Source organism: Artibeus jamaicensis, unplaced genomic scaffold (assembly GCF_021234435.1).
Source record: "Artibeus jamaicensis isolate MK-2021 breed Jamaican fruit bat unplaced genomic scaffold, CSHL_Jam_final scaffold_537, whole genome shotgun sequence".
NCBI lineage: Eukaryota > Metazoa > Chordata > Mammalia > Chiroptera > Phyllostomidae > Artibeus > Artibeus jamaicensis.
In genome coordinates this window covers 1-243,761 of record NW_026522047.1, presented here as the reverse complement: position 1 = coordinate 243,761, position 243,761 = coordinate 1, and the positions used below count along the sequence as shown (strand labels likewise).

The following is a 243,761-nucleotide window of genomic DNA, read 5'->3' as shown; positions in this document are numbered from 1 at the left end:
CCCAGCCTCAGCCCCCCTGCCCTAGACAATGGGAGTGACAGGTCAGAGATGGATCGGCCCAGCCAGGGGAGAGCAGGCTCGTGCTGGGAGAGGCTGGGCCCCGGGTGGGGATGCAGAAGCAGAGGCCCCGGCTGCTGAAGGACTGGGGCCCGGGCGGGCCCTGGGGACCACGGCTTCTCCTGGGGTGAGGGCTTTCGACAGAGAGGCTTTGTAAAGGAGGGGCTGTCGGGAGGGTGCGTCATGTCATTAAGTCATTTCAAAGGGTCTTAATTGAATCCCCGCCGTCCGAGAGGACACGTCAAAGAACTTCGCAGAGGAAAGACGGCTCGGACAATCGCCTCGGGCCTTCCACTTGACTGGCGGCCCTGGGGCGGGGTCTGCAGGGTCCGTCCCGCTCTTTCACCCCGAAGACAGGCTGGTCTCCTCTCCCAGCCTCGGAGGACCTCTGTCTCGTCCCCCAGGGGCCCAGGGTGACCAGTACTGACCCATTCTGGGGCCAGGTCATGGGGAGAGGAAGCCCCCTCCTGCTACTCCTGAAAGAAGCCTGAGAGACATCCCCCCACCAGTCTCCACAGCTCAGCCCCTGAAAACCCCACGTATGAGGGCGGGCGGACACAGAGGTCTAGGAGGCCAGGCGGTGGGGGTGGGGTTCAGAGCTTCTGAAACCAGGGGCCCACACGCCTCTGCGCCGACCCGCCCACCCATCCAAAGTACGTGGGTGGGAGGGGCTGCGAGCGGAGCCAGGCAGCGCTGCAGCGGGACCTTCCGGAGCCCCCCACTGCGACTGCGCAGGCCCACGTTCCCAGGGGTCCCCGCCTGCCCACCTCCTGCAGCTTGTCTTTTTCAAGGCGCAGGTTGAACAGTCCTCATCATCCGTTGCCCAGCAACCCACTCCAGGGGCTGGAGGAGGGCAGGCCCTCCCCACGCCCCCTACACCCAGGCGGGGTCTCCAGCAGCCCCAAGGAGCAGCAACCCAAGGTCCAGTCCCGTGTGCGGGGCTCGGGCTGTGGTGCACGGCGGCCACTGGCCCTCGGAGCTGGGCTTTTCCTCCCCGGGCCAGAGGACCCTGCCCAGAGGGGGCTTCCTGTCCTCGCCGTCTCCAGGGGGTCTCTCCCTGCACCTGCAGGACCCTGATCAGCTCCCCCACAAAGGGACATTCACTTGTGTCCAGGGTGTGGTCACTGAGGGCCCAGTGGGGACACCCACACCCGCCCATGGAGCCAAACCACTTTCCTGGAGCAGCTTCCCGAAGCACTAACTCTGCTCCTGGTCACCCTCGGAGCAGGCAGGCCCCAGCGCCCCAGAAAGACCTGCAGGCTTGTGGGGGACAGCCGCAGCTCAGGGGACACCTCCTCTAGGGCTCCACAGCCTAGCCACAGCCTCCAACCTGGCCAGCGGCACCGCAGGCCACCAGGTGGATGCACCCAGGTGGGCAGAACAAACGGGCAAATGTGTGAGTCAGCTGGAAATGTTGCCAAGGACAGACGCAAGGACCCCGCCATCTGGCCTGGACTCCCCGCCCCCTCACCACCCAGACCACCTCTGCCCCCTCCAAGTGAGTGGCGGGGGCGGGGGGACCGAGCTGCTGTGGGCGGCCAGAGGCCAGCGGGCGGTCAGTGTGGTTCCCTGGCACCCACCGACACGCTCCTCCCTCCCCTGCCCCCCCCCGCCCCCCGCCACCAGCCTCAAGGTGAAGCAGGCAGAGCCGTGCTCCGAAAATTCTCCACAAAACCCTGCGTGTGTCCAAGCGGCTTCGGTTGCCGGCGCCCGGCTGGCCGGCCTCCCGCGAGTCCTGCCAGGGCCTGGCACCGAAGCCCCAACCGCCCCACTCCCTGACGGCGGGCCGGGGCCGAGGGCGAGGGCAGACTGCTCTCCTACTGCCGGCTCAGCCCTGTCCCCGCCGGGAAAAGGCCCCATTGTTTCCCCCCGGCCCCCACATGGCTCGGAGACACCAGGGCTCCGGGCTTCGAGGTCACCCGGCCTCACAGAATCCACCTGCAGCCGCACCAGCTTCCAGGAAACCAAATCCAGCGGCAGATGACAGCCAGGGGCAAGAGGACAGAGCGCCCATTCAGCCTCCACTGGAGCTGCCCGGCCCGACCTGGCGGCCGCCTGCCCACCTGGGCCGCCCCCACGCCTTGGGCACTGGCCTCCCAGAGTCAGTGCCCTGCGGGGGCCATGCCCGGGGGCCACAGCCCCGCACTGAGGACCGGGGACAGGCGTGTGGTGGGTGGACACAGTGGGGACGGGGCCAAGACCCAGCTCCTCCACCAGGGCCCCACAGACAGCTGGCAGCCCTCGGGGGGCTCTGGGTGCCTGTCAGAGAAACGATCCCCCCACCCAGGCCCAGCACAAGTCAGTCCGGCCTTGTCCCCTTCTCAGGGGTCAGCGGACTGGTGTGCCTGCCACCCAGGCTGTCCTCGCCCCCCCGGGGCCGCCCTCTGAGTGAGCGGTGGGAGGCAGGTGGGCCGGGGGGGGGGCCTGGGGAGCAGGGGGCAGCAGGGCCACCTCCAGCCCCGGACCCACTTCCTGGGGGCCCATGGAGGGGACAGTCTGGGAGGCCAGGTGGCAGCATGAGCTGCATTGAGGACAGAAGGCTCCCGCCCCTCCCCTTGTCGGCACCTGGCCAGGGACACCCAGAGTGAGTTAGGGTGCTGAGGCCACCAGCAGCCCTAAATGGTCTTTCTGGGTTGTCCCTCGTCACCCAGCCCGGCCTCTGCGTGTGAGCACAGCCACAGACTCCTGGACCCCACGGCAGCAGTGGGGACAGGCCCCAGGCCAGGCCGGACTTGACCCCCAGGCTGAAGGCGGCCGCCTCCCCTCCAGCAGGTGCCCTGCCGGGGGTCCTGGGAGTGGGCTAGGCAGGAAGAGGACGGCGGGGGAGAGGAGGCAGCCTCTGGGCGGTGCCGACCCACAGGGCAGTGCGGGGCACGGCCAGGCTCCCCAGCCGGGCCCCGGGCCCCAGGCCGCTCCCGGCCGGCCCGGGCTCTGGAGCGTGAGGACGCAGCCGGCACTCTGCCCGCCCAGGGCTCGCCGAAGGCCGGCCCGTGCTGCACGTCACTCAGCTCTTCTGCCCGGCTGGTCACGCTGAAAGAAGCATCCTGGGGCCGAGAGGCGTGGATACCAGCCCCGAGCCAGCGTGGGAAGCAGGGATGGAGACCCAGACAGGAGGAAGCCTGTCTCTGGGCCTCGTCTCCAACTCCCCCACCCGCCCCCCAGCAGGTGGCCCACCTCCTCCGTCACCACCCCTGGCAGGGCCACCGCCTCCTCTGCCATCAGCCGTCCACCGAGCGGGCTCTACCTCCCCGGCTCCAGTCAGCAAACTCCTACTCATCCCACCAAGCTCCAGGCCAGGGCCCCTCCTCCATGAAGTCTTCCTGGAGAGCCAGCCAGACGTCACACAGGCTCTGCCCTCACCGTCCGAGGCACCCACTGCCGCCCTGTCTGAGCCCTTCACAGCCGGTCTCCCCCGTGAGCAGAACCGGCCACCAGCTCGTTCACCGCACTGGGCACGGGCTCTGTCCCCTGCAGGCAGCTGGCTCGAACCTGACCCGGGAGGAGCAGCGATCCCACGGAGGACCGTGGAGGACAGAGAGGGGCGCTCCGCCACCGGCGCCCTGGCCCCACGGACCAGCTCTGGCGCAGTCCCGCAGGAGCCCCCGAGGCCCACCCTTGGTGCGTGCCCACCCCCAAGGCCCAGCCAGACCACGGCGGCTTGTGTGGAAGGCAGTCTCGGGCGGGGGTCTCCTCAGCTCCCCGAGGCCCGCGCCTCTGGGTGTTGGGAGCGGCTGGAGCTCGGCGGAAGCAAAGACCCAGCCTGCCCGTAGTCACGTCCATCCCTGCTTCGCTCTTCGAGGCATCTCAGAAGGAGCGGGCTGTGCTGGAGCCTGCAAGCCCACCCCGCCCCCTCGGGCACTCCTGTCCACGGGATGCAGCGTCAAACGCTGGCCCCCGGACCCCCAATTTCCAAGGAAATCGGGTGGCAGACTACTGTCGGCTACAGCGTGTTGGCTGCACGGCCTCCAGCCCGGTGTTGCTGAGAGCATACTAGTGCCTCAGGAAAACGTCCTGAAAAAGACCCGTGCGCCGAGACACCCCCTTCCAGGGCGATTGTAGAACTCTGGCCCCTGCCAAGGGGACATCTGAGGGCCCCACAAATCCCTGCTCCGTCCAGCACAGCCTGAGCACCCAGGGCCGACCTGTGTCTCCAGTGGCCCTAGACAGAATCCCAGCCCCCCACCCAGCCAACCCCAAGACCAGCAATGGTCCCCCTCGCTCCCCTCAGCCCCCTCCAGCTCATTCAGGACTGAGCCCCCGCTGCCTCCCCCAGGAAGCCCCACAGGCTCTGCCAGGCTGGGTGAGACTACTCTCCCCGGGTACCATACTCCAGCCCTTCATCTATGCCAGGAGCTGGTGACAGAGGGGGAGGAGGGACAGCGACCAGGAGTGACGTCAGGCTGAACAGGATCACCAAGACCCTTGTTTGTCCACCTGGGGAAACTGAGGCCTGGAGGCGGCCGTGCCTCACCCTGTCCCCCCAGGCCGTTGGGGGTGCCCGAAGTCTGAGCAATGCCGAAGTGACCCGGGCATCTGTCTCGGGGCCCACAGTCCCACCCCCCACCCCCCCAGGAGGCCTTGGCCCTGGGCAGCACCCGATGAGGAGCCGTGGGGACCGGGACTGTGGGGAGGGCCTGGTCCTCAGCAAGGGACCAAGAGCCTCCGGACTGAGGGCTGGCTAGGTCACCACCTGGACCAGCAGCCTGGGAGGCGCAGTGCGTTCGGCAGCCTTGCCCAGGATGTGCGTAGGGCAGTGAAAGGCAGGGAGTGGGGGGGGGGGGGTTCGAAGGCTGGCCACAGGAGAAGGACCGGCCTGGGTGGAGGGCTCAATAGCTCCCGGCCTCGGAGGCCCTCAACCTGCCGGGCCGGCCACATCCTGCTCCACAGAGCAGAGCCCCGGCCTCCGGGTTCCCCAGGCGGACAGTCTGGGCCGCAAGGGCCGGGGGTCGTGCTGGCGAGGGCGGGGCCGGGTCGGGGGTCCGGCCAGCTGACAAAGCCTCATTTGCAGGTCAATGCGGCGGCACACTCGCCTCTCCCCGCGCCCGGCGCCCTTTGTCCGGCCGCGCCTGCTCCTCTCGCCAGATGGCCACGGAAATGCTAATTTCAGAACCCCCCTCCCGCCCCCGCCCCCGCGTTTAATTGCGCCTTTGCAGATGGGCCTCGAGTGTGCGCTTCATGCAGATGAGCAAGGCCTGGCCACCGTCGAGTCCGCAGGCCGCCCTGGGACCCCGGCCACCGCCCTGGGCGGGGGTGGGGAGGGGCGCTGGCACTGGCCCCCCAGCAGGCCGCTGGGCACAGAGCGGGCACCCAGCGGGCCCGGCTCAGGAAGGTGCACTTTTCTCTAATTTCTCCAGAATGAGATCTTAAGTGATTCTGAATGAAAACAAATTGGTTGCTTTCTTCTCCAAACAGACGTGTACAGTGTGGTGGGGGCTGCCTGAGAGGGGACAGAGGAACCCCTGCACTGGCAGCACTGGGGGTGGCCTGGTGCAGCCTGGCGGACATGGAGCCGCCGGCAACAACCACGGTGCTGGTTCTGAGGCACACACTGACGCCCAGGCCGCAGGCGGGGCAGCCGGCAGGTCCCGGCCTCCAGACCTATCCGTCAGCAACACCAGCAGCAGCCTAGGCCCCTGGTGCCCAGCCTCTGGCCCCAGGGAGGGGGCATCCTCTGCCTACCAGGGTTCCCCTGCATTCCGCACCCCCAGCTGCTCAGGTCTGACCACACTGGGTGCAGGAGTAGGCAGGGCCAGCGGCAGGACCGAAGTCAGTGTCTGGTAGGAATGAGTGAATTCGGGAATGAATGAACCAATCAGTGGGGGGACGATGGAGAAGGTCTCTCTGTGACCGGTAGTGTTCTGGCAAACTTAAAAGCCCTGTGCCTTGGGAGGGGTGGACCGGCTCTCCGACTCCCAGGCCCGCAAACTGTCCAGACACAGAACTCGGGCCAAGTGACCATTGCAAAGAAAAGGGACCCAGTAGTCCTCGGACGCTGCTGTGTTTCCGTGAGTTGCTCGGATGTTCAGAGGACAGCCTTCGGGCCGGGTGTGAGGTCGGCCTGCCTACTGCAGCGGTCCAGCTGCCAGGAGCCCAGGCCCAGCACCGGGATGCAACCCCTGCCTGGGGCACCCTCCTGGGCCCTCCGCCTGCTCCTTTCAGAGACGCCTGCAGGCTGATCGATCGCTGGGCTGCAACCTGATGGTCTGGAGCCCCCGCCACCTGGCTCCAGGCTGGCCGGCACCCTGCTGGCCTCAGTGCCTGTCCCGGGGGCCAGCACAGGGCTTACACGGCAGCAGGCACCCAGGCCAGGGACAGAGGGCCCAGCCGACCCCGCTGCCTGGCCTGCTGGCCCTGGATCTGTGCCAACCCAGTGACCGACCATGGGTAGGGGACAGTGGCTGGGGGATGCGAGGCCAGGAAGCACCGTGGAAGTTTCCATGGTCACAGGATGGAGACCACTTCCCATCAGTGTGGAAATAAATAAGAGGTGCCCCCCCGCCGGCCCACCCTTCCATTTCCTTCCAGGAAACAGTTCAAACGGCACTGCCACACCCCGTGTGACACAGACATAGCTCGGCCCCGACCCGCCGCCATCACTGCATCAACCAGAGACAGCCACCCCCCCCCCCGGGAGTCCAGGGGTGGCAGCCTGGCCCGCCTTGGTGGCGGCCACCCACTCTGTGCTCATGGGCAGCTTCTCCAGGACGCTTCTTCTTCCTCACACATCCCCTGAACCTGAACTTGAACCTGAACCCGGGAGGGCCCGGCCCTTCCTCACCAGTGCACCTCTCTCTCCTCCTGGTTGAATAGTTTGAAGTTAAAACAACACATGGACGTGTGTGTGTGTGTGTGTGTGTGTGTGTGTGTGTGTGTGTGTGTTTTCTAAGGCCTTAAAATATGTGCTAAGTGTGCACTTCAGACCCAAAATGTAATGCGGGCCCCAAAACCGCGTCGGATGCCAAACGGCCTCCCTGCTCCTCTCCGGACGGGAGAATCTAGATGTAGGGACTTTTGAGTTCTTTTTGTTCCCTCATTTTTTTTTCTCGTCTTTTTTTAAATTCTCACCTGCAGACACACTCACGGAGTTCAGAGCGTGAGGGATGGAGAGGAAAACAGGGGTGTGAACTGGTCGCCCCCTCCACGCGCCCCAACTGAGGATTGAACCCGAAAGCTTCCGGTGTACGGGACGACAGTCCAGCCAATGGAGCCACTCAGACAGAACGTTGTTTTTTAATCCATTTCTGTGTTGTTTGCTTTTTTTCTTTACAATGAGTATATGATATATCTCGGGAGGAACTACAAGGCTATTTTCATCTGGGGATTACAATATATAAAAAGCACCGTTGCTTTGCCAACCAGGTGACCTGGGGGAACAGCGACGCTGCAGCCACTGGCCCCTGCGAGGGGTCTGCGCGGGGGGTCCGAGGGCTCCTCAGCCACAGCCCCCGGCCGAAGCCAGGGCAGACCCACTCCTGGCCACATTCCGCTCCAGCCTCCTCTCGTTTCCAGCAGAATTCCAAAGTATATTGTTGTTATTGTTATTATTTTGCAATTATGTGACATTTTTTAAATGCCTGGAGTGTTTTTTCAGCCATGTGCGTTCGCTCCTTCTCACTGTGTCCGCCTGGCTGGTCCGCATGGACCTGCCGAGACTCCAAACCCGAGTCTGAGTCACGGCGTGGGCGTTGGGGCTCGGCCCCAGGTCACCCTGTGGGGTCTCAGCCTCGGCCCCACCGCCGGCCTTTCATTTGGATTCAGGGACGTGTTGGGGGGTGAGAAGGAACACGTGAAAGAGAATGAAAGGAAAGGAAAGCCCGTCGGGCCCCAAAGACTGCACGCAGCGCAGACACACAATTCTGAGGGACTCGGGGCCTTGGCCCGGGGCTGGAGCCCTCAGGGCGGCCCTGGCAGCCCTCCCCCTTCTGCACCCCGGGTCGTCAGGGCGCCCGAGCCTCCACTCCCAGGGTGCAGGGTGGGCCGGGCCCGAGACGGCACCGGCTCCAGGCCCCCATTCTCCCAGGAGACCACCCCGGACGCCGCTGGAGGCCTCCCCGAAGAGTGAGGGGCCCTGGGGCCACTCTGTCCTGAAGCCGAACCCCCCCGCCTCAGAAGCAGGCCCCGCGCCCTGCCCGCACCCCCACTCTGAGCCAGGCCCGGGCAGGGTCCCCGGGTGGCCCTGCAGCCGACCCCAGCCGGAAGCCCCGTGTGGTGAAGGGTCGCGCTGTGTCTCCCCGAAGCTCGAGCGGGAACCCTAAAGCCCGGGGCTTCAGATCGCAACCTCGTGTGGACAGAGGGTCTTTGCAGAGGTGATGAAGGTGAACTGAAGTCGCACCACAGACGTGTCCTCACAAGAGGAGGTCGGGACAGACACACACACACGGTGTGGGGACAGAGGGAGGGGACGGCCGTCCGCACGCCCAGGAGGGAGGCCTCGGGAGGAGCAGCCCCGTGACACCCAGGCCTCAGACTCCAGCCTCTGAGAGGGAGACAGGGGGTTGTTGTTTAAGCTCCCAGGGGCCGGACCCGTCAGAGCAGCCCCAGCAAACCGGCCCCCAGCGTCCCACCCACCCGGACGTGACGGAGGGGAGTGCGCCTGCCCCGTCCGGACCCCGGGCGGACAGAGGCTGTGCCCAGACGTGCGGGCGGCCGAGCCCCGTCCACGGTGGTGCCGAGGCCTCTCTGCCCCAGTGCTCTCCCGGCGCCGTCGTGGGACAGCAGGTCCCCACACCCAGGGGCCACCGTGAACAGGGAGCCTCCCAAAATGCCGTCTTCCAAAGCCACGGCCGAGAAAGCCATGTGCAGAACGAATGGCTGTGTGCCCTTGGTGCAAAGTGGGGACAGAGCGCGTTTGGGGGGCTTCACAAAGGGCCTCGTCCAGGCCAGTGGGGGTCAGCTGACTGGCCCACTCTCACAGCAGCCACGGCGAGAGTGTTTCCATGTTCCTTCGCGTCCTCAAAACCAAAGGCAGTCAGCAGGTTTCCGAAGACGCCCTCCTGGTTTGGAGCAGGGGGAAAAGGACAGAAAACGGCACCACGCAGCAAAGCAGAAGGGACAAAAGGGAGACCCCTGGCGCCTTTGTGCCGTGTCCTCCCTCCCGCCCGCAAGGGGACGGCTCACCCCGAGTGAACCGGCCCCATTGTGGGGTCCTGACGGGCTCCGCGCTGGGCAGAAATGTAAATCCCCCTTCCCCCTTTGATTCCAATATTTAAATTGTCAAATATATATGCCGTGGCCATTGAATGGCAGCTGACCTCACTTATTTTCATGGAAGCGATGCGGCAGCCGCGGGCGGCAGTTAATCTAGCTGGCAGTGGCCCCCACGGGCCTGGGGGGCGGGGAATAATCCTTTTATTCAGACATTTGGCTTAAAAGAATAACAAGGAGAAAAAGCTGGAACATAATTGCATTGCCTGGAAAACAGAGATTTTCTCTCGCACTAGCTCTCTAACGAGCTCTTTCTCCTTCCTCAAAGAGCGGAGGCTCCAGGCCAGACGCTTTCTCCTGGTGCAGAAATCAGGAGGGGCCTCCTTCCCCTTCGCCCCCGCGCCTCCCCCCCCACCCCCCAACGGATTTTCCAGTGGGTCGGCGCCCACCGGCTCATTCATTCATTCATTCATTTGTTCGGTGAACTCCAACTTGGAAGACGGGCCGCAGCCCCGAGGAGCCAGGCTCAGGTCAGGCCTGTGTGGCCCAGACACCCCAACTGCTGCTTCCAGAGCCTTCCATCAGGGCAAACTGGAGTCTCCATGGCCCTTGCAGACACCGGAAAACCCAGCGCAGCGTCCGTGCGTGTGGGGTTTCCTCTGCACCTCCCTGCCGGGGCCCCAGGCGACCAAGCACCCAGGAAGGGGTAGAGGAGGGGGGACCTCTCCCTGGGCCAGCAGGGCCAGCGTCTGCCACACTGCCCCGGCTAAGTCCGCTCCTGGGCCCGGGGCTCCCAGAGGGCCCTGGCCCAGCCCATCAGCGGGGCTGGGTCTTTAATGTTTAAAGAGCTCCGCGGACATTTCAAGAACTGCCCGACACGATTTCCTGTGATGCGATTGCTGTCGGGACATCTGCCCTCTTTGCCGATAATAAAGTCGCCGGGTTCAGAATGAACTGCTCGGCCCGGCTTTGAATCAGGGCTCACATATGGTTGGTAATTAGCTGGCTATCTCTCGGAGTTAAATGATTTTTTTCCCTCCCCCGTTCGCTTCCATAATAGACGCGAACAAAGTTGTTATTGTCCCCTGTTGCGGGACATTCTGCGCCTGAATGAGCGGGGGCTGCTGTGCCGTCGCGGATTTGCCATATGGTTGCGCGGAGCCGGGAAGAATGGGCCGCTGTGTGTTCACCCTGGACGCCGCGGCGCAGGCCGTGCCAACCGGGCAGAGCCCGGTGCCCGCCAGCGCAGGAGGAGCGGGCGCACGGCCGTCCGCGGGCCCACCGCTGCGGCGCGGGAAACCCGCGGGCCCAGCGGGCAGGTCGCGCGCAGGGATGGACCCCAAGGGTGCAGGGCCTGCTCCCCGCGGAGGGCGCGCAGAGAACGCGGGACGCACGCGCCGATGGGCGCGCGGCCGACCGAGGCCCCGCGCCGCCTCCGGCCCTCGCGCCCGTGCGGGCCGCGGCGGGGGCCGGCACTGCGGCTGCAGCGGCCCCATTGTGAGGCCGGCGAGACAATGGGCGGCCCGAGGAGGCACCTGCTCGCCTGAAAGGCCCATAAATCGCCGCCGCGTCCAGCTGCCTTCCCGCCCCTCCCGGAGGACCAGCGAGCCCAGCACGGCCGCGCCCGGCGGGGGAGGCTCCAGCCCCGGGCCGCGGAGCATCACCGACAGTTGGTCAGGGCAGCCTGGCACCGCTGCGAGTTCCCTCCGGCCCCGGTGCAGCGCCCAGCTCCCAGCCTGCCTCATCAGAGTCTTGCACCCTCAGCTGCCGTCCCCCCAGAAGGCCAGCACCCTCCTGCCCATCTGTCCAGCAGGATGCCCAGGCGCCCACGCACCCAGCGGTGCTCTCTCTGGGTGGCCTTTGACCTAGATTCTTGGGCTTTTGTTGTTACCGTTGCTGCTGTTTATAATATTGGGGGGGTATAGGGGGGCAGCCTCCTGGGAGCACCAGGCTCCAAGCCGCTCCCCCAGGGCCCGGGAAAAACAACCCTGCCGCCCCCAGGGCTGCTGCGCTGCCCCCTTTTCCTAACCTGGAGTCCTGTCCCACTCGGGGACTTGCTAGCCCTTAAAAGCAGGGGCCCACACCCTCCCCCACCAGTCCTGGTTGCCAGGCCTGGGGGTCCTGCACTTCCCACCCACCAGCCCCCTAAGAAGCTGAGCGGAGGCCTCTGGCTGGGACACCCTGCTCCTCCCCAGACGCCATTTCTAACACCTTTGGTGCCGCAGACCTTCCTCCTGGGAGGGGAGAGGTCCTGGCGGAGGCAAGCAGGAAGTGGTCAGGGGCCACCGCAGCGGCTGTCCTGCCACCTGGGATGTGCCCAGAAGCCGCCTGGGTGTGCCCAAGCGCAGGGGAGGCTTGCCTTGGGACACAGGCCTGCCCCAGACGGCCAGCTGGAGGCGGGCAGTGGAGATGGGCCACCCCCCCCAGGAGAGGGCCGGTGTGGCCCCTGGCCTTGGAAGAGGGTGCTGAGGCCAGCTTCTCCTGCCTGGGGCAGCGTCCCCTCCCTCGCCGGCCGGACATCCGGGCTGTCTCTGCAGGGAGGGAGCAGGGCTCCGACCCCGGGGTGTGTCCTTGGCACCGCACCGCTCTCGGGAACCTCCAGGAGTTGGCACTCGGACTGGGCGGGGGTTTCCTTCCGGGAAAAGGCATCCAGTCCCCGGGACTTCGGCAAGGCCAGGCCTGTGCTGGCAGCCGAGGAGGCCAGGCCGCTACGCGCTGCCCCCCGTGCCGGCAGAGGGGCACACCTGGCCAGCCCCAGGCCTGCTCCTGGGCCCCCCCCGCCCCCTGCTCTCCCGGGCTCTGGAGTTTAATCATCCTGAAGTGGCCAGTGCTATCTCTCCTCACCCCTTGGTCCCCTAATGAAGGGCCAGCACTTCCTGCTCCCTCCCCTCCCCTGACATGGGAGAGGAATGGTTTTTCCACTTCCTTTGATGTCTTTTACAAGTTCATCTCATTTCCTGCCTGGGCATTTCTGACCTGGGGGGACTCCCACCGGCCAGGCCGCACGGACGGTCCCCCTCTGTGCAGTGGCCCGGCCAGCCCAATTTCCTCCCGCCTGCGCCACCTTCTCCCCAGGCCTCCGAGGGGGCAGCCCCAGCTCGAGTTTCCCAGGAAAGGCGTCTCGCTAGGGGTCCATCTCCCCAGGGCAACTCCCCGAGACCTGCTTCTCCGGGACCCTGGGCCCCCTGCCCCGCCCCTTCGGGCAGGCCGGTTCTGTCCGGTTCTGTCCGGTTCTGTGCCCTCGGCCTCCTCGGTGCGGCAGCCAGCCGGGCTGAGGCGGGCACGGGCCACGGGGCCTCTGGCGCCCTGAGCACACGGAAGCCTCTCAAGCAAGTGTGGGAGGCTGGTAGGGCAGGGGGCGGGGGCTGCCCCCCAAACCTGGCTCCAGGAGACCCCAAAGTGCAGGCGTGGAGGAGAGCGGAGCCCTGCGATGAGGCACTGGAAAGAGCACAAAACAAGTCCTCTCGCAGAGTTCAAACGCCCCGGCCCTCGCCCTCCCTCTGCTCCCCGCCCCAGGCCCAGGGCTCTGGGCCCCGCCGAGGCTGTGAGCCCAGGAGCAGGACCCCGGGCGCTGGCACCCAGACCAGCCGCTGCCCCCGGGGCTGTGTGACAGGTGGCCGAGGGGCCTCCCGTGCAGGAGCGCGGTGGCTGAGGAGGGCCTTCACGGGGGACCGAGGAGACCGACCCCAGCTGCTGTCTGGGCCGTTCCCTTAGACCTGCCGCTTTGGGCCTTCCAAGCCCCAGAGCAGGGGGCCATTGGGGGCAGAGACTGTAAGCCACGGGTGGCTCCGTGGGCCTCAAAGAACATTGGAGTTAGGCCCTCAGAGGCTCCCAGTTCACCAGCCCCTGACGGGGGCAACCAGGGTTTTCTTCCCCCACCACAGACAGACCTCGGCGGGGGAAGGGGGGGGCCAGGCCCAGCAAAGAGGGAAGTCTTGACGGGGAGACAGCCAGAGGACAGCCACCCCGGTCCCTGCTCCAAATGGCACCCCAGTAGGTGGGGCCGGATGCAGCCCCCACGGAGTGCTGGCCAGTCAGCCATGAGCCAGCCCGTCTGCCCCAGGCCCTGCCCAAGGAAAGGACAGCCCCACTCCCACCCCTGAGGGGCATTCTGCAGGGGGCGGCCCCTGACCGTCACACCCAGGAAGTAGCTGAGGGCAGGCGGCAGTTTCCAGGAACAGGGGGTGGTGTCTGTTCACAGACGGACCCTAGGGGAGACCCCATGTGCCCCTGGGGTGGTCAGTCCCCCGCTGAGGTGCCTCCTGCAAGTGACGGCCTGCCTGCAGGACAGCACCGAGCTTATCGCTGCCGCCGGCGCTAAGGGGACCAATGGCCCAAGAGAGGTTCAGAAAAGCAGCGACACGTCAACCAGCCTGGACCCCGGGGAGCACATGGGGTGTCCCCTCCCTGTAGGGACCGTCCGGCAAGCGGGGTGTGCCACCTCGCTGCCAGAAGGAAGCGAGGCAGTGGCGGGCGGTGGGGGGGGGGATCGTGAGTGGGGTGTCCCTGGGCGGATGCCCTGGGCAGTGTCTCTTGTGAACCTTGGTGCAGCAGTGGCAGCAGTAGGCGGGCAGCCGTGATTCCATGTCGTTTCGAACAGAGCACAGGGCCTTGCCTGGAAGCAAGCTTCGGTCTCCCGGTGTAACGTGGGGGGCTCTCCAAGTACGCCTCCCAGAAGGAGGGGCCCCGGGGCACCTCCCAGAGTGACGCCTGCTCTAGTGGCAAGGATGGACCTGTCCATGGGAGGAGCAGGGGTCCGAGATCAGTTTAAAAATAAGAAATTAATTAAAGTAAACAAGAATGATAAGTGTTGGGAGAGGGGAAGAGAGGGACCAGCTCAGGAGACCTGGGGCGGTGGCTTTGTTTGCCACTTCCCAGAATTTTCTTAAAGGAGATACAAGTGATACTGTTGCTATTGCTGAGAAAAACACATAAACAGCTACAAAGTTAACAGAAACAGAAACTATGTATCTGTCCATGCACGTGCGTGTTGTGTATTACAATATACACGGAAGGAGGAGAGGGCTGGCGCCCTTATCAGGCATTGCCATGGCGCTGGCTCCGTGACCGTGGTGCCCGAGGAGGGTCCCCGAGTCCTGTGCACACGCCTAAGGCTCGGCCTCTCCCTGGACCCAGCTCTGATGTCTGAGCAAGAAGCCATTCCTGGTGTTCAGTCCATTCAAACACAAGAACTGCTCCGTGGCCTCTCTTTCCGTGTGTTCCTGAAAATCCATGCTAAGGGAAAACAAGCTTGGTTTTAACTTAGGTAGCAATTGCTTGGTGAGTCCTGAAGGCGAGCCCCTGGGATGTGCTGGGTCAGCGCTGGGCATTTCCAGGAAGGGTGCGTGGCCAGAGGGCCGAAAGCTCTCTGGGGAAGCAGGGCTGGACCCCCTCCCTTGGACGCCAGCGGGCTTGGTAGAGCACAGGCTCGGGGAGGAGGCGGCAGCTGCAGGCGCCTTCCCTTCCCAGGCTGGGCCGTTAGAGAGCAGCGCCCTGGGAACCCAGCCACCATGCCAGGAGGAAGCCCAAGCAGCCCCTGGAGACGCCCAGGAAAAGGACCGAGGCCCCAGCTGGTGCTGGTTGGTTCCGCCCGGTGTGGGCCTGGGCCAGCTTGGAAGGCCATCTGCCCCTGGCCGGTGGGGCCGAGCCCCCCAGCACTCCTGACTCCCAGGATCACCAGGCAGGTGGGGAAGGGGCGAAGGCCTCGGCCCATCCCTCGGGGTCCTGGCACTGGGAGGGTCCCACAGAGCTGTGTGTCCCCCCCGAGCTCCCCACAGTCCCGGGAGGCAGGTCGGTGATGGGAGGGTGCGGCTCTGCTCTCCTGGGAGCAGGTCCCGGAGAAAACTGGGCCGAGCCTCAGCCGCCCGAAGTCCCACCTGGCCCTGCAGCTCGCTCGGCCGGGCCCCGCCGCCCTGGTGCCCCGAGCCCCGCTGCCACGGCCTGAGCCCTGGACAGCCAGCCCATCGGTGCGGGGACAGGCGGAGGAGAGGGGTAGGGGACTCATGGCCCTTCATTCGCCGGCTGCTTTCCGCTCTTGCCTCAGGATGATTCACCGTCCCCCGAGGCGGGATGGACAGACGGCCACCGTGCCCCACGGTGTGTCCAGGGCCGGGGTCACTGCACACCAGCCCCTCCGGAAATGCTCCCTGGCCCCTGTGCTCTGCCCGAAGCCCCTCGATCCAGGTGCTCCCCGCCTTGCCCACTGGACACGTGAGAAAGCCCGTGTGACCACAACAGCAGACCGGAGGCCACCGGAGAGGGCGGGGCCCCACGCACCCTGCGGGGCCAGGTCCCCAGCCCCTCAGCGGGCCACCGGGGTCAGCACTTGTGGGTTGCCGACTCAGGGTCAGAGAGGAGTCCCAAAAGAGGGCCTTTGACCCTTCCTCTCCCGTTCCCCGGGAACGGTCTCTCTGCTCAGGCTCAGAGAAAGGCCCACATTCACACTCACAAGTAAACACACTCCTCAGGGCACCCCCGTCCCCACCCCACCCAGGCCATCAGAGAACCCTGCCAGGTCTCCCTCCCGGCCCCCCCCCACCACTCCAGCCCCCTGTCCTCTGGGGGCTGCAGGCCTCGGGGCCTTTGCACCCGCCGCTCCCTCTGCCTGAGCCGGTCTCCCACGTCATCCTCACATGTCCCAGCCCCACCTCAGCCAAGCTCAGCGGGGCCTTGCTGGGGCCGGAGGGGGCTCCCCGGCCTGGCCTGCTGTCACACCCGCCCCCCGGCCCTCGCTGAGCAGGTGTTGTTCTGTCATCTGCCACGGCAGGAGCGGCTCCCGGGGACCGGGAGCTGTGTCCCTCTCATTTCCTGCTGGGTCTCTGGTGCCCAAAGCAGCAGCCAGCACACTGGACGCAAGTGGGTATTTGCCAAACTGGTGTCCTGCCTGAGTGGCCGCAGGAGCCCATCGCCAGCCCCCACGTCCCCGCCACCCAGCAGCCTCGGCCTCCATCACCCCGCCTTGCTGCCTCCAGGGCCCCCCACTGCCTGCAGATAAAATCCGCCCTTTGGCCCCAGCCCATCAGACCCGGAAGGTCCAGGAGGCCAGTGGGAGAGGGTGGGGGCGGGGAGCCTGACAGGCTTACTGACCAGGCACCCTGTCAGTGACAAATGTCTAGGCCACGGGCAGGTCCCACACCCACCCCAGGCCAGGCCAGATGGGAGTCCAGAGGACCTGGCTCCTGGGGAGACTCCCAGCGGCACCCCCACCCACAGGGGCCCCCCTCAGCCTCTGCCCTCACTCGGCGCCAGGCCCTCCCCCGCCTTTGCGCACCTGGGCCCGGTGCCTGCCCAGGGCAGCCCCTCCTCAGCCCCGGCCTGGCCGTGCCTGCTTCGTTGGCTAAGGGGTCACAGGCTTCACGGTTTGCCTTCCCGGTGCCTGTCCCTGCGTCCCACCCTGCGTGCCGGGCTGCCCAGCGGGCTCCGCAGGCCCAGGCTCCGCTCCCTGGGGCCTGGCTCTGCTCCGCACCCTGGGCCCGCCCTGTGAGGGGCGAGAGAAGATGGAGCTCCAGGAAGCAGAGCCCAGTGGCTCTGGGCCCGTGGTCCCCAGTCCTGCCCAGGGCGGCAGCTCAGCCTTGCACAGGTCTCTCCCTGCCTCAGTTTCCTCCTTAAACAAGCGGGGACCAAGGTGTGGTCCCCCGGCCGGCAGGACCTCACAGAAGGTGGACTAGTGCCTGACACAGAGCAAGGACCCAGCACGGGGAGCCCTCACGGCTCCTTGTCCTGGTCGTCACAGTCATTGTCATTATTATCCCCACCGAGGGTCCCCCGTGCAGGGGGACATGGAGGAAAGGGCCCGTCCTGGCAGCGGGGCACTCACAGACAAGCACAGGCTGGCCGGGTCACCCTCTCCCAGGACGTCCGAGGCAGGAAGCCAAGGCCCACGGAGGGGAAGGAGGGCCTGCCCGGCCACCTGTGCCCGGAGTCATACGGGAGACTCACCACCCAGTGCTTTTTCCCTATAGGGCGACCTCTGGGTCCCCCCTGCCAGCTCGAGCCCCCGGAAGAAACTGCCCAAGAAAGAACACGGGTGGCCACCTTCAGCCACGCAGCCCTCCCGGTGCCGCAGAGAAAGCCACCGCTGAGGCACACCCTTGCCACACACTCCCCCGCCAGGTCCCTGGCCTGGGCACCAGACCTGTGAGCCACAGAGCGGGCAGGATCCGGCCGCCCCGCCCGCGGGACCAAGGCTCTGTAGCCACTGTGCTTGGGGACGGCAGGGCACCCACCCTCCAGGTTCTGTCATCAGTAACACTTTTCAGCTGGGGGATGGGGTCCCGCGGCTCCCCTCCCCACCTCCGCCCTCACATTGGGGGTCAGAGCAGGCCCCCTCCCCCAGGAGGGGGAGGCTGGGGCCTGAGTCTGAGCCGTGCCATCCGATTCCGCATTCCGGGGCGACCAGGCTGATTCGGAGCTGAAGGGGGCAGGGGCCCCGCTGTCACTGGGGGGACGGGGCGAGCCCCTGCTGGGCCTCGAGGCCAGGCCGACTTAGGCAGTTGGAGTGGGTTAACTGCAAGGCCACGTGTGTGTCCAAAAGTGAGGGTTGAGCCCAGCCTTTGTCCCTGACCATGGGGGGACTTCAGCCCCCAAACTGGTCACTGAGGGTACACAAGGCCTGCACTTCTTCTGGCACCAGCAAAAATGCCACCGGCCTCTGTGTTTTGCTGTTTTATGTCACCCTTCCCATTGTAAGCCGTGATTTTCAGAGGTTTATAGGTCAGCGGTTTTTGTTTTAAATGTCTCCCCTTTATGACTGAAGGGAGAACTTTGAAACCAGAATGCCAGTGTGTGCCTGAGGTCCCCAAGTCCAAGGGCGGACACAGCCTGGAGTTCTTCCACAGGGGCCCTGAGGGAGCCCACCGGCTTTCCCTTGCCCTCCCCTGCCCCACCCAGCAGGCCTGTGGGCCGCCCCTCCCCCAGCGCAGGGCCAAGAGGCCCAGAACCCTTCAGGGGTCTCTGCGAACCTCAGGAGCGACTGGGGCTCCACCTTGTGTGGGTGGGCCCCTGGGGTGACCGCAGTCAGGAGTGGGGTCTGCAGTGTGGGTGCCCACCTGAGGCCCACGGGGCTCAGTGCAGGGCAGCTGGGTGTGGCAGTTGCCTTGGAGTGAGTCTCGGGGCACAGCCCGCACCTGTGTATGTGTGTGAACGATCGCAGAGCCGGGCGGGGCCGCTCATCCCTAAATTAGGAGCCTGCAGCAGGTGGGCGCCAGCCAGCCTGCCTGGAGACCGTCCCCCCTCCGGGGCCGCCCCCGGGTGGTAATCTATCTCCCTAGCTCTGGGGGGGGGGCCGGGCGGGGGAGCCCGAGTCCGCACAAGCACACAAAGAGCTGAGTCGCAGCGTTTGTCGGCCTCTTTATTTGGAACCCGGCGGACGAGGGGCCGGAGCAGTGGTGTAGTCGGCTCAGGAACCGTTTTTAACAGAGTCGTCTTCAAGTTTAAAGTAACCCTAATAATAAAAGACAGAGCGAAAGCGCGAAGAGACTGCAAGCTAGGTGGGCTGGTGCGGCAGGCAGGCGGCTAGGGCTCGTGAGCGACCCCCCCGGAATCCGCTACAAAAATAAATTTACATTTGTGGGCGACCAGGGTGACCAGGTGGGGGGGGGCGCCTTTGGCATAACCAGTAACCAAGCTACTGCAAGGCAGAGCGGCCCACGCCTCGACATAAATAGAAAATATAAGTTAGTATAATTTTTTTTTAAACTTTTTGTACAAATATACATGTTTTTTTCCTTTTTTTTTCTTTTTTTCATTTTTTTTTTTGCACTGAGTTTCAGCAGAGATTAAACATTTTATATAAATGACTCTTAAAGCTTTACACCTTGGGACCAGTGTGCTCTCCGTGCAGAATACATTTAGATATAAAGGAGATATTAATACATTGCACAGTTTTCAAACTTTAACACAAAACCAAACGCTGCCGGTGGCGGCTTGCCACCGGTCGCTGCTACAAGGACGGTCCCGGCCGAGGCCCAGCGCTCTTTTTCTGTCGGCTGCCCAGCGGGTTCCCTCGGGGCTCTTTGGGTGTGAGGCTGCGGGGAGCAGAGAGACGGGCACAGTGAGGTGGGCAGAAGACCGCGGCGACCAAGGGGACCCCAGGGACCCCTCCCCGCGCCCCCAGCCACCACACTCACCTCATCGCAGACGCTTGCGCGGGGTTTGCTCCGGGGAGCCCACGGGCGGGGCGCCGCCAGAAGCGTTGCATCCCGCAGGGACCTCGTTGGGCTTGGCCTCCGGAGCAGATCTCTTGCGCTTGGCAAAGAAGTCTGCGGCGACAGCGCGCGCTGCGGGTCAGGGCGGGGCGTGCGAGGGAGCCTAAGAGCGGCTGGGGTGGGGGCGACCATCCCCGCCCGCGCTCAGGTCCACCGCCGGTCAGCTTTGTTTACGTCGCCGCGCGATGCGCTGCGGAAGCATTCCCCCCGTCCCGCGGCCAAGCCCCCCGGGGCTGCCGCGCGCACTTAACCCCCTCCGCGCCACGGTCGCCACGCCCGGGGAGGGACTCCCGTGGCCAGAGCGCGCCGTCCCATCCCTCCCGCCCTAGAGAGCGGCCCCGGAGCACAACAACAGGGCGGGGACCGCGGGCGGGCCCTTTAACGCCACGGGAGAAGGCGGGGACCCCCCGAGCCCCCCCAGGGCCGGGAGCACGGCCAGCTGGACAAAGCGCGGCCGGACCGGGCTGGGGCGGGGCCGAGCGGGACTCACCAGAAATCAGAGGCCCGGGCAGCTTCTTGATCCCAGCTCCTCCAGCTCCGGCCGCGGCGGCAGCAGCGGCAGTGGTGGCAGCGGCCGCGGCGGTGGCCGCTGCGGCGGAGGTGGCCGCAGTGCCCGCCGCGGGGCGCCCCGACATCCCTGAGTGCAGCGGCTCAGCCTGGGGCTCCTGGTTGCGCGGCGGCGGTCCCGCCTCCTGCTCAGCGCTCTCTGGCGGCGCCGCGGCGGGGGCCGGGGCCGGAGCCACGGCCGGGCCGCTGTCGGGCGACGCCGGCGCCTCCTCCAGGCCGTCGAGGGGCTCGTCAGCCGGCGGCCCGGGGGGCGGGTTAGCACCCGCGCCTTCCGGGCGGGGCCGGGGCGGCAGGAACAGGCGGCAGCGCCCCACCTGCACCGTCTCGCGGTAGAAGGCGGGCACGGACTCGCTGTCCACCTCGGTCCACTGCAGGCGCCCGGGGCCCCGCAGCGGCACGTCCTGCTGGAAGTTGTAGTCCCAGCGGCGCTGGTCCTCGGCATTCAGCTCCGCGAGGCGCATCTGCAGCTCGCGGCTCAGCTCCTCGTGGTCCACCGGCCCGAAGAGGCTACGGCAGGCGCTGCTGCGCGCTATCTGGGGATAGGCGCGGCGGGAGACAAGACGCTCCATTGCCAATTCGCTGCAGAGATACACGTCGGACATGGCCAGGGACCGCAGGGTCCCGGGCCGTGGGAGAGGAGAGGAGAGGAGAGGAAGAGGAGGAGAAGGAGAAGGAGAAGAGGAGGGCGAAGGCCGGGCGCAAGGGACACCCCGCGCAGTCGGAGTCTGCATTTGCAAAGGGACGCGGCGGGCGCGGCGGCTACCTGGCTGTCGGGCCGTGAACGGCTCCTGAGTCTCGCTCGCTCTGTGGTCGGGCCGCGCCCCCTCGATGCCTGTCCTCGCTCGCTCGGGTGGCTTTGGCCTGGTTGGCACCCACCGAGCGCTGAGCACTTGGCTGTGGAACGCCCAGCCTTCGCGCGCCCCTTTATACTCGAGGGTCCCACGCCCACAGCTCGCGGGCCCCACCGCGATTAGCATAAAGTAGTATTTTCAGTTTCAACAACACCGCCTCGATTGGCCCGCGCCGCTCCCCCCACTCGGCCCGCGGCCCGGCCCCCGCGCGCCGCCCATTGGCCGCGAGCACACACCCACCCGGGGCGGGCGGGGCGAGCGGGCGGATTGGCGGGGCGCGGGCGCGGGGAGCGGGCTCGGGGGGCGGGACCAGAGTTAAAGGGCGCTGCGGGCGGTAACGTGACACCGCGGCGCCCCGCCCCCTCGCCCCATCTCCCCCGCCCCGCGTTGGCTCCTTTGTCTGCCCGCGGGGGCCGCGCGGCAGCAGGAACTCGGGCGCCCCCCCTCGGCCGGCGCGCCCTCTCCGGCTCGGCGAGCGGCGGTCCCGGACTGACTCGCCCCTCGAGGGTGCCCAACCCGCCGCCAGCTTTCGCCACTGGGCTTCCCGCGCCAGCTGACGGGGCTTTAACCCGCCGCGGGCAACTCGCCCCTGGCTGGAGCGAGATGGGGGTCTCCGGCTGCTCCCCTGCGCGGCTTGCTGCGCCCAGGGCTTGCGTCTCCGAGAGGGCTCCGCGCACCTGGAGACCTAACACACCTGCTCGCCCTAAAGCTCTGGAGCAGGAAGAAGGGGGCGGCCAGAGGGAGGTGGGTCAGCTCCCCTCTTTCACCGCGACGGCGGCGAAGTGTGGGACACTTTGAGTTCTGGACCTCCTCCCCCTGCGGCCCGGTCCGAAGCCTCAGGAGCTCGGGGCCCTCCCAGCCTGCTCAGCCCGTCCTGGGTTGTGCCCATCATGTCGCCGTCGGCCGGCACCCTCAGGCCGGGCCCAGGCCACTCCGGGCTGTGCGGGGCCACGTGGGACAACTGCGCAGACTGGCGGCTGGATGGGGTGCTGCGCGGGGCCCTGGAGGCTCCTCCGGGAGGGGGGGGCTTGACCGGTCCTGCTAATCCTCGGTGCCAGCCTGGTCCCTTGTCCCTTGGAGAGCCCGCGTGCCCTGTGGAGCCCCGCTCTGCTACAGGAGTTGCCCCTCTCCACTTTCCTACTGGGGGGCAGCACCCCTTCAGACGTGCCCAGAAAATACTGTTGGTTGTTGGGGAAAGGACGCCCCTAAGAATGAAGGGGCGTGCCACCCAAGGGGTTGGGGAGGCTGACCCAGAGGGGGGGAGTGCCCGCCGGGGCCCACGGCCCTCCTCCCCACATAGCACCCCTTGGCCCAGCCCCTGGTCCTCCCCGTGGCTGTTCCCACCGCGCTGGGCCACGGAGGACCTTAACTTCCTGCTGCTTTCCCCTGGGCCTGGCCTGTCTCGGCCTGAGAGCCGAGGACCAGAGGAGCCCGAGCCCTCAGCCCCACTGCTGGGGTGGTGGGCGGCTCCCAGCACACCTGGACCGGACACCGTGAACCCGTGTGTCTGTGTGTTGTACTGAGGGGCGGGGGGGGGGCGGGGGAGAAGAGGCTTGAAGCAAGGAGGGGACAAACGGGGGAGTGCACCTACCCAGGGGAGGGCCAGGCAGGGTGCCATTAGGGGTTCTCGAAAGCAGAAACGAAGGCAATTTGGGGTGTTGATTTCTTTATTTTCAGTGCACTGCATTTACAAGCGTGGGTGCCGCTGTTTTTGTCTTCGGGAAAATAGGAGGAACTGACCACAGCTTGACCACAGCCGGCTCCCCCGGGCCATGGGCCTCTGATGTCACCTGGCCTGGGGATAGAAGGAGGCAGGGCCTTCCCATCCCGTGTGGCTCAGGGCCACGGCAGGCAGCGACCACAACATATGGAGCACACAGCCCCCGGCATGGCCCGGAGGTCGGGGTGCCATGGCCCGTCCTCCGGGTCCTCTCCCTTCCTGGAGAAAGGAAGGCACTCGCTCTGGACCAGCCCCCAGCCGGCCCCGCGCTGATGGGCTGGGGACCACCAACCACCCCCACCCGAACCCTCCATGACTGCCAGCTGCTTCTGGCAGGTGGGCCCCAGAACCCCCACGGCAAGAAGCCCAGCAGCGTGTGACACTGAGTCCTGCCTCCAAGAACTGGGAGTGACACATTCCCACACGCCTCACGTCACGAAGTGTGGCCGTGGCTGGGCCTCGCCTGTTTCCCCAGAAAGGAGCTGCAGGGGCCCCTCGGCCGGGAAGGAGCGAGGTTCAGGCTGGACCCTCCCCCAGCTTCCCGGCTTCGTCTTCTGTTCCCCCGGGGGCCACGGGACCACCTCCTTCCTGAGCAGAGAGGTGGCCTTCTCTGAGTCTGTGACCCCGAACTGAATCAGGAAGGGCACCCACCAGCTTACCGAACCTGCGGGTCCTGGGCCGGGGCCGGCCCCGCCCTCTCCGCCGGGGACAAAGCTGGCTGAGGGCAGCGGTGGGGCTGGGGGCTGGGAGCCAGAGGCCCCTTCCAGCCCAAGGGGCCCGAGCAGGCCAGCATCTGTGTGGATGCAACAACCAAGCTCCGTTTGTAATTAAAAATATTTCCGAAGGAAGAAAGAAAGCAACAGAAACAATGCTTGTACGTGTTGCTGCGAACAGCTGGTTCCCAGGACCAGCCGGGACTGCCCCCGGCTGCCCCAGCGCCCCAACTCCCGAGTGCCTGGGCGTGGGGGGGCCCTTGTGGGGGTGTCAGGAGCACCCAGCCTCCTGCTGTCCTCTTGCAGCACGTTTGTGCTTCTGAGTGGTCACACATTCACTCCGTCGCCCTTGTCCTCCGAGCACGTGGACAGGCCTCCAGTCTTGGCCACAAATGGGAACAGAGGGGCTCTGCTCCTCAGCCCTCTCCTCTCCGGGACGCCGGCCAGTGGGGAGCCGGGAACGGACACCTGGGACAGCAGAGCCCCAGGGCAGGGAAGCCCTGTGGGGCCACGCAGAGCAGGGCCACCGGCCAGCGCCCTCCACGCACCGGCCCCACGGCCATGGGGTGAGGAGCAAACGCTGGTTTTGTCTCAGTCCACTGGCATGGGAGGTGCACTCCCGAGCAGGGCCTGGGCATTTTCGAGATGGGGAGACGGAGGTTCGGGAAGGCGAGCTCTCTGTGGCTTATAGTGGTCAAGACGGTGAGCCCACACCCAGCCCGTGGTGGGGTTTAGCTCTCCCCGCGCGGGCTGGATATCCGGGCTCCTTTCACAGCTCCGGAGGCCGAGGCTCGTTTCGCAGATTCTGGCCGGAGAGAGGCCGCTCCGTCCCCGGCCCCATGCTGCCCCCTGGTGCCCGATGGCTGCAGCAGCGCCTCGCAACTGCCCAACCCTCCCTTCTCCCCCCGAGCCCCGCGGAGCTGCTCTGGAAACCCACTGGGGCAGCCTGCGTGGCGGGGCGGACCCCTCCAGTGCTCCGGCGCCCCGCGGGGGCGTCTGTGCCTGCGCCCCTCCGGCGGCCTCGCTGGCGCTGGCCAGGGCGGCGCCTACTGAGGGGCCGGAGGGGTAACGCAACCCAAGACGACGTCAGCCACCCCACGCCTGCCCCGCGTGGCGGTGCTCCCGGCCTCACGGATCCTTCCAAGAGCCCGCAGAGGGGGTGCGTCGATGCCCGATTTGCGAGGCAGGAACCGGAGGCTCGGAGTCGGTGTGTCCTAACTCCCCAGCGCTCCCTGGGGCAGACCCGTGCCTGCCCCCAGCCCTGAGCCTTCCACGGGGCTTCCTCGGGGCTTCCGCAGGGGCCTCGTGGGCACAGTGGCAGGGGGAGGGGAGTCCAGGGTCCCAGGGCTCACCTCCCGACAGCCCCACAAGTCCCGGAGCAGGGGCTGGCAGGGGTGAGGCACAGCCCTGTCCCGGAGAGCTGACCCCTCTGGCACGCCCCCCTCCGGAGGCGACCGCGCTCCTGCCAGGCCCATCTGCCTTCCCCTGTGCAGGGCTCGACCCGTCCCCCTCGCACCCCACCGGGGAAAAGCCCTCACTGCTTCGTCCAACACCCCCCCCCCACAGCACTCGAGGGGTGCCCACGGTGGTCCTTCCTGAGGGCCCCGGACAGACGTGGTGAGACTCCCTGGAAGGCCCCGGCCCCTGGGCCTCCCTTCTCCTCCCACGAGGGGCCCTGGAGGCCCCGAGGGTGTGGGGAGTTACAGATTAACCAGCCAGCCCCCAGCGACAGGCGGAGGCCGGCTCCGCGCCCGAGCAGGGGGAGGCTTTCCGGCGCCTTGGCGGGGGCCCAGCGCCTGCGCCAGAACCTTCCTCCCGCACCGAGTTCCCGCGCTCCGCTCGCTCGCCCCGCCCCGGCCCCCCCAGGACGGGCTGTTCTCGCGGCGGCTGCCAGGCACGTCCTCCGCAGGTGCCGGCCTCCCTCCGGGGACGCGTCCGCAGGCCGCGCGCCGCGATTCGACAGTTCTGGTTACAGGGCTGCCTCGGGCGCGGGGTCCGGGCCGCGTCCTCAGGCCCGGGGGGAGGGGCGGCGGGAACAGGGAGCAGCCCCCAACCCCACCCGGCCCCGGGGCCACGGACCCTCGGGTCTCAAGCGGGGACGGGGGGGAGGGGGCCTCCGAGCTGGTTCGGGAACTTTTCTGGTGTCAACAATGAACAGCCCAGGAGACCCAGGACCATCGGTCATCTCCGCCGCGGCCAGACCCTCCCAGGGCCGGAGTGGGGCGCGGGGGAGGGTCCCCGCGTGAGCAGGGACTTGCCACACCACTCTCCGTGGCCACGTCTGAGTCCCCTGGGGCCCCCTCCTCAGGCCCACACACAGCACACAGACTGGCCACCAAGGGAAACGGCACGAAAAACAAACCCTGCAGGAGCCGACCCCTCCCCCCTGGACCTCCGGCCTGCTGTGCGCGCCCCGCCCCCGACTTTCTGTCCCGTCTTCTTGGGTTAGTGGGGACCCCTGTGAGTCAACATCTGCCTGAGGGCTACACCAGCCCCCCCCCCCGCCACGTGGTGTTCAGAGAAGCCAGAAGTGCCAGGAAGGAGAGGCGAGGGTCCCCGTGAGCACCCCGTTCCTCCCCCCACGGCTGGGATCGGCCTGCAGTTATGGAGGAAGTAGAGGCAGAGCTCCCCGGCCTTCCTAGACCTTGGCAGCGACCTCGCTGTGGACATCAGCAGAGCACCCCCGAGTGAGCGGACACGGGGACAAGACCCCTGCCCCCACAGCGGGTCCCCGCTGTGCGGAGTGGGTCCCAGGCCTCTGCCTGTCCTGGGCCGGGGAGGGGAGCCTTCCCCACTCCGCTCCCCCGTGCATTCACTCCTCACGTCTTCCCACGTCCTCCCAGCCGAGTTTGGAAGGTGAACCGCAGTTTAATAGGACAAGGACAGGAGGGAAAAGCGGCCAGACCCTGGCCGGTCCTCCTGGAGGCCAGGGCTGCACAGAAGTGGGGGCTCAGACGAAGGGGTGCCCGTCCCCTCCCTCCCCCGACAGCCTGGGCACGGAGGGCTGGAGGCTGAGGCAGGGGCGGCAGGCCCTGGGCCGCCTGCCAGACCAGTCCGGCCACCTCCCCGCCCTCCAGCCCGCCCCAGGCCCTGGGGCCCAAAGCTGGGCGCCTGCTGCCCCCTGGTGTCCACAGACGGCATCGCCGCCAGCAGCCTGTGGGCCCACGGCCGGGGGACTGGGAAAGAGAACCCCAGCCCCACGGGCCCCGCTGCCCACCTCACTCATCCGCACATCACGGGTGACTTGGGCAAGGCCTCAGTCTCTGTGGCCCCCAGTCTCCTCAAGTCTAAGATGGGGGCGTCTGCCCAGTGCAGCCAGTCTCGGCTTTGTAGGGGGGAAGCTTCATTTTCACCCCCGCCGTGTTGGGTGGGGGCCTGTCACTTACACCTTAGTGGGAAATAGCATCCGAGTGGCTGGGGGCATGGGGGCCAAGGAGCAGGGAGGGGAGAGGGGGGAGATCAGGCTGAAGAGAAAGCCGGCCCCCCCTCCTCTTCCCCCCTCCCCCTTCTTTTCCCCTCCCCTCCCCCCTCTTCCTCTCCCTTTCCCTCCCCCTCCCCTCCGGCCTGCCCCTCTGCCGCCCTCCAGCCCTCCGCCCCTTCCTCTTTCCCTCCCTTCTCCTCCAGCTCCTCCTCTTCCTCTTCCTGCCCTGTCCCCCTGCAGCTGCCGGCCTCTCAGCGCCCTCTGCCTTCCCTCACCGTCAGTGCCGCTGATTGAAGCCCCCTTTTGGCCTGCACCCGCCCACCCCTGCTGGCCCCAGCCCCGGGGCCTGGGTGGCTGCAGGGGGCACCCACTGGGACCCTGGGACCCAGCCCCCTCAAACCCCCAAGAAAGCTCCCGTGTCCCGGCAGGAGCATGGCCTGGGGAGCAGCAGTTGAGCAAGCAGGCCTGAGCGGGGTGATGGTGTGCGCCCCACCATCTCCATCAGCAGCCACACCCCCAAATAGACTACCACCCAAGGGAGCCCTGGGGTCCCCCTCCAAACCGCCCACAGCCAGGTACTAACTCTGAACCTTCACAGATCCTGGGGTGGCTCGGGGTAGGACGGCCCGAAGTGGGGAAGAGCAGGAGCCCCCATCAGGGCCCGCTCCAGGTTTGGGGGGGGGGCGGAGCCTGAGAAGAGAGGAGCCCAGGCCTGGGTGGGGGTCCATCGGGGCCGGTGGTGTCTGAGTGCAAGCGAGGGCTGGAGAGGCTGGGGGGCCGCCTGCCGCTGGAAGTGCCCGAGGGTTCCTGCTTGGGCCCAGGGTCCTCTGATGCAATGGTGCCACCGCAGAGGTTGGGAGAGAGACGAGGTGGGCCTAGTGCCCCCCGCTCCGGGACCCAAGGATGCAGGGTTAGGATGGAGGACATGGGGGGGAACGTGGGGGGGGACCAGCTGTGGTCCAGGGAGGTGGGCCGAGTGCTACACCCAGGTTCTGGATGGTGGCATCTGGCGTGTCCCCCTGGCCACTCCATGCTAGCAGCATCCGCTGGAAGAATGGGCAGGGGCGGGGTGGGGCTGCGACCCGGCAACCCTGTGGGCTCCCTCTTCCCAGCTGTGTGACCTTGGGCAAGTGGCTTCTCCTCTGTGTCTCCTCTGTCTGGCTCCGAGGCCACGCCCTCTGGGTCAGGCCCAGGGGCCACCACACCACCCACACCAGCAGCCCAGAGGAGTGGGCAGGACTCGGCCCAGCACTGGACACCACCCAGCTGCCCTGGCTGTGTGTCTCAGCGGGTTAGAGCATCAGCCTGATACACTCAGGGTTGCAGGTTCAGTCCCCAGTCAGGGCACACACAAGGAGTCGATGTTTTTCTCTCCCTTCCTCTCTCTCTAAAATCAATAAATGAAAAACATCTTAAAAACTGGACAGGTGCAGAGCCCGGGTGATGGGCTGGTGGGGAGACTCCAACACCAATAAGGCACTGCCCCCCCCAAGGACGTGCAGCCCCTAACAACGACCTGACCGAGTAAAACATTATTTGCATAGTAAGCAGCCTGGGCAATGCCAGCACCAGCCACTGCCCCCGGGGATCAGAGGAGTCTGGGACACAGACTGTGAGGACTGAAGTGACTCTGTCCCCACCGAACAGCCACCTCCCCAGCTGCACACACCCAGTGCCCAGGGCCCAGCAGCTGGTGGCCCCATGCCTGGCCCTTCCTGTGGAATCAACTCGCATGATCCTCCCAGGCACCCTGTGAAGCAGGGTTCCTTCCTCTTGTCCCCATTTCACAGATGGAGACACTGAGGCTTGAGAGGACAGGACCCTTGTCGAGGTGAGTCGTGGAGAGCCCAGCGGGGCTGACTGCAAAGCTGGTCCAGTCCCAGCTTGGTCCCTGCTGGCAGCGCTCCACTGGCCACCCCTCACTGTGTCAGGTCAGGGCCTGGCCTGGGGGTGTCCAGTTGGTGTCCTCGTCCATGTCCACCCATCCAGCCAGCAGACACCCAACTTACCAGGACCTCAGGGCACCCTCCCCTCCAGGGGCTTCCAGGCTGGTGGGCAGAGGCAGAAATACATGAACAAACCAAGTCCCCTGGGCTGCAGGCCAGTGGCCCCATGAGACGGGTCTGGGGCGTGGCCAGGGCCGTGACTTGCACCAAGTCCTGTGGGGCAGCTCCTGCTTCTTTGGTTTGCAAAGTGTGAGCCAGACCTGGCCGGCCTGGTGCAGAGCAGCAGGCAACGGGCCCGGGGCAGGAGCCCACCCCCACCCCCACCCCCCACCGCCCCAGCTCTCAGCAGTTGGGGCCCAGGCGCCCAGAGCAGATCACTAGGGAGGCTGGGCCGAACCTTCTGGAGATGCCTGCGTGGCTGTCCCCAGCAGAAGCCAAATGACTGGGATCCCTGCAACTGCCACCCAGGCAGGGGGAGGTGACCAGGGGACCGTGGGGCACTCTAGGATGTGGAGGGTGCGTGGGTTCTCGGCCTCTCCTGGCTTCCGGAAGTCCCACCTGCTTCTTTCTGGACTCTGCCGAGTTCCCAGGGGCTGGAGGTTCTGGAAGGTGCTGGACATGACATGGAAGCTCAGAGCACCAGGCAGTTTCTTCTGGTGGCCGCCCCCCCCCCCGCCTCGGTTTCCCCCAGCCCAGCCTGGCGAACAGGTGTGTGCTGCCCTCTGAGCCCAGCTTTCCTATGACGTTCCCAGGCCCGTCCCTGCCTGACTCCAGGCTGCCTGTCCCTCGGGGCCCTTGCCCCTCCGGCCCCCTGGACGGACAGCCCTCCTTTGGAACTGCTGTTCCTACCCCTGTCCAGAAGCCGGGGGAAGGCAGCCCTCTAGGGGCCTAGAAGTGGGGCCCCATGACCTTGCAGTGCCCCCCAAGCCTCTTCCCTTCCTTCCTCCAAGTCCGGAGGGACCCATGGGGGGCCCCACGTCCGGGAAATGCCTCGGCCCCGGACGAGCTAGGCAGGTGGTGCCTGGGTAAGGGTCCTGCTCCCCTCTCTTCCGGCTGCAGAGGGAAGGGGCTGTGGCCACCCCGCAGCATACCCAGCGGTCACCCGAGGGCCCAGAGCTCCGGCCGCAGGACACAGCCCAGCAGCTTCCCCAGCGAGGCTCCATGAACCCTCTCAGCTGTGGCCATCGGCTGCCATGAGCCCTGCAGTGCCGCCACCCACCATGTGGAACCCTGTGTCCCGGCACCGGGCCCAGCACTCGGAGGGTGAGAGGTGGGCCCTTGCCCATCCCAGGACCCCCGGCCTCTGCCCTCCTTCCTCCTGGACACGGGTGCCTGGACCACTGGAGGCAGGTGGCAACCCCCCACCGGCTGGCAGAGCCTCTGCCAGGGATGCAGCTGTGCGTGGCTGAAGGGATCAGCCCCACGAACCCACCTGCAGGGGAAAAGGAAGTGACAAAGCTGAGAAGGGCCGGCCCCAGAACCCTCCTCCAAGGAGTCCTCACACACCCCAGTTCTGGAAGGTTCCTCGGCACCTGCCAGCCCCGCCCCTTAGCCCCACCACCTCCGAGATGGAGCTGCATGGGTTGGGGTGTGCCCTATGACTTCAAGGACGCCAAGCCGGAGTCTGACTGCCCAGGATGGGGTCACCTGAGACTGGGAAGTAGCAACGTGCTGCAGCCGCTGCTGCCCCCTTCTGGCGAAGGCCTGAAACTGCACCTGGCGGGGCTGAGAGGGGGAGGGGCCTGCAGGAGACCCACATCCCACCCTGCCGCCTGCCCTGGCCCAGCCCCAACCCAAACCTTGTTCGCATCCCTGAAGAGGTGACTCTTGAGGTGGCCCCTGGGGAATATAAGAGCTGTAACAAGCGCTGTCCAAAGTACTTTCCTTGGGACCCCTCCTCAACCCACACCAGGGCTCATCTGCACTCAGGGCCCTAAGTCCTCCCCACCCCCTCGGGCACTGAGCCCCAGTAGCCCCACCCCGAGAACCGTGCCCCCAGCCCTGCTCAGCTGATGGCTGCTCCCGGGCAGGCCCACAGCCAACCCTCAGGACACCTGTCGGCCCTTCCTGCCGAGATGTGCAGAATCCCGCCCCTCACACCCTCCGCCACCACCCCCACTGGGACTGCAGGGGCACCCGAACTGCCCCCCACCCCGATGAGCACGCAGCCCAGAGGCCCCTTCCAGAACACAAGGCTCAGAGCCTGGCAACGGCTGCCCGGTGCACCCAGCAAGGCCGACATGCTCAGCCGGCGAAGGATTTCCTCCCACACCACACACAGCGGGTACTGTTGGCCCTCTCCCACACACGCACACACACGTGTGTGCACACACACACCTGTGCACTCCAAGGCCGGCCACATGAGGGCAGTCCGGGCTGTGAGCAAACTAGCCCAAGCACCTGGCCCAGAGCTGAGCACACAGTTAGGTGCTCAGTAAACCCGTGTGGGCTGCCTGCGTGACGACCTGTCACCTGGATCCCACAGCTCGGGGGTGCCCACAGGGATCTCCAGTACACAAGCCAGGGCACTTCTCCTCCTGGTCACTCCCAGCCCCCCGGGACGCCCCAGGACCTTGCTGTGACCCGCAGGGCACCCTGAGGCGTGGACCCCACCCAGACTCCACGCTCCTGAGCCCACCGTTGTCCACCCCATCAACGCTGCTCCAAGCTTGGGCCCTGCCCGTGCTCTTCCCTCCCCCTGGCATGCCCTCCCTCCCTGGGGATCCACAGTCATAGGCTCTATGGAGGCGCCACCTCCTCCAAGAAGCCCTCCTCCCCCATCCCACCTCAGGTTGCTCCGGTGGGTCAGCCTCGGTGGGTCAGCCTAGCCGATTTTCTCCAAGGGGCTCCGAGGCTGGGATGGCGCAGGCCGGGGTGGGGCAGGGGTCCTGGGGGATGCAGGACCCCCTTTTGTTGTGTAGCCCAGTAGGCAAGTCACCCACGCTGGCCCACAGCTAAAGCTGCTGGCCCTGGCAGAGGAGCGCCCGCGTGGCCTGGGTTCCGGGTGCTGCTCTGTGCTTCCCAGATTTCCTCCGGGCCAGGAAGCTCCCGCCCTCACTGAGCCGGCCCACAGACTCTGGCTGGATCTGATCCCTCGGCTTCGGTTTCACACCACCCATGGGCCCCACTTGACGCAGGAGGAAGGAAGAGGTGAGTAACCAGTCCCTTCCCGCCCACCCTGCAAGGGCCCTGGCCTGCCCTGGCCTCCCCTGCACGTCCTGAGGCCAGCGGGAGACTCTTGTTCCTGCCTCTGCCCCAGAAACCAGGAGGAGCCAAGTGAGGTCCAACCTCCTGGCCTGTCCCGGAACCTGATGGCCTGGAGGCTCGGGAGCCTCCTGGGCACAGTCCCTTGTCCCTGCCCCCTGGAGCATGGAGCCCCAGGCTCCCACCCCGCCCCCCACTAGGAGTCCTCAATCTGAGCCACCCGAGACTGCTGTCTCCGCCCCGCTCGCCCGGGCCAGCACCCTGTGGGGCCTTCCAGCAGCCCTGCCTGGCTCGCCGACCCTGCCCCGCGCTCCCGTGCCCTCGGCACCAGTAGAGGGACACCCTGTCCTCGGATGCAGACACACACCCCCAGTGGCCCTGTTGGGGCCGAAGTCTTCCTTGACCATGGTCCACTACAGAGAGGGGTGGGGCCTGAGCCACCCCAGCAGTGGACTTTGGTCAGCCCTCCTACCTTGCCTGGCACTGCAGGTGAAGTGGGGGACGCTGGCGTCCCCGTCACCCTGGCAGCCTTCTGGTTTGTCGGGGGAGGTTCCCAGAGTGCTCATCTCCCTGCCCCCCCCCCGGGGTCTCCATGGCCCCTCCCTGTCCCCTCTCTTCCCTCCACCCCGTCTCCACTCCATGCCCGATTTGGACCCCCGGTGCTGCTCAGAGGCCAAGCTCCTGCCTCGCCGCGGTCCGGCCGCAGCGGGTCAAAGGGTCCCCTCGAGGTGAAGGTAGGAGTCGGCGCGGAAATCAGGCAACTACACAGCTCAAGGCAGGTGATGCTCTGAAGACGTTTAGTGAGAATCAAGCAGGGTTTTTATATTTTTCTACCTGGCTAGCAGTTCTGGTTTTATGGGTTTTGTGGTTTCTCAAAGTTCCTGAAACAGGAACTTGGCTCTCTGATCTAAGCTTGTTGACGCAGGTATCCTATTCTTCGTCCCGTGTCTGGGTTAATATTAGAAATGGGTTGGCGGGTAATTACGCCCTCCAGGTTGACCTGTATACTTGTCTATGCCTTTTCTTATTTCCTCTTCTGCTAAGGGCTGTAATGCTTTGAGTTCTTCTAAAATCTCTTTATATCTAGTTGGCCATATTCTAGAGTAGTATCTTAAGAGACTTTTCTTACTTCTATTTTCCTTTGAGCAGTCATACATTTTTCTGGGGTGTTGTCTGATCCTGCTAGTCTTTCTGCCCAGGGTAGGCTTTTTACAGTTATATTTTTCCTATTTTTTGAAACCTACTTTACCCTATTTTTATCCCAGACCCCATAGTACGGAAGTGTGGGTCTGGGGGTTGTAGGGACTACTTGAAGGCCCTTAGCTCCCTTAGGTGGGTACCACGGCCTCCCCTTAAGGAGATATGCTGGTCCCCATGGAGTTTTTACGGTTGGTGGAATATTCCTGGGTCTATTTTTGGGTTTTGGAGGGGCTTTTGTCCCATAGGGCTATTCCTACGTTGCAGGGGGCTTCCAAGGGTACTTCTTTTAAGTTTCTCTAGGAGTTCTTCTATAGACATGTTTCGTACTTTGATTCCCTCTAAGAAAGCAGTGAGATCATCTCCTGATTTCCTAGAGTATTCTATCTTATCTTGGGTGTTTTTCCAATGATCTGTTATTGATTAAGCTTGAATTCTCAGATTGTTCTGGTTGTTTCTTTGTACCTATATTCCCTGACGTTTCTAGTATGATATCATTATTCTGTTCATTGAGCCAGGAAAGGTCCAGGCACACTATCTGAATCACTGCCAGGGTATTCATAATGATTAAAGCAGAAAAGGCTCATGATCCCCAAAGCAAGCACAATCACAATAGATATTGCAGGGCCTTCCATGCCACGTCCACCAGGTTGGAAACTGCTTCCTTGAAGTCTTACACCCCCTCTCAGGACCTTGTCACGGAGAGAGGGATCCAACAGTGGACGCGGCAGTGAACGTGGCACTGCCTCCCACTCAGACCTGGGGGAAATGGCAGTGTAGGCCCATTGGGGGGGGGGTGCATGTGGGAGGCGGGGCCGAGGGGCAGGGCCACCAGGGGGGCGTGTTGGGAGAGCGGGGAGGCCAGGCGCAGTGGGGGGGTGTCCCACGCACCCCCCAGGAAGGTGAGTGTCCCTGGTCCCTCTGGGAGGACCGAAGTCTCAGGTCGCCCTGAGAGGGTGAGATCTAGAGCTGAGCCCCTGCCGGACCAGGCCTCGCCTGATGGGCTCGCCCCATGGAATACAGGGCAGGCTGGGGGCCCAGGCTGAGCCCTGCCAAAGCAGGGACCCCAGGTGACTGGGGTGAGAGTGGCCCCGGCCCAGCCAGGCACCCCCACTCTGTCCTCAACTCCCTGCACCCCGAGATGGCTGGGCATAGGCCAGGGTCCCCTCCTTGCTGTCACCCTCCACCCTGCCTCAGGGACCCAGCTCTGCAAGCCACCCCCAGTCCCTGCTGCACAGTCCGCTGTTCACGTGGCAGGACTCTGCAGACGGCTCCGTGAGGCCGTACCTCAGGGCCCAGCGATGGGGTGGGGTGCCACCCCACCCCAGGCCACTTTAGAGGACGGGCTCTGGCTGGAGGAGCCAGGAAGGGAGGGCTTCCTCTAAACGCTACTCCGGAGCGGTGGGGGCGCCCGTGGGCCTTGGAGCCCCCGTCCCAGGCACAGGGACCCAGGTCATCAGGACACTGAGCCGAGCTGCAGTCAGCACCCACTCCAGCCCCATCTGGCCCTGCAAGTGGGGTGCTGGGGCCTTCCTGGGGGGCCTGCCTCCAGTTCCATGGGGGCTGTGCCCAGACGTCCGAGTAGTTGGTTGTGTGAAGAGAGGGCCACCTGTCACACTCCCCAGGAGCAAGACCGGCCCAAGGCCGCAGAGCGTGTGGCCGAAGAGCCCAGGTGGAGGTCCCACAGCCCTGCATCCTCCCTGGGCCACCCTGCCAGGCTTGGCACCAGCCGCCCCTGCTGGTGACTCAGCACCCTCGCTTGTCACAGCAGGACTTTTACCCCTGGGCAGGTCTGCCAGCTTTCTACTCGGACCCCAGCGAGGTCTCAGGTAGCACCTCTCCAGGATGCAGGGTGCCGGGGCCCCCAGAAGCCAGGGCCCATCCGCTGCTCAGGCGGGCCCCTGGGGCCGGCCCTGGGTCCTCCTGCTCACCTACGTACTGGTCTCCGTGGAATTCACCTGCCTCTTCATGCAGTTCTCCATCCTGCCGGTGAGTGCCGCTGTCCACCCTACGATCCCTCTTAGTCCCTCTCAGTGTCCCCCCGGCCGGGGGGGGGGGGTGGGAGCCTGATGCTGCTGGTCCCTCTCGCTGGGGAGCGCTTGCCACACTGGAGTTGAGTGAGGGACCCAGGGACTGTGCCTCCTGACCCCTGACCCCCGTCCATACCTCCTAGACACTGGCTGCTCGGCCAGCCCAGGGGAGGGGCTGTAGAAGCCACTTGCGCTCACCGGCCGCTGGCTTCCAGCTGCTGACTTTGACTCTCTGACACCTGCCGCCTCCCTGCTGCCACGTCCCTCCAACCCTGGTCCCAGCCGGCCCGCACCCGCACAGGGCATCGTGCGGAGCCTGTCTCCCGCGCCAGAGCAGCACCGGTGCATTTCCTTCCTCTGCTGCCCCCGCCCCCTCCCCAGTCTGGGTGGGGCTGCGGCACTAGCCCCTCAGACTTTCAGAAGTTCCCCCGGGGCCCGGGGGTCCGGTGGGGAAGGAGTGCCACCTGGGTCACCGTTCCAGTGTTGGTTGGGGCTCTGGACCAACCGGAGGGCCCAACCACCTGCCCGAGGTCCCAGGGCACTTCCACCAAATGGCCTGGTCTGAGCCGCCTCCCCCCTCAGCAGGGGGCGGCCTGAGCAAGCACCTTGATGTCCCCCTGTGACAAGGGCCCCTCAGAGGGGGGTGTGGGGAGTGAGGGACGAACAGTTAAAACCCTCAGAAGAGCTGGGCAGCTCCCGAGGGTGGGGGCGCCTGCGTTCATTTGTTCCACGATGCCCACCGGGCACCTGCTAGGTGCGCCCTGTCCCCGGAACTCGGAGCACAGGTCACAACCTGGACTGGCCGAGCTGCTGGTGCCCCACTGTGCTGCGTCTGTGTGTGGTGGGGGGACAATGACACCCCCTCACACCCAACAACACCACTTAGACTGTGCGGTGGGGGCCCAGCGATGCGTGGTGGGCTTCATGGGAGGAAGGCCACGTGGAGCAAAGGCTTAAAGGGGACAAAGCCTGAGCCAGGCCAGTGCGAAGGCCCAGGGGCCGCCATGAGGCTGGCGGGGAGATGGACGGGACAGGTGAGGCCGGAAGGGGGCGGGGCCTCCTGAGGGACAGCGGAGGGAGAGGATGAGGCTGGACTCGGGCCGGTGGCGGAGTTGCTGACGGATTGGATGTGGGCCTGCGAGGAGGAGGGACACCAGGTGACACTGGGGACCCGGACCTGCACTCTTGGGAGGGGGACCGGAGCCTGCTCTGGAGGACACTGAGAGGAGAGCCAGCGGCAGTTGGGGACGGGCTGCTGGGGCAGGGGACTGTCTTCCCCGCCTCCCCGCACAGCCCAGAGGCTGCTGCAGACACGGACTGTGGTGGCTCCGAAGACAGGCTCCCCTGGGGGAGCAGAGGAGGAGGTCGGAGGTCGGATTGGCAGGGAAAACCAGGAGGGCCCAGAGCAGGGGGGACCTGGGAGAAGGGGGAAGAGGGATGCGCTCGGCTGGTGGGGGAGGAGCAGGTGCCCCAGGTGGATGGGGAGAGAGAAGCTGGGCGGGGAGACCTTCCAGAATGAGCCCCTTGAGGGGGCCAGAGGCTGGGATGGGCTGGGGGAGGGGTGGGCACAGTGTGACACAGGACAGAGAGTAGACTTGCTAGTCACAGTGGGACTGCACTAAGGACAGACAGACAGCCCGGCCCAGCTGCCGGGTTTGGGGAGGAGCAGACAGTGGGGGGGGGGGAGTGCACTGGAGACAGAAAGCGTGCGGTGGCTGTCCCAGATGGAGCGTAGGGAGGGCACAGGCGAGCTCGGGCATGCAGTGGCCTCATTTTCTGGGGCTGCTGTGACAAAGCCCAGAATCGCATGCCTGAGAGTCGGAATCTGCCGCCTCACCGTCCCGGGGCCCCCGAAGTCCAGACCCAGGTGCTGCTGCCCCCCAGTGAAGCCTGAGGGGGGCTCTCCCCACTGCTTCCAGCGTCTGGTGGCAGCAGACAGTCCCCGGCTGTGGCCGTGTGTCCAACACCCCCCCAAACAGTCTCACTAGATGGGGGCCGGCCCAACGTCCTCCAGAAAGACCCTCCTTCCAGAGGGGTCCGTGCTCGGGGCGAAAACCTCAGCAGAGCTGTGGGCGGCTTGTTCCAGCCCATTCTAAGTGGGGTCCCTGGAGGGAGGGGTCCAGAACTCTGAGGCCGGTAGGGGAAGGAGCAGCTATAGGAATGCTGACGTCACAGACAGCTGGTCCCCACCTTCTCAGGCCCCCTGGGGGGACACTAGTAGTGCCTTTCACTCCCCAGACTGGCTTCCCCCAGGAGCAGGCCCCGGTCCTGCTGGGAAGTGGGCTGGGAAGAGGCCATGAGGGCACTTGGGGACAATGTCCTGCTGGCCCGGAGCCACCTCGGTTGTCACCACCCAGTGCCGAGTGAATGGAGCCCAAAGGGTGGGAGCTGGGTGCCCCCTACCCCATGGAGGGGAAGGGGGGCCAGCCACCGCCCTCTCCAAACCCCCACACAGCCCTCCCCAGACCCGGGCCGGAGCCTCCACCGGCTCCCTACTCTGAGATGAGCCCCTGGGTCCCCCCACCCCTGGGCCCACTGCCGGACACTCGGAGACAGACCCATGGTTTCCTCCCCACCCCTGACCACCAAGGCCCCCCAATTCCAGGCCCTGGGGTCCTTCCCAGCCCCTGACCAAGGGCCGTGCCTGTGTTTCAGTACCTGTCCCGGAAGCTGGGCCTGGACTCCGTCGCCTTTGGCTACCTGCAGACCACCTTCGGCGTGCTGCAGCTGCTGGGGGGGCCCGTGTTCGGCAGGTACCCAGGGCAGGCAGGTCCCCGGGGTGACCACAGCAGCTCCTGTTCCCAGAGGGACACACCAAGGCGCCGTAGTCCCTTTCAGGCCGGGTGGGGTGTCCCCCTGCCCATGACTTCCACTGACTGGAGTTTGTGGGAGAGGATTCGATGGGCCAGACTCTCCCAGCTGTTAACGCCCCCGGCCCCACTGATGAAAAGCTGGGCCAACAAATGACTTTTCTGGAAAAGGCAATTCTGGGGACTAGGCCTCTGACACCTCCCCGAACCACACACTGGTCGGTCGTCCTGCAAACTCCGAAGCGGACAGACCAGCGTGGCAGGGGGGTCAGACCCTCGGAGTAACTGCGGAGCAGCGTCTCCTGCCGCAGCAGAACTCGCACTCCAACCGCCACTCAGTCCGGAGGGAGGGGCTCGCAGAGCCCAGAGGGAGAACGGCTTTGCCAAAACGCACCCCTCCGGCTCCTTCCCATCCTGCAAGTCCCTCACAGGGCGTGGGCTTGGGGCGGACACCTGGAGGTCACTGACAGCCGCCCCTTTGGAAGGGTGGGGGGTCCGGAGCCTGGGCAGGAGGGAGGCCCAGCAGCCCACCAGGGGCGGGCGCCCAGGCCGTCCCCTGCCCACCCTCACAGCACCAGGGGTCTCCTACAACCTTGCAGGAGCCCCGGCAGCCCCAGGGCTAGGCGTGGGGGCCGAGAGGGGGGACCTTCGAGACATCCGTGAGGGTCACAGGTGTGGTGGCCTCCAGGTTTGCTGACCAGCGCGGGGCGCGGGCCGCGTTCACCGTCTCCTTCCTGGCGGCCTCCGCGCTCCACCTGCTCCTGACGGCCGCCTGCAGCCCGGCCCTGCCGGGACTGGCCTTGCTGTTCGCCTCGCGCCTGCCGGGCCTGTTCACGCACATACTACCAGGTAGCCAGGCGGGGGCCGGGGCGGGACGGGACAGGTCAGCGGGCAAGAGTGGTGTGGGTGTGTGAGCTGGCGGGTGGGGGGCGGTCTGGGGTGCAGGGGGCGGTTGGGGGCGAGGCCTAGGCCGCCCCAGGGTCCTGGAGCCCGCCAGGCCGTTCAGCCCCTGCTTCGCCCGCAGCGGCCCAGATGGTCGTCGTCGACCTGTCTGCGCCCGAGGAGCGGCCCGCGGCTCTGGGCCGGCTCGGCCTCTGCTTTGGCATCGGCATTATCTTCGGCTCCCTGCTCGGCGGGACCCTGAGCACCGCGTATGGGTGAGTGGCGGGGCGGGGACCGGCCGCGGGCGGTGGCGGCGCTGGTCCCGAAGCCGAGGCTGGGCGGGCCCCGCACCGCCGGGGCCTCGGCTTGCGCACCTGCAGGCCCAGCGGGCTGCGGCGGGCGGAGGGCGCCCTGCGCGGTGGAGGCGCCGGCAGGGGTGCGCGTGGCCGGCAGGGGGCGCCGCCGCCCCGCGCGGCCGCCCGGCCAGGTGCACGGGCGCAGGTCCCTTCAGGTTGCTGATCTCTGGGCGGGCCCAGGTGATTAGGGACTTAACTTCCTAAAGGGAACCGGAAGTCGGTCCCTGAGGGGAACGTCCTGGAATGACGGGACCCGCCCCTGGGGTCCCGCGATGGGGACGCCGGACCCCGAGCGGGCGACGACAGCTCGTGGGAGGCTGAATAACTGTGTGCGTGAGATGAAGGCCTCTGCCGTCCTCTGCACCCTCAGAGGTCGAGGTCCTCCCCGCCGGAAGCTCCCACACGTGGTTTCCAGCCCTCCCAGCCCTTTCCAGGCCCCTGGTGCGGCTGCGCAGAGCTGGCTGAGCAGCGGCCAGTCGGGCACCTGCCAGGAAAAGGGCTTAACCTCGGCCCGGGATACCTGGCCCTAGAGTCCCGGCCTGGCTAGGACTGGGACCTCCCTTCCACTGCTGGAGACCAGCACCCCTAGGTCACCCCAAATCCATTTCCCCCTTCCCAGAAGCACCCCAGCACCCACTTAAAATCAACTTCCTGTAGGAGTGATCTTGTTCCTCACCTGCCTTCAGGCTCAAGTCTGTGGTTTCGGTCTGAGGGCTGCCGGCCCGGCTGTGGGCACAGGGCCCTACCTGCTCCCTGACCGAAGGCCCTGTGCCAGCCGGCCACCCCGCCTCTCACCCCCATCCCCCGCCCTGCCTGCTCAGGCCTGAGTGAGCTGAACTGGGAGGGGCTCAGGAGAGGAGCCCGCCCGGTGTGTGACCTCACAGACACGGCACACACCTGCCACCCCGTGGAGCCGCAGGCCGGCATCTCTCTTGGCACCCGGTGCCCCCACCTTGGACTCTGTGCCAGCGGCTAGGCCTGCAGGGGGCGCAGTTTCCACAGGCTTCTGAGTGCCCCAGGTGAGGCCCAACAGCGGTGGAGGCAGCTGGGTGACAGCCGAACCCCAGGGACTGGGGGACAGACAGGCATGGTGGCCTTGTCACATGGCACCTCCCTAGAGGGAGGTCTCTGTGCCCATCCCCTGTCCCCCCACCCTGGCATTTAAATCAGAGCCTGGGTCTCGGGACCCCTCGGCTGAACATCTCAGGCAGGAGGGAAGGACGCGTTTTCATGCATGCTTCCTCGCTGGTGCTTGTTGAACACCTACTAAGTGCCCCTGGGACCCCGGGTTCTGGGATATGGGGACGAACGGGACAGGCCGAGGTCTCAGGTGAAATCAATCGGCCATATTGCTCCTTAGTGTCAGGCCGAACTGCGTGGTGTAGGAAGTAACACAGCAGGATTGGGGGGGGGGGGGACAGGTGGTCAGCCGACCTCGATGGAGTGAGGGTGGAGGCAGGGGGGTCCCTGTGGCCAGAGTGGAGGCGCAGAGGGGGACAGAGGGGCAGGCAGGCCATGAAGCCCTGGGCAGCACGAGCCAGCCAGTGTCACCTAGGTGCCACGTGCTGCGGATGTGGGGGTGGGGCCACTGCAGGGGGCCCATCGAGGCCCCTGGGGCACCTCGCAGGGCGGAGGGAGCGGGCTGAGGGCAGGTTCTGGCCCACCTGGTTTTGCTCGTGGGAAGGATGCGAGTGTGAGCTCAGGGCGGAGCCAGTCTCAGATGCCCTGGGGCGCTGCCGTGGGCCTGGCTGGGATGTCAGTGGCCCGGGCACCAGTGGGAGGGGCGGGGGTCTCCTCGGGCTGAGTCTGGTGCCCCTTAGGGTGCCTTGAGGGAACAGCCCGGGGTGGGGGGAGCATGGGGGTTGGGTAGAGCAAACCCACCTCTTCCTGGGAGGTTTCTGAGCCCTGGGAGTTAGTTCAGATGGGGGTGGGAGAGAGGAGACACAGTGAGGACCAGAAGGGAAAGAGAGCCCAGGAACTTTCTGGAAGGCTAGGGGCATGTGAGTGAAGGGGGTGGGCCCTCCTCGCCTGTGAGGCAGAGAGTGCCCACACGGTCCGCCTGGACTGGCGCGGCCTGCCTTCTTGCTGGGCGGGGCCGGAGGCGGGCTCCAGAGCCCAGTGGATCGTGCTTGGGGGCAGGGGTCTGCGTCTCCCCGGGGACAGAAGAAAGATGGGCGGGGCTGCGAATGGGGAGGAGGCTTCAGGGGGGTGAAGAAGGGGCAGGGGCGGGAAAGGCCCCTCACCCCCTGCTGCCCCACCCACGGGGACTTTCTCAGCCTCCCAGACTGCACCTCTCCTCACCTCCCCAGGTGTGCTCACCTGGGAAACAGGCCCTCAGACCTTGCTCGCTCCCAGGTGCCTGGGCCTCCCCTCATGGGTCCTGCCCCGGAGTCCCCTCCGGTCACCACCCGCCTCCAGCTCCAGCCCCAGCCCAGCTGCTGACCCAGGGGAAAGATACGATGACTCTCTCCCTCCCAGCAGCTACCAAGATAGCCACCACCCCTGCTCTCTCCTTCCAGAACATTACACTAGCTCCCCTCTTTCACCCCAAGATCTGAGGAGTCTTGGCGGTTGAGGTCCTGGCCTGTCCTTTCATGCGGGCGCACGCTGAGGCCCCGGAGGAAGCTGTCTGTCGTCCAAGGCCCAGGGGAAGGCACTGCCGGTGCCCCCTCGCCCCGACCTGCCTCCCCAATACCCCAGCCCCATCCAGAAAGGCCCCGGCCACAGCCCCTCCCACACTGGGAGCAGGCGGACAGAGGACGTGCGCTTGGCAGCCACAGGCGGGGGTGCTGGGGTAACTGGTTTGGGCCGCACCTGGAGCTGGGCCGGAACCTGACTGGCTGGGGGCGGGGGCGGCTGGGTGAGGGTGACGACGCAGGGCCCTGGGCCCCGCCCTTGAACCTGCAGAAGCTCTGCCACCAGGAGGGCGGTGACAGCCTGGGAACCTAGCTGAGTCGGGTCTGAGGGGGCAGGCTCCAGGTATTAGAGGAAGTGAGGAGCCTCTTGTCAGGGCTGCTGATGGCGGCCTGACTGTTGGGGGTCACTGGCTGGACCCCCTGCCCCACTGAGGGCTGAGGGGCTGCCCGGCTCCTCCTCAGGGCCCAGCCCTCCAGCCCTCCAGCCCCCTGCCCTTCTGCTCTGGACGGGTGGGGCATTGGGAGCCTGGGCGGGCGGGGTGGAGGCTCTACCCCCCTGGGCCTGGAGCTGGCAGGAAGGTGGGCCCGGTCAGGCCAAGGAGCGGCCTTAAGCTCAGAGCAAGCAGGGGTGGGGGCGTCTGCAGGTCCCCAGAGTTGGGGCTGGGGGAGGCTGCCCCGCCCCCCACTCTGGGCCAGCCTGGCACTGCCCCACGGGAAGTCCTGGGCAGCACCTGCAGAGGCCCGGGACAGCGTGAGCACTGGACGGGACGAAGGTCCGGCCAGACCACCCTGCGGTCAGGCAGAGCCAGGTTTCAGTGTCAGCTCGGGGCTCCCCCCTCTTCCCCCCCCCAGCACTAACTGGCTGCTGAATCAGCAGTTCTGACCCCAGGCAGGGATTTACTGCCCTCCTGTCAGGAGGCGGACCAGGGCCTCCCGGGACAGAGTCCGGCCCTGGCGTCCGTCTGGGACAGAGAAGCCTTATCAGCCGGCGCGGTGCCGATGGAAGGTTTCCGGCTGGTGACACAGCCACTTCCTCTGGGAGTTAATGAGTAGGCTCCTGGGGCTGTCCCGGGCGGCGCAGGGACCCAGGTGACTCACCGCCCGGCCAGCCCCGCCGCCTGCCCCACCTGGAGCTCGGGCAGCTCACTGAGGTGGCCCAGCCAGGAGGGCACGGGCCCTCCAGGTGACTGGGGTCCAGGCACTAGCAAGCAGGCGCCAGGCGAGGTCGGGACCTCAGCCTGGACCTGAGACAGGAAGTCAGCCGCTGCAGGGGGACCTGACGGCAGTCCCGGGCAGAGGGGAGGTCTGAGCAAAGGCCTGGGGACAGGCAGGGGCTGGGGCCTGCGGGGGAGGGGGGACGTGCGTGGTCAGGGGAGGAGTCAGGTGCTTGGGACACACAGAGGGCTGCCGGGGGCGGGGGGGGGGGGGTGGGCACGAGGCCGGACTCAGATTTGGGGCCTTTTTCTGGACCTGGAGCAGCCCCGTCAGAACTGGACCCCGGTGGGCGGGGTGCCCTCCCGAGGTCCTACCCTGGGGCAGGGCGGCTTCTCCACTCCAAGCCCGTGTTGGCATCTGGCGACCCTCTACCGCCCCTCACATCCAGGTGTCCCATGAGGCTGGGTCCCAGCTGCCCCCAGCCTGTTGGACGGGACGGGCCAGGGGACCCTGCCTGCATTCTGTCGCCTCTCAGAGCCTCAAGGCAGTGGGGAGGGCAGCCCAAGCTCCAGGAGAAATGGCACCTGGAGCCAGACAGGGTCAGGCGGAGAGGACACAGGCACAGGGTCCCCACTGGGCGGTCACACCCCAGGCCTCCAGGTCAGGGTGAACGGGACGCCCCAGGAGCTGGTGCAGCCTTGGGGGTGTCCCGCGAGGGTGGCCCTCATTTGCATCTGAGGAAAGGAGGTCCCCCATCAAGGTGACCACGCAGAGGATTCGAGTGTCCTTTCATGGCGCCCCTGAGGCCTCCTGTTGACCCTTCCAACCCAAAATAAACGGCCAGGAGGACGAAGGTGCCCCGCATGGAGTCCGCCCTCGCGGTTGGTGCTCAGTTTCTGCAAAGGCCCTGTGAGCCCCCTGCACCCCCTCCCGATGACCCCGCTCCCGGTGACCCTGCTCCGTGAGGGTCCCCGGGGCAGGAGGTTTCCGAGCTGGGGACGGGAGGCTGGCGGGTGCCCCGGCCAAGGAGACCCTCCGTGCAGGGGCCTGGGCTGAAGCCCCCCCAACAGACCTCCCCCCCACCTGTCTCCCGCCCGCCACAGCCCTGCCTCTGTCCCACTGTCCTTGGCGTCTTGTCCTGGGAGGGTCGGAGGGCTCCGAATGGGGACGCCGGCCCCTACTCCCGCCCGGGGCCCTGGGGTCCCTGAGCCCCTTCCGTCACTGGCCCGGTCAAGATTCCCAGAGAAGCAGCCTGGCTCCCTGCCACCACCTCTCGCCTGTCACCAGCCTCCCAAAATAGCCATCTAAGTGGCTGCCTCTGCTCCCCCACATTTCCGGGGCATCTGGCAGAGAAAGCAGCTTTTGTCCCTTCCGGCCCCTTCAGGGCCTCGGAGGCAGGGTCCTGAAGAAAGGCCCCTTCTCTCTGGGGCCGGCCATTCGGCCCTGCCCGAGTTACAGACTCGTGGCTGCCGGCCAGAGGAGGGGGCGGCGGGACCACTCTGGGGTCCCCTGCCCGCCGACCCTTCCGTCTGCCAGTCCACGACCTGCCAGTCCGCAGACGGGCCCATCTGTTTGGGGCCCGGGCAGTGAGAAGGCCTCAGTGACGGGCCTTGTGGGCGGTGGGTGTTGGGGGCAGGCGGACAGAGGCAGACCTGTGGGTGGGGGAGGGGTCGGCAGCACACACAGGCCGGACAAGCGCCAGCACCACCGCTGCGTGGGCCGGGGCAGGTCCCAGTCCAAGGAACGGGTGTCCCAGCCGCTGGTGCCACGGACGTCCCCGGTCCCACGTGTGCAGACCAGAGCCCTGCCCGCCCGTGGTTCCCCGGGGCTCTGTGAGGATGTGCGCCGAGGTCCTGCCTCGGCGGGTCTCAGGGTCCCCGAAGCAGGAGCGGCGTGGCAGCGGAAGCAGAGCCGGGTCCCAGGGGAGTGACCGGACTGGTCAGGTCCGACCGGCTCCCGGACTGCAAAAGTCTTTATTTTTATAAAGATGCTGATACAGTGTTCAGGAAGACAGGTGCAGAGCGTGCGTATCCTAACAGAAAAGGTTATTATAAAAGGTTAACTGGGAAAAGCGCAGGAAGTTCCACAGACTCTATCACTAACCTATTAACAAAGGTCGGTGTGACCAAGAGGGCTCTCAGTCGGCTGAGCAAGAACGGCTTTGAGCGGTGTACAGACCCCAGGTGCCCACTGTTGGCTTCATAGGTAGGCCAACTCTAAGAAACCCTTCAGGGGTTCCCGGGCATGGAGAACTTAAGTAATGGATATTGGAAGAGACAAAGGTTTCTGGTGGTTTGGTTGTCGGAATTACATCCTAGTTGTCTGTCTAGATATTCTCCTTAAGGAGTCGTGGTGGGGACCTTCTTTGCATTTACTCCCAGGTGCCTAGACTGTAACGTCTGTCCCGAGCCCCTGTACCCACCTGTCTCCGTCTGTGACTACTCCTGTCCGGGGTACAGGACGGGGAGGGGCCCTAAAGAGTCCGGAGCCCCCGTGCTCCGGCACATCCGGGGTTCCCCTCCACAAAACCCCCCTCCCTCGCGCTGGCAGACGGTCCGCCCTCTGTTTCATTCCATCGCTAGGTTTCCAGGTGAAGGAAGCGGGGGGCCCTGGGGCTGCGAGGGGCCTCTGTCCCGCAGTCGGTAAATCCGTCTGTGCAGTGAGTGCAGAGGAACTGAGCGGAGGCTCCGCAAAACACCAGTGCACGCAAGAGCCAGCCTGCGAGGGGAGGGAGCGGGGTTTCAGCCAGAGCGGCTCGGCCGTGCCCACGCGTCTCACGCATCCCGACCGAGTCGAGGGTCGGTTGTTGGTCGGCTCCTGACAGATGTGTGTGCGCGGGCACTGCACGGCTGTGTGCGTGCACGTGTGTGTGTGCTGCGTGGTTTGCGGTGCCTGTCCTCGGTGGGTCAAGGGCCCGGTTTCCGAGTGGAGACTCGGGGCAGAGGCGCTGCCCCAGAAGTGAGGGCTGTGGGTCGGGATGGGTGGCGAGGGAGGGGGACGTGACACAGGGTGGCGAACACACAACCCAGCACGTGGGGGATGTCCTGTAACGTTGCACCTTAGAACTGACACAATTCTATTGACCAGCGTCACCCAACACACCCAATTAAAAGTAACTCGAACCTAAAGAAAGGACTGGAAGTGGAGGGTACAGGCTGGGCCGCAGCCCTGGGCCCTGTGGGCAGGCGGGAAGGGGCCGGGGGTGGTGTCCTGGGTTTTGCCAGGTTGACCCCTCCCAAGGTCCAGCGTACCTGTCCCCCTGGGAAGGGGCCTCCTGGGCCAGGACGAGGCCATGCGGGCCCTGTGTGACCGCACTTTTCACCCCAGGATTCAGTATCCACCCTTTGTGGCTTTTGTGGCTAACCTCCTGGGAGCAGCCCTCAGCTTCACCTTCATCCCCGCCAGCACCAAAGGGGCCGGCGCCCAAGGCCAAGCCACCCCCCCAGGTGAGTCCCCCGGCAGGGGTCCCCCCCCACCCCCGGCACAGCACCACAAAGCACAGGGTGAGGCTCCGGCCCTGCAGCCTGCGCCCTGGGCCTCCTGCCGGGGCAGGACTCCCTGGGGTGGGAGCTGCCCGGACCCTGGCCTGCCTGTGCCGTGGCTTCCCGTCCCGGGCACAGGGCTGTGTGCCCCTCAGGGTGCTAACATCATTGGAGCCAAGCTGGGTGTGGCCACAGAGGGGACCCTCATCCAGGCAGCATGGAGACTGAGGCCTAAGGCAGTGGAAGGGTTACAGGGGAGCCCGGGGGGTGCCAGGAGTGAGCACAGGCGGGGCGGATGCCGAGGCGGCAGCAGGGCGGAGCCAGCTCAGGGTGTGGGGGGCTCTAGGTGCGTCCCCTGGGGCACTGCGGTGTGGAGGGGACCCCCAGGGCACCCCCAGCCCAACCCCTGGGAGGCAGCACAGACATGGACCGATGCCTCTGCCCCATGACCAAGAGCTCGGCGGGGACAGAGGGAGCTCCCCCCACCCCCTCCGTGGGAGCCGTCCCGAGACCGGAGGCCCCGGGCAGCTCCTGGGACACAGGAGGGCGGCGTGGGGACGGGGCTGGGGGCCCCGTGCAAAGTGCAGACGAGGAGGCGATATAGAGGAGGCCCCGGAGAGCAGGCGGAGCCGGTGCGGCCACCTCCGCTGGGAGGCCAGTGACCCAGCGGCGCTCAAAAGTGTCCCCTGAGTGGCTTAGCACCGAGCGCGGCCCTGCCCCCCAGGGACCGCCTCACCGGGTTGGCACACCCTGGCCCCAGTGTGGGCGAGGTCCCTGGGTGCCCGGGTCCGAGCCAGCTTGTCAGAGCAGAGGCCCTGTGCTCTGAGCACCCCCTGGAACCGGAGGTCCCCGAGCCCGTGCCCGCGGCGGGGGCTGGGGCAGAAGGCAGGGCCCCGCCCCCACCTCGCAGGCCTGACTGGTCTCTCTGGGCGTCCTAGGTGGCCCCCAGGCCAGTGTGTTTGACCTGAAGGCCATCAGCCGCCTGCTGCTGCAGCCCGGAGTCCTGCCCGTGTTCCTCGTCAAAGTGATCTCTGGCTTCCCCTCCGGTGAGTCCCGGGCTGTCCCTGGGCGGCCCCGACGGAGGACCTGGGGACAGAGGTCTGTGCCTGGGGCACCACCCCGCCCCTCGGCCCTGCACTGCCCGTTCCGGCTCGCTCCCTTCTTGCCCCACCAGGGCCGTATCTGGCCACATCTGCCCCAGAGGGGGAGCAGTCCTGAGGCACAGAGGTGTGGCGACTCCGAGTCCTCCCCGTCCTGCAGCCCCTCGGGCCCCCTCGGAGCCCCTGTCTCTCAGTCCAGCCCTCGGCCTCCCGGTCCTCTCGGACAGTCTGAGAGGCGGAGCCACAGCTGCCGGCGGGCACACAGGTGGCCCACTCCTGAGTCCCAGCCAGCAGGGGAGGGGTGGACCCTGAGGTGTCCCTGGTGGCCAGCGTGCCTCTAGCCCCTGCCCCCACCCGCCCCTGCTCTGAGCGGCCACTCGGAGTGTTCTGCCTCCCGGCAACACTGTGCTGAAGCTCTCAGACCTGTGGTGCCGGCTGGGCTCCGTCTCCGACCCAGGCCGGCCCGCTGGGGCTCAGGGGCCAGACCATGTCTCCGATCCAGTGAAAGGGGAGCCCCTGGTGGGCCTGGGCCGTTCTTCTCACCTGGTCAGCCCTGGCACCTCATCTATCAGCTGCCCTCACCAGGGCGCCACCTGTCTGAGGGTGCACCCAGCCCCTTCCTGCGTGTCCCAGCCACTGTAGTCAGGCCCCTGCACCCTGGTTGGCCAGCTGGGCTGCCGGCCAGCCCTGACCCCACCACCTCACCCAGGGCTCTTCATGGTCATGTCCTCCATCATCTCCATGGACTTCTTTCAGCTGGAGGCTGCCCAGGCTGGCTACGTCTTGTCCTTCTTCGGGCTTCTCCAGATGGTGAGTGTGGGGCACCAGCTGTGGGCCGGGGCCCAGGTGTAACTCGGCTTCCCCTAACACCGGGCTCTGGGCTGTCATGCTCCGGCTCCCATGGCTTTGCACCCACCGTGGGCCCACCTGCCGGGGGCCCGTCTGAGAGGGCAGCGAGGACTGTGGGGCGCCCTTGGCCTGCCGGCAGTGGCGGCGTGGCCGTGGTCCCTGGCTCCTCGAGTGTGCCTCTGAGTGCCCAGCAGCAGACGGGGCGCGGAGGGGCAGGCACAGTGGTGGGGTGCGGGGAAGGAGAATCGGGGCCCTGCGTCCTGCCGGCCGACCGCGTGGTGATGGGCCAGATCCCCCCACGCTCTGTGTCCCCAAGTCCAAGTTTCCGCATCTGTCCGTGCAGGAGGCTGAGCCCCACTGGTGAGGCCGGCGGGCCAGCACCGGGCACCCCGGGGGCCCCATCCAGGCAGGAGTCTGGCTCAGACACGGCTGCCATTGCGCCACACCCTGGGCTGGCTGCTCGGGTCAAAAGCTGCCTGAGAAGCCGTTTGAGGCGGCCCGTCTACCAGCCCCGTAGACCCCCGCCGAGCCCGGCTTCTCCTGGGCGTCTGGGCCCGGGCCCGGGGCGGTGGGGACAGGTGGCCCTGTGCTGCCACCACGCAGGATGTCTGCCTGACACCCAGAGCGCAGGGGGGGCTATTCTGGGACCTACTGGGGCTGGGGGGGCTCTCGGCCCCTCCAGAAGCGTGCAGCATTCCTGCCGCCTCCCACCTTCCACTCCCCTTGCTCTTGGCCCAGGACCGGGGCAGACCCCAGTGCGGACACACCCCCGGGAGGGCCGGCCCCGAGCGGCCATGGGCAGAGTGGGGACCTTGAAGGAAAGGGAGAGGGGGAGAGGGACAGAGGGAGGGAGAGAGAGAGAGAAAACACAGCCCTGGCTGGTGTGGCTCAGTGGCTCGAGTGCCAGCCTGTGAACCACAGGGTCGCCGGTTTGAGTCCCAGTCAGGCCACACAACCTGGGTGGCGGGCCGGTCCCCAGTGGGGAGCATGTGAGAGGCAACCACACACTGATGTTTCCCTTTTCTTTCTCCCTCCCTTATCCTCTGTCTAATCTTAAAATAATAATAATAATAATAATAATAATAATAACAACACCCTAAAGCTGGACCCCAGGAGCCTTGCTGTAAATGGCCGCTCCCAGCCTGCCCAAGGCCAGGGGACCAGCCTGGGCTCCGGCCTGCACCCCCAGGCCCTGGAGAAAGGAGGGAGCCCAGAGGAGCCCGGTGCACCAGAGCCCCAGGGTGGGGTGGGGGTGGGTGCAGGGGAGGCCCCGAGCTGTGACAGAGGGTGGGGGCTGGGCGCTGGGTTTTATTTCTGCAGAGAAAGGGCTGAAGCTGCCTTTCTCGGGCACTTCCTTGTGCCACGCCCCCCACCAGCCTGCCCAGGAAAGGGCTGGTCCCCAAGCGTCTGGAAAGGCCTTCTGACTGTGAGGCGCACCTGCCTGCCATCTGGCCCCTCACAGCTGAGCTCACACCTGCTGCTTCCTTCAGACCACTTCCTGCCCCACCCTGGGGGGCTGCTGGGTGCCAAGGGGGCTACTGCAGCCCCTGCCCCTACTCCCTGTGTAGGTTGGAGATGGGGGCTGGTGGGGTGTGGTAGCCCAGGTGGTCCTAACATGAGGGGACAGCAAGCAGACCCCTCTCCCCAGTGAGCCATGGCCCTCCGTCCCTTGCAGGCCCTCCTGCAGAAGCTCCCCACTTGGTGCATCCACGCCCCACACTCAGCCACCGTGAGGGTAACTAGCAGCTGGGAGGAAGACAGCAGGGGGCGCTGTGTGAGGTGACGCCCTGGTAGGGGCCTTAGTGGAGCAAATTGCAGGCAAGAGAGCCTCAGGTCACAGAAGGGCTGCAAGTGCGCCGGCCCTCAGGTGGAAATACACTCCAGCCTGAGGGGAGAGACCCAGGCTCTGAAAACACTGTAAGGGGTGGTCTGCACAGATTTACTTGAGTGCAGTGGGGCCATAGGAAGGGGCCCCTTGGAGGGGGGGTGGGGGGAGCTGGCAGGACAGGAGCTGTGTTTGGGGGGTCAAGAGGAAGGGAGACCCGGGCACGTTTGCTGGCTGGACAAGTCCAGGCCTTTCTCAGTGGATGCATCAGGGGCTTGGTCTCTGTGTCTGGATGAAACACTGAGGCCGAATGCGGACAAGAAGGGAGGCAAAGCCAAGTCCAAACGCAGGGTTTATCTTCTCAGAAAACGTTTGTGGTTCTGATTTGAGGCAGCTTCATTTTGCCAGGCAAGCAGGCCGGCGCCATTCTGCAGGGCTGGGCTGACCCAGGACCCCAGTCCATGCCGGCGCTGCCCCCAGCCTGCCCACCCGCAAGCCCTGCGGTGCACTGCTCCAAGCCCCGGGTGCCCTCACTTCCTGCCTGCCAGGTACAGGAAGGGAAAGGCCCAAGTGGAGACTGCTCACCTGGGCCTGGGCGTGGCCTTCGGGCTGGGCCTGCCCTGTGAGTCAGGACCCTGGTGAACTTCCCTGGGAGAAGATCTGCCACGAGTAGGAAGAGCAGTGCAGAGAAAGTGCCCCCTCTTCAACCAGCTCCTGGGGGCCAGCAGGAAGTGGAGGGCTCGGGGACCAGGGTGGTCGCAGCAGGTGGCCTTGGAGAGCGAGTTCTCCCTGTCCCTGGGGACCTCACCTGCCCCCCCCCCCGGGGCCCTGAGCTGGTGAGGCCAGCCCTCTGGGCCTCAGTTTATCCAGTTGCAACTGGGGTGGTGGCTTTGCAGAGTATGGGGAGGACACAGAGCTCCCGGCCCAGGCACTGCCCCCGGGGCACAGGACCAGGCCTTGGCCGGGCCAGCTGGGCTGAGGGCGCACCGGGCACCCGGGCACCGGACTCGGCCCCTGGGCAACCATCTCTCCTCCGAGCCCTGGCTCACACCGTGAGAGGGCAGGCCCTGCCGCCCAGGTGAGGGGACAGAGGGGCTGAGGAAGGGAAGCTGGGGAGGGGACACATGGAGGCCAGGTGACACCAGAGGGGCCTTCGCAGGAACACAGGTCCCCGGGCTGAGCACTTTCCCATGGTAAGAGATGGTTTTTGCTCCACAAGCTATGGCCTCCCCCAGCCCCTCAGCAGCCCATCCGCCCTTCTCGCACCCCCACATTTGTCGTCCCGAAACTAAAGAGAGGAGGCTCGTTTCCAACTCGGAAATCGGGCCTGCGAGTGGCTGGTGCGTGGAAGTGCGTGTGCGTGTGGGAGCCACTGGGCCCCTCCCCCATCTCTCAAGGACTCGGGGGCCCGCCCATCTGCCCTGGAACTGGTCACTGCGGGGGACTGGGCTGCAGACCGTGCGGTTCCCCAGCTGGGGGTGGGGGGCGGCCGCAGTCCAGACCCTCCTCTGTCCCCCTCAGGTCATCCAGGGCCTGGTCGTCGGGCGGATGAGCAACCACTTGTCGGAAACGGCGCTGCTCCGGGCCAGCGCGCTGGGCTTCAGTGTGGTGGGCCTGGCCATGGTGAGAGCACCCCCGCGGCTGGACACGCCCACCCAGGGCCGCCCTGACGGGACCTCAGGGAAGGGCCCTCCTGCCACAGTCCCGGGGCCCCCAGTCACTGTGGCCCCTGCCCTGTCCCGTGCCAGGCGCTGATGTCCAACATCTTCCACTACTGCCTCCTGTTGCCTGGCCTGGTCTTCAGCCTCTGCACCCTCAACGTGGTCACGGACAGCATACTGACCAAGGCGGTCGCAGCCTCGGACACGGGTGAGCGCAGCATCCGCAGCCAGGCCCCGTGAGGGGCGGCCTGCCGAGACCCTGGCCCTCCTCCCGAGGAACAGCCGTCCGGTTGGGGGCCGGGTCTGCCTGACCCCCCTGGGCACTGTAGCCTAGTCTTCGTGAGCGGGGTGTGTGGGGTGGGCTGCGAGAAGGCTCAGGTGAGAATCTGGCCACCAACCAGCCCAGCTGGGCCCTATAGCCCAGTCCAGGGCTGGACCTGGGGGCCGCGTCTGGCCCGGCGCTAAAGCCTGGGCTGGATCTCGCTAGGAAGGAGGAGGAAAAGATGGCCTTCCAGGTCGGCCCCAGCCGCGCCGAGGAACGGAGGCGTGAGTCTGAAAGGCTCCCACGGAAGCCGCTTGGGAAGAAAGCCCAGTGGGCGGGGCACGGGGCGGAGGGCCCCAGAGGGGCGGGCGTCCTGCCAGGCCAGAGCCCGAGTGGGTCTTCTCTTCCCTCCCAGAACGGCCCCCGGGAGTTCATCGATTGGTGCCTCCTGGGTGGGCAGACGGGTAAACGCACACAGCTACTTATGTCCAGGAAGCCCCAGACCTCCGGGGGGACACGGGAGTCCCTGGGCTGACAGTGTCCAGGTTCTGGTGCCCGCCCTCTCCGGGCCGGTGCAGGCCCCGAACAGGATCCTATGGAGGCCTCCTCAGCAGCAGGGTTAGAGAGCCCAGGGGCCCGGCCGACCCTCGGTCCACTCATCTATCTGTCGGGCAGGCGCTGATGGAGGTCAGGCGGCCCGATGGGAATGGGGGTGGCCAAGGAGCGTTAGGCCTCCTCTCTGAGCAGCCTCGGGAGCCTCCAGAGCCCTCAGACTGTGGCTCTGGGGCCCTAAGGAGGCCAGGCTGGGCCCAGAAGGCTTCCTGGAGGGGGCGGGCCAGCACTTTGGAGAGGCCTGGAGGAACTGGTCCGGAGGATGAGGGCGGGGCCTGGTCTCTTGGTTCCGAGGCCCCACCCTCCGCCCAGAAGGAGCTGGGAGCTGGTTCCCAGCGTTGAGCTGGTAGCCGGTTCCCAGCGTTGGCCTGGGAACCTCGACAACAGAGGGGGCGGTGAATTGCTCCCCGGTGTCCGTGGGCGAAGGGAGAGGCTGCTACTCTGTTTCCTGCAAGGCCCTGAGCTGGGGCGGGCCCCGCCAGGCGGCTGCCGCCTCACCCAGCCAGGCTGTCCAGCTCCGGGAGCGTGGGCTCCCCCCTGCAGGCCTGGGGCCGGCAGCCAGCACCAGGCACAGTGGGCAGAGGGGTGTGGAGACAGGGTCAGGGAGCTGGGTGTGCAGCCAGCCAGCTGGACCTAGGGCGTGGGGCCACAGGCAGGGGGGCCCCTCTTAAGACCCTGAAGACCTTCCCATCCCTGAGACGTGCATCCCCTCCAGTTCATAGGAGGTTGGGTGGGCCCGGGGAGACACTGGGGGCGTCACAGCCTGCTTTGCACCCCAGCCCTCACCCGGTGCCTCACCTGCTGCTGCCAAGCCCACCCGCCCCTGTGTCCGTCTGCCGGCTCCCCAGCGGCCTGGCCTGTGATGGTGCCCAGTCCCAGCCCTGCAGTGCCAGAGAACCTTCTGGGGCAGGGCGCCAGTGTCCAGTGGGGCCCCTTCATGGCTGAGTGGTCCACGGGGAGCGGTCCCGAAGGCCCTGGGGGGACACAGGAGGGCTGGGGAGCCGGGGGAGGCCTCTGCCACATCCTGGGAGTGGGCACGGTGATGTGAGGGACCCGCCCAGGCCTGACTCACACCCCCCGCTCCACAGGGGCCATGCTGGGCCTCTGCGCCACCGTGCAGCCGCTGACCCGCACCCTGGGGCCCATCGTGGGCGGCCTCCTGTACCGCAGCTTCGGCGTCTCCGTCTTTGGCCACATTCAGTTTGCCGTCAACTTCCTTGTCTTCCTGGTCCTCTGGAAGCAGCCTCTGCCCCACAAGACAGACAAAGTCTGGTGACCTTGGCTCCTGGGCACATACTGGCAATAAATTCCCAGTACCTCTTCCGGTCTCATTTCTACTGGGGGGCCGTCCGGGCCCTGCCTGCAGCTGGCTGGGGCCCGGGATGCGGGAGGGGCCCTTCCTGGGGGCGGGGCCTGCCACTGGGCCCCAGGGCTCCGGGGAGAGCAGAGTCACCCAAGTTTGTTCTAGTGAGGAGTGGGCCCTGCCCCCGCAGGCCATCAGCACGCTGGTGAGGTCCCCCGTGCTGCCTCCCAGGCTGCTCTGCTCAGGCCCCCGGGGACAGGATCCCCCTGCCCCCCACGCCCCGCCTCCTGCTCAGGTGGAGCCCACCACCCACAGGCCCTCAAAAGTTGTTCCTGTTCATGAAAGGAGATGTTTTCTAATTTTTAATTGATTTGATGAGCGAGGCACTGGTTTTGTTCTTCCACTTACTGATGCACACTCACTGGGTGCGTGCCGACCGGGCACTGAACCCCAGACCTTGGCGTGCTGAGACAATGTTCTAACCAACTGAGCCCCCGCCCAGGACCCAGACAGCCAGGCCGGAGAACTGGGGCACGCCATCAACCCCCAACACCCCTGCCTGGCTCTCTGGGCATGGGAGGCGGCAGCTGCTGTGGCCCGACTGGTGCGGACAGAACAACCTCGGCAGGGCCCAAGGGGCCCCCGAGATGGCGAAGGCCGCCCCTCCCCACAGGTGAGCGTTGCAGGAAACTATTAGAGCTCCGAGTCCTCAACTTCAGAAGCCCACGGTCCCATCTGGAGGGGCCTCCGAGGGCCAGACCTCCTGCTGGACCCCGGGGACGGGACTCTCGGCCCTGACCCTGGTCATCCGTCCGGTGATCAGGAGAGGTCTCCCAGGTGGGGCAGCATGGGGTCTACCCTGGGGCCAGGGGACTCCTCCCCATGGGCACAGGGGCTTTCTAACCGGCCCTTCCGGAAACAGTGCCTGGCTTGGGACAGTTCCTTCTCTGGACTCCGCTCCCGGCTCCCCCCCACCCCCAGTCAAGGGACAGCAGCCACGGCACGTCTGACCCTGGAGCCCAGCTCGAAGGCCTGTGGTGGCCGCCCCTCCCCAGGGGCAGGGCGAACATCCAGCTCTGGGGCCCAGTTTTGGTTCTTCACTGTCCTCTCCGCTGCCTCCCCTCCCAGCACCAGCCCAACATGAAGGCCCCTCCCCAGCCGGGATCCTGTCCTCTGTTCCACAGTCCCCCTTGGCCCGTTCCTCACCCATACAGCTTCCAGGTTGGGGGGCCCTTCCCCGAGCCCACCCTGCGGGGCAGCCCTGGACACGCACTGTCTCTGCCCACCCCACCCGGGGCAGCTGGGCAGGAGATGCCACCGTGTCAGACTCCTCAGACCTCTCCACCCCAATGTCACAGTCTGGGGCCACTCAGAGGCCTCAGCCTCCTGCCGCATCACTGGAAATGCCACAGGCCTCCCCTGACCTGCCCGGCACTGCCTGCCTTGCTGGCCCGACCAGCAAGTGGGAGCCTGGGAGTGGGACCACCCAGGCTGGATGCGGCCCAGCCTGGACGGGGGTCAGGTGGGGGCAGGCACCGGAGGGCTGAGCCGGTGTTGAGGGTGGTGTGTGGGTGGGAGCGGGCAGCTGGAGCTGGAGGGGAGGTGTGTGCTGACCTCCAGGGGGCCCTTTGTGAATGACGTCCCACCCGAGAGAGGGCACTGCCAGCAGCCCCGGGCCCACTCCCGCCCACTCACCCCGCGAGCGGGAGTGGGCCAGGCCAAGCGCCCCGTACGTCCTGCCTCTGGAGGGGCTGCTTGGTAAGAAGGTGCCGCCGGCCGCCCACTCATTCCAGCGCTGCCCTGCCCCTCGGACTGACCCCGTGCCCCCGTACACACCGGCCCTGGTCCCCGCCATTCCCAGGAACGTCACCACACCACGCGGGCGGGTAGAAAAAAGAGCAGGTCCAGTAGTTTATTCGGAATGGCAGATGCAAAAACAAAATATTAAGACATACAGTTTGACGACAAATAACCACCAAAATAAATACATAGATAATCCAATAATTTAACGCGCCCGCGCAGCGGGGGCAGGGTTCAGCGGCTCCGCAAGGGAAGGTCCCCTTCTGCGGGGCAGGGACGCAACCCCCGCCTCAGTCCTCCCGCCGCGGTCCGTGGGAGGAGGGGGTCCGGCCATTCCCGGCACGTCCTGGGCTCCTGTCAGCGGCTCGGACCCGGCCCGACTCGTCAGTGTGGGGCTCCTGTGGGCAGAGGAGGGGTCAGGGAGCTGTGCCCGGGCAGGGGCGGGCTGGAACCCCACTACGGTTCCCCTGGGGGCCCAGACACGGCAGGTGCCAGTGACAGCTCTTGACGCGTGCCCTCGAGACTCCGAGACTGCGTGGCGGCCGGTCCCCTTTCCAAAGTGCCCCCCTGCCCTCGAGGGGCGGGACCTCCCTCCCCACCGCCGTCTGCAGGCCGGGGATGGCACGGGGCGCGTGCGGGCGGCACTCACCGTGGCGGGCTCAGGGCGCACGGGCTGTCCGGGGCTCCGGGGCCGCGGCGGGCGCGGCGCGCTCCCGGCGGCTGCGGACGTCCTGCAGGGCGCGGCGGTTCTGGAAGTCGATGAGCGCCAGCGTGATGGCCGCGTTCCAGCAGCTCTCGCCCGCGCAGCGGAAGTCGATCTCCTTGCGGTCGGTGGTGACGATGGTGAAGTAGACGTACTTGCCCGTGCGCTCCACGCAGTCCACCTTGAGGATGGAGTGGAAGCGCAGCTCCTTGGGGCGCGCGCCGGGGCCGGCCGGGAACAGGCTCAGGCAGTCCGGCGTGAGCACGCCGCGCTTCTTCTTCCACAGCTGGAAGAGGCTGTCGCTGCGCTTCTCCAGCTCGCCCTCGCGCAGCACTTCGCCCGGCGTCTTCATGTCGGTGGAGCGCGGGACACCCAGTGCGCTCGGGCGGCGGCGAGGAGGGCAGTGCGTCACAGCGGCCCGGAGCCGGCTTTATAGGGACCCCGCCCCGCGCGCCCGGCCCCGCCCCGCCCGGGCGCGCCCCCTCGAGATCACGCCCCGGATCTGCCTCGGGGCCCAGTTCCCCTGCGCCCACCAGTCCCTGACCCCGCAGCCCCGTCACCTCAGCTGCCGGCTGCGCGGTCGCCCCCTTGTTTGTGTCTGCAACTCACCAGACGACCCTTCTGTGCTCCGGCATCCCGGGGCCCCAGACCTAGGGGAAGACACGCGGTCCCCACCCCGCCCAGGACGCCGCCCCCCCCCCCCCCCCCCGTGGAGGAACGTCCGGTCCTGCCCGGGGTGACTCACCGCCCGGGAGCCCCGGGAAGCGCCCGCAGCCGGGGCTGGCCCAGGGCGGGGAACTAGGGGTGCCCAGACCCGCACCCTCCAGGCGCCCTGACACGGTCTCCAGTCTGCCCTCCAGCACTCTTGGGGCAGAAGCGGACTGTGACCCCCTACTCGGGTTCCTCCCACGCCCTGGGGCCCACTTCCCGGGGAGAACTTCCGGTGTCCCCACCACAACAGGCCTTGCTGCCCACCCCCCCACCCCCCCGCAGGCCTGGCCCGCCCAGAAAGTGAGTGTTCTGACCCCCACGTTTTTTGTCTGCCGGTGCAGACAGGGACACTTTCTTAGACTGGTAACAACTGGAAAGTGCTGGAACAGCTCCGCGTGGTGCTCAGTAAATGTGAGGGGTGGAGGCCACTCGGGCCTCCCTCCCGGGGAGCCTCCAACTTGGTGTCCTGACCAACCGGGGAAGGCTCCACAGCGACGAGGCCCGCGGGTGCGGAGGCGGGCCCTGGCCCCCGAGGGTCAGCGGGGGCGGCTGAGTCATCCCTGCCAGCCCGGCACAGCCGTTTTTTTATTTACCCTCTTCCTTTAAAGGGTTTAACAGGAGCAGGAACTGATCACTGACTCCTCCTGGTTCCCAGGGGTGGGGGTGGAGGCCGCTAGGGGATTTTTGGGGTGCGCAGCCCTTCCAGGGCCTGCCTCCAACACCCACGGCAGCTGTGACCTACTGGAGCAGCGCAGAGTGGGGCCCCCACCCACCTCCATGTCGCAGGGTCCCTGCACGGTAAAAACGCAGGTCTGTGACAGCAAAATGTCAAACCAGGTGCCAGACTTCCTGGGTACAGGCTGGTGAGGCTGGTCCTGGGACCGGCCCTCTCCACCTGCCCTCGCTGTGTGGCCACGGGTCAGTGCCCTGATCTCTTGGAGGGTGGTCCAGACCCTGGCCCTGTACGGTCACTGTGAGAAATAAGGGGGCTCGCTTAGCTCCGAAAGGGGACCAGGGCCAGGCCCAGTGGTCCACCCCACCCCCGACCCCGGCAGTGTGGCCAGAGGACTGGTTGGGGGTTGGGAGAGCGGGACAGGACCTGTGAATACCCATGGTACCCAGGACTCTGACCTGGTGATGGGGAACACGGGACGAGCATGGGGGCCAGGGGTCAAGGTTCTGCCAAGAGAAGGGAGAGGGGGAGCAAGTTGGGGGGAGGGAACCCAGATTCCCACCTCGAGACAACCTGGACAGAGGTGGGGGAGGGGACCAGCCACAGGCTGGGTGAGGCTGCTGACACCCCACTCCTGGCACCTAGCCACTGAGGGGCCTGTGCTGGCCTGGGTGGTCGTGGACTGCTGGGCAGTGACCTGGGTACTCTGGGCAGGGAGACACCCAGAGGAGATAAGGGGTGCTGCCTGCCACTGCCCCTGGGGAGCCACCGTGAGCCCACCCCGGAGGTCCACTGCCTGCCTCCCCCCACTCAGGGGCCAGGCAGTGGACCTGGAGCTCCCAGCAGACACTGCTTAGGCACCTGCTGTCCTACTGTGCACCTGCAGGCCTGGGTGGTGCCGGAACTTGGAGGAGAGAGGATTCCAGTGGGTACATGGTGTGTGTTGGGGGGGCGGGGGCCAGAGACAGCTTAGGGGAGTCCATGGGGATGAAGGGGGCCCTGAGGGTCAGCAGGGGCGTGTGCAGGCCCCTGCCCAGCCTGGGCACAGACCCAGAGCCACGCACCGCCCCCCGGAAACAGGCCCACCCCACCCCACAGGTGTACATCCGAAAGCCCCGGGGAAAGGGGACTGGGGGAAAGGTCAGCAGTGCCAGAGCAGAGGCGGGGCTTAAAGTGGTTGGAGGCAGCGCCCTGAGGACGGAAGGCGAGTCCAGGCCAGGCGCACTCGCCCTGCCCTGCCCTGCCCGGTGCTGCTCTCTGCCCCTTGGCCTGGCCTCTCTAGGGTGGGTGGAGGGGACAGTGTCCTGGAGGTGGTGCTCTGACAGGTGGCATCAGCAGGAGCTTGGAGGACAGGTTGTTGTGTGGAGGGAGGGCGCAGGGACCCCAGGAAGAGGGCTGGTGGGAATCTGCCAGGCCCCAGGGCCGAGGGCCACTGCCCTGCTGGGAGGCTGGGGCGGAAGTGGCTGGTTCATCCCCCGCTTCGCCAGCCGCTCCGGCATCCCCGCTCCTGCCGTGGCCTGACCAGCACGAACCTGGAGTGGGGGTGGCCCGGTGTTCCCCACCCTAGAAACCCTCTGAGTCCCTCTGGGACACAGCTGACCCCTGTGCCCACTTCTCCCAAGCCAGGGACAGGGCAGTGAGCGGGCAACACTGCTGAGGACCTCTGAGGGGGGCCCTTCCTGGGGCCACCAGGATGGCTTCCCACCAGGGTCCCCACTCCACGGGGACCTGCAGCCCAGGGTCTGGGCCAGGCAGGTGGGGGAGGAAGAGCCACAGGTGTCACGTCCCCGTGGTTGCGGTGAGGACTTTCAGGGAATGAGCAGGTCCAAGAGGAAGTGACTGACTCACCCACGGTCACCCGGCCAGCCAGCAGGGGTTGAGTCCATTCCATGGCACCCCAAGGCCTGGGGCAGGAAATAGCCCCCCGACAAGTGGCTGAGCGGGCTCTAAATTGGGACCTTTGGTGGCTGCTTCTCAGAGCAGGGAGGGGGCTGAGCTGGGCTGTGGTTCCTGGGTGGTCCCAGGCAGCCGAAGTCGCGCCAAGTTTACTAATATTTACCGGAGGAGGACGTCTGGGGTGCGGGGTACTTATGGAGCGAAAGGGGGCTCCCCACTGCTTCCCCACCCCGCCCCGGCAGAGAGAGGCTGGTCCTCAAACCTCTGACCAGGAAGGTCTGCCACCCCGTTGAGCTGGGCGAGGGTGTCTGGCGGCCGGAAGGAGGGGCACCTCTCCGAAACTCCGAGTGAGGTCATCCCGCAGCAGAGAGGAGCAGAGCCCCGAGGACACACCACCCAGCCGGCCCACTGCTGGTGAGGGAGGTGTGTGTCAGGGCGGAGTGCCTAGGGCTCAATACCGCCCCTTCCGGAGCTGGGGGGGAAGCTCAGAACTCTCCAGCCTTGGAGACCCTCGCCCTCTGGCCTCCTCCAGGAAGCCCTCTCAGATTGCCAGCTCCCACCAACTGTAAACGATGGGCCCTGGGGTCCCTGAGCCCTGGGAGGGCAAGGGAGGAGGCCCAAGCTGCCCGGAGCCATAGCACCAGAGAGGCGGCCTGATGCCACCGTGACCTGGGCCTGAGAGAGCCCACTGGCCACAGCCTGTGACTTGGGCCTGCCCTTTTCTGAAAGCCGAAGCCTGGGAAAGTGAGAGGCCCAAGGGCAGGATGCAGGAGGCCTGTCCCCACCTGGTTTCCGGCTCTCACTGTCAGCCTGGCCACAGTCCCTCAGGTTGAGTCCCTCGAGGCTCCACGTGGCCTGTCCCCCCACCCCCACACCCTCAGCTGCATCTGAAGGGGCGGCCTGGCTTCACGAGGCCCTGGGGGGTCTAACGAGACAGGGACCCTGCTCACAGGCACTACCAGCCTCAGGGATGCAGCGAGTCTGGTTCTCCAGGGCCCTGCTCAGGAGGTGTCTTTGGAAAGGAGTGAACTCAGAAGTATCTAACTCGCTGCCTGACACACCCACTTCTCTGGTCGGAGCAATTGAAGTCGGTGGAGACCCTGTGCTCGTGGGTAACACCAGAAAACTGGGGAGGAAGGGTCTAGAGGAGGGAGACTGGAGCCGGACGTCCCCGAAACTGAGCGTACTGGCCGTACTGCCAGGGCCCAGCCCTTGAGGACAGGGGACCTCTCTGGAAGACTGGAGGAACGGTGGATGAAGGAATGACACGGAAGGAGATGTGACTAAGTTAGGGGGCCCTGAAGACGTCACGTGTTAGGAGAAAGACACCAAGCAGGAGCCACGGGACGCAGGGGCTGGAGTCACGAAGCCCGGCCCAGCAACGCCAGGAGACCCGGGGGCTGAAAGGGGCAGGCGGACCGTCCTGCCTCGAGGGAGCACAGCCCCGCCGGCACCTCAGTCCTCAGACCCGGAGGCTGCCAGTGGCTCTAGGAGCTGGGTTTTCAAGGGTAAGCAGCTCTGTGGGACACCACCTTCCTGGGCACACTCCAAGGACGTCTGGAAGAATGGGTGGAGATGCCACCCAGCCCAGAGGCACAGCTGGAGGCTGGGCCCCCTGGTCCTGGAGTCCTCACTGGGAGTGGACGGTGGGGGACAGAAGGAGTGGCCTCATGGCCAGTTGGCTCCTGCTCAAAACACTGTCCCCGAGGGGGCCCTGCTTGGAAAGCTAGAGGCCTCGGCAATCCCTCTCCCCGCCACCCCCGCCCCACTCGTTCACCGCTTCCCCTGCCTGGGCACCGTGGCCATCTGCCAGTGTCTCGGGGATGTGGTGACCAATGACCACACACTTGCTGGCTTCCAGAGGCCAGCAGGCCCACAGGTCTCCGGGCTGCAGTCTGGCAGTGCCCCCAGCCATCTGTGGGATGCGCCGGGAGGACCCACTGGGCCTGGCCTGGGACCCTCTGCAAGGCCCCTGCCCCCAACCAGGACCTGGGCGGCTGTCTTGTTTCCTTCCTTTCTCCTCAGAGCTCCCCCAGCCCTGCCCTCCGAGAGGACCCCAAGAACCTGCCCTGGGGATGCACCTGAGTCCCCCCTCTCCTCCCACCTGCAGGGCTAGGAGAGGGGCCCAGGAGGGCAGGGCTTCTTCAGGTCAGAGGGGACGAAGCGGCTGGACCCCGTCTGCTCCCAGGTCTGGGGTCCTGACCCCAGGGAGGGCAGCTTGAGGAGCCCTGCTGGAATCTTCCAGCTGCTGACCCAGGTCCTCCCACACCCCACCCTCACAGTGGCCTGAGGCTGGAGGAAGACCCCAGGCTACCCTGGCCACTGTCTACCCACACCCCAAAGGTCTGTCCCAGCTGGTGGGCTCCAGGGAAGGCTGGTGAAGGCAGCCGGCCTGTCCCTGGGGACTCGAGAGGACAGCAGCTCTGGCCCAGCATGTGCTGGGAAGAAAGGCTGTGGCACTACCACCAGGCTCCCTGCCCCGCTCTTCCTGGGCCTGGAGTAGGTCCTGGGCCAAGTCCCCACCAGGCCGGGCTGGCACAGCTGGCTCCAGGCCAAGCCTCTGGTCGTCATGGAAAGTAACATCCGGCCACCGCCCACGGCACACTGAGTCAGCACCGCTGGGCTGGGCCAGTGACTGGTGCCATCTGGGGCATGTGGGGCTCTGCCCTCTCGGCCGCAAGGATGAAAGGGCGCTCCCAGGTCAGAGGCCAGTGGACCCCAGGCTTTCCTTGGAATGGCTGTGTGACCCAAGGGTCCCCGGCGGACAAGGTGCCCAAGAACCACACCAAATTCCGAGGAACCAAAGGCTCAACCAGGACCAGCCTGAGGAGTCCTGGAGCCCCTGCTGCCGGGCACCGCGTCTGCCAGGGTCTCTGGGGTTTGGGGTGTAAGCACCCTGCCCTCAACTGGGCTCCCTGAGGCCGAGGCGGGGAGGACGAGTCTGCCTCCAGAGGAAGGAAGGAAGCTGGGAAGTCGTTCTGATGGGAAGGGAACAAAGTCCAGGCCCAGCCAGGCCCCGAGGCCGGGTGGGCCAGCTGGCGGAGAGCCGAGGGCGGCCAGGCTGGGGCAGTGCTGCAGGAGACCACCGGGTGGGGGAGCACACTCCTGCCTGAGTGTGCTTCCCCGCGGGCTTCCTCTGTAGACCACCCCGCGGTGAAGGGGACAGACCGAGATGGCAACACCACCAAGACGGGCCTGGCTGAAGCTACTCAGGGCTCCACGCCCTCCGCAACCTGCCCCCAGGGGAAGGCCTTGGTGAGCCTGCTGGGCAGCTGGAGGGGGCGGGCAGGCCGGGCCAATCAACGCGGCAGACTGGCCACTGGGGCGGAGGAGCCACCTGCTGAGTCGTCTGCCCACGGCAGGTGTGGACAGAGGCTCCCTGCCAGGCTGCGGTGGCCATAACCCCCTGACTCAAGGGGAACACCAGAGTTGAAGCGAACCACCCCAATTCGGGCCTTCTGAGAAATCAGCTCCATTGAGGTGCAATTCAAACCTATGATCCACGTGTACCCACCTGAGGCAATTCCAGTGGACACACCTGTGTAACCACTTCCTTCTCCCAGACATCACCCGCCCCCGGCAGGTGCTGCGATGCTGAGTATCAGAAATCAGCCCCCACCTGCCTGCTGCAGGGTGCACGGCACTGCCGGCCCCCCGTCTCTACCTCCTGGCACCTGGTGGAAGCAGAGCCACCTGGGGAGGTCCTGCCTCGAGTCCTGCTGGCCTGGGGCAAAGCCGGGCCCCCCTCACAAGTCAGTGCGGTTGGGAGGGAGCTCAGAAAGGGTAGCTGGGCCTGGGGCCGGTCTTAGGGACAGCCAAGACCTAGGCCTGGAGGATCGGGCACTGAAACAGGCCCCACAACCTCAAACAGAATTCGGAGAGTCACCCTGAGAACTGAGGGAGGGCGAGGGCGGCAGAGGCCCAGGGAGTGGGGAGTGGCTCTGGACCGTCCCTGGACGCTCCAGCTCCAAAAGAAGCATCATGGTGTCTGGGCCCAGAGGTCAGTGGGGACAGGTGAAGCAGCTGTCAGATGGGCAAGGTGGGGTCCTGTGGTGGCTGCAGCTCCCAGGCAGAGCTGGCAGGAGCTGGGCCAGGTTGGTGCCCACCTGGAGCTGCGGCCGGTGCCACCCTCCCATGGCCTCGTGGCTGGGACTCTGGGCAAGCTCCCAGGAGCTCCGAGATGTCCTGGCACGAGTGGCGAGGCCCGAACCCACCTCTGGAGGCTCCGCAGTGTCCCTGGGCCCCAAGAGCCAGGAGGGGCCTGCCCCTGGACAGGCCTCAGGCTCCTGGCCACTGGAAGGCCACCTTCCCTTTCCCATGACCGCCCAAGAAAAGCAGATGTGTCCCAGACGGAGAACGAGCTTGCAACAGGCCCAGGTGCGGGCCAGGGCGGCCCCAGGGCAGCCCCTCAGGGCCTCGAGCCCGTGTACCCGCCCCACAGGGCCCACAGACCCAGAGAAAGGACTTCACCCCGGGGCCTCAAACTCATCCAGAGAAAGTGACGCCGGCTTGGAGACCCACCAGGCACACCAAACGCAGCCTGGGAAACAAGAGAAAACAGAAGTCCTGAATCTGCCGTCAGCGCAGGCTCCACGGCAACAGCCCAGGAGCGGAGGAACCACATCCACGAGCCCCGCCCGCCCCCCAGGACCCCCCCAGAGAATGCACAGGCACTGGGTCTGTGTTCCACAACTTTAATAGAATACTCTAACTATTCTGTACAAATTGAAAACGGAGTCTTCAGTTACAAATGTATCTTGAGTAAGGCTGAGCACTCTCCGGACCTGGTCACAGTGTGGACCCGGCATCCTGGCTGCCAGGGACCGCGGTCACACACTCAGAAACCCCCCACGCCAGCCAAGGCCAGGTGGCGCTGAGCCCAGGGCTTTAAGACAAGGTGGACGTGGGCTGACGACTGGGAGCTGCTGGCAGACACTCACACAGGACGGCTGACCCCACCCACCCCACCCCACCCCCCCGGCCGAGGGTCCCCACGGCAGGGGCAGAGGACGGGCTCCGCCAGGGCAGCGGGCGGCAGGAGGAAGTGAAATGCGTCCTTCCACAGGCCCACTCCCGGGAGGCCGCCACCCCTCCTCCCAGTCAGGTCGCCAGGGCTCTGGTCACGAATGTGGCTTCAGACACTCCAGGACAGGGGGCCGCTGGCACCCGAGTCCTCACAGCACAAAAGGACAAATAAATACGAGGACGACCACACAAGCCCTGCCTCTGCGCCGTGGGCGCCCCGGCCCCACCCCCACCCCGAGAAGAACAAGAACTGCAGAACGGACACACCAAGGAGAACGGAGCCCGCCCTCCAGTTCCTCCAAGGAACCAGACACAGAAGACAGGCGGCTGCAGACGAAGCGTGTGGTGTCTCCCAACGAGACAGGAGCAGGAGCTCCCAGACGTCTGCCCTGGGCTCAGGCGACCTCCTACCCCCACCCTGTGGTCTACGGGCCCCCCAAGCCAGGCCTGGGAAAGTCTACAAGCTGCACCCAAGGCCGAGGAGGGCGCGGGCGTTAAACCTCCTACTTCTGAAATGCATTTAAGCTGCCACTGCACAGGTTAAGCAAAACCATAAGGACGAAGGGAGAGGAAGCGTGAACACCATGCACGAGGAGACAGGTCCGGTGCGGGCGCCGCCGGGACAGGGCCTCACTGCTGCTTGCACTCGGAGGGCTGGCCGGGCTCCTTCTGCCGAGACAGGGACCGGACTTCAGAGGACCGCCCCGCCCGCCACGCGCCCCCGCCCACCAGGACGACCCAGAGGCCACGCTCTGTCAGTTCACTCAAACTGGAGTGAACTGGAACAGCTACTGCACATCCACTTCCCCGACAGCAGCACAACAGAAGCCAACTTCCCGGGAGTGACGTCGAGGCAGCTGCCACCACAGGAGGATCTCGGGCCAAGAGTGGCTCCTCCGGCCGCAGGGTCAACCGAGTCACAGGACACCAGGTTCCAGGACTGAGGGGCAGCCCGGAGCTCGGGGGGACCCACTGCGCCGCCTGTGAGTCATCGGCATGCCCCCCACCCCCGGGAGAGGACCAGCATCTGACCCTGCAGGGCTCCTGCTCAGCCCCCGACGCCCATAGGAGGGCCCCTTCCCCTGGGCCTGCTCGCCTGGCCACCAGGGGGTGCCCCCGCATCCAGGCACTGGGACCCCCAGAGACAAGCCCTGCCCCCTCCGGGAACCTGAGTGGAAACCCTATCCTCCCAGAAAAGGGACCGGGGGGCCCGACTCGAGAACCACTCCGATGTGTCCCCTCGTGTGTACCCACCACTGGCACTCAATGACCAGTGCACGCTGTGTGCGGGCCCCACGACAAGTCCCCCACCTCTGCCTGAACTAAGTACCAGCATCCCTCTGCACGCACCCTGCCGTGCCCTCGGAGTCGGAGAAGGACCCAAACCACGGGGCTGCAGAGAAACACGTGTGGGGTAACACAACCGCCCCTGCCCGGTGCCAGCTGGGCCTACAGCTCACTCTTTGAAACTCCACTGAGAGATGAAACCCCCCATGCAAGGGGCCACGGGGACAGAATGACAGTCCTGGAGCCCGGGGTGATGGACAGGACAAGCCTGCACCTACAGAGCGGCCCTGGGGTCTGCCAGCACTGGCCAGGGTCGATGATGGGCCACTGTGGGGCAGGGGCCAGGAAAGGGTCTGTAGGGTGACATGGGGGCCTGGGGCAGGTGGGCAGGAAAGGACGGACTTTCCATTCGATACCTGTATGGGAATGACATGTGTCACATAACATGGTGCTGAGTCCTGTCACACACAGCTGTGACCAGGAGGCATGCCTCCTTGTCTGCCACAAGATTGCGGAGGGACCAAGACCAGGAGGAGGGGCTGTGGGGAAACCAGTGGCTTTTGGCCTGTGGCAGGGGACAGCACCCAAGTGCAAGTGTAACACCCCGTCTCACAGCACGAATACTGGCAGCTTGGCCACCCAAATGGTGGTCATCAAGGAAGGGGGCTGGCGTTCCAAAGGCATAAACTGAAAGCAAAACCCTAACCACCCTGGGCCCGGCAGCCCAGCCTGAGCACACGCTCAGCCCTGTCCCAAGGCTGGCTGGACGGTTCACAATGCTCCAGAGTCACTGGCAGGCGGGGGAGTGGGCTTCGGGGACAGCCTGGCAGACACAGGGGGGCAGCCATTTAAAAATATGAGTAAAGGATTAGCCCTGACCCTAAACGCATCAAAGAGCACTTCACCTAAGATGTACCTTCAGCCCAGTCCTGTGCCCGCACCGGGGGCCAGGACGACAGTGCAGACAGACCCTCACAGATGCCGGTCTGAGTGCACGCCAGGACCAGGCTCCTTTCAGGCGAGTGAGGACACGTGAAGCCCCAGCGTCCACAGGCACAGCTGTGAGAAGTGGGCCTCCTTCTGGCCAACAAGGGGAGCTCCATGACCTGCCCGCGCTGGCCTCTCAGCATCTGCTCCCCCTCCCTGCCACTACGCTCCCCCTCCCAGGAGCAAGCGCTGACTGCCCTACACCACGGGGGCGGGGGCGGCAGTGGCCCCCAGGACCCACAGAGGGCACTGCCCTCGGGGCAGCAGAACCACAGCCAACCCATCGGCACACACGGATGCCCCCTCTGCCTGGCTGGCAGCCATGCGGCTGAGCAGCTCTGGCAGAGTCCAGTCGCCCCTTTACTGCCCAGGCGTCTGCACGACGCCTGAATCCTACAGGACTGAGCAACCGACAAACACGCCCAGAAAAGTCACATCTCCTACTGCCATCTCCAACTGCCCCCAGGGGTGGCGGGGCACAGGGGCCACCAGGGAGGGGAAAGGGCAGGAGGAAGCCCAGTCTGACTCCAGGACTGCCGTCCACTGGCTCATGGGCCCCCCACCAGCTGCCGTCCACTGGCTCATGGGCCCCCCCACCAGCTGCCGCCTCCCAGAACCCCTTCTGTGTCCTCTTCCTGGAGGGCAGTCCCATCATTAAGAAAAACGCCACACCAGTGACCCCTTGGCTGTGTGGCTGGCAAAGAACACCGGGCTCTGCCAGCAGGAGCCAAGGCAGCTTGTCGGTCAGCCACAGAGGCGCACGCGACAGCGTCCTGTCCTCTGCGCCCACAGTCCCAACGAGGCAGGGGTATCGAGACAGATCGACATTGGGAATTTAGGAATAAATGAAATTCCACCTTACCTAGAAACGCATGAATGATTAACAGATAAAAATTACACCTAAACGGGAAGAGGGAAAGGAGCTGTCAGCAGGGAGAGGACGAGGCCCGCAACCACGCAGGGCGCAGCAGCCCCTCTCTCCCAAGGGCCACAGGGCAGCGCCGCGTGCACTGAGCGCAGTGGCCCGTGCACGCCAGGCCGCGCCCCTCACCCGACTCCCCCCTCTCCTTTGCAGGGCAGACTCCACCAGGTCCCTCTACAGAGTGCGCATCAAGGGCCAGAGGTGCCACCCACAGAGGACCAGGTCCGGGTCCCCGACCGCACGCAGCTGACGGTTCTGGCACTTCGCGGCACCGCTTGGCTCACTCCTACCCATTCCCCACCAGCTCCCAACAAAGCCACTGGGAGGCCTCGAGAAGGGTGGTGACCGACAGTCCTCTACCTCCTACGGGTTGTTTGTGGCCACTTGGTGAGAATGCTCTCCCAGAAACCAGACGTGAGGAAAGAGGACAGACCCCAGGAGGAAGCAGGAACAGGAGTGAGGTGCCCGCTGCCACTGAGCTGCCGCCAGGCCAGACGGCGCCCCAAGTCCCAAGCAAGCAAAGCACACTGCCCTCAGCCCTGCAGCCTACCAGAGGCTGAGGCGGCCCCTGAGGGCAGAAAAGGCAATACACTACTCTGGGCTTGGGCTCGGAGTCCTCACCACCCAGTTCTGTTAACTAACGAACACCCCTAACACCCCCATCCCCAAGTGTGACCCACTCATGCTGGGCCACAGGTCTGCGTCACCCTGTGGCCCCTCACCAGCTGCCACTCAGAGGTGAGCACAGGTGGGCTTTCAATAGTTGCCCTGGGAGTGACAGGCCAACTCACAAAGGTGAGCATTTCTCTGAGCATATTTAACAAGCGTCGGCCCCCGTGCCCCACCCCTGCAGCAGGAACTCCTGCGTGAGCATGCGTATGCGGGCAGAGACACACACAGGGGAGCAGATGGAGCCCAGGACCAGGGCACTGCCCGCTGTACACAAAGGCAGGGAAATGCAGAGACAGCGCCGGTCAACTAGACACACGTGCTCCGAGACGCCAGGAACGTCGGCGTCCTGACAGCCTGTGAGAGCGGACCGGAGGCAGGCGCACGCCGAGCCTTCTGCTGGCGCCCCAGAGGGCCCCAGAGTTCAGCTAACCTAGACCAGAGGTAAAGCTCGGACTCACAGGTTAAGTTAATGGGGCCGCCCCCTTGTTTCTGTCAGGTTTTCCCTAAAAGTCCCTGGTCTAAGTTATAGACACCTAAAAAAGTTAAACTGTGAGTGTTCTCAGCCAAAGTGTGATGGTAAATTATAGTTACAATTCCATCAGAGTCTTTTCAAGTTCAAAAACGATAACAGCGTCACCCCAACCCCTTCTTTGCATCCTTTCCAAAAATAAACACGCAAAGTGCATGTGTATCAATGAACTGGTCACCTTCAAAGAATGAAAGAGCCCAGGTGAAGGTCATGGAATGAGGCTCCGCCCACGAGCAGGCCCGAGGAAGGGCTGGGAAGCCCTGCACTGTGTGCACTCGCACGCGGGCCTGCACCAGGGTTCTGTGACCGGTGGCCCTCTGAGAAACCACTCTTCCTGACTGGAGGGGACACGCGCACAGCCCACACACCTGTGGTCTGGGCGGCCCTGGAACCACTCACCTTGGGGTTCACCTCGGCATCTTCCTCATCCTCTCCCTCCTCGTCTCCTAGTTCCTGCGGCGGAAAGAGCAGACAGGACCTCGGTTCTCATGGACTCGCCCCAAGTCAGGGCGACAATGGGACTTGGAAGGAACCGACTGCCATCACGCACAGAGGACTAAGTCGCCTCTTTGGACACTCAGTTTTTCATGGGTATCTTTGGTTCGTAAATAACCCTGAAATCGACATACTGGTAAAATGTGCCTTCTGATAATTGAGTGATCGTTTCCCAAGATGCCCTTCAGCAGCTGAATGCAGGGTCAAACACAGCAGGACACTGTGGTGGCATCTGCCATCGTCCCAGTCTTCAGCAGGGCCCACGGCTCAGAAGCAGCCTCACACAAACACCGTAACGAGGTGTCGGGGTCTCACACGCTCCCCCCCGCCCCCCCCTGCCCCAGGGAAAGCTGAATGCAACCTTGGGGCAATGACGCTGCTGCACTGGAGCTGGTCTTACCTCCTCTTCTCCTTCTTCACCTTCTTCAAACTGAAAAAGAAACACGTCACTAGGTTTCGAGAGCACGGCAGCGGCCCGACCCAGACACAGGTCCCGTCCAGCCCCACTGAGCAGAGGGCAGCGGGCTCCGGGCCCAGTTCTCGGGCCGTCCGTCTGCCGGTGGGCAAGTCCGGGCACGGGGGCACCGAGAGCCAGGTGGGGCCAGCACAGCAGGATCGCTGGCCCCTGAGCCCTGCAGCATTAATAGGAGGCGGATCCCTGGAAACCAGTCAAAACAAGGACTGAGGGTGAAGAAAGGACACTGTCAGCCTGGGTGTGCCCGTGACCTGACGAGAAGTTGACTGGTCTCAGCAGATCAGTCACTGACGTGTCAGTTCGTACCTCAGGTGAGGGGAAATCTGCGTCAGGAACGTACGCAACCCTGGAGTCTAATCTTACATCAGAACGGCAGTGCGCGTGGGCCGCACTCCGGCACTGCAGTCAGCTGGCCTTGAATGAAGGTCTCCCCCGTCCAAAGACATCACTGGGGGGCTCTCACTCAAGCTCCAAACATCACACTAAGGTGAAAGCCACACCAACAAGGGAGAATCGAGCACCACCGGCCACACGACACACGGTGCGTGAGCACCCAGCAGGCTCTTTCTGAAGATGCTTCTCTTCAGAGGCCACCCAGTGGGACTCGGGTTGGTGCTGGTGCAGCTCATTTCCAGCGCTGGGCCCAGCCCACACTCCCTGCAGCCCCAGCCAGCACCTAAGATGGGAGGGAACTCGCTGCCTCTTCCTTCCAAGCAGCCCGAGCAGCCAGATGAGGAAAGGCCTTTCAGTGTCTCGCTGCCACAGGGCCCTCACGGCGTCAGGTCAGGTCAGAAGCAGCTAAAACGGGCTTAAGGGAGGGCTTTCTGAGGTTCTAGACACACCAGGTGACCGGACCTCCTCCAGGGAGCTCTGCAGGACCTGTCTCAAACGCACGTCCCTTCGGCGGAGCAGAACACCGTGCAGCCCAGGGGGGAGCAGGACGCCCAGGGAGCGTGGCAGACCAAGCCAGAGCTCCTCCATCCACTCCACCGCGTCACCAACACTTCCTAAAGCTTGGGTCTCAGCAACTCCTGGAGCTCTGCAGTGATCCAGCACGGGGCCAAGCCCCAGTGCCCTCCAGCTCGCTGGGGCACTTAACACAGTGGAGTGGGGGAGGAGGCCCGCACAGTGACCAGCAAGGGGGCAGGCCGGGTTCTCCTGGTGCCTGATGCCCAGCAGAGCCCTCGAGTAGGGAAACCTAGATGCATCCAGGAGACCCCAGAGGTCTGAAAGCAGGGGGAAAACACCCCTCTGAAACACCTCTCCAGTAATGTGCCAGAAAACAAACCCTTGTCCCCATCAACCAGGACCATCGAGCCTTGGTTCCAAAGGGACCTGCCTCAGGCGACAGCCGCAGAGCAGCCGGTGGGCTGGGCTCATCCCCTCCAGCGGTCCTTCTTCAAAGCCTGGGCCTGCAACCCTTTGGGGCCACTGTGCCAAAGGCTGACATGAACCAGCTCTACTGCTACGGAGGGCTTTGTGGCCAGACCTCTGGGAGTGGGGTCCCTCCTGCTGAGCAGTCGCCCAAAGCCTGAAGGCCTTTAGCAGGACGCAGCAAACCCCGGGGGTCTCAAGGAAGCCCTGAAGTGAGCCAGCAGGTGTACCTCGTACACAGGGACCACTCGGGATGCCTGCTGCCCCCGCTGTGACCCCTCCCTCCATGCCCCCGACACCAGAAACAGTGCGCCACGTGCCGCGGGGCTGGGAGCCTCCCCCGAGCACGTACATTGTCATCGTCTTCGACGGCCTCCCCTGTGAAGTACAGCACCGCCCGAGGGACTATCCGCTCACGGAAAAAGTGTCCGATCTCAAAGTCGGAGGCCAATGTGAACTCGGAGTCTTCATCCTGAGAGAGAGCGCCTCCACGTTAGCCCGTCCACAGGGGGAACATCACGCTGTCTCCCCCACACCCGGCCCTCACCACTACTGGGAGCTTGACTGAAGCCCCCAAGTCTAGCAGTGCCAGGTGACAGCAGTCACAAAGTCAAGCAGACTTAAAGGAACACCAGTGAGGGGGTGGGGAGGGCAGTGAACACAAACGCACCCCAGGGTTTTAGGCACTAGGAACAGGTGAAAAAAAAGCAAGTAACTACTCGGGAAATACAGCCTTAACAGCAACGTAACATAAGAGGCTTTTAGTAACGACACAAATCTTACCAGTGATTCTCCATCCCCAGAGGCTAGAAAAAAAGACAAAACATGTCCATGTTACATTGACAAGCAGAAACATTCAACCCACGCAGGAAGCTGATCTGACAGATGACACATTAACAGCCCATAGTGCCAGGCTGTCCCTGGAAATGGCCCAGGCTGGGTGCCCCCTGGTGGACACCCCGCGGCTCACAGCCCCGGCTGGAGAACACCGCCCTGGGCCCTCCAGAGCAGCACGGACACCAGTGCCCACAAGAGTAGGGCCCACAGGAGCAAGTGGACAGGGACATCGAGGGGCCCAGGGTGTGGCCACGGAGGACACCAGTGTCCTAAGGGAAGCTCTAACTTGCATCCTGCAAAACCACACTCGACGATCCAGTACACAAGGGGCGACCTCTGAAGCCTCAGAGAGGTCGCCACCAGGTTTCTGTCTGGAGAGGAGGAAGGGAGAAGAGGGCGCTGAGACGGCTCCACAACGCGGACTGTGCCTGTGGGCGAGTGTCCCCCATCTCAGCTCCGCATTCGACATGACAGCACGTGACAGTCAGTGGTGAACTGACCAGGGTGGCCAAGGACTTAGCTTGGCCACTTCACCACTTCACCAGGACTCAAGGGAATCTGCGCTCGGTGCGGCCCGGTGACAGTCAAAGCCCTGACTGTGGAAATGCTGGGTCGAGGCCCTGCTGTCCCCCAGGGCTGCCCACTGTGGGGACCCGAGAGCTGGGGGCAGAAGCACCAGGCAAGGGCCTCCAAGCCTTGGCACGTAAGCATCCCACAGGCTCTTCAAGACTCAGGTTTGGGGGCCCTGGCCTGGGGTCAGGGGTCAGCAGAGACCTCCTCACAGGACTTCAGCACCTTCTCTGTGGGTTTAAGGACAGAGAAGGAGCTGGATGAGCCACCTCACATCTCCTTCCCATCAGAAATCACTCCATCAGCTGCGATGAGCTTCTCTGCCGCTGGGTCACCACCTACTGCTGTCACCCTCTGTTCACTTTCTCATAACTCCTCCCAAGAAGCTGACCCCACTTAACTCTTTAGAAGGAGCCAGCCCGGTCAAGAGGCCCGGCTGGTGGGCATGTCCCCCTGCACACCGGGGAGCTGCAGGTCCACCCCCAGTCAGACAGGAGGGAACCCGTCCTGTCTGTCTGTCCCACACAGGTGTCTCTTTCTGCCACTCCGCCCCTGCCTCCTCCCTCTCAGGGCAATAAGCACATCCTTGGGTGACGGTTAAAAATAAATAAAAGCCCTACCAAGCTGGAAGTCACGGGCCACGAAGCCCGCCCACCTGGGCATGCGGCCCAGCAGAGCCCGCACGCTGTCGGCGCTGCGCAGCAGTCACAACCCGAGTTACATACGCTCGGAAACAATGACAGTGAACCGCAGTCCCCGCCTAAGTCCATCTGATTTTATCAAGGACTTACAATCCCATTCCAAGGACACTTCCAACAAATCAAAGTGTCTCTACGCCATGAATTCACAGGTACCCTTCCCAAAGGCCACCCAAGGTTCCAAAAGGAGTCTTCCCTGAAAAGGAACCAGACTGGTGGACTTAATGGCTCTTCTCACCCCCAAACCAGCACATGCTTCCATCTTCTAGGCTCCGAGACAGGTTGCAGAGAAAGCCACAACGACAGGAGACCCGAATGCAGAGTGAGGCGGAGCTTGGGGGGGAGCACTGGGCTCAGACCCGAAGGCAGAGCCACCCCACAGCCCCGCCCCGGGATGGAAGGCCTGCACGTGCTCATTCTTCGCCTCCCACTGGTCCTGCCCCTGGAACACAGGGCCCATGCTTGTTCCTCGAACCCTGCTGTAACAGGGCCAAGCGCCCCGCCTCCTCGTTCTCTCGGGGGAGCTCCACAACAAAACAAGCTTCCAAGCCATGTTTCTGCCCCGTCTCTCCAAGTGGAAACCCCACTACTGCTCACCACAACATGGTTCCAACCCCCCCAGGCCTACCAACCCTGCAGGAAAGTGATTGGGGCAGATGATTCCAAGCTCTGCAGTGCGACCAAAGTGCACCCAGGGACACGTGCCTGCGGGGGGGGGGGGGGGGGTGCTGTGACACAGGGGCTTCCAGGGAGGCCCGGGCAGGCGCTCAGCGCCTCCTCAGAATGGAGCCCAGGGCCACCTCCACTTCCCCTCCAGCTCTGAGAACCACGCAGGGCCCTCCTGTGCCCCCACCCCATGAGCACAGTGCCCCCAAGGTTCTCCGGTTCTTCTACACAAGCACAGGCTTGCCCGCTGTCTGACGGCAGAGTGTTTCTACGGGCTTCCGTGGTCACCATTCACTTTATGGAGAGTCTAGTGTGCCCCGAACCCGAAAACCAGCCTACGAGGCCACGCCAAATAGCATGCAACCTAAAAGAACACTGGCGCGCAGCGGGAGCAGGGACGGCCTGACGCGTACACGCTGCACTCTGTGCACTCCAGGGACACCTCCCACTCCACCCGCTGCCGGGTGCCAACTGAGATGCCGGCATCTCTCAGACAGAGATGCCACTCTGCCACTGGCAGGACCAACTTCGGCAGCATTTGAGGTGCCGTCCTCTGCCTGTGAACGGGATGGATGGTGGATGCAGGTGAGTTCGATGCACGCACTTGGCCTGCACTTCGCTCACGACCATCGGACTTGTGTCCAGCCTCTAATGGAGCGCAGCACCCTCCCAGCTCTTGGGCTGTCCTCCCAGCTCAGGACACACCCCGCCATCAGATGTGCGAGCTCAGTGCGGACAAGGCCCAGACGTGACGGCCCTGTCAGGGCCACGGGCTGGGGGCCGGGCACTGGGTGTGGTCCCGGGGGAGGTGCTCAGTGGGGCTGCCGCTGGCACTGCTTGGGGTGGGTGCTACCGCCACTGTCTTGGCTTGTGTGAAACACACACTGAACCCGACGGTCACGCTCCGCCTTTTTCCCTAAAGATGAAACCCTCTTTGGGTTTTTTCCGGTTAGTAAAAACATACTCACGTAGGTCTCTCTGTGAAAGCGGAGTGGTGGAGCAAGGGCTTTCAGAAAGCGGGGGACGCCTGTGTGTGTTGGCCCGCACACCCCCGCACTCACCTTTGAGTGGGCTGAAGAAGTTGAAAAAGGAGTCGTTGGGGACCTGCTTAGTGATGGTTCGGACGGTGCCGCGGCCCTTGTGCTTCTGCTTTTTCTTGATGGTTTTGACCGTGACGTTCTTTCCCTTCTTCCAGTCGATGGTGCACCTGCCCGGACAGGACAGCCATCACAGTCCGCCCACCAAGAGGAAGACCGACTACTGACGTGCACAGCAAGTGCACGGCGGCTCTACGCCGAACCTGGATGTGTGATAAAAGCCGTGCGCCAGCTGAGCACCCAGGCCCAGCACCGCTCTGAGCGGAGCCCAGCCCCCAGCACAGGCCTGCAGAGCGACACGGCCCCACTTCCCCACAACTGTGGGCAGACTCTGAAGTGTGTGTTCTGTCACCTGCCCCAGTCGAGGCACTTCAGAGCCTGTCACCTGCTGCCCCTGGACAACCCCCAGGGATCACCTGGCGCCAGCACACACACATCCAAATTTTCAAGGCAACCCAGTGAATGGGATGAGTTGCGGAAAAGAAGCGGTGACCCCCCCATACGAACAACCAGTGCAGAACACACAGGGTCCAGGGGTGCTGAGCAGTCCCGGGGGGCCGAGCATAGCACGCTTACACTCCTCCAACCACCTCGGCCCAGCACAACACCTGACAGCACCAGAAGGGAAAGCCAGGCCTTCTTCTCCCACCACGGCAGCTGGCCTCGGGCAGCGGCCCCGTCGAAACCAGTCTAGCCGTACGAGTGTGACTGAATGCAGCTAAGGCTGGGAATGCCCACACGGGGAGGGTCGTGAGGACAAGGACTTGCTGGTTCCAGTGAATAGAAATGACTGTTTCAATTCAAAAGAAACAATTTCCCAAACCACCTCAAACTAACCAAGAGGAATAAACTCCAACTACATTCACTCCTCGGTGACCTCAGACTGACGTCGCCAAGGTGCCCGTCCACGAGTAAAGGGCGTTTAAAGTGCCCACCAACCAGCCAAGTGGGCAGCGGACCCAAGTCCGGCCGGCACAGCCGCTCGCCCGCCACCCGCAGCCCTGTGCCCGCCGTCTGCCAGCACAGTGTTTCCACGGGCTTCTCGTGGTCACCATTCACTTTGTGGAGAGTCTAGTGTGCCCCAAACCCAAAAGCCAGAGGACCCCATCCCCAGTGACAACAGGGACGCCAGGCCGGACCCACACCCCTCCCACGTCACCAGGCGACATCTCCCAGCACCAGCTGTCACATCCCCGAACTGAAAGACGATTGGGTGTAAATCTTTGTCTACTGGGCTTTTCGGCAGATCACCAACTCTCTGCTTCATTCCTCACGTCCATCTTACTTGTAAAGCTCTAAAATCACCTCCCGGTTCCGTTCCAGAAAAGGCAAAACGGCACTTCTCACCCGTCACAGTCGACGATCTCAGGCCCTTCGAAGGAAAAGGGGTCGGCCTTGTCCGGCTCCGACTTCATCTTGTACGTCTTCGTCAGGACCGCGTTGGTGAAGTAGTCGTTGGGCCCGAAGTGGAACTCTAACACAAAGGACTGGAAACAAAATGCGGCGTCAGCACCGCCCAAAAGCGACAGGTGCTCAGTGACCGATTCTGATCAGCCCCACAGAACTCACTGGAAACCAGCCCCTCCCTAAACAGGACACTACGAGCAGAAGTCACGCTTAAAAGGGCAACAATGTGGCCATGTCACAAAAAATTCTTTGTGGCAAAAACGTAGTCACAAAGTTAAAGGACAAAGGACAGGCTGGGGTGGGGACAGCCTTTGGTCCGCAGACAGGTGGGGTCGTGTGTGTCCCCTCCAGGTGGGGTGGAGTGTCTGAAGGAGACACCGGGACAGCCAGCCTGCCCCCACCCCTCTGCCCTGCGGAGCATCGGCAGGTCCGTCGGGGAGAAGAGCAGGCACAGCCGGTGGCAGTGAGAAGCCCCTCCTTCCGTCGCAAAGCCCTGCACGACCTAGAGACGGGGACTGGGGAGCCCGACAAGAAAAACAGACATGTTCCAGGTGGCCGTCACAAATAAAACCCCGCGGCCGGCAGAAAAGATGCTCACGACTATCGAAAGAAACAAGATGCCCCCTTTTTGGACAAAACGCACCAACCACAGAATGTAGTGGTGACAAGTGTTCAGGAAACCTGGGGCACTCACACTGAAAAGAGCTTTTGGAAGGACAACTTGGTAATTATCTAGGTGAATGAATGAGTCAATAATAAAATGAAAAACACTACTCTGTGCCCCACTACCAGCCTGAAGAACTTGCCCATCTACGAGGAACCGAAGCACTGGTGAGCGTGAGCGCATACAGGCACACAACAACCTCACCCCCAGGTCACGGAGGACCAAAGACAATCTCGGCTAGTAAACCACAGCGAGTGTGCCAGGGCCACCTATGGGCTCAGACAGCCTGGGTTCCAATCCCCTCTGCCGGCAGTGCCGTGCGACTTGGTGAGTTACCCAATGCCGCCGTGCCCCCCACCCGTCATGTAAAAATAGCCAGCACCCCCCCGCCGACCTGGAGCAGAAGCCACGGGAGCAGCACTCAGCACACGAAGAGGGAGGGAAAACAGGGCTCTGCAAAGGGTGCTGACGGGAAAGGCCACGGAGGCTCCGGGGCACAGGCCCAGGCGGTCAGAGGCCCGAGGGCCCGCCCTGCCGGGTTCCACAACGGACAGCAGCAGGGCCCAGCGGGAGTGTGCACGGGAACCACGGTGCTGGCAGCCTGCTGCTCCCTCACCCCCACAGGCCCATTCTGAATGGGGAGAGGTGGTCACTTTTTCTCGCCCCCCCCATGCCCTGCCCCTCCTCCACACCAAGTGAACTTTCTTCCTGTTTCCCGACTTCTTCCTTCCCCGGGGCCTCTGTTTATGAAGAGTAACCCAAACACACTGGGGTGAAGTGAAGTGTTTGAGGGACCAATAAACACGGCCCCAAGATGAGGCCACGTCATCTGCACCCCCCCACTAGGAAGGACGTACGACCATGGCTCCCCTCTCCGCCCAGAAAGCGTACTCGGTGGCCACCGTCTTCGCCAATACTGATCCCGAGGAGATAAAGACGCGTCCCCACCCCCACGGCTCCTGTGGTCAAGGTGGACAACGGACGCGATTCTCTGTGCTCTGCTCTAAGCTTGAATCATTTCAGAGACCCTCTTTATTATTTTGCAATAAAAAGCACTACAAAACAACAAAACGCGAAGAAAGGAAGAAAAAGGGAAACGGACCCAAAACGGAAGCGGCAGCGAAACGAACCTGGGTGGGTGACCCGTGAGCAGGCAGTGTGGGGGAAAGGATCCACCCACCTCAGCAGATGAGGCCCCAGGGCCACGGGCGACCTGGGTGGGGGCAAGTAATGACCGCAAAGTCTCCACTTACTACTGGGAAGAGGGGACGAGAGGGGACACTGGGATGCCAGGGTGCTGCAGTAGGAGGAGGGCCCGCACCCCACCCTGCAAAGGGATGGCGACCTTGGTCCCCTCCCACAGTGAGGCGGAAGGGAAAGGGGTGGGATGCACACTGCCGTGTCCCCTGCCCCACCAGCAGTGAGGGCCACCTGCAGGACTAGGGGAGAGATCCCGCTCACACTGGCCCCCGCCCCAGGGCTGGTGCTCTGCGACAGGGCAGGGGAAAAGAGCCAGGCCAAGCCCCCACCAAGACCCCTCACTCACAACCCCCAGGGGCTTGTCTCCGAGATCTGAAACTGAGAGCCATCGGCCAGGCACCCGGTCATGTGTCACTGGAACTGCTCTGGCACTGGAATGGAACCCGTCAGCCACGGCAGGTTGACGGGTCACGAACAGTGCTCTGGTGATACCCCGGCTCAGCCAGGAGGGGTGCACCACCCCAACACGACACGCGGCCACAGGTGTCTTGGGAAAACGGGTTCTGTCACAAACCAAAGAGCAGGGGAGCAAGCACCTTTCTGTCCCCCACATCTGCAGGCACTTTTCCAAACACGCTCAGCAGGTCGTTCCATCAGTGCCTTGGGTCGCTGGTCAAGTACAACTCCTACCTACTGTCCTTTCACACAGACCTTACGTACCACGTCCTTGAAGATGTAGGGGATGCTAAGGAGGAGGATGGTACAGGGACAAACTGGCCAAGAAACTACCGTGTGCCACAGGGGACACGACGTGGGCCCAAGAATCCAACCCCACGTCCGACTCCTGCACCTGCTGCCAGGCAGCGAGTGGCTGAAGTCACCTGCCAGGCTGCCCTAACTCAGGGAACACCTGGCTCCAGTCACCTGGCATGCAAGCAGTGGGTCTGATGTCTTGCTCTGGCCCCAAGCCCTTGACACTCAGTGTCCTGACACCCCAACACTAGCCAGAGGATCAAACGATCAGTACTCACCATAGGCTGTCCAGGCTCTGAAAACTTCACTTGAATATCCTGCAGGTGTTTCAAGATTGGCTCATCATACTCCTAAACACAGAGAGAACAAAGGAACCTCCAGTGAGCTCTGAAAAACGATACACGTGTCTTTGGTGAGTCGCTGGCGCATCACTCCTGGATGCCGGACAATGGGCCCCAGTGCTTGTCAAGTACTGACCCCCAGGAAGCCACCCAAACCGTTCCCTGATGACCACTGGAGGGGACAGCAGAGAGGCACCACATCACTGGCAGCCATCAGAGCCAAGCCCCAAGCACAGCGCCTTTGAGGCCAGGACAAGAGCCCTGACTGCACCCAGGGCAAAGGTGCTGCCCGCAGCGAGCGGTCCTGAGCGTCTCCAAAGAGACAGAACCACGAGGCAGGCCTAGGTCCGTCACGGCGCCGGCAGCCACTGCCCCCACACCAGCCTGCAGCAAGGAGCACACGAAGCTGCCCCACGGTCACTGCCAATCCGAAGCACTTGCCAGGCATGGCTGAGACCTCCAGGCAGGCGCTAGAGCGCCCGACGACTCTGGGCTTTTCAGACGCCACCAACGCTGTCATTCTGGAATATCCCAGAGACAGAAAGAAAGGCAAGACTCAAGACCCAGAGACCACCCCCCAGAGCAGGGTTTCACCTGTGGAACAGTTACTCCTTTACCCCTGCCATCTGGGGGCTGAAAAGAAAGGCTTCTTCAGCTTCTACTAAGTTCTGAGAACTGAGTCTTATGCTATCAAGTTCCCAGTAATAAGAATAAAACAGCCCTGGCTAGTGCAGCTCAGTGGGTTGAGCACGGGCCTGCGAACAAAGGGATCACGGTTCGATTCCTAGTCACGCACGTGCATGGGTTGTAGGCCAGGTCCCAGCAGGGGACACACAAGAGGCAACCACACACTGATATTTCTCTCCCTCTCTCCTTCCCTTCCCCTCCAAAGGTAAATAAATAAAATCTAAAAAAAAAGAATAAGACAAAAAACAGCCAATAGTAGTTACATGGCGAGTCTCTAGATGAAAAGTAACCTCGGTCTGAGGGTCAAGACTGAGCCCTCCCATCACTGACGGCTTCTGTGCCTCGTCCTAAACGCTCAGGTGACCGTCGTCTCTGGTGCGTCCCCCACTCCACAGCACCAGGTCTTCAAATGCATCCCCTCAACCCAGCAGTGCCCACCGGTAATTCTCCAAATCCATGAGACAAGTGCCATGTCCTGCCCATCCCTTGAGGACAAGAACTTCGTGTGGCCACAGCACAGCACTGCCTCAGGACAGAGGCACGGCCCTGGGCACCGAGGAAAGAAGGGAAGCCACTCTCCCTGACTTTCACACCCTCCTTGCAGGCACCCACCCCACCAAAGACAGAGGACTCAGGTCCAGTCGGTCTGTGGGACTTAACGATCGACCAGATGGAACCTCCAACCATCAGCTGCCACCTGCCATCAGGTCACCATGCCCACGACCCCTCACCACCCCTTGCACAGGTGAGCAGCTACAAAGGCCAGCGTGTCTTTTCACAGCTTTAGGACAGAAAGCAGGACTCCGCAGCTTAAATGCTGAAGCCGCCACCAACGCAGAGGTGTGGGGAGAACGAGTGGCGCCCCACTGGAGAGGGCCCAAGGGCGCCACTGCCCTCAGAACCAAGGGGGTGCAGGGGCCAAGCGCCATGGCCACCCCCAGGTCACTAGCCAGCACCAAGGGCTGGTCACCCCGGCAAGTCACCTGCTAGCACCAATAAGTCCCCATCACTGAAAGCCCGCCACCATGCGCTGTGGACCCCAACCAGCAGCACGGGCATCACCCAGGGCACGTCAGAAACACAGCCCTCAGGCCCCAGCCAGGCCCACGGACTCAGAACCTGCGTGTCCCTGGGAAGGGCACTACTACTGAGGTCCGGGACAACCTGTCCTGTGAGTCTGTCTGTCTGCTCCGCTGTGTGGGGACTTCCCACCCCTGGGGCACACAGAACCCCAGCTCTTTTGAGACACATGTTTTAGAGGTGGCCCCAGTTTGGAAGGAGATCGAGACCACTCCTGAGTGGGGAGCACAGCGAGAGCCTCTCCACCCGCAGGGGATGCCCCGAGCGCCTGCGAGCCCCAGGCTGGCATGCTCACCTGGACCAGCTCGCTCAGCATGTCCACGTTTCTGAAGATGGTGAACCAGAACTCCGGAACGCCTCTGGGGCTGGGCTCCTCCGCGGCTGTGGCCTCTTTGTCTGCTATGACGACTTTATTTTTCACGTCCCCCTGAAGATCACAGGTGCAGAACAGAACACTCACCACAAAGCAATGCAGTGGCAGTCTCGTGGCTTAACTCGGGCGCCCACTTCTGAATCCCACACAGACTGCCGCCACAAACCCATGGCCTTGGACTCGGCATCTCCAGGACCACCGAGCAGGTCACGATTTCAAGTGTTTCTGGGGACAAAGCACTCAAAGCCCCCACACAGACGCAACCTCGTGATGTAACTTAAACTGGCGGGAAGACTGAGACGCGGTCCGAGGAACGGCTGTGCGCGCAGCAGGCTCTGCGAGGTGTCCATCCGGGGACCGTGGCCCAGCTCCACACGCAGCCCCGGGGGTCACCGCACCCAGATGCCCACCAGACAGAGGCACCGTGCGAACATGAGGGTGGGGACCAGAACGGCTCGGTGGCAATGTAGAGATGCCGGGGCCCCAGGGAAGGAGGTGAGGCCAGCACTGCACGAGGCCAGGGGAGAGAGGGCGTGCTCCGTCATGGGGGCCTGGCAAGGAAGCAAGCCCCGGGCTACATAAACCAGCAGAGGCAGCTTGTTCCTGAGCAGTGAGGGTCTGGCCCCAACCACAATGACCCGTAAGCCCGGCTCCAGCCAGCCCAGGCCCTACGTATCTTCCAGACCAAAAACACACACTTCAAGAAACCCCTGAAGTGTCGGTTCACAAACCAGAAGCTCGTCGTCTCCCCAGAACCAATCCAGGCTGACGGAGGGAACTTCCTGGGACACTCTGCGGCAGTGGAATGGGACTATTCGCCAGAAAAGGCCATGAGCAGGTGACAGGGCATGTCGCCAAAAGGAGCCCTGACTCACTGACTTCGAGTGGTGACAGGCACTCTGGCAGGATGTACCCCCCCCCACCCCCGCTGGCAGGTGACCACCACCCGGACACGTGACTAAGACCCCCCACAAATGTGTTACTAGTCCCCACTCACGCGACACGCCCCCACGCCCCCGCACTCTGTGGAGGGCCGAGCTGGGGGCAGGGTGGCCAGCTCGCTGCAGTGACTGACGTATGCAGTGAGGCGCTGGGCCGCCAGCTGGCTGCTCAGTGTGCGTCCACAAAGACCTCTGAACACCCGACTGGGGCGGGGGTGGGGTGGGGGGTGGGCGTAGCACCTACTGCCGTCTGCCCCTTTCTCTGTGAAGCTGCACCGGTCACCGAGAGAGGTTTCATACTCCTACCAGTGTTGAAACAACAGGCTTTGCACTAGGTAAAAACAACACCACGCCAACTTACGGCCAATTTGTCCTCCTCTTCATTCTCGCTGTGCCACTCCGATTCCGAGTCTGTCGGCTCGACGTCACCAGTGACGAACTCCCTTCTCTGAGTGAGAGCGAGAGCTTCTTAGAGTTAAGTCACTCAGAAAGGCAAGAGTCAAGGCCACAGGTCCGTAAACGTCTATGAAAGGACTATGAACACTGAAGGCTCCTATCATTTATTCTAAGACTCAAAGTCAAAAAGAGCTTAAGAAGTAACCCTCACTGATTTACTGCGTAAACCCGGATGCTTCACCTCAAGGAAGGCTGGGAGGTAGCCTCAGGGTCGCGAACAGCGCTGCCCACCTTGTCGAAGAGAGGCTGGTACAGCGCCGCGTACTTCCTCTCCAGGTCATGGACCTCTTCGTAGAACTTGGCCTCTATGTGAGCGCACTTCACCTGAAGTTGTTTCAGCGCATTGATTCTTCTTTTTACCGCTTTGGGTAAACTAAAGGGGGAGTTTAAAAAAAAAGCTACGTTTCGTTAAAATAAATTAAGGTTAACATAGAATGACATCCTTACTGTGAAAGAGCTAATTGTTAAGAAACGGACACGTGCTCCAATAGAGGGAAAAGGCGGGGGGGGGGGGGCCGAGGAGACAGTTAACAAAATAAAAATAAACATGGAAGAAAGTCTATCTCATAAAACACCCAGAAGAATGTGGTTAGAGGAACCCCCGTCTCTCCTTACTAAGTGAGCGATTACAAAAGGAGCCAGCCCAGCCCGGCGAGGCAGAGAGCAGGGCAGCCCGGGCCTCGCTCTCTGAGAAGCAGTGAGAGAGGAAGACAGCCCTTCGGCCCCGGCACGCACCCCCCTCCGCCTTGAGGACGCAGCCCCAGGGAGCAACCAGGCATCGGTGTGCAGAAACACCTGCAGGACCTGTCTCCCTGCATCCCACGCCCTGGGGGGCTCTGGCAGACACCCCGAGGGAGCCCCCAAAATGGGCCGCTCTCTTCTGCTGTCAGGCAACCGGGGCCTCTCCCTGCCTTCCCACTTTCTAGGCTCTAAATACACTGTCATTTGCGAGCATCACTCTTGTAAATTAGAAGAGAAAACACTTTCAGCCTTTGCTCACAATCTGCAAGGCAGAGCAGGTCCTTGGGCTCCACCGCAGACCAGACCAGACCCCCACCCCACTGGCAGCCCAGCCCCTCCCTGAGCCCCCCGCCACTCGGACTGAGTCCTCAGGGCGGAGTGTGCAGTGCACACACAGCCTCTATGCTGGGTCTGTCACACCCAAGGCCACCTCAGGGTGGATGCTGTTCAGAACCCAACAACCATGCCCCTGGGACTCAGGCTAGGGAGGAGAATACGGCGCAGCAGAGCAAGAACCCAACAGAACAGTCACAGGCTGGCACCTGCGCTGTTTCTCTGCACTAGTCACACGCCTTGAAATTTCCTAAAAATGTTTTCAAGTCCTCCTGGTGGGGTTCAAGTCACAAAGGGTTCTAAGCCAAACCAGATGTGGCTGTGCTCCAGCTGTCCTGAGTCAGCCGCAGTGACAGCGCCGGCCCCTCCGACAGATGCTTCAGGTGCAGGGCACCCACCCCACAAACCCCAGCCCCCCACCCAGCTTCCAAAGCAGAGAACTGGGAACCACGGCCACTGGCACTACTGCCGACTTCTCCAGAGTCGCCTCCAGAAGAGTCCTCCACCCAAGGCAAAGAGATCCCAGTGCCCCCCGCCCCACTGTAACAGCCTTGGAACACAGAGCCCCACGTGGGCAACCAGAGAGGGGAATGTTCAGAGACTGAGCCGCACCGACTGTGGGGGGAGGCCCAGCAGCAGCCCCTCCCTTACAGGAGGAGGACAGCAGGGCCGGGAAAGGGCCGCCCAGGAGCCTGCTCGAGTTTGTGCTGCAGCCTCGAGGGGAAACCACAGGGGAGGGGCCCTCGGCTGGCCCGAGGCCACCAGGAAGAGAAAGCGCTTTGCCCTCCCCAGTTCATCTTCCTCGCCACCTCTTCCTGGTGCCACCCCACTCAGGCTGGGCAAGGTTCTCTCACATGGCCACCAGATGGCGCCGTGCGCTCACCTGCCAAGGACCCCCACCAGCTGCCTTCTCCCCATCCGTGTGGGTCCCTCCCTCCACCAGACTCCAAATCCAAGTAAGCTCATCTGGAGCCCAGGGCCCTGCTCAGCAGGCAGCGCTGCTGAATGAAAAACACAGTTTCTATTCTAAGGAAGTTGTTTTTCCTTCTTTATTCCTTAAAGTCCCACCCCGTCTCACCCACAGCACACTTACGTCTCGATGTAGCTGGAAGGAGTGTGGGAGACACTGTCGAGGCGCTCCTGCAAGGCTGCCAGGACCTGAGGGTTCTGCATCACCTGGTCCGTGAGCGTCTCTGTTCAGAGTTTAAAAAAAAAAATGCAGGGCGCTACCAGATGTGCCCACCCCAGAGCAGCCAAGAGCTGGGGTCACCAACTCACAACGACTCGGCCGTGCTCACCTACTGTAATTTCTAAATACAGCAAAGTGGCTTGTAAAGACGTGTTTTGAAGAATATTTAAAATATATTTTACAGGCGTGGGATATTCCCTGTTAATCACCTGCGTGGGTGGTTAGAACCTACTGAAAGGTACCAAGACTTTTGGGTCTCACCTTGGCTGGTTAAGCCCCAAATCTCCAACCGAGGACACCATCACTTCCTATCATCTTGCCCCCCGTACCCCATCCCACGGTGGGGCCCAGCACTTAGCCAGCAAAGCCCCAGCTCTCACCGGTCCCCTGCTGGCCAGACTGCCGAGTGCCCTGTGGGCCACCTCCACCTCCTGCCCAAACCCACCTCCCACACAGGTGTGTCCTGACCAGCCCCTCGCAGAAGTCGCTTGTCTCCTCTGCCACGCTGCCTGTACAGCCCACACTCAAGACACCAGCAGAAAGCAGTGTATGTCCTTCCGCCCCACTCTCACCATGGAGCTGGCAGCACCTGGCCCACAGCACTGACTCAGTGTCTGCAGGCCTGCCCCCCCCCCGCCCCAGCCCCCCAGCCACAAAGGCAGCCCAGACCTGGCACTGGCAAGCACTCTTTTAAACCAGGAGAGACCAGCACTGCGAAGCACCGTGTTGAATGTACGCAAGCGGTACATACAAAACTGGGTCCTACACGTGGCCACACCCACCCCTCTAGCTCTGGCCACAGCAAGGCCTAAAAACAATGACACCTGGCACCTACGTTTCGGTTTTTAACTCTCTCCACTAATAAACACAGGGCCCCTTCAGTAACTAAGAGCACCCAGGTATAAAGCAAGGCAAGTTCGAGGGAAGACAGCGGAGCGTCCCTCGTGCCACAAAGCTACTGAGAAAGGCATGGAGAACTGACAGGGTGTGGCCAAAGGACGCAGAGGCCAGCCCGGAGGGCCCCGCAGTCACTCGGGACAATTCACACACCGAAACAAGTAAGGGTGGCCACTGATAAACAAGTAACCTGTGTCTCCACAGCAACACTGAGTGACAGGTCTGCAGCAGTGGCCACATGCGGCCGGGTTGTCAGATTTTGAACGGCCGCCTTTGCCGCACCAACCAGGGTCACCCCTGGCTCAGTGAGGATCGCCAGTGGGTGCTGAGCCACTGGGTTCGAGTCTGATGGAGGACGGGGAGTCCCAGATTACTTAGTAAGAGGGTCCTTAGCACAGCCCAGCATGGCAGACGTGGTCCCGAGGGAGTCGTCAAGCCCGGGGCCTTCCCACTGTACCAGGTCGCGGCAGGCGTGGTGGGCGTGTGGAGTGTGTACCCTGAGTCTGACACGGAGACCACCAGACCCACCCCTCTGTGGACACCGCACATGACAGCCGACCCCGAGGCCTGCTGCCTGAGGGGCAAGAAGGTGGGGGGTGGGGTGCCCCACACAGGAGTCAGATAGAGTCACACTCGACACACGCTTGCCACTAGTCCTGGGTTTGGGCGCAGTGCAGACCCACTGAGAAGGGGCAACACAGACGGGACTGCGCGTGTGACCCCACTCAGGTTACACTTCTTGGCAGTGGTCACGAGGGTTCACCCCAGTCTCAGAAGTTCACGCTGAACCGTTTCAGGGGCTCTCTGAGCCGGTACATGTATGACTCGCTTTCGAAGAAGTTCAGAGACAGAAAAGCACAGTCAGACTTGAAAATGGAGGGAGGAAGCACATCCGTGAGTCGGTGGGCGAAGGATGCTGCTGGGACGTGGGCAGGCAGTCAGGGGAAGAGAAGGCACCGACGCAAAGACTGGTCACTGGTCAGTCCACATGGGCACCAAATGACCACAGAGTCCGCATTTCCTAAGGTAAAAAAATTTCATCCCGGCCCTGGCTGCTGTGGCGCAGTGGATTGAGCACAGGCCTGTGAAGCAAAGGGCCGCTAGTTCGATTCCTAGTCAGGGCATACGCCTGGGTTTCGGGCCAGGTCCCCAATAGGGGGCCCATGAGAGGCAACCACACATTGATGTTTCTCTCCCTCTCTCCTTCCCCTCTAAAGATTAAAAAAAAAAAAAAATTCATCCCTGGCTGGCGTGGCTCGGTGGATTGAGCACCAGCCTGTGAACCACAGGGCCACCAGTTCGATTACCAGTCAGGACATACACCTGGGTTGCAGGCCAGGTCCCCAGCCCGGGGGGGGGGGGACGCGCGATGTGAGAGGCAACCAGACATTGATGTTTCTCCCCTGCTCTTTCTGCCTTCCTTCCCCTCTCTAAGCATAAATAAAACTAAAAAAATTAAAACAAACTACTGATTTTCGTTTTAATTAGTCTAAATTTCCTAAAGGCTTTAACTCTGGCACGGTAATAAATGGCTCCAGAGCAGGAGGCCCCCCGCCTGTGTGCAAACACTCCACCCACCCACCCCAGGGCGGGGACTGACCTGTGGCACTCGGGGCTCTCCCGGCCTCCAGGGAATCTGACGGGGCTCCATCTGAAAAGCTGAAACAGTGCCGAACACGTGTTACTGTAAAGAAAGCTCCGAGGACGAGTGCTCAGGGCAGTCTTACGTAACCGCCAGCAGGCGTCTCAGTACTGACTCCACACGGTTACAGGGGAGACTTTGTTCCGAAACGCCCGACCACTTACCAACCCCACCACCTCCCACCCCCCCATGCCACTCTTCGCAGTTTTAATTTCCAACCTGGAGCCCTGGCTGGTGTGGCTCAGTGGACTGAGCTCCGGCCTGGGAAGCAAAGGGTCATGGGTTCGATTCCCAGTCAGGGCACATGCCTGGGTGGAGGACCAGGTCCCCAGTTGGGGGCACACAAGAGACAACTGACTAATGTTTCCCTCTCACACTGATGTTTCTTCTCTCTTTTTCCCTTCCTCTCTAAAAGTAAAGAACTAAAATCTTAAAAAAAAAAAAAAAAACTTCTACCTGTAACCCTAGAAAAAAATATGCTCCCAGCTCTCAAACCAAACCCACCAACCAACCCACACGGTGCGGAGGGCTGCTGACCACAGCAGAGCCCACTTCCCGGGGTGGGGGTGGGGGCAGTGCCCGCAGCAGCCCCGTGAGCGGGCCACACAGCGCCACACGCGCCTCCGCCTCATACCCGGCCTCTGCTCTCAGAGAGGCCCGCCCGCCGCACACCACGTCAGCGCCGTAGGGCACAACCCAGCGGGGCCTTCGGCGCGAGCACAGCGCAGACCATGCCCTGGGCCACGGGGTACAGGATGTGAGGTGGTGTCGGGTCGGTCACAGGGCTTCACCCGGTGGTGCTCCAGACATCGGCCTCGGCGTCTGAGACGCGTGCCCGTGGGAGCGGTTCTCGAAGGGGCTCGAGTACACAGGGAAATGGGGAGAGAGGGCACCGCTGGCTGGAGCACCTGAGATGCTTGTACAATGAAGCTTACCTGTTGCTCAACAACTAAAACCGAAACTCCAATAAACAAAGTCCATTTGGCTTACCTGTTATCTGCCATCTGAATGTTTTTATCTCCTAGAAATTAAAGAAGAGTTGTAACAATTAACATCACTGAACAATCACAAACAAAAACAAATTGGAAACTGCATCCTTTTACCAGCACTCCGCACACGGACACGATCTACTTACTAGGAGGGGCGGGGCACCGTCTGGGAAGACGGGCCTGTCGGAGGCCGCAGAGCTGTGCACCTGGACACATACACTGGTCAGAACTCATCAAATTACACACTTGGGACCTGTACACTTGAGTGTGAGTACACTTTACTCATTAAAAAATTCTCTTGTTGGTACTAAAGTGACAAGACTTGGGAATAAAACCCACCCACTCTAATTAGCCTTATCTTTAAGTTTTAGTGACAGGAATGTGTATTTGTGCAAGACCCATTACTTTAGAGCAATTCAGAGCACTCAGTGGTGGGTGCACCGTTGGGGGCTTGCTCTGCACACTCATTCTGACACAGCGGGTGCAGCCATATGTGGGAACATGCAACACACTCTGCGTTACCCCTCTTTCACAAGACCGGTAACTTATCTCCTATCTCCGCTTGGGCGACTTACACCTACAAACATTAGAGCTGGGTTCTGGAATGAATACTTTTTAGAAAGCTCCTGACAATGAAATTTCAGAACCCACCTAAATGCATAGAGCCCTTAAATGAAAAACACAGTGAAGCCTTCCTAAAGGAGGTTCTTCACCTTGGACACAGCAAATGACCCTTGGAGTCTCTCGGAAGGTTCATTATAGGCTGACCACCGGTCAGTCTCATTGGTGGGTGCTTGAGCGTCGCCCAACCCCCTCAATCACAACGCTTTCAGGTAAAACAAACCCTTTGTATTCAATAAAAACAGCTTCAACTGGAAATGATCTGCAACCGTCTTGTATTTAACTCAGCCACATTTTCCCTAGGTAACTCTGTTTCAAAATACAACATGTGAATTGCTTTTAAAGTCCAAAACATTACACTATCTTTTTCAGGAAGCTAAATGAGTTAAGGGAGCAGATGAAAACCATCCGAACAAAAAAAACGCAACAAGTAAACAAATACTACATCGGCTGGGCTGACCATGCCCGGCACAGGGCCCAAGTTAGAGCAGGGCCCCAGTGGGCTTTCCAGGGTCCCCTGTGCCTCCCCCACTCCAGGCTCGCCCCCAGGAACCCCAGTCCCCACACCTTCTGGCCCTGCCTCCGCACGCTTACTCCCAGCTCACACTGCCCCGCAGGGACAAGCAGGGACGAGCAGGGACCTGCGGTCACGGGGTTCCCAAGCACACGGTCTGCTCCTCCACAGAAACGCAGAGTGCAAGGCAATTTGATGTGTGCAGAGCAGATATACTTCCCACTGATGGGCCGTTAAACACCGCGGGTTTCCCCTCTCATGATGGGGTGTCTATGTCACCCCAAGTCACTCTTATTTACGACAGCAGCAAGACTGCTGGGTCGGAGGTATGGATATTTACACACCAGCCCCAGCTATAACCCGGACACCTAATTAAAGCTCTCCACAGTCTAACCCAGGGGTCCCCGAGCCCTGGGCTGTAGACCAGCATCGGTCTGTGGCCTGTTACAAACCTGGCCACGTAGCAGGTCAGCAGCAGCGAAGAAGCTTCCCTCAAATTACTGCCTCCTGTATCCCTGCCCCCACCCCAGCCCAGTCCATGGAAAACTTGTCTTCCCAGAAACCAGTCCTGGTGCCACAAAGGCAGGGGTCCAGTGTCTCACACACCTGCCCACAGCACCCCCGCCCCCCCGCGTCAGCCCTGCCAACACTGACTGCTAAGAGAAGGCACTGCTCTCTTGGGGCAACGCCACTGCCAGCTCAACAGACAGACTCCGGAGTTCACCACTTGACCAACAACCATCAAGCCGTACACCTACTCCTACCACCTCCTGTGCCAGCAAGGGGCCTCTGTAGCAGCGCCTGACTACACTTTACACTCAGCGCTCACCCATGGAGGGAGTGCCCCCAGAGCACAGGGGAGGACTCGAAGGCTGGAAAAGAGGAGCCGCCGGAGCCAAGGCCACCTTGGCCAGTAAGACGCAAACGTGGGTCTCTGCCCACCTACAGTATTGGTGGTGAGCGGAGGTGAGCTCTGCTCCCAGAGACAGTGCACTCGAGAACAAGAGAGGGGCTGCAGTTTGGAACAGGCAACTGGGCTAGGACCACTGCTTTCTTTTCGTCAGGATTTTATATTTTATTTATTTATTTTCAGGCAGAGAAAGGGAGGGGGAAATAGAGGGAGCGAAACATCAATGTGTGGTGCCTCTCACACACACCCCCGCCCCCAGACCTGGCCTGCAACCCAGGCATGTGCCCAGACTGGGAATTGAACTGGCAACCTTTCAGTTCGCAGGCCAGTGCTCAATCCACTGAGCCACCCCTGCCAGGGCTTGGACCACTGCTTTTATGGGCAGAGTGCGAAAAGGGAACACCTAAGCAAGGACCACGAGGCAGTCCGCTGGCTCACAAGTGGGGAGAGGTTCTGGGCGGTGCTCACTGGTCAGAGAACGTCTCCCTCTTCTGTACACCAGGCACTCACAAGACACCAGTCTCCGGTCTAAGCTTCATCTCTCCGAGTGTGCATGTGTGAGACCCTCCATTTCACACCCTCGCTCCGCCTTAGACTAAAATCCACACACTTCACACCCAGACCCTCCAACCTTCCCGTCACCACCACCCACTTTACCCCCTGCAGCCACTTCCCCCTGCTCCACTCAGGACCGGGGACAACAGCTGACATCTCTGATCTCTGTCGGGGCCGGGCCAGAACCCTCAGGCCAGTGGCGTCCCAAGACACCCCCTGCCAAGATGCAGCGTGAACGCTCCTCCCAGCCCAGATCACAGTTGGTCCAGGGCCCGAAGCCACGTCTGGCACAGCCAGAATCTGCCAAACGACTCAGCACCTACGGCCAGTCCCAGGCCAGAGAGGCTTGCTCCCCTTCCCTTGTGCTGACACCGCTCCAGTCCAACGGGTCCCCACTGCCACAGTCCGCTAAGCAGTGCCCATCTGTGTGAAGGCACGTGCTACTTTCTCAACCCCACTGTTGGTGACATTATGGCAAAAGTTAAATTAAGCCAGACACAACATTCTCAAAAAAATAAAAAAGCTAAATCAAGGACAGAGAGAAAACAAGAGAACGAGTTTCAGGAACGGGAGAACAGCAGCAAGCCCAGCACACACCGTCTGGAGCAGAGCAGACCCACAATAAACCACCTGCTTGTGACCCGGGTTTCAGTCCCGTCTCCACCGTCTCTTGGGCGTGTGGTCTCGGGTCAATGCCCATGATCTAAAGGCAGAACTACACACGTAAAGTGCTGTGCCCAGTGCGCGGCCCACCTGGGTCTCTTTCTATGCTCGTAACTGCCTCGAGCTCATGGAGCGTCACATCTCTCGCTTCACACGAAACCGGCTCCAACCCTGCTCCCTCTACCTGAGGAGAACAACACGGGGTGACATCACAAACGAGACAGGTTCTCTCAGTCAGGTCTCAGCAACACAGGGTGGGGTGGGAGGCGGAAAAGGCAACCAAGTTAAATATGAAATGGACACTAGGCAACAGAATGTTCTAAAATTCCCAAAGGAGGCAGAAGCAGGCTCCCGCACGAGCCTGCAGTGCTAAGTGTTCACTGGCAGGCACACGTACATGACTGCAGACGCAGGTTTGGTTTCTTTTATACAAGATTACTCACAATCCTACTGACAGTTAACTCGCTTTTACCCAAACAATAAACCTCTTTTCATGGGGAAATTTTTAAATTTTTTGCAGCAAATTATCCAACATAACGTTAAATTCTTAATTTTAAACTGAAAACATCTAGTCTATAGGTTAGAGTAATTGTATTACTTTAAATCGGGCCACTTTTTTTTTAGAAGGGTTTTTTTTTTTAAGATTTTTAAAATTGCCCTGGCTGGTGTGGCTCAGTGGATTGAGCATGAGCCTGCGAACCTTGCGGTAGCGGCTCGATTCCCAGTCAGGGCACATGCCTGGGTTGCAGGCCAGTTCCCAGTGGGGGACACATGAGAGGCAACCATGCATTGATGTTTCTCTCCCTCTCTTTCTCCTTCCCTTCTCCTCTCTCTGAAAATAAATAAATAAAATATTTTAAAAAAAGATTTTTAAAATTTATCATTAGAGGGGAAGGCAAGGAGAGAAACAACAATGCAATGTATGGTTGCCTCTCGTGTGTCCCCCACTGGGAACTGGCCTGCAACCCAGGCATGTGCCCTGACTGGGAATTGAACCATGATCTTCTGGTTCACAGGCCCACGCTCAATCCACTGAGCCACACCAGCTAGGGCCTCACTTTTGAGAGTAGCTGTGAGCTGGGAATATAACCCAAATGTTTTCGCCTTTATCAGTCTGAAGTTGAAGGTCCTCAAGGCCATGAGATAAGCGAATGAGGACCCTAAATGGAATCCATGTTTCCAGGAGAATGTAGAATCCCGTTAGAGCCTGTAATTCCTAACAATCAGGGCGGGGCCACATAAACCCTGCAGCACAATCTCTGGGTTCAGTGTGAAGGACAGCGCTCTTACCCTGGCAACCTGAGCACACTCGTCGGCCCCCGGGGCCAGGTTCAAACCTCCAGCAGCACTGCCCAGGTCAGCTGAGGACCACATCAGAAGGGACAGAGGAGCCACCTGTTCTAAGAAGGAGCCAGGATCCCCCCGCAGGACGCCCCACGCCTCCACTCAGAACACCTGGCCAATCCACACAGCCCTGGACAGCCCTCTCCTCCCCTGCCCTGCTCTCATCGGCAGAGTCTTTACCTGCCCCACCGCCACATTCCTTAGCATCAGAAGACAATCGGGTGGAAATCAATATGCCAGAAGGTAAGTGGAAACAAGTGTGGAAACCAGATTGCTCAGACAAGTTTCCAAAGCAGTGGCGAGAATTCTTGCTGAACAACAAACCCTCCCCTTGCACCTGTGATCTCTTACCAACTAAACAAAGAGGGGCCCAGGCTCTAGACTCACACAAGACAGACCTGAGATGATGCTCACGCTGACTTCAATCATATGTAACGACTGAGAATCCAAATCATACCTGCCTCCTTCTTTAGGCATTTATCAAAAATTTTAATTTAGCCCTGGCTGGTGTGGCTCAGTGGACTAAGCACCAGCTCGTGAACCAAAAGGTCACCATTTGACTCCCAGTCAGGGCACGCACCTGGGTGGTGGGCCAGGTCCCCAGTAGGGGGTGAGTGAGAGGCAACCACACACATTGATGTTTCTCTCCCTCCCTTCTGTCTCTAAAAATAAATAAATAAACTTTAAAAAAATTATAATTAAGAAAAATTACATGTGTTTACAGACATTAACTAAGACTGGCAACTAGTTAGCTGACACAGTCACATGCTGGGTATGAGAGCACTGGTTTGCTTGTATGGAACTACTGCTCACCACGGGCTAAGAACAGAACGGACGGTCGGCTATGCCTGCCTCACCCTGAAGTGCAAGAAGCCCCACCGGGGCAGGAGCCTGTGCGCTTGCTCAGCGCAGCGATCCCTGTGCCCAGCATGGGCCTCAGCAGGAGACAGTGGCCAGGCATTTGCTCACTCATCTGTTCATCCGCTCACTGACGCCGAGTGACAGCCCATGTGCTGCCCACGTGCTACCTGTGTGCGGCCAGGCTCCTCCCAAGCAGTTTTAAGACACAGAGGAAGCCATCCCTGCTTACAAGACCGAGAAAGAATGGGCAGTCTTTTCAGAAACCTGCTGGAGGCCAAGCCCTGTTTTTAGGAAGAAATCAAGGACTTATTCCCTTTCCTTGACCAAAACACTATTTTTACTGAAGGCACGGCAGTTCTTCACTGGCTACAGCTCCAACTTCCTCCTCTGCTCCCTGCAACTCGCTAGCACACGACTGACAAGGCAAACATCTCACCTTTTTCTTAACACAGACAAGAGTTCAAGACCTCGCTGCCCCGTCTGCACGGCTTCCCCTCTCCACCGTTTAAACCTGCAACCCCAAGCCCTATGACCTCTCTCTACGTTACCTCTCAAAAGCACCTACACAATCCAACCTGTCTGTCGCTGGGGAGAGGAAGGTCTTCTGACTCGAGGCGTGACGGCCTGGCGCCTAGAACCAGTGCACGGACGTGCCCGGGACTGCCTACTTCGCTGTAACCAAGGAAACAAGGAATGTTTTAAATCGGAATACAACTGCATTCTTAAAACCTGTCCACGTAACTGCGTCAGGTGTAGAGGTGGTGTTTCTACCATGAAACCATTAAAGAGACCCTCTCGCTTCTGGCTTCTTCAGGCTTTGGGTTGTAATAACGAAACGCACGGGCAGGAAGCACACTTCAGCCGCAGGAGCTGGCAGAGCCGACCTGTAAGGAGAAATGCGAGGCTGCACACGATCAGGACCAAAGGTAAAGACCACAAAGTGACCTTCCGTAGTTTTCTTACTACAAAAATGCACTGCCTCTCCAGTTACTAAACGCTCAGGAAACTTAAAGTTCAATGGCAAACTTCCAGTTTTCTCGGAAGAGGGCAGGGGAGAAGACCAACGGCCACCAGATGAAAATTTAAAAATCTATGCCACCACGAACTACTTCTTATAAACGTGTAACGGTCCCTCACAAAGTTTCCACTGCCCATCCCGAAGGGTTTCCCCATTTACTGTGGGTGGGCTCGTGGACACATCTCACAGCTGCAGTGTAGGGAGGCCAGAGTGGGCGAAGGCCCCCCACGAGCGATTTCCTGCAGCCAGTCCACTCCGGCGGCTCACTGCTTCTGAAGTCGCCCTGCTGGAATGTCAGCCTTTCGCACCCGATGCCTACAAACTTCTCCTCGCCGCCGCCGCACTTCCAGTGCAGGCCAGCAGCGGGCGCCCGCGCTTCTGCTCCACGTGCAGCCAGATTCCGCCTATTTCCCGCAGCTGATGGTCTCAAAACCCAACTCAAAGTACTTCATCTCTAGAAAACTGTGACCCACCCCAGCAGATAAAATCCCTAAACTCAAAATTCCACATAAGAGCCTGATAATCTAAATGGACAATTCCCAAACTACAAATACCTGTACAATTTCGGAGGCCAAACAACCCTAAAAGTATCCTTTCTAGAATTCTGTTTACTGAGGCTGTCAAACCAAAAATTATATAATCGGTTACTGAAAAGAACTTGTGTAATTTCCCCAATCACTATTCTGCACTTGTTTTGAAAAACAACGCAAAATCCAGAAGAGCATTTAGATGTTACAATGCAGAGCACAGGGGCGGATTTCAGCCAGTACTGCAGCGCTGGAGTGACGACGGCCTCACACGATTCTAAGTAATTACTTTGGGAACAATGATTATCATCGTACCTTGAAGAAGAGACCTGAAGTTCTAGTGAAAACGTCCCTAAGGAACCTGAGAAGGTCCCAGTTCCTACACCTACTTCACCTGCAGAATGAGGCCCTTCTGTCCCGCTAGCTCTTCAACGAATTGGGTTTTGAGATCGTATTTATATCGACCAACAAACAAGGTCTCTCGTCTTCACTGATGTTTTCAAACCTCGCAACAGGACAACTGTCCCTCAAAAAAGAAACAACTGTCCTAGTCCCCAAACCAGCAAACAGCTCACAAGCGGAGAAGAGTTGTTTGGGGGGCTTCCGTCTCCGGCCCAGCGGGCCCTGCAGAGGGGACCCCCGCGCACCGCCGCTGAACCTCCGGAGAATGCCCCGGCCCGACCCGCCCGCTGGGGTCCGCAACCATTTCCGGAACCCACGCAGGGACGTTTAGCGGAACCACAGGACCACGAGATGGACACGACCAACCCGCTCAGGCGTTCGCGCACAGGCTTCCGCGCGTTTACGAGCGGACACAACTCGACGGGAAAACTTTCATTCCCCGCCCCGGAGGGGGCGCAGCGGCACCCGCGGGGCAGCCACCGCTCCAGGTGTGCACAGTTACGGCCGCAGGGAGGCGGTGACTCCGGGGGACAGGCGTCCGCCCTGCCGGACCAACCCCGCACTCTAAGCACCTGAACCAGAGAACCCCCACTAGCCCGGTTTTACCGGGCCGCGCAGGACGGCGGAACCGGCGGCCCGGAGACCCGGCCTGGGGGGAGCCACGCGGCCCGAACGGCCCCCGGAGGCCGCTGCCGCGGCCTCTGAACCGGAAGACACGCAGGAAACTTTCCTTCCCGGAACGCGCCAGGGCGACTCACTCCGCCTCTGGGGAAAGCGCTACTTCTGTCTCTGGAGGCTGCTGGCGGCGGCTGCGGCCCCGCCGGCCAGCGCCCCGAGTCCGCAGCAGGGTCCTCCCTCCTCGGCCCCGGACCGCAGCCGCGAGGCACGCGCGGGCTGCCTCCTCGTAAACAGACCAACCCCCGCCCGACGGACGTCCGGAAAGGAGCCGCTGAGGTCGCGCCCCGCTCCCGCCCCCACCTCCGGGACAGCGCCAGTTCCGAAAACAAAGGCCCGCAGGCGGCTCCGCGCTCCCTGCGAGCGGAGGCCAACCCGCCGGCCCCGGCCCGCTGGAACAGCACGGGAGGGGCTCGACCGGCGACCTTAACCTTCCTGGGGACGCCGCGCGCGAACAAAGCTGATCCTGACCTTCAGGGCCGCGCCGGGGGCGGGCGGAGCGGGGAGGGACACCCGCCGCCGGCCGGGCCGCGCCGCGAGCCCGCCGCCGCCTGCCCGGCCTCGCCGCGGGCCCTTGCCGCCGCCGTTCCCTGCTCCGCCCTTGCCGCCACGGCCTCCGGAGGTATCCCCAGTCCCCGACCCTCGGTCCCGCCGGCCACCCCAGGGAGCCGTCACCCGGCTGAGATCCCGTGTCCGTACCTCACGCCTCCTGCGGCAGTAGCGGCGGCAGCAGCTTCGCTCGCTCCTGGGACTGCGCCGCCGTGGCCGCCAACAACACTGTTTCCCATTGGCCGAGCCCTCTGTCTCCGCCCTCCCCGAGGAAGGTGGGCTGCGATTGGGCTGATTCGGCGCAAGTCAACTACGCATTGGCGCCGCGGGTAACGACCAATCAGAGGCTCCTCGGGCTCAGACCCCCTGAGCCGTATGCAAATCGAGTGAGCGACTCTAGCGGAGGCGCGCGCTTGTCTAGCCCGCCCAAGATCCTTCCGCCTCTTTCAGGGATAGGGGTACGTGGAGTCCACGTGGAGGGAACCCCCACGAGCGCCCTCTTGCCGGTCCCGCGTGGGACCCCCACTCCCCTCCCACCGTTCCACTTCGGCTCCACCCCAGTAGCGCGTCGCGCTAGCTCAGGGGGCTCCTCCCCTCCCCAGGACTATGCCCGTGGGGTCCTCTCTCTCACCCCCTGCATCCCACGCACGCACTGTCTTCCACCGGGCGGTGCCAGCCCCGCGCCTTTCTGCGTCCGCGCCTGGGTGGACCCACGCGGGCCAGGGTCCCCCCCCAATCCGGGCGGGCGCGCGCAGGTGCCGCCGGGGTCCGGGTGACCTCACGGTGTGTAGAAGAGCGCTGAACTAAGACCATCTGGAAGAGGATGACAAGTGGTTTGGGAAACCGCATCCCCAGGCTACTGCTTCTGGAGGCTCGTTTCCACGCTGTCCCTGAAACTGGGGCCTTTCTTTTTGTTCACTTTCTCAGAAACTTTGCATCGGGTTGCCTTTGAAACAGTTTCTAATTTCTAGCAAAAGTGCTCCTTCCTGTCCTGTGGTGTTTACGGGGTGGGTGTGGAACCATCCGGAGGACCCTGGTTGAGGGGCTCAAGGACATAAGGTCACGGTGGCCAGGGGGCCCCAGGGCACGACCCTCAGCTCCAAGCCTCGCTGCAGAGAGACTCCTAGTTGCCTTCCTTGGATCTTAGGGTTTTTCTGTAATGATCGTGCTTCACTATCGGGTGGGGTGGGGCAGAGCTGGTGGGAAAGAGAGTATTTTCAAGTCAGGAGGTCTCTCCTATTTAATAAAGGCTCAAAACCTCTGAGGGATCCGGCCCTGCTCAGACGTTGGGGGTTGGTGTAGTCTGCACGGAGCTGGAGAAGCCCCTGTGGGAGCTGCCCCGACCCCCACTAGTGGCACTCGGGAGGTCCCTCCACCCCCCCATCCACCCCCGTGGACAGAAAGCTGGGCCTGGTCCCAGGGGGCTCCAACGAGGGTGGTGGGCTGGCTGAAGCAGTGGGGCTTTCCCTGGGTCATGTGGCCGCCCACCTTCCCAGGGATCTGGCAGGAAAGAGGGCGGCCAGGGCCACATGAGGCCTATCTGTGGGAATGTTGAGAACGATATTTTAACGCCCACAGCAAAGCGCCACAAAACAGGGGACCTTAGAAAGCACAAGAGACGTGGAATCTCACCAGCCAAGAGGCTAGGACAGAAACCTGAGGTGTTGTAGGGTTGGGCTCCCACCCAGGGCCCCAGGGGAGGGTCCTTCCAGCCTCTTCCAGCTTCTGGGGCCCCATCCCCCCAGTGTGGGTCACAGTCTTCACGTGGCCTTGTGTCTGTTTACCTGAGGACACCCCAGTCACTGCACTGGCACACATCCTAACAGCCCCGTTTTAACACCTGCAAAGACCCCGCCTCCCGATGCCCAGCACGCAGGTGCTGGGGGTGAGGGCCACACCCATCCCTGGGGGCTGCCACCCAGCACAGTGAGGCGGTCAGGTGTCCCGGCCAGCAGGCCACACAGTGGTGAACAGCGTGAGGATGCAGGCACCCCTGGGCTGGCCCCGGGCCCAGACCCCTGCTCTACCAACCCTGGCGGGATGGCTCTGGCCAAGGGCCTGTGCCTCCATCTCCTCATCTGGAACCCAGAGGCACTGGGGGCCTGCTCACTGGGGCTGGGGCAGAGTTGGAACAGCCCTGGGCCAGCAACCAGCTTGGTGCGGGTGTCAGCTATTGTGGCCAGCACAGTGAGGACAGGGGACTGACTAAATGCCTGAGGACACAGGTCAGGGGGAGGGGGTCTTGGAGCTGAGGCCCAGGCCTGTCCTTTGGTGCCTGTCCCCCAGTCCCCAGAAGTCTGTCCCATGTGCAGCTCAGCCTGCATCCCACCCCAGGCGACCCCGGCCCTGGCACCCCACCGGCCCTGGCGATCAGGATGACTGGTAGCAGCCACCACGGGGCCTACATGCTGAGCCCAAGGCTGCTCTGGGCCAGAGGGCTAACTGCTGGGTCCGCCTGTGGCCCAGACGCCGCCTGGAGAGAGGCCAGGCCTGGGAAGGTAGAGCCCACACCCTCTGGCCTGCCGCTCTGGGGATCCTATGGGTTTGGCAGGAGACCCCTTTCTGGGGATGGTGGGTGAGATCCAAGTCCTCACCCACATTTTCCCGTCATTTTGGTCCAGCCAGAGGGTAGCCTCCTCCGAGAGGCCTTCCCCGAACACTCCCTCACCCCACCACCTCCCCGCTCCGCTCCATCAGGGTGCCCCATGCAGGCTTTTCTGAGCACAGGCGCGTTCACACGATTACGTGTTGTCTGTCCCTCCCCGCCCTGTGTCCTGTCCAGCCCCACCCTTGGAAGGAAGAGTGCCAGGCAGGCTGACACCCAGGCCCAGGAGCAGTGGGCCAGCAGGGTGGGTCGGGTCGGGCACACAATCTGGGACCGAGAGCGCCGTGGAGGGTGGGAGGCAAGCAACAGTGTAGCACTCACAGAGTGGCCCGCGTCCCCGGGGGCCCCACCCCACGGGAGGTGAGCCCGGGGAAGGTGCCCGGGATGAGTTTGCACGGCAGAGATTCGGGGGAGCAGGGTGACGGCAGGTGATGCCTGGGGCAGGCTGTCCTGACTGTCCTTACCTGCAAGTGGAGGAGATGGGGGGGGTGCCAGGCAAAGTGACACTAGCGTCGCCATCCCAAGCAGTCCACCTGGGCCTGACAGTCCCTCAGATCTTGGGCCCGGGGTCGCGGATTCCCTGGCAGGAATGGGAGTATGAGCCCCACACGGCTAGCTGCGTACGGAGTGGTACCTTGGGACCTGCGAAGTGGCCTGTTCCTGTCTCAGCGAATGAGACCACAGTCCTCGCCCACCTGCGTTGTGACTGGCTTTGACCCGTGTCACAGCCTTGAATGGACGTATTTAAATGAAGATTTAAGCCATCAAATACGCATCTCTGTTAGAGAGAGGAGAACACGAGACCGGCTGTGTCTGTGGGTCCCCTGGGGCGGCTGCTCCACACCCCAGTAGCGGGCGGCTCCGTGCACAGAAGGGTGTTCTCCCCAGTCTGGATCCAGGTGTCCCAGGGCCACGCCCCCTCTGCAGGCTCCAGAGGAGGGTCGGGCCTCCCTCGTCCAGCCTCTGGGGCTCCAGGGGCCCCTCAGGCCTCAGCCGCTGTGGAGGCACGGTGTCCGTGTGCGTGTCCCCTTACAAAGGCCCCAGTCATGTGCGACTTGGGGCCCAGCCACCTCCAGCGTGACCCCTTTTCAACCTGACCACAGCTGCAGGGGCCCCACTTCCAGATAAGTCACATTGCAGGGGACAGTCTTCACCCCAGTGCGGAGCTGCTCTGGGGAATCCCGGACAGTGGCCACCCCAGTGACTCCCCTCCAGCTCTCGCTGTCCTAGGTCCTGGCCAGGCCCCCAGCCACCTGGGGCGAGATGCCCACCAGCAGCAGCATCCCACGGGCTGCCAGGGGACGTGGGCTCCCAGCATCTGGGACCTTGTGGGTGAAGGCGTCACCCCACCCTGGACCACAGGCTGCGAGGACCCGCTGAGAGGCTACTCCCCGAGCCCCACACCACGAAGCTGGTCCCCATTTTACAGGATGCCCGGAAGGCAGGAGCAGGCTTCTGTCCACCGTCAACACTTTCACTCCGGACGACGTCCTCGCCTCTGCCCCAGGCCCTTACACACACACACACACACACACACACACACACACACACACGGAGCTTCGCCGAGGTCAGGGCCTCGTTCTCTTCAGCATCTCCCTGTCTCTCCGTGGCCACAGTCCTTTCTGATTGTCCCAGCAGCAGGGGCACCAGCAGACGGGTCTCTGCTTAGCTGGGAGCCCCTGTCCTTCACGAGCTAAGGCCCCTTGTTTCCGTGGTTTGAGGTCATAGCCCCTCTTCCTGCCTGGGGGACGTCCCTGCCACCCCCACCCTCCACACTGTCCACCAGCATGCAGGCCACTTTGACCAAGCCACTCTGCTGCTCCACACCCTCTCACAGCCCCCTGCCCACCCCCGGGTTCAGAAGGGGGCAGGCGGGGCAGGTCAGTGTGTCAACAAGTCTGTGGATGCTGATGCTAAGTGCAACTGGGGCTGAGAAGCGCTGGGATCAGAACCCCCGGTGCGGGGGTCCCCAAGGCCTCTAGCCACCATGTGAGCTTTGCCTTCCCAGCATCTTCACTGCCTCTGAGCTGCCCACGGGCCACAGTCCCTGTATGTGTGTTCTCTGCAGTCTCCCCTGCCCGCCGGGGCATCCGGCCGCCCCGCCCTTGCTCGCTGCTCCTTGGCCTCCCTCGGTGCCTGTCCCTAGACTGAGCTCAGGAGTTTGGGCCTGGCCTCCTCCCCACTCCAAGGTGGCTGTGCCTCATCTCAGCGTCAGTGAATGACAGCACTGCCCCAGCCCATCAGTGTCCTGGGCGGACTGCACCGTCCCCACCCCCAGAGGAGGAAATGGAAACCCAGGATGGGAAACTACGCAGGCCCCAGGGCTTAGAAACAGCCAGACGCACCCACCTGGCCTGCAGGTAGCAGCCTGCTGAGCCCCCCAGGAGCTGGCAGGAGAGGGGGCCCCGCGATGTCCCTCCCCTGGGGGGTGCCACCCAGATCACGAGGCACGTGGAGATGCGCAGGGCCGAGCAGACCCGCAGCCGGCGGGTGTGTGGCAGTGTCTCCAGTGTTCCACGCAGGGACGCACAACTCCAAGCGGATGTGCGAACCTCGCACCCTTGGAAGGGGCGAATCTGGAGGCATCCCCAAACGGACAGGCTCTCAGATGGCCTTGCAGGGACACTCTGTCTCTCCCCCAGGAGGTTTCTGCGTGATTTGATTTTCCAGTAAGGAAGCCGACGTTTTTACAGTGGAAACATCGAACGAAGGTTCCTCTTCAGGAACAAGCCCGGCTTCTGCCTGGGAAGAGGCTCTGCGCACACAGGAGCACCGTTCGCAGGGGAACAGGTGAACTGATATCATACAGTGACGGACACTGCTGCCCTGCCTGCTGTGGGGGGTCACCCCACCTCACGGCCCCCATCCCGGCGTCCCTGGAGGCCGCCCGTGCGCCCGACCCCAGCTGTGGAATCCTGAGAACGCGGTCTCAACACAATCACACAGCAAGTGCCCGCAAGGTCGGCGCTTCGCGGGCCAGCGCAGTCCAGGCCGGCCAGCGGTCGTGTCACTCGTTTGTCCCTGTCCTTGTGTCTCAACCCCGTTTGTCTGAAAGCCTCCCTCTCGGGCACCTGATGGTCCGGGCCCCGTGGCAACCATGGCCGTCCTGCTCAGCCTCTGCGGCCAGGAAATGCCATCGTCCCCTTGGACATGGGGGTGCCTCCAGGAAGAGGACCCTGGAAGTCCGGCACTGTGACTTTGGGGCCCGAGCCCCCACAGGGTGTGCAGCGTGTCTCTCTAGGGACAGACACCGTTGAAGCTACAGGCCACCCCTGTGGGCGGGGGACAGGGGGCGGGCTGGAGGCCACCCCCAGGCAGCCCCAGGGCCGGGCGCTGTGTGCGGTCCCCTGGGTGGGAGCAGCTGACCAGCGCAGCCAGTCGGCCTGAACATGACCGTGTTGCTCCAGCCACAACGGTTCTAGTGGCTTGTCATGTCGCAGGGGGTGGCTGGAACGAGTCTGTGTCGCTGTCTGGGGGCCTGCTTTTCTTACTGGTTCACACGGAGCCTGTCCTGCTGCCTCCCAGCCACCGTGTCCCCCCAAGACTGCGGGTGCTCCCAAGAGGAGCAGAGTGCCCGGGGACAGACACGTCACGTCACACCACACAGCGCACCGCTGCCAGGGACCGAGGACGCGGGGCCCTGCCACACTCACCCACAGGGCTATTGTCACCTCCAGGCCCCCAACCTGGACGGCCACCCCACCCGGACGACGTAGCTGTCTGTCCCAGGGGAGCCGACTCAGGATCAGCTGGCTCCCTGGTTGGTGTGGAGCAGGACGGCTAAGCCTGCTACAGCCCAGGGTGTCACTCTTGACCCTAGTGAGCAAGAAGGCTCCAGTGGCTGGTGAGGGCCTGGTGACCTCAGCGGCCTGCTGTGTACAGAGTGCCCCCTCTGGACCCCAGACCCACTGCCACTGTGACCGGCGTGCTGGGCAGTGGCCAGGGCCCACCTGCTGAGCCGGCCATGGGCGGCAGCCCGAGGTGGGTGGCGGTGCCTTTACTCCTTGAGACAGGAGGCCACCCGAGCAGGCTTGGTGTGGGGAGTCTGTGGGCCCAGCGGCCTGGGCCCCCTTTTCCTGCTCCAGGCCTCCCCAGGGGCCCATACAGACAACAGCTGACCTGCCCAGGTGGGAGGGTGGGGTGCGGGGTTCCGGGGCCAGCTGAGGCAGCGCAGCTGACGGGCCCCTAGGTGGCGACCTGCTGAGCACGGGGGCCACCGGCCCGGTGATGAGCGTGGGGCAAAGACGGAGAGAGCGGCCTGGCTGTCGGGAAGACTTTATTACTGCCGTCCCTGAGCTGGTGGTGGCCCAGCCCGGGGAACAGAGTCCGGAGCCGAAGGCCCGTGAACACACTCGGACCCCGGCCGGGTCACTGGGCACCCCCGTTCTGAACCATCTGCAGGTACTCTGTGTGCAGCTTCTCCTGAGCTTCCAAGAGCTTCCTCAGCTTCTTGGCTTGTCCTTTGCTCAGCTCCTTGCCGTCCACGTCGTGTGTGGGCAGGCCCTGGGGTGGGAGCACAGGCGTCACCGAGGGTGCGGACCCCCCCGGGCCCGGGCTCCTGGCCCCGTGTGGCCACTGCTGACGGTGACATGCTGGGCCCGGCACGCAGGTTCACACGCCTGTCCCAGCTGCCAACACCAGCCAGGCTGGGGCAGCCTCCCGCCTGGGGTGAGGGCTGAGCCCCCAGCAGTTCTGACGTGGCCGGCCCAGCAGCATGGAGGAAGGGCACCCATGAGGGTCTCAGACAAAGTGAATGGCAGAATGAAGAGCCCGGGCAGTGGGCATGTCTGGCCAGCTTGGGAGGGAAAGGCTGGTAAATTCACGGGCAGTCTCGCTCTGCTCGGCTGCGGCGGTGGAGGGCGGGGCCCTGGGCGCCCCGGGCTGCAGGTGCCTCCCTTCCAGCTGCTCCCCAGACAGAAAATCCGCTCCCCAAGGGGACACGTGCTGTCACCCAATTTAATGGGTCTCACACGGCCCTGAAAAGAAAACGGGTTCTTACGTTTTCATCAAACCTGGAGTACTTGTCCTGTTCCGACAAGAACAGCTCACTGGGCGGGATCCTCATCTTGGCCAGCTTGGCCGCCTGGAAGAGACACAGGGTCGGCATACAGAGCCCACGAGGCCCCCCAGGACCACACACCCTCTCCCAGCCCAGCCCCCGGACTCAGGACTCAGAGGCTGCCCGACGGCCAAAGGGAGCCGGAGACAACTGAGCCCTGAGTGGGTGCTTTCCTGTGGGGACACTGGGCTGGTCCCAACGGGTGAAGTCTACAGATGTCGCCCGGCGCTTGCCCCCAGCACAGGGCAGCTCCCTTGGCGGGGCTGCTGTCCCGTGGGGTGTGCGGGCCTGTGAGTGGGGCCTGGGCAGGCTCCGCAAGGCACGGAGGCACAGAGAACAGAGGGTGCAAGGCTGAACCCCTGATGCACACGGGCGTTACCTCCTGTTCTTGCTTTTTCCTGGCGGCCTCCTCTTTCTTTTTCCTCCTTTCCTCCTCGACCTAGGGGACAGAGCGCAGCCCTCGGACCAGGTCTGCCCCAGGCACCCCTCTGGGTGAGAGGTGGGACAAACAAGGACCCTGCCCTGCCCCAGGGCCCGCCCACCCGCCCGGTGCACGGAGATGAGCCAGCAGGTGAGGACGGGCCCAGGCAGCGCCTCAGGCCCCTGCTCTGCACCAAGGGCACTCTCGGGGAGGCCGGAGCACAACTGGAAGGAGAGCTGGCCAGGGAGGGGCGCTGTCGGTGGCAACCAGAGGCAGCACTGCGAGGGCCTGGGGTGGACAGGACCGGAGCACAGAGGCCAGGCCGTCTCGGGGACCAGGGAAGGAGCCTGGGTTAATTCCTGGGTGAAGGGTATGGGGCAGGGGCGCTGCAGGAGGGGCTAGAGATGCACTTCCCAGCCAGCAGGCCAGGCGGCATCCCGGGGGTGAGGGTGGCCGGTCCTGCAACGAGGGGCGGGACTGGGAGCCTTGGGCCTGGGTGTGGGCCAGGAGCCTGCGGGGCTGGGTGCCCTCGGGGCGGGGAAGGGAGGTGTCCGTCGTCCGTCCCGCTGCGTGCACAGACAGGCGGCCACCGACAGGAGGCAGCGACTGGTTTGGGGAGTGGGAACCACGCACTCCCTCCCGGACGCCGTGGGCTTCAGGTGCTTCCTGGCCTGGTGGGGCTCTCAGGTGGGCAGCTGGACACAGGCTCGCTCGGGACCAGGGAGAGTCCCAAGAACAGGCACACTGGGGACCAGGGAGAGTCCCGAGAACAGGCACACTGGGGACCAGGGAGAGTCCCGAGAGAGCCAACAAGAGCCGTGGCTGCGTGTGGAGATGGGCCTGCTGGGTGGGAAGTGGGCTGGCGGGAGGGCTGGAGCTGGAAAGCTGGGGGCTCCACTCTCCCTGGAACAGGGTGTGTGTATCTGCTGGGGGGGTGTCTGGGGTGTGGTGACAAGGTGCCAGAGAGGCCCAGAGACGCTAGGACTTCCGGAGCTCCCACTGCCTGCAGCGGGGTTGCCCGGCAGGGGGCCACATCCCGGGGACTTCCTTGGGTTGTCGAGCCACTGGCAGGAAGGCTTGGCTGCCAAGGGGACACTCCCGGCAAGGCCCGGGGCCCTGCCAGGGCCTGCAGGGACAGGCACGTGGCGGGGTGGGCAAGGATAATGCAGGAGCTGTGTGCGTGCTTCTAGGGGGCGCAGCCCCGCCCCACGTCCCCTCCACGGCAGGTCCCGGCAGGCCTCACGCTGTGGTGCCCAGGGAGAGGTAAGACCCCAACACAAAACCGGGGTGACTAAACATGACAGAAATGGGGGCGGTCACATGGGCAGACCCCAGCCCCTCAACCCTTCCAGCACGGGGGCTTCGCAGGAACTCACGGGCCGCACTCGGTCCAGAACATCACCGGTGCCCCCGACCCTCACCCCATCGCCTCCCCCCCAGCCCCTGTCCGGCCTGAGCCTGCCTGACCAGCCCCTCCACTCCACTCTCTGATCGCCTCCCGGGGCCTCCCCCGTCCCCCACACTCGCTCTTCACGGCGCCACCCGAGCCGCGCCCAGCAGTTCTGACACGTCCGGCTGCGTGTTCCCATCTCCCCCTGCGGGACATCATGGGCTCGGATGGCCCGGGCTATCCTGCTCCGTGGTGGCCCGTGGCCGCCACCTGGCCCCACCCTGCCAGGGAAGGCACCGTGCTGCCCAGGCGCCTGGGGAGGGCTGGCTCCACCGGGTGACACAGGAGCCACCACTTGAGGTGGGAGCAGGGAGGGGCCAAGCACAGTCTGCTCCGCAGTTGACTCAAAGTGACTAACCTTCCCTGAATGCCTGGGAGTTACTGTATAAAAAGAGGCCATTCATTAGAAGGTAAGCTGTGTTGTTGTTACTGAATTGCCAATTAGTTACCTATCTTGTTAATTTCTCCTGCTGACATTTACAAATCCATTTTAATACAAGTATAAAACCGGCTCTCGCCCTGGCCAGGTGCTCAGTTGGGTGAGCGAGATCCCATGCAGCGCAAGGTCCCGGGTTCAATTCCTGGTCAGGGCACATGCCTGGGTTGTGGGTTCGACCCTGGGGTGGGGGTGTGTGCAAAAGGCAACAGATCGGTATCTTTCTCTCGCATGGACGTTTCGCTCCTCCCTCCTCAAAGTCAATAAACATATTCTCAAGTGTCCGTCCTATCAAAGCACAGCAAAAGCCCCCCAAACCAAACCTTTACAAGGTAAGTCCACAACCCCCCCCCCCCCCCCCGTGCTTTCCCCATTTTCAGTAACTGCAGACGCGGGCCAGGCGGGCAGTGCTCACCCTTCTCTTCTCTTCTCTCTCTCTCAGCAAGGTCTCTCTGTCCACCAGCTTGACCACCGTTGGCAGACCTAAAAGCAGCAAGTGTCAGGGAGGGAGGCTGTGGCCCAGCGCCCGTCTGTCCGTCCTGCGTCCCTGCGGCCCCCAGGCGCGCCCGGCTCAGCACCCTCCACCCCGGCCGCCGCGCCCAACAGCCGTGGCCGGGCCCCTTTCTTGCTACTCCTGACGGAAAACCTGGAATCACCCAGTGAGACGCGTCATCTGAATCTTTAAAACCCGATCGTTTCCTTTCCAAGGCCAAAGACAAGCTGTGACCCTGCTGACCATCACGTGACACAGACTGTCTCCTAAAGTGACAGGTCCTAGGAAAAGGTGGCCGGTGGCCCGGCAGGAGCAATAACCGTAGGCCTGCAGGAGGGGGCGCCCTGACACCTTCCAACGAAGGACGCTGGAGAGATGAAGGTCTCGGGGCTGGGGCCCTGCTCTGGGGCTCTGGGACTCCCCCACAGGGAAGGAGCACGGCGGCCTGGAACCCCACGCCAGGACCTCCTCCTGCCGCTGGCGTCCCTCCCACCTCCCCGCCGGGAACCACTGCGCAGACGCACCTTCGTGGTCCTCCAGCCGCACTCCGAGCTCGGGCAGGACATCGTCCCGAAGGGCATCGCTGAGCTGCAGGACCTCGGGCACTGGGCACAGAGAGTGCGGCTCAGGGGTGGCTGGGACCCACAGGACGTGCGCGTCCCTGAGCCTCCAGAGGGGGCCGAGCTGCCTGACCCACGGGGGGGGGCAGGAAGGTCCCGAGCTGCCTCCCCAGCCTGGGTCTCACCCCCAGGATGGCCCTGCTGGCCCTGTCTTTGAACTCTCTCGGGGGCATGCATGACTGGCCCTGGGCCTCCCAGCAGGGAACGGTTGGGGGGTGGGGGCGAATGCACCAGGCGTGTCCATGGAAACTTCATCCCACTGCGTGGAAGCTCGGGATGCACTGCATTCCAGTCCTTGACCCAGACACCCCAGGTCACACCGGTTGTGGGCCTATGCCCTGAAGTCACCCAAAAGTCCTGGAAGCCCCCCCTTCACGCTGCTCTGGGCCACCTGGCCCAGCAGCCACCGGCTGGCAACAGCCAGAACTGGGCTGGGGTGAAGGAGGCGGCTCTCGGGGGGCAGACACAGCTCAAGGTGCCAGCATCTCTCCCCCAAGAGACCCTGGTCCAGCGGGGGTCACGGATGGGCCAGGGGCTCAGGGGCAGGGTGGGTCCCGTGCCTGCCTCAGTGACATTCACTGGCTCCACTTTGCCAGGCCTTGCCCACTGCTGAGGGAGGTGGCCTGCGAGGACCAGGAGGGCTCACTGCGGCCGCCGGGGGGCAGCGCTGGACCAGGGCCCGCACAACCTAAGTCCCAGAGGTGCCCAGGACGTCCCCACAAGAGAGAAGGACCGGCCTGAATGTCAACAGTGTGGACTGTGTGAGTGCCACCTGGGGCCTAAAGCCAGCGAGGACGTGCCCGCCCAAGGGGCCCGGGCTGGGCTCACCTTTCTTATCCCGGGCGATCCTGCGCACACCCTCCCTGAACTCCGACAGCGCCTGCAGGTACGGCATGACCGTGCTCTCGAGCTGCGGAGAGAGGGTGTCCTTCCTGAGAGGGGCCCCTTGCATGTATCCCGCCCGAGTCCGGCACACGGGCGGCACGGCCCGTCCACAGCAGGCACAGGGGCCGGGAGAGCAGGGAGGGATGCCACAGGCCGTCTCGGGCCGAGGCGGCCTGAAAACACCACCTGCACACTCTCCCTGCCGTCCACCAACCTGCAGCAGACGCGGGACGGCCTGGAGCGCAGAGCCCACTGGGCAGCACCGCCAGAGGGGGCGGAGCCCAAGCCGGGGAAGCAACAGCTCCCGGAAAGCCTTTGTTACACCTGCCACGGTTTCAATTCCGCCTCTGGGCCAGGTCTCCCCGGCCTCTCCCGTCACTTGGCAGCTCCATAGCCAAAATAACAGTTAAATGCGAAAGCCAGCAAGGCCAAGGAGCCTCCAGGAGGCCGCAGGTCCCTGGGCTGACCCTGCACGTGGGGAGGGGCGTGGCCTGCAGGGCAGGGCTGGGCTCCTGGGTCTCAGCCCTTTCCCTGCACCCACGCGGGGAGTCAGGGTTGGGGGTCCTGGTACAGGGAGGGACAGCGGCTCTCACGCTGCAGCCTCGGCCGGGGGTCCAGCTGACCACTCGGTGCTGAGCCGCCTCCCCGGCTCCTGAGACAGTTGGGTCTGGAAGTGAACCCTTGAGCCTCAAATGGTGCGGACTGCATGGCACCCTTGGGCCCCAGCAGGCTCACCTCCTGCGCTCCTGTGGCCCACACGGTTCCTGGGGACCCAAGACCAGTCAGCTGTGGGCTGCACCCCACCCCCGGAGCAGCAAACATGAAGATCATACTTTGTCAAGTTCAAAGCTGGGCTGTCTGTAACCCAAGAGGGTTGTTTCTTAAAGAAAATAAACACCCAGAGTCACCGGCACAAGAGGACAGAGCGGCTGTGCGGCTTTTGTCCCTAAGAAGCAGGAAGGGGTCCCCCAGGGACCCAGCCCCAGAAAGCTCCGGCAACGAGCTCCGAGGCCGACAGAAGCAGGGATGCGGGCCTGGGCCTGGCAGCTGCTCCCCCAAAGCTGCCGCCTGGGGGCGTCTCTGAGCCCCCTGCAGGCCTTCCTGCCCTTTGTGGGGCGTTGGACTCCTGTGGGCGTCTGAGAGACAGCTGTCCCACCCAAGTACTCATGTCACTGTGATCATTTTGATCCCTTCGTGACTGGGGGAGGGCAGAAGTGGGCCCCAGACGACCCGAAGGTGCCCTTGTCACGGATGGCTGTCCCACAGCGGGAACCATGTGGGTCCACACTCGCACTGGCCACAGCAACCGCAGGGGCGTTCTCTCACCAGAGTCCACGCTGGCACAGGCTGGGGCCTGAGCCAGGCCCGGGCCACTCCCTCTGGTCTGGCCTCCTGGGACCCAGCTCTGAAGGACAACGCAGCAGCGCAGGTCCCGATCGGTAGCCCGTGAGGAAGGCCGGACCCCGCACGTGGGAGGGGCCCCCCGCCACCGCTCAGCACAGGTGCACAGGTGTGACCCAGCACGGGAGCAAGGAACGGGGAGAGCAGGTGTGGAAGGCAGGAGGGTGCCCCCTGCAGGGGCGCCATTTCCGGAGACACGGGTGACCCGCGGGTGGGCGGCAGGGACTCAGGCCCAGAGGGTTCACTCACATTCAGGCTGCTTCCAGACCCCCCAACAGGGAAGCCCAGGGGGCTCTCCTCTTCTATGGCACCGAAGACCTGGGAGAAGAAAAAAGTGTGGGGGGGAGTGGTCCCTAGAGCCAGCGCTCGCCAGCCCGTCTCCACCACAGGCTGCTGCACACAGGGGGGCAAGGTGGCAGGGACCCCGGACCTGGCCGGTGCCCAGGTGCACGGGGCCGCACCAGGTGAGCTCAGGTCAGGGCCGCTTGTTCTGCTTTCCAAACCTGATGGGGGAAACTGAGGCACAGAGGTACCGCCACTCAGAGCCAGGACCGAAGCACGCGTCTGCCCAGCACCGCACCGCGCCGCCGTGCACGCACCTTCAGCATGTGTGTGAGGTACCGCGCGATGCTCTCCAGCAGGGCCCGGTTGGGCCGCCTCCTCGCGGCCTTGCGGGCGGCCACGTACAGGTTGCACTGGCCGACCAGGGCCCGCATCTCCTCCAGTGCGGTGCGCGTGTCCACGTTGTCGCAGAGGGCCTCGTGCACCGCCGCCTTCCTGCCGTGAAAGCTGAGCGGGGGAGGACGGCGCAGGGCGTCAGCGCCCAGCCTTGCCGGTGGGGCAGCCGAGGTCAGGGGCGCTGGGACCCGAGGAGGTCAGACCCTCACCTCTCGTTCAGCTCTGCTTCTTCCTCTTCCCACTTTTCGAACTGGCTGGTGCTGTCGACAGGAGCGCGGAGGACGTCTTTCACGTTTAAGAAAAACTCCTGAAGTCAGAGAGTCCTCTGAGCAGCATGCTGACGGCTCGCCCACTCCGGCCTCTGCGACGAGGCGCAGCTGTGCGGACCAGCTCTCCCTCGGGCACCAGCTGGCCCGGGCAGGCCGCCTGCCCAGCAGCGAGAGGGTGCGGCCCCTTCACTCTAGTGGGGGCGCGGATGCACCGCTGGAGGACAGTGGACCGACGGAGCCGGCCCTCCCCACGTGCTGGCCTCCGCCCGTGCCCCGTTCAGGTCAGAGCGCAGCGTGCCCGCCTGGGGACTCACGTTCATGAACCTCTCGTACTGCAGGGCCGACTCCATGGTGTTGGCCGAGTAGTCCAGGGTGTCCTTCCACGCGTGCATGAGGAAGGCCAGGCGCAGCTGCCTCGCTGCGGAGGGACAGCCGCAGCCCTTACTCCCCGGGAGCCCCCGTCGCCAGCCCCCACGTCCAGGGGAGCAGCGCCTGCCCTTCGGGAGTGGCCAGTGCCTACCTGAGTGCTTCTTCAAGGCATCTTTGATGGTGATGAAGTTTTTGAGTGACTTGGACATTTTGCAGCCCGCGATCGTCAGGTGGCCCGTGTGCAGGAAGTAGCGGACCCAGCAGTCATTCTCAAAGTAGGCCTGGGCGCAGAGAGAAGGCCGCGCGGGCGCTGAGCCGCGCCCCTGGGCCAGCCACCCGGGAGGTGGCCTGGCTTCCATCTGGCCTGTCTGTCCGTGAAGACTGGGCTCTTAACGTGGGAAGCGGGCCTAGAGAACTGGGGTCCGCTTTCTTGCTGACAGATCCCTGACGGGGGAGCCAGGCTGCATGCAGACATGCAACCCCTACCGCCGCTGACAGCCCCCGACGCTGCTCGACCAGGGCGGGGACGCCGGGCACGCCCACGGGGGTGCGCCTACCTCCGACTGGGCCAGCTCGTTGTCGTGGTGGGGGAACCGGAGGTCAAAGCCCCCTCCGTGAATGTCCATCGAGGCTCCCAGGAGGGTGCCCGCCATGGCGGAACATTCGATGTGCCAGCCCGGACGGCCCTAGGGATGAAGCAGCCCAGTGACCCGCTGGCCTGAGCCCCCTCCGCTGCCCCCAGCATTCAGACCCTCAAAGCCTCTGCGTTTCCCCGGGGCAGCCGTTAAATTCCACCTGGGAGCAAAGGGGGCCACGAAGGGGGCCCGCCCAAGCAGCTCCCCACGGCTTCGTGCCGAGTCTGCCACTCCCCAAGGCCCCCACCCGGGGCTCTGGGCCGTCTGGACCCTGTCACACACGGGGCACGTCATGGTGGGCTCGGCCCCAGAAGCCCGTAGAGTTCAGAGTTAAAGCTCGTTGGGACACAGCGGCCTCCAAGGTGGTCCCACAGCCCACACCCCCCCGCCAAGGCGGGCAGACAGAAGGCCCAAGGGCAAGCGACCTGCCCACAGGCCTGTGCGGCCCCAGGGCACCGGGACCTGGAGCAGGGCAGCTGAGGGAGGCACTAGCAAAGGACTCTGCCCACGCCACACCCTTCATCCCCCCGGCCCCCGGCCCCGCGCCCTCCCGGCGCTCGCCTTGCCCCACGGGCAGGGCCAGGACGGCTCCCCCGGCTTGGAGGCCTTCCACAGGGCGAAGTCATTGGGGGAGCGCTTCTCACTCAGGCGGTCTGCTGAGACACTCAGGTCGCCTGCGGAGGACAGGAGGGGAGGGGTCACTCAGTGTGGCCTCGTGGGCGTGACCCTCACTTCAAGGCCAGTTTAAAGAAGTTGTCTTCTATCCCCACCCTAGAGCACTTTTTTCATCACATTTTAAGCAGGAGGAAGAGATAAAGAAACACTGGCTGCGTCCCATAAGCTCCCTGACTGGGGATCGAACCCATGACCTTTCGGTGCGTGGGACAATGCTCCCACTGACCAAGCACACCGGCCAGGGCTCCAGGCCAGTTTGGTGCCTGCCGGCAAGTCCCCCCAACTGCTGTCCGTTTGCAAACATGGTCGATGTGCCTCCGTGTCCCTCTACCCAGACAGGTGTGGCCTGGCGTCTGGTTTAGGGAGCCCGTCCGCACGCTCGGGAGTCGCTGACCCGCTCACAGGCCCGTGGCTAAGGCCCCTTCCTCACCTGCCTTCCCTCAGACACTTGTCCCACTGCCCCTGTAGCCTACGGTAGGTGACGGGCTCTGGTCTAAGGGGAGGTGACTCATGATGGCAGCTGGCAGGCGGGCCTCAGGGCCCTGGCTCAGCAGGGGTTTCAAGTCAACAGCTGTGAGCCAAGGTGGCACACAGGGCCATGGACCCTCTGTGTGTGGCTTCCCAGGCCTGGAGGTGGTCCATCGGGACACTCGGTGACCCTCCCGTGTTCACAGATAGAGGTGATAGGCGACGGGGAGGAGGCCACAAGCCCTGGAGGACAGATGGCTGGTCACCCAGAAGAGGGAGCATAGTCGGCACTGGGGACGTGTAGGCCCAGTGTCGGGCCCACGGGACACTCTCGTGCTGTGGGAACAAAAACCCGCCCAGCGGCCCCACCCGCTCGCAGAGTGTGCCGTGGTCACAAGGACAAGCTGCATGAGGAGGACTCTGCCCACACGGAGTTGGACAAGCTCTGGCCAGGCCCTCTCCTGGGCACGGTCGCCCTCTGGTTACAGACTCCGGAACCGGAAAGCCATTTCTGTTACCAGCGGCCGATGCGGCGTGAGCGCATCAACGCCCGTCTGACTCATCGGGAAGGCAGGCGCCAGGCTCTGCGGGGTTTCTCCAACTTCATGGTCAGAAGACTTTAAACACTGAGCGCTCAGCGGACGCGGGGAAGGATCTGGAGACCACAGGGTGTGGCATTGTCCTCGCTTCCGTGTAACGACGGGCAGCCCTGTGGTTTTCTAAAACCCGAACGAGCAGAGCGCAGCCATAGCCGGCACATGGGACACTCGCCGGCCCAGGTTCTATCTACTTCCTCGAGTCTTGGCGACACAGCAGGGACCACTCGCAAATATCGGCTGGGGCCTCGTGAAGTTCTTTCTCAGCCGCCCTCTGACCGGCGACAGACACTTAGGTCTTCGATATTTCGTTGTACTTTTAAAATTTACTGTGGAAGTTTCTGTGGCAGAGAGAAGAGGGCCTCGCTCTGCACATACCCCCCCCACACACACCAATTGTCATTGTGTGGTGACAGGGGAACTTGCTGGGGACTTTTTTAAGAGAAGTCACACGCCCTTTTCTTTCCCTCCAGTGTCACTCTGGCCTCCCTGCCAGAGGCACCTGCTGGGCCCCCTGCAGTTCGGGGAGGGCCCGTCGCCAGCCCCCACTCCCTGCTGGAGTCCCGACGTGTAGATGCAAGAGGACACCTCCTTGTCCTGGGGTGTCACGTGTCTGAGTGTCACCAGCAGGTAGAAGTGGAAATAAATGTCCCTAAAGGAGGGGCTGCGCCCCTGTCGTCCCCATTTCCTGTTGAATTCACCTCTCTCACCCCTGGAATTCCAGCAGGATCCAGAGTCAGCCCGAGAGAAGACGGACTGAGGAGGACGGCCCTGCGGGTCTGATGGCCGGGCTCACCCTGCAGCTGCTCGAGCTCCACGCCAGGAGGCTCCTTGTGCACAGGCCCTTTGGAGGTTGGGCTGCCTCTTGCGGCTGAGCCTTGAAGGCCGTGCGGGCTCAGGGTCCCTTCCTCTGACGCTGCTCCAGCAGCCACGGTCGGGTCCGCTTTGTCCTCGTCCTTCCGGAACCTCCCCGTCCACTCACCGGTCTCGCTGCCGGTCTCTCCCTGTGCGTGTGTCTGAGGCCCCGTCTCCCTCCCACGTCCCTGTGCTGTCCTCTCTCCCTCTCCCGGGGCCGCTGCTCCCCCTTCCTGGTCTCCATCCCTGAGCCCCAGTCCGGCGACACGGCCCTTGGCAGCCGGCAGTGCAGACGCCACATCCTGTCCACACGGCCGCCTCCTGCGGTTGTTAGGAAGAATGGTTTTGCACGGGTTTGCAGGGGCCTTTTCCTTCCAAACGGTGGGACAGTTTCACACTTGGATTGGCCGGCTGAGATGGCTCAGGCACACAGAGGCGTCCCCTCTGTAGGAGGCCTGATCGGACGCTGACCTTGACTATGGCCTCCCCGGGGGGGCCTGGTGCTCACCGGCCCCGACGCCCACGGCAGACACGGAGCTGCCGTTTTCTGTCTTCCTCACATGAGGACGACCTGGTGGTCATCGGGGAGTTTGACGATGGCAGAGAGGTTGGCCCATTTCTCCCAGGGCATCCGGCGGGCCACGGGAAGGCGGGTGGCGTGCACACCTGTCGGCAAGGCAGGGCCGCCCGTCAACTCTGCCCCCTTGGCCTCCGAGCCCTGGCTGTGGCCTCGGCCCGTTGTGCCCATCAGCCCCGACAGCAACCCGGTCCCTGCAGTCAGACTGCGTGCGGTCCCCTGCTCGGCCCTGCAGGCAGAGGCCAGTCCGAGGTCCCGGAGGTGATGCTCTGCTGTTAGACCATGGCCGGCCGCCGTCATGCGTCCCAACCCCACCCACGCTGTGCGTCCCTGTCCGGAAGTGTGTCGGCCTTGTAACAGGTGTGGATGTGTCTGCTTCTGGGCGCCAGGGACGGGCCCCTGCCGTGTGGTCCTGTGTCCTCAACGGGCCTCCAGGGATGGGGGTCTGAGCATCGCGAACACGCCTCCTCTGACAAGTCTAATGTGAGGCCGTTGGTGTCACGTTAATGCTGATAAAGTGGGAGTGACGGCTACTATGGATCCTCCTGCGCGCTTTGTGCACGCTCTCTCGGAACCCAGCTGTCGCCGCCCCATCTGAGGGCGCACATTTTCAGGCTGCCCACCAGCTGGGTCGCTTCGGTAGCCGCTGCCCTGGCAGAGCCTAGAGCGGCTCCCACCCGATCCGAGGCTGTCCGGCCCCAGTTGCCCCCCAAAATGCCAGTCGACTTCACCGGGTACTGGAAGATGCTGGCCAACGAGAATTTCGAGGAGTACCTGCGCGCGCTCGATGTCAACGTGGCCTCGCACAAAACCGCCAACTTGCTAAAGCCAGACAGAGAGATCGTGCAGGATGGCGACCACGTGATCATCCGGACGCTGAGCACTTTCAGGAACTACATCCTGGACTTCCAGGTTGGGAAGGAGTTTGAGGAGGAGCTAACAGGCACAGATGACCTCAAGTGCATGACCAGGGTGAGCTGGGACGGGGACAAGCTCGAGTGTGAGCGGAAGGGTGAGGAGGAGGGACGAGCTGCACCTGGAGGTGAGCGTGTTCGAGAAGGTGCACCGAAGCCTGGGTCGAGCTTGGTCTAGAGGAATGAGCGGCACGGACGCGTGGGCCAGGACCCCACCCTGCACAGCATGGGCAGAAGCGTCCAGCCACCTCCAGGTCTCTGGTAGCAGTCTGTCTCTTGGCTTTGTCTCTTCCTTTTCTTAAAGCAAAACCAAGCCAATAAAAGTGATCTCTGCTCAAAAAAAAAAAGAAAGCTGATAAACTGACGTGACGTCCTCCGAATGTTTCGTTTTCGGTCCTGGTATTTCTTCACCACAGAGCCCTAGAGGTGATGTTATTCATGAAGAGGTATTTCAAAGGCCAAGCCCCTGCCTGAATCACCGGTGGGAAGAGGACCGTGGGTGCCAGTCCTGAGAAGGCCGCCCCCACCCCGCCCCGCAGGACTGCCGCTTCCATGGTTTGTCCCCCAGGCCACTCAGGGGCGGGGACGGAGAAAACACTATGAAAGACGAAGGTGATGACCTGGCCCAGAAGAGCCTATGTCTGCGTGTAAAACATTCGGCCCAAGAGGGACAGGGGCTGCTGGCGCGTGCGAGCCACCTGCCTGGAGCTGCCGCCTGGGCACTGTCCACGTGACAACTGGCTTGCCCTGGGAGCCGGGTGTGCGTAGCAGGACCTGAACTTGGATTTCGGCCTCAAGTTCCCACCTTGCTTTTCCCAGGACACCTGCTGAAGCCGCTGCTCAGAGCACAGCCTAGAGAACGGGAGACACCCCCAGGCGCCTCAGCAGGAACAGGTGCCACACCAGCTCCTGGCTCTGCCTGCTCCCGGGACCGGAGGGCCAGCACCTGCCCCGCCCACTGTGCCTCCGTCTGGAACCTGTGACAGCCTGCGACCCCACGTTCTTGCCTCCATCGACAGGGCCCTGGATTTTCGCTTCCCCAAACGGGGCACTCAGCTGCTGAGGGAGCCCGTGCCGACCCCTGAGGGTGGCCTGCACCTCCTCACTCAGGCTGACAGCCCACCCGTTCTTAACCACCAGCACCAGGTTCCCCGACATGTGCCCACAAAGCCCCCACCCCAACCTGAGGGTCCACAGTTCCATCCCCACTCAGGGCACACCCCTGGGTTGTGGGCCAGGGCCCCAGTAGGGGGCGCGCGAGAGGCAGCCAGACACTGGTGTTTCTCTCCCTCTCTTTCTCCCTCACTCCCCGTCTAAAAATAAATAAATAAAGTCTTTCAAAAAAATCATAAGGAAAATGCTTTTACAGTATTTACTGAAAACGACCTGCGTATAACGGACCCGTGCAGTTCGAACCTGTGTCATTCAAGATTTGTTTGCTTGTTTGTTTGTATTTATTTGTTTGCCTACTTAAAAATAATACACTTTAAGCCCTGGCTGGTATTGCTCAGTGGATTGAGCACAGGCCTGTGAGCCAGAGGATCGAGGTTCGATTCCCAGTTCAGGGCACATGCCTGGGTTGCAAGCAGGTCCCCTGCAGGCCAGTTCCCAGCAGGGGACGCACAAAAAGCAACCATACATTGATGTTTCTCTCCTTCTCTCCTACCCCTCCAAAGATAAATAAAATCTTAAAAAAAAACCCATTGATATATTAAAAAATAATAATAATAGTAACAATACATTTTACAAGTTTATAGAAAACTCCTGAAATCTCGTTTAGGTGAGAGAGCATGGTCCCAGGAACCTCGGTGCCGGCCTGGCCCACGCCCCCAATCTCCCCCACCTGCCCCACACTCACCTTCCCCCTCGTGCAGAGCTTTCTGGTCCCCCACAGCCTCAGGCACCAGCTTCCCGTACGAGTGCCCCTCACTGGACGAAAACTTCACCGTGTCAAAGTAGACAGACCCGTTTGAAACGTAGCTGGAAAACGAAACGGAAATTGGGAAGAGTGTGCCGGCCCAGAGTCAGCCCTGGGCTACCGCAGGACGGGGCCCAGAAAGCCCACAGGGTAGCCGACTGAGCCCGGCCCACCGTACCCTCTGCTCCCGGCCCCGCCCCCTGCGATGCGATCCCAAACCCCCGGTGTCATGGGCCGAGCCGGACAGGACCAGGACACGCCCACAGCAGAGGCAGCGTGTCCCTCCGCACAGACCCCCGTCTCCTGTCCTGTGAGCACACGGCCCCGCCCTGGCCCTGCCTTGGTGACAACCACCTCCTGGAGACAAACCCTTGCCTCTCCACATCCCAGGAGCCTGCGATGACCTGTGTTCTCCCCCAGGCCTGGCACACGCACACCACACGGTGTGCACACGTCTTGTGTCTCATGTCTGCCGTGACCGTGTGGCATGGGCAGAGGGGGCAGCGTCCTCTGTCCTGGAGACCCTGCGCTACTCTGGGCCCACGCCCTCGGGCCGTGTTTGACTCTGAAGAGGCCATCGAGGGGAGACACGGCCGGGCACCAGCCCAGTAAGACCAATGTGTCCTGACAGGAGGAGATCGGGCCAAAGTGGAGACTCGGGGCCCACATGCACAGAGCCACGTGGGGACGCGGCGCTGGCGGCCACCCACGGGTGCCTGAGACAGGCCTCCCCTCATGGCCCGAGGGGCCGGCCTGCCCACAGGGTGGTGTCAGGCCTCTGCCTCTGTGACGGCGGCCCCAGGCCCCCACGTGTGCTGCTGCCTGGGAAGCCCTCTGGGGACACCGTGGGGCCGAGCTCACCCGTAGCCGTTGTCCACGATCCTCTGGACGAAGCTCACGATCTCTGGCACGTACTCGCTGACCCGGGTCAGGGCGTCGGGAGGGAGGACCTGCGGAGGCAGAGATGCCCGATGCCCCTCCGTCCCGCACACGCCCTGCGCCCGACCCTAGCAGCAGGCGGCCCCGCAACACTCACGTTCAGGGCCTGCATGTCCCTGTGGAACTCCCCTTCCCAGAACCTGGGCAGCTTGGAGAAGATGGAGTTGTCGGTCACCTCGCTGCCGTGCGTGGCGTCCAGCCAGTCAGATAGCACGTCCCTGGCTTCCTCCAGCAGCACCTGCAGGGGGAGGCGGAGGCCGTCCACCAGGGCCCACCAGGTGACAGGGTCACCTCAGGCGAGCCAGGCCGCACCCCTCGAAGGGGCGCTGAGCACAGCCCTGACCCGTGCCGCCGCCACCTCACAGAGCCCGCGATGCTCAGGGATGGTTCAGCACCGGGACAACCTGGGTCCCGAGAGTGGGGGGCTCAGAGGCGCCCCGTGTGCTGGAGCTCCCGCTGCTGTGGAGGGGGCTGGGGGGCTGCCCTGGAGGGGTCCAGTCTGTGCAGGTGAATTGGAGCGGTGCCAGGGACGTGGGGACAGGCAGGTCACATGGGGCAGGACTTGGGAACCAAGGGCGGAGGGAGGAAGTGCAGGAGATGGACCTGATGAGCGGGACGGGAGACAGGCCGTGTCCACACACCAGGACACTGACAGTGGGGCGGCCAGGGTGACCTGGGCTCACGGGTGTCACGGAAACGGTGCTGGGACGCTCCCCCCGCCCCCTCCTTCCAGGCTGGCGCCTGGGTGGGCAAGACGAAGACACCGGACCCTGGAGGCCCAGGCTGTTAGGCGTGCCACCAGAAGGTGAGCGAGGAACCCGCCCCACGGCGGGCGGGGGGAAATTCCCATGGGGTCACACCCCTGACCCCAGGGAGGAAGCTGTCATCCCCAGGCTGCGGTTCCAGCCCCAGGGTCAGCACAGGTCGTGAGACCCAGCTCTGGGCACGGGCCCCAAGCAGAAAGCACCGAGAGCAGGGCCTGCAGAGACGGCCTCGGACAGGCACCAGCCGGGCCCTGGGCACAAAGCGACAGGTGCCCGAGGCCTGATGGAAAAGGACTGGAGGAAGCCGGCGGCAGCAGGACTCTACCGAAAAGGCCCGAGTCCGGAAAGGAGACACAGCAGCCCAAGGGACAGAACTCCCGCAGGGCGGGCAGGGCGGCGGAGCAGGAAGACGGGCTGAAGAAGTCGCCCAGAACGAAGCAGCGGGGAGGAACACCTGGGGACAGGTGAGAGACGCAGGAGCGGGAGCAGAGGTACGGCTTACGGCCAGTGGGGTCCTGGGGGGCAGGAGAGGGGGGTACGGAGCGGCGGTCCTCGACAACATCTCCAAGAATTTTCCAGAACTGAGGCAACACTGCACAGATGCAAAGCACAAAAACATCCCAGGGCACAAGTGAAAACAAACCCCTAACAAAGTGGGTGCCACAGCAGAAAGCGAGAACTTTTTTACAAGCAGCAGAGAGAGACTTGTTCACCTCGGAGAGAAAAGCGACCAGAAGGGCAGGAGCCTCCCCCAGCAGCGGTGGGGAGAGGTCGGTGGAGAACCGGCCCCACAGGGCCGAGGAAGCAGCCTGGATCTCGGCCCCCTGAACAGCAAAGCCGCTTCAGAGAGGAGACGAGCCCACTCCAGTTACGCGACGGCCGCGCTCCACCAGCACCGCCAAGGCCTGCCCGAGGTCAGCAGGTCCGCACGTGCCCTGCTCCCAGCGCACAGTCCAGGCGACCGACTCTCGGATCCTGGACAGTCCGGGCGACACCAGAATCTGGTCCATTTCAAGTGTGGCAACACCCACATGTGGCCTGAAGACCTGCAGCAGGAGCACGGGGCAGCTGCTGGCAACGCAAAGCCGCAACCCCGCAAATACCTGGCCACCAGGCTCGGTTCCCCGGAGCCGTGCTCCTGGGAAGGCGAGGCTGAGAGGGAAACAGGTGCATCTAAATGGGGGGAGAAATGCCACGGGTTGGGGCTCTTAAAACGACAGCTGAGCACACTGTCCTGAAAACACGGTGTGGAGACCAGGGGCTTCGGTCAAGTTCAAGGGCTCTCAGGTCCCCCGTGGCCCAGGAAAGGGGACACAGTCCCGAGTGGGAGGGACGCAGGAGGAGAGCAGAACTAGGAATGTCCCGCCTGGCAGAGCCGAGAACGCGAACAACCGAGGAGAGAGACCAGGAGGAGAAAACCTGAGTGTGAAACGCAGGACCGAGACCCAGCGATAAAGTCAGACGACAGAAGCAACTCACTCGGATTACGGGTCCGAGTCCCCAGCCGAAGGCGCATCGCACAGCGGCTCCCACGCATGCGCTCCGGCCGCGAGCTGACGACGGGGCCCACAAACGGAGGGAGGAGGGCGCACGGGCAGGAGCTCCGCTTCCTCGGGAAAGGAAGCTGCGGGGGCCCTGGCAGGCGGTTCAGTGGGTTCGTGTGGCATCCCGATGCGCCAAGGTTGTGGGGTCGGTCCCTGGTCGGGACACGCAGGAGCATCAAGCCACAAAGCCGAAGTGTGTGGAACAACAAACCAGCGTCTCTGTCGCCCCCCCCCCCTGCAGTCAGTCAATTAAAAGAAACAGATTCAATTCTCCTGCAACGACAAAACCACATTACGCTTGAACACCCTAGTTAAACAGCCTGTAACTGTGTAAGAGAAAAGATGCCGGCACAGGGAGGGACGGACCAGCCCGCCCTGGGAGGGAAGATCATTTTTTTAAACAAACGTTATGTGAGCAAAGCTGGCAGGAGGAATTAGCAAAATACCGACCACAAGGCCGACGGACAAGCCTGACGTGTTAGACAGCGTGTAGGATTTCGCACCGAACCATCAGAAAATCACAATCTCCCGAGCCCAAGACGACGTCTACCAAAGCGGACGCGCTGGGGACCAAGCTCCGGGTCAAAGGTCAAAGAACGGGGTGGGGGGCGGGAATGGGGGGCCGTGTTCTCGGGCCTTTGTTCCCCGGGAAAAGACAGTTGAAAAATGCTGTCTTTTCGGAAATTAAAAGGATGCTTCTCAATGACTTCTGGACTTAATAAAATTAAAGTAAAGATGAAGACCACACACTGTTGGGGTGTGAGTGCTGTCGCAAGGCAGCGAAGCAGCAAAGACGACACTCGGGGAATTCGGGGCCTCAGCGCCCGACCCGCAGAGTGAGCAGAACCCGGGATGGGGACCGACCCCGGCAGGGGGACCGGAGGAGAAGGAAGACGAACGAGGCCTCCTGGCCTCCACTGCACCCCAGCAGGACGGATGCGAAAGGCCGCCCTGGTCGGCGCAGCTCAGTGGGCTGGGCGCCGGCCTGCGAACTGAACAGTCACCAGTTCGATTCCAGGTCACGGCACAGGCCTGGGTTGTGGGTTCCGTGCCCAGTCAGGGCGTGTGTGAGAGGCAACTGATCAGTGTTTCTCTCCCCTCCCTGCTCTTCTCTCCAAAGTGGAACAACAGGAGCCACTGTGGTGCGTCTCCCAGAGCGGGCGTCGGCGTGCAGTACATTTCCGGGGGCGAGGAAGGGCAGCCCAGTGAGAAAGGGTCCTTTCACCCAGGAGAGCGGGCAGTCCCTCGCACGTGCGCACCTGACCCAGAGCCCCAAACGCGTGAGGCAGGGACCGAGCCACCAGGAGAACGGGACGAATGCTTGATCTGGGTCGGAGACCCTGCCACGCTCTGCCCTCGGCACAGGACAGGCGGCAGCAGGAGCTCCCACTGCCGCCCACCTGCCGGCTATACCGCTCACCTGCAGACTTGACCCGACAGCGGGCAGCACACACGGGCCCCCAGCTCACAGGGCTGCTCGGCAGGACCAGCTGCAGGTGGGCCCCAAAGCCGAACAAACCAAGGGACAGCAGTCACCAATGTCCGCCGTCAGACTGGTGGGACTAACCCAGAAACGACCGCAACAGAGATGTGACTGGGAAGTCCTCAGGTCCTGACACCGAACCGCACACTTCTAAATGGGCCACAGAGGTGAAGAAAAATTCTAAAATATTTTCCAGCCCTTAGAGAAAACTTATAACATGGATAGATGTTTAGCAAAATGTCTAAAATCAATCACCTTAAGCTTCCACCTTAGGAAATTAGAGAAAGAAATTAAATCCAAAGTAGGCAGAAGAAAATAATAAAATTTAAAGCAGAAAACAATAAATCAATAGGGAAAATCAACAAAAGCAAATACCTGGCTGGGGTGGGGGAGAACACAACACAGACCCTGCAGTAACAGCAGAAGCACAAGAGGGGGCGCCACCACGGGTCTCAGGGACACGAAATGGGTAATAAAGGGATGCTATGAAACAGCTGTGCGCCCAGCATTCAATAAGCTACCTTAACGGACCAAGTTTTTCAATGGCACAAGCTGCCAAAACTCACACAAGATAACACAGACAATCGGAAGTCTGTCAAAGACACGGAATCAGTAACTAATAACCTCCCAACTAGAGAGCACCGGCCCAGGCTCACTGGTGACGTCCACCAAACGTCTAAGAAAGAAGTGACACAAACTCCCCATAGCCTCTTGCCGTGGACAGAAGCACAGAGAACTCTCCCTTACCTGCCCCCTGAGGCCAAAGGCAGAGAAAGACGGCCCGGGAAACCTCACACCGGCACGCTGCGGGACCGGCACGCCTCGGGACCGGCACACAGAAACCCTGACCGAAGGAGGCGAGTTGAGAGCTCACGACCGCACAGGGAGAGCTGTGCACCCCAGGCCCGCGGGGCTGGTCCGACCCTGTAGATGGGATCCACGTGAGCCATCACCTCAACAGGTATCGATGCGCCACGATTGTATCCACTGATGCCAGGGGCCCACACCCTTCACGGCGACCTCGCTCACTGGCGTGGGAAGAGGGTACCTCCCTGACGGACGGAGACCGTCCGGAGAAACCAAAGCTGACGCCGCGCTGCACGAGCCGCGAGGTCTCCGGCTGCGTCGGGCCAGGGCGCAGCTGCCCTCGCTGGCTGCCCTTCCCAGCGCCGGACTGCACGTCCTTGCCAGCGCAGTGAGACAGGAAAGGGAGAGAAAGGCGTACTGACTGGGAAGGAGGACATGAGACCGCGTGCCAGCAAACACAGGGGGACTGCGCCCTAAGACCACACCCCCTCTGCATTGCGCCCTAAGACCACGCCCCCTGTGCATTGCCGTCCCAGACAGAAATGCTGCGAAGACACGGATCCAGGGGGCAGCACACGAGCCCAGAAAGAGCCGCGCAGACACGGCCACTGATCTCGGGCATGGGAGCAAAACCAACAGGACGACGCAGCGGCATTCTTCTCAACAAACGGCGTGGGGGTGACCTGACGGCCACGTGAACTCCAGGTGGACCGGGGACCAGAACATAACACGAGAACCTGTGACTCCAAGAAGACACCACAGGAGACGACCGAGGTGGCCTTGGGGTTGCAGCGATTCCTTAGAGGCAATGCCAAAGGCAGGACCCCTGAAAGGAAGGACCCGACAGACCCCGGCCTTCACTGAAACGGACCATCTCTGCCCTGGGGAGGCCACGTCAAGAGAAGGAACAGACCAGCCGCCTACGGGAGAAAACCCTTGTAACAGACACACGTCCCCACTGTCACCACACCGACAACCACTCCCGGGGGTCAAAGACTTAAGTGGAAACAACCAGCACAACTGAAAACCCATAGGAAAAAGGGTTCGGGCACATCGTCAGGTTTTAGGGAGGGAAGATTTCTAAAGGCAGGAAAATGCTGAGCACAGGAAAAAGCATACAACTGATTGCATTAAAATGAAGACGCCTGATATTTAAAAGAGGAGGGAGAGAAAAGCCACGACCTGGGAGAAAGCATTTGCAACACAGTCGAACAGCCAAGGGTGGGTGGCAGGCAGGCCGGGGGCGGCAACCACCAGTGGGGAAAGGCACGGAGCGGACGCAGGAGGGCGCAGCCGGCTGACCGAGAGGCGGGCCCGCGAGGCCAGCCAATCCAGACCGAAGTGACCGCCTGTCACTTTACAGCTCACAGGAGGTGAGGTCACATGCAAGGTAACAGAACACTAGGGACCCGCAATCAGCTTGATTTAAAAAAAAAAAAAAGCTATGAGTGAAACACCTGGGAAAACCCACAGTGGCCCTCCGGGCAACCAGTGAGCGGGAGGAGGGCAAAGAGGGGGCCTGCCCCCTGCAGCCACATCTCAGGGCTCACCTGAGGGAAAGCGGGGCTCCCGACCTTTTCCCAGAGGTCAGGAGGAGCACACCCGAGCCACCTGCCACGTGTGGACACCAGGGGGCAGACCTGCTGGGTGGGCTCTGCAGGTGTCCCCTGCAGGTGTCCCAGTTTCACAGAGTCTGAAGAGGGTGGCCAGCAGGGGGCGCTGGCGTAAAGGAGAAAGGCCATCAGGTGGCTCTGATGGCCAACTGCAGGGTGACAGGTGGGTGGGGAGACAGGGGACAGCTGCAGCCCAGGGCCCCCAGGCGGCTGTGCCCCCACTCTGTCGGCAGGGGGCCTCTCCAGAGGCGGATGCACCGGCCCAGTGGTGCCGGGGGCCCCGCTGCTCTCGGCCCCTGCAGTCTCTCGTGCCTCTTTCTGCAGACACTGCCCTTAAGAGAGGCCAGGGAGCCCACCGGACACTCGTGGGGTAATTTCAAGGGAAGGCTGCTCCCCACACATTCCAGGCATGTCTCCTGCTTGTTGGAGGGAGGAGTGGGAAGGGGGCCCACCCAGGTCTCACTGCAGGAAGCGGGGCAGGAGGACGGACAAGGGTGGGGGAGGGGGAGCTGGGACTGGGATCAGGCTCCAGGGAGAGCCCCTCGGGGCCGAGGCCCAACCGGCCCCGCTCACCTGCGCACGGCCGTCCAGGTCCTCCGAGGCGAGGCCGGCCTGCAGCGCTCTCTCCAGCGGCCCCGCGGCGAGCCGCACTGCCTGCAGGGTGCGCTCCAGCATCTGCCTCTTGTCGGGATCCGTGGTCTCACTGAGTCTGGCTGAGAACGGCTGGAGCCCAGAGGAGCAGGCAGGCCCGTGAGCCCCGGCCCCCAGACCCCGTCCACCAGGGCACTTGGCGCAGGAGGCCCAACCCCCCCTCACTGTCTGTGTCCCCAAGAGTGTCGTCCCAGCCTCCCCTGGCGCAGGCAGGACTGGAGCGGGGCGCCCGAGGCCCAGGCCCGGGCAGTGCTGGGGCTGCCACCCCTACAGGCCCTGGGCCTCACTCTGCCCCTCGACTCTGGGTGCCTGACATGGAACAGCGTGAAAGCACACTCCCCAAGGCTGTGCCGGGCAGGACGCAGGCGTCTCCCAGGGACGCAAGGGGCTCCGCCAGCTGCCTCATCACGAAGGCGCCCACAGCGGAGTGGGCCTTCCCCATGTGGGCCTGAAGAACCGCTAACTCCACTTTTACTCCATCTTTCTCCAGATAAAGCGGTACAGGCGCACCAGCAACCACCACAGGTGATAACGCACTGACTCAGAGAGGACAGAACGACCTCCGCGGATCGCCCCGGGGAACGCACCAGCGTGTGACAGTGCCCACTCCAAACGGGACGTCATGGAGGAGACAGCCCTGCAGAGCCCCAGCAATACAGCTGGGGGGCCTGGCCGGCCCCCGCGTCTCGGCCAGAGCAGCTGATGGGCTGTGACCAGGTAGGGTGGGTCCGGCGGCAACGGCAGAAGCCATTCACAAGGAGGTGTAGGCCGGGGCACGCTGATGTGTCCCGACGTCTCCCACCCGTGGCCTGACAGCCACCTACACTGCACCACATCCACACGCTTCTGTCCTGGGCATCCGTCCTGGCGACTGAATCTGCTGACTCCGCGGACCTGGCTCCCGTACCGTGTGCGAGCACAGCCCTGCTTGCGGTCTGTGGCGCGTGGACAGCCACGGCCCTGACCAGGAGCGGGGGCAGACCCACCTGCAGGGCGGTGCGCACGTCCTCCAGGAGCTGGGCCGCACTCGGCTGCCCCTCCCGATAGCGCTCGAACAGGTGGTTCTGCCGGGCCCTCCTGATGATCTGGAGGGAGAAGGCAAAGTGGACACCCGCTGAGCCCTGTGCCTCGCTGCGCGGCAGGAGCCCCCTGCGTGGGGACAACTGTGCCGAGAACAGGCACACACCCTCTGCCTCCCAACCGGTCGAGCCCAGCCCGGGCCAACGTGGTCTCTCCACTGGCGAGAAAGCAGCAGACCCCAGAGACCCCCACAGTGCCACACGCAAGGCCCTCAGCGATCACGTGATCATCCGGGCAGGCGGACACTCTGCTTTCAACCAGCATCGTCCCGTCTGAATCCGAGACATGTCGTCTGCAGGGACTGGGACCCCAACCCGTCAAGGGGCTCGGATTCCTGTCTCAAGGGTGAGGCCTGAGCCGGTCAAGCCTTCCGAAGTTTGTTTACCAATCCGAAGGCCTTTCCTTTTGTGTTTTTAAAGATTCTTATTTATTTACTTCAGAGGAAGGGAAGGAGAAATAGAGGGACAGAAGCATCAGTGTGTGGCTGCCTCTCACACCACCCCCCACTGGGGCCCTGGCCCACAACCCGGGCACGTGCCCTGACTGGGAATCGAACCGGCAACCCTTTCGTTCCCAGGCCAGTGCTCAATCCACTGAGCCGCACCGGCCAGGGCCCAGAGTCGTTTCTTCGAAGTGCCCCCTTGGGAGCCCCACCTTGTCATCGACGTCTGTGATGTTCATGCAGTAGAAGACGTCGAACTGGAAGTAGTTCCGCAGCACCCTCCTCAGGATGTCGAAGGAGATGTACGACCTGGAGGGGGGTGGAGGGGGTGGAGGGGAGCAAGGGTGGGCCTCTCCCCGGCACGGCGCACGTTGTCCTGACGGCAAGGAAACGGTCCCCTGGAGCCAGGCGGCCCACGGCAGCCCCGCAGCCCGCCACACCCCACGGTTGCCGCAGGCCGGGGCATCAGGGCCACGGGGCGCCCGGCCACGCAGATTCAGAGGCTGCCGAGAGCCTCTCTCTGAGTGGCTGGCAACCCTGCCCGGCCCTCACTGGGCCGTCGGCAACAGGCCACGGGGCGTTTTCCTTCGTGGGGCGGGGCTCCCTGATGTTTCTGGGGCCGTGATGCTGACGGCAGGGGAGTCTTCACCCGAGAACAAGAGCACCCGGCGCCCACAGCGGCCCTACCTGGCGTGCCCCATGTGAGAGGCGTCGTACACGGTGGGCCCGCAGCAGTACCACGTCACTCTCCTCCCGTTTTGGGGAACAAATACGTCCTTTGTGAGAGAGCAGGCGGCAGTCACGAGGAACGCCGCGGCGGGCAGGACCCCCCCACCAACACCCCCCTACCCTGAGCCAGCGACGCCCAGCACGCCGCCGTTCGTTTGCTGTAAGTCAGATTCAACGAGGACCATGTTGACTGAAAAAGGGACAAATCCTGGGCAGGGGCGTGCAGCCCACTGGACTCTCGAAGGCACCTTCCCGGAGCCCGAGGGGCCCTGGTGCTCGGGCTCCCTCCACGGGTCTCCGGGGGCCGGTGGTGGAGCAAACGAAGGCTCGTCTCCTGTTGAAAGCCTGCTGCCGCAGCCACGGCGGCTAGCGAGTGCCCGGCATGTGCCAAGGCTCTGATGGACCTGGGTCTGGCCCCAGAAACAATCTGGGGGTGCGGGGTGCTAGTGTCCTGTCGCAGCAAAGATGCGGGTTTTGAGCACTGCCCAGGGCCGCACCCCCGAAGGAGCTGCTCCGCCCCCCACCGGGCACATGGTCCAACCGTGGCAGACCAGCTTGGGGCCGCCGTCACCCACGGGGTCCACCAGGGGCCCCGTCTGCTAAACGTGCTCCAGCCGGAAACCCCACCCGCCTGCACTGCCTGCCACTGGCCGCGCCGCGTGAACCACCTCTGGTCTGACAGCACCTCTCGCCTCACTATGCATGTCCTGTGGCACACATGGGGACGTCTGCTGCCACCGTGCGCCCTCTTTGAAAGCGGGATGACACCTGGCTTGGCTCTGAGCGACCGACAGCACTTAGGCCTGGGCCGGGCCCAAGGGCCACTCGGGGATGCCATACTGACAGGACAACAGGCAGGTTCGGTTTTAGACACGGCGTCACCTGGGCCACACACACACAGAGCTCAGGGGGCAGCCCTGCGGGCTCACGCCTGCATTCACGGAACCCCAGTGCCTGGCAGAACCGACAGGCCACAGCTCTGCCCTTTGGCAGGCCCCCGGGCTCCTGCAGAGCCGGCTCGGCCCCTCCCTGACCCCATCCCGGGGACCCCTGCTGACCTTGCTCCGGGTGAGGCTGTTGTACAGGCGCAGCTTGCAGGGCTCGGACCCGGCCGGAGGGGACCACGCGGGCTGCACCCGCCGGCCTCCACCTGCAGGGCACAGAGAGCAGCCGGGTCACTCGGCCGGCGGAGGCCTCGTCCTCACATGGGGACACGGTGCTGAATGGGACTCGCCGAGGACAAGCCTGCCGGCTCCCCCACGCTGGACGGGCCGGCCGCCTGTCCATTCAGCCTGGCTCACCATCTGGGCTGCGGTGAACCCCACAGCCACCCCGACACCTGTCCATCCCACCGCCCTGCACACACACGTGTCGGCACTTGACACGGCTCGTGGGTCAGAAACAGGCGGCCACACGCCAGACTGCAGCGCAGAACATGGCTTAGGCGCCCACCCTGCCCCAGGGGACAGCCTCCCTGGACGTGTGTGGGGACAGTGCCAGCAGTGGGGGCCAGGCCAGGACGGGCCGGCTGCTGGCCCTCGTCCCTGTTGGACCGCTCCAGTGCTGCAGGTTCCAGGGCATGGAGGACCCGCGTGCCCATTGGAGCGGTGAACGCTCACTGCAGTCGCTCAGGAGGGGGTCTCCCTGGTCACTGAGAACGCCCCAGGCCCCGCGCAGCCGCGTGGTGGCTGCATGGCACTGGAGCTCCCCACCCCCGTCAGTCCCGAAATGACAGCAGCGAGGACTGGGGGTCCGGGTGGCTCTCCATGTGGATGGGCCCGTGATGGCTGGTGAAGACCCTGCTAAGCCGGAAGGGCTGGGAGTCCCAAGGCTGGAGACTCACCGGAAAAGAATCATGACAGCTGGTGACAGGACACAGCTGTGGGCAGAGCCCAGGGACCCCAGCCAGCCAGTGGGACACCAAGTCACACCTGGCGCTCAAGGGTCCCACAGGGCTGCCGAGCCACACTGCTGGGGACAGGCCCAAGGAGCTGGCACACACCAACTCCGCCCTGGGCCTGGCTCACAGACGCTTCCCTCCGCGTCCCTCACTGCGGGGATGGCCCTGACCGCTGAAGGGCTCCCTTAGGAGCAGGTGCCCCCCCCACAGAGCCCCAGGACTCTGCCCATTTGGATCCGAGTCCCTCTGTGCCCAGTTCCAGGAAGAAACTGAGGCAGCGCCAGGGTCTGACCTCCGTGTCCCAGGGTCCCACAGTCTGTGGCCATGGGGAGAGGACACTCGAGAGGCACAGGCTTGGACCAGGGTCTCTATGGGGAGGGCAGTAACGAGCGATGACATTTGGTGCCGGAGGCCTGCCGACAGGAGTGGGGACCGAGGGGAGGCAGGTGGGGCACAGGGGCAAGAGGGGCCCGAAGACTCCTGCCCGGGATGGGACGCCAGGGCCCTCGGAGACGGGCAGCCACTCAGTCGTGGCAGCAACGGGGACCCCGAGGGCTCTGGGACCTGCCAGAGGACACAGGTGGATGGACAGGGGGGCAGCTTGGGCCCAGCCCCAGCTCACAGGCTGGCAGGCTCGCACGTCGTCCCCCGGGCCCCGGCTGGCCGCAGGGACGGGACATGAAATGGGGGGAGCAGGAAACTGCCACCAGTGCACCCAGGGTGCTTCCTCCCGAGTCCTGCTCGGTCTAGCGCAGGCTTGTTCACTGCAGGGTACCCCTGGCCCCGAGCAGCCCTCCTGTCCCAGCCCCGGAGGATGCAGGGCCCCCACCTGTGTCTCAGCCTGGATGACGTCACTGTCTACACTGTTCTCACCAGTTCACTCAGTGGCACCCCTCCCAGGCCGCACCTTGGGCTCTGGGGCCCAGAGGACACCCTGACCGAGCCCCTAGAGAAACGCGTTGGATGCCACCTGGGTCACTGTGGGTCACCTAGATGCCACCTGGGTCACCGTGCTGGACACACAGGAAGGAGACGGCCTACAGGGCACTGCTCCCACCCTGCTGGGGAGGGGAGCTTGCACAGGGATACCCAGAGCCCCTCCCCACAGTGCCACACCCCATCTCTTGCAGGGGGACCAGGCCAGGGTGCAGGAGTACGGACAGTCCAGCACCCTCAAAGGAGTCCGGGGGAGCCCCCAAGGGGCCAGCACAGGCAGCAGGCGGCCCGCCCCTCCTATGAACTGGGGGTGGGGTGCCCCGGAAATAACCGAAGCCACGCTGCCGTGGGAACACCAGCACCGACGGGCAGCCTTCATCTCAAAGTCGACAAAGGACTCATTTCTGATTTTCAGCAAGTTCAAGGTCACTTACTCCTGCTTTCAGTCCGAGCCCCTCTAAACTGGGTGGGCAACCACACTGCACCACACGGGAGGAACAGCCGAGCCGGGCAAGGAACGAGCTGGAAACGCCCGCCTGGACCGGAGGCCCAGCTCGGGTCTCCACACCTGCCTGAGAGGCTTCCTCCTAGGCCCTGCCCAGAGAGCGCTGGCCGGCCATCAGGCTACCCGCTCCCACGCAGTGACAGGGGCCAGACCTGTGAGCTCCTCCGGGGCTCCATGGCCAACCAACACTGAGTGCCAGGCCCTGACCTTGGAGGTGGCCGCTGCCAAGGGGAGGTGCTCCTGTCCTGGACCCCTGCCCTGCTACTCACTTGCTTGGAGCCCAGGACAGTTGCTACATGCTTGAGCCACAGGGCCATGTGGCAGAAACGTGCGTCCCCTCACGGGGCAGAGACCGGTGTGCCCAGGAGGGGACAAGAGCCGCCCGAACACACCCACGTGTACAGGGACAGGGAGCGGTCCTGCAGGCAGCCTCTCGCTCAGGTGCTCCTTCAGAGCCCGCACCGCGGCCGTGCATCACTGAGGCCGGGAAGGCCCTGTAGTCCGGAGCCCCAGACACAGAGGAGCAGGGCGTCCCGCGGTGGAGAGAGGACACCCCTTCCCAGAGCTGATCCGACCAGAGCCCGCAAATCCGCAGACGCCGCTGACTGCTGGGTGCCGGAGGGGGGGGGGGGTGAACTGCTGATGGGGCTTCAGAATGTTTCTTCTTGTTGCTTTGACTGTTGTCATTTATTTTTACTAAGTATATTTTACTGATTATGCTATTACAGTTGTCCCATTTTTTCCTCCCCTTTCACTCCACCTTTCTCCAACCAGCATTTCCCGCCCTTAGTTCATGCCCCTGGGTCCTACATGGAAGTTCTGTGGCTCCTCCATTCCCCACACTATTCTTAACCCCCTCTCCCCTTCTGTTTAGTACCTACCAGTTATGCTTCTTATTCCCTGTACCTTTCCCCCCACTGTCTCCCTCCCCTCCCCACCTATAACCCCCCATGTGATCTCCATTTCTGTGATGCTCTTCCTGCTCTACTTGTTTGCTTAGTTGGTTTCTGTTTTTCTTTTTAGGTTCAGTTTTTAATAGTTGAGAGTTTATTGTCCTTTCACTGTTCCTATTTTTTATCGTCTTCTTTCTTTTAGCTAAGTCCCTTTAACATTTCATATGATAAGGGCTTAGTGATGAGGAACTCATTTAACTTGACCTTATCTGAGAAGCACTTTACCTGCCCTCCCATTCTAAGTGATAGCTTTGCTGGAGAGGCTAATCTTGGATGTAGGTCCTTGCCTTTCATGACTTGGAATACTTCTTTCCAGTAAGGCTTCTTTTGAGAAATCAGCTGACAGTCTGATGGGACTCCTTTGTAGGTGACTGTGTCCTTTTCTCTCCCTGCTTTTAGGATTCTCTGCTTATCTTTACTCTTGGTTCATATAATTATGATGTGCCTTGGTGTGTTCCTTCTTGGGTCCACCTTCTTTGGGACTCTCTGAGCTTCCTGGATTTCCTGGAAGTCTATTTCCTTTGCCAGATTGGGGAAGTTCTCCTTCATTATTTGTTCAAGTAAGTTTTCAACTTGTTGTTGTTCCTCTTCTCCTTCTGGCACCCCTATGATTTCAGATGTTGGAACATTTAAAGATGTCCTGGAGGTTCCTAAACTTCTCATTTTTTTGAATTCTTGTGTGTCTTTATTCTGTTCTGGTAGAATGTTTATTTCTTCCTTCTGCTCCAAATCATTGATTTGAGTCCCGGTTTCCTTCCGGTCACTGTTGGTTCCCTGTACATTTTCCTTTATTTAACTCTTTCCTCTGTTTTGTGACCATACTCCACCAGTTCTGTGAGCATCCTGATGACCAGTGTTTTGAACTGTGCACCTGATAGGTTGGCTATCTCTTCATCACTTAGTCCTTTTCCTGGAATTTGATCTGTTGTTTTATTCAGGCCATATTTTTTTTGTCTCAGCGTGCCTGTTATACAGTAAAGAGTGGGGTCTTAGGTATTCACCAGGGCAGGGCAACCCACCTCACTGTATTGTAGCCCTGTATGCGGGGGAGGGGTCCCAGAGGAAACAATGCCACTTGCTTGGCTCTCAGCCGGCTTTCAGTCACTTCAACAACCGGTTTCACTGTCAGCCCCGCTCCATCTCATCTGTGACACTGCATTCGGCCCAGAGGGTCACCCCAGGAGTACCGCCCAGGTCCTCGCTGTCTGTGGCAGTCTGGGCCAGCCCCTGGGACAGCAGCCAGGCTGGGTGCGTGGGCCATAGGGAGCCAGTGACAGGCTCGGGCTGGGAGGCAGGCGGGCACCAGCGTAATTGCAGTCGCTGCACCTGGAGTATCTTGAGGAACCGGATTGAACAGGTCAGCTTTCTAGGCAGGCGGGTTGGGGTCAGGCGGCACCCGGCTACCTGCCCGAGAAATCGAGGGCACACAAGAGGCCCCCAGCCAGGACTCACCTGCAGTGGCCCCCACGCTGGGCCCCACAGCAAACTCCCGCCGGGCCACTGGAAGGGACAACCACATGGCCAGTCCACTGGCATTTCTGTGGGGAAACACGTCACAGGACGGCCGCTCTCTGATGGCGGGAACACTGTAAACTTGGCCGCACCACCTGCTTAGAGAGCTGATGTCTGCATAGAGCACGGACTGACCACAAAAGGATGGGGGGATGAGGGCGCCCCTCGGCAGAGGTGCCGAACCAAACTCGCTCCACCCCTGCCCTGAGCCCAGGACAGGCTCCCTGCAGCCCCTCTGTGCCCCTCCCAGTACTGAACCCTGTGCGCCTCCGCCTTCCACTCCCACCACCTGGGGGCACAGTCCTCCTGTCTCCCTGCACCCCCATTTACATGGGTCCCACAGCAGGGGAGACCTGGGAGGTGCCCCAACAGCACCAGCCCTGCCCACCCCCCACCTCCCATGCTCCCCCAGCTGCCCTAGACCCACTGTCTTCTGCTGCTGCCCCTGCTGGGGGCCCGCAGCCCCCAGGCTTGCTGTGCTGGGGCCGCATGTGCCCCGGTGGCTGGCTCCCCCACAGGCGCTGGGAAAGGCTTCTGCAGCGCATCCCAGAGGGTGCGTGCACCCCGCTCTCTACCCACTGGGCAAGCCACCCTGCCGGACCCAGGGCCTCCCCCGTGGGCCTCCTCCTCCCTGCTGAGCACCAGCCCGAAGTCTACTTGTCACTTGTCCCCAGGGTGTCCCCAGGCATCGCGTCTCGGTTTGAACCTGGGCACCAGTCGCAGAGAATGGATGACTGTCTTCCCCCTTGGGGCCGAAGCTAGGCACCTCCATTGCTTGCCCCCCTTCTCGAACCCAGCACCAACCTCGGTTCTCCCAGCCTGCCCAGTACTGCCCCCAGCTCCAGCCACTGCCGCCGTGGGTCCTCCCTGGTCTCCCTGCGTCACCTCCCCTCCCTCCCACCTCCCCTGTGCGGCAGAGGCGGATGACCCTTCCAACAGTCAAGGCAAGCCCGGAATCCTGCAAACGGGTCCAAGGCCCTGTGGACCCAGCGCCCAGACCCACCTGCATCCCCCCTGCACTCTCTGGCCTCAGGAACTTGCTGGAAAGTGACGCTGGGCTCTCTGCCCTGCCCCTCCCTGCCACCCCCCACTCCTGGAGGGCAGAGTGCTGGGGGTGGGAAGTCCCAGACCAGGTCCTTGTCTCTGGCTCCTGGCTCGGGAAGGGGTTGGTCAGCGGGCCCACCACCCACAGAGCTCCCTCGAGACCCCGGCCCCGCTTCCTGCTGGGACGACTGGCAGGCCAGGACCCCGAGCAGGGTCTGGCAGACGGTGCAGCCCAGTGGAAGCGGCCTGTTTTCTGAACCACCTGGCTGGACCTGGCCCACCCAGCAGCACGCACAGTTGGAGGTGAGTGACCAGTGGGAGGTGACCAGGTGACCCTTGACCTGAGGCTACAAACACATGCACTTCCTCTTTCTTTGGGAAATGGGGCCACCCTGTCTACTTACCCCAGCTGCCCCCAACTCCGGAAGGGGCCCTGCTGTCATTCTGCAGACAGCCCCCAAAGGCCGCCGGGTGGTGGCTGGGCTCCCTGCTGCACGTGACTGGCCGAGGCTGGAAGCCCAGTCCCCATGACCAGCTGTGGCCTTGGCCACGTCACTGGGCTTCTCTGACCCGAAAGCGTCTCGCTTCACTGTCCAGGAGGGTAAGGGTGGTACCCTCCGCAGAGGGCTGCTCCAAGGGTCGCAGGCCATAACAGGTGTCGCGTCCAGGACCGGCCACACCCTCGTGCTGCAGGGTTGCTGTGAGGACCCTCGGAGGGAAACTGTGCTGGAAATGCAGCTGTGAGCCTGCCCCAGGCGGCGGCCGCCAATGGGCCCCGAAGCTGCAGGGCACGGCCCTGGAGAGGCGCCCCGACCCGGGGACCTCAGAGAGGAGGCCTGCCCCCCTGGACAGCCACGCACACCTTCAAGCTAAAAGGGGAGGCCGTGCACTCCATGTCATCACTGGGGACCACACGCTCTGAGTCAACTTAGAGAAAGTGACTTGAAACAGGCCGACTATTCAAGATGAAGGCCTCTGAGGAAGTCTGCGGACACGGTCACTCTTGGGAACCCGCAGCCTCCGGAGACTGGGTCCCAAGACCCTCCAGAACCCTGGTGGCTCTGTGCACCCTGTCCCATCTCCCTGGGGGTCCCATCGTCCACACAGGGACCCAGGGGGACCAGGAGACGCCCCAAGGGGAAGGGAAGCCCGTGAGCCATCCGGACCTCCCTGGTGGGGGGGTCCCACCCCAGGCCTCCTGGTGCAACACAGGGCACCTCTCAACAAGGCCCCGAGAAGCTCACGTTCCGAAGCCGCGGAAAGTAACGGAGCACCACAGCCAGGCCAGTTGTGGTGAAACATGGGCCAAGAACACGGGAGAGACGTTGGGACCTGCGCTGCCCTTTCCCACCAGGACGGCCTGTCCCCGGCCCACGCCCCCCGAAGGCCTTTCTGTCCACTGCTGCTGGGGCCCAGCCCAGCCTGCCTGCTCCCCAGTCCGCCTGTGAACCCTGGCTGTGCGTGGGGATGGCGCTGGCATCCAGGCACCCGTCAGTGCCCTGCAGGGCGCCCTGACAGTGGGTGCTGGAGTGGCTCAGTGGCCTGTCACCTGGGTGCCTCCCTTGTCACCGAGCCCCCCACCTGGAGGCCCACCACACCCTCAGGAGCAGGGGACCACGGGGGCCAAGGGCCTGGCACAGCCTGAACTGCGGGCGCTGGGGGCTGGGGTGTCTCAGAAAAGCTGGCCTCTCATTTCCGCCAGCCGAGGGGACACACCCCCACGCAGCGTCTGTCCTGAGGAGAGTCCGCCTAGACTGTCAGGGATCCACGGGTACCTGGGCACCAGCCTGCAGACACCCCAGTCCACCCCAGTGATGCCAGTGACTGGGTGGGCAGGGCTGCCAGGGCTGCTCACCGAACCTCCGGGCCAATAAAGGGGTCATGATGCCCAAATGCGCGGTTTGCCGGCCGCGAGGAACGCCGTCGTTAAACCCCGTACTTTCATGTGAGCCGCGTCCCCCAGCTTCCGCAGCCCCATTTTCCTAAGTGCCAAGCTCGGGCGCCCTCCACCCACTCCCGGATGATGCAGGGCCCGGCGGAAACCCAAGCCCTCCTCCAGCTCCGCCTGTCCACGAAGTCTAGCTGGGACAGCAAGGCAATACCCGGCTGGGGACACGCAGGGCAATACCGGGTGTGGGGCGCAACAGGACAACGGCACGGCCCAAGGAGGTACTGACACTGGGCAAGGGGTGGCCTCCCGGGGCTCGAGCCAGGGGCCAGTGTCTGAAGGGTGTCACGAGCTCAGGCTCCGCCCGCTGGGGTCCCGCGCCCTCCTCTTCGCCCGGCAGAGAGTCGCCTAGGAGTCTCGGGCCCCGCCCGGCCGGGAAGATTGTTCCCTCAAAACCAGGGACACAGACCCTTCGGGTCGGGCGGCGCCCCTAACTGACGCGCGGAACAGCCCCCTGGTTGGGGGTCACCCCTCGAGCGCCCCGTCGCGTGCACTCACCCTGCTCCTCAGAGGACCCCGCCATCCTAAGAATCCTTGACTCGCAACCCCGGCGACTCCTACCCAGAATCTGATGCAACTGCCGGCACGGAAGTCCCGCCTCCTTCGCCGCGTCCCACCCCCAACCCTGCTTAGCACCCCAGACACGCCGAGTCGCTAGGCAACCGCTGCCCTCCCGCGGGAAGCTGGGAGTTGTAGTCTTTGCAGGGCAGCAGAGCGCTAGCAGGAGCATTGTCTCCAGGACCACGATCGGTGCTGGGAGAAAGGGCGGTCCCACCAGAGACCCGGCGCAGAGTGGGGAGGAGCCCCAGGCAAATGGTCAGAGGACATCCTGGGGCTGCAATTTGCTGGTCTGGACGGGTGACCAGTTCCAAGGAGGCTAAGAAGGAAGGTTTTGGGTGCTCGCTTCGGCAGCACATATACTAAAATTGGAAGGTTTTGGGGATGGACGACGGGGACTGCGTTCAAGGCAGGGTGTACTGTCCTGCGAAAGACCTCAGGAGAAGGCAAGCTGCTGACAAATTCAGTGTGACCACAACGCACGCAGCAACATCAGGAAGAGATTTGGGTTTGGGCACGGATTGGGGAACACGAGGAATGGTAGAGACCCGCCTCAGGGGGTAATGCTGGGTGGGAAGGAGGGCGGTGGCCAGACCCCTGCTCTGACCCCCAGTCCAGGGCTAGTGGAGGAGACTGGACTTGCGGAGGCAGGAAGGGAGCCGGAGTGGACAGAGCTGAGTCAGTGACGGGCAGCAGTGTGAACGGAGGCAGGGCCTAGGGGGCCGGGCACACAGGTCTGGGGAGGGACGTGGGACCACCACACCCTGGGGTGAGGGGGCCCAGGGAGATGCCTGTGGGGATGACGCCCACGGTTCTGGGTGGGAGAGGCTGGCCGGAGTGGCAGTGACGTCACTGAGTGACTACATGGGGGCTGAGGGTGCTCGGCCCCACGGGAGTGCGGGTCCGAGTGGGAGCATCTCCAAGGACTGGTACTGTTCTGGGTGAGTGAGAAGGGGCAGGGTGGGTTCGTTCTCAGGGGAGCACTGGAGGGACGGTGCTGTCATTCCCAGGGACAGAGGCCCTGGGGACACCAGAAAACACACAAGGGGACACTCCAGGCTCTAGTCCCTGATTCAGGGCCCTGCACCCACAAAACACACCCAAGGTTCCCATGACTCTGTACAGGATGTCACCTCCCAAGAACAAAACACCCAAAGTTGTTCACGTAACAGGAATGACAGAAAACACGATTTAGAATATAAATTTTACTGCTGAAAAAAGTATAAAAGCATGTGAAAATACTATTTAAGATATAAATCTTAATAGATAAGGAAAGTTAGTAAAAACATATAATTAACCACTTAAAGAACTGTACAAAGGACTCTATAGCTGGCATGTGACAATAACTGTCCCCATGCCCTGCCCCAGCTGACCTAGTGACAACTGAGAGTGGCCGCTGGTTTGTCTGTCATGGACTGACTTATAAGTGTCACCCAGGTATGACACTCCCAAGTGGAAGCCTGGGCACATCGCAGTGCCTGGGAGAACAAGGAGTGAGCTACTGGGGTCACACAGATGACCAGCCAGCCCTCCTGCCCTGTGTTCGAGAGGAGGCCATGGCTTGTGGGCCCACTGAGTACACCCAGCGGGTCCTCCCTGAGCAGCTCAGGCCCCCGGAGCCCCCAGAGGAGCAGCCCGTGGGCCACATGGGCCGCGGGCAGAGGGCCCCCCAGCAGAAGCTTCCGGTAGAACCTACTTGGACACAGAGGGGCTCCGTCCCATCTGGGATCTGTGAAGGCGCCCACAGGAAGGGACCTGGGGGAGGCCAGACCCCAGGATGCCACTAAGTCACAGCCGTTGCCAAAAAGGCTGACTAGTTCGGGACTCTGTGTCCTCACTCCCTGAGATATCCTCCGCAGCCAGCTTGTTTATGCTGTTTCCCAGACATTCCCGCAGCCGCATCTCACAGAGGGGCCGCCGTGAGCCTGGAGGGGGGTCGCCGCACGCCCCAGCTGCTCTGCCAGCACAGCAGCATCCCGTGGTGCTGCTCCGGCAGGTTCCCTGGGTTCTCGTGCTCACAAATGACGATGTTGTTCTCCTCCAGTCTGGCCAACCTCATGAACATCCTACAGTGACTTTTGGGAACCTCCTGCCCTAATTCGAAGTAGATCCTGCTCGTGGCTGAGAAAAGAAAACCAAGGAGGGAGACTTGGCCTCGTTCCTGGAAGGCAGGTGTGGCGTGGGCTGTGTGCCGTGAGCCCAGGACCCAGGGGTGGGGGGAAGCCCTGGGCGCCCAGGCTGCCCTCACAGGAGGGACCAGGCTCGGGGACAGGAGAGCGCAGTAAGATGTGACCTGGCCGGGCTCCTGACAGGCCCGACGCTCCTTCACATGGAACCAGTGAGTCTGGCAGAAGGGCCTGGGGGCCTGAGGGTGGGGAGCTCCGGGGGTGATGTGTCCTCTGAGGCTGCCCCCTCCTGTGCAGCTGTGGGACAGCAGGGCGAGGTCTGTAACCTCGCTGGACTGAGACTGCCCCACCTTCGGATGTCACGTGGGGGGTCCCCCTGAGCTGTCAGAGGGGGAGAGTACAAGCAGCACCTGGCCCATCACGGGAGCAGCTGGAGGCCTGCACCCTCCTGCCCCCGACAGCAGCGCTGCAGCCCCCGGGGACTCAACAGGCCAGGGTTTATTTATGGGGCTCCCTGGTGTCCTCAGGAGTCTGGGTCCGCAACACCTTGTGCAGAGAGGCTTCAGGCTCTTCCCCACTGAGAGAGACCACTGCCTGGGGCCCCCATCAGTGTCCCCATTCCTCCCCCTGGGCGATTAGGGGTGAGGAGCGGGGCCAAACTAACCGAGAACAGAGGCTGAGATGCGGGTCCGGGGCACTCATGTGCTCGGTACCTGCTGTTTGTCCACCCTGCAGGGAACAATGTACAGAGTCAGTGACCTTGTCACCAGGGGCCCCAGGATGCCCAGGGACGGGGATGGGCACTTACTGAGCTCGTCCTGCAGCGTCTCTGCAAATAAACAGAAAATACAGTCCTGTCAGCGGATACAGAGGAGGACCCGGGTGGTGGGTGTGGGCTGGGCAGGGAGGAGGCGGCCGCCTGCAGCTGGGCCTCACCTTGGGCGCTTTCCACCCGCTGCAGCTCCTGCTCTCTCCCCTCCTCCTGGGACGAGGCCCGGATCACCTGCGGCCGTCGCCACACCAAGCACGACACTCCCAAGCACAACACTCCCAACAGGAGCAGGATACCAATCAGGACTGGGGTGATAAATGCCATCTGAGGCTCTGCGTTCCTGAAGAAGGGACCTGCAAAGGGGTAGCGTCAGCCCCTGAAATGACCTGCCTGTCCTCACAGTGCCCAGAACTCTTAGTGTCACACAGTAAGTACGTTTCTCCTGGAACGTCTGCCTCCCCCCATGGAATCAGATCCGGTACGAGGCAGCAGTGTCACTGAAGTCGCCTCTGCACCCCTCCACTGATCATCTGCCCCCCACTCAGCGGAGCCTGGTGATGAAGATCGGAACTCTGGGGCTGCAGGGCCTGGGTTCCAGTCCCCGGTCACCTGCCTGACCAGCACTGTGACCCTGAACTAATGATGTCACCACCTCTTGCTGGCGTCCAGATCACTGAGAGCATTAAGTTAATGCTTGTACAGGCCTGACACAGGGTCACTGCCACACTGGTTTCAGTAGGTTTTAAAAACTAAACATATTTTATCTTGTCTGCATCAAAATCAGCCCCTATGCAACCTGTGCACATGCTGTGTCCTCTCTCTTCCTGTGACAACTAAGGTCTGAGGGACTGTCTCCCCACAGCCCACCACCAGGGGGCGCCCGCGACCTTGTCTTTCCTTCTGCCAGTTTCACAGGTGGAAATACTTCCCTGTTCAGTCAGATTTGGCATTGTCCCGTGAGTTTTACTTTTCTGTGAACTGACGATTCCTGTTTTTGCTTGTTTATCTACTGTGTGCTTTATATTGAAAGGAGATGAGCTCTTTTATTGAGATTTCGGTTGTACCTATTATTCCCTCTCCCAGTGTGTTTGTTGATCTTGACTATTTGTGCCCAAGACCCATTGCCTGGAACCGAGTGTGACACACAGGAAGTGCCCAGAAGGTGTCTGTGACATAAACTGAACCACAGGTCCCTGTGCCATGTGCGCCCTACAGTGTCCCAGGCCAGCAGCAGACCACTAACCCTTCACACCCAGGAGCCCAGGGCAGTGGGCAGGGCACTCACCTGCCATGGAAAGCCCCGCTGACCTTTCCTGGCCCAGCAGGGGGTTTCTGATGACACAGGAGACCCCCTCCTGAGAGCCACCTTCCAGGATCACAGAGGATGAGGCTGCACAAAGGCCTTGGGGGTCTGTGGCCTCTGTGACCACCTCATTGGAAATTCTCTGTCCCCTGGTGTCTTTCCACTCTATTTTGGGCTGCGGGTACCAGCCGGCAGACGTGCAGTTCACAAGGATCCCTCCAGCCCTGTAGCCCTTCATTTCAATGTGGGGATCGGAGCCCAGTGCAGGGAAGGAAAAGTGATCTGAATCATGGGGAGCCCTCCGCACTGGTGGGGTCTCCACAGCAGGGAGGGGCACCCACACTGACCAGTCCAGCAGGGACTCACCAGGAGCTGTTCCCAGCGTGTGCTGTGCAGCAGACTGACCCCTGATGGGGACACTGCCTGACCATGGCTGGACCCTCGTACTGGATCCAGGGGGACCTGGGCCAGAGCGGAGGCTGCTCCCCCTGAGTCCCCTTGCAGACTGCCCCAGCTTCCCCTCCCCCATGCCCCAGCCAGGCTGGTCCCAGGCACAGCCCCTCCCCCACCCTGGGCAAACATGGAGGTGGTGCCCCTTACCCAAAGGGGTCCCACCCACTGACCCTTTCTGTCCTGTGGGGGCTGTGCCGTCCAGTGAGCAGGAGGAGACACCCGGTGTCCCGCGGCCGCCCGAGCGGTGACCTGTGTGCAAGGCCCCTCGGGAGGCTCTGGCTGCACCTACTGCCAGGCTGCTGGGCTCCCCCTGCAGGGACGCCCCCGGAAGTGTGTGCAGGGGGGACTTTCACACAGAACACGGCGGACCCAGGGCCAGACAGAGGAGACTCACTGCCACCTGTCCCCACACCCTGAACACGAGGAGGGGGAGGAAGCCCTGTGAGGACCTGAAACACTGAGTCCTGTAGGGAGGGCTCCGTCGGGGGAGCCATGTTCTCCAGGAAGGGGCACCAGGCTGAGGAGGTGGCCGTGGGGTTCAAGGCCAGGGGCCCGCACCGTCCATGCCCTACCAGGCCCCCTGCACTGGCAGCCACAGAGCAGAGCTGTGTCCAGGGAATGGAAACTGTAGCCCAGACGCCTGGACATGAGCACCTCAGACAAGGCGCTTGGTCACTGGGATGGGTCAGGGCAACATCAAGGTCACTCAAGGGTTGGGTGACAGCACAGAGAAAACAGGAACCGTGTGCAGTGACCAACCTCCCTGTGCCAGCTGAGAGTGACCAGTGACAACCCCGCACCATCCTGACAGCGTCGGCACCAGTGCACAGCGCTACTTCCACATCCCCCCAAACTGCACAGAGTGCTCCCTGACGCCCCGTGAGACACCCCAGAGTCCCTGTCCTCACTGCTCCGAGGACAGAAACAACCTGATCAACTGCACGTACGTTCCCAGGGATTTGGTGGGGGACGTGGGCCCCACAGGTGTGGTCCCTCCAGCTCAGCCTCCTGGACCCACAGCAGCTGACACCTGGGGTCCCTTGGCCACTGTCTGGATCATACTGAATCCAAACACTCATGTTACACCCACTGCAAGGAAGTGTCCTCATCCTTCCTGTCCCTGACCTCCTTTCCCTGCTGAGACTGGTGGGTGGCACGGGGGACTCTGTACTGGATTCAGGATGAAGTCATCCCAGGGGACACCTGGGTCTGTCTTCGGCCTTGGAGTAGCAGAGATGGAGGTGGGGGGGTTGCTGGTGAGCAGCCCCACCTGCTCCGGGGCAGCTTTTGCAGCCTCTGCCCCCGGACCACAGAGAGGAGCCCAGAACAAACCTGAGGCTCACCTGCCACCTGCAGCTCCACCTGGGCCTTTGCATAGAAATCTCCGTCTTGGAAGTAACACACGTAGGTCCCGTTGTCTGAGGCTGTGACGTTGCGAATCCGCAGAGCAGCCGTCCCCGCAGTGACGTTCTCTCTTAAAACCGAAGTTCTCCCTCGATACTCCTCTGCCGGCGTGTCCTCCTGCCCGTGTGTGTACGTGAGCACCACCTGCCTGCGGCTGGGTCGCTCCCACTTCAAGTCCATGCTCTCAGCGCTCCTCTTCGGGGACAGGTGACAGGGCAGGTCAGCGTCTCCACCCACCATGGCCCGGATGGGGTCAGTGGGTCCAACCACAGCAAAGTCAGCTGGTCATCAGAAAGGGGGGGGCTCCGTCAGAGTGAGCACGGCCAGGGCATGTCCCAGGCAGGGAGGGCGAGGTGACACACACCTACAGGGGAACTCAGTCCTAACACAGGTGCAGTGAGGACATGCCATGCAGGGGTGGGAGGGGTCCGGGTTCTGGCTGGGCCCAAAGGTAAGGGATTCAGACACACAGACACAGGGCAGGTCCTACCTGAGCAGGGGCTGAGCAGCTGGACCAGGGTGAGGCAGACAGCGAGGGCAGGCAGACGGGGGACCAGGCACCTCACCATCCTGACCTGCTGTGCACAGAGAGAGGCCAGCAGGGCCTGGGGAGCAGTGACCACCTGGAAGGGGGAGGAGAATGCCACATGGAGAGGCTGCCTCCCCAGGCCCGGCCCTGTCACCACCACCATCACTGGGGACCCCAGAGCCTCCTCCGCAAATGTCCCCTTGGGTGTCTCTTCACCTTGGATCCCACCATGGAAGTCAGCCAGGAAACATGGAGCCGTAATGGACGTACCTTATTCCTCACCAGCAGGGAGCACCAGGCTCTCCTGTGCCAACCTGCTCAGAAGCCCTCCACCTGCCCACACTTCCCTGCCCCAGCCAGGTGCCTGCCCCCAGACCACCCTCTGAGGAAGGCAGGCCCTGTGCTCTGAGTCCCTGATCCCGCTGCTGCCCCCTGCAGGCCGAGCTCCGCACAGCAGCCAGCGCCTCCCACCCCCTCACCTCCCTCCTGCTCAGCCCCTCCCAGGGGGTCCCTGTCACCCAGGGCAGAAGCCCAGGGCCTTTGCACCCTGTGCTTTAAATTATCTGACTGTTTTAGGGGATGGCTGGGTTGGGGGTGAGTGGTTCAGGGAAAATGGAGACAACTGTATTTAAACAGTACAAAGAAAAAAAATAAAATTATATGAGTGTGTTAAAGTCTAAAAGTTTCCACAGTGGGGAACACATTTGCACATATTCTGGAGGATATTTACTGTTTTTCATTCCTATCATAGATCATTTTAAGATATAAAATACAGAAGAATGAAACTTCAATAACTCACAATGGTAATTACATCCTTTGTTTCCTGTGACTGTGGACACCTGTGGATGCGTCTGGCTGCATGTACATGGGGCCAATCCAGAAAGAGAATTTACTTATAAAAACTGAGTATTCATTCTCACACCTTTAACCCTCAGTCACCCTCAAATGCTCTGTCCTGGATGGGGGACACCCGTGGGGACGTCCCTCCACAGCCCTGGACACTCTCTGGCCCCAGCGACTCTGACGCCTCTTCGTGCTTCTGCCTTTTTGTCTCACGTGTTACATGTTGGGATGTTTCCCTTTGTAGATTCTGTTCATCCGGAAAATACATTCTGGGTGCTGTGGGCAGGTGCGATGGTAAATCGCCTGTCGTGAACTGGGCCAATGCTCTGGAACAGTCGTCAACAAAAACTCACTGAGGCCCAGCACAGCCTCTCACAACAACGCCAGCTGGTCACTGATGCAGACGGGCTCCTGGGACTCTCGCCTAGTGGGGGAGGCTGGACCACAAGGGGCCTGCCCTCCAGAAGGGAACTCCTGGTGGTTTTCCAGTCCCTCCTTGTATACCAAATATCCTGAGCTTTTTTTGTTTGTTTGTTTAAGGTTTTTCTTTTTCTTTTTAGAAAGTGAAAGGGAGGGATAAAGAGAGGGAGAGAAACATCCCTCATTGGCTGCTGCTGGCACGCCCCTCGCTGGGGGCCCAGCCGACAACACAGGTGTGTGTCCAGACTGGGAACCCACCAGCCACCCTTTGGTTCACAGGCTGGACGTCAAACCATTGGGCCACACCAGCCAGCGCTGAAAATGTTTATCCTTAGTCCCACAGACTACACTGTCAGGAATTACTCTCCATGAAAAACTGGCCCGGCATCAGAAAGCAGAAAGCACTTGGAGACAAGTGCACCCTAAGAGTGGACAGTCTGCACCCTGACGGCCGTGAGAACCGAGAAGGGAAATGAAGGGGACACGCCATGGGGGACACGCCAAGCTCAGGGTCGGCAGGAGCAACACTGTCACACCGTCCTTGCTGCCTGAAGCCAAGCGCACACTCAGGCTGTGCCTGTCAAAATGCCGATGGCCTTCTTCTCAGAAGGACAACAAGGAATCCTGAAATTTATAGGGAACCACGAAGGACACCACGTGGCAAAATAAAACATCTACAGAAAGAACAAAATTAAAGCTATCGCAACCCCTGATGTCAAAGCTCTGGCAGAAAACAGACGAGCAGGTCAATGGGACGGAACAGACAGCCAGACACGAAGCAAGACCTACACGGACAACTCGCCCATGACAGAGGAGGCGAGAACGTACAATGGGGGACACACAGTGTCTCCAAATGATGCTGGGACAACTGCACACACACGTGCATGAGACCGTGCTGGGTCACGTCCTGATGCCGTCCGTGTACAAGAAGGACCACAGGCTGGGGAACGAGGCAAACCTGAAGCCCCAAACCGAACCCGGGCAGAAACCCGGGCCCTCCAACTCCGCCCTTCACGCCACCTCCCGGGCACGACTGCTCGGGGAGGGCAGCAAAGGAGGAGACGGACCGGGGGGCCAGTGGAACTAACGGTCTGCACAGCACAGGGACCGGCAACACGGCGAAAAGACAACTGAAAGACGGAACAAGGTCTTTGCCGACGATACGATCAGCCAGGGGTTAACATCCAAAATGGACAGAGAACATAGATCATTTAAGACCAAAAAATCCCCTCAAACCATCGGACTTTGAAAATGGGCCGACCACCTGAACAGATATTTCTCCAAAGAACAGACCCAGGGACTCGGGTCCCCTCTGTGGTCAGACAGTGTGTGGCAGTCCCAGCTCCGACTGACATGTGTGTGTGCGTTGGTCAGATTCTATGTTTTACGAGTGACTGTGTCAGACACCTTTACATCCAGATCTTCAGGACACACAGCTTGTGACCCGCCCCACTGACCTCTGCACGTACTTTCTCAGCAGGTGCGTGACGACCTCCAGACTCAGATGTGACGTCAGAGAAACAGCCTGTGCTCCTGAGAATTCTAGACACGGATCCAAGGGAACTGAGTCCCACCTGCAGACTCTCAGCTCCCAGACGCTTGCTGACCTCCAACCAGTTGCCCCAACAGACGGTGCTGCTGGCACACGGTCCCCTGGATGCAGAACTTGCAACACCCTCGAGAGTGAGTTTCTCTTGTTCTTTTTCTCCTTTTTCTCCCTCCTTAAGAAACCCTGGCCCAGAGCTTCCTGCCACAGGTGGGAGGAGACCCCGGCTGTGCCCCCATAGGTGGGTCACTCAACCTCTCTGAGCCTCGGATTCTGGAAAAGCCCCGCCAGGTCCCTGGTGCCCTGGGTCCTCAGGAGATACCGAACTTGCTGCTTACTTGTCACTGAGGCAGACGTGTGGGGGGGAGGCTGCGGCCTTTCTAACTGGCCTGAGCCCCTGCTTGGATTTAAGTCCCCCACCCAGTGCAGGGGCCTGTGGGTGGAGGGTGCCTGCCAAGGTGGCGGAACCCGAGTCTCTTCCACAGACTGCGGGGCACCCTGGCCACACTGTTCACCTGTCACACCTGCCCTTAGGGTCATTCCTACCAGCTGGGTGGTCGCGGGGTCGGCTGCAGAAACCAAGGAGCCCCACGCTTCACTGCGCCCACTCACCCTCCCAGAACTCGGCACAGGACAGACAAGAGGTCTCCGAGTTGTGGGAGGAGGAGCCAGGCTCACACTCAGTCTCTGCACACACAGGGGCCTGAAAGGGGTGGGACAGAGGAGAGGTGGGGCCAGGGCACAGGCCACACCTGGTCCCTGCGGCCTCTTCCTGAGGAGGCCACAGCACCTGGTGGCCGATTCCCAGCACAGCACCATCGCCTGTCTCCTTCTGGGCTGATAAGCCCGCTCCAAGTGTCCCAGGGGCTGGGGACCTGGCTCACCCTCGGCTCTTCCCGACATCCTGCAGCTCCGGGAAGAGGGGTGCTGAGGATTCACCCCTGGGCCCGCCCCCGCCCCGCCCCCCGGGAGCGCTCCGCAGCCTCTGCGCCCCGTGCCCAGGTCCTCCAGAAACAAGCGTCCTCCCCGTTGTACGGGAGTCGATTTCTAGCAAATAAAAGACCGTTTCTTAAGAGAAACTCTCCCGCCATCGTCGATGGGGTGGCTTTGGCTGTGGCAACACCTGCGACTGCGCGCCCGCGCCCCGCCCTGCTCCTCGCCATCCAATCCTGCCTCCAGGCCCACGACTCGGAGCCACCCTTGCCCGGCCCGCACACATCCCCACAGACCCACAGCAGCGAGTCCGGCCGCCAGGCTCCACCGAGGCCCGGGCGGAACGTGGACACTCTCCAGTCCCCTCAGAAAACTGAGGACCCACCTCAGGTTCCGCCGAGCCAGCGTCACCTGCACCAGGGCGCGCGCCCCGTGGAGCGGAGGCAGCCCCAGCCCCGGGCACCACGGACCCTCGGCTCCGAGGGCTGGAGGAAGGCGGTCCGGGGACGCCTGGGCAATGGCTGCCCGGAGAGCAGGGGTCGCCAACCACCGGCCCACGACCGGTCCCGATACCAGCGTGTTAGGAACCGGGCGACCAGCAGAGCTCAGCTGCCCTCCGCGCTCTGCTCCCCCCGCCCTGGGCCCCTCCCGTAGAGAATCTGGGGTCCCGCAGGAGTGGGATGCGGGGGCGCCCCTGAGCTGGGACAATTCGCACCCTTAGCGCCTCGGACCCCAGTGCGCCGGTGCGGGGGGCGGAACAGAAGGCGCCAGGTCTCCACCCCCCCACGCCGGCTCAGAGCTCGCACTTGGCCCGCGACGTTGTGCAGCCCCAGGCGACACGGGTCCCGCGATCCGGGTCTGCCCTCCGCGCGCGCCCCGCACCCACCTGCGCCTCCACGAGCAGCAGCGACAAAGTCAGGAGACGTGAGCGCAGAGACCGCCGCTCGGGAACACCGGCGGAGGCCGGTGCAGCAATTTTATAACGTGACCGCCCACGCGGACTCCCCCGCGGGCCAATAGCGGCAAGGAACCACTAGCACGGATTGGCTGCACGAGGGCGCCTCCCGTACAACTCCGCCCCCTAGTGAAGAACGGAAGTAGGGAGTTTGGTCTGCTCTAGCTTCTTCTGGTGAGCGCGCCGGGCCCCCAGCGAGTCTCCAAGAGCCAAGCCAGGAAAAGAGAATGTCGGAAAAAGCGCGCCACCCTTCAGGTGGCTGAGGGGCAGATCGTCCCTCAGTCCAGAGGTCCCGGTACTCAGCGCAGAAGTACCAAGTTGGCTTCTAGGCGGCGCCGCGTGGGGAGGGGCTTCATGGGGGCGGGGCGTTGGAAACCCGGAAGACCGGGCAAGCGTCCCGCCCTGTCCTGACGCACATCCGGCCCCGCCCCCAGCCCGGGCTGTCACTCACTCTACTTCAGCCGCTCCAGCTGGGAGCTCGCGCCGCTGGGGAGCCCACCGCTGGGGAGCCCACCGCTGGGGAGCCAGGGGAGGGAGCCCACGGGGGAGCCCGGACGGGGACCCACCGCTGGGGAGCCCGCGGCACCCGGGCTGGAATGCTCCGTCTTTTGGCTTCTTCACGTAGGCAATGATAATGATGATGCCCAGACAAACCCGGGGCAAGATTAAACAGCTCCCGAATAAAGAGAGCTGGTGTGCGCTCTCTGAAATTGGGAAAACGAGACAATTTCTCAGTCAGCTCAAAAGCTGACATTTTCGAGCAGCCCCGCAGCCGAGTCCAGACCGACCCCACGTGCGCTCCTGAAGAACGTGAAAGGAGCCCAGTCGGGGGACCTGCACCCCGCGTCCACGGCAGCACCGCTCACTAAGGGGAGACACGGACCCCCTCTGTGAGACGCACAGAGCGGCCGCCTGTGCAACAGACACACGCACACCCACACGCACTGGAACCCGTCACCACGGGAAGGAGGACCCCTGTCATCGGAGCACCGTGCACACATGGGGGATGGGGATCCGTGAGGCTCTCACACAGACACCCCCCAGAGGACCCCATGTCACGTGGGCTCCAAACACCACCCAGTGTCGTGAGACGTCCCCTCTGACCCCTCCAGGGGTTTGGTCGTGTTCAGGACCTTGCAGGGAGGCCTTTGGGTCGCTGTGAGTTCATTTCCGTGTCTGCTGCGATGTCAGGGCCCAACTCCTCCTGGGCCTGGGGACGTCCAGGGTCCCCAACACCACTTACTGAGAAGCCGTCCTTGTCATAGAGGGGTCGGGGCTCAGGGTCTGTTTGTTTAAAAAATGTCCCCGAGTCCATGAGCAGGAGAGTGACCACCACCACGCCTGTCTGTCTACACCGATATCTGGGTGTCACTCAGCCACACAGAGAGGTGAGGCCCTGGCAGGTCTTACTGTGTCCCAGGGGCTGGGGACTTGAGCCTGAACGAGAGAAGCGGGGCACACAAGGCCACGTGTCCTTGGATTCTGTGTCTGTGACTCGTCCCTATGTATTTCTGAAACTGCCCTTCTGTCTCCATGAAAACTGCCCCCTTGCCCCCTAAAAACTGCCCCTGTGACCCCTGAAAACTGCCCCTATGTCTCCGTAAAAACTAGCCCTACTCCCCTGAAGACTGCTTCTCAGTCCCCCTGGGCCCACCCGAAGCCTCCCAGGTGAGGTAGGGCGTTTCGGTGCCAGGAGGCCGCGGTCGGGATCACTGTTTGCCTCCATCCACTGCGGTCACGTCCTCAGGGTGAAATGTACCCCTTGGCGCGGTCCTCCGCTCCTCTCAGTCTGTACCATGCGTCCGCTGCTGCTGCTGCTGCCGCTAGGGGCGCAGGTGGGCCGGCGGGGGCTCCGCAAGGGCGGACAGCGGCAGGCGCTCCAGGGACCGGACCACGGCTAGGACACTGGATGCTCCGGAGCCCGGAGAGCGAGCTACACCGTTCCGCGCCCTGGCCCCAGGAGCCCAGGGGCCGAGAGCGGGTGCCCTCCAGGAGCAGGGCACGGGCGTGAGGCATTCCCGCGTCGGTCCCCACGCGCAGCCCTGCCGGGCTCAGCTGGTAGCCTCCTCCTTGGCCGCCCGGCTGGGCAGAGCCGGCAGCGGGGCACACGGCCAGGCCGCTGGACCTCTCAGCTTGGACGCGGTGCCCCGGCAGACGCGCGGGGAGGGACCCTGCTAATGATGCTTTTTCAGTTTGTGAGCGGGGATGTGATAATGGCTTCCGGAGGAATAACTGGTCCCCGGTGACGTGCACATTTTCCAGGGAACCGCTGGCCCTGCCTGGGTGGCCCCGGGCGTGAGAGAGCACCGCCCCCCCACCTCCCACAGGCGGAGGGTCATCACTGAGTGGAGCAGCGGGGGCAGGTCGCCCCTCCCCTGCCCCTCCCCACTCTCTCGCAGTGGTGTGCAGAGAGGTTCAGAATGTAAACGGGGAAAAAGGAAATAAAAGGGGATTTGAGAGAAGACAGTAAATGAAACATGAAGGCATAAACGGGAGGGCCAGGAGGCTTCTGTACGTGAAGAAGCCCTCGGTCCCCTTCTGTGCTGGGCACCCCCAGATGGCTCCTCGCTGGTGTTGCCGTCACTGTCACTAACTACTCTTGCTCCTGAAACCTGTGCATTGTGACCCGTCTCAGCCCAGGGGACGGGGTGGAGGGGGAGGCCCCCTTCCTGACCCCACGTGTGGAGCCGGTGAGCTGACCGCCTCTGATGGGGGGGAGAGGCATAGATTCTGGGGGGTGGGGTGGGGGGTGGGGGGGAGGGGCCCCAGCTCTGCAGGGAGAGGGTCAGTGTCTGGGAAGGAGACGTTCCGGGTGTCGGGGGTCAGCACCTGCCTCCAGTGGGGGCACTGGGATTCACTGAGCTGAGACGTGGGCAGAGGGGCCAGGACAGGTGGGCAGTCCGGAACATTTCTCATTCAGTTCCAGCTGGTGTGCCCATGTCCTGGGCCCCTCCTGACAGTGTGGGGACAGGTCTGTGCCCGGTTCCCTGAAATAAAGGAACACACTCATTGCCTGTTGTCTTCTTGGGGCAGTTCTGGGAAGGAGGGGCGTCTTCCTGGGCACAGACTCCATTCCAGCAGGGGGCTGTCTGGGGCTGGAGGGCCCAGGGCAGGGGTCCAAGGTCATGAGGATTTAGGGGCCCCTGGGGAGGGTGGGTTGCAGTTATCAGGGAGAGTGAGAAGCAGGCCCAGGAGGCAGGGGTCCAATCACCTGCCCAATGGGACTGCTGAGGATCCAGTGGCACTGCCCAAGGCATCAGTCCGGGGAGCCACAGGGCCTGAGTGGGCCTGAGGTCCACAGTGCCCCCACCGCCCCTCCCCATCCTGCTCCCCCGGGCCATCTCCTACTCTAGTTCCTCAGGGACCAGTGTCCCCAGTGCTCCGTCACCAGGGCCAGAGTGGGTGGCCTGCCTTTGCTGGGACAGCCCAGGGTGCCAGTGAAGGAGGGTGGGGCAGCCGGCACAGACCCCACAGCCCGCTGCAGAGGGAGGCTGTGGCCCCACGCTCACAGCTCAGGAAAGGGGGGGGAATGGGAGGGAGGAGGGCACAGGGGGAGGCCCTCGGGCCCCAGACGTCCATGTGTTTCCACCTGACCCCCAAGGCTCAGGGCAGGATGGGGCGGCACGGGGGGCCTCACTGGTGGGCACTTGGGCTGCTCCCAGCACTTGGCCCTTGTAAACTGTGCTGCTCTGAACATGGGGAGCGGGGGTGCTTATGGATTGGGTTGCAGGGTCCGTAGGGCGTGGTCCCCGCAGTGGGCTCGCTGGATGAATAGGCAGATCCAGCTGCAGGTCCTGGGGACACTCCCCACTGTTTCCACAGGGGCGGCGCCAGTCTGCGCCCCCGCCAGCAGGGCACGGGGCTCCCTGCGCCCCCCCGCCGTGCCGGGCCTGTTGTCGGTGGGTCTGCCGGTGCAGCCTGCTGGCCGGCGGGAGGCGGCCCCTCGCTGGGGGCCATCTCTGACTTCCAGGCACCGCCTGCCCAAGTGTGGGGAGTGTGGCGGGGGCCCGGCTGGGAGGGGCCTGAACCCTCCTGTGTGTGAATGTGACTGAAAGAGGGGGAGCCGGGGACATGGTGACGCAACATGTAAAATCTCACCCTTTTCCTTCAGCGCAGTTGCAGAGAAATTTGGTTTTCACCAAAGAACAAGTGACAGGTGAGCTCCCAGAGGGCACAGGGACACCTGTCAGCCACGGGTCCCCTGGACCACAGATGGCGGCAGCTCCAGCCACGGAAACTGGAAACCCGGGTGGAACCCCTGGCGGGGAGCAGGACGCCCCTGTGAGCTGCCGATTCTCTGGGAAGGTGACTTGGGGGAGCTCTCGCCCTGCGGGCGGCTGATGGGAAACTCCGTATGTTCCGAGCTCCCCTGCACCGCCCGGGAAACCCTGGGAAAGGATGCGTTTGTTCACCTGGAAGAGTCGAGAGATTCACCCAGCCTCTCGTCTTTACAGCCAGGACGACTGACCTCCAGTGCTGACTGCGACAGATTAGAAAAAGGGGTGTAGGAAGAGGAGACATAAACCGTCAGGGAGACCGAGGGGAAGAGCGACAGGTGGGGACGGCAGCAGCTCCCAGATAAACAAAACCACCCGGAGGACAACGGTCCCAGCCCCCACTTTAGAATCGGGGAAGGGAACCCCCAGCCTGCAGAACAGTGTCAACATCTGAGCACGCAGGGGCAGCGGGTTCTCCAACCACCTGGGAAGAAGGAAGTATGGCGCCACCTCGGGGACCTCGCAACCGAGGGACGGCGGTGCAGGTGTGGAAGGAGCCGGCCATGGCGGTCAGACACGGAAATGCCTGGGTGGCCCTGGTCTCTCTGTCCCGCTGAGGCCCGGCGAACAGGGGAGGCCGCAACCCCCCTGGACCGGACGACGCGATGTGGAATCGGTGGGGAGGGACCCCTTCACCCTGAGTTCCGAATTTTACCAAAGCAGATGAACGTGTACAGAGGCCGAGAACAGACTGAGGAGGCTGCTTTGTCTAAAAGGGGAGCGTCAAAGTGCAGGAAGGCAGGACGGAAGACAGACGCCCCAGAGGGAGGCAGGAGTGTGAATGTCAAGGGCTCTGTGTTGGAAGCGTGACCTTGGGATGGAGGGGTCTGTGTGTCCCCAGGGTCTGTTCTGTTCTCGGGAGCGACCTCGAGGCACCGAATGTGACCTGAGCTGACTCACGTTGGGCGTCTGCAATGGGGATCCCAGGCAGACCCGTGAGCTTTGACCTTTTTGAGGCCCAAAGGGGGCCCCCCAGTTGCAGGTGGGGTTTGGAAGGCTGTCCAAACACAGGGGGCATCACAGAAGCTCAGATGAGAGAACCGCGGGCTGGGCATCGTGGCCTCGGTCGGGGTCGACAGAAACGGAGGGGACGCAACCTCATGACAACCGAGGACGCAGGACCTGCGGGACCCCTGAAGCGAGACTGTGTGACCTGGGACAATGCATCTCTGGCACACGAAGGAAAACCTTGACACCTTTCCCACGAAGCCTGCGGGGTCCATGCTCAGAGTCTGCCCAGTGTTCTCTGATGGGGAGGAAAAATAAAGTCGGCGGCCTCAGCAGGGGTGACCTTTGACGTGAGAAATCAGGGTGCCGACCCCTCTGCCCCGCCCCGTGTGGAAGGCTTTGGCCCTTGCTGGGTTTTGGGCATAACCGTTGGCTTTGAGTTTCCCTTTCGCTCTTTTACTTCTGCTGCTGGTATGATCTGCAAGGCAGTTGTCTGGGATCGAAGACAAATACTTGGAGAAATAAATCAATGAATCAAAACCCCATGTGCCCAGTGGCGCCCAGGGACCCCGAGGCCAGAGCCGCCTTGAGTCGACCCCTTTGGAGAGTGAGCCCGCGTGTTCTGTGGGAGTGGGGGCGGGCGGGAGAGTGAGCCAGGGCTACATCCTCTGTTGCAGGGACATGCGAGGACCCGGGCCCTCCGAGCCGCGTGGGCCCCCTGTTGCCGAGGCAGATCGTGTCCCCTCTGCCTGTGCGTTTCGGGGGGGTCGTCACAGACAGCACTTCCTTCCAGGGCCCCCGGGGCAGCTGACATTTAGGGTCATTTCAATTACATGACAGCGCCACATCTTCACTCACCGTCTGTCTTCTACCATCCTGCATACTCCTGTGACCTTGGTCTCCTGGGGGGTATTTAAACCCCCCACCCCTTGTCAGTTTAGTGGGGACAAGGAGCAGGCGCCGGAGCCTTCCACTCCACAGGGTGTCTGGCAAATATGTTCACGTGTCCCGATACTCCGGGCTAGTGCACTTTTAGAAGCCACACGGAAATTCATAATCGGGACGATAATAATTCATTCAGTCTCCACGATTTCCCGTTCATTTACATTGTCCTCCTTCCTCGCGATCATGAAGATCCACGTGATGATGTCCTCGCGCCTTTCACTGTGCTCCGAGGCCACGACCTGACCCTTAATAACGGCGGCCGGGTTGGAGGGCGGGTGCCGGTCCGAGCTTGGGACCCACAGGGACCTTGGTCACCTGTCCTCCCCACGAAAGGCAGCGGGGAGAAGTCAAGGATAATGGCTCCGTCCGGCATCGTGAGATCCTTCCAGGTCTGTCTGCACGAACAAACAGACTGACAGACTCTTTCCCACGTGGGGGCGGGGCGTTCCCAGCGACCCGGGCAGCCCCACGCTGCTGGGGTTCAGGGGCGCAGCGGCCCCAAAGCGGGTCTGCCAGGCCGGCGACGTGAGGTGGCCCCGCTCACGGTGAGACTGCACGCATTCCACGTGTACGGTGTGACGAGTTTGCACACGTGTGTCCTCCCCGGGACTGCCGCCACAGAGGGTCGTAAATGTGCCGGGACCTCCGAACAGTACCTTCTGCTTCTCCTTTTCTTAGAGTAAAAGTGCTTTACATGAAATCTACCTTAACAACATTTTTTGAAAAGACTTTTACTTTTACAGAGAGGGGCAGAGAGGGAGAAACAGAGAGAAACATCCAGCTGGGGTTGCCTTTCGCACACCCCCTATTGGGGACCTGGCATGTGCTCTGACTGGGAATCGAACTGGCCACCCTTTGGTTCACAGGCCGGCACTCAGTCCACTGAGCCACAGCAGCCAGGGCCTGGCAACATCTCACGTGCACAATACCAGGTTGTTGACTAAGGTCCTTCCTACCTGCTATGTCGCCCGAGTCCTTTCATGCTGGATTCTGACACACTCGGGAAAGGGGGGCAGACCTCACTGAGCAGCCGGAGGGGGCGGCCGGGTCAGTGAACTTGTAGCACACACCCCAGGGGGTCAGAAAGTAGACAGAGCCTGAGCTCCTGAATCCCACCACCTCAGAAGACGGCCCCACACGTGTGACGCAGGTGCGTGCGCCCACCTCTGACTGCAGCGAGATGTCGTGATGCAGTCGCAACCTTCCCAGTGACAGAAACCAGCCTCCGCCAGGACTTGTCCCCTGGCGAAGGGAGGTCGCTAGTCCTTGGGGCAAAGTTAAAGGCTGAGAATTATGCCTGTTTCCCTGATGAGAGAACAGGCTCAGGGGTCAATAATTTAAAAAAGAAAGAAAAGCTTTACTCCCCCCACCGCCCAAGGCCCCCAAGTGGCAGAGATGGGACTCTGCCCCAGAGTGTGGGCCCCAAATTCATCCCGCTTCCCACGCACGAGGGTCCGTGCCTCAGGGCCCCTCAGTGAAAGTCTGCGGGATTCGGGTTACTGCCTCGTACAGTCGCTGTTTTCACGGGGCCAGAGAATCGATGGATCCGTTTCAACCCCGCACGAGGCTTCCAAAGGGTTTTCAGCCCCAGCCCCATGTGTTAAATTCATCCAGAAGCTGAGAGATGGACTGTAGTTCACTTTGCTGATAAGCACACGCCTGGCTCTAATGGAAAACAGTTTGGAACTTCCTAAAACAACTGAAACCAGAGCTGCCTTTTGACCCGGCAGTTCCAGTGCGGGGACCATTCACTCAGGACCCTGAAACGCCCGTCCGAAAGAACCCACGCACCCACCGTTCACGGCAGTGCCTTTCACAGCAGCCAAGTGCTGGAACCAGCCCAGGGCCCGCCAGTGAGTGAGGGGATCAGGTCACCGTGGACCATTTCCACGGTGGAATCCTACGCAGCGGAGAGAACGGGGGAGCTCCTGCCCTTGGCAACAGCGTGGACGGAACTGGAGCATCGGGTGACGTGAAATGAGCCAGGCGGTGAGGGACAAATGCCACACGGTGTCACCTCTGCCTGGAACCTAATCACAAAAGAAAGAAGACTGCACAATGTAACTGGGTCATTGAAATGAAGAACAAACTGGCAGTAACCAGAGGGGAGGGGGAAGGGTGTTAACGGAGAAAGAAGGGGAAGTGTTCACAGCAAAACCTGTAAAGGACCCAGGGATACAGCCAAGGGGGGGGGAGGAGGGGAGGTGGGGGGCGGGGGACAGTGGTGGGGAATGGAGAGAACCGACCTGAACAACTTGAATAAAAGTAAACACACAGCAGAGGAAAGAAAGGATTTGTCGTTGGGACGTTGTGCCGAGAAGACACCTTCAGGAGTTCTGCTGCCGTGTGTGAAATCTCACCGACGGCTCGGACCACAGTGAGAGCGCTTCCTATCCCCCCAAGGACCGCAGGTTGGATGTGTCGGCTAATGCCCTGGAGACAAACTGAACCTGAAAATGACCTCAGCATGCGGAGATGAAGAATTGAGGGGAACAGGGTGAGACGCGGCAGCCGGGAAACCGCTGGTGGGGAGCAGCCTCCGTGCGCCCCACCGTCTCAGTCAGTTCACCCCGTGGAAGCAGGTCAAGGCCGTCGGCTGCAGGTGGTCCTTCCCAAGGTCATCGTTGAAAGCACGGAATCGGGAAGGGAGGCCCTCTTGCCACATGGGGGAGGCCCCGGAGGGCTCTGGCCCTCCTAAATTAGAGGCCATGGGACTGAGAAGGCCCGAAATTCAGACGCCACCGAATCCGGCCCAAACTGGTCAGGGAGGAAAGGACACCCTGTGGCTGTCTCCACGGGGAGGTGGCTGTTTCCATGTGAATGTCCTGGGCCGGCTCCTTCAGGTCCCTGCTTGGCTGGGTGCAGAGGCTCCCAGGCGGTCAGGGGAACCGGGTGTCCCCACCTCTGACCGGCCTTTCTCTTCCGGGATGTCCCACTCTGGTGTCTTACCGGACTCCTCCGTCCTGGGGAGGTGCCACCAACAACACCAGGCTCCCCAGTGAACCTCCCATTTTCACGGGCAGCTCTTGGGTCCATCCTGGGCCTGGCTCGCACTGGTCTGAGGGGCCGCATGCCGGTGTGAGAATCAGGGCCCCCAAGCCCCTTGCGCGCACCATGAGGACCACGGAAACAACAGTGTCCACACGCAGGTGTCCCCAAAGCCACCGGCTCTGCAGGCACAGAGGGTCACCACCCTCTGTTCCTGCACCAGCGGTTGTCCTGGGGCCCTGTGTGGTCCAGAGACCAGCCCCTTGAGACTGGGGTCACCACATGCCTGGTCCGGGGGCCAGTCCCCCTCACACCCGGCCGGGGTCAACCACCAAGAGCCCCACAGAGAACAGTCACCTAGCTCGCTCGAGTCACCTGCCACTTGAGTATTCCGGGCCTGCACCAGCAGCAACTGATTCCTAGAACCTAGAGCAACCCCTGTCCTGGACGTCCCGCCTCTGTGCGCCTCTGCACGCTGCTCCCTGCCCTTCAGTTGCCATGTCCACTGCCGCGTCTACTGTTGGAATTCTCTCTCCGTGACAAGGTCCTGAGAGGGGGTGTAAGACTTCAAGGAAGCAGTTTCCAACTTGGTGGACGTGGCATGGAAGGCCCTGCAATACCTATTGTGATTGCGCTTGCTTTGGGGATCATGACCCTTTTTGCTTTAATCATTATGAATACCCTGGCAGTGATTCAGATAGTGTGCCTGGACCTTTCCCGGCTCAATGAACAGAATAATAATATCATACTAGAAACGTCAGGGAATATAGGTACAAAGAAACAACCAGAACAATCTGAGAATTCAAGCTTAATCAATAACAGACCATTGGAAAAACACCCAAGATAGAAAACTCTAGGAAATCAGGAGATGATCTCACTGCTTTCTTAGAGGGAATCAAAGTACAAAACATGTCTATAAAAGAACTCCTAGAGAAACTTAAAAGAAGTACCCTTGAAAGCCCCCTGCAACATAGGAATAGCCCCTCCTTTGCCTTGAATAAGATATATATATCAACTAGACAGAAAGAAATAACAAAAGCTGGCTAGTTATTACAAACTAAACAGTTACTAGGGAGTCAGAATTTATGGTACACAGAAAAACATTTTAAGCAAAAAAAAAAGGTAGATAGCTAAGTTAGACATCACAAGGGCCTTATAATAAATCTCCTATTTTCTCTACTCAATGTAGCGTATCCTTTTGCCCTATGACAAATTCTGAGAAACTTCAATATACAATAAGATACTTCTCATTGTCTGATTAATAGCTCTCCTGGTCAAAATAATCTTTGTTTATTATAACTGAATCTATGGGAACTTTCGTACTTTTCCTGATTACCTTTGTATTAATTTTTCTGCTTAAATGATCATGTTATACTGCAAATGTTAATCACTACCTAAAATGAAAATATAAAAACCTGCTTGTACTTGCAATAAACGGAACAGAGCTTCACTGTCCTTTGAGGCGTGTTGTCGTCTGTTACCCAGCGCCGACGCCTACCCTCACCTGTGGGACCCCTTGACCCGCTGTGGCTGGACCTCTGCATTCAGTGTACCTGCTCTCCTGGACCCTGGCTAGCCTACTGGACTACACAGGTCCCTAGGCAACTGCTGATGACAAGGACGCCGTTGTCCCTCTGCATGCTGGGAGTTGTAGTCTGTAAATGGCAGTGGCCTGGGCCCTGGGCCAGGTCTCCAGGACCTTTGGTGCTGGGAGGTAGGACAGTCCTGAGTTGAGGCTCCACATGCAGCAAGGTGCTGAGGTCACAGTGCCCACAAGAGAAGCCAGCGTTAGGGACCGGTCATCTCGCGCAGGTGTGTTGAAGTCAGCATTGAGGGACGACCGGTTCCAAGGAGGCTTAGAGGAAGGGACTGGGGGTGGACGGGTCGTGCGTTCCACGCAGAGTGGACTGTCCTGCAAATGACCCCAGGAGAAGGAAGCTGCTGACAAATTCAGTGTGACCACAACGCACGCAGCAGCACCAGAAGAGATTTGGGTTTGGGGTGCGGACTGGGGAACACAAGGAATGGCAGAGACCCGCCCCAGGGAGTAAGGGTGGGTGCAGGGAGGGCGGTGGCCAGACCCCTGCTCTGACCCCCAGTCCAGTGCTAGTGGAGGAGACTGGACTCGCGGAGGCAGGAAGGGAGCCGGAGTGGACAGAGCTGAGTCAGTGACGGGCAGCAGTGTGAGTGGAGGCAGGGCCTAGGGGGCCGGGCACACAGGTCTGGGGAGGGCCATGGGACCACCACACCCTGGGGTGAGGGGGCCCAGGGAGATGCCTGTGGGGATGACACCCACGGTTCTGGTTGGGAGAAGCAGGCTAGAGTGGCAGTGACGTCACTGAGGGACCACATGGGGGCTGAGGGTGCTCGGCGCCCCACGGGAGTGCGGGGCCGTGTGGGAGCATCTCCAAGGACTGGTGCTGCTCGGGGTGAGTGAGAAGGGGCAGGGTGGGTGGGTTCTCAGGGGAGCGCTGGAGGGACGGTGCTGTCATTCCCAGGGACAGAGGCCCTGGGGACACCAGAAAACACACAACGGGCCACTCCCAGCTCTGGTCCCTGTTTCCGGGCCCTGCACCCACAAACCACACCCAAGGTTCCCATGACTCTGTGCACGTCGCTTCCCAACAACAATACACCCAAAGTTGTTCCCGCAACAGAAATGACAACAAAACACGATTTAGAATATAAATTTTACTGCTGAAAAAAAGTATAAAAGCATGTGAAAATACTATTTAAGATACAAATCTCAGTATGCAAAGAAAGTTAGTAAAAACATATAATTAACCACTTAAAGTACTGTACAAAGGCCTCTATAGCTGGCACCTGACAGTAACTGTCCCCATGCCCTGCCCCACTGACCCAGTGACAGCTGAGTGGCCGCTGGTTTGTCTCTCACGGACTGACTTGTCTCACAGCCCTTGCTGACTAGTTCGGGGCTCTGCATCCTTACTCCCTGAGATATCCTCCGCAGCCAGCTTGTTTATAGTATTTCCCAGATGTTCCCACAGCTGCATCTCACAGAGGGGCTGCTGTGAGCCTGGAGGGGGGTCGCAGCACACCCCAGCTGCTCTGCCAGCACAGCAGCATCCCGTGGTGCTGCTCCGGCAGGTTCCCCGGGTTCTCGTGCTCACAAATGACAATGTTGTTCTCCTCTAGTCCCGCCAATCTCATGAACATCCTCCAGTGACTTTTGAGAACCTCCTGCCCGAATTCGAAGTAGATCCTGTTCATGACTGAGAAAAGAAAATCAAGGAGGGAGACTTGGCCTCGTTCCTGGAAGGCAGGTGTGGCGTGGGCTGTGCACTGTGAGTGTCCAGCTGGCGACCAAGGCCCGGGGTGGGGGGAGGCCCTGGGCGCCCAGGCTGCCCTCGCAGGAGGGACAGGAGAGCGCAGTAGGACGTGACCTGGCCGGGCTCCTGACAGGCCCAACGCTCATTCACATGGAACCAGTGAGTCTGGCAGAAGGGCCTGGGGGCCCGAGGGTGGGGAGCCCTGGGGGTGACGTGTCCTCTGAGGCGGCCCCCTCCTGTGCAGCGGGACCAGAGGGGCTGTGCGGGCAGCAGGGCGAGGTCTGTAACCTCGCTGGGCTGAGACTGCCCCACCTTCAGATGTCACGTGGGGGGTCCCCCTGAGCTGTCAGAGGGCCAGAGTATAAGCAGCACCTGGCTGTCACCTGAGCTGCAGGAGACCCGCACCCTCCTGTCCCATGACTGCAGCGCCGCAGCCCCCGGGGCCTCACCAGGCCAGGGTCACCCAGGCCTTCCCACTGGCCACTCACATCCCTGCTCAAACCCGTGGATGCGCAGTAACGCGGGGCCGCCTGCGTCCGTCCTCACGGCCAGAACTGACACTGGACGGAGGGAGGCCCGTGTGCCCTGATGTGGGCAGTGAGTGTCGGGCTGCAAGTCTGATGCCCACAGGACGTCCCTGAGCTTCCTGCGGGCCTGGAGTCCCGCTTCCCAGGAGGAAGGACACTGGGTTTTGACCACACCCCCGAACGGTCACTATAAAGGAAGACTTCGGGTGATCTACTCTCAGGGGACCCGTCCTTCAAAACGTACTTTTGTTCATATTGCTGTGGAGAGAAGGGAACAAAATAGTTCTGAGAGGAGACAGCAGGCGGCTTCCTGCGGGAACAGAGCCTCCCGAGTTGGGGTGGCCGCCGTGGACGGGGGCAGCTGGGCCTCCACACTGCTACCCACTGTCTGTCTGGGCACGTGGCCCAGCCTCTCAGGAGCAGGGGTCACAGCCCACCTGCTCTCTGGGTCACACTCCCCCAGGACACTGCCTGGGCCCCGGCAACACTGGGTTTCCTGCTGCCCTGCCCTGGAGGGACACCCAAGCCTGTACTGGACGCTGGACAGGCTCTGCACCCTTCTGAGACCCTGTGCACACGGTCCCCCCTTCCTGAAGGGTCCAGCTCCCCAGGGCCATGCAGGGGATGTCTGCTCATCCTGTCAAGCTGCACTCAGCTGTTACGGCCCCTCGATTGAAAAAGGACAGTGAGTCTCTCCCGGGCAAGGCTGGACATGATGCCCACATCTGTCCCACAGGGCCACAGGGTGCTGTGTGTGTGCCCGGCCTCTGTCACTCATGGCCGCCGGGCCTACCCCCAGTGGAGGACACACACGGCACAGAGGAGGCACTGGGGCCGCAAGACCTGGGAGGCCGGTGGGCGGTGGAGGCTGAGGGGTCAGGGCCCAGAAGTCGGGCCTACACCAGGCAGCCCCCTCCCAGCGCTGGACCCTCGGAGAGCAGGGTCCCTGGGTCTGCGTGGTTCCCTGGGACAACAGGTGTGGTGGGGGCGGTGACGGGTAGCACTATGCCCCCAAAGATGTGGACGTCCTAAGCCCAGCAGCCGGGAATGGGGCCTAGTCAGGCAACCAGGTCGCGGCAGATGTGACCTGTGGAGATGAGGCCCTAACGCAACAAGACCGGTGCCCTCGTTTAGGGACATGGACACACATACAGGGACAACGCCACGGGAACTTGAACTCTGCCCCCAGGACACGGAGACAGTAACGTTCTGTTGTTTAAGCTGCCTGGTCTGTGGAGCTGTATCGCGGTCACCTGGGAAACTCAGACAGGAAGTCAGGGGACGCAGGACGGCACTCTGCATGCATTTGGCACGTGCTCCACACAGGCAGGCGCCCCTGCCGTCACACCTGTCCAGACACCCTTACCTGCTCTGGGGCACGGAGGGCTCCTGCCCCAGCCTGGTCCAGGTCCCTGGAGGCAGCTGGGTCTGCAGCGCCTGCTCCGGGGAGGCCCCGCCCCCTGCAGGAACCACTGCCTGGAGCTCGAACCTGCTGGCTTCAGGGTCTTCAGAGGGCGTCACAGCCGTGCCCTGCGGCTCCAGCAGTGGTGTGGTTTCTGCGCCAGGGGCTGGTGAGCTGCGCCCCACATCCCGGGTCAGTGGCAGAATGGCCCTGGGCAGGGTGCCTCCCTGTAACTGAAGAGCAAAGCCATGACTTGGTGGCAGGGGCCTGCACCGCGGCCCTGCCCAATCACTTCGGGGGAAATGCCACCTCTTGTGACAGGTCGGCCAGGGCTGTGTGGCAGCAGGGAAAGTACTTCGTGGGGTCAGGTGCAGGCTCCGCCCCCAACTCCGAGGGGCGTCCCAGGCGGGGGCTGTGGTTGGACCCAGCAAGACAGGACCGCATCCAGACCCCTTGGACCTGGGCCAGCCCCCGCCCACCCCACCAAACACCTGGATCAGACTTCCGGCCTCCACATCTGGGAGACGGTCAGTTCCGTGTCTTTCACCCTGAGTTGGGGAGCACGTTTCTGCAGCCCCCGGAAACCATACCAGCCCCGTTGCCCCCGAACTCCCATGTGCACCCCGTGGTCTAGACCAGCAGAGGGGGGTCTTCACTAGCACGGCCACTCCAGGCTGTAGTCAGGGGAGTGCATCCTGCCTGAAAGGCTGAGCTGCCCAATCTAGGGACCAGCAAGGAGGGGGATGGGGACTTACTGGGCTCGTCCTACAGCTTCTCTGCAAATAAATAGAAAATACAGTCCCGTCAGGGGATACAGAGGAGGATCCGGGTGGTGGGTGTGGGCTGGGCAGGGAGGAGGTGGCCGCCTGCAGCTGGGCCTCACCTTGGGCGCTTCCCACCCGCTGCAGCTCTGCCCACGTGGCCTCTTTTTCAGCTCGTGCTCTCTCCCCTTCCTCTGGAACAGGGCCCGGATCTTCTTCCACCATTGCCACCGAAAGCACGACACTCCCGACAGGAGCCCCACAAAAATCAGCACACCAGCGCAACAAGAATAACTCTCCGAGGCTCTGCGTTCCTGAAAAAGGTGCCTGCCAAGGAATAGCGTCAGCCCCTGAAATGACCTGCCTGTCCCCAGAGTGCCCAGAACTCTTAGTGTCACCCAGTAAGTACCTTTCTCCTGGAACGTCTGCCTCCCCCATGGGATCAGATCGGGTACGAGGCAGCAGTGTCACTGAAGTCGCCTCTGCACCCCCCCCACTAATCATCTGCCCCCCAGTCAGAAGAGCCTGGTGATGAAGAACGGAACTCTGGGGCTGCAGGGCCTGGGTTCCAGTCCTGGGTCTCCTGCCTGACCAGCACTGTGACCTTAAACTAATGATATCACCATCTGTTGCTGGCATCCGGGTCAGTGAGAGCATTAAGTTAATGCTTGTACACTGCCTGACACAGGATGAGTGCCACCCCGGTTTCAGTAAATTTTAAAAACTAACTATATTTTATCTTGTTTGCACCGAAATCAGCCCCTATGCAGCCTGTGTGCATGAGGAACTATCTCCCCACACCCGCCAGCAGAGGGCGCCCGCCACTTCGTGTTCACTTCTGCTGCCTGTTCACAGGTGGAATTATTTCCCTGTTGTCAGACTTGGCATCGTCCTGTGAGTTTCACCTCTCTGTGAACTGACAATTCCCGTTTTTGCTCTTTTATCTACTGTGTTGTTTATATTGAAAAGATATGAGCTCTTTCATTGAGATTTTGGTTGTACCTATTATTCCCCCTTCATGTAGTGAGTTTGCTGATCTTCACCATCTGTACCCAAGTCCCATTGCCTGGCACCGTGTGTGACACACAAGAAGTGCTCAGAAGGTGTCTGTGACATAGACCAACTCAGGGGAACAAGCCCTGGGTCCCTGCGACGTGTGCTCTGTGTCCCACAGGGACCCAGGCCAGCAGCAGACCACTCTGCCCTCCCCCAGCTGCACCGAGGAGCCCCAGGCAGCGGGCAGAGCACTCACCTGCGATGGAAACCATGGCTGACCTTTCCTGGCCCAGCAGGGGGTTTCTGATGACACACGAGACCCCCTCGCCAGAGCCTTCTTCCAGGATCACAGAGGCTGAGGCTGCATAAAGGCCCTGGGGGTCTGCAGCCTCACCCAATGCCTCAGTGGACAATTCTCTGTCCCCTGGCGACTCTCCACTCGATTTGGGGCTCCGGGTACCAGCCGGCAGACGTGCATTTCACTTGGACCCAATCAGTCTCGTAGCCCTTCATTTCAATGTGGGGATCGGAGCCCAGTGCTGGGGAGGGAAAGTGAACTGAATCGTAGGGAGCCCTCCTCACTGGTGGGGTCTCCACAGCAGAGAGGGGCACCCACACTGACCAGTCCAGCAGGGACTCACCAGGAGCTGTTCCCAGCCTGTGCTGTGCAGCAGACTGACCCCTGATGGGGACACTGCCTGACCATGGCTGGACCCTCGTACTGGATCCAGGGGGACCTGGGCCAGAGCGGAGGCTGCTACCCCTGAGTCCCCTTACAGACTGCCCCAGCCTCCCCTCCCCCATGCCCCAGACAGGCTGGTCCCAGGCACAGCCCCTCGCCCAACCCTGGGCAAGCATGGAGGTGGTGCCCCTTACCCAAGGGGGTCCCACCCACTGCCCCATCTGCCCTGCCTGTCCTGTGGGGGCCCTGCCCTCCCGTGAGCAGGAAGAGACACACGGTGGCCCCCCGAGCGGTGACCTGTGTGCAAGTCCCCTCGGGAGGCTCTGGCTGCACCTACTGCCAGGCTGCTGGGCTCCCCCGGCAGGGACCCCCCCAGAAGTGTGTGCAGTGAGGTTGTGCAGGGGGGACTTTCCAACAGAACACGGTGCACCCAGGGACAGACAGAGGGGACTCACTACCACCTGTCCCCACCCCTGAACACAAGGAGGGGGAGGAAGCCCTGTGAGGACCTGAAACACTAAGTCCTATAAGGAGAGCTCTGTTGGAGGAGCAGTGGTCTCCAGGAAGGGACCGCAGGCTGAGGAGGTGGCCGTGGGATTCAAGGCCAGGGGTCGCACTGTCCATGCCCTACCAGGCCCCCTGCACTGGAAGCCACAGGGCAGGGCTGTGTCCAGGGAATGCAAACTGCAGCCCAGGTGCCTGGACATGAGCACCTCAGACAAGGCGCTCGGTCACTGAGATGGGTCAGGGCAACGTCAAGGTCACTCAAGGGTCGGGTAACAGCACAGAGGAAACACAAACCGTGTGCAGTGACCAACCTCCCTGTGCCAGCTAGAGTGACCAGTGACACGCCCGTTCCATCCTGACAGCGTCGTCACCAGTGCACAGCGCTGCTTCCTCATCCCCCCAAACCGCACAGAGTGCTCCCTGACGCCCTCTCTCTGGGACACCCCGGCGTCCCCGTCCCCAGGTGAGTGTCCTCCCTCCCTGCACCGAGGACAGACACAGCCTGATCAACTGCACGTGTGTTCCCGGGGGTTCGGCAGGGGACGTGGACCCCACTGGTGTGGTCCCTGCAGCTCAGCCTCCTGCACCCACAGCAGCCAACACCTGGGGGACCCTCGACCAGTGTCTGGGTCACACTGAACCCAAACACCCATGTGCCTCCCACTGAGGGGGAGGTGTCCTCATCTTCCCCGTCCCTGACCTCCTTTCCCTGCTGAGACTGGTGGGTGGCACGGGGGGACTCTGTACTGAATGCAGGAAGAAGTCACCCCAGCGGACACCTGGGTCTGTCACAGGTCTCAGAGTAGCAGAGATGGAGGTGGGGCGGTTGCTGGTGAGCAGCCCCACCTGCTCCGGGGTAGCTTTGCAGCCTCTGCCCCCCTGGCCCACAGAGAGGAGCCCAGAGCAAACCTGAGGCTCACCTGCCACCTGCAGCTCCACCTGGGCCTTTGCAGAGAAATCTCTGTCTTGGAAGTAACACACGTAGGTCCCGTTGTCTGAGGCTGTGACGTTGCGAATCTGCAGAGCAGCCGTCCCCGCAGTGACGTCCTCTCTTAAAACCGAAGTTCTCCCTCGATACTCCTCTGCCGGCGTGTCCTCCTGCCCGTGTGCGTACGTGAGCACCACCTGCCTGCGGCTGGGTCGCACCCACATCAGCTCCATGCTCTCAGCGCTCCTCTTCGGGGACAGGTGACAGGGCAGCTCAGCGTCTCCACCCACCATGGCCAGGATGGGCTCAGGGGGTCCAACCACAGCAAAGTCAGCTGGTTGTCAGAAGGGGGTGGGCTCCGTCAGAGTGAGCACGGCCAGGGCATGTCCCAGGAAGGGAGGGGAGGTGACACACACCTGCAGGGGACCTCGGTCCTAACACAGGTGCAGTGAGGACATGCCATGCAGGGGTGGGAGGGGTCCCGGGTTCTGGCTGGGCCCAAAGGTAAGGGATTCAGACACACAGACACAGGGCAGGTCCTACCTGAGCAGGGGCTGAGCAGCTGGACCAGGGTGAGGCAGACAGCGAGGGCAGGCAGATGGGGGACCAGGCACCGCACCATCCTGACCTGCTGTGCACAGAGAGAGGCCGACAGGGGCTGGGGAGCAGTGACCACCTGGAAGGGGGAGGAGAATGCCACATGGAGAGGCTGCCTCCCCAGGCCCGGCCCTGTCACCACCACCATCCCTGGGGACCCCAGAGCCTCCTCTGCAAATGTCCCCTGGGGCGTCTCTTCACCTTGGATCCCACCATGGAAGTCAGCCAGGAAACATGGAGCTGTAATGGACGTACCTTATTCCTGGCCAGCAGGGAGCACCGGGCTCTCCTGTGCCAACCTGCTCAGAAGCCCTCCACCTGCCCACACTTCCCTGCCCCAGCCAGGTGCCTGCCCCCAGACCACCCTCTGAGGAAGGCAGGCCCTGTGCTCTGAGTCCCTGATCCCGCTGCTGCCCCCTGCAGGCCGAGCTCCACACAGCAGCCAGCGCCTCCCACCCCCTCACCTCCCTCCTGCTCAGCCCCTCCCAGGGCAGAAGCCCAGGGACTTTGCACCCTGTGCTTTAAATGATCTGATGTTTTAGGGGTGGGGGTGGGGGTGAGTGGTTCAGGGAAAATGGAGACAACTGTATTTAAACAGTACAAAGTATATTATGGTGTTAAAGTCTGAAAGTTTCCAAAGTGGAGAACACATTTGCACATATTCTGGAGGATATTTATTGTTTTTCATTCCTATCATAAACCATTTGAAAATATAAAATGTAAAAGAATGGAACTTAAATAACACAATGGTAATTACATCCTTTGTTTCCTGTGACTGTGGACACCTGTGGATGCGTCTGGCTGCATGTACACAGGGCGACCCAGAAAGAGAATTTACTTATAAACACTGAGTATTCATTCTCACACCTTTAACCCTCAGTCACCCTCAAATGCTCTGTCCTGGATGGGGACACCCTTGGGGACCTCCCTCCACATCCCTGAACACTCTCTGGCCTCGGGGACTCTGACGCCTCTTAGTGCTTCTGCCGTTTTGTCTCTCATCTTACATGTCGGGATGTTTCCCTTTGGAGATTCTGTTCATCCGGGAAAGAAAAATACATTCTGTGGGTTTGGGTCAAAACCTGCTGTGGGCAGGTGGGCTGGTAAATCGGCCGTCGTGAACTGGGCCAATGCTCTGGAACAGTCCTCAAAAAAAAATTACTGAGGCCCGACACAGCCTCTCACAACAACGCCAGCTGGTCACTGATGCAGAGGGGCTCCTGGGACTCTCGCCTAGTCAGGGAGGCTGGACCACAAGGGGCCCGCCGTCCTGAAGGGAACTCCCGGTAGTTTTCCAGTCCCTCCTTGTATACCAAATATCCTGAGCTTTTTTTGTTTGTTTAAGGTTTTTTTTTTTTTTTTAAGAAAGTGAAAGGGAGGGATAAAGAGAGGGAGAGAAACATCCCTCATTGGCTGCCACTGGCACACCCCTCGCTGGGGGCCCAGCCGACGACACAGGTGTGTGTCCAGACTGGGAACCCACCAGCCACCCTTCGCTTCGCAGACTGGACCGCAAACCACTGGGCCACACCAGCCAGCGCTGAAAATGTTTATCCTTAGTCCCACAGACTACACTGTCAGGAATTACTCTTCATGAAAAACTGGCCCGGCATCAGAAAGCAGAAAGCACTTGGAGACAAATGCACCCTAAGAGTGGACAGTCTGCACCCTGACGGCCGTGAGAACCGAGAAGGGAAATGTAGGGGACACGCCATGGGGGACACGCCAAGCTCAGGGTCGGCAGGAGCAACACTGTCACACCATCCTTGCTGCCTGAAGCCAAGCGCACACTCAGGCTGTGCCTGTCAAAATGCCGATGGCCTTCTTCTCAGAAGGACAACAAAGTATCCTGAAATTTATAGGGAACCACGAAGGACACCACGTGGCAAAATAAAACATCTACAGAAAGAACAAAATTAAAGCTATTGCAACCCCTGATGTCAAAGCTCTGGCAGAAAACAGACGAGCAGGTCAATGGGACGGAACAGTCAGACACAAGCGAAACCTACACGGACAACTCGCCCATGACAGAGGAGGCGAGAACGTACAATGGGGGACACACAATGTCTCCAAATGATGCTGGGACAACTGCACACACGTGCATGGGACCGTGCTGGGTCACATCCTGATGCTGTCTGTGTACAAGAAGGACCACAGGCTGGGGAATGAGGCAAAGGTGAAGCCCCAAACCGAACCCGGGCAGAAACCCAGGCCCTCCGACTCCGCCCTTCACGCCACCTCTCGGGCACGACTGCTTGGGGAGGGCAGCAAAGGAGGAGACTGACCAGGGGGCCAGTGGAACTAATGGTCTACATGGCAGAGGAACCAGCAAACAGCGAAAAGACAACTTAAAGATGGAACAAGGTCTTTGCTGATGATAGGATCAGCCAGGGGTTAACATCCAAAATGGACAGAGAACATAGATCATTTAAAACCAAAAAATCTCCTCAAGCCATCGGACTTTGAAAATGGGCCGACCACCTGAACAGACATTTCTCCAAAGAACAGACACACGGACTCGGGTCCCCTCTGTGGTCACACAGTGTGTGGCAGTCCCAGCTCCGACTGACGTGTGTGTGAGTTGGTCAGATTTTGTTTACGAGTAACTGTGTCAGACACCTTTACATTCGGATCTTTAAGGCACACAGCTTGTGACCCGCCCCACTGACCTCTGCACGTACTTTCTCAGCAGGTCCATGACGACCTCCAGACTCAGATGTGACGTCAGAGAAACAGCCTGTGCTCCTGAGAATTCTAGACACGGATCCAAGGGAACTGAGTCCCACCTGCAGACTCTCAGCTCCCAGACTCTTGCTGACCTCCAACCAGTTGCCCCAACAGACGGTGTTGCTGGCACACAGTCCCCTGGATGCAGAACTCGCAACACCCTCCCGAGTGAGTTTCTCTTGTTCTTTTTTTCCTTTTTCTCCCTCCTTAAGAAACCCTGGCCCAGAGCTTCCTGCCACAGGTGGGAGGAGACCCCGGCTGTGCCCCCGTAGGTGGGTCACTCAACCTCTCTGAGCCTCAGATTCTGGAAAAGCCCCGTCATGCCCCGTCCTCATGCCCTGGGTCCTCAGGAGATACCGCACTTGCTGCTTACTCGTCACTGAGACAGACGTGGGTGGTGGGGAGGCTGCGGCCTTTCTAACTGGCCTGAGCCCCTGCTTGGATTTAAGTCCCTACCCAGTGCAGGGGCCTGTGGGTGGAGGGTCCCTGCCAAGTTGGCAGAACCCGAGTCTCTTCCACAGACTGCGGGGCACCCTGGCCACACTGTTCACCTGTCACACCTGCCCTTAGGGTCATTCCTACCAGCTGGGTGGTCACAGGGTCAGCTGCAGAAACCAAGGAGCCCCACGCCTCACTGCGCCCACTCACCCTCCCAGAACTCGGCACAGGACAGACAAGAGGTCTCCGAGTTGTGGGAGGAGGAGCCAGGCTCACACTCAGTCTCTGAACACACAGGAGCCTGAAAGGGGTGGGACAGAGGAGAGGTGGGGCCAGGGAACAGGCCACACCTGGTCCCTGCGGCCTCTTCCTGAGGAGGCCACAGCACCTGGTGGCCGATTCCCAGCACAGCACCATCGCCTGTCTCCTTCTGGGCTGATAAGCCCGCTCCATGTGTCCCAGGGGCTGGGGACCTGGCTCACCCTCGGCTCTTCCCGACATCCTGCAGCTCCGGGAAGAGGGGTGCTGAGGGGTCACCCCTGGGCCCGCCCCCCGCCCCGCCCCCCGGGAGCGCTCCGCAGCATCTGCACCCCGTGCCCAGGTCCTCCAGAAACAAGCGTCCACCCCGTTGTACGGGAGTCGATTTCTAGCAAATAAAAGACCGTTTTCTTAAGAGAAACTCTCCCGCCATCCTCGATGGGGTGGCTTTGGCTGTGGCAACACCTGGGACTGCGCGCCCGCGCCCCGCCCTGCTCCTTGCCATCCAATCCTGCCTCCAGGCCCCCGACTCGGAGCCACCCTTGCCCGGCCCGCACACATCCCCACAGACCCACAGCAGCGAGTCCGGCCGCCAGGCTCCACCGAGGCCCGGGCGGAACGTGGACACTCTCCAGTCCCCTCAGAAAACTGAGGACCCACCTCAGGTTCCGCCGAGCCAGCGTCACCTGCACCAGGGCGCGCGCCCCGCGGAGCGGAGGCAGCCCCAGCCCCGGGCACCACGGACCCTCGGCTCCGCAGGGCTGGAGGAAGGCGGTCCGGGGACGCCTGGGCAATGGCTGCCCAGAGAGCAGGGGTCGCCAACCTCCGGCCCACGACCGGTCCCGTTACCAGCGTGTTAGGAACCGGACGACCAGCAGAGCTCAGCTGCCCTCCGCGCTCTGCTCCCCCCGCCCCGGGCCCCTCCCGTAGAGAATCTGGGGTCCCGCAGGAGTGGGACGCGGGGGCGCCCCTGAGCTGGGACAATTCGCACCCTTAACGCCTCGGACCCCAGTGCGCCGGTGCGGGGGTCGGAACAGAAGGCGCCAGGTCTCCACCCCCCCCACCCCCGCTGAGAGCTCGCACTTGGCCCGCGATGTTGTGCAGCTCCGGGCGACACGGGTCCCGCGATCCGGGTCCGCCCTCCGCGCGCGCCCCGCACCCACCTGCGCGTCCACGAGCAGCAGCGACAAAGTCAGGAGACGTGAGCGCAGAGACCGCAGCGAGCGCCGCTCGGGAACAGCGGCGGAGGCCGGTGCAGCAATTTCACTTACGCGGCCGCCTACGCAGGTCACCCGGCCGGCCAATAGCGGCAGGAACCAGAGACCGGTCTAGCGCGGATTGGCTGCACGAGGGCGCCTCCCGTACAACTCCACCCCCTAGTGAAGGACGGAAGTAGGGAGTTTGTTCTGCTCTAGCTTCTTCTGGGGAGCGCGCCGGGTCCCCAGCGAGTCTCCAGGAGCAAGCCAGGAAAAGAGAATGTCGGAAAAAGCGCGCCACCCTTCAGGTGGCTGAGGGGCAGATCGTCCCTCAGTCCAGAGGTCCCGGTACTCAGCGAAGAAGAACCACGTTGGCTTCTAGGCGGCTCCGCGTGGGGAGGGGCTTCATGGGGGCGGGGCGTTGGAAACCCGGAAGACCGGGCAAGCGTCCCGCCCTGTCATGACGCACATCCTGCCCCGCCCCCAGCCCGGGCTGTCACTCACTCTACTACAGCGGCTCCAGCTCGGAGCTCGCGCCGCTGGGGAGCCCACCGCTGGGGAGCCCGCGGCACCCGGGCTGGAATGCTCCGTCTTTTGGCTTCTTCACGTAGGCAATGATAATGATGATGCCCAGACAATCCCGGGGCAAGATTAAACAGCTCCCGAATAAAGAGAGCTGGTGTGTGCTCTCTGAAACTGGGAAAACGAGACAATTTCTCAGTCAGCTCAAAAGCTGACATTTTCGAGCAGCCGCGCAGCCGAGCCCATACCGACCCCACGTGCGCTTCTGAAGAACGTGAAAGGAGCCCAGTCGGGGGACCTGCACCCCGCGTCCACGGCAGCACCTCTCACTAAGGGGAGACACGGACCCCCTCAGTGAGATGCACAGAGCGGCCGCCTGTGCAACAGACACACGCACACCCACACGCACTGGAACCCGTCACCACGGGAAGGAGGACCCCTGTCATCGTAGCACCGTGCACACATGGGGGATGGGGATCCGTGAGGCTCTCACACAGACACCCCCCAGGGGACCCCATGTCACGTGGGCCCCAAACACCACCCAGTGTCGTGAGACGTCCCCTCTGACCCCTCCAGGGGTTTGGTCGTGTTCAGACCTTGCAGGGAGGCCTTTGGGTCATTGTGCGTTCATTTCCGTGTCTGCTGCGATGTCAGGGCCCAACTCCTCCTGGGCCTGGGGACGTCCAGGGTCCCCAACACCACTTACTGAGAAGCCGTCCTTGTCATAGAGGGGTCGGGGCTCAGGGTCTGTTTGTTTAAAAAACGTCCCCGAGTCCATGAGCAGGAGAGTGAACACCACCACGCGTGTCTGTCTACACCGATATCTGGGTGTCACTCGGCCACACAGAGAGGTGAGGCCCTGGCAGGTTTTACTGTGTCCCAGGGGCTGGGGACTTGAGCCTGAACGAGACAAGCCGGGCACACAAGGCCCACGTATCATTGGATTCTGTGTCTGTGACAGGTCCCTATGTATTTCTGAAACTGCCCTTCTGTCTCCATGAAAACTGCCCCCTTGCCCCCTAAAAACTGCCCCTGTGACCCCTGAAAGCTGCCCCTATGTCCCCCTAAAAACTAGCCCTACTCCCCTGAAGACTGCTTCTCAGTCCCCCTGGGCCCACCCGAAGCCTCCCAGGTGAGGTAGGGCGTTTCGGTGCCAGGAGGCCGCGGTCGTGATCACTGTTTGCCTCCATCCACTGCGGTCACGTCCTCAGGGTGAAATGTACCCCTTGGTGCGGTCCTCCGCTCCTCTCAGTCTGTACCATGCGTCCGTTGCTGCTGCTGCTGCCGCTAGGGGCGCAGGTGGGTCGGCGGGGGCTCGGCGAGGATGGCCCCCGACAGCGGCAGGCGCTCCAGGGACCGGACCACGGCTAGGACACTGGACGCTCCGGAGCCCGGAGAGCGAGCTACGCCGTTCCGCGCCCCGGCCCCGGGGTCCCAGGGGCCCAGAGCAGGTGCCCTCCAGGAGTAGGGTGCTTATGGATTGGGTTTCAGGGTCCGTGGGTGCGATCCCCGCAGTGAGCTCGCTGGGTGAACAGGCAGATCCAGCTGCAGGTCCTGGGGACACTCCCCACTGTTCCACAGGGGCGGCGTCAGTCTGCGCCCCCACCAGCAGGGCACGGGGCTCCCTGCGCCCCACCACCGTGCCGGCCCTGTTGTCGGTGGGTGTGCCGGTGCGGCCTGCTGGCTGGCGGGAGGCGGCCCCTCGCTGGGGGCCATCTCTGACTCCTGGGGACCGCCTGCCCAAGTGTGGTGAGTGCGGCGGGGGCCCCGCTGGGAGGGGCCTGAACCCTCCGTGTGTGAAGGTGACCGAGGAGGGGAGCTGGGGACATGGTGACGCAACATGTAAAATCTCACCCTTTTCCTTCAGCGCAGTTGCAGAGAAATTTGGTTTTCACCAAAGAACAAGTGACAGGTGAGCTCCCAGAGGGCACAGGGACACCTGTCAGCCACGGGTCCCCTGGACCACAGATGGCGGCAGCTCCAGCCACGGAAACTGGAAACCCGGGTGGAACCCCCTGGCGGGGAGCAGGACGCCCCTGTGAGCTGCCGATTCTCTGGGAAGGTGACTTGGGGGAGCTCTCGCCCTGCGGGCGGCTGATGGGAAACTCCGTATGTTCCCAACTCCCCTGCACCGCCCGGGAAACCCTGGGAAAGGATGCGTTTGTTCACCTGGAAGAGTCAACAGATTCACCCAGCCTCTCGTCTTTACAGCCAGGACGGCTGACCTCCAGTGCTGACTGCGACAGATTAGAAAAAGGGGTGTAGGAAGAGGAGACATAAACCGTCAGGGAGACCAAGGGGAAGAGTGACAGGTGGGGACGGCAGCAGCTCCCAGATAAACAAAACCACCCGGAGGACAACGGCCCCAGCCCCCACTTCACAATCAGGGAAGGGAACCTCCACCCTGCAGAACAGTGTCAACATCTGAGCACGCAGGGCAGCGGGTTCTCCAACCACCTGGGAAGAAGAAAGTATGGCGCCACCTCGGGGACCTCACAACCGAGGGAGCCGGCCGTGGTGGTCAGACACGGAAATGCCTGGGTGGCCCTGGTGTCTCAGTCCCGCTGAGGCCCGGCGAACAGGGGAGGCCACAACCCCTCTGGACTGGACGACGCGATGTGGAATCGGTGGGGAGGGACCCCTTCACCCTGAGTTCCGAATTTTACCAAAGCAGATGAATGTGTACAGAGGCTGAGAACAGACTGAGGAGGAGGCTTTGTCTCAAAGGGGAGGGTCAAAGTGCAGGAAGGCAGGACGGAAGACAGACGCCCCAGAGGGAGGCAGGAGTGTGAATGTCAAGAGCTCTGTGTTGGAAGCGTGGCCTTGGGATGGAGGGGTCTGTGTGTCCCCAGGGTCTGTTCTGTTCTTGGGAGCGAGCAATGGGGATCCCGAGCAGACCCGTGAGCTTTGACCTTTTTGAGGCCCAAAGGGGGCCCCCCAGTTGCAGGTGGGGTTTGGAAGGCTGTCCAAACACAGGGGGCATCACAGAAGCTCAGCTGAGAGAACCGCGGGCCGGGCATTGTGGCCTCGGTCGGGGTCGACAGAAACGGAGGGGACGCAACCTCATGACAACCGAGGACGCAGGACCTGCGGGACCCCTGAAGCGAGACTGTGTGACCTGGGGCAGTGCACCTCTGGCACACGAAGGAAAACCTTGACACCTTTCCCACGAAGCCTGCGGGGTCCATGCTCAGAGTCTGCCCAGTGTTCTCTGACGGGGAGTAAAAATAAAGTCGGCGGCCTCAGCAGGGGTGACCTTTGACGTGAGAAATCAGGGTGCGGACCCCTCTGCCCCGCCCTGTGTGGAAGACTTTGGCCCTTGCTGGGTTTTGGGCATAACCGTTGGCTTTGAGTTTCCCTTTCGCTCTTTTACTTCTGCTGCTGGTATGATCTGCAAGGCAGTTGTCTGGGATCGAAGACAAATACTTGGAGAAATAAATCAATGAATCAAAACCCCATGTGCCCACTGGCGCCCAGGGACCCCGAGGCCAGAGCCGCCTTGAGTCGACCCCTTTGGAGAGTGAGCCCGCGTGTTCTGTGGGAGTGGGGGCGGGCGGGAGAGTGAGCCAGGGCTACATCCTCTGTTGCAGGGACATGGGAGGACCTGGGCCCTCCGAGCCGCATGGGCCCCCTGTTGCCGAGGCAGATCCTGTCCCCTCTGCCTGGGCGTCTCGGGGGGGTCGTCACAGAAAGCGCCTCCTTCCAGGGCCCCCGGGGCCAGCTGACATTTAGGCTCATTTGAATTACATGACAGCGACCACATGCTCACTCACCGTCTCTCTTCTACCGTCCTGCATATTCCTGTGACCTTGGTCTCTTGGGGGGTATTTAAACCCCCCCTTGTCAGTTTAGTGGGGACAAGGAGCAGGCGCCAGAGTCTTCCACTCCACAGGGTGTCTGGCAAATATGTTCACGTGTCCCGATACTCCGGGCTAGTGCACTTTTAGAAGCCACACGGAAATTCATAATCGGGACGATAATAATTCATTCAGTCTCCACGATTTCCCGTTCATTTACATTCTCCTTCCTCACAATCATGAAGATCCACGTGATGATGTCCTCGCACCTTTTACTGTGCTCCGAGGCCACGACCTGACCCTTAATAACGGCGGCCGGGTTGGAGGGCGGGTGCCGGTCCGAGCTTGGGACCCACAGGGACCTTGGTCACCTGTCTTCCCCACGAAAGGCAGCGGGGAGAAGTCAAGGATAATGGCTCCGTCCGGCATCATGAGATCCTTCCAGGTCTGTCTGCACGAACAAACAGACTGACAGACTCTTTCCCACGTGAGGACAGGGCGTTCCCAGCGACCGGGCAGCCCCACGCTGCTGGGGTTCAGGGGCGCAGTGGCCCCAAAGCGGGTCTGCCAGGCCGGCGACATGAGGTGGCCCAGCTCACAATGAGACTGCACGCGTTCCACGTGTTCGGCATGACGAGTGTGCACACGTGTGTCCTCCCCGGGACTGCCGCCACGGGGGTCCTAAACGTGCCGGGACCTCCGAACGGTACCTTCTGCTTCTCCTTTTCTTAGAGTAAAAGTGCTTTACATGAAATCTACCTTAACAACATTTTTTGAAAAGACTTTTACTTTTACAGAGAGGGGCAGAGAGGGAGAAATAGAGAGAAACATCAAGCTCCAGTTGCCTCTCATGCACCCCCTACTGGGGACCTGGTATGTGCCCTGACTGGGAATCGAACTGGCCACCCTTTGGTTCACAGGCCAGCACTCAGTCCACTGAGCCACAGCAGCCAGGGCCTGGCAACATCTCATGTGCACAACACCAGGTTGTTGACTAAGGTCCTTCCTACCTGCTATGTCGCCCCAAGTCTTTTCATGCTGGATTCTGACACACTCGGGAAAGGGGGGCAGACCTCACTGAGCAGCCGGAGGAGGCGGCCGGTTCAGTGAACTTGTAGCACGGCCGCCCTAGGCCTTGGTCCGTCCCTGTCGGCGTGAGCTCACACAGGTGTGCATCATCCGTTCACCCGCCCCCTACTCCACACCTGCCCACCAGCACCTACGAGGGACGGACTCAGTCCCGGGGACAAGGTCTAGAACCGAGAGGCAGGCCCGGCCCCTGTGTGCACGGGGCCCAGGGTTCAATCAGAGAGGCGTTGGACAGGGAAGCAGCTTCAGCCACCGGAGGATCCGTGGGAAGGGGGCGCCCGACAGGAACCACGTCACTGTGTCCCCGCCTGTCTTGCTGGAACACGGCTCTGGCCCGAGACTCAGGTGTGACGCCACACCCAGGGCAACCTTTCAGAGAACTGTGAACAGACACTCCTATCACACCGTTTTCTTCAAAGGAAAAACACACTTTGAGAGTTTAGGAAAATTTCTGAGGCCCGAAATTGATAAGGGGATGGTCAGGCTCACCCTGATGGCTCCCAAGTGTTCTGGAGCCCACAGCGCTGTCCCCACACCCCAGGGGGTCAGAAAGTAGACAGAGCCCGAGCTCCCGAAACCCATCACCTAGGAAGACGGCCCCGCCTCTCAGGCAGGTGTGACGCAGGTGCGTGCGCCCACCTTTGACTGCAGCGAGATGTCGTGATGCAGCACAACCTTCCCAGTGACAGAAACCAGCTTTCACCTGGACTTGTCCTCTGGCGAAGGGAGGTCGCTAGTCCTTGGAACAAAGTTAAAAGCCGAGAATTATGCCCGTTTCACAAATGAGAAAACAGGCTCAGGGGTCAAAAATTTAAAAAAGAAAGAAAAGCTTTACTCCCCCCACCACCCAAGGCCCCCAAGTGGCAGAGATGGGACCCTGCCCCAGAGTGTGGGCCCCAAATTCATCCCACTTCCCACGCACGAGGGTCCGTGCCTCAGGGCCCCTCAGTGAAAGTCTGCGGGATTCGTGTTACTGCCTCGTACAGTCACTGTTTTCACGGGGCCAGAGAATCGATGGATCCGTTTCAACCCCGCACGAGGCTTCCAAAGGGTTTTCAGCCCCAGCCCCCAGGTGTCGAATTCATCCAGAAACTGAGGTGGAGTGTAGTTCACTTTGCTGATAAGCACACGCCTGGCTCTAATGGAAAACAGTTTGGAACTTCCTAAAAAAATTGAAACCACAGCTGCCTTTTGACCCGGCAGTTCCAGTGCGGGGACCATTCACTCAGGACCCTGAAACGCCCGTCTGAAAGAACCCACGCACCCACCGTTCACAGCAGCGCCTTTCACAGCAGCCAAGTACTGGAACCAGCCCAGGGCCCACCGGTGAGTGAGGGGATCAGGTCACTGTGGACCATTTCCACGGTGGAATCCTACGCAGTGGAGAGAAAGGGGGAGCTCCTGCCCTTGGCAACAGCGTGGACGGAACTGGAGCATCAGGTGACGTGAAATGAGTCAGGCAGTGAGGGACAAATGCCACACGGTGTCACCTCTGCATGGAACGTAATCAACAAAACAAACAAGACTGCAAAATGTAACTGGGTCCTTGAAATGAAGAACAAACTGGCAGTAACCAGAGGGGAGGGGGAAGGGTGTTAACAGAAAGAAGGGGAAGTGTTCACAGCAAAAACCTGTAAAGGACCCAGGGATACAGCCAAGGGGGGGGAGGAGTGGGAGGTGGGGGGCGGGGGACAGTGGTGGGGAATGGAGAGAACCGACCTGAACGACTTGAAGAAAAGTAAACACACAGCAGAGGAAAGAAAGGATTTGTCGGTGGGACGTTGTGCCGAGAAGACACCTTCAGGAGTTCTGCTGCCGTGTGTGAAATCTCACCGACGGCTCGGACCACAGTGAGAGCGCTTCCTATCCCCCCAGGGACCGCAGGTTGGATGTGTCGGCTAATGCCCTGGAGACAAACTGAACGTGAAGGTGACCTCAGCACGCGGAGACGAGGAACCAGGGGATCAGGGTGAGACGCGGCAGCCGGGAAACCGCTGGTGGGGAGCAGCCTCCAGCGCCCCGCCGTCTCAGTCAGTTCACCCCCTGGAAGCAGGTCAAGGCCGTCGGCTCCAGGTGGTCCTGCCCAAGGTCATCGTTGAAAGCCGCAGCCCGGGTTTTTGGGGTGCTCGCTGTGGAAGCCAGCGGGCGAATGAGGGGTGTTCGCGCCCGCTGGAAGACTCGGGGACTGAAACATCGACATACATGTGTCTGGATGGCTGAGTGTGATTGGGTCACGTGTAACCAAGTCCCTCCAGTGATGACACTTAGCTGATTCTCTACCCTTTCTTCCCCAGAAAGAGCCATGTTTCCAAAACACCAGTAGTGGGAGAATCCGTATTAAGTCTGAAGGTGCGGGGAAACGCAAGGCTGGGATCCAGGGCCGGGCTTGAGCCCCCCACACCCTGGGCCCCACGCATCTCAGAGTAGGATAACCACGCGGCACCTGGTAGCTCACACAGCACGAGACCCGCCATGACACACAATAAGGCTGTCGGATGTGCTGAGTGGGGACCCACTCAGGACTCTCTGACCCACCAGTGTGTTTCTGTACCCCAGGAAGTGTGGTGGGTTCTGCCCGGGGACGGTCAGGAAGGGAGACCTTGGGTGTGGGGGAAGGGCACGAGGTCACGCGAGAGGACAGCAGGACCTTCCCGGTGCTGCTTCGGTCAGGCCGCTGGGTTGGCCCTGAAACTGGAGGGTCAGGAAAATCGGACCCGGAGTGCGGGGGGGCTTCTGGAGGCCCCCCAGCGTGTGCTGAGCTTTATCAACCACTGCTGACTGCTCCGGGCATGGAATCGGGAAGGGAGCCCCTCTCCCCGTTCTGGGGGAGGCCCCGGAGGGCTCTGGCCCTGCTAAATTAGAGGCCATGGGACTGACAAGGCCCGAAATTCAGACACCACCGAATCCGGCCCAAAAAAGTCATGACGGAAAGGACAGCCGGTGGCTGTCTCCACAGGGAGGTGGCTGTTTCCATGCGAATGTCCTGGGCTGGCTCCTTCAGATCTGTGCTTGGCTGGGTGCAGAGGCTCCCAGGCGGTCAGGGGCACCGGTGTCCCCACCTCTGACCGGCCTTCCTCTTCCCGGATGTCCCACTCTGGTGTCTTACCACACTCCTCCATCCTGGCGAGGTGCCACCAACAACATCAGGCTCCCCAGTGAACCTCCCATTTTGACGGGCAGCTCTTGGGTCCATCCTGGGCCTGGCTCCCACTGGTCTGAGGGGCCACATGCCGGTGTGAGAATCAGGGCCCCGAAGCCTCTTGTGTGCACAGTGAGGACCAGGGAAACAACAGTGTCCACAAGCCGGTGTCCCCAAAGCCACCGGCTCTGCAGGCACAGAGGGTCACCACCCTCTGTTCCTGCACCAGCGGTTGTCTGGGGGCCCTGTGTGGTCCAGAGACCAGCCCCTTGAGACTGGAATCACCACATGCCTGGTCCGGGGGCCAGTCCCCCCACACCCGGCTGGGGTCAACCACCAAGAGCCCCACAGAGAACAGTCACCTAGCTCGCTCGAGTCACCTGCCACTTGAAAATTTCGGGCGTGCACCAGCAGCAACTGATTCCTAGAACCTGGAGCAACCCGTCCCGGACGTCCCTCTATGGCCTTTGTGCGCCCCTGCACACTGCTCCCTGCCCCTCAGTGTACCTGCTCTCCTGGACCCTGGCTAGCCTACTGGACTCGCCAGGTCCCTAGGCAACTGCTGATGACAAGGACGCCGTTGTCCCTCTGCATGCTGGGAGTTGTAGTCTGTAAATGGCAGAGGCCTGGGCCCTGGGCCAGGTCTCCGGAACCTTTGGTGCTGGAAGGTAGGACAGTCCTGAGTTGAGGCCCCACATGCAGCAAGGTGCTGAGGTCACAGTGCCCACAAGAGAAGCCAGCGTTAGGGACCGGTCATCTCGCACAGGTGTGTTGAGGTCAGCATTGAGGGATGACCGGTTCCAAGGAGGCTTAGAGGTAGGGACTGGGGGTGGACGGGGCGTGCGTTCCATGAAGAGTGGACTGTCCTGCAAATGACCCCAGGAGAAGGAAGCTGCTGACAAATTCACTGTGACCACAACACACGCAGCAACACCAGAAGAGATTTGGGTTTGGGGTGCAGGCTGGGGAACACAAGGAATGGTAGAGACCCACCCCAGGGGGTAAGGGTGGGTGCCAGGGAGGGCGGTGGCCAGACCCCTGCTCTGACCCCCAGTCCAGTGCTAGTGGAGGAGACTGGACTCTCGGAGGCAGGAAGGGAGCCGGAGTGGACAGAGCTGAGTCAGTGACGGGCAGCAGTGTGAACGGAGGCAGGGCCTAGGGGGCCGGGCACACAGGTCTGGGGAGGGCCATGGGACCACCACACCCTGGGGTGAGGGGGCCCAGGGAGATGCCTGTGGGGATGACGCCCACGGTTCTGGGTGGGAGAGGCCAGCTGGAGTGGCAGTGACGTCACTGAGGGACTACGTGGGGGCTGAGGGTGCTCGGCCCCACGGGAGTGCGGGTCCGCGTGGGAGCATCTCCAAGGACTGGTGCTGTTCTGGGTGAGTGACAAGGGGCAGGGTTGGTTAGTTCTCAGGGGAGCACTGGAGGGACGGTGCTATCATTCCCAGGGACAGAGGCCCTGGGGACACCAGAAAACACACAAGGGGACACTCCAGGCTCTGGTCCCCGTTTCGGGGCCCTGCACCCACAAACCACACCTGAGGTTCCCGTGACTCTACAGGATGTCACCTCCCAAGGACAACACACCCAAAGTTGTTCACCCAACAGGAATGACAGAAAACACGATTTAGAATATAAATTTTAATGTGTGAAAAAAAAGTATACAAGTATGTGAAAACACTAACATATAAATCTTAATAGGTAAGGAAAGTTAGTAAAAACATATAATTAACCACTTAGAGAACTGTACAAAGGACTCTATAGCTGGCATGTGACAATAACTGTCCCCATGCCCTGCCCCAGCTGACCTAGTGACAGCTGAGAGTGGCCGCTGGTTTGTCTGTCATGGACTGACTTATAAGTGTCACCCAGGTATGGCACTCCCAAGTGGAAGCCGGGGCACATCGCAGTGCCTGGGACATCAAGGAGTGAGCTACTGGGGTTGCACAGATGACCAGCCAGCCCTCCTGCCCTGTGTTTGAGAGGAGGCCATGGCTTGTGGGCCCACTGAGTACACCCAGTGGGACCTCCCTGAGCAGCTCAGGCCCCCAGAGCCCAGAGGAGCAGCCCGTGGGCCACATGGGCCACAGGCAGAGGGCCCCCAGCAGAGGCTTCCGGTAGAACCTACTTGGACACAGAGGGGCTCCGTCCCATCTGGGATCTGTGAAGGCGCCCACAGGAAGGGACCTGGGGGAGGCCAGACCCCAGGATGCCACTAAGTCACAGCCGTTGCCAAAAAGGCTGACTAGTTCTGGACTCTGTGTCCTCACTCCCTGAGATATCCTCCGCAGCCAGCTTGTTTATGCTGTTTCCCAGACGTTCCCGCAACCGCATCTCACAGAGGGGCCGCGTGAGCCTGAAGGGGGGTCGCAGCGCATCCCAGCTGCTCTGCCAGCACAGCAGCATCCCGTGGTGCTGCTCCGGCAGGTTCCCTGGGTTCTCATGCTCACAAATGACAATGTTGTTCTCCTCCAGTCCCTCCAACCTCATGAACATCCTCCAGCGACTTTTGGAAACCTCCTGCCCGAATTCGAAGTAGATCCTGTTCGTGGCTGAGAAAAGAAAACCAAGGAGGGAGACTTGGCCTCGTTCCTGGAAGGCAGGTGTGGCGTGGGCTGTGTGCCGTGATGTCAGGACCCGGGGTGGGGGGAGGCCCTGGGCGTCCAGGCTGCCCTCACAGGAGGGACCAGGCTCGGGGACAGGAGAGCGCAGTAGGACGTGACCTGGCCTGGCTCCTGACAGGCCTGACACTCCTTCACATGGAACCAGTGAGTCTGGCAGAAGGGCCTGGGGGCCCGAGGGTGGGGAGCTCCGGGGGTGACGTGTCTTCTGAGGCTGCCCCCTCCTGTGCAGCTGTGGGGCAGCAGGGCGAGGTCTGTAACCTCGCTGCACTGAGACTGCCCCACCTTCGGATGTCACGTGGGGGGTCCCCCTGAGCTGTCAGATGGGGGAGTACAAGCAGCACCTGGCCCACCACGGGAGCAGCTGGAGGCCTGCACCCTCCTGCCCCCGACAGCAGCGCTGCAGCCCCTAGGGACTCACCAGGCCAGGGTTTATTTATGGGGTTCCCTGGTGTCCTCAAGAGTCTGGGTCCAGCAACACCTTGTGCAGAGAGGCTGCAGGCTCTTCCCCACAGAGAGAGACCACTGCCCGGGGCCCCCATCAGTGTCCCCATTCCTCCCCCTGGGTGATTAGGGGTGAGGAGCAGGGCCAAACTAACCGAGAACAGAGGCTGAGATGCGGGTCCGGGGCACTCATGTGGTCGGTACCCCTTGTTTGTCCACCCTGCAGGGAACAATGTACAGAGTCAGTGACCTTGTCACCAGGGACCCCAGGATGCCCAGGGACGGGATGGGTACTTACTGAGCTCGTCCTGCAGCGTATCTGCAAATAACCAGAAAATACAGTCCTGTCAGCAGATACAGAGGAGGATCCGGGTGGTGGGTGTGGGCTGGGCAGGGAGGAGGTGGCCGCCTGCAGCTGGGCCCCACCGGGGGGGCTTTCCACCCGCTGCAGCTCCTGCTCTCTCCGCTTCTCCTGGGACACAGCCCGGATCATCTGCCGCCGTCGCCACACCAAGCACGACACTCCCAACAGGAGCACCATACCAATCAGCAGGACTGGGGTGATAAACGCCATCCGAGGCTCTGCGTTCCTGAAGAAGGGACCTGCGAAGGGGTAACGTCAGCCCCTGAAATGACCTGCCTGTCCCCAGAGTGCCCAGAACTCTTAGTGTCACCCAGTAAGTACCTTTCTCTTGGAACATCTGCCTCCCCCATGGGATCAGATCCGGTACGAAGCAGCAGTGTCACTGAAGTCGCCTCTGCACCCCCCCACTGATCATCTGCCCCCCACTCAGAAGAGCCTGGTGATGAAGATCGGAACTCTGGGGCTGCAGGGCCTGGGTTCCAGTCCTGGTTTTCCTGCCTGACCAGCCCTGTGACCCTGAACTAATGATGTCACCACCTCTTGCTGGCGTCCAGATCACTGAGAGCATTAAGTTAATGCTTGTACAGGCCTGACACAGGGTCACTGCCACACCGGTTTCAGTAAGTTTTAAAAACTAAACATATTTTATCTTGTCTGCATCAAAATCAGCCCCTATGCAACCTGTGCTCCTGCTGCGTCCTCTCTTCTGTGACAACTAAGGTCTGAGGGACTGTCTCCCCACAGCCCACCACCAGGGGGCGCCCGCGACCTTGTCTTTCCTTCTGCCAGTTTCACAGGTGGAAATACTTCCCTGTTCAGTCAGATTTGGCATTGTCCCGTGAGTTTTACTTTTCTGTGAACCGACGATTCCTGTTTTTGCTTGTTTATCTACTGTGTGCTTTATATTGAAAGGAGATTAGCTCTTTTATTGAGATTTCGGTTGTACCTATTATTCCCTCTCCCAGTGTGTTTGTTGATCTTGACTATTTATCCCAAAGACCCATTGCCTGGAACCGAGTGTGACACACAGGAAGTGCCCAGAAGGTGTCTGTGACATAAACCGAACCACAGGTCCCTGTGCCATGTCTGCCCTACAGTGTCCCAGGCCAGCAGCAGACCACTGACCCTTCACACCCAGGAGCCCAGGGCAGTGGGCAGGGCACTCACCTGCCATGGAAAGCCCCGCTGACCATTCCTGGCCCAGCAGAGGGTTTCTGAGGACACAGGTGACCCCCTCCTGAGAGCCACCTTCCAGGATCACAGAGGCTGAGGCTGCATAAAGGCCCTGGGGGTCTGTGACTTCTGTGACCACCTCATTGGAAATTCTCTGTCCCCTGGCGTCTCTCCACTCTACTTGGGGCTGCGGGTACCAGCCGGCAGACGTGCAGTTCACACGGATCCCTCCAGCCTCGTAGCCCTTCATTTCAATGTGGGGACCAGAGCCCAGCGCTGGGGAGGAAAAGTGATCTGAATCATGGGGGGCCCTCTGCACTGGTGGGGTCTCCACAGCAGGGAGGGGCACCCACACTGACCAGTCCAGCAGGGACTCACCAGGAGCTGTTCCCAGCGTGTGCTGTGCAGCAGACTGACCCCTGATGGGGACACTGCCTGACCATGGCTGGACCCTCGTACTGGATCCAGGGGGACCTGGGCCAGAGCAGAGACTGCTCCCCCTAAGTCCCCTCACAGACTGCCCCAGCCTCCCCTCCCCCACCCTGGGCAAGCATGGAGGTGGTGCCCCTTAGCCTAAGGGGGTCCCACCCACTGACCCTGTCTGTCCTGCCTGTCATGTGGGGGCTGTGCCCTCCCGTGAGCAAGAGGAGACACACACGGTGTCCCATGGCCCCCCGAGTTGTCACCTGTGTGCAAGGCCCCTCGGGAGGCTCTGGCTGCACCTACTGCCAGGCTGCTGGGCTCCCCCTGCAGGGACCCCCCCGGAAGTGTGTGCAGGGGGGACTTTCACACAGAACACGGCGGACTCAGGGCCAGACAGAGGGGACTCACTGCCACCTGTCCCCACCCCCTGAACACAAAGGAGAGGAGGCCCTGTGAGGATCTGAAACACCGAGTCCTGTAGGGAGGGGACCATCTGGGGAGCTGTGATTTCCAGGAAGGGACAGCAGGCTGAGGAGGTGGCCGTGGGGGACAAGGCCAGGGAGCCACACTGTCCATGCGCTACCAGGCCCACTGCACTGGAAGCCACGGGGCAGGGTTGTGTCCGGGAAATGCGAACTGCAGCCCAAACGCCTGGACATGAGCATCTCAGACAAGGCACTTGGTCACTGGGATGGGTCAGGGCAAAGTCAAGGTCACTCAAGAGTCGGGTGACAGCACAGAGGAAACAGGAACCGTGTGCAGTGACCAACCTCCCTGTGCCGGCTGAGAGTGACCAGTGACACCCCGGCACCATCCTGACAGCGTCATCACCAGTGCACAGCGCTGCTTCCTCATCCCCCCAAACCGCACAGAGTGCTCCCTGACGCCCTCTCTCTGGGACACCCCGGCGTCCCCGTCCCCAGGTGAGTGTCCTGCCCCACTGCACCGAGGACAGACACAGCCTGATCAACTGCACGTGTGTTCCCGGGGGTTCGGCAGGGGACGTGGACCCCACTGGTGTGGTCCCTGCAGCTCAGCCTCCTGCACCCACAGCAGCCAACACCTGGGGGACCCTCGGCCATGGTCTGGGTCACAATGAACCCAAACACCCATGTGCCTCCCACTGAGGGGAGGTGTCCTCATCCTTCCTGTTCCTGACCTCCTTTCCCTGCTGAGACTGGTGGGTGGCACGGGGGAATCTGTACTGGATGCAGGATGAAGTCACCCCAGGGGACACCTGGGTCTGTCTTCGGCCTCAGAGGAGCAGAGATGGAGGTGGGGGGGTTGCTGGTGAGCAGCCCCACCTGCTCCAGGGCAGCTTTGCAGCCTCTGCCCCCGGCCCACAGAGAGGAGCCCAGAGCAAACCTGAGGCTCACCTGCCACCTGCAGCTCCACCTGGGCCTTTGCAGAGAAATCTCCGTCTTGGAAGTAACACACGTAGGTCCCGTTGTCTGAGGCTGTGACGTTGCGAATCCGCAGAGCAGCCGTCCCCGCAGTGACGTCCTCTCTTAAAACCGAAGTTCTCCCTCGATACTCCTCTGCCGGCGTGTCCTCCTGCCCGTGTGCGTACGTGAGCACCACCTGCCTGCGGCTGGGTCGCACCCACATCAGCTCCATGCTCTCAGCGCTCCTCTTCGGGGACAGGTGACAAGGCAACTCAGCGTCTCCACCCACCATGGCCAGGATGGGCTCAGGGGGTCCAACCACAGCAAAGTCAGCTGGTCATCAGAAAGGGGGGGGCTCCATCAGAGTGAGCAGGGCCAGGGCATGTCCCAGGAATGGAGGGGAGGTGACACACACCTACAGGGAAACTCGGTCCTAACACAGGAGCAGTGCGGACATGCCATGCAGGGGTGGGAGGGGTCCCAGGTTCTGACTGGGCCCAAAGGTAAGGGATTCAGACACCCAGACACAGGGCAGGTCCTACCTGAGCAGGGGCTGAGCAGCTGGACCAGGGTGAGGCAGACAGGGAGGGCAGGCAGATGGGGGACCAGGCACCTCACCATCCTGACCTGCCGTGCACAGAGAGAGGCCGGCAGGGCCTGGGGAACAGTGACCACCTGGAATGGGGAGGAGAATGCCACATGGAGAGGCTGCCTCCCCAGGCCCGGCCCTGTCACCACCACCATCACTGGGGACCCCAGAGCCTCCTCCGCAAATGTCCCCTGGGGCGTCTCTTCACCTTGGATCCCACCGTGGAAGTCAGCCAGGAAACATGGAGCCGTAATGGACGTACCTTATTCCTGGCCAGCAGGGAGCACCAGGCTCTCCTGTGCCAACCTGCTCAGAAGCCCTCCACCTGCCCACACTTCCCTGCCCCAGCCAGGTGCCTGCCCCCAGACCACCCTCTGAGGAAGGCAGGTCCTGTGCTCTGAGTCCCTGATCCCGCCGCTGCCCCCTGCAGGCCGAGCTCCACACAGCAGCCAGGGCCTCCCACCCCCTCACCTCCCTCCTGCTCAGCCCCTCCCACGAGGTCCCTGTCACCCAGGGCAGAAGCCCAGGGCCTTTGCACCCTGTGCTTTAAATTATCTGACTGTTTTAGGGGATGGCTGGGTTGGGGGTGAGTGGTTCAGGGAAAATGGAGACAACTGTATTTAAACAGTACAAAGAAAAAAATAATAAAATTATATGAGTGTGTTAAAGTCTAAAAGTTTCCACAGTGGAGAACACATTTGCACATATTCTGGAGGATATTTACTGTTTTTCATTCCTATCATAGATCATTTTAAGATATAAAATACAGAAGAATGAAACTTCAATAACTCACAATGGTAATTACATCCTTTGTTTCAAGTGACTGTGGACACCTGTGGATGCGTCTGGCTGCATGTACACAGGGCCGACCCAGAAAGAGAATTTACTTATAAAAACTGAGTATTCATTCTCACACCTTTAACCCTCAGTCACCCTCAAATGCTCTGTCCTGGATGGGGACACCCGTGGGGACGTCCCTCCACAGCCCTGAACACTCTCTGGCCTCGGGGACTCTGACGCCTCTTCGTGCTTCTGCCATTTTGTCTCACATGTTACATGTTGGGATGTTTCCCTTTGGAGATTCTGTTCATCCGGAAAATACATTCTGTGTGCTGTGGGCAGGTGGGCTGATAAATCAGCCGTCGTGAACTGGGCCAACACTCTGGAACAGTCGTCAACAAAAATTCACTGAGGCCCAGCACAGCCTCTCACAACAACGCCAGCTGGTCACTGATGCAGACGGGTTCCTGGGACTCTCGCCTAGTGGGGGAGGCTGGACCACAAGGGGCCCGCCGTCCTGAAGGGAACTCCCGGTAGTTTTCCAGTCCCTCCTTGTATACCAAATATCCTGAGCTTTTTTGTTTGTTTAAGGTTTTTGTTTTTTTTTTAAGAAAGTGAAAGGGAGGGATAAAGAGAGGGAGAGAAACATCCCTCATTGGCTGCCGCCGGCACACCCCTCGCTGGGGGCCCAGCCGACGACACAGGTGTGTGTCCAGACTGGGAACCCACCAGCCACCCTTCGCTTCGCAGACTGGACCGCAAACCACTGGGCCACACCAGCCAGCGCTGAAAATGTTTATCCTTAGTCCCACAGACTACACTGTCAGGAATTACTCTCCATGAAAAACTGGCCCGGCATCAGAAAGCAGAAAGCACTTGGAGACAAATGCACCCTAAGAGTGGACAGTCTGCACCCTGACGGCCGTGAGAACCGAGAAGGGAAATGAAGGGGACACACCATGGGGGACACACTGAGCTCAGGGTCGGCAGGAGCAACACTGTCACACCGTCCTTGCTGCCTGAAGCCAAGTGCACACTCAGGCTGTGCCTGTCAAAATGCCGATGGCCTTCTTCTCAGAAGGACAACAAGGAATCCTGAAATTTATAGGGAACCACGAAGGACACCACGTGGCAAAATAAAACATCTACAGAAAGAACAAAATTAAAGCTATCGCAACCCCTGATGTCAAAGCTCTGGCAGAAAACAGACGAGCAGGTCAATGGGACGGAACAGACAGTCAGACACGAAGCGAGACCTACACGGACAACTCGCCCATGACAGAGGAGGCGAGAACGTACAATGGGGGACACACAGTGTCTCCAAATGATGCTGGGACAACTGCACAGACACGTGCACGGGACCGTGCTGGGTCACGTCCTGATGCCGTCCGTGTACAAGAAGGACCACAGGCTGGGGAATGAGGCAAAGGTGAAGCCCCAAACCGAACCCGGGAAGAAACCAGGCCCCGGACCCTCCGACTCCGCCCTTCACGCCACCTCTCAGGCACGACTGCTCGGGGAGGGCAGCAAAGGAGGAGACGGACCGGGGGGCCAGTGGAACTAACGGTCTGCACAGCACAGGGACCGGCAACACGGCGAAAAGACAACTTAAAGACGGAACAAGGTCTTTGCCGACGATACGATCAGTCAGGGGTTAATATCCAAAATGGAAGAGAGCACAGATCATTTAAGACCAAAAAATCCCCTCAAACCATCGGACTTTGAAAATGGGCCGACCACCTGAACAGATATTTCTCCAAAGAACAGACACAGGGACTCGGGTCCCCTCTGTGGTCAGACAGTGTGAGGCAGTCCCAGCTCCGACTGACATGTGTGTCTGCGTTGGTCAGATTCTATGTTTTACAAGTGACTGTGTCAGACACCTTTACATCCAGATCTTCGGGACACACAGCTTGTGACCCGCCCCACTGACCTCTGCACGTCCTTTCTCAGCAGGTGCGTGACGACCTCCAGACTCAGATGTGATGGCAGGGAAACAGCCTGTGCTCCTGAGAATTCTAGACACGGATCCAAGGGAACTGAGTCCCACCTGCAGACTCTCAGCTCCCAGACGCTTGCTGACCTCCAACCAGTTGCCCCAACAGACGGTGCTGCTGGCACACGGTCCCCTGGATGCAGAACTTGCAACACCCTCCCGAGTGAGTTTCTCTTGTTCTTTTTCTCCTTTTTCTCCCTCCTTAAGAAACCCTGGCCCAGAGCTTCCTGCCACAGGTGGGAGGAGACCCCGGCTGTGCCCCCGTAGGTGGGTCACTCAACCTCTCTGAGCCTCAGATTCTGGAAAAGCCCCGTCAGGTTCCTCGTGCCCTGGGTCCTCAGGAGGTGCCGCACTTGCTGCTTACTCGTCACTGAGGCAGACGTGTGGTGGGGAGGCTGCGGCCTTTCTAACTGGCCTGAGCCCCTGCTTGGATTTAAGTCCCCCACCCAGTGCAGGGGAGTGTGGTGGAGGGTCCCTGCCAAGGTGGCGGAACCTGAGTCTCTTCCACAGACTGCGGGGCACCCTGGCCACACTGTTCACCTGTCACACCTGCCCTTAGGGTGATTCCTACCAGCTGGGTGGTCGCGGGGTCGGCTGCAGAAACCAAGGAGCCCCACGCCTCACTGCACCCACTCACCCTCCCAGAACTCGGCACAGGACAGACAAGAGGTCTCCGAGTTGTGGGAGGAGGAGCCAGGCTCACACTCAGTCTCTGCACACACAGGAGCCTGAAAGGGGTGGGACAGAGGAGAGGTGGGGCCAGGGAACAGGCCACACCTGGTCCCTGCGGCCTCTTCCTGAGGAGGCCACAGCACCTGGTGGCCGATTCCCAGCACAGCACCATCGCCTGTCTCCTTCTGGGCTGATAAGCCCGCTCCAAGTGTCCCAGGGGCTGGGGACCTGGCTCACCCTCGGCTCTTCCCGACATCCTGCAGCTCCGGGAAGAGGGGTGCTGAGGGGTCACCCCTGGGCCCGCCCCCCGGGAGCGCTCCGCAGCATCTGCGCCCCGTGCCCAGGTCCTCCAGAAACAAGCGTCCTCCCCGTTGTACGGGAGTCGATTTCTAGCAAATAAAAGACCGTTTTCTTAAGAGAAACTCTCCCGCCATCCTCGATGGGGTGGCTTTGGCTGTGGCAACACCTGGGACTGCGCGCCCGCGCCCCGCCCTGCTCCTCGCCATCCAATCCTGCCTCCAGGCCCACGACTCGGAGCCACCCTTGCCCGGCCCGCACACATCCCCACAGACCCACAGCAGCGAGTCCGGCCGCCAGGCTCCACGGAGGCCCGGACGGAACGTGGACACTCTCCAGTCCCCTCAGAAAACTGAGGACCCACCTCAGGTTCCGCCGAGCCAGCGTCACCTGCACCAGGGCGCGCGCCCCGCGGAGCGGAGGCAGCCCCAGCCCCGGGCACCACGGACCCTCGGCTCCGCAGGGCTGGAGGAAGGCGGTCCGGGGCCGCCTGGGCAATGGCTGCCCGGAGAGCAGGGGTCGCCAACCACCGGCCCACGACCGGTCCCGTTACCAGCGTGTTAGGAACCGGGCGACCAGCAGAGCTCAGCTGCCCTCCGCGCTCTGCTCCCCCCGCCCCGGGCCCCTCCCGTAGAGAATCTGGGGTCCCGCAGGAGTGGGACTCGGGGGCGCCGGTGAGCTGGGACTATTCGCACCCTTAGCGCCTCGGACCCCAGTGCGCCGGTGCGGGGGGCGGAACAGAAGGCGCCAGGTCTCCACCCCCCCACGCCCGCTCAGAGCTCGCACTTGGCCCGCGATTTTGTGCAGCCCCAGGCGACACGGGTCCCGCGATCCGGGTCCGCCCTCCGCGCGCGCCCCGCACCCACCTGCGCCTCCACGAGCAGCAGCGACAAAGTCAGGAGACGTGAGCGCAGAGACCGCAGCAAGCGCCGCTCGGGAACAGCGGCGAGGCCGGTGCAGCAATTTCACTTACGCGGCCGCCCACGCGGTCTCCCCCGAGGGCCAATAGCGGCAAGGCACCGCTAGCGCGGATTGGCTGCACGAGGGCGCCTCCCATACAACTCCGCCCCCTAGGGAAGGACGGAAGTAGGGAGTTTGTTCTGCTCTAGCTTCTTCCTGGAGCGCGCCGCGCCGGGCCCCCAGCGAGTCTCCAAGAGCCAAGCCAGGAAAAGAGAATGTCGGAAAAAGCGCGCCACCCTTCAGGTGGCTGAGGGGCAGATCGTCCCTCAGTCCAGAGGTCCCGGTACTCAGCGCAGAAGTACCATGTTGGCCTCTAGGCGGCGCTGCGTGGGGAGGGGCTTCATGGGGGCGGGGCGTCCCGCCCTGTCATGACGCAACATACGGCCCCGCCCCCAGCCCGGGCTGTCACTCACTCTACTACAGCGGCTCCAGCTCGGAGCTCGCGCCGCTGGGGAGCCCACCGCTGGGGAGCCCGCGGCACCCGGGCTGGAATGCTCCGTCTTTTGGCTTCTTCACGTAGGCAATGATAATGATGATGCCCAGACAAACCCGGGGCAAGATCCCGAATAAAGAGAGCTGGTGTGTGCTCTCTGAAGTTGGGAAAACGAGACAATTTCTCAGTCAGCTCAAAAGCTGACATTTTCGAGCAGCCGCGCAGCCGAGTCCAGACCGACCCCACGTGCGCTCCTGAAGAACGTGAAAGGAGCCCAGTCGGGGCACCTGCACCTCGCGTCCACGGCAGCACCGCTCACTAAGGGGAGACACGGACCCCCTCGGTGAGACGCACAGAGCGGCCGCCTGTGCAACAGACACACGCACACCCACACGCACTGGAACCCATCACCACAGGAAGGTGGACCCCTGTCATCGTAGCACCGTGCACACATGGGGGATGGGGATCCGTGAGGCTCTCACACAGACACCCCCCAGGGGACCCCATGTCACGTGGGCCCCAAACACCACCCAGTGTCGTGAGACGTCCCCTCTGACCCCTCCAGGGGTTTGGTCGTGTTCAGGACCTTGCAGGGAGGCCTTTGGATCGTTGTGCGTTCATTTCTGTGTCTGCTGGGACGTCAGGGCCCAACTCCTCCTGGGCCTGGGGACGTCCAGGGTCCCCAACACCACTTACTGAGAAGCCGCCCTTGTCATAGAGGGGTCGGGGCTCAGGGTCTGTTTGTTTAAAAAACGTCCCCGAGTCCATGAGCAGGAGAGTGAACACCACCATGCATGTCTGTCTACACCGATATCTGGGTGTCACTCGGCCACACAGAGAGGTGAGGCCCTGGCAGGTCCCACTGTGACTCAGGGGCTGGGGACTTGAGCCTGAACGAGAGAAGCGGGGCACACAAGGCCACGTGTCCTTGGATTCTGTGTCTGTGACTCGTCCCTATGTATTTCTGAAACTGCCCTTCTGTCTCCATGAAAACTGCCCCCTTGCCCCCTAAAAACTGTCCCTCTGACCCCTGAAAACTGTCCCTATGTCCCCGTAAAAACTAGCCCTACTCCCCTGAAGACTGCTTCTCAGTCCCCCAAAAACTGCCCCTGGGCCCACCTGAAGCCTCCCAGGTGAGGTAGGGCGTTTCCGTGCCAGGAGGCCGCGGTCGTGATCACTGCTTGCCTCCACTGCGGTCACGTCCTCAGGGTGAAATGTACCCCTTGGCGCGGTCCTCCGCTCCTCTCAGTCTGTACCATGCGTCCGCTGCTGCTGCTGCTAGGGGCGCAGGTGGGTCGGCGGGGGCTCCGCAAGGGCGGACAGCGGCAGGCGCTCCAGGAACCAGACCACGGCTAGGACACTGGACTCTCCGGAGCCCGGAGTGCGAGCTACGCCGTTCCGCGCCCCGGGCCCCGGGGTCCCAGGGGCCGAGAGCGGGTGCCCTCCAGGAGCAGGGCACGGGCGTGAGGCATTCCCGCGTCGGTCCCCACGCGCAGCCTGGCCGGGCTCGGCTGGTAGCCTCCTCCTTGGCCGCCCGGCTGGGCAGAGCGGGCAGCGGGGCACACGGTCAGGCCGCTGGTCCTCTCAGCTTGGACGCGGTGTTCCGCGGTGGCCCCCGCAGACGCGCTGGGAGGGACCCTCCTAATGATGCTTTTTCAGTTTGTGGGCGGGGATGTGATAACGGCTTCCGGAGGAATAACTGGTCCCCGGTGACGTGCACACTTTCCTGGGAACCGCTGGCCCTGCCGGGGTGGCCCTGGACATGAGAGCGCACCGCCCCCCCACCTCCCACAGGCGCAGGGTCATCACTGGGTGGAGCAGCGGGGGCAGGTCTCCCCTCTCCTGCCCCTCCCCACTCTCTCGCAGTGCTGTGCAGAGAGGTTCAGAATGTAAATGAGGAAAAAGTAAATAAAAGGGGATTTGAGAAAAGACAGTAAATGAAACATACAGCCGTAAGCGGGAGGGAGGGCCAGGAGGCTTCTGTACGTGAAGAAGCCCTCGGTCCCCTTCTGTGCTGGGCACCCCCAGATGGCTCCTCGCTGGTGTTGCCGTCACTGTCACTAACTCCTCTTACTCCTAAAACCTGTGCATCGTGACCCGTCCCAGCCCAGGGGACGGGGTGGGGGGGAGGCCCCCTTCCTGACCCCACGTGTGGAACCAGTGAGCTGACCGCCTCCGATGCAGGGGGGGGACGGGGGAGGGCGCAGGGGCGGATTCTTGGGGGGGTGGGGCGTGTGAGGGGAGGGGCCCCAGCTCTGCAGGGAGAGGGTCAGGGTCTGGGAAGGAGACCTGGTCCGAGTGGGGGGTGGGTGGTCAGGCAGCACCTGCCTCAGGTGGGGGCGCTGGGATTCACTGAGCTGAGACGCGGGCAGAGGGGCCAGGACAGGTGGGCCGTCTGGAACGATTCTCGTTCAGTTCCAGCTGGTGGAGACTGCCCCAACCCACTCGACTTCCCAGCCGAGCCCGGGTTGCCCCGGCCCCACTGACCAGTGCAGGCCCTACGAGTACTGGTCCACAGGCCACTGCTGCCAGCTCTGCCCCGCGGGTGAGTCTGGGACGGGTCCGTCAGGTGGAACCACGCAGTGCAAGTGTATGGGGCCGTGGGGAGGGGCCCTCTCCTGACAGTGAGGAGGGAGGGCTGGTTAGCAGCACCCACGAGGGGGACGCGGCACAGGGGACACCTTCTAGAAGGAAGCGCTGTTTGCCCCCAGTGAGCCTGGCAGGAACCTGCTGGCCCAGTGAGGTGCTCTGGGTCCTGAAGGGCACACCTGTCCCCTCTCCTCCCGGAGGCCGATCCTGGGCCCTGGCTGGGAGGCGGAGCACTGGGATGTCGTAGTCCTGATGACAGGAGGCACGTCTTACCACTCCTCAGTGTCTGCCGGTCTGGGGGCCCGGGTCCCGGTGGTGCCCACAGCACAGCAGTCGGAGGGGCGGGTGCCAGCAGGGGCAGGAGTGCCGAGGGTGGACCCTGGGCAGTCCGTGCTTTCTCATGTGTGAGAAGGTGTGACGTCCAGAGGTCACTCTGATCCGAAACTGCAGACAGAAGTGTTTCTCTGTTCCCACTGGAGAGGCTGCCCCCAGGACTGGGTGGGCAGGCCACACAGCGGGGACGCCCCGTGTGCCCCGAGGGGTCCAACCACAGCGCCCCCCTCCTGCACAGGGGAGTATGTCCGTGAACACTGCAGCCGCCCCCACACCCGGGGCCAGTGTGAGAAGTGTGACAGGGGCACGTTCACGGCGTCCCCCAACGGCCTGGAGTCCTGCCTGCTGTGTGGCACCTGCTCCAACGGTGAGTCTCCGCCAGGCGCCTTGCCTGACCTTGACCCTGCCGTGGCCTACCTTCAGGTCAGGCCTCAGGACTTGGCCACAGGGATGCTCACGATTCAGTGGGGAAACGTTTGGGGGGAAGCCGGGGCCCTCGGGTGAAGGAGGGAGGTCACGGCCCCACAGAGACGTGGCGGGAGACGCCCGTCAGCACACCCGTCGTTCCCCAAGTGGTGTGACAGCAGGAGAGTGACGGGACCCAGAGAGCCACTCGGGTTCCACGTTCTCAGCCCCGTTTCTGTTCTCAGTTGTCATATTCAAATGGGAAGGCAGTCGGTTCGACGTGGAAAAGTGGGGAAACCCAGGCACAGACGAGGAGGCAGCGGGTCCACGTCACCCTCAGGGGGTCAGGGACTGGTTACTGTTCACTGCCAACACCGTCACAACGGGCAGGGAAGTGAGGAATAGAACAGAGGCCGCCGACCATTGGTGGTGTCTGATCACCTGTACGTGTGTGTGTGCCAGCATGGATGAGCGTGTGTGTGCGTGTGTTTTTGTGTGTGCGAAGGGGAAAGAACTACTCGAATGTCACCTGCAGATGTCACCGTGTTTCACCCCAACACACCACCTCCCGCACTTCCTACATGCACCAGGGGTGCGTCCCCCACCCAGGGGAACCAGCAGTGACCCCCAACACTAGCCCACACTCGGAGGGACCGTCACCGGTTTCCCTTTGAAAACGCCCCCATCCTGCACCTGCGGAGCACAGGGTGGGGAGGCTCCGCCCACCTGCCCGCCCAACCTGGGAGGCTCCGCCCACCCGCCTGCTGCCCAAACACGCCCCCAGGCGTGGTGGAGACTGGACTCCTGCCTCACTGCCAGTCAAACGATGGTGACCTCACCTCCGGGGTCCGTGACCCCGGAAGCCTCAGTGTTCCCATGGGCCCAGATTCCATACACACGCTTTACAAGTGGCTAACCCCACAGGAAAAACACCCTTATTTTCTCGTAGCCACAGAGGTACACACGCAGTATTGATGAAGAACAGTCAGGCATGTGAGGTGTTTTTTTTTTTGAAAAAGGAACTCCCCGGTGGCGGCATTTTGAGACTGGTTCACACTGTGTCCGTGTGACCCCGTTCCTGCACCAGCGCCCCAGCTCCTGGCACGGGCCCTGGGGACACAGGGGTGGGACCAGGTGGCAGGGGCGTCCCCCGCAGGTTTACAAGAACCCTCAGACCACCCCGAGCCCTGCCGTGTGGGCCTAACTCCCACCCAACCACACGGTCTCCAGCCCAAATCCCGAGCAGGTGCCCCTGTGCACGGGGACAAGGCGGGTCCCCAGGACTGACGCAGGCTTTCCTGACCTGCAGAGCAAGTGGAGGTGGCGGAGTGCAATGCCACGAGCGACCGGATGTGCCGGTGCCAACCCGGCCGTTTCTACAAAGCCCCCGGCGAGGAGGAGTTCTGCAGGCGGTGCAGCACGTAGGTGGCTCTGTGCGCGCGCATGTGCCGTGGGCGGGGCACGGGGCTGTGGGCGGGGCTTCTGTGGGGCGGTCCTCAGGAGCTGGGGACCAGGTGAGCATAGACCGCGCCAGCCCAGGGACCGTGCAGACGCCAGCCTGGCGGTTCTCCTCCTCCTGGTCTCCCCCGGGTTCCCAGCCCTGCATTCCCTTTCACACTGCTCCTAATTGGCACACGTTCCATTTTCCGTACTTTATTTTCTTCTTCCTAAACTTTCCTTTTATAATTTTATTTACTTTCAGAGGAAGGGGAAGGGTGGGAAAAGAGAGGGAGAGAAACATCGATTTGCCAGAGGAACATCAGTCCGTTGCGTCTTGCGCGCCCCCAAACTGGCGACCTGGCCTGTGACCCAGGCCTGCGCCCTGACAGGGAATCGAACCAGCGATCTTTTGGTCGACAGGTGGCCCTCAGTGCCCTCAGCCACACCAGCCAGGGCTCATTCCTACCGTCTGCGGACGCCGGTCCGTGCTTCCCCACACAACCCACCGTCCTCCAGCCTCAGGGTCCCGAGCTCCCCCTCAGCCTCCTGTTCCTTATAGTCCTGGCGCTTGTGTCCCTCCCTGGGTCCCCAGCTGAGGCACCCGCTCAAGTCTGCACCCAGCAGCCCAGGCAGGGCCTCTGCTCCCCCCATCCTGTGCGCCACCCACCGCATCCCCCTGTCTGGGTCCCTCCTTTGCTTTGCTGGAGGGGTCCTGATGTCACCTCCTGGGAACAGGTACCGTCAGGTCATTGGATCTTACAGAAACGTTCGTTCTGTCCTCCCGGCTGCTGGCCGTGTGTGTGCGCACAATCCTGGGTGACCACACCAGTGTCCTCGGTCACCCAGGTGGAGGACCAGTTGCTCAATCATACCAGGGGAACGACGGGGTCTGGGGGTCCAGGACTTGCATGTCTGCCCCTCCGAGAGTGTGTTCGGTCACAGGAGAGCAAAGGGACAGGCTGGACGGGCTTTCGGGTCCTACACACTGTCGGACCTGGAGGAGTCTCCAGCGTTTCTCACTTTGTGATCTGGAGTTTGGGGTCCGAGAATAAGCCCCAAGCTCTCCAGAAAGAAGTTGGGGGGCCCGGGGGTGGAGGAAGCATGGGGCTGGTGTCTCACAATCCTGGACACATGCCACCATGCTGTGCTGTGCAGTGCTGTAGGGGCTCTGAGCACCCACACGAGGTCCTTGGTGAGTGACTCGCGCCCCCAGGTGTGAGTGAACCTGCCCAGGACGTCAGAACGCCCTGCACTGAACAGCGAGCTCTCAGCCGGCAACAGTGAGGCAGGACCAGCCGCCTCCCGAACCTTTGTTAGAAGCAGGATGGACCCCTCTCCTCCAGTTCCCAGGCCTACACACAAGGCCATGGTCATCCATCTGGGGGGAAACAGATCAACTGTCCTCCCAGTGGGACCAGGGCTGGTTCTGGGGTGAGGGCTGGGGGCTTCCTGTGACCCCAGGACCCTCATGGGGTCTGTGATCACAGCACACAGTGCTCCCCAAAAGTCTGCTGGGGAAGCGCCCCACGGAGACACCATCTGTTGGTGACAGTGTGGACCCACTGCTGCTGGGACCCAGCCCAGCCTGCCTGCTCCCCAGTCCGCCTGTGAACCCCGGCTGTGCGTGGGGATGGCGCTGGCATCCAGGCACCTGTCAGTCGCCTGCAGGGCGCCCTGACAGTGGGGGCTGGAGTGGCTCCATGGCCTGTCACCTGGGTGCCTCCCTTGTCACTGAGCCCCCACCTGGAAGCCCAGCTCGCCCTCGGGATCAGGGGACCACGGGGGCCAAGGACCTGGCACAGCCTGAACTGCGGGCGCTGGGGGCTGGGGTGTCTCAGAAGAGCTGGCCTCTCATTTCCGCCAGCCAAGGGGACACACCCCCACGCAGCGTCTGTCCTGAGGGGAGTCCACTTAGACTGTCAGGGATCCACGGGTGCCTGGGCACCAGTCTGTAGACACCCCAGTCCACCCGAGTGACGCCAGTGACCACGTGAGCAGGGCTGCCAGGGTTGCTCACCGAACCTCCGGGCCAATAAAGGGGTTATGACACCCGGGCCAGGTGGACCCAAAGGTGGCAGTTTGCCAGACTCGAGGAACGTTGTGATAACGCCCCAGTCCTTTCATGTGACCCGCATCCCCTCCCCCACCCCGCCGATTCCACAGCCCCACTTTCCTAAGTGTCAACATCCGGCCACCTCTCCCCACCCCCGATGATGCCCAGTTCCTGGGAAGCCCAAGTACCCCTCATGCTGGCCTGTCCCTGAGAGACCTGTCCCCGTCTGGAGACTGGTCCCTCGAGACCCACCCCCAGTCCAGTGCTAGTGGAGGAGACTGGACTCGCGGAGGCAGGAAGGGAGCCGGAGTGGACAGAGCTGAGTCAGTGACGGGCAGCAGCGTGAACGGAGGCAGGGCCTAGGGGGCCCGGGCACACAGGTCTGGGGAGGGCCGTGGGACCACCACACCCTGGGGTGAGGGGGCCCAGGGAGATGCCTGTGGGGATGACGCCCACGGTCCTGGGTGGGAGAGGCTGGCTGGAGTGGCAGTGACGTCACTGAGGGACTATGTGGGGACTGAGGGTGCTCGGCCCCACGGGAGTGCGGGGCCGTGTGGGAGCATCTCCAAGGACTGGTGCTGTTTGGGGTGAGTGAGAAGGGGCAGGGTGGGCGCGTTCTCAGGGGAGCGCTGGACAGACGGTGCTGTCATTCCCAGGGACAGAGGCCCCGGGGACACCAGAAAACACACAAGGGGACACTCCAGGCTCTGGTCCCTGATTCAGGGCCCTGCACCCACAAAACACACCCAAGGTTCCCATGACTCTGTGCAGGATGTCACCTCCCAAGGACAACACACCCAAAGTTGTTCACCCAACAGGAATGACAGAAAACACGATTTAGGACATAAATCTTACTGGGTAAAAAAACTATAAAACATGTTGAAAACACTATTTAAGATACAAAATCAGCCCTGGCTGGTGTGGCTCATTGGATTGAGTGTGGACCTGTAAGCCAAAGGGTTGCTGGTTCGATTCCCAGTCGGGGCACATGCCTGAGTTGAGGGCCTGGTCCCCAGTAGGGGGCGCACAAGAAACACCACACACTGATGTTTCTCTCCTTTCTCCCTTCTACTCTCTCTAAAAATAAATACAATATTCTTTTTTTTTCTTTTTTTATTGATTATGCCATTACATTTGCTCTATTCCCCCCTCCCTTCCCCTCCACCCTGCATACCCCTCCCCCACCATTTCCCCCTTTAGTTCATGAACATGTGTCTCAAATTCTTTAGATTCTGTATTTCCCTTTCTATTCTTACCCTCCCCCCTATCTATTTTCTATCTACTGTCTATGCTACTTATTTTCTGTACCTTCTCCCCCCTTCCCCTCCTCCCACTCCCCCTGTTGCTAACCCTCCATGAGATCTTCATTTCTATGGTTCTGCTCCTGATCTAGCTATCCTCTTAGTTTGCTTTTGTTTTAGGTGTGGTTCTTAATAACTGTGAGTTTGCTGTCCTTTCACTGTTCATCTTTTTTTATCTTCTTTTTCTTAGGTAAGTCCCTTTAACATTTCATATAGTAAGGGCTTGGTGATGATGAACTCCTTGAATTTGGTCTTATCTGAGAAGCACTTTATCTGTCCTTCCATTCTAAATGAAAGTTTTGCTGGGTAAGCAATCTTGGTTGTAGATCTTTGGTTTTCATGACTTGGGATACCTCTGTCCAGCCCCTTCTTGCCTGTAAGGTCTCTTTTGAGAAATCAGCTGACAGTCTGATGGGAACTCCTTTGTAGGTGACTGTCCCCTTAGCTCTTGCTGCTTCTAGGATTCTCTCCTTCATTTTAATCTTGGCTAATGTAATTATGATGTGCCTTGGTGTGTTCCTTCTTGGGTCCAACTTCTTTGGGACTCTCTGAGCTTCCTGGATTTCTCGGAAGTCTATTTCCTTTGCCATCTTGGGGAAATTCTCCTTTATTATTTGTTCAAATAATTTTTCAACTGGTGGTTGTGCCTTTCCCCCTTCTGGTACCCCTATAATTCGGATGTTGGAACGTTTAAAGATGTCCTGGAGGTTCCTAAGCTTCTCCTCATTTTTCTGAATTCTTATTTCTTCATTCCTTTCTGTTTGATCATTTTTTTCTTCCGTCTGGTCCTCTCCCTTGATTTGAGTCCCAATTTTCTTTCCATTACTATTGGTATCTTTTGTATCAGCATTCATTTCAATTAATTTAGCTTCCATATGTTTCTCTAATTTGTGACTAAAATCAACCAGTTCTGTAAGGATCTTTATAACCAGTGTTTTGAACTGTGCATCTGAAAGACTGGCTATTTCTTCATCACTTAGGTCTATCGGTTCTGGGGCTCTGAGTTGTCCTAGAGCCATTTTTGGTCTATTCGTGCTGTTAAGTGAGCGGAGCGAAGCCTTAGTTGTTTACCAGGACGGGGCGACCCAGGTCGCCGGTTTGTGACGCTGTGTGTGGGGGCGGGGTCAGAGAGGGAGCAATGGCGTTCCTCTCCGCTAGCCCAGCGCATCCAGTCACTCAAACGCCTTGGGCTTGCTTATCCGATCCTAATTGTGCGAGCCTGCTGCCCCGCGCGGGTTTCCCTTCTCACTGGTTTCTCCGCACGTAAATGCGCGCGACCGACTGACCCACCGCGCCTCTTCCCTGTGCGCTCCCGCAGCCAGCTCGCTGGCGATCAGTGCCTTCGGCTGCTTGCGCACGCACCGCGCACCGCCCCGGGAATTTTTTCTTGCTAACCTGCTCCGCTGCTGGCCTCGCTCCTCCTACCGGTCCAGCCGAGTATCTAGTTGTCCTTTGGACTCCGTATTGTCGATTTTCCGTGTGGCTTGGTTGTGACTGCTGTTAAAAATAGTTGTTCTTAGATTTGGTTGTGCACAGAGGTGAGGTGGATCCTCCACCTACTTCTCCATCTTGGCGGAAGTCCTAAATACAATATTCTTTAAAAAAATAAAAATCTCAGTATGTAAAGAAAGTTAGTAAAAACATATAATTAACCACTTACAGAACTGGACAAAGGCCTCTATAGCTGGCTCATGACAGTAACTGTCCCCATGCCCTGCCCCACTGACCCAGTGACAGCTCAGAGTGGCTGCTGGTTTGTCTCTCACGGACTGACTTGTCTCACAGCCCTTGCTGACTAGTTCCGGGCTCTGCGTCCTCACTCCCTGAGATATCCTCCACAACCGGCTTGTTTATAATATTTCCCAGACGTTCCCGCAGCCGCATCTCACAGAGGGGCCGCGTGAGCCTGGAGGAGGGTCTCTGCCCGCCCCAGCTGCTCTGCCAGCGCAGCAGCATCCGTGGTGCTGCTCCAGCAGGTTCCCCGGGTTCTCGTGCTCACAAATGACAATGTTGTTCTCCTCCAGTCCCGCCAACCTCTCCTCCAGTCCAGCCTCTCCTCCAGTGACTTTTGGGAACTTCCTGCCCGAATTCGAAGTAGCTCCTGTTCGTGGCTGAAAAGGAAAAGCAAGGAGGGAGACTTGGCCTGGTTCCTGGAAGGCAGGTGTGGCGTGGGCTGTGGGTCATGAGTGTCCAGCTGGCGACCAGGACCCGGGGTGGGGGGAGGCCCTGGGCGCCCAGGCTGCCCTCACAGGAGGGACCAGGCTCGGGGACAGGAGAGCGCAGTAGGACGTAACCTGGCTGGGCTCCTGACAGGCTCGACGCTCGTTCACTTGGAACCAGTGAGCCTGGCAGAAGGGCCTGGGGGCCCAAGGGTGGGGAGCCCCGGGGGTGACGTGTCCTCTGAGGCTGCCCCCTCCTGTGCAGTGGGACCAGAGGAGCTGTGGGGGCAGCAGGGCGAGGTCTGTAACCTCGCTGGGCTGAGACTGCCCCACCTTCAGATGTCACGTGGGGGGTCCCCCTGAGCTGTCAGAGGGCCAGAGTGTAAGCAGCACCTGGACCGTTACCAGAGCTGCAGGAGACCCGCACTCTCCTGCCCATGACAGCAGCGCTGCAGCCCTCGGGGACTCACCAGGCCAGGGGTTATTTATGGGGTTCCCTGGGGTCCTCAGGAGTCTGGGTCCAGTAGCCCCTTGTGTAGAGAGGCTGCAGGCTCTTCCCCAGAGAGAGAGACCACTGCCCGGGGCCCCCATCAGTGACCCCATTCCTCCCCCTGGGCAATTAGGGGTGAGGAGCGGGGCCAAACTAACCGAGAACAGAGGCTGAGATGCGGGTGCGGGGCACTAACGTGGTCAGTATCCGCTGTTTGTCCACCCTGCAGGGAACAATGTACAGAGTCAGTGACCTTGTCACCAGGGACCCCAGGATGCCCAGGGACGGGGATGGGCACTTACTGAGGTCGTCCTGCAGCTTCTCTGCAAATAAACAGAAAATACAGTCCTGTCAGCGGATACAGAGGAGGACCCGGGTGGTGGGTGTGGGCTGGGCAGGGAGGAGGTGGCCGCCTGCAGCTGGGCCTCACCTTGGGCGCTTTCCACCCGCTGCAGCTCCTGCTCTCTCCGCTTCTCCTGGGACAAGGCCCGGATCACCTGCGGCCGTCGCCACACCAAGCACACCAAGCACACCAAGCACGACACTCCCAACAGGACCACCATACCAGTCAGGATTGGGGTGATAAACGCCATCCGAGGCTCTGCGTTCCTGAAGAAGGGACCTGCGAAGGGGTAGTGTCAGCCCCTGAAATGACCTGCCTGTCCCCAGAGTGCCCAGAACTCTTAGTGTCACCCAGTAAGTACGTTTCTCCTGGAACGTCTGCCTCCCCCATGGGATCAGATCGGGTACGAGGCAACAGTGTCACTGAAGTCGCCTCTGCACCCCCCCCCCCCACTGATCATCTGCCCCCCACTCAGAAGAGCCTGGTGATGAAGATCGGAACTCTGGGGCTGCAGGGCCTGGGTTCCAGTTCTGGTTCTCCTGCCTGACCAGCGCTGTGACCCTGAACTAATGACGTCACCACCTCTTGCTGGCGTTGGATCACTGAGAGCATTAAGTTAATGCTAGTACAGGCCTGACACAGCGTCACTGCCACACCGGTTTCAGTAAGTTTTGAAAACTAAATATATTTTATCTTGTTGCATCAAAATCAGCCCCTATGCAGCCTGTGCGCATGCTCTGTCCTCTCTCCACCTGTGCGAACAAAGGTCTGAGGGGCTGTCTCCACACAGCCCACCACCAGGGGGCGCCCGCCACCTCGTTTTCGCTTCTGCTGCCAGTTTCACAGGTGGAAATACTTCTCTGTTCCCTCAGATTTGGCATCTTCCTGTGAGTTTCACCTCTCTCAACTGATGATTCCCATTTTTGCTCTTTTATCTACTGTGTCCTTTATATTGTAAGAAGATGAGCTCTTTCATTAAGATTTCAGTTGCACATATTTTCCCGCTCCTGGAGTGAGTTTGCTGATCTTTACCATTTGTCAACAAGTCCCATGCCTGGCACGTGTGACACACAGGAAGTGTCAGCAGGTCTGTGACATAAACCGCTTCAGGGGAAGGAGCCCCAGGTCCCTGTGCCATGTGTGCCCTACAGTGTCCCAGGCCAGCAGCAGACCACTGCGCCTTCCCCAGGGGCACCCAGGAGCCCAGGGCAGTGGGCAGGGCACTCACCTGGGATGGAAAGCCCCGCTGACCTTTCCTGGCCCAGCAGGGGGTTTCTGATGACACAGGAGACCCCCTCCTGAGAGCCTTCTTCCAGGATTACAGAGGCTGAGGCTGCACAAAGGCCCTGGGGGTCTGTGGCCTCTGTGACCACCTCATTGGAAATTCTCTGTCCCCTGGCGTCTCTCCACTCTACTTGGGGCTGCGGGTACCAGCCGGCAGACCAGCAGTTCACACGGATCCCTCCAGCCTCGTAGCCCTTCATTTCAATGTGGGGATCGGAGCCCAGTGCTGGGGAGGGAAGGAGCTGAATTGTGGGGAGCCCTCCACACTGGTGGGGTCTCCACAGCAGGGAGGGGCACCCACACTGACCAGCCCAGCAGGGACTCACCAGAAGCTGTTCCCAGCCTGTGCTGTGCAGCAGACTGACCCCTGATGGGGACACTGCCTGACCATGGCTGGACCCTCGTACTGGATCCAGGGGGACCTGGGCCAGAGCGGAGGCTGCTCCCCCTGAGTCCCCTTACAGACTGCCCCAGCTTCCCCTCCCCCACCCTGGGCAAGCATGGAGGTGGTGTCCCTTACCCAAGGGGGTCTCACCCACTGACCCCGTCTGTCCTGCCTGTCCTGTGGGGGCCCTGCCCTCCCGTGAGCAGGAGACACATGGTGTCCTGTGGCCGCCCGAGCGGTGACCTGTGTGCAAGGCCCCTCGAGAGGCTCTGGCTGCACCTACTGCCAGGCTGCTGGGCTCCCCCTGCAGGGACGCCCCGGAAGTGTGTGCAGGGGGGACTTTCACACAGAACACGGCGGACCCAGGGCCAGACAGAGGGGACTCACTGCCACCTGTCCCCACCTCCTGAACACAAGGATGGGGAGAAAGCCCTGTGAGGACCTGAAACACCGAGTCCTGTAAGGAGGGCTCCGTCGGGGAGCCATGGTCTCCAGGAAGGGACAGCAGGCTGAGGAGGTGACTGTGGGGACAAGGCCAGGGGCCCGCACCGTCCATGCGCTACCAGGCCCCCTGCACTGGAAGCCACGGGGCAGGGCTGTGTCCAGGGAACCCGAACTGCAGCCCAGATGCCTGGACACGAGCACCTCAGACAAGGCGCTCGGTCACTGGGATGAGTCAGGGCAAAGTCAAGGTCACTCAAGAGTCGGGTGACAGCACAGAGGAAAAACAGGAACCGTGTGCAGTGACCAACCTCCCTGTGCCGGCTGAGAGTGACCAGTGACACCGGCACACCATCCTGACAGCGTGGTCACCAGTGCACAGCGCTGCTTCCGCATCCCCCCAAACCACACAGAGTGCTCCCTGACGCCCTCTCTCTGGGACACCCAGGCATCCCCGTCCCCAGGAGAGCATTCTTCCCTGCTGCACCGAGGACGGACACCACTTGTTCAACTGCATGTGTGTTCCCGAGGCTTCAGCAGGGGACGTGGGCCCCACAGGTGTTGTCCCTGCAGCTCAGCCTCCTGCACCCACAGCAGCCAGCACCCAGGGGACCCTCGGCCACTGTCTGGGTCGCACTGAACCCAAACACCCATGTGCCACCCACTGTGGGGAGGTGTCCTCATCCTCCCTGTCCCTGACCTCCTCTCCCCTGCTGAGAATGGTGGGGGACATGGGGGACTCTGTACTGAATGCAGGAGGAAGTCACCCCAGGGGACACCTGGGTCTGTCATAGGTCTCAGAGGAGCAGAGATGGAGGTGGGGGGGGTTGCTGGTAAGCAGCCCCACCTGCTCCAGGGCAGCTTTGCAGCCTCTGCCCCCGAGAACAGACAGGTGCCCAGAGCAAACCTGAGGCTCACCTGCCACCTGCAGCTCCCAGAACAAACCTGAGGCTCACCTGCCACCTGCAGCTCCCAGAACAAACCTGAGGCTCACCTGCCACCTGCAGCACCACCTGGGCCTTTGCATAGAAATCTCCATCTTGGAAGTAACACACGTAGGTCCCGTTGTCTGAGGCTGTGACGTTGCGAATCCGCAGAGCAGCCGTCCCCGCAGTGACGTCCTCTCTTAAAACCGAAGTTCTCCCTCGATACTCCTCTGCCGGCGTGTCCTCCTGCCCGTGTGCGTACGTGAGCACCACCTGCCTGTGGCTGGGTCCAACCCACATCAGCTCCATGCTCTCAGCGCTCCTCTTCGGGGACAGGTGACAGGGCAGCTCAGCGTCTCCACCCACCATGGCCAGGATGGGCTCAGGGGGTCCAACCACAGCAAAGTCAGCTGGTCGTCAGAAGGGGGGGACTCTGTCAGAGTGAGCACGGCCAGGGCATGTCCCAGGCAGGGAGGGCGAGGTGACACACACCTACAGGGGAACTCAGTCCTAACACAGGTGCAGTGAGGACATGCCATGCAGGGGTGGGAGGGGTCCGGGTTCTGGCTGGGCCCAAAGGTAAGGTATTCAGACACCCAGACACAGGGCAGGTCCTACCTGAGCAGGGGCGGAGCAGCTGGACCAGGGTGAGGCAGACAGCGAGGGCAGGCAGACGGGGGACCAGGCACCTCACCATCCTGACCTGCTGTGCACAGAGAGAGGCCGGCAGGGCCTGGGGAGCAGTGACCACCTGGAAGGGGGAGGAGAATGCCACATGGAGAGGCTGCCTCCCCAGGCCCGGCCCTGTCACCACCACCATCACTGGTGACCCCAGAGCCTCCTCTGCAAATGTCCCCTGGGGCGTCTCTTCACCTTGGATCCCACCATGGAAGTCAGCCAAGAAACATGGAGCCGTAATGAACGTACCTTATTCCTCACCAGCAGGGAGCACCGGACTCTCCTGTGCCAACCTGCTCAGAAGCCCCCCACCTGCCCACACTTCCCTGCCCCAGCCAGGTGCCTGCCCCCAGACCACCCTCTGAGGAAGGCAGGCCCTGTGCTCTGAGTTCCTGATCCCGCTGCTGCCCCCTGCAGGCCGAGCTCCGCACAGCAGCCAGCGCCTCCCACCCCCTCACCTCCCTCCTGCTCAGCCCCTCCCAGGGGGTCCCTGTCACCCAGGACAGAAGCCCAGGGCCTTTTCACCCTGTGCTTTAACTTATCTGAATGGTGTAAAGTCTGAAAGTTTCCAGAGTGGGGAACACATTTCCACGTATTTTGGAGGATATTTATTGTTTTTCATTCCTATCATAGACCATTTTAAGATATAAAATATAGAAGACTGAAACTTCAATAACTCACAATGGTAATTACATCCTTTGTTTCATGTGACTGTGGACACCTGTGGATGCATCTGGCTGCATGTACACGGGGCTGACCCAGAAAGAGAATTTACTTATAAACACTGAGTATTCATTCTCACACCTTCAACCCTCAGTCACCCTCAAATGCTCTGCCCTGGATGGGGGACACCCGTGGGGACGTCCCTCCATGGCCCTGAACACTCTCTAGACTGGGCAACTCTGACGCCTCTTAGTGCTTCTGCCGTCATGTCTTACATGTTGGATGTTTCCCTTTGGGGACTTTTTTTCATGTGGGAAAGAAAAATTAGTTGCTCTGGCTGAGATCGGGTGAATAGGATGCGTGGATCATGTGGGTTTTTGGTCAAAAACTGCCGAACACTTAGTGCAGGTGAGCAGGTGGGCTGGTAAATCGCCTGTCGTGAACTGGGCCAATGCTCTGGAACAGTCGTCAATAAAAACTCACTGAGGCCCAGCACAGCCTCTCACAACAACGCCAGCTGGTCACTGATGCAGCCGGGCTCCTGGGACTCTCGCCTAGTGGGGGAGGCTGGACCACAAGGGGCCCGCCGTCCAGAAGAGAACTCCTGCTTTTTTTCCCCATTTTTTCCTGGTATACCAAATACCCTGAAAAAGTTTATCGTTACACCCACAGGTTACACTGGCAGGAATTTCTCTTAAAGAATACCTAGCACTAACCCAAAGGTTCGTATTGAATGCTGTTCATTATAGTAAGATCCACAAGAGTACAATGTATAGATTGCATCTAATTTAGTTATAATTATGAATAAAAATGTGTCATTAAAAACACAATTCCCCTCCGGAGCAGCGGCGCAGCTGGGTGAGGAGGTTTCACTTACTCCGCGGCCCACGCAGGTCCTCCGGACCAGCCACCGGCGGCGGAAACCGCAGACCGGACCTGGGCGGGCTGCCCTGCTCAGGGCGCCTTTCGAATAAGTCCGCCGTTAGTGGACGACGCAATTACGGCGTTTCTTCTGCTCTAGCTTCTTCCCACTGAGTCACCTGGAGCCAAGCCTGGAAAAGGAAATGCAGGAAAAAGCGCGTCACCTTTCCGATGACCTCAGGGAGACCGCACCCTTAGTTTCCGGGTTGTTCCCTTCCGGGTGGCGCCTGGTGGGAGGTGGGGCGCAGCGGGGAAAACGCGAAGACTGGTCCAAGGCCCCGCCCTGTCCTGACGCAGCGCCCGGCCCCGCCCCCAGCCCGGGCTGTCACTCACTCTCCTCCAGTGACTCCAGCTCAGGGCGCACACCGCTGGAGAGCCCGCTGCCCCCTGGCTGGAATCCTCCGTCTTTTACCTTCTTAATATAAGCAGTGATGATGATGATGCCCAGACAAACCACGGACAGGATTATAAAGCTCCCGAATAAAGAAAGTGGGTGTGTGCTGTCTGAAATTGGGAAAAACAGCATTTCTCAGTCAGGTCAAAAGCTGCCGTATTTTCCAGCAGCTGCGGGGCCGAGTCCAGACAGACAGAACCCGGTGCTGTAGTGAAGGACATGAAAGCCCTCAGTGGGGGCATCTGCACCCCAGGTCCACGCAGCGCCACTCACGAGTGGGAGACAGGGGCCCCCTCAGTGAGATGCACAGACGGATGGACAGAACGGCTGTGTGTGTGCACGGATGCACGCACTGGAACCTGTCACCACAGGAAGGAGGACCCCTGCCATCGCAGCACCGTGGATAGATGGGGAGACGGGGTTCCGTGTGGCACTCACACAGAGACAAACTCCCCAGGTGTCCCCATATCACGTGGGCCCCAATCACCACCCAACATCGTGAGACGTCCCCTCTGACCCCCCAGGGGTTTGGTCATGTTCAGACCTTGCAGGAAGGCCTTTGGGTCATTGTGAGTTCATTTCTGTGTCTGCTGTGATATCAGGGCCCAACACCTCCAGGGCCTGGGGACATCCAGGGTCCCCAAAAGCACATACTAAGAAGCTGTTCTTGTCATAGAGCACTTGGGGGTCAGGGTCTGTGTGTCTAAAAATGTCCCCGAGTCCATGAGCAGGAGAGTGAACACCACCACGTATGTTTGTCTGCACCTATGTCTGAGTGTCACTGGGCCACACAAGGTCACCTGTCATTGGACTCCGTGTCTGTGACACACCCCTCTGCCTCTCTGAAAACTGCCCCTCAGTGCCCCCCACCCAGGCATCTTCCCTGGTTCAGCAGTGACTTTCTGTACAACAAGGGCGCAGTCCCTGACTCACTGTGAGTGATGCCAGACTGTGTCCTTTCCAACTGTGTTACGATCCGTGCACCCCTCGCTGCCACTCCGCTCAGACTGTGCGCCAGGTGCTTGCCGTCCACCCTCTCGTCCCTGCCACTGTTCAGGGCACAGGTGGGTTGACGAAGGCTTGGGGAGGGTGGCCCCTGACATCGGCAGCCCCCATTCCGGGGCCCTGCACCCACAAACCACACTAGGTTCCTGTGACACTCTGTGCACAATGTCATTTTCCAAGGACAACACACCCAAAGTTGTCCCCACAACAAGAATGACAGAAAACATGATTTAGAATATAAATTTTACTGGGTGAAAAAAGTTATACAAACATGTAAAAATGCTATGGGAGAGAAGTTTCACCACTTCAATAAAACTAGAAAAATCACGAATGCTTAAACATTTAGAGAACTGGACAAAGGCTTCTATAGCTGGCATGTGACAATAACTGTCCCCATGCCCCACCCCAGCTGACCTAGTGACAGCTAGAGTAGCCGCTGGTTTGTCTGTTGTGAACTGACTTATAAGTGTCACCCAGGTATGGCACTCCCAAGTAGAAGCCCAGAGACAACGCAGTGCCTGGGAGAACAAGGAGTGAGCTACTGGGGTCACACAGATGACCAGCCAGCCCTCCTGGCCTGTGTCCGTGAGGAGGCCACGGCTCGTGGGCCCACTGAGTACACCCAGCGGGTCCTCCCTGAGCAGCTCAGGCCCCTGGAGTCCCCTGATGGCAGCCCGTGGGCCATATGGGCCGCAGGCAAAGGGCCCCCCAGAAGAAGCTTCCCGTAGAGGCTACTTGGACATGGAGGGGCTCCATCCCATCTGGGATCTGTGAAGGCGCCCACAGGAAGGGACCTGGGGGAGGCCAGACCCCAGGATGCCGCTAAGTCACAGCCGTTGCTAAAAAGGCTGACTAGTTCGGGGGCTCTGCATCCTTACTACCTAAGATATCCTCCGCAGCCAGCTTGTTTATAATATTTTCCAGACATTCCCGCAGTTGCATCTTACAGAGGGCTGCCATGAGCCTGAACGGGGTCGCCGCCCGCCCCAGCTTGCTCTGCCAGCGCAGCAGCATCCTGTGGTGCTGCTCCGGCAGGTTCCCCGGGTTCTCGTGCTCACAAATGACAATGTCGTTCTCCTCCAGCCCCGCCAACCTCATGAACATCCTCCAGTGACTTTTGGGAACCTCCTGCCCGAATTCGAAGTAGATCCTGTTCGTGGCTGAAAAGGAAAAGCAAGAAGGGAGACTTGGCCTTGTTCCTGGAAGGCAGGTGTGGCGTGAGCTGTGTGCGGTGAGCGTCCAGCTGGCAACCAGGACCCAGGGCAGGGAGAAGCTATGGGCGCCCAGGTTGCCCTCACAGGAGGGACCAGGCTCGGGGACAGGAGAGCGCAGTAGGACGTGACCTGGCCGGGCTCCTGACGGGCCCGACGCTCTTTCACATGGAACCAGTGAGTCTGGCAGAAGGGCCTGGGGGCCAGAGGGGGGGAAGCCCCGGGGGTGATGTGTCCTCTGAGGTGGCCCCCTCCTGTGCAGCGGGGCCAGAGGGGCTGTGGGGGCAGCAGGGAGAGGTCGGTATCCTCGCTGGGCTCCCTACTGCCCCACCTTTGGATGTCACGTGGCGGGTCCCCCTAAGCTCTCAGAGGACCAGAGTATAAGCAGGACCTGGCCCGTCACCTGAGCTGCAGGAGACCTGCACTCTCCTGTCCCAGACTGCAGCGCCGCAGCCCCCGGGACTCACCAGGCCAGGGTCACCCAGGCCTTCCCACCGGACACCCACATCCCTGCTCAAACTCGTGGATTAGCAGTAACTCGGGGCCACCTGCGTCTGCCCTGATGCAGGTGGTGAGTGTTGGGCCGAGAGTCTGATGCCCACAGGACGTCCCTGAGCTTCCTGCGGGCCCAGGGTCCCGCTTCCCAGGAGGAAGGACACTGGGTCTTGACCTCATCCCTGAACGGTCACTATAAAGGAAGACTTCAGGCAACTTACCCTCAGGGGACCCGTCCTTCAAAACGTACTTTTGTTTGTATTGCTGTGAAGAGAAGGGAATAAAATTGTTCCGGGAAGAGACACAGGGGCAGCTTCCTGACGGGGTCCCGCGGGAACAGAGCCTCCGGAGTTGGGGTGGGTGAGGCAGGCGGGTGGGAGCAGCTGTCCATTGTCAGCGTCTGGGCATGTGGCCTGGCCTCTCAGAAGGAGCAGAGCTCACAGCCCACCTGTCCCCTGGGTCACACTCCCCCAGGACACTGCCTGGGCCGGGGAAACAGTGGGGTTCCTGCTACCTGCCCTGGAGGGTGGGACTGGAACAGGAGAAGGATGTCACCTGGCGGTGGCCTATCTGGCTGGGGACACTACTAAGGGAGAGGACACCTGTCCGTGGAAGGCCCGTGAGAAAGCAGTTCTCCAGTTCGGGGACACCCAGTGTGTGCTGGGTGCCAGGCAAGCTCTGCACCCCTCTGGGGCAGTGCCCCCTGCCCGCGGGAAGGTCCTCCACCCCGGGGCTACATAGGAAGTCTGCTCATCTTCTCAAGTCCTACTCAGGTGTCATGCCCTCACCACAGCCCCACGACAGAAGGACGACACAGTTAGTCTCAGCCAGGCACGGTCTTGTGGTCACCAGGGGAAGCTCGGAGAAGTAGTCAGGGAACGCAGGGTAGCATTGTGCACCCGCCCTGCACGCACACGGCCTGTGCTCCACACACGCAGGCGTCCCTGCCCTCACGCCCACCTAGACGCCCCTCACCTGCTCCAGGGCGTGGAGGGGGGCTGCAGCCCCAGCCTGGTCCGGGCCCCCGGGGGCCGAGGGAACCGGGGTCTGCAGCGCCTGCTCCGGGGAGGCCCCGCCTCCCGTGAGCACCACCTCCTGCAGCTCCGCCCCTCCCTCAGGGTCCTTAGAGGGCACCCTGGCTGGGCCCTGGGGTTCCAGCAGTGGTGTGTTGTCCCCGCCGGCGGCTGGCTGGCCGTGCTCTGAGTCCGTGGGCAGGGTGCCTCCCTGTGACTGAAGAGCAAAGCTGTGACTTCTGGTGGCAGGGGCCTGCACCATGGCCCTGCCCAAACACTTCTCGGGAAATGCCACCTCGTGTGACAGGTCGGCCGGGGCCGTGTGGCAGCAGGGAAAGTACTTCGTGGGGTCAGGTGCAGGCTCCGCCCCCAACTCCGAGGAGCTTCCCACACAGGGGGGCTGTGGTTGGACCCAGCAAGACAGGTCTGCACCCGGATCCCTGGGACCTGGGAATGCGGCTTTTGCAGACTAGGGAGCCGTACTGGACGAGACTGGGCCCTGCGTTCAGTGCCCACCAAGGGTCATCAGGAGACAGACCCACAGGGAAGAGGTCGGTGCTGACCGATGGGTGCCCACGCCAAGGGGCACCCAGGACAGCTGGCCACCCGAGACGAGGTGAGTGCCAAGACGGGTAGGACCTGCCCCAGGGCCTCGGAGGAAGCCAGCCCTCCGCCCACCCCCACCGAACACCTGGATCAGACTTCCAGCCTCCACATCCGGGAGACCGTCAGTTCCGTGTCTTTTACCCCCAGTTGGGGAGCATGTTTCTGCAGCCCTGGGAAGCCATACCAGCCCTGTGCCCTGTGCAGCCCTGTGTGCGCCCCGTGGTCTAGACCAGCAGAGCAGGGTCTTGCAGAGCGGGGTCTTCCCCAGCACAGCCGCTCCGGGCTCCAGTGGGGGGAGCAGACGCCATCCGAAAGGCTGAGCTGTGCACACCGGGCTGGGGGCCCGGGGCCTGGTCTGGTGCCTCATGCCCACCCTGGGTGTCCCCTCTGCCCTCATGGCCTAAAGCTGCCACTGAGAAACCCCCAGGGTGGGCAGTCCGGAGCAGCAGGCTGCACCCCCAGCCCTGGTGTGTGGTGGGCCCACCCTCCAGGTGTGCGTGCTCCCTGTGATGTCTGCTCCACACAAAATCGCCCAAGGACGCCTGTCTCGCAGCCTGTCCCTGCTGTCATGTGGCACGTGACTATGACTGACCTTCCCTGGACAAGGACTCGTGTGAGGCCAAAGCCTGGAGATCATAACAAATAAAATGGACTCACGTTTCAACCAATGGACCAGCACGTGGGGAAGCTGCACACCTGTGAACACAGGGGTGTGAGTGTCTGTGGGGTGCCCACCTGCCCCAGGGCCCCGCCTGCACCCGCTGCCCGGGGACTCGTGTGCAGCCCTGCGCCCGGTTGGGGACACGCAGCGCCCGGCTCCCCGCCCTGAGCACCAGCCCAGCACAGGGGCCGTGTTAGAACGTGAGCCCGGGCGTGTTTGCGGCGAAGACACCAGGTCGACAGCCGGGCCCAGGTCCTCAGCAGAAGCCCCTGGTGTGGTGGCGGGACAGCTTCACCTCACCTGGTCTCCTGCAGCAGACGACCGTGACGGCGACGGCGATGGTGACAAGGATGATGCTCACCGGCACTGCCACAGCCCAAATGTTGGAGGAGTCGGCGCGGGATCTGGGCAGGTCCCCTGGAAGGGGCAGAGAGTGCCACAGGCTCGTCACCATGTCCCCTTGCTCGAGGGCAGTGCCACCAGACAGAGGACAGCGTCCTGTCTCCAGGGCCCATTGCTCTCCCAGGGGCCCGAGGAGGTGACTGTCTTCCCAGAGGGGTGGCCAAGGTCCTGGGGTCCCAGAGGACAGCCGTCCCACCCAGAGCAAAGCCTGTCCAAGGCGGCCCAAGGGACAGGGCAGCATCCACACCCAGTGCGCAGCACTCAGGGGACCTGCTTTCCCCCTGGTAACATCACAGCTCCAACAGGGAGCAAGAGACATGGACACGGGGCAGCGCAGGCTCATTGGAGCACGACACGCAGCCCCCGCTGGGACAGGACACCTACGGCTCCCCACACGATGCCACTGGTCTCCGCCCACTTGCCTCACTCTCCGGTTGGGCCCTAATTTCGGCTTTTTGGGGCATTAAAATGTTCTCTAGTGTCTGTGCGTTAGACCCCGGCGTCCCTGTCCCCAGGTGAGTGTCCTCCCCCACTGCACCGAGGACAGACACAAGCCTGATCAACTGCACATGTGTTCCCGGGGGTTAGGCAGGGGACGTGGACCCCACTGGTGTGGTCCCTGCAGCTGAGCCTCCTGCGCCCACAGCAGCCAACACCTGGGGGACCCTCGGTCATGGTCTGGGTCACACTGAACCCAAACACCCATGTGCCTCCCACTGCAAGGAGGTGTCCTCATCCTTTCTGTCCCTTACTTCCTTTCCCTGCTGAGACTGGTGGGTGGCACGGGGGACTCTGTACTGGATGCAGGATGAAGTCACCCCAGGGGACACCTAGGTCTGTCTTCGGCCTCAGAGGAGCAGAGATGGAGATGGGGGGGGGTTGCTGGTGAGCAGCCCCACCTGCTCTGGGGCAGCTTTGCAGCCTCTGCCCCCGTGAACAGACAGGAGCCCAGAGCAAACCTGAGGCTCACCTGCCACCTGCAGCTCCACCTGGGTCTTTGCAGAGAAATCTCCGTCTTGGAAGTAACACACGTAGGTCCCGTTGTCTGAGGCTGTGACGTTGCGAATCCGCAGAGCAGCCGTCCCCGCAGTGACGTCCTCTCTTAAAACCGAAGTTCTCCCTCGATACTCCTCTGCCGGCGTGTCCTCCTGCCCGTGTGCGTACGTGAGCACCACCTGCCTGCGGCTGGGTAGCTGCCACATCAGCTCCATGCTCTCAGCGCTCCTCTTCGGGGACAGGTAACAGGGCAGGTCAGCGTCTCCACCCACCATGGCCAGGATGGGCTCAGGGGGTCCAACCACAGCAAAGTCAGCTGGTCATCAGAAGGGGGGGGCTCTGTCAGAGTGAGCAGGGCCAGGGCATGTCCCAGGAAGGGAGGGGAGGTGACACACACCTACAGGGGAACTTGGTCCTAACACAGGAGCAGTGCGGACATGCCATGCAGGGGTGGGAGGGGTCCCAGGTTCTGACTGGGCCCAAAGGTAAGGTATTCACACACCCAGACACAGGGCAGGTCCTACCTGAGCAGGGGCTGAGCAGCTGGACCAGGGTGAGGCAGACAGCGAGGGCAGGCAGACGGGGGACCAGGCACCTCACCATCCTGACCTGCCGTGCACAGAGAGAGGCCAGCAGGGCCTGAGGAGCAGTGACCACCTGGAAGGGGGAGGAGAATGCCACATGGAGAGGCTGCCTCCCCAGGGCCCACCGGGCACCACCACCATCACTGGGGACCCCAGAGCCTCCTCTGCAAATGGCCCCTGGGGCGTCTCTTCACCTTGGATACCACCATGGAAGTCAGCCAGGAAACATGGAGCCGTAATGGACGTACCTTATTCCTCACCAGCAGGGAGCACCAAGCTCTCCTGTGCCAACCTGCTCAGAAGCCCTCCACCTGCCCACACTTCCCTGCCCTAGCCAGGTGCCTGCCCCCAGACCACCCTCTGAGGAAGGCAGGCCCTGTGCTCTGAGTCCCTGATCCCGCTGCTGCCCCCTGCAGGCCGAGCTCCGCACAGCAGCCAGAGCCTCCCACCCCCTCACCTCCCTCCTGCTCAGCCCCTCCCACGAGGTCCCTGTCACCCAGGGCAGAAGCCCAGGTCTTTGCACCCTGTGCTTTAAATGATCTGAATGGTGTAAAGTCTGAAAGTTTCCAGAGTGGGGAACACATTTCCACGTATTTTGAAGGATATTTTTTGTCTTTCATTTCTATCATAGACCATATTAAAACATAAAACATTAATGAATGAAACTTAAATGACTCACAATGGTAATTACATCCTTTGTTTCATGTGACTGTGGACACCTGTGGATGTGTCTGGCTGCATGTACACAGGGCCGACCCAGAAAGAGAATTTACTTACAAAAACTGCGTTTTTATTCTCACATCTTTAGCCTTCAGTCTTTACCCTGGATATGGGACACCCTTGGGGACCTTCCTCCCCTTCCCTGAACACTCTGTGGCCTCGGGGACTCTGACGCCTCTTAGTGGTTCTGCTGTTTTGTCTCTTGTCTTACATGTCGGGATGTTTCCCTTTGGGGACTTTTTTCATCTGGGAAAGAAAAATTAGTCGTTCTAGCAGAGATTGGGTGAATAGGGAGAGAGGGTGGAGCGTGTGGGTTTTGGGTCAAAACCTGCTGAACACTCAGCGCAGGTGAGCAAGTGGGCTGGTAAATCGGCCGTCGTGAACTGGGCCAACGCTCTAGAACAGTCATCAAAAAAATTCACTGAGGCCCAGCACAGCCTCTCACAACAACGCCAGCTGGTCACTGATGCAGACGGGCTCCTGGGACTCTCGCCCAGTGGGGGAGCCTGGACCACAAGGGGCCCGCCCTCCATAAGGGAACTGCTGTTTTTGTTTTTCTTTTTTATTTCAGTCGCTCCTGGTATACCAAATGCCCAAAATGAGTTTATCCTTAGCCCCACAGGTTACAGTGGCAGGAATTGCTCTTAAAGAAAAAATGGCATTCACCCAAAGGTTCCTATTCAATGCTGTTCATTATAGTAAAATCTACAAGAGCACAATGTATAGATTGCATCCAGTTATGTTATAGTTATGAATAAACACGCATTATTAAAAACATAATTCCTGCCCTGGCTGGTGTAGTTCAGTGGACTGAGCACCGGCCTGGGAACCAAAGAATCAATGTGTGGTTTGAGTCCTACTCAGGGCACACTGCCTGGGTTGCAGGCCAGGTCCCCAGTAGGGGGCGCGTGAGAGGCAACCACACATTGATGTTTCTCTCCTCTTTCTCCTTCCTTTCTCCGTCTCTAAAAATAAATAAATCTTTAACAAAATGTGATTCCGAAACACACAGTGACACACCACCCATGGTGAGAAGCTGGAAGCCCCTTCTCTGAGGTGAGGAGCGAGGACAGGCTCCCACCCCACCTCCTCCCTGCGCCAGAGCAGCGGGAGTCCCAGCAACAGCGGCCACGCAGGACAGAGACGAAGGAAACAGACCAGAGAGGGAGACGAGCGCTCGCACGGCTCACACACGGCAGGATGCCGCGGGTAGGACCGTCTGAGGACCCACGGAAACCAGCCGAGGACGTGGAAATGAGGGCGGTGAGGCTGCAGGACACGGAGTGCACACCACGTGCGCTTCCACACAGCAGTGACGGTCACGGGGGAGGTGTGCCCAGCCCCTTCCGCAACCGCATCACAAAGCAGAAAGCACCTGGGACAAGTGCGCCCAGAGGGTGGACAGTCTGCACCCTGACGGCCGTGAGAACCGAGGAGGGAAATGAAGGGGGACACGCCATGGGGGACACGCCGAGCTCAGGGTCGGCAGGAGCAACACTGTCACACCGTCCTTGCTGCCTGAAGCCAAGCGCACACTCAGGCTGTGCCTGTCAAAACGCCGATGGCCTTCTTCTCAGAAGGACAAGGAATCCTGAAATATATTTATTTTAATCCCTTGCAGTTTATTCCGCACTGAGGCAGACATGTCAGGCGGGAGTCTGCTGCCTTTCTAACTGGCCTGAGCCCCTGCTCAGATTTAAGTCCCCCACCCAGTGCTGGGGACTGTGGTCTCCATCACTGCCACAGTGGAGGGAGCTCTGGGTGGGAAGGTGGCAGAACACGAGCCTAATCGCAGACTGCAGGGCTCACAGAGGTGCGGGGTGAACACTTGTGCGTCCCTCTCTTGAACAGTGGCCTTGAATCCTGGGGACCTCAGGTGGACCCTTTCACCACAGATGCTTCTCATCCCCAGAGACAGGCGTCCTGGCCGCCGTGTCGCCCTGTTCACCTGTGACACCTGCCCTTGGGATGATTCCTAGGAGTAAGGTCGTTGGAGGGCGGGCTGCAGAAACCAAATGACACCCATGCCCCACGATGCCCACTCACCCTCCCTGCACACGTCACAAACTGCACTGGGTGACGCGGTCCATCCAGGTCGCAATCTCTGTCAATACAGGAGCCTGTGAAGGGAGGCGCACGGAGGTGATGGTGGGGCCCAGGGCACAGACCACACCTAGTACCTGCTACCTCTGCTTGAGGAGGTGCCACAGCACAGCACTGACCCTCAGCTCCTGCCTCCTTGGAACCTTCTGGACTGATAACCCGGCTCCACGTGTCCCAGGGATGGGGGACCTGACTCACCCTGGGCTCTTCCCGACATCCTGCAGCTCCGGGAAGAGGGGTGCTGCGTGTGCACCCCCAGCCTGTGCCCACCGCTCCCCCCCACCCCGGGAGCCGCCCTGCAGCTTCCGGGCCAGGGCACAGGGGAGCCCAGGTCGTCCAGAAAAGGGCGTCCACCCCTTACCGCCCGATTTGATTTTTACCAAATGAAAAACCAGGCTTCCTAAGAGAAAATCTCCGCCCATCCCGGGAAGTGGCAGCATTGGCTTTGGCTTTGGCAACATCAGCAACTGCACACCTACGCTCAGTCTACAGTTCCTGCTCCTCCCACCGGCAACTGGGCTACCACGCCCTGGAGTTGCAGCCGAGGCTACTACCTACCCCACTCGGGTGTGGTCAAAAAGAGGAAAAGCGCTCCACTTCCTCACACTTTCTGTACATTCAGAAAGTCCGCCCGCCAGGCTCCACGGAGGCCCCTGCAGAACGTGGACAATCTCCGATCTCCCCAGAAAACCGTGGCCCCACCTCAGGTGCCCCTCGCCAGCGTGGCCTCCACCAAGACACGCACCCCCCGGGCCGGTTCCGGTACCGGCGTGTTAGGAACCGGGCCACTAAGGATCCCGGCCTTGTGCCCCCACTCCCCGCTCTCTCCCGCAGAGAATCTGGGGTTCGGCAGGAGTGGGAATTCGCACCGCCCCTGGGCTGGGAGAATCCCCAACCCGAGCCGTCCGGACCCCAGTGCACGGGTGCGGGGTGCGGAACGGAACGCGGCGAATCTCCGCCTGCCCACCCCCGCCTGGCCCTCCAAAGGACCCCCCGCCCCGTGCGCTTTGCCCCCGCTGTTGTCCAGTCCCGGGGGACACCGGCCCCGCTGTCGGGGTCTGTCCTCCGCGAGCGCCCCGCACCCACCTGCGCCACGACGAGGAGCGGCGGCAAAGTCCGGAGAGGGAAGCGCAGAGACCGCAGCGACTGCTCGTGGTTTCACTTTCACGCAGAAGCCCGGTGGGTCCTCCCGGCCTGCGGATGGCGGCGGGAACCGCAGCCCCGACTAGCGGACTGGCTGCACGGGAGCTGCTACCTCACTACACCACCCCTAGCGGACAACACGATTAGTGCGTTTGTTCGGATCCAGCCTCTTCCCCTGAGCACATGGTCTCCCAGTATGTCACCAAGCGAGGAAAAGAAAACATAAAAAAAGCCCCACCCTTCAGAAGGCCGAGGGGCGGATCATCCCTCCCCAGTCCAGGGCTCTGGGTGGGGCCCAGAGGACACTGCACCGCTGGATTCCGGGTTGGTCCCCAGCGGGACGGCTCCTGGTGGGGGAGGGGCCTCAGCCAGGAGAACCCGGAAGACTGGGCAGAGGCCCCGCCCTGTTGGCACACAGCGCTTGGCCCGCCGTCAGCCCTGCCCACTCACTCTCCTCCAGTGGCTCCACCTCCCACCGTGCACCCTCCAGGAGCCCACTGCCCACGGACTGGAATCATCGGTTTTTTGCCTTCTTGTTGCAGAGACAGATGATGATCGAAGCAAACGGGGAACAGAGAAAACCCCCGATCAACCAGAGCCGGTGTCTGCTCTCTGAACACAGGAGAGACAGAAAGCCTGTCCCTCAGGTGAAAGCCGAGCTGGGTTCCAGCAGCCTCGGGGGGCCGCGTCCAGACCGACCCCATGTGCGCTCATGAAGGGCGGGAAAGCCCTGGGTCGGGGCACCTGCACCCCGCGTCCACGGCAGCACCGCTCACAGGGGGAGACACGGACCCCCTCAGTGAGATGCTCATAGCGGACGCATGTGCACACAGACACAGCCACACGCACTGGAACCCGTCACCATAGGAAGGAGGACCCCTGTCATTGCAGCACCGTGCACACATGGGGGACGGGGGCTCCGTGAGGCACTCACACAGACACCCCCCAGGGGACCCCATGTCACGTGGGCCCCAAACACCACCCAGTGTCGTGAGGTGTCCTCTCTGACCCCTGCAAGGGGTCGGTCGAGTTCAGACCTTGCAGGGAGGCCTTTGGGTCGTTGTGAGTTCATTTCCGTGTCTGCTGTGACTTCAGGGCTCAAATCCTCCTGGGCCTGGGGACGTCCAGGGTCCCCAACACCACTTACTGAGAAGCCGTCCTTGTCATAGAGTTGTCAGGGCTCAGTGTCTGTTTGTTTAAAAAACGTCCCGGAGTCCATGAGCAGGAGAGTGAACAGCACTACACGGGTCTGTCTACACCTACATCTGTGTGTCACTCGGCCACACAGAGAGGTGAGGCCCTGGTAGGTCTCACTGTGACCCAGGGGCTGGGGATTCCAGCCTGAACGAGAGAAGCTGGGCACACAAGGCCACGTGTCATTGGATTCCGTGTCTGTGACACTGCCAGGGTCCGGCCGCAGCAGGTCAAGGGGTCCCACAGGTGAGGGTAGGCGTCGGCGCTGGGTAACAGACGACAACACGCCTCAAAGGACAGTGAAGCTCTGTTCCGTTGATTGCAAGTACAAGCAGGCTTTTATATTTTCATTTTAGGTAGTGAATAACATTTGCAGTATAACATGATCATTTAAGCAGAAAAATCAAGACGAAGGTAATCAGTAAAAGTACGAAAGTTCCCATAGATTTAGTTATAAAAAACAAAGATTATTTTAACTAGGAGAGCCATTAATCAGACAATTAGAAGTATCTTATTGTATATTAAAGTTTCTCAGAATTTGTCATAGGGCAAAAGGATACGCTAGATTGAGTAGAGAAAATAGGAGATTTATTATAAGGCCCTTGTGATGGCTAACTTAGCTATCTACCTTTTTTTTTTGCTTAAAATGTTTTTCTGTGTACCATAAATTCTGACTCCCTAGTAACTGTTTAGTTTGTAATAACTAACTAGCTTTTGTTATTACTTTGCCTGTCTAGTTGATATATATATCTTATTCAAGGCAAAGGAGGGGCTATTCCTATGTTGCAGGGGGCTTTCAAGGGTACTTCTTTTAAGTTTCTCTAGGAGTTCTTTTATAGACATGTTTTGTACTTTGATTCCCTCTAAGAAAGCAGTGAGATCATCTCCTGATTTCCTAGAGTTTTCTATCTTGGGTGTTTTTCCAATGGTCTGTTATTGATTAAGCTTGAATTCTCAGATTGTTCTGGTTGTTTCTTTGTACCTATATTCCCTGACGTTTCTAGTATGATATTATTATTCTGTTCATTGAGCCGGGAAAGGTCCAGGCACACTATCTGAATCACTGCCAGGGTATTCATAATGATTAAAGCAAAAAGGGTCATGATCCCCAAAGCAAGCGCAATCACAATAGGTATTGCAGGGCCTTCCATGCCACGTCCACCAGGTTGGAAACTGCTTCCTTGAAGTCTTACACCCCCTCTCAGGACCTTGTCACGGAGAGAGGGATCCAACAGTGGACGCGGCAGTGGACGTGGCATGACACGTCCTGAATGGGGGAACCCGTCCCAGAAAGTAACTCGGGTTTGCCGGGGGCCGAGGGGAGGGGAGCGCTGCTGGACCCAGGGCTGAAGGGAACCAGTCGGAGCTGCACTGCTTTCCCCCAGCCCCCCGTCAGACGGTTCTCCCCGGGTTACGGGTTCTCTTCTCCACAGACAGACAGACACCTGAACAAGGGCGACCCTCTCTCACCTGGGCCAGGGGGGCCGCACAGGGTGTCCGCCGTGGAGTTGCACTGCTGCAGGACCACCGTCCCCTCGGGACACCTGGGGGTGGGGGTGACACAGACTCACTGTTCCTGCTTCCAGGTCTCTCTAGGCCCCAGGCACCTGGGTCCACACTGTCACCAACAGATGGTGTCTCCGTGGGGCGCTTCCCCAGCACACTTTTGGGGAGCACTGTATGCTGTGATCACAGACCCCATGAGGGTCCTGGGGTCACAGGAAGCCCCCAGCCCTCACCCCAGAACCAGCCCTGGTCCCACTGGGAGGACAGTTGATCTGTTTCCCCCGGATGGATGACCATGGCCTTGTGCGTAGGCCTGGGAACTGGAGGAGAGGGGTCCGTCCTGCTTCTAACAAAGGTTCGGGAGGCGGCTGATCCTGCCTCACTGTTGCCGGCTGAGAGCTCGCTGTTCAGTGCAGGGCGTTCTGACGTCCTGGACAGGTTCACTCACACCCGGGGGCGTGAGTCACTCACTAAGGACCTCGTGTGGGTGCTCAGAGCCCCACAGCACTGCACAGCACAGCACGGTGGCATCTGTCCAGGACTGTGAGACACCAGCCCCATGCTTCCTCCACCCCCGGGCCCCCCAACTTCTTTCTGGAGAGCTCGGGGCTTATTCTCGGACCCCAAACTCCAGATCACAAAGTGAGAAACGCTGGAGACTCCTCCAGGTCGGACAGTGTGTAGGACCCAAAAGCCCGACCAGCCTGTCCCTTTGCTCCCCTGTGACCGCTGTGGGGACCATGGAGAAGAGGGTACAGCGCTGCTACAATGGGGCCGTGGAGCCGTGGTCAGGAGTTTTTGGAAGGAACCGCCGCTCCTGGTCCCTCTGCCGGCCCAGAAAGCAGCTAGAGAGGCAGTGGCAGGCCCGCGGCAGAGTCCTGTTTTGCTCTCCCACGAAGGCACAGCTGCGGCAGAGCAGCCTTAACCCTTGCCAACCTGGGCATTTTAGTCTGAGGTCAAAATTCGCAACCCCCCCCCCCAGACCCACTGAGTCACCTGGAGTCCTGCCAAAAAACCCCTGAGGAAAGTCACCCCAGATCCCGGGAGGGGCAGGTTTCAGACAAGCTGGCCCAGGAGACTGCTGAGGACTTGGGGCCACAGGGCCTGGGTGGCCCCCACCGACTGCACCTGCTGCCCTGCTGCCCAGCCCACCCCCTCCATCGGCTCCTCTTGTCGACCCGAGAGGCCCGGTTCTTGCTGACGCAGGTAAAGAATGACCGACCAGCAAATCCAGTAGCAGGTAATCAGTTTACTAGTGGCCCGTTCCCAGGGAAGAGAACAGGACTGGGAAGACTAGGGGTGAAAGCAAGGTTTCAGGGCAAAGCAGGGCGGCCAAAGCAAGAGCAGCCGAAGACCAGGGTGGCCAGCCCCCAGGCAGCCTGTGGCCCGAGAGCCAGAGCCCCCGAGCCCCCGAGAGAGAGAGAGAGAGAGAGAGAGAGAGAGTCCTTTGTTCTCAGGACTACATAGTTGGTGGGATAGGAGGGAAAAAAGTTACGTACTGAATAACGGGTACATGCGGCGGCCCCTTTCCTGGGGGGACGTGACTACCCAGACTTAGGGATGTGTGGGGGTCTGTCAGCCCAAATCCTTATTCTGCTCCAGACTCCACTTGTTCATCTTGTTGTAAAACAAATACGTGACAGGGGGCAGTTAATTAAAATTGGGGCACTTTCCAAAGTTATTTATGGGCTCTGTCTGTAAGCATCAGGGACTCCCTCGGAAAACAGATAGTGACCAGAGGTAGGCAGTTAACCAAGGTTGTTTTATGGGCTCCTTCTTTGGGCACCGGGGACCCTCTTCCCCATCCAGGCCCTGGGATGAAAGCATAGTTTCAAGGCCTTCTCTCCCAGACAGTGGAGACGCTACACAGAATTTTAAGGACGTCCCTTCTTTCTTCAAACACGGGGTTTATGATGTTTGAACACCTGGCGATATTATCAGACCAGGCTCAGGACGGCTGAGTTAGTGTGTGAGACTTGTCTCCTCCCTGCCTCAGTTTACTGTTCATTCTGTTACCCAATTGGTAAAAAACGTTTCCTGGCAACCGGGGTGCTGACTGCCGGCCGGTAACGGAATTGCAGTCTTGGGGTGCTCCCTGCGCTGCCTCCTGCCACACTCTGGGACCACCGTCCCCAGTGCTCTGTTACCAGGGCCAGAGTGGGTGGCCTGCCTTTGCTGGGACAGCCCAGGGTGCCAGTGAAGGAGGGTGGGGCAGCCGGCACAGACCCCACAGCCCGCTGCAGAGGGAGGCCGTGGCCCCGCGCTCACAGCTCAGGAAGGAGGAGGGACAAGCTGGAAAGGGGGAGGGCAGGGCCCTGACGTCCATGTCTTTACCCCAAGGCCTAGGGCAGGACGGGCAGGACAGGGTCTGCTCACTGGTGGGCACTTGGCTGCTCCCAGCACTTGGCCCTTGTAAACTGTGCTGCTCTGAACGTGGGGAGCAGGGGTGATTATGGATTGGGTTTCAGGGTCCGTAGGGTGCGATCCCCGCAGTGGGCTCGCTGGGTGAACAGGCAGATCCAGCTGCAGGTCCTGGGGACACTCCCCACTGTTCCACAGGGGGGGCATCAGTCTGCGCCCCCACCAGCAGGGCACGGGGCTCCCTGCGCCCCACCACCGTGCCAGCCCTGTTGTCGGTGGGTGTGCCGGTGCGGCCTGCTGGCCGGCGGGAGGCGGCCCCTCGCTGGGGGACATCTCTGACTCCCAGGCACCGCCTGCCTGAGTGTGGTGAGTGTGGCGGGGGTCCCGCTGGGAGGGGCCTGATCCCTCCGTGCGTGAAGGTGACCGAGGAGGGGAGGCGAGGACATGGTGATGAAACACGTAAAGTCTCAACCAGTCCACTGGCGCCCAGGGACCCCGAGGCCAGAGCCATCCAGAGTCGACCCCTTTGGAGAGTGAGCCCGCGTGTTCTGTGGGAGTGGGGGCGGGCGGGAGAGTGAGCCAGGGCTACATCCTCTGTTGCAGGGACATGCGAGGACCCGGGCCCTCCGAGCCGCGTGGGCCCCTGTTGCCGAGGCAGATCCTGTCCCTCTGCCTGGGCGTCTCGGGGGGTTTGTCACAGGCAGCACTTCCTTCCAGGGCCCCCGGGGCAGCTGACATTTAGGGTCATTTCAATTACATGACAGTGACCACATGCTCACTCACCGTCTCTCTTCTACCGTCCTGCATACTCCTGTGACCTTGGCCTCCTGGGGGGTAGTTAAACCTCCCCTTTGTCAGTTTAGTGGGGACAAGGAGCAGGCGCCAGAGTCCTCCACTCCGCAGGGTGTCTGGCAAATATGTTCACGTGTCCCGATACTCCGGGCTAGTGCACTTTTAGAAGCCACACGGAAATTCATAATCGGGACGATAATAATTCATTCAGTCTCCACGATTTCCTGTTCATTTGCATTCTCCTTCCTTGCGATCATGAAGATCCACGTGATGATGTCCTCCCGCCTTTTACTGTGCTCCGAGGCCACGACCTGACCCTTAAAAACGGCGGCCGGGTTGGAGGGCGGGTGCCGGTCCGAGCTTCGGACCCACAGGGACCTTGGTCACCTGTCCTCCCCACGAAAGGCAGCGGGGAGAAGTCAAGGATAATGGCTCTATCCGGCATCATGAGATCCTTCCAGGTCTGTCTGCACGAACAAACAGACTGACAGACTCTTTCCCACGTGGGGGCAGGGCGTTCCCAGCGACCAGGCAGCCCCACGCTGCTGGGGTTCAGGGGCGCAGCGGCCCCAAAGCGGGTCTGCCAGGCCGGCGACGTGAGGTGGCCCAGCTCACGATGAGACTGCACGCGTTCCACGTGTTCGGCGTGACGAGTGTGCACACGTGTGTCCTCCCCGGGACTGCCGCCACAGGGGGTCCTAAACGTGCCAGGACCTCCAAACGGTACCTTCTGCTTCTCCTTTTCTTAGAGTAAAAGTGCTTTACATGAAATCTACCTTAACAACATTTTTTGAAAAGACTTTTACTTTTACAGAGAGGGGCAGAGAGGGAGAAACAGAGAGAAACATCCAGCTGGGGTTGCCTCTCGCACACCCCCTACTGGGGACCTGGCATGTGCCCTGACTGGGAATCGAACTGGCCACCCTTTGGTTCATAGGCCGGCACTCAGTCCACTGAGCCACAGCAGCCAGGGCCTGGCAACATCTCACGTGCACAACACCAGGTTGTTGACTAAGGTCCTTCCTACCTGCTATGTCGCCCCGAGTCTTTTCATGCTGGATTCTGACACACTCGGGAAGGTGGGCAGACCTCACTGAGCAGCCGGAGGGGGCGGCCGGGTAAGTGAACTTCTAGCACGGCCGCCCTAGGCCTTGTTCCGTCTCTGTCGGCGTGAACTCACACAGGTGTGCATCATCCTTTCACCCGCCCCCTACTCCACACCTGCCCACCAGCACCTACGAGGGACGGACTCAGTCCCGGGGACGAGGTCTAGAACCGAGAGGCAGGCCCGGCCCCTGTGTGCACAGGGCGCAGGGTTCAATCAGAGAGGCGTCGGGACGGGGAAGCAGCTTCAGCCACAGGAGGATCTGTGGAAAGGGGGCGCCCGGCAGGAACCACGTCACTGTGTCCCCGCCTGTCTTGCTGGAACACGGCTCTGGGCCGAGACTCAGGTGTGACGCCACACCCAGGGCGACCTTTCAGAGAACTGTGAACAGACACTCCTATCACACCGGTTTTCTTCAATGGAAAAACACACTTTGAGAGTTTAGGAAAATTTCTGAGGCCCGAAATTGATAAGGGGACGGTCAGGCTCACCCTGATGGCTCCTGAGTGTCTGGAGTCCACACCGCTGTCCCCACACCCCAGGGGGTCAGAAAGTAGACAGAGCCTGAGCTCCTGAAACCCACCACCTCGGAAGACAGCCCCACACATGTGACGCAGGTGCGTGCGCCCACCTCTGACTGCAGCGCGATGTCGTGATGCAGCCGCAACCTTCCCACTGACAGAAACCAGCTTTCACCTGGACTTGTCCCCTGGCGAAGGGAGGTCGCTAGTCCTTGATGCAAAGTTAAAGGCTGAGAATTATGCCCGTTTCACAAATGAGAAAACAGGCTCAGGGGTCAAAAATTAAAAAAAGAAAGAAAAGCTTTACTCCCCCCACCGCCCAAGGCCCCCAAGTGGCAGAGATGGGACTCTGCCCCAGAGTGTGGGCCCCAAATTCATCCCACTTCCCACGCACGAGGGTCCGTGCCTCAGGGGCCCCCTCAGTGAAAGTCTGCGGGATTCGTGTTACTGCCTCGTACAGTCACTGTTTTCACGGGGCCAGAGAATCGATGGATCCGTTTCAACCCCGCACGAGGCTTCCAAAGGGTTTTCAGCCCCAGCCCCCAGGTGTCGAATTCATCCAGAAACTGAGGTGGAGTGTAGTTCACTTCGCTGATAAGCACACGCCTGGCTCTAATGGAAAACAGTTTGGAACTTCCTAAAAAAACTGAAACCAGAGCTGCCTTTTGACCCGGCAGTTCCAGTGCGGGGACCATTCACTCAGGACCCTGAAACGCCCGTCCGAAAGAACCCACGCACGCACCGTTCACAGCAGCACCTTTCACAGCAGCCAAGTGCTGGAACCAGCCCCGGGCCCACCGGTGAGTGAGGGGATCAGGTCACCGTGGACCATTTCCACGGTGGAATCCTACGCAGTGGAGAGAAAGGGGGAGCTCCTGCCCTTCTCGACAGCGTGGATGGAACTGGAGCATCGGGTGACGGGAAATGAGCCAGGCGGTGAGGGACAAATGCCACACGGTGTCACCTCTGCATGGAACGTAATGAACAAAACAAACAAGACTGCAAAATGTAACTGGGTCATTGAAATGAAGAACAAACTGGCTGTAACCAGAGGGGAGGGGGAAGGGTGATAACAGAGAAAGAAGGGGAAGTGTTCACAGCAAAACCTGTAAAGGACCCAGGGATACAGCCAAGGGGGGGGGAGGAGTGGGAGGTGGGGGGCGGGGGACAGTGGTGGGGAATGAAGAGAACCTACCTGAACAACTTGAAGAAAAGTAAACACACAGCAGAGGAAAAAAAGGATTTGTCGGTGGGACGTTGTGATGAGAAGACACCTTCAGGAGTTCTGCTGCCGAGTGTGAAATCTCACCGACGGCTTGGACCACAGTGAGAGCGCTTCCTATCCCCCCAGGGACCGCAGGTTGGATGTGTCGGCTAATGCCCTGGAGACAAACTGAACCTGAAAATGACCTCAGCCCTCGGAGATGAAGAATTGAGGGGAACAGGGTGAGACGCGGCAGCGCCCCGCCATCTCAGTCAGTTCACCCTGTGGAAGCAGGTCAAGGCCGTCGGCTCCAGGTGGTCCTGCCCAAGGTCATCGTTGAAAGCCGCAGCCCGGGTTTTTGGGGTGTCGCTGTGGAAGCCAGCGGGCGAATGAGGGGTGTTCGTGCCCGCTGGAAGACTCGGGGACTAAAACATCGACATACATGTGTCTGGATGGCTGAGTGTGACTGGGTCGCGTGTAACCAAGTCCCTCCAGTGATGACACTTAGCTGATTCTCTACCCTTTCTTCCCCAGAAAGAGCCATGTTTCCAAAACACCAGTATTGGGAGAATCCGTATTAAGTCTGAAAGTGCGGGGAAACGCAAGGCTGCGATCCAGGGCCCGGCTCGAGCCCCCCACACCCTGGGCCCCACACATCTCAGGGTGGGATAACCACGCGGCACCTGGTAGCTCACACAGCACGAGACCCGCCATGACACACAGGAAGGCTGTCGGATGTGCTGAGCAGGGACCCACTCAGGACTCTCTGACCCACCAGTGTGTTTCTGTCCCCCTGGAAGTGTGGCGGGTTCTGCCCGGGGACGATCAGGAAGGGAGACCTTGGGTGTGCGGGAAGGGCTGCTAGGTCACGCGAGAGGACAGCAGGACCTTCCCGGTGCTGCTTCGGTCAGGCCGCTGGGTTGGCCCGGAACTGGAAGGTCAGGAAAATCGGACCCGGAGTGTGTTTGGGGGGCTTCTGGAGGCCCCCCAGCGTGTGCTGAGCTTTATCAACCACTGCCGAGTGCGCCGGGCACGGAATCGGGAAGGGAGCCCCTCTCCCCGTTCTGGGGGAGGCCCCGGAGGGCTCTGGCCCTGCTAAATTAGAGGCCATGGGACTGAGAAGGCCCAAAATTCAGACACCACCGAATCCCGCCCAAACTGGTCAGGGAGGAAAGGACACCTGGTGGCTGTCTCCACGGGGAGGTGGCTGTCGCAATGGGGATGTCCTGGGCCGGCTCCTTCAGATCTGTGCTTGGCTGGGTGCAGAGGCTTCCAGGCGGTCAGCGGCACCGGGTGTCCCCACCTCTGACCGGCCTTCCTCTTCCAGGATGTCCCACTCAGGTGTCTTACCGGACTCCTCCGTCCTGGCGAGGTGCCACCAACAACACCAGGCTCCCCAGTGAACCTCCCATTTTCACGGGCAGCTCTTGGCTCCATCCTGGGCCTGGCTTGCACTGGTCTGAGGGGCCACATGCCGGTGTGAGAATCAGGGCTCCCAAGCCTCTTGTGTGCACAGTGAGGACCAGGGAAACAACAGTGTCCACAAGCAAGTGTCCCCAAAGCCACCGGCTCTGCAGGCACATAGGGTCACCACCCTCTGTTCCTGCACCAGCGGTTGTCTGGGGGCCCTGTGTGGTCCAGAGACCAGCCCCTTGAGACTGGGGTCACCACATGCCTGGTCCGGGGGCCAGTCCCCCCACACACCCGGCCGGGGTCAACCACCAAAGAGCCCCATAGAGAACAGTCACCTAGCTCGCTCGAGTCACCTGCCACTTGAGAATTCCGGGCGTGCACAGCAGCAACTGATTCCTAGAACCTGGAGCAATCCGTCCCGGACGTCCCTCTATGGCCTCTGTGCGCCCCTGCACGCTGCTCCCTGCCCTTCAGTGTACCTGCTCTCCTGGACCCTGGCTAGCCTACTGGACTCGCCAGGTCCCTAGGCAACTGCTGATGACAAGGACGCCGTTGTCCCTCTGCATGCTGGGAGTTGTAGTCTGTAAATGGCAGTGGCCTGGGCCCTGGGCCAGGTTTCCGGGACCTTTGGTGCTGGAAGGTAGGACAGTCCTGAGTTGAGGCCCCACATGCAGCAAGGTGCTGAGGTCACAGTGCCCCCAAGAGAAGCCAGCGTTAGGGACCGGTCATCTCGCGCAGGTGTGTTGAAGTCAGCATTGAGGGATGACCGGTTCCAAGGAGGCTTAGAGGAAGGGACTGGGGGTGGACGGGGCGTGCGTTCCACGCAGAGTGGACTGTCCTGCAAATGAACCCAGGAGAAGGAAGCTGCTGACAAATTCACTGTGACCACAACACACGCAGCAACACCAGAAGAGATTTGGGTTTGGGGTGCGGGCTGGGGAACACAAGGAATGGCAGAGACCCACCCCAGGGGGTAAGGGTGGGTGCAGGGAGGGCGGTGGCCAGATCCCTGCTCTGACCCCCAGTCCAGTGCTAGTGGAGGAGACTGGACTCTCGGAGGCAGGAAGGGAGCCGGAGTGGACAGAGCTCAGTCAGTGACGGGCAGCAGCGTAGGCGGAGGCAGGGCCTAGGGGGCCGGGCACACAGGTCTGGGGAGGGACGTGGGACCACCACACCCTGGGGTGAGGGGGCCCAGGGAGATGCCTGTGGGGATGACACCCACGGTTCTGGGTGGGAGAGGCCAGCTGGAGTGGCAGTGACGTCACTGAGGGACTACGTGGGGGCTGAGGGTGCTCGGCGCCCCACGGGAGTGCACGACCGTGTGGGAGCATCTCCAAGGACTGGTGCTGCTCGGGGTGAGTGACAAGGGGCAGGGTGGGCGCGTTCTCAGGGGAGCACTGGAGGGACGGTGCTGTCATTCCCAGGGACAGAGGCCCTGGGGACACCAGAAAACACACAAGGGGACACTCCAGGCTCTGGTCCCTGATTCAGGGCCCTGCACCCACAAAACACACCCAAGGTGCCCATGACTCTGTACAGGATGTCACCTCCCAAGGACAAAACACCCAAAGTTGTTCACGTAACAGGAATGACAGAAAACACGATTTAGAATATAAATTTTACTGCTGAAAAAAAGTATAAAAGCATGTGAAAATACTATTTAAGATACAAATCTCAGTATGTAAAGAAAGTTAGTAAAAACATATAATTAACCACTTAAAGAACTGTACAAAGGCCTCTATAGCTGGTACCTGTCAGTAACTGTCCCCATGCCCCCCCCCAGCTGACCTAGTGACAGCTGAGTGGCCGCTGGTTTGTCTCTCACGGACTGACTTGTCTCACAGCCCTTGCTGACTAGTTCGGGGCTCTGTGTCCTCACTCCCTGAGATATCCTCCGCAGCCCGCTTGTTTATGGTGTTTCCCAGACGTTCCCGCAGCCGCATCTCACAGAGGGGCCGCCATGAGCCTGGGGGGGGGCCGCTGCCCGCCCCAGCTGCTCTGCCAGCACAGCAGCATCCCGTGGTGCTGCTCCGGCAGGTTCCCCAGGTTCTCGTGCTCACAAATGACAATGTTGTTCTCCTCCAGCCCTGCCAACCTTATGATCATCCTCCAGCAACTTTTGGGAACCTCTCGCCCGAATTCGAAGTAGACCCTGTTCGTGGCTGAGAAAAGAAAATCAAGGAGGGGGACTTGGCCTCGTTCCTGGAAGGCAGGAGTGGCGTGGGCTGAGCACTGTGAGTGTCCAGCTGGCGACCGGCGCCCTGGGTGGGGGGAGGCCCTGGGCGCCCAGGCTGCCCTCACAGGAGGGACCAGGCTCGGGGACAGGAGAGCACAGTAGGACGTGACCTGGCCGGGCTCCTGACAGTCCCAACACTCTTTCATATGGAACCAGTGAGTCTGGCAGAAGGGCCTGGGGGCCCGAGGGTGGGGAGCCCCGGGGGTGACGTGTCCTCTGAGGCGGCCCCCTCCTGTGCAGCGGGACCAGAGGGGCTGTGGGGGCAGCAGGGCCAGCTCTGTAACCTCGCTGGGCTGAGACTGCCCCACCTTCAGATGTCACATGGGGGGTCCCCCTGAGCTGTCAGAGGGCCAGAGTATAAGCAGCACCTGGCCCGTCACCTGAGCTGCAGGAGGCCTGCACCCTCCTGCCCATGACAACAGTGACGCAGCCCCCGGGACTGACCAGGCCAGAGTCACCCAGGCCTTCCCACCGGCCACTCACATCCCTGCTGAAACCCGTGGATGCGCAGTAACGTGGGGCCGCCTGCGTCTGTCCTCCCAGCCAGAACTGACACTGGACAGAGGGAGGCCCGTGTGCCCTGATGTGGGCAGTGAGTGTCGGGCTGCAAGTCTGATGCCCACAGGACGTCCCTGAGCTTCCTGCGGGCCCAGGGTCCCGCTTCCCAGGAGGAAGGACACTGGGTCTTGACCACAGCCCTGAACGGTCACTATAAAGGAAGACTTTGGGTGACCTACTCTCAGGGGACCTGTCCTTCGACACCTACTTTTGTTCATATTGCTGTGGAGAGAAGGGAACAAAATAGTTCTGAGAGGAGACAGCAGGCGGCTTCCTGCGGAAACAGAGCCTCCCAAGTTGGGGTGGGAGCCGTGGACGGGGGCAGCTGGGCCTCCACACCGCCGTCCACTGTCAGTGTCTGGGCACGTGGCCCGGCCTCTCAGGAGCAGGGGTCACAGCCCACCTGCTCTCTGGGTCACACTCCCCCAGGACACTGCCTGGGCCCCGGCAACACTGAGTTTCCTGCTGCCCTGCGCTGGAGGGACACCCAAGCCTGTACTGGACGCTGGACAGGCTCCGCACCCTTCTGAGACCCTGTGCACACAGTCCCCCCCTTCCTGAAGGGTCCGGCTCCCCAGGGCCAGGCAGGGGATGTCTGCTCATCCTGTCAAGCTGTACTCAGCTGTTACAGCCCCTCATTTGAAAAAGGACAGTGAGTCTCTCCCGGGCAAGGCTGGACATGATGCCCACATCTGTCCCACAGGGCCACAGGGTGCTGTGTATGTGCCCGGCCTCTGTCACTCATGGCCGCCGGGCCTACCCCCAGTGGAGGACACACACGGCACAGAGGGAGGCACTGGGGCCGCAAGACCTGGGAGGCCGGTGGGCGGTGGAGGCTGAGGGGTCAGGGCCCAGAAGTCGGGCCTACACCAGGCAGCCCCCTCCCAGCGCTGGACCCTCGGAGAGCAGGGTCCCTGGGTCTGCGTGGTTCCCTGGGACAACAGGTGTGGTAGGGGTGGTGACAGGTAGCACTGTGCCCCCAAAGATGTGGACGTCCTAAGCCCAGCAGCCGGGAGTGGGGCCTAGTCAGGCAACCGGGTCGCGGCAGATGTGACCTGCGGAGATGAGGTCCTAACCCAACAAGACCGGTGCCCTCGTTTAGGGACATGGACACACATACGGGGACAATGCCACGGGAACTTGAACTCTGCCCCCAGGACAGGGAGACAGTAACGTTCTGTTGTTTAAGCTGCCTGGTCTGTGGAGCTGCGTGGCGGTCACCCTGGAAACTCAGACAGAAAGTCAGGGGACACAGGGCGGCACTGCCTGCACTCTGCATGCATTCGGCACGTGTTGCACACAGGCAGGTGGCCCTGCCGTCACACCTGCCCAGACACCCTTACCTGCTCTGGGGCACAGAGGGCTCCTGCCCCAGCCTGGTCCCGGTCCCTGGAGCCACCTGGGTCTGTAGCGCCTGCTCCGGGGAGGCCTCGCCTCCTGCGAGCACCACTTCCTGCAGCTTCGCCCCAGAGTCCTCAGAGGGCACCCTGGCTGCGCCCTGGTGTTCCAGCAGTGGTGTGCTGTCCCCACCGGCGGCTGGCTGGCCGTGCTCTGGGTCCCTGGGCAGGGTGCCTCCCTGTGACTGAAGAGCAAAGCTGTGACTTTTGGTGGCATGGGCCTGCACCATGGCCCTGCCCAACCACTTCGGGGGAAATGCCACCTCATGTGACAGGTCGGCTGGGGCCATGTGGCAGCAGGGAAAGTACTTCGTGGGGTCAGGTGCAGGCTCCGCCCCCAACTCTGAGAGGCACCCCAGACAGGGGGGCTGTGGTTGGACCCAGCAAGACAGGTCCGCATCCGGACCCCTGGGACCTGGGAATGCAGCCTTTGCAGGGGAGGGAGCCGTACTGGACGAGACTGGGCCCTGCGTTCAGTGCCCACCAAGGGTCATCAGGAGACAGACCCACAGGGAAGAGGCTGGGTGAGGACGGAGGCCGGTGCTGACTGATGGGCACCCACGCCAAGGGGCACCCAGGACAGCTGGCCACTGGAGACGAGGTGAGTGCCAAGATGGGCGGGACCTGCCCCAGGGCCTCAGAAGAAGCCAGCCCCCCTCCCACCTCCCACCTAACACCTGGATCAGACTTCCGGCCTCCACATCCGGGAGATGGTCGGTTCCGTGTCTTTCACCCCAAGTTGGGGAGCACGTTTCTGCAGCCCCAGGAAGCCATACCAGTCCCATGCCCTGTGCAGCCCTGTGTGCACCCCGTGGTCTAGACCAGCAGAGCGGGGTCTTCCCCAGCACGGCCGCTCCGGGCTCTAGTGGAAGGAGCACATGCCACCTGAAAGGCTGAGCTGCCCAGTCTGGGGACCAGCAGGGACGGGGATGGGGACTCACTGAGCTCGTCCTGCAGCATCTCTGCAAATAAACAGAAAAAGTCCCATCAGGGGATACAGAGGAGGATCCGGGTGGTGGGTGTGGGCTGGGCAGGGAGGAGGCGGCCGCCTGCAGCTGGGCCTCACCTTGGGCGCTTCCCACCCCCTGCAGCTCTGCCTGAGCCGCTGCTCTCTCAGCTCGTGCTCTCTCCCCTTCTCCTGGGACGGGGCCTGGATCCTCTTCTGACTTCGCCACAGGCAGTATGACACTCCCAACAGGACCACCAGAAGAACCAGCACCACCACCGGCACCAAGAATAACGTCCTCCAAGGGTCTGCGTTCCTATAGGGGTCTGCGAAGGGGTAGCGTCAGCCCCTGAAATGACCTTCCTGTCCCCAGAGTGCCCAGAACTCTTAGTGTCACCCAGTAAGTACCTTTCTCCTGGAACGTCTGCCTCCCCCATGGGATCAGATCGAGTACGAGGCAGCAGTGTCACTGAAGTCGCCTCTGCACCCCTCCACTAATCATCTGCCCCCCACTCAGAAGAGCCTGGTGATGAAGATCGGAACTCTGGGGCTGCAGGGCCTGGGTTCCAGTCCCGGGTCTCCTGCCTGAGCAGCACTGTGACCTTAAACTAATGATATCACCATCTGTTGCTGGCGTCCAGATAAGTGAGAGCATTAAGTTAATGCTTGTACAGGCCTGACACAGGGTCACTGCCACACCGGTTTCAGTAAGTTTTGAAAACTAAATATATTTTATCTTGTTGCATCAAAATCAGCCCCTATGCAGACTGTGCACATGCTCTGTCCTCTCTCCACCTGTGAGAACGAAGGTCTGAGGGTCTGTCTCCCCACAGCCCAACACCAGGGGGCGCCCACCACCTCATTTTCGCTTCTGCGCCAGTTTCACAGGTGGAAATACTTCCCTGTTCCCTCAGATTTGGCATCTTCCTGTGAGTTTCACCTCTCTCTGAACTGATGATTCCCATTTTTGCTCTTTTATCTACTGTGTCCTTTATATTGTAAGAAGATGAGCTCTTTCATTAAGATTTCGGATGCACATATTTCCCCCTTTCCTGTGGTATGATCTTCCACCATGTGTCCCCAAGTCCCATTGCCTGACACCACGTGTGACACACAGGAAGTGCTCAGAAGGTGTCTGTGACATAAACCGCTTCAGGGGAAGGAGCCTCAGGTCCCTGTGTCCTCTGTGTCCCGTAGGGACCCAGGCCAGCAGCAGACCACTGCACCACCTCCCAGGGGCACCGAGGAGTCCAGGGCAGTGGGCAGGGCACTCACCTGGGATGGAAACCATGGCTGACCTTTCCTGGCCCAGCAGGGGGTTTCTGATGACACACGTGACCCCCTCCCCAGAGCCTTCTTCCAGGATCACAGAGGCTGAGGCTGCATAAAGGCCCTGGGGGTCCACAGCCTCAGGCGCTGCCTTAGCAGGCAAGTTCTGTCCCCTGGCGTCTCTCCACTCGATTTGGGGCTGCGGGTACCAGCCGGCAGACGTGCAGTTCACATGGATCCCTCCAGCTTTGTAGCCCTTCATTTCAATGTGGGGATCGGAGCCCAGTGCTGGGGAGGGAAAGAGCTGAATTGTGGGGGCCCTCCTCACTGATGGGGTCTCCACAGCAGGGAGGGGCACCCACACTGACCAGCCCAGCAGGGACTCACCAGGAGCTGTTCCCAGCGTGTGCTGTGCAACACACTGACCTCTGATGGGGACACTGCCTGACCATGGCTGGACCCTTGTACTGGATCCAGGGGGACCTGGGCCAGAGCAGAGGCTGCTCCCTGTAAGTCCCCTCACAGACTGCCCCAGCTTCTCCTCCCCCATGCCCCAGACAAGCTGGTCCCAGGCACAGCCCCTCCCCCACCCTGGGCAAGCATGGAGGTGGTGCCCCTTACCCAAGGGGGTCCCACCCACTGCCCCATCTGCCCTGCCTGTCCTGTGGGGGCTATGCCGTCCAGTGAGCAGGAGGAGACACACGGTGTCCCATGGCCGCCCGAGCGGTGACCTGTGTGCAAGGCCCCTCGGGAGGCTCTGGCTGCACCTACTGCCAGGCTGCTGGGCTCCCCCTGCAGGGACGCCCCGGAAGTGTGTGCAGGGAGGACTTTCACACAGAACAAGGCAGACCCAGGGCCAGACAGAGGGGACTCACTGCCACCTGTCCCCACCCCTGAACACAAGGATGGGGAGGAAGCCCTGTGAGGACCTGAAACACCGAGTCCTGTAAGGAGGGCTCCATCAGGGGAGCCATGGTCTCCAGGAAGGGACAGCAGGCTGAGGAGGTAGCCGTGGGGTTCAAGGCCAGGGGGCCACACCGTCCATGCCCTACCAGGCCCCCTGCACTGGAAGCCACAGAGCAGAGCTGTGTCCAGGGAACGGAAACTGTAGCCCAGACGCCTGGACATGAGCACCTCAGACAAGGCGCTTGGTCACTGGGATGGGTCAGGGCAACGTCAAGGTCACTCAAGGGTTGGGTGACAGCACAGAGGAAACAGGAACCGTGTGCAGTGACCAACCTCCCTGTGCCGGCTGAGAGTGACCAGTGACAACCCCGCACCATCCTGACAGCGTCGGCACCAGTGCACAGCGCTGCTTCCTCATCCCTCCAAACCGCACAGAGTGCTCCCTGACGCCCTCTCTCTGGGACACCCCGGCGTCCCCGTCCCCAGGTGAGCGGCCTCCCTCCCTGCACCGAGGACGGACACAGCCTGATCAACTGCACGTGTGTTCCCGGGGGTTCGGCAGGGGACGTGGACCCCACAGGTGTTGTCCCTGCAGCTCAGCCTCCTGCACCCACAGCAGCCAGCACCTGGGGGACCCTCAGCCACCACTGTCTGGGTCACACTGAACCCAAACTCCCATATGCCTCCCACTGCGGGGAGGTGTCCTCATCCTTCCCATCCCCAACCTCCTGCCTCCTGCTGAGACTGGTGGGTGGCACGGGGGACTCTGTACTGGATACAGGATGAAGTTACCCCAGGGGACACCTGGGTTTGCCATGGGCCTCAGAGGAGCAGAGATGGAGGTGGGGGGGTTGCTGGTGAGCAGCCCCACCTGCTCTGGGGCAGCTTTGCAGCCTCTGCCCCCGGCCCACAGAGAGGAGCCCAGAGCAAACCTGAGGCTCACCTGCCACCTGCAGCACCACCTGGGCCTTTGCATAGAAATCTCCGTCTTGGAAGTAACACACGTAGGTCCCGTTGTCTGAGGCTGTGACATTGCGAATCCGCAGAGCAGCCGTCCCCGCAGTGACGTCCCTCTCTTAAAACCGAAGTTCTCCCTCGATACTCCTCTGCCGGCGTGTCCTCCTGCCCGTGTGCGTACGTGAGCACCACCTGCCTGCGGCTGGGTCGCACCCACATCAGCTCCATGCTCTCAGCGCTCCTCTTCGGGGACAGGTGACAGGGCAGCTCAGCGTCTCCACCCACCATGGCCAGGATGGGCTCAGGGGGTCCAACCACAGCAAAGTCAGCTGGTCATCAGAAAGGGGGGGCTCTGTCAGAGTGAGCAGGGCCAGGGCATGTCCCAGGCAGGGAGGGCAAGGTGACAGACACCTACAGGGGAACTCAGTCCTAACACAGGTGCAGTGAGGACATGCCATGCAGGGGTGGGAGGGGTCCCGGGTTCTGGCTGGGCCCAAAGGTAAGGAATTCAGACACAGACACAGGGCAGGTCCTACCTGAGCAGGGGCTGTGCAGCTGGACCAGGGTGAGGCAGACAGCGAGGGCAGGCAGATGGGGGACCAGGCACCGCACCACCCTGACCTGCTGTGCACAGAGAGAGGCCGGCAGGGCCTGGGGAGCAGTGACCACCTGGAAGGGGAAGGAGAATGCCACATGGAGAGGCTGCCTCCCCAGGCCCGGCCCTGTCACCACCACCATCACTGGGGACCCCAGAGCCTCCTCTGCAAATGGCCCCTGGGGCGTCTCTTCACCTTGGATCCCACCATGGAAGTCAGCCAGGAAACATGGAGCCGTAATGGACGTACCTTATTCCTGGCCAGCAGGGAGCACCAGGCTCTCCTGTGCCAACCTGCTCAGAAGCCCTCCACCTGCCCACACTTCCCTGCCCCAGCCAGGTGCCTGCCCCCTGACCACCCTCTGAGGAAGGCAGGCCCTGTGCTCTGAGTCCCTGATCCCGCTGCTGCCCCCTGCAGGCCGAGCTCTGCACAGCAGCCAGAGCATCCCACCCCCTCACCTCCCTCCTGCTCAGCCCCTCCCAGGGGGTCCCTGTCACCCAGGGCAGAAGCCCAGGGCCTTTGCACCCTGTGCTTTAAATGATCTGAATGGTGTAAAGTCTGAAAGTTTCCAGAGTAGGGAACACATTTCCACGTATTCTGGAGGATATTTTTTGTTTTTCATTTCTATCATAGACCATTTTAAAATATAAAACGTAGATGAATGAAACTTCAATAACTCACAATGGTAATTACATCCTTTGTTTCCTGTGACTGTGGACACCTGTGGAAGCGTCTGGCTGCATGTACACAGGGCCGACCCAGAAAGAGAATTTACTTACAAAAACCCCGTTTTTATCCTCACATCTTTAGCCTTCAGTCTTTACCCTGGATATGGTTCACCCGTGGGGACCTTCCTCCCCTTCCCTGAACACTCTGTGGCCTCGGGGACTCTGACGCCTCTTAGTGGTTCTGCTGTTTTTGTCTCATGTCTTACATGTCGGGATGTTTCCCTATGGGGACTTTTTTCATGCAAAAAAGAAAAAATTAGCTGCTCTGGCTGAGATCGGGTGAATAGGGAGGGTGGGGCATGTGGGTTTTGGGTCACAACCTGCTGAACACTCAGCACAGGTGAGCAGGTGGGCTGGTAAATCAGCCGTCGTGAACTGGGCCAACGCTCTGGAACAGTCATCAAAAAAATTCACTGAGGCCCGACACAGCCTCTCACAACAACGCCAGCTGGTCACTGATGCAGACGGGCTCCTGGGACTCTCGCCTAGTGGGGGAGGCTGGACCACAGGGGACCTGTCCTCCAGAAGGGAACTCCTGTTTGTTTGTGTTTTTCTTTTTTGGTTCGGTCACTCGTGGTACACTAAATGCACTAAGAAATTTATCCTTAGCCCCACAGGTTACACTGGCAGGAACTGCTCTTAAAGAAAAAATGGGGGACTTCCGCCAAGATGGAGGTTTAGCTGGATGTGCCTGCCTCCTCACACAACCAAGTTTAGGGACAACTAAATATTAGCATCACAAAACACAACCAGAACACGGAAAACTGAACTTTTCGGAAGTCCGCTAACAACAAATTCTTCAGCCTGACCGGTAAGGGGCGAAACCGGCGACGGGTGAGGACTTACAAAGGAGGGCTCGGTCGGACCCCGGCGCGGAATCCAGACGCGCGAATCCAGTCGCGCGGGTTCCAAACCCAGGATTGGACCTAGTGAGCCACCGAGCAGCCCACCGGGGGAGTGACACAGTGGGGAGGCGGTGGCAACGAGTTGACTGTGGTTGCCTGGTTGCGCGAGTGAGGGAGTGAGCGGTTGGACCGCCCGGTGGCGGCGGCGGCGGCGCGCCATTTCCCGCTCTGACCACGCCCCCACATACAGCGTCACAACCCAGCGACCTGGGACTCCAAGGCGCCGCTTGTCCCACTTAAAGGGCCAGAACAGACCAAAAATGTCGCAGGCAGAACTCAAAGCCCCAGAGATAAATCTAAATGACGAAGAAATAGCAAAACTCTCAGACGCACAGTTTAAAACACTGGTCATCACCTTCCTCACAGATCTGGTGGATTACAGCCACAAATTAGAGAAACATATGGAGGCTAAATTAAGGGAAATGAATGGAATTCCACAGGAATCCCATAGAGATGAAAAGGAAATTGGGACTCAAATCAATGCAGTGGACCAGAAGAAAGCAAATAATGGACAAACAGAAAAGAGTCAAGGAGCAAGAATTCAAAGAAATGAGGAGAGTCTTAGGAACCTCCAGGACATCTTTAAACGCTCCAATATCCGAATTATAGGGGTACCAGAAAGGGGGAAAGACACAACCGCCAGTGGAAAAACTATTTGAACAAATAATAAAAGAAAATTTCCCCAATCTGGCAAAGGAAATAGACTTCCAAGAAATCCAAGAAGCCCAGAGAGTACCAAAAAAGTTGGACTCAAGAAGAAACACACCAAGGCATATTATAATTACATTAGCCAAAATTAAAATGAAGGAAAGAATCCTGGAAGCAGCAAGAGCTAAGGGGACAGTCACCTACAAAGGAGTCCCCATCAGGCTGTCAGCAGATTTCTCAAAAGAGACCTTACAGGCAAGAAGGGGCTGGAAAGAAATATTCCAAGTCATGAAATCTAAAAACCTACAACCAAGATTGCTCTACCCAGCAAAACTTTCATTTAGAACGGAAGGACAGATAAGGTGCTTCTCAGATAAGACCAAATTCAAGGAGTTCATCATCACCAAGCCCTTATTATATGAAATGTTAAAGGGACTTATCTAAGAAAAAGAAGATAAAGAAACATGAACAGTGAAAGGACAACAAACCCACAGTTATTAACAACCACACCTAAAACGAAAGCAAACTAAAAGGACAGCTAGAGCAGGAGTGGAAACAGAAATGAAGATCTCAAGGAGGGTTAGCAACAGGGGAATGGGAGGAGGAGAGGGGGGGAGAAGGTACAGAAAACAGGTAGCATAGACAGTAGATAGAAAATAGATGGGGGGGGCGAGAATAGTTTGGGAAATATAGAACCTAAAGGACTTGAGACACATGGACATAAACTAAAGGGGGGTAATGGTGGGGTTGGGGGGGCAGGGTGGAGGGGAATGGAGGGGGGAATAGAACAACTGTAACAGCATAATCAATTCAAAAAAATAAATAAATTTAATAAAAAAAAAAAAGAAAAGAAAAAATGGCATTCAAC

The 243,761-nt window shown here is 61.7% G+C and overlaps 13 protein-coding genes, 1 long non-coding RNA gene and 1 other non-coding gene across 31 annotated transcripts; 2 read left to right on the top strand and 13 right to left on the bottom strand.

Annotated features, from left to right (window-relative positions):
* Nucleotides 1-19,083: 19,083 nt before the first annotated feature.
* On the bottom strand, nt 19,084-20,974 carry CDKN1C (cyclin dependent kinase inhibitor 1C). 4 transcript variants are annotated; one of them, XM_037156361.2, is made up of 4 exons: nt 20,737-20,973; nt 19,897-20,552; nt 19,329-19,478; nt 19,084-19,226 (listed from the first exon to the last, which is right to left on the bottom strand). In XM_037156361.2, exons 2-3 carry the CDS (start codon nt 20,540-20,542, stop codon nt 19,330-19,332), a joined length of 795 nt encoding a protein of 264 aa, XP_037012256.2. In that variant the 5' UTR covers nt 20,543-20,552; nt 20,737-20,973; the 3' UTR covers nt 19,084-19,226; nt 19,329. The 4 variants fall into 4 exon arrangements, with proteins under 4 accessions (XP_037012256.2, XP_053514139.1, XP_037012255.2 ...); XM_053658164.1 differs by having other exon boundaries at nt 19,329-19,460; nt 20,737-20,889; XM_037156360.2 differs by having other exon boundaries at nt 19,897-20,974.
* Nucleotides 20,975-31,683: 10,709 nt separating this feature from the next.
* Nucleotides 31,684-54,006, top strand: SLC22A18 (solute carrier family 22 member 18). 6 transcript variants are annotated; one of them, XM_053658162.1, is made up of 12 exons: nt 31,684-31,774; nt 32,499-32,562; nt 34,816-35,014; nt 37,711-37,808; nt 38,554-38,714; nt 38,890-39,022; nt 46,222-46,340; nt 47,315-47,422; nt 48,186-48,286; nt 51,672-51,773; nt 51,899-52,019; nt 53,774-54,006. In XM_053658162.1, exons 3-12 carry the CDS (start codon nt 34,871-34,873, stop codon nt 53,959-53,961), a joined length of 1,275 nt encoding a protein of 424 aa, XP_053514137.1. In that variant the 5' UTR covers nt 31,684-31,774; nt 32,499-32,562; nt 34,816-34,870; the 3' UTR covers nt 53,962-54,006. The 6 variants fall into 6 exon arrangements, with proteins under 6 accessions (XP_053514137.1, XP_053514135.1, XP_037012224.2 ...); XM_053658160.1 differs by having other exon boundaries at nt 32,499-32,603; XM_037156329.2 differs by lacking the exon at nt 32,499-32,562 and having other exon boundaries at nt 31,688-31,774.
* Nucleotides 54,007-55,875: 1,869 nt separating this feature from the next.
* Nucleotides 55,876-57,384, bottom strand: PHLDA2 (pleckstrin homology like domain family A member 2). Its single transcript, XM_053658519.1, has 3 exons — nt 57,237-57,384; nt 56,438-57,141; nt 55,876-56,186 (listed from the first exon to the last, which is right to left on the bottom strand). The coding sequence occupies exon 2, from the start codon at nt 56,841-56,843 to the stop codon at nt 56,448-56,450; it is 396 nt and encodes a 131-aa protein (XP_053514494.1). The 5' UTR covers nt 56,844-57,141; nt 57,237-57,384; the 3' UTR covers nt 55,876-56,186; nt 56,438-56,447.
* Nucleotides 57,385-64,449: 7,065 nt separating this feature from the next.
* NAP1L4 (nucleosome assembly protein 1 like 4) lies at nt 64,450-97,970 on the bottom strand. 4 transcript variants are annotated; one of them, XM_037156336.2, is made up of 16 exons: nt 97,888-97,940; nt 95,309-95,450; nt 89,100-89,130; nt 88,068-88,126; nt 85,475-85,574; nt 83,539-83,680; nt 83,213-83,299; nt 81,833-81,964; nt 79,708-79,779; nt 76,753-76,892; nt 75,370-75,515; nt 72,321-72,343; nt 71,890-72,009; nt 70,089-70,118; nt 69,593-69,646; nt 64,450-65,465 (listed from the first exon to the last, which is right to left on the bottom strand). In XM_037156336.2, exons 3-16 carry the CDS (start codon nt 89,111-89,113, stop codon nt 65,427-65,429), a joined length of 1,158 nt encoding a protein of 385 aa, XP_037012231.2. In that variant the 5' UTR covers nt 89,114-89,130; nt 95,309-95,450; nt 97,888-97,940; the 3' UTR covers nt 64,450-65,426. The 4 variants fall into 4 exon arrangements, with proteins under 4 accessions (XP_037012231.2, XP_037012229.2, XP_037012230.2 ...); XM_037156334.2 differs by lacking the exons at nt 95,309-95,450; nt 97,888-97,940 and adding exons at nt 67,933-67,970; nt 89,245-89,304; XM_037156335.2 differs by lacking the exon at nt 95,309-95,450 and having other exon boundaries at nt 97,888-97,970.
* Nucleotides 79,034-79,159, bottom strand: LOC119057551 (small nucleolar RNA SNORA54). The gene has a single exon (XR_005084111.2). It is a non-coding gene; the product is annotated as a small nucleolar RNA SNORA54 (small nucleolar RNA).
* A 6,631-nt stretch (nt 97,971-104,601) lies between the features above and the next one.
* Nucleotides 104,602-138,500, bottom strand: CARS1 (cysteinyl-tRNA synthetase 1). The gene is made up of 22 exons (XM_037156344.2): nt 138,410-138,500; nt 130,172-130,263; nt 129,072-129,160; nt 128,597-128,693; nt 127,849-127,947; nt 126,785-126,934; nt 120,098-120,238; nt 119,923-120,011; nt 119,002-119,123; nt 113,620-113,732; nt 112,981-113,109; nt 112,575-112,704; nt 112,369-112,472; nt 111,995-112,092; nt 111,707-111,896; nt 111,357-111,425; nt 109,650-109,731; nt 108,726-108,806; nt 108,124-108,191; nt 105,781-105,840; nt 105,342-105,425; nt 104,602-104,845 (listed from the first exon to the last, which is right to left on the bottom strand). Exons 1-22 carry the CDS (start codon nt 138,432-138,434, stop codon nt 104,711-104,713), a joined length of 2,247 nt encoding a protein of 748 aa, XP_037012239.2. The 5' UTR covers nt 138,435-138,500; the 3' UTR covers nt 104,602-104,710.
* On the top strand, nt 116,765-118,126 carry LOC119057536 (fatty acid-binding protein, liver-like). The gene is given in 4 exon segments (XM_053658589.1): nt 116,765-116,797; nt 116,799-116,887; nt 116,919-117,271; nt 117,963-118,126. Coding segments are annotated over 4 exon segments (639 nt in total).
* A 1,184-nt stretch (nt 138,501-139,684) lies between the features above and the next one.
* On the bottom strand, nt 139,685-173,682 carry LOC119057533 (butyrophilin subfamily 3 member A2-like). 5 transcript variants are annotated; one of them, XM_053658085.1, is made up of 6 exons: nt 145,018-145,600; nt 144,467-144,808; nt 141,532-141,720; nt 141,404-141,424; nt 141,260-141,324; nt 139,685-140,590 (listed from the first exon to the last, which is right to left on the bottom strand). In XM_053658085.1, the coding sequence occupies exons 1-6, from the start codon at nt 145,217-145,219 to the stop codon at nt 140,564-140,566; spliced, it is 846 nt and encodes a 281-aa protein (XP_053514060.1). In that variant the 5' UTR covers nt 145,220-145,600; the 3' UTR covers nt 139,685-140,563. The 5 variants fall into 5 exon arrangements, with proteins under 5 accessions (XP_053514060.1, XP_053514059.1, XP_053514061.1 ...); XM_053658086.1 differs by lacking the exon at nt 139,685-140,590 and adding an exon at nt 173,188-173,682 and having other exon boundaries at nt 141,098-141,324; nt 145,018-145,150; XM_053658087.1 differs by lacking the exon at nt 139,685-140,590 and adding an exon at nt 149,685-149,741 and having other exon boundaries at nt 141,098-141,324; nt 145,018-145,150.
* LOC128625769 (uncharacterized) lies at nt 161,589-165,116 on the bottom strand. The gene is made up of 3 exons (XM_053658240.1): nt 164,946-165,116; nt 164,095-164,804; nt 161,589-162,144 (listed from the first exon to the last, which is right to left on the bottom strand). Exons 1-3 carry the CDS (start codon nt 165,114-165,116, stop codon nt 162,039-162,041), a joined length of 987 nt encoding a protein of 328 aa, XP_053514215.1. The 3' UTR covers nt 161,589-162,038.
* On the bottom strand, nt 166,202-168,746 carry LOC119041980 (butyrophilin subfamily 3 member A2-like). Its single transcript, XM_053658091.1, has 3 exons — nt 168,548-168,746; nt 167,997-168,338; nt 166,202-166,426 (listed from the first exon to the last, which is right to left on the bottom strand). The coding sequence occupies exons 1-3, from the start codon at nt 168,624-168,626 to the stop codon at nt 166,290-166,292; spliced, it is 558 nt and encodes a 185-aa protein (XP_053514066.1). The 5' UTR covers nt 168,627-168,746; the 3' UTR covers nt 166,202-166,289.
* Nucleotides 173,683-179,897: 6,215 nt separating the features above from the next.
* Nucleotides 179,898-182,353, bottom strand: LOC128626303 (uncharacterized). The gene is made up of 3 exons (XR_008390231.1): nt 182,275-182,353; nt 180,348-180,545; nt 179,898-180,120 (listed from the first exon to the last, which is right to left on the bottom strand). It is a non-coding gene; the product is annotated as an uncharacterized LOC128626303 (long non-coding RNA).
* A 1,765-nt stretch (nt 182,354-184,118) lies between these two features.
* LOC119057532 (butyrophilin subfamily 3 member A2-like) lies at nt 184,119-193,456 on the bottom strand. The gene is made up of 7 exons (XM_053658082.1): nt 193,381-193,456; nt 188,723-188,855; nt 188,172-188,513; nt 186,367-186,648; nt 185,134-185,438; nt 184,991-185,055; nt 184,119-184,322 (listed from the first exon to the last, which is right to left on the bottom strand). Exons 2-7 carry the CDS (start codon nt 188,799-188,801, stop codon nt 184,217-184,219), a joined length of 1,179 nt encoding a protein of 392 aa, XP_053514057.1. The 5' UTR covers nt 188,802-188,855; nt 193,381-193,456; the 3' UTR covers nt 184,119-184,216.
* Nucleotides 193,457-204,023: 10,567 nt separating this feature from the next.
* Nucleotides 204,024-221,664, bottom strand: LOC119057519 (butyrophilin subfamily 3 member A2-like). Its single transcript, XM_053658239.1, has 7 exons — nt 221,595-221,664; nt 208,675-208,807; nt 208,125-208,466; nt 206,249-206,530; nt 205,108-205,299; nt 204,836-205,000; nt 204,024-204,139 (listed from the first exon to the last, which is right to left on the bottom strand). The coding sequence occupies exons 2-7, from the start codon at nt 208,751-208,753 to the stop codon at nt 204,024-204,026; spliced, it is 1,176 nt and encodes a 391-aa protein (XP_053514214.1). The 5' UTR covers nt 208,754-208,807; nt 221,595-221,664.
* LOC128625779 (butyrophilin subfamily 3 member A2-like) lies at nt 211,947-218,061 on the bottom strand. Of its 2 annotated transcripts, none has more exons than XM_053658089.1 (3): nt 217,626-218,061; nt 217,076-217,417; nt 211,947-212,877 (listed from the first exon to the last, which is right to left on the bottom strand). In XM_053658089.1, exons 1-3 carry the CDS (start codon nt 217,702-217,704, stop codon nt 212,570-212,572), a joined length of 729 nt encoding a protein of 242 aa, XP_053514064.1. In that variant the 5' UTR covers nt 217,705-218,061; the 3' UTR covers nt 211,947-212,569. The 2 variants fall into 2 exon arrangements, with proteins under 2 accessions (XP_053514064.1, XP_053514065.1); XM_053658090.1 differs by lacking the exons at nt 217,076-217,417; nt 217,626-218,061 and adding exons at nt 213,645-213,687; nt 214,399-215,436.
* Nucleotides 221,665-236,129: 14,465 nt separating the features above from the next.
* LOC119057539 (butyrophilin subfamily 3 member A2-like) lies at nt 236,130-240,661 on the bottom strand. The gene is given in 5 exon segments (XM_053658088.1): nt 236,130-236,900; nt 237,005-238,441; nt 240,003-240,126; nt 240,128-240,345; nt 240,553-240,661. Coding segments are annotated over 3 exon segments (867 nt in total). The 5' UTR covers nt 240,305-240,345; nt 240,553-240,661; the 3' UTR covers nt 236,130-236,900; nt 237,005-237,875.
* Nucleotides 240,662-243,761: the final 3,100 nt, after the last annotated feature.

Coding starts and splice junctions, on each gene's coding strand:
- SLC22A18 (XM_053658162.1), top strand. CDS start 34,871: ATGCAGGGTGCCGGGGCCCCCAGAAGCCAGGGCCCATCCGCTGCTCAG. Junction 48,287..51,671: donor TCTTCGGGCTTCTCCAGATG/GTGAGTGTGGGG, acceptor TGTCCCCCTCAG/GTCATCCAGGGCCTGGTCGT. Junction 51,774..51,898: donor GTGTGGTGGGCCTGGCCATG/GTGAGAGCACCC, acceptor GTCCCGTGCCAG/GCGCTGATGTCCAACATCTT.
- CARS1 (XM_037156344.2), bottom strand. CDS start 138,434: ATGGCGGGGTCCTCTGAGGAGCAGG. Junction 128,694..129,071: donor TCTCACATGGGGCACGCCAG/GTAGGGCCGCTG, acceptor ACCCCCCTCCAG/GTCGTACATCTCCTTCGACA. Junction 104,846..105,341: donor ACTCCAGGTTTGATGAAAAC/GTAAGAACCCGT, acceptor CTCCCACCCCAG/GGCCTGCCCACACACGACGT.
- LOC119041980 (XM_053658091.1), bottom strand. CDS start 168,626: ATGGTGCGGTGCCTGGTCCCCCATCTGCCTGCCCTCGCTGTCTGCCTC. Junction 168,339..168,547: donor GCTGCTCAGCCCCTGCTCAG/GTAGGACCTGCC, acceptor TCTGACAACCAG/CTGACTTTGCTGTGGTTGGA. Junction 166,427..167,996: donor GGTGGAGCTGCAGGTGGCAG/GTGAGCCTCAGG, acceptor TTCCCTCCCCAG/CACTGGGCTCCGATCCCCAC.
- PHLDA2 (XM_053658519.1), bottom strand. CDS start 56,843: ATGAAGACGCCGGGCGAAGTGCTGCGCGAGGGCGAGCTGGAGAAGCGC.
- LOC128625779 (XM_053658089.1), bottom strand. CDS start 217,704: ATGGTGAGGTGCCTGGTCCCCCGTCTGCCTGCCCTCGCTGTCTGCCTC. Junction 217,418..217,625: donor GCTGCTCAGCCCCTGCTCAG/GTAGGACCTGCC, acceptor TCTGATGACCAG/CTGACTTTGCTGTGGTTGGA. Junction 212,878..217,075: donor GGTGGAGCTGCAGGTGGCAG/GTGAGCCTCAGG, acceptor TTTCCTTTTCAG/CCACGAACAGGATCTACTTC.
- NAP1L4 (XM_037156333.2), bottom strand. CDS start 89,332: ATGAGTTCTGACCAGTGTATGTGTCCAGGTGCACAGCTCTGCGGCCTC. Junction 72,344..75,369: donor CTTCTTCAGCCCACTCAAAG/GTGAGTGCGGGG, acceptor CTTTTTTTCTAG/CCTCTGGGGATGGAGAATCA. Junction 69,647..70,088: donor GTGAAGAAGGAGAAGAGGAG/GTAAGACCAGCT, acceptor TTTCCGCCGCAG/GAACTAGGAGACGAGGAGGG.
- LOC128625769 (XM_053658240.1), bottom strand. CDS start 165,116: ATGGTGGAAGAAGATCCGGGCCCTGTTCCAGAGGAAGGGGAGAGAGCA. Junction 164,805..164,945: donor CACCACCCGGATCCTCCTCT/GTATCCCCTGAC, acceptor CCCTGACTACAG/CCTGGAGTGGCCGTGCTAGT. Junction 162,145..164,094: donor CCCTCCGTGCCCCAGAGCAG/GTAAGGGTGTCT, acceptor TTCTTTTCTCAG/TCATGAACAGGATCTACTTC.
- LOC119057532 (XM_053658082.1), bottom strand. CDS start 188,801: ATGGTGAGGTGCCTGGTCCCCCATCTGCCTGCCCTCCCTGTCTGCCTC. Junction 185,056..185,133: donor TACGCTGCAGGACGAGCTCA/GTAAGTACCCAT, acceptor TGTTCCCTGCAG/GGTGGACAAACAAGGGGTAC. Junction 184,323..184,990: donor CATCTCAGCCTCTGTTCTCG/GTTAGTTTGGCC, acceptor TTCTTTTCTCAG/CCACGAACAGGATCTACTTC.
- LOC119057519 (XM_053658239.1), bottom strand. CDS start 208,753: ATGGTGAGGTGCCTGGTCCCCCGTCTGCCTGCCCTCGCTGTCTGCCTC. Junction 206,531..208,124: donor GGTGGTGCTGCAGGTGGCAG/GTGAGCCTCAGG, acceptor TTCCCTCCCCAG/CACTGGGCTCCGATCCCCAC. Junction 205,300..206,248: donor AGCGGGGCTTTCCATCCCAG/GTGAGTGCCCTG, acceptor ACCCCTTCGCAG/GTCCCTTCTTCAGGAACGCA.
- CDKN1C (XM_037156360.2), bottom strand. CDS start 20,950: ATGCTAATCGCGGTGGGGCCCGCGAGCTGTGGGCGTGGGACCCTCGAG. Junction 19,479..19,896: donor GCCCGGGCCTCTGATTTCTG/GTGAGTCCCGCT, acceptor CCTGACCCGCAG/CGCGCGCTGTCGCCGCAGAC.
- LOC119057533 (XM_053658083.1), bottom strand. CDS start 145,219: ATGGTGGTGGTGACAGGGCCGGGCCTGGGGAGGCAGCCTCTCCATGTG. Junction 141,721..144,466: donor GGTGGAGCTGCAGGTGGCAG/GTGAGCCTCAGG, acceptor ACCCCTTTGCAG/GTCCCTTCTTCAGGAACGCA. Junction 141,425..141,531: donor GCGGGTGGAAAGCGCCCAAG/GTGAGGCCCAGC, acceptor GTTTATTTGCAG/AGACGCTGCAGGACGAGCTC.